Source organism: Peromyscus californicus, unplaced genomic scaffold (genome assembly GCF_007827085.1).
Source record: "Peromyscus californicus insignis strain IS unplaced genomic scaffold, ASM782708v3 Scaffold_16__1_contigs__length_79575227, whole genome shotgun sequence".
Taxonomy (NCBI): domain Eukaryota; kingdom Metazoa; phylum Chordata; class Mammalia; order Rodentia; family Cricetidae; genus Peromyscus; species Peromyscus californicus.
The window spans coordinates 39,029,652-39,318,009 of record NW_026294458.1 but is presented as its reverse complement, the minus strand read 5'-3'; the positions used below and the strand labels follow the sequence as shown (position 1 = coordinate 39,318,009).

The 288,358-nt window shown below is 40.3% G+C and overlaps 3 protein-coding genes, 1 non-coding gene and 2 pseudogenes across 7 annotated transcripts; 4 read left to right on the top strand and 2 right to left on the bottom strand.

Annotated features, from left to right (window-relative positions):
• Positions 1 to 75,769: 75,769 nt before the first annotated feature.
• Positions 75,770 to 143,378, bottom strand: Impg2 (interphotoreceptor matrix proteoglycan 2). Its single transcript, XM_052740891.1, has 19 exons — positions 142,675 to 143,378; positions 142,011 to 142,235; positions 131,476 to 131,642; positions 126,901 to 126,932; positions 126,790 to 126,813; positions 120,363 to 120,412; positions 118,900 to 118,967; positions 110,085 to 110,246; positions 105,707 to 105,765; positions 103,328 to 103,348; positions 92,142 to 92,386; positions 90,422 to 90,507; positions 86,389 to 86,692; positions 83,970 to 85,258; positions 82,856 to 83,075; positions 79,377 to 79,587; positions 77,568 to 77,756; positions 76,419 to 76,620; positions 75,770 to 75,853 (listed from the first exon to the last, which is right to left on the bottom strand). The coding sequence occupies exons 1-19, from the start codon at positions 142,757 to 142,759 to the stop codon at positions 75,770 to 75,772; spliced, it is 3,723 nt and encodes a 1,240-aa protein (XP_052596851.1). The 5' UTR covers positions 142,760 to 143,378.
• A 6,154-nt stretch (positions 143,379 to 149,532) lies between these two features.
• Senp7 (SUMO specific peptidase 7) lies at positions 149,533 to 280,296 on the bottom strand. 4 transcript variants are annotated; one of them, XM_052740886.1, is made up of 25 exons: positions 279,831 to 280,296; positions 262,450 to 262,551; positions 253,258 to 253,310; positions 241,895 to 241,990; positions 230,287 to 230,384; positions 213,557 to 213,754; positions 201,948 to 202,139; positions 188,031 to 188,143; positions 184,654 to 184,838; positions 183,376 to 183,706; positions 181,805 to 181,962; positions 180,425 to 180,571; positions 177,479 to 177,512; positions 174,099 to 174,278; positions 170,134 to 170,402; positions 168,408 to 168,541; positions 166,882 to 166,998; positions 163,715 to 163,837; positions 158,353 to 158,445; positions 157,744 to 157,868; positions 156,768 to 156,820; positions 155,958 to 156,001; positions 155,345 to 155,413; positions 153,900 to 154,050; positions 149,533 to 151,320 (listed from the first exon to the last, which is right to left on the bottom strand). In XM_052740886.1, exons 2-25 carry the CDS (start codon positions 262,487 to 262,489, stop codon positions 151,183 to 151,185), a joined length of 3,141 nt encoding a protein of 1,046 aa, XP_052596846.1. In that variant the 5' UTR covers positions 262,490 to 262,551; positions 279,831 to 280,296; the 3' UTR covers positions 149,533 to 151,182. The 4 variants fall into 4 exon arrangements, with proteins under 4 accessions (XP_052596846.1, XP_052596847.1, XP_052596848.1 ...); XM_052740887.1 differs by lacking the exons at positions 201,948 to 202,139; positions 279,831 to 280,296 and having other exon boundaries at positions 262,450 to 262,730; XM_052740888.1 differs by lacking the exons at positions 213,557 to 213,754; positions 279,831 to 280,296 and having other exon boundaries at positions 262,450 to 262,730.
• Positions 232,694 to 233,875, top strand: LOC128111634 (39S ribosomal protein L45, mitochondrial-like; annotated as a pseudogene).
• On the top strand, positions 267,277 to 271,755 carry LOC128112107 (ATP synthase subunit g, mitochondrial-like; annotated as a pseudogene).
• Positions 280,297 to 280,899: 603 nt separating the features above from the next.
• On the top strand, positions 280,900 to 285,263 carry Trmt10c (tRNA methyltransferase 10C, mitochondrial RNase P subunit). Its single transcript, XM_052740890.1, has 2 exons — positions 280,900 to 281,159; positions 283,768 to 285,263. Exon 2 carries the CDS (start codon positions 283,790 to 283,792, stop codon positions 285,029 to 285,031), a length of 1,242 nt encoding a protein of 413 aa, XP_052596850.1. The 5' UTR covers positions 280,900 to 281,159; positions 283,768 to 283,789; the 3' UTR covers positions 285,032 to 285,263.
• On the top strand, positions 283,133 to 283,267 carry LOC128112345 (small nucleolar RNA SNORA70). Its single transcript, XR_008218963.1, has one exon. It is a non-coding gene; the product is annotated as a small nucleolar RNA SNORA70 (small nucleolar RNA).
• Positions 285,264 to 288,358: the final 3,095 nt, after the last annotated feature.

Here is a 288,358-nt window from a genome sequence, read left to right as displayed (position 1 = left end):
ATTATTCTAAAATAAGTTCCAGGTGTCCTTATTCATGAAAGTTAAGATACAGTATTTCTTCTTACCATGAAGGAGAACTCAAAATTAATTAACCTAGTGTTTTCATCCTTTTCACAATCAGACTCTCCATGGCTTCATACGGACCAGCTGTTAGCCTGGTGCATTCTCCCCCATTTGTGAATGATAGTTTGTGGGGAGATGACACCGTAGAAGTAGAAGCCAGATTGTCACAATAGCGATGAACAGAGGCAGAGGACAAATGCTTCAAACCAGACTACACACCATGAAAACGGCAACTTAAGCATCACGGTGTTTAAAAACGTACACTGACAAAGTCATGAACCAAAATGTCCAAGAAATTTGGGACACCATGAAAAGACCAAACCTAAGAATAATAGGGGTCGAAGAAGGAGAAGAATACCAACTCAAGGGCACAGAAAATATATTCAACAAGATCATAGAAGAAAACTTTCCCAACTTAAAGAAGGAAATGCCTATGAAGATACAAGAAGCTTATAGAACACCAAACAGACTAGACCCCCAAAAAAAGTCCCCTCGCCACATAATAGTTAAACAACTAAACGTACAGAATAAAGAAAGAATATTAAGAGCAGCAAAGGAAAAAGGCCAAGTGACATATAAAGGCAAACCCATCAGAATAACACCCGATTTCTCAATGGAGACTTTGAAAGCCAGAAGAACCTGGACAGATGTAATGCAGACACTAAGAGACCATGGATGTCAACCTAGACTAATATACCCAGCAAAACTTTCAATCACCATAGATGGAGTGAACAAGACATTCCATGACAAAGCCAGATTTAAACAATACTTATCCACAAACCCAGCCCTACAGAAAGCACTAGAAGGAAAATTCCAACCTAAGGAAGTCAGATACACCCTCGAAAACACAGGCAACAGATAAAGCCACAGCAGTAAACCCCAACGTATAGAAGTACCCACACATCACCACCAAAAAATAACAGGAATGAACAATCACTGGTCATTAATTTCCCTCAATATCAATGGACTTAATTCACCTATAAAAAGACATAGGCTTACAGAATGGATACGAAAGCAGGACCCATCTTTCTGCTGCATACAAGAAACACATCTCAAATTCAAAGATAGACACTACCTAAAAATAAAAGGCTGGGAAAAGACTTTCCAATCAAACGGTCTTAAGAAACAAGCGGGTGTAGCCATCCTGATATCCAGCAAAATAGACTTCAAACTAAAATCAATCAAAAGAGATCAAGAAGGGCATTACATACTCATCACAGGAAAGATCCACCAAGATGAAGTCTCAATTCTGAATATTTATGCCCCAAACACAAGGGCACCCACATATGTAAAAGAAACATTACTAAAGCTTAAATCACATATAAAACCCCACACATTAATAGTGGGAGACCTCAACACCCCACTTTCACCACTGGACAGATCTCCCAAATTGAAACTTAACAGAGAAATAAAGGACTTAACTGATGTCATGACTCAAATGGACTTAATCGATATCTACAGAACATTCCATCCTAACAAAAAAGAATATACCTTCTTCTCAGCACCCCATGGAACCTTCTCTAAAATTGACCACATACTTGGCCACAAAACAAATCTAAACAGATACAAAACAATTGGAATAACCTCCTGTGTTCTATCAGACCACCATGGTCTAAAATTGGATTTCAACAACAACAAAAACTACAGAAAACCTGCAATCTCATGGAAACTGAATAATACCCAACTGAATCACCAATGGGTTAAGGAAGAAATAAAGAAAGAAATTAAAGACTTCCTAGAGATCAATGAAAATGAAGACACCACATATCCAAATTTATGGGACACTATGAAAGCAGTACTAAGAGGGAAATTCATAGCACTAAATGCCCACATAAATAAGTTGGAGAAATCTCACACTAGAGACTTAACAGCATACCTGAAAGCTCTAGAACAAGAAGAAGCACAGTCTCCCAGGAAAAATAGACGCCAGGAAATTATCAAAGTGAGAGCTGAAATCAATAAAATAGAAACAAAGAGAACAATACAAAAAATTAATGAAACAAAGAGTTGGTTCTTTGAGAAAATCAACAAGATAGACAAGCCCTTATCCAAACTAACCAAAAGACAGAGAGAGAGCATCCAAATCAACAAAATCAGAAATGAAAAGGGGGACATAACAACAGACATTGAGGAAATCCAGAGAATTATCAGGTCATACTTCAAAAACCTCTATTCGACAAAACTGGAAAACCTAAAAGAAATGGATAACTTTCTGGATAGGTACCACATACCTAAGTTAAATCAAGACCAGATAAACTATTTAAATAGTCCAATAACCCCTAACGAAATAGAAACAGTCATTAAAAGTCTTCCAACCAAAAAAAGCCCAGGACCAGATGGTTTCAGCGCAGAATTCTACCAGATCTTCAAAGAAGAGTTAATACCAATACTCTCTAAATTGTTCCACACAATAGAAACAGAAGGAACATTACCAAACTCCTTCTACGAGGCTACAATTACCCTAATTCCTAAACCAAACAAGGATACAACAAAGAAAGAGAACTACAGACCGATCTCCCTCATGAACATTGATGCAAAAATACTCAATAAAATACTGGCAAACAGACTCCAAGAACACATCAAAACAATTATCCACCATGATCAAGTAGGATTCATTCCAGGGATGCAAGGGTGGTTCAACATACGAAAGTCCGTCAATGTAATACACCATATAAACAAACTCAAAGAAAAAAACCATATGATCATCTCACTGGATGCAGAAAAGGCATTTGACAAAATCCAACACCCCTTCATGATAAAGGTATTGGAGCGATCAGGAATACAGGGAACATACCTAAACATAATAAAGGCAATTTACAGCAAGCCAACAGCCAACATCAAATTAAATGGAGAGAAACTCAAAGCAATTCCACTAAAATCAGGAACGAGGCAAGGCTGTCCACTCTCCCCATACTTATTCAATATAGTACTTGAAGTTCTAGCCAGAGCAATAAGACAACATAAGGAGATTAAGGGGATACAAATTGGAAAGGAAGAAGTCAAGCTTTCCCTATTTGCAGATGACATGATAGTATACTTGAGCGACCCCAAAGATTCCACCAAGGAACTGATACAGCTTATAAACACCTTCAGCAACATAGCAGGATACAAGATCAACTCAAAAAAATCAGTAGCCCTCCTATATACAATGGACAAAGAAGTGGAGAAGGAAATCAGAGATACATCACCCTTTACTATAGCCACAAATGACATAAAATACCTTGGGGTAACACTAACCAAGCAAGTGAAGGACCTATATGACAAGAACTTTAAGTCCCTGAAAAAAGAAATTGAAGAAGATGTCAGAAAATGGAAAGATCTCCCATGCTCATGGATAGGCAGGACTAACATAGTAAAAATGGCAATCCTACCAAAAGCAATCTACAGATTCAATGCAATCCCCATCAAAATACCAACACAATTCTTCACAGACCTGGAAAAAATAATACTCAACTTCATATGGAAAAACAAAAAACCCAGGATAGCCAAAGGAATCCTGTACAATAACACAACTTCTGGAGGCATCACGATCCCTGACTTCAAGCTCTACTATAGAGCTACAGTAATAAAAACAGCTTGGTACTGGCATAAAAACCGACATGTGGACCAATGGAATCGAATTGAAGACCCTGACATTAATCCACACACCTATGAACATATAATTTTTGACAAAGAAGCCAAAAGTGCACAATGGAAAAAAGAAAGCATCTTCAACAAATGGTGCTGGCAAAACTGGATATCAACATGTAGAAGGCTGCAAATAGATCCATATCTATCACCGTGCACAAAACTTAAGTCCAAGTGGATCAAGGACCTCAACATAAATCCAGCTACTCTGAACCTGCTAGAAGAGAAAGTAGGAAGTAGTCTTGAACGCATTGGCATAGGAGACTACTTCCTAAATAGAACACCAGTAGCACAGACTCTGAGACAAACAATCAATCAATGGGACCTCTTGAAACTGAGAAGCTTTTGTAGAGCAAAGGATACGGTCAACAAGGCAAAGCGACAGCCTACAGAATTGGAAAAGATCTTCACCAACCCCACATCTGACAGAGGACTGATATCCAGAATATATAAGGAACTCAAGAAATTAGACATCAAAATGCCCAACAGTCCAATTAAGAAATGGGCTATAGAGCTAAACAGAGAATTCTCAACAGAGGAAACTCAAATGGCCGAAAGACATTTAAGGAACTGCTCAACATCCCTAATCATCAGGGAAATGCAAATCAAAACAACTCTGAGATACCACCTTACGCCTGTCAGAATGGCTAAGATCAAAAACACTGAAGACACCTTATGCTGGAGAGGATGTGGAGCTAGGGGAACTCTCCTCCACTGCTGGTGGGAATGCAAGCTTGTACAACCACTTTGGAAATCAATATGGCGCTTTCTTAGAAAATTGGGAATCAATCTCCCCCAAGATCCAGCTATACCACTCTTGGGCATATACCCAAGAAATGCTCAACCACACCATAAGAGCACTTGTTCAGTTATGTTCATATCAGCATTGTTTGTAATAGCCAGAACATGGAAACAACCCAGATGCCCTTCAACTGAAGAATGGATAAACAAAATGTGGTACATATACACAATGGAATACTACTCAGCAGAGAAAAACAATGGCATCATGAGGTTTACAGACAAATGGATGGATCTAGAAAAAATCATCCTGAGTGAGGTAACCCAGACTCAGAAAGACAAACATGGTATGTACTCACTCATAGCAAGATACTAGACATGAAACAAGGATGACTTGTCTGCTAGTCACATCACCAGGGAGGCTACCTGGAAAACAGGACCCCAAGAAAGACACAGGGATCACCCAATGACAGAGAAATGGAATGAGATCTACATGAACAGCCTGGACATGAGTGGCGGTAATGAAAGGCGAGGGTTGAGGGAAAGAGAGCTCGGGGGAGCGGGAGATCCCAGCTGGATCAACAACAGAGAGGGAGAACAAGGAATAGGAGACCATGGTAAATAAAGACCACATGAGAATAGGAAGAAGCAAAGTGCTAGAGAGGCCCACAGAAATCCACAAAGATACCCACACAACAGACTGCTGGCAGTGGTCGAGAGACAGCCCGAACTGACCTACTCTGGTGATGGGATGGCCAAACACCCTAATTGTTGTGCTAGAAACCTCATCCAACTACTGAGGGATCTGGATGCAGAGATCCATGACTAGGCCCCGGGTGGATCTCTGGGAGTCCAATTAGCGAGAATGAGGAGGGTTTATATGAGCGAGAATTGTTGAGACCAAGGTTGGATAAAGCACAGGGACAAATAGCCAAATGAATGGAAACACATGAACTATGAACCAATGGCTGAGGGGTCCCCACTGGATCAGGCCCTCTGAATGGATGAGACAGTTGATTGGCTTGATCTGTTTGGGAGGCATCCAGGCAGTGGGACCAGATCTTGTGCTCATTGCAGGAGTTGGCTGTTTGAAACCTGGGGCCTATGCAGGATTGTTTGGCTCGGCCTGGGAGGAGGGGACTAGACCTACCTGGACTGAGTCTACCAGGTTGACCTCAGTCTGTGGGGAAGGCTTTGCCCTGGAGGAGATGGGAATGGGGGGGGGGGGCGTTGGGGGGAAGGTGAGGGGGACGGGAGGGGGGAGAACAAGGGAATCCGTGGCTGATATGTAGAACTGAATTGTATTGCAAAATAAATTAATAAAAAAAAAAGAAAAAAAAAAAACGTACACTGACTTTGGTAAAGACAAAATGAAGATGCCTTTCCCCTTCTGCTTTTCAACAGCAGGGCATAGGCAGAGGTGATCTGAATTTGGAGTAGTTGGTTCTTAAAATTAAATATCTATGTCTAGATGGTAAAATAATCAGCAGGCTCCACAGAAGAGTATTATGAAAAGTCATTTGATTTCTAGAAAAGAAAAAAAAAACATTCTGGCTTCCTCAGTGGTATTGGAAGGTTGTTTCAGAATAAATTTTATTATCCTGAAGACGACAGCAAATGAAATCCCAGCTGTGACTCTGAAATGCAGCAATGTGACTGTCTTTCTTAGAAACATTTCTTCTGCTTCACTTTCCTGCCCCTCCCCTCACTGGCCCCTCCTGTCAGCCTCCTTTCTCTTTCTCCCTCCCTCACCTCATCGTTTCCCAAATTCAATTTTTAAAAATACATTAACTTTCAAGAGTTAGACATGAGGCAAAGGTGGTTGTGTCCTAAAGGAATGAAGCACAGACTATGGTGTGTACATACATCAGCGTCATTGTTTTTCTGGTTTTGAAATTCGTATCAGAAATGGATCTTCTTCGAAAATTTTTAAATATAATCAAGAATTCCTGTTGATTCTCCAGATGTCTCAGACTCGTGGATTTGGCAGTGAAATGAACAATAGAATCAATTTGTTTAGAGCCGTACACTAATTTGGTGTGGTGGTAACATTTGTATTGGGAGTTACAGACGAAAAGGCATTCCTTGGAAAAAATACATGAAGTCCAATACTTCCATTTTAAAAATAAGTCATCCTTTGAAATTTATATTTATATATATATATGTTTTTAAATTTATTTTTAAATTTTTCATACAATATATTTTTATCGTATATTTCCCCTCCCTCAACTCTCCCCACATGCTCTCCCATTTGTATACAATGTATTTCAGTCGTATCCATTTTTGATGAACTGTCAGACCTTTGTAATCTTTGCCCTAGAAAGCCACAGGAATGTGAAGAGTCAAGGAAATTGTGTTCAGTAATGCCATTATTACTCAGGTGAGTGTGAATTATATTTCATCTGCATAAGTGTTGAGGTGTGTACAGGACATGAGTCCTCCCCATTCCTCCACTGTTGGAAAAGATAGTCTTCTATGTGTAGCATTTCACCTCCCACAACATCTCCTGCTACACAACAGCACGCTCTGGAGCAATGCCTTGCTGTGAGAGACTTTGCAGCTTGCCCAGGGCTTACTGCTCTGTGTGGAAATACCTTTCCTTGTTTCTCACTAAATATGTTTATGACTTTGTCTCACCCAGGCACATGTGCCATGTGGTACTTGGGCAACTCTGTTCATCTATACCCTGTATCTTTATTCTGTACCACAATAGTGGTATAAGCAGGACAATGATCAGGAGGGACCTAGAGGCCTTGGTGGGCCAACACCCTCTACTAAATCTGGTCATGTTCTGTGTGAGTAAAGCATCATTCCACTAGCTCTTGACTGTCTTCTTTTTCTCAGTGACTCCAATACCAGGATGCAGTGGCTGGCCAAAAGACTTTGCAGTGTGCAATGGCTGGTCAAATGACTTTGCTGTATGCAGTGGCTGGCCAAATGACTTTGCTATATGCAGTGGCTGGCCAAATGACTTTGCTATATGCAGTGGCTGGCCAAATGACTTTGCTATATGCAGTGGCTGGCCAAATGACTTTGCTGTATGTGGTGGCTGGCCAAATGACTTTGCTGTATTCAGTGGCTGGCCAAATGATCGCTGTGTGCAGTGGCTGGCCAAATGACTTTGCTGTATGCAGTGGCTGGCCAAATGACTTTGCTGTTGTTACTTTGTCAATAAATCTTCAATGATCTGAATGTCCATCTCAGTCTCTTGCTGTTCTAGGACAGGATAGACACACGTGAGTGTATCCAGAGCACAACACAAAACATCCATCCCATGACACAGTCTGAAATTTCTTACTTTTGCTAAAGTGTGAAGATCATTTACTAAAACACGACAAAAAGAACAGAGAACTCCGTCTCGATGTTGTTGGCCTTGATAAAGGGCAAAGCTCCCTTCTATTAGAACTTCATGTTCCCTCACAAGCTAAAAGACTCTTAATATGTGGCAACTGTGCCACAAAGCATACTGTGAGACTTTCCAAGGAAAAGAACTAAAACTATTTCAATAACTCAACAGTTTCAGACACTAGTAATAGGAAAAACAATTGGAAAAGTCAAGCCCCGCTACTGCCAGACACTAGAACTTAAGTACTCTTTTCTAATGGCAGAGCTACTTATTGAAGCTTTAGAATTAAAATGAAACAGAATCCATACTATATGCAACCATGCACAACTCATATATATATATGATAAATATCATATATAATGATAAAAGTTCTAAATGTTACAAAATAAAAATGTCCAGCCAAAATTTAAAGGAATACATTAAAAAACACCCTTTTTTAATGTCTGTGTTAATGTATGACCATTGAATTCAACATAGCTCTGTATAACACAGCATTACAGGATAATAAATAAAACAAGAAACACATTTTTGTCCTCAATGAATTTGCTATATTTTTCTCTTACCAAAATTAAATTCCAAAACCACCCAGAATAGGTACCAAATTCTTGTATGAAAATATCTTTCAGGAAAAAAATTTCCAGCTTGTAATAAATATTGGTGAATAAGTGACTAAAACCTAAACATAAAACCTAAAAAGTAATAAAAACCACAAAATAAAATAACCAGATTCTTTATACTGGTCAAACCAGTTCAGAAAGCAGACATTACAACCTGTTAATGAGTCTCATAACTCTTTGTGGTGGTTTGAATGAGAATGGCCCCATGGACTCTTAGATTTGAATGTTGGGTCACCAGGGAGTGGCACTATTTGAAAGGATTAGAAGGCGTGGCCTTGTTGGAGGAAGCATGCCACTGGGGGGGTGGGCTTTGAGGTTACAAGGGCCCAGAGGCTCTCTCCTTTCCTGCCACCTGCAGATCCAGATGTAGAACTCTCAGCTACTTCTCTACTATCATGTCTACCTGCATGCCACCATGTTCCCCACCATGAGAATGGACTAACTTCTGAAACTGTAAGCAAGCCCCAATTAAATGCTTTCTTTTATAAGAGTTGCCTTGGTCATGGTGCCTCTTCACAGCAAGAGAACACTGACTAAGACACTGCCCATGATATCTTTCCAGGTAAGTTCAGACACAAGGGGGAACAATCCAGAAAGCCAGTATGAAATCGAAAAAGGGTCCCAGAAGCAAGGCCCATAGAATCAATCTCAGCATCTATAATACTTCTAGAATCTTTCTAATTGCCAAGGTTTGCAGCAGTAAGCAATGCCAATTCAATCAGCAACTTGGTTGCCTTTAAAGGGGCAAAGTTGAGTTAGCAATCCTTATCATTGCTCACTGCGCAGCACGGCTTCCAATAATGCAGCCATGTGCATCATTCCAGAAGGGACTTTCAAAGCTGCACATTCACCTGTTCACTGCATGTTATAAACTTGCAGGCTCAGAGGAGCTAATTAAAAGAAAACAGGAGCCAGCCAGATGGCTGCATTGGAAAGTGTGCTTGCCACAGAAACTGACAGCCTGAGTTCCATCCCCTGGATCCTTATGGTGGAAGGAGAAAACCCACCTCTGTAAGTTGTCCTCTAACTTCCAGACACCCATGCTGCAACCTGTGCACGCGTGCGCGCACACACACACACACACACACACACACACACACACACACACACACACACACGGTTTTAAAAATTACAATTAATTTAAAAAAAAACTGTTGGGAGTATGACATTTCATACAATTTATCAACAAGGCAGAACCAAATCTTAAAAGGGTTCTGATTCCAGCAAAATGTTAGAATAAAGGAAAGAGATCTTAGAACAAACTCTTTGTAGGAATATTTTTAAATTCTTACTCTAACATGCCCTACACCAAGATGACAAGTTCACCATAACAGGCACAACTTTTTCCAGATTAACTCTTCACAGGGTCTCTATCTATAGAGCATTTGGAAATTTAACAAAAATTGACTTTCATGTGTTTCTCCCACCCCTTTCCCCTGTGACTCTCCCTGGGTCAGTCCAACCCCCTTGCTTCTATCGGCTCAGTAATCTTAAGAGCACAATAAACATTTGGTGGTTATAAACACCTAATGAAGGCAGCTTTTATTGTTGTGTTTTCATTTGTTAAGGCAACTTTCAAGATGAAAACCCTTACCTGTGAGAAGCTGGCTACAGTTTAGTAGCAAATTAACTTGAGTTACAAAGAGCTGCAGTTAAACACTTCGTATGTTGTTAATACAATTTCCAAGTCATGCAAATTTTAAGAGCAGCTAACCAAAAAAACCCAGCCATAATGCCAACACTTAGCTATCCTTCTCAACACTATGAAAGGTCACTTCTACTGTTTTTTCTCTATAGATATGCATATAATTTCCAAGTCTTTTAAATTAACATGTTATGTGTGCTTTTCTGCCATTAACTATTACCTTATGATCTTCTTAAATACTTACGTGATATCTCATTGTGTAGATGGTACAGTGGTTACTCAGCTTGTTGGAATTTAGTAACACCTAGGAAACCAACCTTTAAGAGTGTCTGTGAGGGGGTTTCTGGGTAATCTGACTGAGGTGAAAAAAAAAAAACTTATGTTGGGTATGGGCAGACCGCTCCATGGGCTGGGATCCAAAGTGAATAAATAAGAGATAACAAGCTGGTCACCAGCCTTTGTCTCCCTCCCTTTCTGACTGAGGTATAGTGTGAACTACTGCCTCGCACCCTTGCTGACCCCTCCCTTCCCCACCAAGATGGTGACTCCCTCAAATGTGAGCAGCAAACTCTTCATTCTATAAGTTGCTAGCTAGTGTTGAGGTTTTTGTAACAGCAACATTAACTATTGAACTAGTCTTGCTTGATTCGTTTTTAAAATTAACACTGTATTTAACATCCTCATGTTGGGGCTGGAGAAATGGCACAGAAGTTAAGAATACTTGCTACTTTTCTAGAGGACCCAAGTTCTGTTCCCAGCATCCATATTGAGGGGACTCACAAGTACCTGTAACTCTAGCTCCAGGAGATCTGACACTTTCTTCAAGCCTCTGAGGGTACCTTTACATGTGTACACATACACACACAAGCATAAATAAAATGCAAAATAAATTATTAACATCCTTCTGTCCTTGACACTGTATCATTCCACATATCTACGATTATTTCTTTAGAAAAAACAAACAAACCAATAGAAGAAGATGGGCTGGATCAATAACTATGCAGACTCTGAGCATGTTTCACACATATTCCCAAGTTAAAATCCAGAACATGCACTATAACCAGTTATCTACCCCAGCTTCATAAATGGTCCATATACCTGAAAACATACTTTAAAATTATAACTGACACAGTATACTATGGATAACTTTGAAGGCCTTTGGAAATACTACTTCAATTGATAACTCCAATTTTCAAGTAAAAATGACTTAATGAAGAAAGAGTACTTTCAGGCTCATCTTTTAGATATTCTGTCTATCAGCCAGGTGATAAATGGATAATGGGTATGGTGTGTGCTAAAGTCTGTGCCACTCTGAACCTTGACTTGCTCCAGCCTGCCATTCTGGTCTACAGATTTTGAGCTTATCAACTCACCACAATTATGGGAGCTCCTCAAAATGAATCTCTCTACATATGTGTACCAACAAATGAATAACAAATAGTGTGCAGTGATTCAAAGTACATTTGCCTCCAAATTTAAATAGATAGTCTCTTTCTGGCAGATATCTATCAAGCTTTAGCGCACCTGCAAACCACAGTAAAACCTTGTAAAGCACAGGTTATTCTTGCAATTTTAGGGCCTGAGAGTTTCCCTTTGAGTTCCAAGGTGATGAGACAGTGGTTATGGACCACACTGAATGATAAGGTCTTGATTTTCAGTAGCAGACAAACCAATGTGCCTCTAGTATCTCTAGAAACACCTACTTCAACAAGATCCCAGCTCCCCAAATAAGCCACATAAAATTGTATTTCCAATAACATTGTATCTGTTTTACAAGGCTGGCTATTTATGTCATGTATCAGAAAGACAAACCCAAAACCTTAACAATATCTATTTTTAAAATAATGATATGCTAAAATCATAGTGTATCTGGTTTTTATTATTGATCCTTTTTAGCAATTTCTACAACCACAGTACAGCATAGAGAAATCAAAATGGGTATGGGGGTGGGGGATGCAGTGCGTGAGTGCGTGTGTGTGCGCGCGCGCACATGCGCGCGCATTGGTGTGAATGTGTATGTGTGTGCATGCATGTGTAAGTGTACACCAGGGAATCAGAATATCAGATTCAATCCTTTAATGTCATTGCTTGCCAGTTGGCTGAGCTTAAGAAATTCTGAACACTAAACCTGCCAGAATTCCACACCCACAACCTGGCTGACAGCTTTATCAACAATCTGGAGAGAAAGCAGTCCCTGGCTGCCCTTCCCTCTGTGTAGTGCCAATTTTAGCCTGAATGTTTGGGCTTCAGCAGTAAACAGAAGCAGACACAATCTAAATATCCAAACTGAGTATAAAAAATACTTTTACTGAAAACAAAATATGTAAATAAATAAGCAAGGAGGTCAGTCAGGATGTGAATCAACTTTGAAGACAATGATGGCATAATTAGTCATTTTAATGCATCAGTGATAGCCTGCTGAATGCTGCGCTCAATTACCAATAACCACATCGGCAAATACGTCACTTCCATCAAACAAATACATCTTTCAGCTATCCAGCAGGCGAATCCTACCAAAAAGAATAATTAGCAGAGCAACAGATTCTCAAGGCTGATAGGGAAGAACACAAGGAAAGTTATGTGAGCTCATATTTGCTCCTTAACTGTTTTTGTTGAATGAATTAATATAATTCCAAATTGTCCAGCAGACTACTGACTTATCAACTTCCAAAAAAGGTTGGCTGAAAATGATAAGAGGGGAAGCACAGAGCGAAGTCCTCCATAGTGACCGATGAGTCACTACAGCCTGGATGAGTCTGGAAGGGTGCTAAGTCAAATAAGCCAGACATACAAGGATGGATGGTGGTATGCATGATTCCACTATGGGAGGTATCTGAAAATCATAGCTAAGTTTAAAGGCAATATGCACATGTGTAAGTGTCTGAAGGCCAGAAGAGACCATCATCGGTCCCACAAAGCTGTAGTTATAGGCAGTAGTAAGCCACTTCACATGGGTGCTAGAACAACACTTGGGTATTCTGCAAGAGGATTAGAAGCCTCTAACCATCTCTTTCCAGCCAGCTGCATTGCTAAGTTTCATCACGAATGGATACTTCACAGCATACAAAATGTTGCCACTAGTTTTCAATTCATCAGGAAAATAGGAAGCAAATGCCACGGCTGCAACCTAAAAAGAGCAGAGGAAGACATAAGCCTGACGGTGTCTTCACAAAAATTCGTGCTACATAAGTCACTCATGTAGGAGTAGAAAATGATTTCACATTAGCCGTAAACTGTTTTAAAGAGCTACTATGCTATAATGATACCTACTGTTTAAATAATCTTTACATTTCAGGCTGTGAAGAAAGCAAATGATTTTCATTTCATTTCTATGCAGAAAGTAGAAGGCAACATTTCCATGACCCCTTCTCTGGTGATGAATTTAATTGTAGCCCTGTATCTGATGGAGGCTCTGGACACAAGACAAACCCTCAAAGTTGGAAAGGACAACGTATGTTCTTGCCAAATCTAACCCATTGCTGTTGACCATGTCTCTCCTACTCCTGAGTGTGCCCTACCAGGCTTGTGTGTGGTTTATGAAATATTTGAAACTTGAGGTTCGCCTTTCCCATAGTCAGGCAGTCATGGGATTATGGAGTAGCACCCAGGTTAGTCAAACATGAACTCAAACATGAAGGATGGTATGAAATCTCATTACTATCAGCATGACTCTTCCATGTGCACACAAAGGAACTGTCAACATGTGAAACAGATCCCTCCATCAAAGTCAGAGCATGAAAGAAATCATCCCTTGCACTTCAAAAGGAACAGAGAAATGAGTTCTGTCCTGCCTGAGTCCAGTTCTCTGCTCAAGTTCTGATTAAGTCACTTTGCACTACACTTCTCTAAATTTTGAATGTTGATAAGAATTTAAACAAGAACAACAAAAAGTCTACCACAAAAAATCTCTTTCCCATTATGAAAATGATGATTCAAACTTGATAATAAGATCTAATCCCTTTGATTTTAAAAAATGAAATGCCCTTGGAAGTACAACTGCCATTAAAGGATTTCATATTATTTGCACTTAATATCAAGGAAGCATCTGAAAATTGATTTTCTTTATAAAGAAGAGAAAAAAGACATCATTTATCCCCCCAAAAAGGAGAGTGAGTAACAAGATAAACAATTAAGTGTAAACTCAAACATCAAGAAACATATAATAATTCCTATTAAGATGGTAATGGCCGGTGGTCACACTTGTTCAGATGGAGTTCAGCTACATGCAGGTGCTCTCAGTGTTTTTAATTTCATCTTTGTTTTGTTCAGTGTTTGAGGATCTAGAGCAGTGGTTCTCAACCTTGCTAATGCTATGACCCTTTAATACAGTTCCTCATGTTGTGATGATCCCCAACCATAAAATTATTTTTGTTGCTACTTCATAACTGAAATTTTTCCTCTATTATGAATCATGATGTAAGTATATGATAATGCAGACAGCCTTAGGGCAACCCCCGTGAAAGAGTCATTCAAACCCCCAAAGGTGTCACAACCCACAAGTTGAGAACCACTGATCTATGGCATCTAATTTTAGATATTAGGATCCAGCAGTCAACACCAGAAGCTATTTCTGACTTTATGAAACTTTCAGTGTACTATAACTCCAAAATAATTAGAATTCATCTAGGGATGCACTAACATTTGGATTAATAAAACAGGTATCCTGTATGCATGTACAACTCAATACAAACACATCACCCTGTGTGAGCATTTTGCTTCTGGTGAGTGAATTTCTCTTGGGAGATACAAACAAATGCCTACTCACCTTAGATAGGGACCAGCAATCAACCAAAGGATGACTCTGTCAAACTCTGCCTTGACCAATGGATAAATTATAATGATAGATGAGTTTATCAGGCTTCCTTACAGAGCATGGATGAGGGATTCTTTACAGCAGCAAAAGAATAGCCACACCACGGAAGTCTCACCCCAACACAGATGATGACTTCCCCATAGCTGCATGACTAGAGCCCTGACTTCTGATAACCTTCTATACTTTACCACCCAAGACCATGAAACCAAATGCAGCTGGGAGGGAGGTATAGATGAGAACAACTGGACTCTGAGGTGAGGGTCTAATGACTGGCCCCACCCCTTCTTCTAAACCGGGACATCAACAAACTTGATCTTGAGTGTCACTTGCAAGGAGTCACAGCTGCTCTGATAAAGATCCTAATGCTCTCAGAGGATAGAGTTCTACAATTCCCCCTTACATTGGTCCCTGAACCTGTTTGGGTCTCCTCCTGTTTTGCTCTTTACTTTGTGGCTCTGTCATTACTGGTCCCCCCCACTTGTCTTCCTCCAACCAGAACCTCCATGTAACAGCAGGTCTATGGCAGAGCATCACCAACCACATCTAAGCTAGTCAGCATCCTCAAAGCTTCCTTCTTTTGCTACTTCTTTGCTCCGCATGTTCTTAAATATCCCAGGTAAAGCAGAGCTCTCTTATTCAGTTCACGACATTTGTACTGCCCAGGAGAAAATGGGTCCTTTTGGTGGGTGGGACTATTCATTCTTCAGGCCACCTCCCTATTATTCAGCAACAAAAATTAGTTTCTGGAACATTACATAATGATTCCTATAGCTCAAATATCTTTTCCTCCATTCATCTCTTTGAAAGTTTTCTGAAAACAACTGTCACCCTTGGAGCTTCTGATCCACTAGGTTTCAGGTGGGACCCAGTGAGCTGCACCTTTTCCTGACAACGTGGCTCATTCAGATATGCAACCAGATTTGACAGGTCATGCATCCAGATTTGACAGCACTGTCCAGATCACCAGCCTTTCAAAGTACTTGGAGCAGTAACCACTATAGTCCAACTTCCCTTCACATGTACATGGCTCTCACTTCAGCCTTCCTCTGGGCACATCACCTTCTACCTTTATGTGCAGCCTAAACATTTACATCTGAGGTAACAAAATCTCCCTAGCATGCTGTGGGATGTTCTGTATGGCAAATGTGTTGCTCTGATTGGTCAATAAATAAAACACTGATTTGACCAGTGGCTAGGCAGGAAGTATAGGCAGGACAAGGAAGAGAATAAAGCTGGGAAGTGGAAGGCTGAGTCAGAGAGACACTGCCAGCCGCCACGATGACAAACAGCATGTGAAGATGCCGGTAAGCCACGAGCCATGTGGCAAGGTATAGATTAATAGAAATGGATTAATTTAAGCTGTAAGAACAGTTAGCAAGAAGCCTGCCACGGCCATACAGTTTGTAACCAATATAAGTCTCTGTGTTTACTTGGTCGGGTCTGAGCGGCTGTGGGACTGGCAGGTGAGAGAGATTTGTCCTGACTGTGGGCCAGGCAGGAAAACTCTAGCTACACTAGCACCATCCTCTTTGCATTCCTAAGTGACTTTTGCCTCAGTACCACTTTTATTTGACTGTTTCCATCCTTTCTTTTTAATATTTCTCTATTAGATTCATGCCAAAATTAAGAGTAATACCATGTCTAGATGAGACTTGGCTTTTATGTCATTTAAAATAATCAATAGGGAAAATAACCTGAAAAACAAAGAATAACTTTATTAAGTATTATTCTGCTGCTCTTAAAACCTCCAATTAATATCTGTTTAAGAGTACTCTGAGTGTGGGCATAGGCTGTCTCTGATGGGCCAAAATGGCAATGGGCCATCTCAGCTTCCTGGGAGAAAGTAGATTAAGAATAAGGTTGTTTGAGAAAGAAACACAGCCATAGACATTAGATAACCCCCATTTCCTGGTATCAACCTCAGAACCAAACCAACACCAAACACATGACAATAGCAAGAGTAGGAAAGAGAGATGTCAGCGCAGCAAGTGTGGAGGATTGTGGTTCTTATTGTACATAGCCTAAACACATTCCAAATACAGCAACAATTCAATGTTGCTTCTTCGTGTGGATTCCTTTTGTCACTTTATGCCAAGGAGTCAGCAAAAGTGGGCAACCACGCTCAAGTGGAGAGATGAAAGGACAATGGCCTAGACTTCCTCAGGATTGAGTACTAGAAACAGCTTCATAAAAATGCTCTGTGGTTTGGATGAAGACTGTCAGTGGAGAGGATCACAAAGGAAGTGATCTATAAATAATTAAGCCAGAACCTCAAGGTCAGTGCTTGTTCTTGACAGTCTCCTCTCCTAAGAAAATGAATCCATCCGCATCCCAGGCTTTGACACAGCCCCTGCTGGCTGGGCTTGCAGTCACAGCTTCCGGAGCACCAAAGCAAACAGGAAAACAGGCATTGGCTGTGGTGAGAACAGAGAGTAAAGGAGGTGGCACTCCATCCCCAGCTCCGACTGACTGAAGGATGCATGCTTCAGTCAGTGAGCACACTCCTCATGGTGAGCCAGCACATACTTCTCTCAGCAGCTGCCCAGAGCTGAGGGGCGGGAACGCCTCCAGAGCAGGAGGAGTATATAGCTTTGTCTGTCCAGATTTAGTAAAAGAATTCAACAAGTATGACCCAGATGGGCCAAGTGGATTAAAAAAGTGTACTAGCATCAAGGCCCTCTAAGAGGAAGAATTTTCCACTGACGTTGCTTAAAACAGATCTCTGGGACTCAGAATCTCCTTTCGTCCAAAATCTACTTAGGCTGACTTCACATCACTTAACTAACAAATAGTAAATGTGAATGAAATCATTCTGAATTATCTTGTTGATATCGGAGTTCTCCCTGCAAGAATAGTCACTTCGCTAAGCTCCATATGCAGGGACTTTGAGTGAATCTGTATTTCGAGGGGAAAATAAGACCAAGCAAAGGAGAAATGTTCAAAAGTAGCCTCGTCCACAACGATGTGCATGTTTGTGAGGCCGTTGAGCAGCGTGCTTAAAGGCAGTGAGCTTTATGCAATGTGCTTTCTGTAATATTTTAAAGAGTTTTTATTACATGTATTATTTAAAGTGGGTGCCCACACATGCTTGTTTGCACACATACGCCACTGCTAGAAGCAGCAGAGGACATTTGGGGGTTAGTGCTCTCCTTCCACCATGTGGGTCCTGGGCATCAAACTCAGGTCATAGGTCTTGGTGGCAAACCCACTGAGCCATCTCATCTGGCCTGGTATTTTTTCCAAGGAGCCCCATGACATATGAAACTCTCCATTCATGATAGAAGAGATGGCAATCATTGTAAATTGGTACTATCATCCCTCCACACAGGGACTTTGGTTTGTGTTGCAAGAGCTTCTGAACCAAAAGGCTGGTGTTTTCAATGAAATCTACTCTTCTTTGGGGTTTTGTTAGATTTTTGTGTCCATTTATTTTTTTTAAAAGAAGAAAACAAAGCTATCAATACATTTTGGTACTACCACACTGTATTTAGGTCTTGCAAACTGAAGTTTCCTCCAAGTTCACAAGTCTGAGCATTGACTTGTGTCATTGACTCAAGATGTGAGGGGAGAGAGAAGGTGGTACTACGTGCGAATCATTGTCTGCCTCTGAAGAGGAGGATGCTCTTTCCTATAGCAGGGATTACTGGAGTACTGAAGCCAACTCACAGCTCTAGGAGCTGGCTTGCACCGGCTTTAGTAGTCTTGCTTCTCCTCTGCTCTTTTTATTGCATTCATTTTTTTTCACGTAATATATATTAAAGACCGAGAGACACTCAACCGTTAAGAGCACCTGCTGCTCTTGCAGAGGACCCAGGTTTCATTCCTACAGCACACATAATCAGCTTACAACTGCCTGTAACTCCAGTCCCAGGGAATCCAAAGCCCTCTTCTGACCCCTGTGGGAACTGCACGTTTGTGATAGCTTGCATACAATCAGGCAAAACACTCGTACACATAAAATAACAATAAATAAATCTTTAAAGATAAATAATTGGGGCTAAGCACCTTGGATCTCAACATACTAAAAATTAAAATTAAAAGTTTAAATGTGCTTTAATTGACACAGAGCAATTGTATATATCTATGGATCACAATATGAATTCCAATACCTACATTGATGTGTATAACAAGAGTAACTGGCATACGCATGGCCTCAAATATACCTTTTCTTATGTTGAAGATGTTCAAAATGCTCTCATAGATATCTTGAATTATATAATTAATTGTTATCAACCATAATTAACTGTGCTGTGAGTCTCTGTTGTATGGGGCTAATATTAAACACAAAGCTGGCATAATTTACAGCCACAATTTCCATAATTATTCTGAAAAGACTATTTGTATTATTTCTTTATTACAATATTAAATTTATCTTTTTCATCAAAAAAATGTTTCCTTTTCATAAGATTTTTATGAAAAAAAATTTACAATTTGTATTTTTCCCAAGTAAAAGACTAAAACATTAAATGCTGATTGTTAAATTGATGATAAATGTTGAAGGACATCATGAGTCTCGGCTCTAATAAATTTAGTCACATCACAGAAACTTTTTTAAAATTTTTTTAAAGATGACTTTTATTTTTAACTGTATGTTCATGTCAAGGGGCTTAGGGTTGGGCCTGTGCACTTGAGTGTACATGCCTTGGGAAACCAGAAGAGGGCATCAGATTCCCAGGAACTAGAGTTATGGGGTTTTGCGAGCCACCTAAAGTAGGTACTAGGAACTGAATTCAGGTCCTCGGGATGAGTAGTACACGCCCCTAACCTCTGGACCATATCTGCAGCCCTTACATACAATTTTCTATTCTCTACTCTACAATTGCTTTGAAAGGCATACAAATGCTTCTGGCTGACAGCCTTTACACAGAGAATTCTGATCATCTCAAATCTCACCTTCCTCCTCCTCCTCCTCCTCCTCCTCCTCCTCCTGACTCCACCAAGCCCACAGCCCTGTGTGTGGGAAGTAGTCTATGCTTAGAAAGTTATGGATCAATAGGAAGACCTAAAATCCTTATTCCATTGTAGAGCCAAAGCACCATCAAGTCTGTGTTTGTTTTAGTCCTAAAAAGAATAAGGAGGCAGGTTACAAAGCTTGTTGGAGTTATGTTCCCATCTAGGAAGCAAGAATTAAGTGTGAGAAGTGCTAAAGGAATATAAAGATAAAACATAACCACAATTCTCAAGATAACAAACTAGTTGGAAGAATCAGGCATGATGAGGGACACGGTGTTACGTCCCCTGACTCAGCACAATGGCTGTACATCTGTGACTCGGCTGAACCTGTGTGCTCCTGGGGTTGGCTACACTGACTCTGAGTCCCCCTTGAGCCTACTTTTCAGCTTCCTAAGGCAAGCTCTCACTTCTGTTATTTCCAAAGTGCCTGTTCACCTACTGCTGCTCCCAAACCTGAGAGGTCAAATACTCCATCTCCATTATGTAACTGCAGAACAGCACTTCCCTGCCACCTCAGCTTCCCCAGTTGATCTCAACACTACGCTCTTAACTGTTCGTCTTGATGTACATGGTCAACTTTTCTCCCCCAACTATGTGTTTCCTGTAGAGCACTAAGTAACCCAAGAAAATGGACTTCACAGGCTAGAAGTAACACCTGCAACAAGTACTAATATGGATAACCAAGTGACAGTCATCTTGCTGCTGCAGGCTCACTCCCCGCAGCTCACAGTCATCAATCACAACAGAATAAACAAGGTCCCACCTCATTCCCCTAAGGCACTGCTCAAGGCTGAAACTTCACTTTGATGCCATTGTATTTATGAAATAAAAGGGAATCACAGGAAGCTCCCACTGCACAGATGTTACAGTAGCTGTGATGCACCTTTGCGTTAAAGAGATATCTAATAATAAATGAAGATAGCCTTAAGAAAAAGTCTAGCTGGGCGGTGGTGGCGCACACCTTTAATTCCAGCACTCCAGAGACAGAGGCAGGCGGATCTCTGTGAGTTCGAGGCCAGCCTGATCTACAGAGTGAGTTCCAGGATAGGCTCCAAAGCTACAGAAAGAAACGCTGTTTCAAAAAAAAAAAAAAAAACAAAAACAAAACAAAACAAAAAGAGAAAGAAATAAAAAAGAAAAAGTCTAAACCATCTTTTATATGAAATACTTTCTCAGAGTCAAATGGCCTTGAATAGATAATTTGGGAATTACCTTTCTTTTTCTTCTCTCATTCCAACCAGTGGCTTTAGATAAATGTTATCATTTACATACTTTCTTGTCTCTTTATTTTTAGGACTCAAGATGAAGCCTATGACCTAACTCCTCATAAAATATAAATGACCAAGGTCTTCCAGGGCATGGCTTGCCCTGCTGCAGTGGAGGGCTAGATGTCAGAGATGTCCTTAGGATAAGATGCACAGCAAGAGCATCCTTTTCTGGCTTCTCCTGTTAGTAGAACATGAGTTGTACTATGTCTAAGTGTGTGCGATTAGGAGACTACCATAGGAAACACATTACACGTTACTGAAATACAGAAGTCTTCATGGAAGTTTCCCTCCCTCCCTGAGTCATTCTTGAGCCGGTACAGTCCCTGCCTCCTGTGTTTAATACCATCTCTTAAGATTCTCCAGGCCAACAAATCACTGCTTCCTCTGAGTTATCCTGGAATCCTGAAAAGAATGGACACTAAGTTCCAGTGGAGGTAAGTGGGAACACTCTTCCATTTGCCACCAAGCTAAGGAAGGATCCCACACCAAAGCCCCACACTTTCCATAGAAAGAACTCCATAGTTCTTTTCTTCCTACTGCCTGCTTCTCAACTGTCACAACCAATGATACCAAAGAAAGGCATAGGACCCCATCTGTTCCCACCTCCTGGTGGGGGTGGGGCATGTAGCTGGAAGATTTCCTGTGTCCCAGCCAACTGGTGGTCGGGACAAATCTCTCCTACTCTCGTTTCCTAAGTAAACACACAGAAGCTTATATTAATTAAAACTGTTTGACCATTAGCTTAGGCTTTCCACTGACTAGCTCTTACATTTAAACTCAGCCCATTTCTGTTCATTTGTATGTTGCCACATGTTCCATGGCTTTACCTGTGTGCCATTACATGCTGCTGCCTAGACCTGGGCTGGCATCTCCCCCGCCATCTTCCTGCCTCTCCCTTTGAATTTCCCACCTGCCTCTAAGCTGCTTTGCCATAGATCAAACAGCTTTATTTATCAACCAATCAGAGAACACATATTTGCAGCGTACAGAAAGACATTCCCCCATCAGGGGCATGCTTCTGCAAAGTGAATTTATTCCTATTTCACACTAGGTCCCAATCAGTTTGCAGAAATCAAGCCTCAAAAGACTCCTTTGTTCGTTCTCACACACTGACACAGGTATGCACAAACTCACACTGTCTGTGTTTGGGAGCCAGAGGAACCATCATTCAGTAAGTTATCAAGCATTGGAAAACGTTCCTAGGACAGAGGGGGAAACCAAGACAGAGTGCTGGCCTTTTTGTAGGTAGATGCATGGGATGCGCAAAGCCCTGTTGCTGCATCTGGGAGTCAGAGGTGCACACGGGAGGGGCTGGTGTGAGATGATTGGACAAGGGGCTTCTTACCAGCACCACCTCACTACATCTCCCAAGCCTTCCAGCAAGCCATCCTTCAAAGACCCACCGGGTTGTTCTTGTTGTTATTGGTTTTGTTTTGTTTTGTTTTGGGGGGGGGGTTGTTTTGGTTTTTTTGGGGGGGTGGGGGTTGCTTTTCAGTTCTATTGCCAACATTCCAGGTCTGCAAATAGTTTTGCACATTCCAAAATAGTGGCTCACAAATTGCAAAACACTTTATTCACTTGGAGACTTTCGCTTCAAAGCTGAGGTCTGGAATCCCCTTCCCACCCTCCTTTCCCAAGACTCTAGCTTAATTGTCTGGGGAGTCAAGTCCCCTAGGCCCTATAAAATGTGGCATAGACTGAGACAACCTGGAGGGAAGGGCTGGTCACAGGGCCATCCCCCTTCTCATATGGCACAGCCCTATGTAAACCGCTGTTTCCAAATGGATCGGGAATGAAATTAAGACACTAATTTCTCACTATGTCTTTTCCCTAGTTCTACTCACCTATTATGATTATTTACCTTTCAACTTCAGCCCAAAACACAATGAAACTTTTTATGATGAACAATGTGATTTTTCCCCATTTACTGCTTTGGTGGGAAGATGAACACCAATGAAGTCAATAGGAAAAGAGGAAAAGATAGCACCCTGCGAACACCAGGGTGTGTTCATCATAACCTTTTCCCTAACTCATTCCCTTTTTCCAAAAACCAAAGTCAGTGTCCTAGCTTGCTAACCTCGTGCAGCCTCCAGTTAATATAACTATAAAAAGTATAGATAGCTAGCTGAGAAGCTTTTTATTCTATTAAAAGAAACGAGTATATAATTTCTCCTAAAAAATATTAGTGAATAACACCCTGACTCGACACATTGTCATAACGCTGCTCCATCCAAGTGAGGACAAGGCCATTTTACCAGATTTTCCTCTGCCTCATAAAACATTCCCCTCCTTCAGAGCCTGTGATTTAATTACAGAAACCATAAACTATCCCACAGAGTGCAGGAGGAAGAATTAGCCGTCATCTTTATTTATGAGTGTTCTAGACAGAGAGGCTGGCAAACATAGATCTAGCCAAGGTCTGCCTGGACACACCAACCAGAGGGTAGAAACAGGGCTACTATGTATCACAGGCAGAATTTGCTGCTTTCCTTCCCAACCCACTCTGCCAGAACTCCAGCCCCCTTACATATACTCAGAGAATTTTCTGAGCCTCCGGAGGTCCAGGGCCTGTGCCTGTGTTTGCCTCTGTAGCTCCAGAGCCCAGATAAAATGGTGCTTTCTGCAGAAAAGCTGTGGGCACATCCCCAGAGCAGGGTAGCTATTTCTGGGAGACTGTTTCTCATGAAGATTCTTTATCTGGAAGTCCATAGAGTCTAGGCTGAACAGCACACCGGCAAAGCAGTTGTGCTTTATAAAAAGAATCCTCTCTTCTCATTCTTTTCCATTCTGGCAAGGTCTGCCAGAATCAAGTTTGTTTTGTTTTGTTTTGTTTTGTTTTTCTGCATTTTCTCTGATGGAAAATGTTATCGAAGTCTTAAAATTCACCTATTCACGTGGCCCCTGGGCTTCTAAATGTATTCACTCCTTCATTGATGAACAGTGCTAAATACTGAGACAATAGCAATGTCCTAAACCAGCATAGGCCTCCTGTCACATAGCAGGGATGATGAGAATGTTCCCTGTGGGGAATTTTGGATGCTATGGTAGAGCCAGGGCAAGAGGGAGAGAGGGCTGGAGGAATGGGCAAATCCGTATAATGAAAGCTCAGGGGTGAGGAGGGCTAACCCATTCCACAGTAAACACATCCGAAGTGTTAGCCTTTCCACACAAACAATTTGTAGTCATGAGGAGCTATGGTTGAGTGCCTTAATCCTTGCCTCCCTGAGTTTTTAAGACAATGTAAATTCAATAGATAGAGACTGTGAGGGCAGAAGCCTGGATGGATATAGCGTTGTCAGATAAAACACTCAGTTAAACCTGAATTTAGATAAGCAGCGATAACCATACAGCATAAATATGTCTCCAATATTGTATGGGATATACTTATACTAAAACTTTTCTTTGCTGTTTATCTGGATTTCTAATTTAACTGAGTGTACTGTATTTTTATTTGCTAAATCTGGCAGCCCTACATCATGAATATGACCACAGACTTGATCACTCTCCCTGGAAAAATCAACTGGAAAAAGTAGAGATAAGATTACAAAAGCAGACATCAATGGTAAAAGCATAAAAGTGCAACTCACAGGGAAAAAAAAAAACTAAAACAGGCCAAGCCAAGTCTCTTGTCTGAATTCTAAATAATTAAGTCCCACAGAGAAGGCTCCGTAACAACAACTAGAAAATCCAGAGTGGCAGAGTAAGGGTCCCTAACACTGAGTCCCTGAGTGTCTGGTGTCCATCTGCTTGGGCGATGATCCTGACGGCAAGAGAAAGGAGCCCAGCAGTCGTGGAGCCTCAAGGCCACCATTCCTGAACTCACACATAGGGAAGCTGCTCACTATGTCTCGGTTCCTGGAAATTCTATAGGGAATAAAGAAGTACGTAAGCACATACCTGTCAGTGTTCCTCTATTCAGTCACAGTACAGTTCTGGGCCCTTGTTTCCTAGACCAATCTCTGTCTGATGAGAAAATGGGTGAGATCCAACACATGAAAGAAGATGGGGAAAGTAAGTTCACTGGAAACAAACAACAACAAAAAAGAAAAACCTGAGAAGGCACAGGAGAGATTTTTGCCGTTCTCTTGATCTTGACCTGAAGAACTACAGTTGCTGATGAGGAACTGAGAAGGATTCATAATTTGAGTTTCTAGACAAGATTGTAGCTAATTCACACCATTAATATTGCCATAAGATTGGCTTTAAAGGTAGGTAGGGGTGTGTGTGTGTGTGTGTGTGTGTGTGTGTGTGTGTGTGTGTGTGTGTGTGTGTGTTGAGAGGGCTGGGAGATAGAGAAAGCCTAAGAGGTCAATATTATAGACACAAGCAAAAGATTAAGGAAAAAATATTTTTATTCTGTTGCAAAATGCCATAAATTATTGACCTTAAGTAGAAACACACTAAACTTGAGAAGAGATGAAAATAAAACCAATAAATTACCCAGGACTGTAGTGAATGCCAGATGTTAAAATAAAGTTCCACAGACTAGTCATCTGCTTTTATCTGCAAGAGAAGAAAGACATACACAAAATACAAAACACAAAACCAAGAAACACCGGAGACAAAGACTCCTTCCTCACACCCAAGTCTCCAGACACAGACTCTGGGGCATCCACAGTGACCCACTGGTCTAAGTTCTTTGCATTCTATCCAAACCCGAGATTATGATTTGGCATCCATCTTTGAAATGTTTAAAATTAAAATACCCAGAAAACAACAGTATCTTGGTTTGTTTTGGCTGCTGTAACAAAACACCTCAGACTAAGGAAACAGAAATTGAATGTCTGTGGTTTGGGGATCTGGAAGGTCCAGGAGCAAGGCATCAGCAATCTGGGATCTGGCAAGGGATAGTGTTCCATGGATGAGACTTTTCAGATGGTGAAAAGGGTAAACAAGCACTCTTAGGTCTCTCTAGTTCCAGTATTACTATTATTTATGGTGGTTGTTATTGTTGCTTATGTGTTTTTGAGACAGCATATCATTACAGAGTCCAGTTTGACCTCAAATTTGTAATCCTCCTTCCTAAGCCTCTTAAGTGCATAGTTCCATATCTGCCTTCTCTGGCCTTTTATAATGATACTAATCCCATTCATGAGGGCTTCGTCCTCATGTTACCTCCTAAAGAACCCACCTTTTCATACTATTTCATTGAATATCTGGCATGTGTATATATTTTTCAGAAAATAAAAGAACAGAGCAACATGTGGACCATGCAGGTTGGTCTTTCTACCTCATTCTTTATATCATATCAAAATAAATATTTTTTACTCATGAGGTTCAAAATGTGTACCTGAACTTTCTGTGGCTTTAGAGGGTTTCCCACATTTTGTTGCAGAAGAAGCGAATGGATGCAGAACCACTCACATGTTAGACTAAAATGTATATCTTTATAAATTTGAATATACAGTCATTTCTCCTTTTTTCAGTTGAACATCTGTGGATGGATGCCCACAGATCGAAAGAATAGTTAGTAAGGGATAGGGAGATGATTCAGTGGTAAAGCACTTGTCACAGGACGTGAAGACTGGAGTTCAGATCCCTAGCATCCACATAAATATCAGGCAGGCATGGAGATCTACCTGTAACCCTGGTATTATGGAGGTAGATACAGAGAATCCCAGAGATGGACAGCTAGAAGCTGGCTAGCTAGACAAGGGAAATCATCAAGATCTGGGTTCAAGTGAGAGACCCGCCTCAATATATAAGGTAGAAAGTGATGAGGAAGAAACATGGCATCAACCTCTGGCCTCTCCTTGTGCACACATACACACTCACACACAAACACACATATGATAACCTGTATACACATACACACATGTATGCCTATCACACACACATACATACAAAATATGTATAATTTCTTAGGTCTATCTATGAGGTTGTTTATGTACTGAACATGTACAACTTTTTTATTGTATTTTTGTATTCCCTAAGAAATACAGTATGTTTGTATGGCATTTGGATTATATCATGTATTATAAATAATCTAGAGATGATTTAAAGTAAGGAAGAATGTGTGCAGGCTATATGTAAAAATTACAATACCATATATAAATATTGCAATACCACATATAAGGGACTTGCATGTAGTGGATTCTGGAACACTTATATCCTAGAGCCAATCTCTTGTAGATAGTAATGTACAGCTTTACATTATGTTTCTTATGATTAAAAAGGATTTCTTCCAGAGAGAATGTAATCAAGAAAAAGGAAAGTAAAAGCTTCATCCCTGCCAATTAGCTTTCATAGTGTTGGGAGTAGTGCTATTGCACATGACTGGAGAGAAAAAGTCATCAACTATCTCCACCCAGCTATGAACCATGCAAGTTACAGAAGTGACCTACTGAGAGAGGTATGCCCAATGGCACAATAGTGGCACAAATGTATGGGGAGAAACCAATTGCTACCACACCAAATGATGGAACTCATGCCTGGTCCTGTTAACTGAGCCAAGAACCTATGGCCAGGCAAGTCATGGGCCCTAGGGGAGAGCTTTCTACTGTTATCCAGCTAAATGGACAGAGTATTAAACTATACCTAAGTACTTACCTATGTAACCATAGATTAACACAGCTCTGAACCTTAATTGGAGAAGCTTCTTTTTGCAGCAAGTGGTGATTAATACAGATTCACAACTGACCAAAGTGCAGAGGCTAAGTGATGGCATTACAACCCTAAATAGAACATCTATAGCGCATCCCCTCCCCATGAGGAATCACGGGATCATCACAGGGATCATCACAGAAGAGAGGGGCAGGAAGACTTCTAAGAGTGATAGTAGAAGACTGCTTCAAAACAGAGCTTTCCACTCATCACCGAGACATCACAGGCATGAACTCACGGTGGCAGTGACTGCATGCATAGGACCTGTACAAGATGAAGTCAACCATGATTCCCAACACAGACGGGTAAGGAGCTCCTGAAGCTTCATCCCTAGCTGAGGAGCTACCAGAGTTAACGGCTGGTGGGAAGGGAAGAATATCAGCTGTCTTTGGATGAGTCTCCTAATAGACTGCCCAAGATCCAGCTGATGGCCTTAAGCCCATTCGTTCACCGGCAACACTAAACAGACTCAGTGGGTTTTTAAAAGATCACAAGGAGCTGGAGAGATGGCTCAGCCATTAAAAGGTGGCTCACAGCCATCTGCAACTCCAGTTCAAGGAGATCTAATACCATCTTCTAGCCTCTGCAGGCACCCATACACACAAGGCATACACTCACACAAGCACAGACATACACGTAAATAAAAAGCCGAATTAAGTCTTTCAAGAAAGAGAGCACACATGAAGTTGGAAGGGAAAATGGTGGGAGAGGATAGGGGAGAAGTTGAGAGGATGGAGTAGGGAGTGATTTGATCAAACCACATCATATTCATGTATGAAATTCTCAAACAATGAAAAAGGAGAGGTGAGTTTTGATTATATAATGTGCTACAGAATTGACTGAGTTTAAGGTTATCTCAGATGAATGCCACAATGGACTGTGTTAATCACCCACTGTTACAATTTTAGCCACATCACATGTTACAAAGCTAACATGACCTTTACAACAGGCAATCCTCTATTTTTTTTTTAATATAGTGCCTTACAATGGATCTCAGACAGGCCTGGAACTCATTACACAGCCCACACCAGCCCCGAACTTGCAATCCTCCTGTCTCTGCATCTTGGAATTATAAGAATGAACCATCTTGCCTAGTTTCCTATTGGTGTAGATGTAACCAATGGTCTTATTAAATAAGAAACACAGAGCCAATTCAGAGAAGAAAGCCAAGAGGTCAGAGCTAAGAGCCTCACCCTTCCTGATTCAGGGATCCTCTTCAGCCAAGAGAGCTCTCCGAAAAGGACCTACTTCCTGTGTGTATGTCTTTAAAGTCTTCCTGTTCTGCCTTCTCATTGGTTGCAAACCCAAACATGTGACTGCCTCGTCACTGCCTGAATGTACCGCCCTCCAGGTCCTTAAAGGCGTGCGCCACCCCCGCCACGCACTTGCTATGGCTCTAATAGCTCTGACCCCCAGACAACTTTATTTATTAACATACAATTAAAATCACATTTCAGTACAAGTAAAATACCACCACATTTCCCCTTTTCTATTTTAATAAAAAGGAAAAAAAAGAAAAAGCTTATAACTAACAAAAGAAAAACGATATACAAAAGTACAATGACTATATGCAATATATACAAGTAATAAATGTCTAAACAATGTCTAGTCCATTTGTATTTGACAAATTCAGAGAAAATAAGTTCATTATCTATCCTATTTTGTTAAGTCCAAAATGTATCTAATTCACTTTCTATCCTAATTAATCTTCAACTATAACTAACTAACCTTCAACTATAACTAACTAATCTTCAACTCCCTCAGAGACCCAAGAAGGAAATAATATTAGCTAACAAAAATAAAAACAGAAAGTGCATGCAAGCAACTTCCAAAATTTTGTGAGTTGACAGAAACAGCCAGCTGCCTGGACAGTCACCTGAGGTTTCTCCGCAATGCTGGGGCATCATCTTCAGCCTATAGGCTTAGCATATCTGACAGACTCATTTGTGAAGTAGGATGTACACAAGGTCAACAGTTCAACCTCACATTGGGTGAGAGCAGTCCATGTACCAGAAACACCTGAATTCCACTAGTGTCATGTCATGATTCAGGATTTTAAATTCTGGAAATTGTTGTTGGTTTTTTAATTCAGCTGTCCATTCTTCTTGGCTGTGTATATATGGCTTCATCTCAGCATCCCGTTCTTCTCCACATCCCTCTGTCAAATGCCAGTTTACTATTGAGAGGCGTGAGCTTAGTTACTCTTCAAGAATAACTGTTTCAGCTGCTGTTTCATTGCACATCAGAAGCCATCGGACCACTGCCTATTCAGCTGCCTTCGAAGAAAAGGGCACTGTACCTTTTCCGAATTGCGAAGGCCATTTCAGGGATGGTGCCATATTGTCCTGGCCTCAGAAGATGCCTTTTGATAAAGCCATAACCACACTTGTTTTGGCAAGAATCAGTAGTTTTTTGTTTCATGTCCTGTCTGTCCATTTTGTCAGCAGTTGATTCGAGGATACTTTGTTGTCCAGTGGCTAACTTTTGCCACAATGAAAGTTAACTCCATATGCAGTTTCTTCAATGCCCATATTTTCTCTGAAGTAGATTGGTACTGCCAGGAGCCAACATGTCTCATAATCATAACAAAAAAGAAAAATTTTCTAAGTTATTAAAACATTTTAAATGCCATATTCTGTAGATCTCTGAAGGGTTTGAAGATGACCTGTCTAAAATATATCTGCTCAATTTTTAAAACATATCTAATATGACTACAAGTTCTATTGTAATGTCTAACTACTAACTTTCATTTCTTTATATCCTAATAGTTGGTAATAATAACATTCAAGGATCAGAAAATTGCATTGTTAAATGAACGGTATAAGTACAATTAGAAATATACATATAGCATTTTCTAACAATATCAATTTCAGTATATATATATATATATATATATATATATAATTTGTATACAATATAAAACAATCCAATCCAATGTAAAGTATTTAAAACTAGTAATTGTCTTTTTCTTCTTCTTTCTTTCTCTTTTTTTTTTAAACAAGAACCTTAAATCTAATCTCCTTTGCTTAGCCTTTTTCCTAACCCTTGACAACAACTTGTAACCAACCCCCTAAACAATGAAAATTATCCCAGACCCAAAACCCATTAAAAAGACAAAAAAACCACCCGCCCCACACCACCTCTTTGGGAATGTGGGCGTCGTATTCTTAAAATTGCTTCCTGCTGGGTATGGGCGAAGTTATCTTTATCCTGAAAGAAAAATTTTAGGTTAATTGTCAAATTCTAGGAAAGGTAACTATGTCCTTCATTATCCAGTCTATGTATAATGCCAAAGTTCAGGGTATATCTCAAGTCTTTATTCAAGTAGTCTTTGAGACTGGATCATCTCAGCTAGTCATCTCAAAATTGCTCTGAGCACCTTGTAGTTCAAAGTTGATCTGTAGATGATGTTTGTCAGCTTAATGATGTTATTATTGTCCACGTGGAGTTGTTGTTGTTGTGGGGCCCCAACTTCTTCCTGGAGACTTCAGTTGATGTTAGGCCTGGCCGTGATTTCCTGCAGAAAACTGATAAGAGACTCAAACACAAAGACATATATATGCAGCTAATTGAAGCCTTTTTTCTAGAATTAATTAATACTCTATATGACCATTCATATCTTAAAGTTTAAAATGTATATATAACTATATATCTATATATATTAATCTTGTAAATTTTGATATAAAATTTATACTTTAAGAAAAGTTTTAAAGAATCAGAATAGAATCAAAGAGTTGAGATTAGTAATAGAATAGTCCCTTACTTAATTTGGCTTTTCTCCTGTCCCATAGCAGAAGATGGCTCTTTTATTCTGGCATGATACAGGGGGTTTGCATTTTCCTTTTAACTACTTCCTGTGTGTATGTCTTTAAAGTCTTCCTGTTCTGCCTTCTCATTGGTTGCAAACCCAAACATGTGACTGCCTCGTCACTGCCTGAATGTACCGCCCTCCAGGCCCTTAAAGGCGTGCGCCACCCCCCGCCACGCACTTGCTATGGCTCTAATAGCTCTGACCCCCAGACAACTTTATTTATTAACATACAATTAAAATCACATTTCAGTACAAGTAAAATACCACCACAAACTGGGAAGCCTAAACCAGGTGCGATGGTCCATGCCCTTAATCTCAACACTTATAAGACTGAGAGAAGTGGTCTCTGTGTATTCAAGGCCAACCTGCTCTGCACTATGAGTTCCAGGCCAGCCAGGACTACGTAAGAAGACCCTGTCTCAAAAAAAAAAAATTGGAAAACCCAAAACACAAAATTTACATCATCCATAATCCTATCATTAAGTACTAACCATTGTTAATTAACATGTTGTCACTTAATCACCTGCCTTTACTGTACATTAGCATAGTTTTATCATAAAAAATGAATTTATGCTGTTTATTGTTTTAAAACAAGTTCACTAGTAAACAATATGCAGACAGCGTTGTCACACCATTAAATAATCTTCTAACATAGGTAATTTTTAAGCTCCACAAAATATGTCATCATTGATCTAAAATGAAAATAAACTAAAGTTGAAGTCAGAAGAGAACAATGTTAATCTTCTTTAATGAGTGTGCCTTTCAGGCAGTGGTTTTCAGCCTCTGGGTCATGACTCCTTTGGGGGGTTGCTTATCAGATAGCCTATGTATCAGATATTTACATTATGAGTCAGAGCAGTAGCAGAATTAGTTATGAGGTAGCAATGAAATAATGTTATGGTTGCGGGTGACCACAGCATGAGGAGCTGTATTAAAGGATCACAGCACTAGGAAGGTTGAAGACCACCTCTCTAATGTTTTTAGTCAAACCTCTCTCTGCTCTATCCTTCCCTCTCACATCCCTTGCTCCCTTTCCAGGTCATCATAAATGATACAAACTAGAACACCCTTGAAGCTGAACATGTTTCTCTAGTTGTTTCCTTTCTATTAATTTCTAGAAGTATGGTTTGGGGATGACAGGGAATATACTGTGGTTTTATAATCCAGTGTTACTGTTTTACTCCTAGAAATGTCTGGATACCAGCGAAAGCCCTATGGAGGCCTTCCCAGCAGCGTGTTCTCTCCTCTGGTTTTCAACGCCTCGTTAGTTCTACCGAGTAACCGAGTCAGTTCATTTTTAAAATCAGACTCATTGTAACCCCTTACGCTGGCATCTCTGGTTATTTTTCCTTCACAAAAATCATATAGCAAAATCAAGTCAATTCATAAGAACAATTTACATAGTAATCCCAAAGGAGAACTAATTTTTATTTCAAGTCGTACAAAGGACTCTGCCATTACCTCTGAAGGCAATGAGCGACAGGTATGGACTACACCATGATTGAATTTCACAGGCATTTTATGCTAAGCAGGGAAAGGCTCAAGCTAAGGGGAATGTGATTATGATTCTATTTACATAAAACTCAAGAAGAAGCTGTAATAATAGAGAACAAACAACGGCAGTAACCTACAGGGTCAGAGATGTATCGTTGACCGAGAATCAGCCTGAGAGAGGTTTCTGGGGTCCTGGAGATACTAAGCAATTAAGTCAGATTCAGAAAGATGAACATCACACATTTACACTCATTTGTGGATCACATATCTCTAAATGTATCCAAATACATAAGATTGCATATGTATATATGACATAAAACCAGAAGGGAATCTGACGAGGGGAATGTAGGAGACTATTGGCTGGAATGGGTAAAAATGAAAAGGGGAGGGGATAGGAGTATAGGAAGAAATGTGTTCAAATGGGTTATGAAACCCAGCACTATCTACAGTGAACATTCATCGATAGAAAAACTGGTGATGCATAATGTAAACAGCTATGACTTCTATTTTAGTTTTCTGGGGCTTCCATAAAAATGTACCAGAAAATAGGTATTTTATAATAGTAGGAATTTATTTGGAGGCCAGAATTCCAAAATCAAAGTATCAGCCAGTCCAGGCTGTAGAGAACCCTTCCTCACTCACTGCCCACCGTCTGTAATTTGCTAACGGTCTGATTCTTGGTGGACAGCTGCATCATTTCCACCCTCAGTCTTCATGTGGCCTCTGCCATGAGGACTCCAGGCACATTGGGTTAGGCTTCATTATTTCCACAGGACCTCACCTAATTCTGTGTGCAACGATAAGGTCACAGTATGAAATACTGGGAGTTAGAGATTTGCCATATACTTTTGGGGAACAGAATTCAGTCCATAATATTTTATAATCATGTGTCTAAGTTTTTCCCTCAAAACTTTGAATTCTACAAAGGAAACGAGAAAATGAATATCACTTTTTTTTTCTAGACTTTAACAAATAGGGCATAAAAGTAGAAAGGATCTATTTGGGAAACAGGGAAGGCACCAGCTGAAGTGAGGTGGGCGAGAGGGGGAAACTGGGGATGAATATAATCAAAGCAAGTCTATGAAGTTCTCATCACTAAACTGATTTTTGTGCAATGAATATATGTTAATAACGGGTTTTAAAGAATACAAAAGGCAAGAAAGTGGTGTCTTGGGAGGCTTTCCATCAGGGTCAACACAGAATGGATTCTATTTGTAAAGATTATCATCAAGACTGCAAGCTTGTTCTTAGTCCAGAAAAGAGGAAGAAAGACACTTGCAAAAACTTACCCAGTGGAATCTTAAACGACCAACAGATAGCTCACTCAAGCGGCAAGGTGGCGCCTGACTTCTCAGACACTCAGCTGTACCTTGCTTCCTGTTTTCCCAGTGTCCGGCCAGCTGGCCATCTAAGGAAAGCTTTGGCAGGGCAGAAAATAGAATTTAAAAAAAAAATGATCTTCCTGATTTTTGTGTTCCAGAGTGGGAAGATGAGGGACATAACCCTCAATGCAAAATTTTGGAAGGAGAATATTACCTCTGCTGATTAAGTGTAAGGAGTCTTTCAGCCATGGATGAATGGAAAACAAGAAAGAGGACCTGCTTTCCGATCTATAGCAAAGCTGCATGGGTAAGGGAGATGATTGGAGCAGAAAGGAATAGGGACAGTCTCATGAGTGCTCCTGCGTCAAAGATACGGCATGTGGTCATGTGGAGCAGGCGGTGCCGCAGAGTCCACTGGGGCCACGTGGACAGGCAAGAGTCACCTAAGCAGAAATCCACAAAAAAAATGGCCCATGAGCTCCTTACTCAGCTCACAAACCAAGAGAAAAAACTCTGACTCATTAAACTGATAAATAATCTCAAAATGTTTGTCCCACTTATAAGGCATTTCAAACAAGTAAATGCACAAATCCCCCCCCCAAAAAAAATAGCCTTTATCAGAAAAGACTTTCTAAGTTTTGGGTTCAACAAAAGTGGGAAAATTATCAATAGTCTTAAGGGCATCAAGTAGGATCACATCTTAATTCATTTTGTGCTGTAACAAAATGTCTGAAGCTGGATACTTTATAAAAAAAAATGATTTGATTAGCTCAGGGGTTTGAAGGTCAAAAATTCAATATGGAGCTTCTAACAAAAATCAGATGGTACGGGTATGTGTGAACAACACTTCCACAAACAAATACTGTCCCTTTGAAAGAGGGTTTCCTGTAGCTATTTGTTCAGTTCAGCATTAGTAGTTCTGCACCATTAAGGATATCAGCACCATTAGATATTCCTGTCTCTCACTAGGCTTTTTAGAGTTGTGATCCAGAAGTTGGGAAATCTGACCTGACGAGGAGGGCTTTTCTCTGGTGTGGGAATGTATTCGTTTCTATGACATATATTGAGAATGCATACGATGAAGACCAATGTGTCAGATTTTGTGACAGTTTCCATTCTACTGAGGTGAGCGGAATTGGGCACAGTCTATAAACTCCAGGACATATGGTCATCAGAGGAGGTGAAGGAGGCTTTGGCAGGCTGGGAGCAGCAGTCATCTGGAAACTGTCCTTGCTTCTGGCAGCACAGGAATCTGCTTCAGGAAAATTGATTGTTGTGCGAGTGCAGGTCCATCGTGAGCCAAGGAAGACCTCACTCATCTGCTGATGATAATGAGAAAAGAGCGATTCCCCCGGCTGAAGAGAAGCATTTACTGGGATCCAGTTTCCTTTAACTGCCTTTCTACAGCCCCATGTGCTGCCAGCAGTTCCCGATATTCTTTACGTGGCCCTCTCTGTCCTAATCTCTGTCCTAAGCACACTTGTGCTGTCCCCTGGATGTCAAGTTTAATTCCAAAAGACGACCTTTTTTTCCCTCATGTTTGTCGATTCTGTTAGTTCCATCTTGTGCCTTGCATCTTAAATTAATTCATCAGCAGACAAATATCTTGGCCAGAGTAAGAAAGGGAATATTCCATTTCTAAATAGCAGGAAATCGTTACAAAGAAATGAATGTGATTTCCATTAGCTGGTGACACTCCACCATGCTCCCAGTGCATTTAAACTCCCCCACCCCAAGCATTCAGTTTTTAAAATGGAAATAAGTAAGCTGCTATCTTAGTTGAGAGTAGATGTGTGGCCCTCACAACTTTGGTTGAGGGTAAATAATAAAAAAAAAAATCGATAGAAATTTATTCTTTCGAGGTTTGAACAGGAAATCTGACAGCATCTAACAAGATACAGATGTAGAAAAGAGTAGGGGGTGAATCATATTCATGTATAAAATTCTCAAAGAATTAATAAAATATGTTTTTAACAAATTGCTTGCTGAGTTATGTTCCATTTTTCACAAAGAACAACATGGTTTTTTTGGGGGTGTGGCACAGGTTGAACAGGGTCTCTTCCCGAGTTCATGTGTTGAAACCCTTGCTCAATGTGACTGTATTTGGATGCACGACTTTTAGAGAACTTAAAAAAAAAAAAAAAGCTAGATGAGACTAGAAGGCCCTATCCCTATGTTCACAGTGAAGCCGACAGCCTGTGAGCTGAGAAGGGTCTCACCAGAACCTGTAATTGTTGACACATTGATCCTGGACTCCCAGACTCCAGAAATGGTAGAAAAAAACATATCCATTCCTAAAACTTCACATCCATGGTATTTTATTATGGCAGACCTATCAAATCAATACAAGGTGATATTTACCTCACGCTAAAAGGAGACCTGGCAATTCTCTTGGAGAACAATTATCTTTACCTGTAACTTCTTGAGCTCCACTATAAAATTCAGAGCCTTTGAGCGGAATATTCAGAGACCCAAACTGATTTAAAAAAAAAGAAGAAGACATACTGGGCCCACCCTTAAGACACAACACTCTACAGCCAACCCTGACACTATCAGCCACTGTCACAATGTCACCCATCCACTGACTTCTGATACAAAAAGACAGCTGGGAGGAGAGATTTTTCAGAAGACTGACTCAGTCTGTAATGAATGATTTAGCATCTTTCTACCCCTTCGTGGGAGGGAGACTCTCTTGAGACAATGTTTGTAAAATGCAGACTTACCCTATCACGCTGTAGTCTTTATGGTGTGGTCTGCGGTCTCCTGGCTCTCTTCAAAACACTTTCCAACAGTGCTGAACATCATAACTAGTTCCTTGTGACTCTTAAGGCATCAGTTGTCTTTTGACTGCACTGATATTTGTATTGCAGGAACAAAAGCAACAGAGAATGAAACTTCTGTGCCTGGTCACAAATCAAGGCATTAACATCAAACTTACTAACAGTCACAGTGTTCTGCCTGGATACATTTGCTGCGAGAGAGAGGAAGGTCCCAAAGAATGTCCTTTGTGAGTTTGAATTAGCAAAAAGAGTTAATTTTGCTTAATCTTGTTCATTTATCTTCAATCTACATTTCTAAAAATTGGTAAGGAAGGCACATGCGCTGTATCTTGTAGTCAGTACCATGTTGTTATCAGGAAAAGGATTTCACGCTTGGGTTATGATGGGAGTCGCTGTTTTATAGAAATACCATATCCCCTTTTTATTGATCCTGTAACAAACCACTGTAAACATGATTACTCATAGCAACACAAGTCATTTTAAACATCTAATGGTCAGAAATCCCACCTGAGTCCCATTAGGCTAAAATTTAGCAGGACTGTCTTCCTCTGAAGATCTTTGGAATTTATGCCTTTGCTTTTTTTTTTTTTTTTCATGTTCAGGAGGCTCCCTACACTTCCTTGGCTCATGGCTACTTACTCCATCTCTAAAGTGAAAGACATAACTTCCAGTGATTGCAATGGGCCAACCCCTGTAATACAAGATAATCTCGCACTCTTAAAATCCTTAGCTGGAGTTTATCTGCCATGTCCCTTTTGCTGTTATGAGGAAATATTAACAGGTTCCCGCTAGGACAGAGCTATTATTCGGCTTACCGTAAACACCATCTTTGCTTGAAAGAATGAATAACAGACCAAAAAAATGGTTATTCAGACTTGGGGTGTTAGCAGATGTTTTCTCAAAGTCAACAACGCTGTAACTTTTAGGAAATCAGATCATAAATTTTGTTGTGAAAGATAAAACTCAAGTTTTGAAGTGAAAAGGAGAATGTTGGAAAACTTGGGTCACCATGATGAAGCTGGGAATTTTCTCACCCTTAGAGACCTTTCTGATAAGACGGTGGTGGGAAATTTACAAATCATTGTGGAGGAATGAGATAGTGTTCACATGCAGAGGATCTGAGCAACTAAATGAACCAACATTTTCTGATACTGCCTGATGTTGTTACAAGATCAGGCATGGGTAGAAGATGACTCACATCCTAAGACGGGTGAATGGGTTTTAATGCAATTATGCAAAGCTCAGAATATGGTTTTACATTCGACATTTACATTCTACACCAACTGTTAGAAATTATCACTTGTTCACCAGGTGTGGGAGAAAATACCTATAATCCTTGAATTCAGGAGCTGAAGCAGGAGGCTGGGAAGTTTGGAGTCAGTGTGAACCACACAGAAAGTTAGAGGAGTTGGGAACTCTGTATCAACTTCCTATTGTTTTTCTGCTTTTTATCCTGAAAGCTAGACTAAAACAATTGTTTGTGAGTAGTGGAGAATAAAATATGGTGAGCACTCGAAGGCTCATTCAAGCAGATGTCTCAGGAGCTGAGCTGCTTCTGTTGCTAATTTTTCTTAATAGTGTCCAAAACTTCTGGAATTCTCACGAGCTATCCAGAAAGAAACTTCTCTAGTGGTAATGACTTAGCAGTGTCTGCCTAGAGGACCACACTGGGGTTTCTGAAGCTGGCTCTTTAGAAAGGTATAGGAATCCATCAGGATGGTCAGTTGTGGCTTCAGGAGGGGAAACTCTCAGCCTTCCTGTCTCCCATTTCTTGTTCTAATCTTATCCTTGGACCTCAGTCCAGATGCTATTCTTGAGGAAAGCTGAACCATGGAAGATCTTCAAACCAAAGACCTCAACCCTTCATTTTTGTCTCGTTCAATGGCCAATCCATCAATCTCCCCTAAAAGTCTATCTCTTGTGTGTGTGTGTGTGTGTGTGTGTGTGTGTGTGTGTGTGTGTGTGTGTGTGTACATGTGTGGTGTGCAGGTATGCATGCCTGTGTATGTTTATATGTGAGGAAAACAGAGTCATTTCTCAAATGACTTTTTTTTTTAAGACAGGTCTGTCACTGGTCTAGAACTTGCCAAGTAGGATGGATTGGCTGGCAAATGAGTCCCAGGGACCCATACCTGTCTCTGTCTCCCCATCACTGGCGTTTTAAAGGGCGTGCCAACATTCTTGGTGGTGGTGGTGATGGTTCTCTACATGTGGTATGTGAGACAAACTCAGATCCTTGAGTTTCAAGGCCCTTCACCAACAGCTATTGTCTCAGTCCCAAAATTCTCTCTTGATAGTAATATCTAACTCCTAGTGACCCAGAGACCACGCAGAATTTAACAGGCACCAGTAGATCCACAGGGAGTTGTAACAAGTTCTCCTTAACAATTGTACTTCATGCCAGTTGCTCCAAATGTTCTGAGCACACAGACCGCAAAAAGGAGATGGTAAAGGGAGGACCCACAACGGCAGTGCTGTGAAAGGCGTCTCTACTCCTACTAACCCAGCAGTATTCATTTTCCAACCGAGATACTGATGATATCACCACTTGTGTGTGTGTGCTGTCTGCCAGACATTGTACCAGGCACTCTTAAAGTTCATGGCAGCTCTACAAGTTCAGTTGTCTGCCCTGTTATAGGGAAAGGTTCAGTGACCGACAAAGTTAGCAAGACTGAGAGAGGTGAGTCTAGAGATTCTGTTCTAAAAAGTGTACTGAAAAAGTATCACATATAGTATTGTTTTGTGTTTTGAAAAGATGTAGATTGCATCTTCTGCTTTATCAGAAATCATACTACTTCCTGATAGCTTAATAGGGTTCATACTCTCATGATACCTGGAAGCTTTGGCGCCCTATTTGGGGCACAAATACGAAGTTCGAAAGTACATCAGACCATTGGATTTTACTCCACTGATAGCCTGATAATAAACTTTACAAACTCAAAAAGTTTTTTTTTCTCTTCCTCACAACTTGTCTATGTGAAAGACTGAACAATGGGACAGAGGGTTTAAACTGGAAAGGAAGGCTAGAACTCTAGGCAAAAAGAAGAAAATATATATTTTCAACATAGGCTGATAGCATTTCAATATATTCCATTGCTCATTTCTCTAAGAAAATCAGAAATTACTAGTGTTAATCATAAAAAAGTCCATTTGATATGTTTCTGTATAAATAGTTGCTACCATTTTAACATGTATCTTCTCTCCAAGTTCCATATGGAAACTTTACCACCAATGCAATAGAATTAAGAAGGGGAGCCCATGGGAGTTACGAGTTACTGAGGGCTTCTCACATGTGAATGGGATTAAAGTCCTTCTAAAAGAGGCATCACACAGCACCCAGGCCCTTTTTGCCCCTCTGTTTTCCACCATGTCCTTCAGAGGACACAGAAGGAAAATGTCATCTTGGTACAGAGGGCAGTAACCATACATCAAACCTGCTGGCACCTCTATGTTAGACTTTCCAGCCCCCAGAACTGTGGGGAAGTGAATATCTATTATCTCTAAGTTACATAAACTTGAGGATATTGTTAGAGCATTATAGACAGACTAAGACAGTGTTCTGGAAATCAGTAAATCTTTTAAAGCTTTAGGCTCCGCCTTTTTTTGATTTAAGTCCACAGGGTCATTGCCTAATTCCTTTTCTAGTATCAGTGACCTGTTTCACATCTAAGTGCTTAAAGGTAAAAGTTCTCCTCTATCAAAACCCAAAGGCAGAAATTTTTCAGCTCGATGGAAACCATGCATTATATAACAGGCAAATACAATCACAAGCGTGACCAAGCACATGTCAGCAATATGTTCTACACTGAAGCCAAATTCAAGAGAAGCCAATTCTCTGTGAGTAGCATGTGCTGTATCTAACATATGATAAAACATCACATATTTCTAGCTTTGCATCACCTCCTAAGGCATGTAAGATTAATCTGCCGGGCGGTGGTGGCGCACGCCTTTAATCCCAGCACTCGGGAGGCAGAGCCAGGCGGATCTCTGTGAGTTCGAGGCCAGCCTGGGCTACCAAGTGAGTTCCAGGAAAGGCGCAAAGCTACACAGAGAAACCCTGTCTCGAAAAACCAAAAAAAAGATTAATCTTCAATATTTGATGAGTGACCTTCTGAAATAGTATAATTAATCCTTAACATATTACATGTGGGAAGCTGGGCCAATATAAACCCAAAACCTAAAGCATCCTTTTACTCAGCTTTGGCAGATGATACTCCATAGGCAAAGTAACTGCATAAACAAATCATCTTAATTAATTTTCCTGTTGATTCAGTACAATATCCTGACAAAAGCAACCTTAGGAAGGGTTTATTTTGACTCTTGGATCCAAAGTACACCCATCCTGGTGGGAAAGTCAAGGCAATGGGAGCTTGAAGCAGCTGGTCATGTTACATCCACAATCGGGAAATACAGAGAGATGAAAGTTTTTACTCATGTAAAAGGAGAGTAAAATGGCATGTAGAAAATCTGCTCCTAGCCCTTGACCAACTTTAGATGCCAGGCCTGAATGCTAGCTAGCCATTGACTTTGCCCACTCAATTGTACTATCACCTAAAGTGGCCAAGGCAGGCCACTGGTCAGGGAGAAGAAGAATGGGGAGAAACAACATCAATACTGACCAGGTCAGGCCGAGGCAGAAACGTGGACAGTGTAAGTCTTCCAGCCAAACCCCCTCTATTACACCACTCCCCACTGTTGGTGACTAATATCACTTATCAATCAACGACTGAGTATTTCTTGCTTACGAATCTGACACATTAGATGTGAGGGTCATCATATAAAGTAGTATGGTGTAGTATCACAAACAACAGAATTATTTGTCCTGCTATTTCTTCTAGAAACCATGAGGGAACCTGTCTCATGCCTCTCTCCTGCTTTGGTGGTTCACCAGCCAGACTTAGCACTCTTTGGCTTGTACGTATAACTCAAGATATCTGCCTTCATCTTCACATGCATTCTCCCTGTGTGTGTCTGTCCAAATTTACCCTTTTTATAAGGATACCAGTCAAACTACATTAAACTACAACCTTAATGGTGTCACTCCATTTGATCACCTGAGAGACCCTATTTCCAAATAACTTTCCTTAACTAAAATGTACACAACTTTGTGCATAAGGGGAAAAGACAGAAAAAAGGAAATAAGGAAAGACAATAGCTTCATCCAATATGTGGTCCCAAACTGGATCCCTGGATGCTTTTGCTACAAGTTACATATAGGTCAATTGCCTGAAATGAATGAATCCAGGAGGTATTGTTGTCAGTGGTAATGTTTCCATTCTAATGGCAACACTGCCCTTGTGTTAGGAGAGTACACTTTTACAGAAGATCCAAACTGAAGATCAGCAGTGACAGGGCACCCAGCCACCAACCTGAATTCTGCATTGTATGCACATCTTCACTAGGAAGTTTGTGATTATTCCAATTTTTTAAAAAGTCTTCCCTTGAGAACTTTGATCTCTATTTCCCTCTTATGTGTGACTCTTGTCTTTTACTTTTTTACTTTTTTACATCGACCTTGTAGGTAGATGACCTCTTTGCATCTTCTAAAACCTAAGGAGACTGACATGCAGATAGTTAATACCAAATACATACTTGTTGATTTAGCCAATGTAAAGAATCATTAGTCCATTTTAGTAAATTAGTGAACTTTACTGGGCAAAGACATCTACCCAACTGATTGAACTGTCTAAGGTGCTATGGTCATTGGTCCATCTTTATGGCTGTGGTTGTACCTGGACCACTGGCTTCATTCTAACCTTAGCAGCAGTTTCATTTGCATTGGCTACTAGAAATTTTATTGTGGTCATCAGATTGCATTTCGTCCTTCTCAGCAATCCTGTGAGACAAGCAAGGTAGATGTCTTACCTGTCTTATCAATGAAGACACTGGTACTCAGTCAAGAGATTCATCCCAAGCCACCTAGTTAGAAGGTGGTAGAGCAGAGACTTGAATTCAGCTCTTCTAATTTCAGACTTCCCACACACATCTTTGAGCCTGGAAAGCAGCAGGAATGGGGTGTGCCTATAAGGGGACTCACTTGGACACTTGTGCCAAAAGAGATATAAGATGTAAATCAACAGCATCATCCCCATATATCAAGGGCCTTGTATCTACATCATGTATAACAACTAAATGCTAAATAACAAAAAAATCTGATACAGATTTGGCTATCAACATAGTGACACAAATTTAATGTTCTCTAGGATAATATGAGTAATGTCACATTTGTATATATCCTCACTATAAATATTCCTGGACATCAAAAGTGAAATTCTGCTTAGTGAAATCTGGAGGAACCAAAAGGCTTTTTGCCAATGAATGTTTTATAAATTAAAGGGGAACAGGTCAAGAAACACAAACATTATACACTTGATAGTGAAAGATCGAAACTGTGTAAATATTTACATTTTGTAATTAAAAAAAAAGCGTTCATGAGTGTAAATACTTAGACTAAATTCGATCCTGTTTACATTTCGGCGTGCTTTCCAAAGTTTCACAGGGAGTATCTTCTGTTTAACAATTATGCTTTTCAGTAGTGTCTTCCCAACAGTAATTAGGTTACTAGGGATTCTTGCTTCATTTCTATCATTGTTATAAAAATATCTTGACAATGATCAACTTAGGAGCAAAAGAGTTTATTTTAGTTCACAATTCCAGATTATAAGTCCATCATTGCAAGGAAGTCAAGGAATCTGGTTATATCCACAGTCAACACACAGAGAGAATAAATGCTTGTACATTTACTTATGCTCAGCCTCTTCTCTACCCATACACAGTCCAGGACCCAAGCTATGGGAATGGTACTTCCCACAACAGGCAATTCTTCTCACTTCAGTTAAAGCAATGAAGACAGTCCCCCACAGACATGTTTACAGGCCAACCTGGACTAGACAATTCCTCATTAAAACTTTCTTCCCAAAAATTCAGACCAAAATAAAAACCACAGACAACAACAAAAATACTCTCTTCCCAGGGGATTCCATATTGTATCAAATTGACAATTAAAACTAACCATCATGCCAAGTGAACATTTAAGCTAATAAACCAATAAGTAATTCCTAAATAGAATAAACTAAAAATGTGTAGTCTATGTATGACATGATGTTTTAATTTCACATAATTTTTATTTTCAGTTTGAAAATCAATATTGGTTCAGACTATGACATTCTAACAAGTAGCAGCAAAATTATTAAACCTATTTTATATTTAATGTGACATTGAATACCTTTACTCAAATTTTAAAAGTAGTAAATAAAAAATTCACTAATGTTAATGAATCCAAGTAGATCTCCAATATAAACTCAATGGGGGGCAGTGTTAATTTAGAGTAAGGCACCTACACACTGCCCTTTTGCTACTTCCTATTCTTTCCAGTGAAATCAAGACCATTTCCAAGAATGTGCTGGTTTGACTCTAGACCTCCCTGATGTTTTCGACAACCTGACCAGGTCTCCCATTCCACGGCACTAATTCTGAAGGGGGGGAAGGGAGCATGGAAGAAGAGTCCTGTTTCCCTTTGGGATATATTTAGGCAGCAGAAGAAATTTTAAATTATCAGTCTGCTAGCTGCATTGGAATCCAGAGTTCAGTTCTGTGAGGCCCTATGTAAAGGATAGAAGCCACAAGGACAGCCAAAAACCAAGGCAGGGGACTGGGGAAAGTGAGACCTCCATAAAGCAACACCTATGTGAAAACCAAAGATAATCCCAAAGTCACAGAGCCTAGGATCTGGAAAGAAACACAGGCCCCACCACACACAAAGACAGCCTGCACTCCACACCATGTGCATTTACCTATGAGCTCACCCAGAGCTAGGACTATTGCTAGCTGTGCTCAAGAAAGGACAATTTGCTGCCTGGGACGAGTACAGTAGTGTGGTGATTGTCTGTGTATGTTCTAACAAATAAAGCCTGCCTGAAGATCAGAGGGCAAACCAGCCACTAGTTAGCCATAGAGGCCAGGCAGTGGTGGCACACACCTTTAATCCCAGCACTTGGGATCTCAGGCCTTTGCTCCCAGTACTTGGGAGGCACACGCCTTTAATTCCAGCACTAGTGAGGTTCAGACAGGAAGTGATATGGCTGGGTGAAGAAAGGAACATAGGCAGAGGACACAGGAGCTAAGTCTTTTCTCGGCTGAGGACTTAGTGAGGTGAGAGGTGACTGTGGCTTGTTCCTTTGTCTCTCTGATCTTTCAGCATTTACCCCAATATCTTGCTCCGGGTTTTTATTAAGACCAATTAGGATTTGAGATACATAATAGTAGTTACCAAACTCCCAATCTGGGCTCTACTTCTCTATACTTTCCAAAGTTTAAATTTCAAATACAGATGCTATATAGAACAAGGATTTTTCTAGTAAAGGCAAAAATAATTTTTAAAAATGCTTTAAATTTTGCAGTCCAAATGACTTCATGTAATCAAATTACTCAATTCTGCCATCTTTGCATGGAAGCCACCATAGACAAAACATGAACAAATGGATATGGTTTGGGTCTTATAAAGCTTTGTCTATAGGCCTAGCAAGATGGCTCAGAGGGCAGAGGTATTTGCCAACACGCCCGAGTTCTCTTCCCAGGACCCACACAGCAGAAGGAAAGACTCAAGTCCTGCAAATTGTCCTCTGACTTCCATGTCTATACCATGACACACATGCATCTTCACACATACAAATAATAAATACATGCAATTATAAAAGCTATTTTAAAAATATTTTTATGAAAGCGTGCAGCAGATCTGATCTGGCATGTGAGCAATAATTGTATCCTCCCTGGTCTACAGATACAGCATTGTGCTTCCTCCAACTTTTGGATCATTGTCTTCGGTTTCCTCCTTCAGGCTATGAGGTCGGTGGAGGTGGAAGAAAGGGGGTAGTTTTCACCCATGATCCTTAAGATCATACAAAAGTCAGAAAATGCTCCCCAATTAATGTAATAAATCATCGAACTCACACAGTTACACACACACACACACACACACACCCCAGAGGGAATAAGAGTGGAGACAGATTACGGGTAAACATTCTGCCTCTCGCCCTTCCTTCCACATTTAATGAACAGGTTCACATCAGCTATTAACCTTTCCTATTTATTGGTATTTGGGGCACTCATTAACTACCTATAAATCTCTGCTGCTCTCTGGTGGCAACATGAAGCTGGTAGGCAAGATTCCTGTAAGTTCAGTACGGAGGAAACCAGCGTCTAAATTTCCAAATTCTTTGGGATATGAAAGAACTAAGAGTGGGCAATAGTGTTTTCAAATGTAATGGACAGAATCATGAGACCCAAATCCCTAAAATGTTTCTAGAAATGGCTTCCCACCATACTAGAATCCTCCTTTCTCTTTCTATCAGACACAAGCCTTGATCTTTTGACATTTGAAAGTGCTTGCTTTCTACACACACCATAAAGCAGGAAAACTATAATTGATGGACAATGCATCAGAGTAGGCTTTATTTCTTCCAGAACTCTGGCACAAAAAAGTGAAACAGAAAATCAACAGAGATTAAGTGTCTACCTGGCAGCAGGCTGACAGCAAAGGAATTTTTGATGCAAATTACAATTCCACGTGGTGCCTGTGAACAGATCATCAGCAGATTTTACGTCTTTTCAGTGGTGAGAAGAGCTTCCTCTTCCTAATGCTTCAGTCACATCAGAGATGCAGAGAGCTTTGATTCTGGTTTTCTCATCACCGAAAACGGCCCTTTGGGGAAGGACTGGCATTTCAAACAGAAGGCAAAGTCAGACCGCTGTTTTCTTATTAGTAGGTTTGTCTCTTGATGCACACCAAACAAGGATGAGAGAGATTCCAGAAACCAGAGGAAAGGACGAGAAGGAGCTAGTGAAATAGCATGAGGCCTCAGCCCGGGAGCCTTGTGCACTGTGATTAATTTCTTCCAGCTCCTTGTACAGAGGCCAGTCCCTTGTCGGAACTCAGTGAGAACACATTGTAAGATTGAGAAAGCATGTAAGTTAAACATTCATGATTATGAGAGAGCTTTGTAAACTACACAGGACTCTAAAAACAGCCATTTATTCATATTGGAAGTAGTGAAGAGGTCAATTTCAAATACAAAGAGAATGGAAAGGAACAGGGTGTCTAACACGGGAAAAGGTCTTTCCAAACTTACAATTCTGTATCCTTTTCCTTGGGGATCACAGCATCAGGTTGGGAGGTTTGTAGTCTTTTCCTATCTACGCATCCAAAACTCAGAATTCTTCAATATCCACTCTAGTAGTAGACACCAACCTCCAGCCACACAACTCCAGAGTCGGAATTAAATGTCTAAAAAGACATTTGTATTTTTAAGGGGGGAAGAAGGTGCGTGTAAAGGTAGAAAAGTGAGACTCCAGAATGGCTTGGCCCTGTAGGTGGCCACTAAGCTGCCCATGGCTTTGATCATTTGAACTGTATTTAGTCTTCATTGAGGGGACTATGACTTTGAAGACAATATGAGAAGAAAAGGGGTTATAAATACTCATTTTTATGATGATTAAATGACAAAATCTTAACATATCCATTGAGCTAACTCAAATGTAATTACGACTGATAATACCTGTTTCTTTTTATCTTTTTATTGTGGTTACTTGAATATGTGTGTGTGTGTGTGTGTGTGTGTGTGTGTGTGTGTGTGTATACAAATACTTATATATTAGGCCACCATTGTAGAGAAAGCCTGTAATCCTAGCACTTAGGAAACTAAAAAAGGTGGATTAGGAATTTGAGATCAACCTGGGCTGGTAAATTCTGGACCAGCCTTGGACACATGACAAGACTCTGTCCCAAAATAAAAACAAAACAAATAACAAAAAAAAAACATTAAAACAATCATGTGTATGTGTATGTGTATGTGTATGTGTGTGTAAAATTTCACATTATCCTCCGACAGAATAGCTTTAGTGCAAGAAATGTGCTTGTTTGTTTTTCTTTCTTTCCCTCAATTTACCAAATCAAACTCAATGTCTTTAGGAGAAACTGACTTAGGAACTCAGGTCCACATTTGGGATGGAAATAAAAATTCTTTATTATTTAATACTGTCTGCTCTTTCATGATGCCTGTGTCTCTGTTCCTGGCTATGAAACAAAACTAATATTTTCTTCTCTCTACCACCAAAGAGCCACAGACGCATTATGAATCTCTCATAACAACAACTCCTGTTGCCCTGGAAACAGTATGTACACAAGGACAGCTCTTCAGGCTCAGGAGTGGTCAGCTTGTTCGGATGCTACCCCCAGACAACAGGCAATCCCTACAACTTAGGCTGTGTGCATCAATCACAAGCAGCAATTCTTGAGTTGGATGCACCTAGACTATTCCTTAGGGACAAGTAGATTCCTTAGGTGACACAGTGACAATTCCGTTCTTTTTTTTTTTTTTTTTTTTTGGTTTTTCGAGACAGGGTTTCTCTGTGTAGCTTTGCGCCTTTCCTGGAACTCACTTGGTAGCCCAGGCTGGCCTCGAACTCACAGAGATCCGCCTGGCTCTGCCTCCCGAGTGCTGGGATTAAAGGCGTGCGCCGCCGCCGCCGCCGCCGCCGCCGCCGCCGCTGCCGCCACCACCACCACCCGGCGACAATTCCGTTCTTAAAAATCCATCTAAGCACCACTTAGCCTATTGAAAAGTCTGAGCCTTCTGTTTGTTAAACAATCTTTTTAAAATAATTTTTACTGTTTGACAATTTCATACACTTATATAATAAATTTTAGCCATTTTACCCCTCCCCCTTTTCCCTTCCCTCACCCCCCTTCCTTTCCCACTAAAACCCCTCTTCTTAATAAATCCCCGTATGACCTTCATGTCTCCTTTTGTGCGTGACCCACTGACTGTTATTGGAGTTTCTTGCCTGAGTGTGGGTGGGAGGTCATTTACTGGAGCAAAGGCAATGTACTTGTTGGTAGTGACATCACTGAGGGAAACAAAGGTCCCTGACCACTCGTCATGTTAAAAATGGAGGTTTCTCTGAGTTCTTTTGCGTAAGAATTCAACCACATAGATTCCAGTTATTGAACAGGCCTGAAAATAATCTAGCTCAGTGGTTCTCAAGCTTAGCAAGCGTTGCAATTAACTGAATAATCTGTTAAAATACAAAGTCTTTGAGTGCATACCCTAGTTTCCAACCCTCAAGCCTTGAGTGAGATCTGAGACTATGCGTTTCTGGTGTAGACCTGGATGATGATGATGATGATGATGAGGAGGAGGAGGAGGAGGAGGAGGAGGAGGATCCAAGAATGACATGTGGAAAAACCCTGATCTAGATGCAGATTGATCTAATATAGATAAACACAAGCAAAAGCTGTTCTTTCCAAATTCAGGTTGACTTCTCTCTTCTTAAAATCTGTTCAATTATTTTTTGAGGAAATACAATCATATCTACCTCTTTCTCCCCCTGAAACCTTCCCATGTGCTTCCCAAAATGCTCCCTCCCAATCCCTGTTTTTCATTTTGTTTTTCTAACCCACTTAGTCCAGTTAGAGCTACTTGTACATTCTTGAGTGTAGGGTCATCCACTACAGCATGAGAAATCTACCATTGGCCATATCCTCAATAAAGAATGATTCTCCCTCCCCCATTAGTGCCTTGGTACTGGGTAGGCCTGGAGCTCATTTCCTCCATCTCTGCCAGGATTTTAGCTGGCTTGATCATGTGCAGTTATTGCGGAAGTACCCACAGCTACCGAGTTCATGAGTGCAATAGTCATGTCATAGCCACAGCACTGCTCTCTGTCCCCCAGCTCAGACACTCTTTTTCCTATCCACCTCCTCTTCTGCATTGTTCCCTGAATCTGGGTGAGGGGGACTCGTCGCCTGGAAATCTTTTCAAACAACTCATTGAGGTTATTTTGCAATATATTACACCTAAACATATGGCTCAGGTTGAAATTGTCTCAGAAAGATGATGTTTCTGTGTCTAAATAATCACACTGCAATGGTAAAGAGCAACATTTGAAATGCAGGCTTTGTCCGTGGGGATCATTCCAGCTGTGAAGGCCCTGGAAAGATGAGCTCTAGTCCTCAAAACTTAATCGGTGTAAAAAATATTTCCCATTTAGTCATCTAGTACTTCTTTTTGCTCTCATAATACATTGTAGACTTAAATACACTTACATCTAAGTAACTATGAGAAAATAATTTTAGAATGATATCAAATATTCCTAGGATTTATACTTAAAGTCAGGTTAACTTTGAAATCCAATGATTTCTTCTGAATTTTGCAGTGATACTTGGGACCAGGATTTGAAATATTTTTGAGACTCTGAACTTAGGGTTTGTAATGCTGTGACTTTTACTAGACTGGGTAACAAAGTTTTCAAACCATGAACCTCTAAAATAGTAACACAGCACAAAATTGTGCTGAAGTTACTAATGTCACCAAATAAGACTCTAATTAGAAAATAAGCAATCATTCTAAAATGATATTTGGAACACAGTTTTCATAGCACATGACCAAGGTCTTCTGTAGTAGAATATCTTAAGTTGTGTTACTTTTATTCATGTTGCATTTGTTTAACTCTGTGAAGCTGTGTTACTGTTCCTGTCTAAAAAACCTGATGGTCTAATAAAGAACTGGCCAATAGCAAGGCAAGAGAAAGGATAGGCAGGGCTGGCAGGCAGAGAGAATATATAGAAGGAGAAAACTGGGAGGAGAGAGTGAGGAGCCAGAGGAGAAGGAGAAATCCAGGGGCTAGCCACCCAGCTACACAGCAAGCCACGGAGTAAGAGTAAGATTTACAGAAGTTAGAAAATAGGAAAAGCCCAGAGGCAAAAGATAGACAGGTTAATTTAAGGAAAGCTGGCTAGAAACTAAGCCAAGCCAAGGCTGAGCATTCATAAATAATAATAAGCCTCATGTGTGATTTATTTGGGAGCTGGGTGGTGGGCCCCCAAAAAGAACAAAAACCCCCAACAACAGTCTTCTACCAGCAAAACACGATCCAACATTCTTGAGATTCTGTCCAGAAAAGCTCTATCAACTAGAACACAATGAGATGTCCTTCCTGACCTCAGATGACCTAATGCCAGGGATTCTCTTGATGTCTGCTGTTAGACAAACACTAAAAACAGTTGTAGTTTTCAGTTATCCATTACTGTCACAAAATACCTGAAATCGGGCTAATGAGCTGGCTCGGCAGGTAATGGTGCTTGTGGTGGAAGTCGGGCCATCTGAGTTTGGTCGCCAGAATCCACATAAAGGTGGAAAGAGAAAACCAACTCCACAAGGTCGCCCTTGACCTTCACACACAGACTGTGTCATGCAAACGAGACCTGTGAACTTCATTGACAACAAACGAAGTGAGCTAAGAGTGTAACTCAAATGCTGCTAAATATCTGGTATTTCCGGTGGTCTTAGGAAACCTCTGTGAAAGGGTTAAGACCCACAGGTTGAAAACCACTGCTGTAGGTGAACTAGGTAGCCAATATGACCCTCCAAACTCAGAAAGCCTTCAGTGTTGTGAATGAGCCCTTAATTTTCTCTTTCTCATGCATACAATGTTTGTTTTATACCACTATTGCTGGACTTATCACACTTCACCTTTATTTATGAACGTATCAGTCGAACAATACCTCATCAGTATCTGTTTCCCATGAACTTGCCCAGTGCCTACAGCAGACATTCCATAAACACCTAACAAGTGACTGAAGATGATGGGCTTTTGGTTGCTTCTCAGGCTAAGGAAGTTTTAGAATGTTTATAGTTAAGTTGGAAATACTGTTACATGTGCATTCATTTCAGGTTAACCAATATTCCAGTTTTACAGCATCAAGCACACTGTGAATTTGTGAAGTCTGGCCCAATTTGTGAGTCCCAGTATGTGAATGCCTCTCCTCAGCGGGGGCCATGGCTCTGAGTTGAGGTCCACACACTCCACAGTACTGTCCTCCAGCTGATAAAATATCTCAGTCCACAACCATGAGAATCTGCATGTGTCTCTTCCTTTTTCTACACCAGAAGCTTTTAGATGCAAGGGGCACCTCGTAGTCCAGCCATAGTATTCAAATCCAACAAGACACCTGCTCTTCTACCAGGAAAAAATATGCTTGCCTAATGACCAACTCCTGTGTCTGAGTTCTCTCCTGGATAAAACTGGGGCATCATTCAAATCCCCAGACTTATTAACCTTTAATATGTTTGTTCAAGTACTTACCAAAATGTGAATGTTCCCTTGGTCATCCAATAAAGACTTGATGAGTAAGGACAGAATATCCCACTGACATAGTGGAGTGGGAAGACAACTTTCAGTTTTCCTTAAATTACACCTATGAAGTAGTCGATGCCCTTGGAGAAATGGCTCAAATAAAATTCAATGTAGAAAAAAAAATCTCTTCAATCCTTTGTACTCTGGGTTGAATCTGCTTTTAAAGAACTGAACTCCTTGAACTATGTAAAAGTTAGGATGGCATTTGAGTGAAAGCAGCCGTGACATGCCAGGCCTGGGAAGCCCAGTGTGCTGCCTTGTGACTCGAAACACACAGACGGGGGTCTGTTCTGCACCAAGTGCCTCCGGGATACGGTGGAGGAAACATCTGAAAAGGAGAGTCAGTCTTGGCAGAAGCCCCTTGGTGCTTTCACATGTTCCAAAGACGACAGGCTTGGGAGCCCTGAGTCCTGGACTCGGAGTTGGGCTAAACTGGACTTTCGCGTACTTCAGAACAACACTTCCCTTTCTGCTTCAAGCAGCATGTGCAGCTCTGAGAGCACAGAGCCTACCTGAGCTGCAAATACAAGAGAGCAGATGGTTTCCATCAGTACTGATTTCCTTAGCAACACCCTGAGGTTTTTATGATATTCTTAAAGAGCTCTCTCCCATGAGAAGGGAGAATAAAGGATGCTTTTGTAAAACAGACTTTGTCCATGTAACTTCCTAATTGTCATTTGTCTCAATTATTTGTGATTCTTGTGCTAAGTGGAGTATTTTCTACCCCAGAAGAGTTCACCCACACACATAAAGACAGACAGACAGACAGAGCAACAGAAGGGGGGAATGGGGAAGGAGAGAGAGAGATACACAGAGAGAGTCTGTTAGCTTTGCCAAGGATGAACAAAAGGATTTAATACTCAGGACAATTATTAAAAGACTGAATGAGAAAATGGGAGACATTTCATTCAAAACAAGTAGCCATCTCATTCCTTTTGGCTCTTGTGTATTCCCTGTCATTGGTACATGAGGTGACAATTGTTATGTCCCTGTTCAGATACAGTGAATCTGAACTAAGTAATTACTGCAAAAACCTAATGGACTTTCTTGGGCAACATTGTTAGTGGATTATCTTCTATGCCAAGTCTATCAGTCACCATATTTGTAATATCCCAAGAAAAAGTCAGAACAATTTTTAGGCCTCAGAGAAATTAAATGAAAAGTCTTAACAATAATGCTACCCACAAAAGTCAGGTAATGGAATATAAATATATATATGGGAGGAAGAGTTGTCAGCCTGCTTTCTCTTCAACTTACTAATTTTCTTTGAAAGAACAGCAAAAATAGCCAACAAAAAGCCTGAACTTCAGTTTTGTGTAGTTGAAGCTCACACTGGCCATGTTGTCTACAAATAAAGATGGTAAGCAACACTGAGGAATGAGGTATGCTGAGAGAGTGAGCCCCTTAGGTGTCCTGAGAGAGTGAGCCCCTTAGGTGTCCTGAGGGAGTGAGCCCCTTAGGTGTCCCATGGGAGTGAGCCCCTTAGGTGTCCCGCGGGAGTGAGCCCCTTAGGTGTCCCGCGGGAGAGAGCCCCTTAGGTGCCAGTGCCCTGCAGGAGTGAGCCCCTTAGGTAGAGTATGTTCCCAATGCAGCAAATCTAGATTGTTCTTCTCAGGATCTTTGCAAAGCCTGAGCATGCCAGATAGATACAAAATAAAGGGTGTTGTGTTGAATAAACAGATCTTCTTATTCTGTGAGCAGTGTTCCCAGTCAAGGAATGCTCCCCTGAGAAATTATTTTCCCCTCTGACATCCCATTGCCTTATACCAACATTATTTGTCAGGATTCCATATCTATTAGTGAATAAGTATTAGTATACAATACACGCAGTTTACACAGGTAAGGGTGGATATACCATTATTCCCATTAATAATAAAGACATGGAGGTTCAGAGAGGTAAATTATCTTCCCTAGCATAACATAGGCTATGAAGAAATTAGGATTTGAAATCACATATTTTTAGATTCTTGTGGCCTCTTCTTTACACTATGTTGTCCTCATCTATGAGAAGATTTAGGGGCACTAGAGAGATGGCTCTGTGGTTAAGAGCACTGGCTGCTCCTTCAGAGGACCCAGATTCAGTTCTCAGCACCCACAAGACAGCTCACAATCATTTGTAATTCTAGTACCAAGGGATCTAATGTCCTCTTCTGGTCTGTATGGGCACCAAGCACACATGTGAGGCATACACATACATGCAAACCAAAACCCCATGCACATAAAATAAAAATAAAGGCAGCAATTAAAGAAGATTTGTAAAGTTGTTTTTAAGCAAGCTAAAAATAGGTGTGCAATATGAAATGCACCAAAAGTAAAGTCACAACTCAGATAACTGTACTCGTTCCTTGAGACAAGTCAATCATTTCTAGGCTTCTTACTATTATTACTTTATTTCCACTATATGTTCTCTTCACAAACAGTAGCTATAGTCAATCACTATACCTAGTGGGAAAAGCTAGACCTAGCAGGTCTGTGCCTGGGGACAACTTCCAACATGTCAAGTGACTTATTTTTAACTCAAATTCTGCACTAGCATTTCCAGCATGAAAATAAATATCTATGTCTTACCACTGCCATTTTATCTAATAATACTGGAAACAAGCTCAGCTACAAAATTCCAGCTGTCATGAGTAACTCAAGCTTACTACTACCTCTTTTCTGAAAAAGGCCTGCAATCAGATTGATGATGCAGTTTCTGTGGTTATCATGGGAGGTAAGAACTGCCTAAACATCCTAGTATCAAATCGTGACAGTTCTCCCATGATTTTTTTTTTTTTTTTTGCTTGTGTGCAAACCTGGAATGTCAGAACTCTTTGCTGCTGCCAACCATATTGTCATATTAACACCGTCTTGTTTACATACGCAGACATATGCAAGATCTCTTTACAAGCTGATCCTGACTATCTCACATCTTAAACTGAGGCTGGCTGGAAGACTCCAGTAAGAACAGTGACAGAGAGAATTCAGGTTTTACAAGTAGAAAACACAGCTCACCGGTCCCTTAAAGGGAGACTCCCGTGGGAAAATGCTACATTGTCATCTAAAACACTGTTGCTCCAAGTAGTAGGACTGTTCATGCAGATAGATTTCCTTCAAACTATATGTGGAGACCTGACATGAATTTATAGAGAAAAAGACTTAAATCACTAGGAAACATGAGGTCCCTCGCTATACTCTGTGAAATAGTCCACATAAATTGGCAAAGTACGTACATTCAAGAATGTGCTACTGGCTTGAAAAATCCTCCCAGAGGAAGAAATTTTTTGTTGCTAAGACTCCTTAACACAGCTTGAAACAATCCTGGCTTAATCTTGCAGAACTACAGAACATGTGGCAGGGTTCTGTAATAAATGAGACATCAGCACTTTGCTCAACCTCTCTAAGTGAATAGAAAGGTGATGGGACAACACACCTTTTGTTTTTATAGGCATTCCTTTTTTTCTTCATGGATAATTTTAAACATATTCACGGTGGAAAAGTGAGCACAGTAAACTCCTGTGTGAGACCCACTCGTCCCCATTGAATTCCCAATCATTCAAATTCCCTTATTTCCCATAAGGAATTCACAATCCAGAAAAGTAACCCAGTCATGATTAGCTGGGCTACTTCGTGTCTGATTCACGACTCCGCAGCTGACAGTTTATTCTTAACTGCCCACTTTTCTCAAATAGTACTTCTTTTCTGCTCTGTCTCATGGTGTTCAGAAACTTCATTCAATCTGTCACTACTGTACAGTTCCATCATCTAGGGTGCTATTATGAATGAATAGTGCAAAAGACCGAGGACACCTTGACCAGAGAATGTTCTGCCAAGAAAGGCATTCCAAGCACGTCTCCATACTCAGCAACAGAAAGCAGCTTTGCAGACATGTAGAAGGCCCTTAGCTATCTTCTAAAGATGTGACAATGACCAAAATGCATATTTTGGTTGGGTTTGGGTTTTTACTACTTTTCACTCACTTTTTAAGAAGGAAATAAATCAAAGTAGTTTCACTAATGATTTAGTGGGGTTTTTTTTTTTTCAGTTTTATTGTCCATCTATCTTCTACATCAAACCAAACTAGACAACGCAGAATTCTTCAGCCAGCAGTCAAAAGCAAGCCACAGCCACACCTACTGTATAAACCTGGAGTCCTTTTGTTCTGTTCTGAACAGTATTCTTCCATTCTTACTTCAGTCCAGCTTTCAATCTACATCTTACTATTTGTATTCTGTGTAGTGGTGGCTTTGCCACTTTGATCTCTTTGTTGTTTAAGGTACAAGCTTCTAGATGCTTCCTCCTTGCTAACTAGCTTTCTTAATGCCAGAAGTGGCCATGCTGGAAGCTGGAGTAAAAGGTCAAAAATGATCTTTCTCGGCTTTAGGTTTTATACTCTATAGTACCAAATTGCCAGACAAGATAAGTCTACTGGCATAATAATGGCATTACTATTTTGGGGATGGCCAACTGATTTCTGATTAGATCTGAATGAGACCTTCTCCACAAGAGGGAGTTCATGCTAAGTCCTGGGGACCTGGTCAAAGGCCCCTGGCTAGGGAGGTCATAGACACCAAAGAGAACCTACTACTTTTGGTGTGTTAAATGAAGATGTTTGTAGCACGAATCTTAAAAGGTCTTATTAATAAAAACACACCCAGAGCCAGGTATTGGGATGAATGCTAAAAGATCAGAGAAACAGAACAAGCCACATCCAACCTCACCTTGCCAACTTCTCAGCTGATCTTGTTTCCTCAAACTGGAAGCCTCAGACTGAAAGCCTCTACGTCCTCATCCGAATGGGTCTCAGCTGACTGCTGCTAAAAGCTAAAAGCTTAAAAAGCCTCTAGTTCCTGGTCCTCACGCCTTATATACCTTCCTGCTTCCTCTCATCACTTCCTGGGATTAAAGGTGTGTGTCTTTTGAGACATGAGATCCCAAGTCCTGGGATTAAAGGTGTGTGCCACCATGCCTGGTTTCTATGTCTATCTAGTGACTGTTCTGTTCTCTGAACCCAGATAATTTTATTAGGGTACACAATATATTGGGGGACACAATGTCACCACAGATGTTGTCAAATTGCCTCCTAAAAATGTATGTCCACAGTCTAGTGCTGCCCTCAACCTTAATCAATGGAACTTCTTATTGAGTGGGAACAAATGAATCGATTCATGGTTCATGGAGATGCTGAAAACAAGGGGCTGTTTTCAGTTTTAAATAGTACACCTATTGTGGGAGCCCACAAAAGCTCCCTAGTGAGATCTGAGCTTGCTTTACACAGCAGGGCTGCATTAGAGGATGGCTTGACCATCATGTGCATGCGTGGTCACCAGTTGTTTGGGATGGTCTGCACTTGGCTGTGCTGGAGGGAGGTCTTTTGCTCCACCCCTTGGCATTCCTTTAAAAGCCCTTTAGTAGAGACAGAAGGGGCTGGTGGGTTTGGACCCAGGCCCTCCCAAGCTACCCTGTGTTTCTAACTGTCTCTCTCCTCTATACTTCTATCTACATACTTCTTACTTCTCCCTCCTCAAGAGCACCCTAGGCGAAAAAGAGGGAGCTGGTCTTCCTCAACTTATATTACCCCCTCCAGGGTTCAGGGAATATTTCAGAGGGGTTGTAAAGAGTGTAAAAGCCACACTATGGAGAGAGCTGTAAAACACTGTCGTGCACATAACAAGGCTGTGACACTCAGGACCTCACATCAGTTGTCGTCATCTACATAGGGATTGCATAAGACTGAGCTCATAAACTTGCATAGATAGAGGAGGGACTCCTGGGTCCCAGCCTTCCCTAGGGAGTTCCGGGCAGTCTCAGACTGCTGGAGAAATGATGTCATTGTCCTCAGTGATGCAGTCACTAGTGAGTTACTCATGCTCTGGTGGATAGCTCCACACCCATGCACTTCCAGGCCGCCCTGGTGAAACAATAGATCCCAAAGCAAAACAAAACAAAAAGACTTGGAGGTAGAGGGAGGGAGAGGAGATAGTGGAGGTTAGTGGGAACAAGAGAGGATGAAGAATGTGTGTGGCCAGACTGTATTGTTGACATGCGTGAAAATACCAAAGAATAAAGGACGTAAGACAGTGATGTGTTTTTATCTTTAAAAAATAAATAGGTGTCATCTTGTCCTGATCCTCAGTGCCTGACTCACCATTTGCTTGGCATTCATTTGGACCCCAACCCCTCACAGAGAGGGACTTAGGAACACATTATACGTGGTCAAGGCTGCGGACTTGCAGTATGTGGTAGTGCCGAGTTTATAAGCCGTGAAGTCATTATTCCCTCCCAGGAAACTTGGCTGTCATTGCTGTTCATGATGTGTTTACACTCAGGCTAACCAAGAGCTTGCCTGTCCATAAAAGAGAAAAAGACTGTCGTTCTTTTCCTGTTTTACAATCGTTGAAGGTAATAGAGACATTGATGCCCCCACACTCCATAATAAAATAGGAACAGCCTTGAACTGGATTCCAGTGTGCTGATTAATAGAAATTGCTCTTGTTATTCACCAAGGAATTAAAATTAAAATTTTTGTTCCTCTTAAGTGTATACAATAATATGCTACTATGGTTTAAGGTAATACTGCCCAGAGTAATGCCAACAATTAAAAAAAACTGTTTACACTTGCTTCCACAACTACACCCAGCTTTTAAACATTAAGACACACGGACTTAATTTATTTTTAGTCATTTCTTATCCTTTCTTGGACATCTGTTCTTAAAGATTGCATTAGTCAATGAAGAAATAGTAAACAACCTAAAACAATATACTAATCCATTATGGTCTCAGGGCTCTGGAGGCTCGTGTGTGCTGGCCTGAGTTTTCTGGTACACATGTGCATGTTTTAGAATCATATGTTGATTTTTCTCATCCTATTCTCTCAAAGTCCCGATCCCTGCCCCCACCCACACCAAGAGCATAAATTTGTAGACTGGTGAGCTCTGCATCAGAAGCAAGTCTTTTGTCAAAGAACAGAGTGGGGTACCTAATCCAGAGTAAAACAAAAGGGAATCAAACCATGGTCTTTCTTTTAGTGGCAGCATGCTGACCAGCTAGCTAAGTGGGCCAGAACATACGTGGTTCATCAATCTTAAACTAAAGTCTGATATCCTTTGAGACTACACCAGTAGCCCACAATTCAGCTCTCCTCTCACTCACAAAGCGGACCTGAGCTCAGGTCTTAGAATCCATGTCTCATACCTCCCAAACATCTGTAACTCCAGACCCGGGGGATCTGATGCCCTCTTCTGGCTTTCACAGGTATGTGTAGCACGAACCCTAATTGGTCTTAATAAAAACCCGGAGCCAGATATGGGGTAAATGCTGAAAGATCAGAGAGACAAAGGAACAAGCCACAGTTACCTCTCACCTCATCAACTCCTCAGCCAAAAAAAAAAAGTGAGCTCCTGTCTCCTCCCCTCTTATATTCCTCTCAGCTGTTTCCACCTCCCGAGTGCCAGGATTAAAGGTGTGTGCCACCACTGCCTGGCCTATATGGCTAACTAGTGGCTCGGCTCTGCACTCCATCTTCAGGCAAGCTTTATTTGTTAGATCACAAACAAAACAGCACTATAGGTATGTACACACATCACACAGAGAAGCACATACGTGTGCGCAAATAAAAATTTTTTACTGTACATCTTTTAAAAAGAAAACAAAGTTAAAATCAAGGAAACGAGGGCCATGAAAAAGCAGAAATCTCTTCTAAAACTAAACACACAACACTTTCCACCATAAGTTGATGCCCAATCTGGGCTTTCATTTCTTGCTGAAGGACTCTTTCATGATCATTTAGTGCCTGTAATTCGAGCTATTTATTTTCCTCTTCCCTTACACTTATCTACTTGTCTTCAAATTTTGTCAGCTTTCCTCATAAAATTCCCTAAATGCATTCATTTCCCTAAAATCCTATGCTTGAATATTTCCAGCAACCATGCCTGGAACTATGACATTAACCAGTCTCCTTAGCTCCATTCCTTATCTATTCTAACAGTTCATGTCACATATCTGGAAGGATATTCTAACACTACATGTCACAGAACCTGGAAGGACTACTCTAATACTACATCTGATACAGGATTAACACCTAGAATATATAAAGAACTCAACTGAGTCAGTAAAACAAACGACCCAATTAAAGAAAATAGGCTATGGGTCTGAACAAAGAGCTTTGAAAAGAAGTTAAAAATGGTTAAGAACGTGTTCAACATCCTAAGAAACTGGGAAAATGCAAACTCAAGCTACTTTGAGCTTTCATCTTACCCCAGTCAGAGGGGCTAGAGAAAATAACTGACAACCAATTCTGGCAAAGAGGTGGGAAAGCACAACCCTCGTTCGTTGTTGGTGGGATTGCAAACTGACGCAGCCACTCTAGAAATCAGTGTAGAGAAGTCTCAAGAGGCTAACAATAGGTCTACCATGTGACCCAGCTATACCACTCCCTGGCAGACGCCCAAAGGTCTCACGTTCCTGCTTTAGAGATGCTGGCTCCACCATGTTCATCACCACTATATTCACAATAACCAGGAAATGGAAGCAGCCTAGACGTCCATCAACAGATGGATGGATAATGAAAAATGTACATATGCACAACAGCATTCCATTCAGCTGCAAAGAAAAACAGAATCAGAAAATTTGAAGGTAAATCAATAGAATTAGAAAATGTCATACTGGGTAAAGTAACCCAGACCCAGAAAGACAAATACACACATTCTCTCTTATTTGTGGCTCCTACCTCTAATCTTTCTTGGGTGTATAACTTGTAGTATACACCCAATCCACTTGCAGTAGAAGCCAGGAAGGTAAAGGGGATCCTATGAGAGAGCATAAGGAGGAACCCTACAGAGGAGGTGGTAGACACAGATGCTTTGAAGGGGGAAAACAGGGCTGCAAAAGATAGCTTAGCAGTTAGAGCACTTGACACTCTTTGAGATGACCTGGGTTAGTTCTCAACACCCACAGGATGGTTCACAACCATCCATAACTCCAGTTCCAGGCACTAACCTCAGTGGGCACCAGGCACAATATGATGTACATACATACAGACAGACAGACAAAACACTCAAATAATAAAACAAATAAATAGCCTGGAAAAAAGAAGGAGGAAACAGGAGACTTAACTAAGGAGAAGGGAGGGGATATGTCTTAGTTAGTGTTTCTATTGCTGTGAAGAGACACTATGGTCATGGCAACTCTTATAAAGGAAAATATTTAATCGGGAGATGCTTACAGTTCAGAGGTTTAGTCCATTGTCATCATAGCAGAAAGCATGGTGGGACATAGGCAGACATGGTGCTGGAGAAGTAGCTGAAAGTTCTACGTCTGGATCCAAAGGCAGCAAGAAGAAAGAGTGACACTGGGCCTGGCCTGAGCATCTGAAACCTCAAAGACCAGCCCCGCCCCCAGTGACACACTTCCTCCAACAAGGCCACACCTACTCCAACAAGGCCACTCCTCCTAATAGTGCTACTCCCTGTGAGTCTATGGGGGCCATTGTTATTCAAACCACCACAGGGTAGTATAAAAGGCAGGGAAGTGAGGTGGGATACACAACTCAAAGGACATTTGAAAAAGCAATAGGGAAATCAATTATTTTAGATTTAACTTACCTTAAAATGCACATATATATATATATACATATATATATATATATATATACACACATAAATATATGCATATGTTTAGTTTAAATGGAGTTATGCCACATGGGGTGACAATGCTCCTCCTAGAGGCCATAGACTAACAAAAACCTTACTGACAGTCAACAGACACCTCCTTTTGTATTGTTGGTCAAGGGGGTCCAAAACAGACCCCCAAAAGCAATATAGCCCGTTGCCATTGTCCTTGGTTGCCTCCAACTTGAAGATAATACAAGGACTAATTCTTGTAGTATCAGAATGTGCCATAAAAGGGAGATAAACTACCAACAGCCCTACACAACTGTAAAGCCCATGAACAACAACAACTAGACTTGCAAGATATTCTCAAAGGTACAACATTGGCGCTTAGTTCTTGGGGGTAACCAATAGCTGTCTAACTCAATAGGAGGAAACTCATATCTGGTACCATAAACCGTGGCTGGAGTGATCACGGACCCTGAAAGAGAATTCTGCCATTTTGCTGAATTAATACAGTTTCCCACTGTATTCTAAATACTTGTTCTTATGCCCATAGATAAGTGCAGCTCTCACGCCTCATCAAAGAATTTTTTGCAGCAAACAGAGACTATTATAGAACTCTACAACTGGTCAAAATGCAGAGAATAAGTAAGTGACTTGTGGGGATGTTCAGCCCTGGTTGGGACATCTACAGCAAACCCCTACACCTAAGACTCAGCGAATATCACAGAATATAGAACAGGAAGATTGTAAGAGCCAGGGCACCAGGATGATTGTGGCAAGAGAGTGTCTTCTAGACATGGTGGGGATATTGTGCCATGAACTCTCAACAGTATGGTTGCCTAACAAGACCATACCATTCAGCATGCCAACGTAGATGAGGGAAATTTGAAAAGGCCCCAATCCTAAATGAAGAGCTACAGACAGTGAATAACTGCTGAGGGAGGGAGAATCCATTACTTCTAAGGATGAGCCCCTCATCGGTTTCTCTACCCTAAGTTATCAACATTAAACACATGTGCGTTCGGGTAGCACTAATTGGACTCAATAGGGTGTATGTGTGTGTGTAACAATAATTATAGAAGATGTCATGAATTTGAGAAGGGAGGGACATTGGAAGAGTAGGGGGGATAGAGGGGGTATAAATGATATAACTATAGTGTACATGACTATATGAAATTCTCAAAAAGAAAACATTGAACTTTTCACTTCAAATCACACAATTTGGCAATATAGGCCTCCACAATGAATATTTTTAGGTACTAAATTAACTTAACACTATTTTAAATCAGGCAGCATCAGAGGCATAATTATCAAAGACAATTGGGTGGAAACAGTAAAGCAACTGAATTTCAACCCAATACACTTATCTCTGCAAGTTGATAGTGATGTGCAGGTGCATGGCTGAGACATCCCACATGGGGGTCACTGTCAGGTCCTGACATAAATATGTCCATGAAGAACATGTTGTATCACAGTCCAGGAAATGATTAAGCACAACCAGTCAGTATGGCTTGGACCTGGATACTTCAAACTTACTGGCAAAGCTACTGTTGAGTGTTGCCATAATCTGTTTGTGAATATTAACAGACTCTTACCCTCTTTAGTAACAGATGAAAGATTTGTACAATCTGAAGAGAAACCATAGTGCCTTGCCCTCTTCTGCCTGGCTTGGCATGCTGAGAACAATAACCTGAATTTATACAGCTATCCAGATGTTCAGCTTTATCCTTACTCAAAGACTGTCTTCAAAATCAAATAATGCTCCAACCGGCTCATTAATGGGAAGTCCACGTAAGCTTACAGCTTTGCTGCTCCAAGTTAAATTCTGACTTTGAGACATCACTGGCAAATCAGAAAGTAACATGAGAAGAGTGGAGCAATGGAAACTTCTCCCCTGGACCATGGTGTTGAGCAGACGGAATTTGCAACCTGCAACTTGTGTTTTGGAGCTGTTTTTTATGGCTAAGAAAGGTCATTCCACTGCTGTGTCATGAGGGTTGTTTCATAAGGAAACAAATTTCTCTAGATGTATTTATCTTTACTGCTGTGGGATGGTCTGTATGTCAAATTGCTCTGATTGGTCAATAAATAAAACACTGATTGGCCAGTGGCCAGGCAGGAAGTATAGGCAGGGCTAACAGAGAGGTAAATTGAGAGAATTCTGAGAAGTGGAAGGCTGAGGAGGGAGACACTGCCAGCCATGGCCATGACAAGCAGCATGTGAAGATGCCGGTAAGCCACGAGCCACATGGCAAGGTATAGATTTATAGAAATGGATTAATTTAAGATGTAAGAACTAGATAGCTAGAAGACTGAGCCATTAGGCCAAACAGTTTAAATAATATAAGCGTCTGTGTGTTTATTTTATAAGTGGGCTGTCAGACTGCCAGGACTTGGCAGGAGCTGGAGAGAAATTCTCCAGCCACACTTTACTTTTACATTTGTAAGACGAACAGGCAACATTTAAAAAGAGTAATTCTAGTATAAACTCCATATATATATGTATGTACATGAAGACATGAATTTGAGAGGGCGTTGCAGGACACAGAATGAGTTGGAGGGGTAGAGGGAGGAATGGAATGATGTAAACACAGGGTAGCCATATGTGAAGTTATCAAATAAAATTTTTGAATCACATTATAAGAAAAAAATACAAACAGAACTACTATATGACTCAGCTATACCACTCACATGTAAATACCCCATGACAGATACACTTGAGCATCCATGTTTACTAATGTTCTGTTCACAATAGCTAGGAAATAGATTTAGCCTGAATGTCTATCAATTGATGGATAGATAGTGAAAGTGTGATACATATACACAATGAGGTTTTATTCGGCTGTAAAAAATAAAGGAAAGTATTAATTTTATAGGTAAATGGATAGAACTGGAAAAAAATTATACTGAGTCGGGTAACCCATGCCTAGAAAGACAGATGTCTCATGTTCTCAAAAGTGTACTCTAGATTCAAATATTTAGCTTTGTGTTTATCTTGAAGTGTCTGTGGAATTCAGGAAACTAGAAATGGCCTATTGTGAATGGGGATTACCTTAAGGGAGGCAGGAAATAAAACATAGATAAAATAAAAGTGTAGAGGGGAAATACTGAGAAGAGAAGGGTTAAAGCTGGGAGAGGAGATGAAGGGAGGACTCACCAAAATGGAGGATGGAAAACCTTTTGACCTTATAATCCAATGTTTTATATATATATATATATATATATATATATATATATATATATATATATGTTATTATATATTTTTTTTCCTGGAGTTGAGGACCAAACCCAGGGCCTTGTGCTTGCTAGGCAAGCGCTCTACCTCTGAGCTAAATCCCCAACCCCTAAAATATATTTTTTTAAAAAAAGAGTTATAAGGGAGCTACCCTACATGACCAAATACTGATACCCCTAAAGGCTGTGTATTACTAAACAAAAATTCTAGTGCCAGTTGTAGGGTACCTCAGTGGGAGTCATTAGTCAGGGAGATCCCAGAAGTCCTCAAGAAAATACAGTGTCTACATTGAGCCTGAAATCCTCCTGGAAGATGTGAGAGACCTGGGTCGGGTGGAGATGCCTCCTCCTGGGTACACCAACCATTGCCATTAGCGACTGACTCTGAGTTAGGTTGACATAGAGCATTAATGTCCAGCAGGGTTTTAGAAATTTCTAAGTTCATTTGAAGGGCTTTATCAGAATAATATAGGTATGTGAAGGTGAAGGTAAACAGATGTGTAAAATGTACTGTGGTTTGTCATGTCCACTCTTGAAGTTAGTACACAGATCAGGAGCATCCTCATTGTCTTAGCTAGGGTTTCTATTACTATGAAGAGACACTATAACCATGGCAACTCTTATAAAGAAAAACATTCAGTTGGGTGGCTTTACAGTTCAGAGGTTCAGTCCATTATAGCCATGGTGGGACATGGTGGCATGCAAGCAGATATGCTGCTGGAGAAAGAGCTAAGAATTCTACATCTTTGATCCCTAAGCAACAGGAAGTAAACTGAGACACTGAGTATGGCTTGAACATATCTGAGACTTCAAAGCCTGCCTCCATAGTGACACACTTCCTCCAACAAAGTCACACCTCCTAAAACTGCCACTCCCTATAGGCTTATGGGGGCCAGTTACATTCAAACTGCCACACTCATCATGCCCTAGTGCTACTAGATGACAGTGGATGTCTTTCCAACCTGTAATCAGATATGAACACTAAGAAATGGCAACAAAAATGTAAAAATCTTTGTATTATCAGCTTTTCTTTCCAAATAGAGGAAAGATGGCTGAGATAGATAGATAGATAGATAGATAGATAGATAGATAGATAGATAGATAGATAGATAGATAGTCTCTTGCCAATCCTCTTAGTTGTCCACTGGAACTAGATGATAAGACCCTCTTGCTGAAAAACACCACATATTTTGGTTGCAAAACAGAGAAATTAAGCTGGACCTGGGCTGGAAGCTTCTCCCCTGCTGTCTGTCAGAGTCTCAGAAGGTGCTACACAGGCATCTGTGATCTCACCCAGCTGTGAACCCTACAAATTGCAACATCAACCTGTCAGGCAAGATGGGCCATAACCAACTGCTCTCTGGTTGAACGGGATGCCCACTCCACAGGAGGGAATCTATACTTGGTGCTATAAATCTGATCAAAAACACACGGCTTGGGAGGCCATAGGCTCTAAGAGGGGAGGCATTTATTACTGTTGTTTTGCTAAATTGCCATAGCATGGAACTACCTTCTAAATATCTACTTATAACCACAGACAAATGCTACTCTTGCTATTAGAGATGCCCTTCTGGGCCGTGAATGGCAGTGAATGCAAAGATTCATGGCTGGTCAGGGTCCTGGGAATCAGTGGTTGTTGGATGCTCAGCCCTCAATAGGATGTTATATGCAATCCCCTCTAAGGATCGAGAAATGTTGCAGATCAGAAAGACTCTAAGAGCCAGAAAACAGAGTGAAGGGCAAACAAATGACATCCTCAGGTATGACAAAGCCATCTCAATCATGAACTCCGAGCAGCTGCAGTCACCTGCTTGGAGCAGGCACAAAACGGACCCCGTCGAAAGTTGGTCATGGATGTGGAGAAGTTCATGAAGCCCTACCTGCTGCTATGCTGAACTCCTGGTTATTGATAGATTCTGGGAGAAGAGGAGATGATGTCTTCAGTTTTTCATACCCACTGATGAGGCCACCAGGTTCTAAGGGATAGTTCTAAACCCCTGGGCATACATAGAACCCTGGTTAAGCTCTGTATTACAAAATAAAGCAAAAACACATGAAGATGGAAAACAGATTTGTAGGGAGGAGTCTAGGTTACGGAGATGGAAGGAGACAGTGGTGAGGTGAGAGTAAACAGAATGCTCTAGGTACATGCATGAAATCATCAGTGAACTAATGCAATTAATAAAATAATTAATAAAATACGAAAGTTTTCTCATTGATGAAAGATAAAAGGTAGGGCAGGCTGGGCGACTGAAACAATTATCACTAAAAAAAGCTGTCTATTTTCAAATAAATAAATTAATTAAACAAATAAATAAACTTAGCTTTTCTTTACACTGTGAAAAAATTTTATTCTATATATTTTGTACCTTCCAGGCCAGAACTATTTATAATCTAAGTCACTATGATAGAAAAGAGCGAACATCTGTTTCATCAAACAAGGTCTGATACTCTCACAGAAGCAATTTCATCCCTGTCATAATTTAGGGTTGCTGTAGCTGTGATGGAACACCATGACCAAAGCAACTTGGAAGGAAAGGATTTGTTTGGCTTACACTTTCGCTTCACAGTCCATCGCAGAAGGAAGTCAGGTGGGGAATTCAAGGAGGGCAGGAAACTGGAGGCGGCAGGACCTGGTGTCTCCAGGGACAGCCATGGAGGAATACTGCTTACTGGCTTGCTCCTCCTGGCTTGTTCAGCCTGCTTTCTTACAGCACCTAGGACCCCAGCTCAGGAATGGCACCGCCCACAATGGGCTGGGCCCTCCCACATCAATCACTAGTTAAGAAAATACCCTGCAGGCTTGCCCACAGCCGGATCTTGTGGAGGCATTTTCTCAGTTGAGGTTTCCTCCTCTCTGATGACTCTAGCTTGAGTCAAGCTGACATGAAACTAACCAGGACAATCCTCATTAGACTTTCCCCTTATCTAACATCGACCAAAACTAACACTTGTTTTCTAGGAATCCAAAATGAAATAGATGTGCCTGGTCCTTCCTTGGCACATCAGGATGCCAGTGATTCTATACACCTCAAATTAGAGAACTGAAAATCTCCTCATGGAAACTTATGGACTCAAACCAGTCACTGCTATAAGCAGGACAATAAACCTCATGTCATATATTCACCCATGTCCTTTCAGGGATGCCTGTATTTTATTCTGAAAACACAATATAGATGCAAATAAAAAATTGCAATTTATAATATGTGGGAGCCCATTTTCTGGTTCCTAGTGGCTTTACCCAGCAGGTCTGTATAGAGAGGATGATTAGACCACAGGCCTGAGTGCAGGTGTCTGAGATGCTCTGTATTTGGCTGTGCTGAGGGGAGGTCTTTTGCTCTACCCCTTGGTGATTCTATAAATACCCTAGGGCAGAGACAGTCAGGGCTCATTGGAATAGGTTCCAGGCCCTCTTGAGGCTATCCTTTATTTTCTATCTGTTTATCTCCGTAATATAAATCCTTCTATCTAATATTTCCTGCTGCTCTCACTCAAGAAAACTCTGGGGAACTGTGGGGTTGGTGGGTAAACACCTTGAAATAAAAACTTTTTAAAAATTAAACAAATGTCTTCTATATGCATCATACAATTTTATCATCTCCTACCCCAGAAGCACCCCAATCTTTACCCTTCCCTGCCACAAGCATATTTCTAGGATCTTAGCTCTACTGCCCATACAAGCTATCTCTCCTTCCCTATTTTGTGGGTTAAAAAACTGTGTGGTTTAAAAAAAACTCAGGAAGGTTACTGTCTTAGTTAGGGTTTCTATTGCTGTGAAGAGACACCATAACCATGGCAACTCTTATGTAGGAAAATATTTAATTGGGGTGACCTTGTTTACAGTTTAGAGGTTTAGTTCATTATCATCACGATAGGACATGACAGCATGTAGGCAGATTCAGAGCTGGAGAAGGAGCTGAGAGTCCTACATTTTGATCCAAAGGCAACAGGAAGTGAATTGTGTCACTGGGCATAGTTTGAGCATAGGAGGTCTCAAAGCCCACCCCTACAGTGACACACATCCTCCAACAAGGCCATACCTACTCCAACAGAGCCACACCTCCTAATAGTGCCACTCCCTATGAGCCTATGGGGGCCAATTACATTCAAACTACCATAGTTACTTCATCTGAGTATTATAATCCAATGCATTCTGTTAGATCTTCCTAAAATACTTACTCTGTTACAACAGTAGATTGTTCACTAAACACTACAGATGTAAACATGTAAATCTTAGTTCTTAAAATATTCTTAAATCTCTGCACTTTCTTAAAACTGTTTTCTAAACTAGACCAAAGTTTATAAAGGTATCTAGTTTATAAAACAGGTCTAACTAGTGAGTTCCTTGAATACAAACTAGTAATTGTCTTGCTAGTCATAAAATGGGTATCTACATATAGAAGACTATCTCAGGATCACTGAAATAATAATCATTACTATAGACCAGTTCTACATCAGTCTTCAAAATAATGAATAAGACATAACCCCAAGATCAAAGAATTCTCTTTAGTGGGACACCAATGGTGTAAGTTAAAAGGTCACAACCCAGTCTTGTTGAGTATTAAAACATAAAGTGTGTAATAGCACAGAAAGGTATGAAAGGAATTTGGGGACTTGTTAGTGGATCACTGAAAGGTCCATGTGCCAAAATGCTCTTGCCCAAATCTGCCAAGATGAAGTACCATATTGACAAGGAATTTCTCTTTCAGGATAATGAAAATTTTTCCAGAAACCCACATGCAATTTGGTATTACTTGTAAAGGACTGATTCTTCAACAACTATTTTTTTTTTTACATTAACATGGAGCCACTCATTCTAATAAGAAAGGGGGTGGGCATGATACAAGATGTGAGGTTTGAGTGACAAGTGCAATGTTATTTTATGGACCCAGTTCATCAAGGACTAGCTTGGATGGAAAATGAGTTCATAAAGCCCAGATAGTAGGCCAGGTTGGTGAGGTATGAGCTCAGAGTGATGAGATTTTCCAGGCCTTGATCAGGGCTTAAAGTCTGACTATTACTCACTATCCTAAAAATTGGGTCACAAATTAATCAATCAACAGATGTTTATTGGGCCTATTTCTCGCACGCATCTTGTATTTCTTCAACATGGTTCTTGAACTCTAATCAAAACCACTTCCCTTTTACTAACATTTAGTTAGATTTTCTCATGTCCTCATGCCAGCAAGACATTCTGCAAACACAGAAGAGGAAAAGCCTGAAGGCTGAGGGTTCTGGTTGCCAGCACATGAGAAGTTAACTGCTCAGATAACCGTTAGCTGATTTTCTCCCGTGTGGCCATATTTGTGTCTCTTCTGTTCTCTTTAGACAGATCACCAATTGCTTCTCTCCTCAAAAGACTGCTACTAGCCAGCCCACCTAATCTTTCTTTAATTACTCATCAGTCTTGGTTCCATTGATGAATTCAGCATATGAGGAAAAACTGAAAGCGTTCAAAAGAGTAAAGTTTGACGAAAGCCAAATCATGACTCAGTGTCATTAACTATCAACAAAATTCAGACAGCAACCAGGCTCCAAATTCATGTCTGATTCTCCTAATCTCACTTATTAAGATCAAAGAGTCATTTTCATCTCCTTAAAGCATTCACATAATAGATATCTTTAAATGATGCTTCCAATTCAATCGTTGTTAAGTGATACCATTGACAAAGGAAAGGCAAGTTCTTGAAAGATATGTTTATTACTAATGGATACACCATGGTTATGTACATGAGAATCAAAGGATCCTTATACATACACAAAGACTTAAATTTTATTTCTAATAAGCTAATATTAAGACTATAAACATTCAATAAAGTAGTATAGTAAATTGAATTTGTTTGATCACATGTTGAATAAACTGTCATAAAAAAAATGAAAAAGAACAGTATGCCATTAACCATACTCAATATTAATTATATATGAGGATATGCACATTACTATCTAATATAGTAATATATTACTATATTACTATTGAAACATCAAGTAGTCCAGACACATAATTATACCTGTTGTCTCTTATACCATGCCTTTTCCCCAACTATGCCCTTAATTAATCAAATACAAGAGAATAAATTCAGGATTCATAATCACTTGGCCTAGGCTGTAGTAGTAACTATGTAGTTGAGAGAAGTGGCTTAGTTAGTGGCTTACTATCATGGGGCTTTACTTGTCTCTTATTGACTTATAAGAACAGTCTGTATTACAAAATGCATGAGTCAAAGAAATTTCCAGGCAAATTTTTATATCATCAACTATGTTATAATACCCTCCCATCCTGCCACTTCCAGACAGGGAACTTTGTGGGACACAATGCTCTCAATTTAAGGATTGTAACCTTTACATCATTTTTCTGCATTGATGCACACTTGGGAACTGAATGAGCTAGAATCCTGACTCACTGCAGCTGGCTTATTAATGAAGGCTGGCCCCACCTATCTCTACTGGGAATCATTGGAAACGCTTTAGGGGGGGAAAAAACTGACCCATATTTTTCTTGGCTAAAAACCTTTCCATTTAATGAAGGTAAGTTAGTCTCCTAAATCACTGTTTTCTTATACTGAGTTGTCCATTCTCTCTATTCCAGTGTTTGCTAATCTCCTACCTAGTGAAACTTACAACTTAAGAAAATAAGTGAACCAGGTATTTATCTGGTGGCCATTGTAAACCTGGTCCAAAATAAACAATGAACTTTAAGACAGTTAGAGCAAACATGACAGTGTCCTCATCAACTGCTTGAATTAAGGATGATCTTTTGCCGGTGTACCTTTAAATTAATCACCGTGATTATTTTGCCTTTACCTTCCCCAAACTATCCATTCAAAATAACCACAGGTAAAAAGAGAAAAACTTCCATTTTTAATTGCAATTTATAAAGTATGGATTTTTGCAACCTAGACAATTTTTAAGAATATCTTGATTGTAATGAAAGCTTTGTCCTGCTTGGGTAGGTGGGATTTCATCTAGACAAGAGCATTACACAAAGAAGTAACAAATGAGTTCACTGATGTTATGTGAGGTCAGTAAGTGCTGTTTCCAAACTCATACACCAGGAACTAGAGAAGATCCTAGAATTGCCTGAGACACTGCCCCACCTCAGAAGCAGTCAGGGTACCTAAGTAATGACTTTGTCTGTCAGTCCACCTGAAAAACAGAGTGTCTGTCGTTCCATTTATCTAACATTCACCTCTTCAATGCCCACACGATTACCTTTGTCTGAGACTAATGGAAACCATGTAGACTTCATTCATGGGCACTCTTCCTGAAAGCTTAAAGAACAGGGTATCACAGTCAGGGGCTTTCTCTATTACTGTCATTCAACACTGGAAGAGTGTATGTGGCTCGCAGGTCTACTGTAAAGGAAGCCAGGGCAGGAACTCAAGGCAGGAGCTTGAAGAAGAAACCACGAAGGAAAGTGCTCACTGGTGGCTTCCTCTGGCTGGCTCAGCTACCTTTCTTTTTTTTTTTGGTTTTTTCGAGACAGGGTTTCTCTGTGTAGCTTTGCGCCTTTCCTGGAACTCGCTTTAGAGACCAGGCTGGCCTCGAACTCACAGAGATCCGCCTGCCTCTGCCTCCCAAGTGCTGGGATTAAAGGCGCGCGCGCGCGCGCCGCCACCACCCGGCTCAGCTACCTTTCTTGCGCAGCTTTACCACACCCCCTGCCTAGGGATGGTATCCGCCATTCTGGGCTGGGCCCTCCTGCATCAACTAGTAATCAAGAAAATGCCCCACTGTTATGCCCATAGGCCAATCAATTTCTTTCGTCTTAGGTGTGTCAAGTTGATGGCAAAACTGTGGCCCATATTGACATAACTAACAATGTGTGGACTTGATTGTTGTGCTCAGGAAGGTTCAAAACGAGGGCAGACATACTACAGCTAAAGATGGCTTAATTCCGCAGTTTGTTCCAAAAGTCTAATTTTTACTTAAGCAAATATTTGATTTTAAGCCATATTAAAATTACTTCAAAGCCTCCTCCATCCCATTTGATTTTAACAAAAAGTCACAAAACAGTGGCTTACTAAGCTTGGCTCCTTTTTGTAATAGTCTCACCTTGTGTTCTCAGGAGAAAGCCTAGAGCAGAGTTCTTAGAGATGCTCTCAAGGAGGCAGAGGCAAAGGCAAAGCAGCCCCAGTTCCCAGGTCTGCCTTTAGGTCTCTGGTTTGGTTCTGTTTTATTTGTTTGTTTTTAGAATACTTTCCAGAACCAAAATTCACACCGCTTTAAATTTCCTTAGCCATATCTCTTGATCTTCATGGAAATAAAATTTGTCACAATTTTTGCTACATTCCAAAAACCAAAGCTGCAGCTGGGATGAGAAGTGTGTCCCACGCTTTTTAATTATTCTTCAATAAAAACTCTTCTTCCATCAACGCTCACACTCCAAGTTAATTATATAGCAGACGTAACAAGCCGTCTTCATCTCCTCCAAGCTTCTAATTGGTGTCAAAAAATAGGCATTTAGGTTAAAGCTCCTCCCTGCCATGAGAAAATAAAGAGCAGTTAATTGGAAAAGCAATAATGTACTGAAATATATTTCTACTGTAGTGTATCACTAAGCTTCCTATGTTTTCTTTAAAGACGTTTGTGCGTGCACGCGTGCACATGCGCGTGCATGTGCATGCTCTGCTAATTTTTTTCAGACCTCTACAAATGCCACATGTTTTTACTGAATCCTAAATTAAACCCATTAACACACTGTGGGGCCACTTGGTAGCTAGGAAAGTGGAGAATGGAAATGTGTTTGGAGCACGTGCCTGAATGCTTCCAATGCCACCTGCTCCCTATGAGCAACCCTGGTTTTTCTCTTTTTCTTCTTATTTTTTTAGTCTTTGACAGTTTCACACAAACTATAATGTGTTTTGATCATAGTCACACACACACATACACACATACACACACACACACACACACACACACACACACACACACACACACACACACACATTCACCCTACTCTCTCTTATCCCCTCCACTCCCACCAAACCCCTTCTTCCAACAGCGCCCTTCCCATTTCCACCTGTCTTTCTGTTTATGTGTCTGCCACTGAGTTGAGTTACACTTGCTTGCAAGAGCATGAGTAGGAAGTTATTTACCGGAATGTGAGCAACTCCTCAGTGGTTAGATCACTGAAGTGAATGACACCCCTCCCAAGGCAACCCTTAACTACCCATGATCCCTCAGAGGTGGGCGGGACCTCATGTGACCTTCCCCGCTATGTGAAGCATCCCTCTTAAGGCTGCAGGGCCTGCATCCACTGTCCTTTGTTTCAGAGGATAGTCTTAGTTAAATCTTTGTTTCATGGATTTTTTAAATATACTTTAATGCTGTGCAGCCCACCAGAAGAAACCAAAGCATGTGGTCAGAATCCTTAATTAGGATGAATCCTTTCTTCCACTATTTTGACCTAAAGCTGATATATTTTATTTACTTAGTTACTATTTATTTGATAGGGTTGCACCACAAGCCACCCAGGCTGACCTCAAACTCTTAACATTCTTGTCTCAGCCTTCCAAGTGCTGGGATTACCGATGTGTATTTTCAGACCTTGATTTGATGCCTTGTTAAGTGGGGAAATACACTCAGGCCAGTATCTCTGAAGGACTTAGAGAGGGCCTTGGGAAACAATGCAACACATTCATATTCTTTCTACCCGCCACTACTAAAATGGGTTGGTGCGCCTTGTTTTGGCTGGCACTGCAGACATGAGTGGCTGTTCTGATTTAAAAGGCAACTACTGCTACTGCTGGTGGGATGGCACTCAGCGAGGTTGTCAACACCTCGGAGAGATTTTTAGAAGCATCACTGCCACGAATATGAAATTTAAAAATCATCTTACTTAGTTTCTTCAGTGGCAGTGTGTCCTATTGGTCAGGGCGAGGCTCTGAGGGAAGGACGTGTGTATCAAGAGCTCTGCTCAAGACCCCGGCTGTTATACTGACCCTAATTTTTTTTTACAAAGACATGTGAATTGCTCTGGCTCAGAACCCATCCATGAGGAACCAGAATGACCAAACACCAACATACAATTGCAGTGTCGCCCACAGCAGCCAGCTACTGCCCCTAGGGTCTCTTCACAGGATAGTTTATCTTTGTGATCTCTGTCTAATTGTAAATCCTGGAGATCAAAACCAAGCTTAGGAATTACAGACACTTGCCCGAGATAGATGATTAAAACAAGTGGAAGAAGACAGAATGAAGTCTGATAACTGCAGGGGGACACACTTTAATAAAACATGTGGTTCAACACCTACTGCAAGTGCCAATGGATGGGAGACTTATGGATACTCCATAGAAACCACCTATGAAAGATATTGTATAGCATCAGATTACCAGTGAGATCTATGGCAGCAAGAGAGGAATGATAACCTAGCTCAGAGCTCTAGGCCAACACCATGTGAGTTGGTTTTTAATCTTCTCTGCTAATTAACTGTCAATACCGTCTCTCCAAGGTTTCCCTTTTTCACATATGATACATCTATCTTATGGAGCCATTTGAAGACTGAAATGAGATAATCTCTGTGGACAAGTATAAACTCTGAAGAAATTAATAAAGGTTAGTCATTAACAAGACCCCGACATGTGGGCGGTAATTAAAAACTAATGCTTATGCTGGCAGCATTAGTTTAAGGCAAGCCACTATGGCCCGGCATCCTGGACTGTTGCAATGCTTACATTTGATGCTCTCTCACAAAAGCTGCAAACTCAGGATCGTTAGCATACAATTCCAAAATCCTCATTCTCTCTTGAATTTCCTTGAACAAAGAAGAAAGAGAGGCTATGTATTGCATTAGGAAAACCCCAGCAGCCTTGTAAAGGGGATCTAGTTAGATTAAGGAATTGTGAGCTACTGGGTACCCAAAAAAGAGCTAAAGAAGAACCACCCCCCTTTAGGAAAACAGAAGGTTCTACCTATAGTGGTCTAGATACTATATGAACTAAGACTGGTCACGTAGCTCAGTGGTAGAGCACTTGCTTAGCATGCACAGGGCTGTGGGTTCAAGTCCCAGCACCACCAAAAAGAGAAGAAAACTATTTCTGCATAGATACTCTGCAAATCGTTCTAACTCTAACATATATTCCAAAGAGAGGACTGAATAAAGGACAGAGAATTTTCTAATTGTGGAAAAATAAGTCACCAGGTAGGGAATAAGGACCAGCTCAATATATAATACCCTCTGCATACTCTGGGAGACATCATCAGGTAATAACTAACCTAAATATTCTTCATCATTTCTTGCGGCCCATGCATATGCACACATGCCCACACACAAGCTCACACAGACCAGCACTGCAGTGATAAAAATGGAAGTCTCCTACCTCTTTGGAAAGGTCGCTGCTCTCATACATCTGTCTGATTTCTTCTCTGCTCAGACCACCCAGCACCTCTTCACTAGCAGAGCTATAGAATGGGTGCTGGCTGTGGGGCTTCTCATACTGTTCACACCCAGCCAAGTGGCTTTCATATGCTGGATTGTACTTCACAGCATTCTCAAAAGGTGACAGGTTCTCAGGCTGCCTGCTGGAGCCACAGGAAGAAATGCATGACTGACTAAGAAGCTCCTCTGGATGCTCAACTATGCAAAAGGCTATTTTTCTGGGACAAAGTTTCTGTTAGGGAAAAGGAAGTGGGCATAGATGTGGGATCAGGGGACTATGAGACATGACTAGTCTCAGGTGTTATCACTGTACCCTGTTTCATTCATCATATTTCTTTCCCCACAGTACCTGACACTCCATAAATGTTGGTTGGGAACTATGTCTGCCAGTAAATAGTATTTCATTAAATAAACACAGCTCCATCATTTCCAGAACAACATCTATGAAATAATCCACATAGAAAAATCTCATAAAAGTTCAAATACTGGAAGACCAAAAGCCCTGGGCCTCAACTGAATTCAATTCAGGTCCATTTGCTGAGCAGTGATTATGTGCCATGACCTCTCTAAATGCTGATGAGTCAAAGAATTTGTTGGCCTCTACCTTAGATAAGACCACAGTCTGTTGAAAATTCAGTTGATGCAAAGCTTAAGAATGATGCCTTGGTGCTCTAGGAAGGACCCCAGAAAGGGTGTCTTCTTAGCTAGGTCAGAGGTGGGTGAGACTGACCTAAAGTAGCTCTTGTGGACTCTAGCAGTGCACCAAGATATTCACATGGGCCTCCTTGATCTGGCTCGTGTTCACTCACTGATTACAAAGAGACCCACCCATTCCCTGCAGGACTTTTTTCCCACTATCGCAATGATCACTAAACTTTCAAGACTCTCTAGTTCCATCCTCATCCAGGCCTCTTAGCATCCCATTCACAGACTACTTAGATTTCTTAGGATGTAGTACCAACTTTGAAGATGCTTTCATTCACCTTCACAGCTCTCTGCCTCCGCCCAGCTCTTTGCCCAGTATTTGACCCATAGGAAGCAATGAGTAAGCAGGTGCTCGGTTCCATGAGGAAGCTCTTCCCTTACTTACCTGGTGGGCCTCCGCCTTTCTCTCCTGATAGTCTGAGCTTGAAGTGTCTTCACAAGGAAGAAGATGACAGCAGAAGCCACAAGGAGAAGGCTCACCACAGAGGCTATGGTGATGCCTATGACAAAGGGCTCAGATACAAACTCCTCACAGTGTTGGCCTCGGTACCACCAGTTCGAACCAACCCGGCATCTGCAAAGACAGTCACCAGACTCAAGATCTGAATCACTCTGCTCAAGAGGATAGCAAACAGAACCTTCAGTGGAATAGGAAAGGTTGATGTATGAATGCTGATCATGTACATCTTCATTAAGGACTTGAAGGAAGTGCTGGGGCTGGAGCCCAGTAGGAGAATGCTTGCCTAGTGCACATAAAACCCTGGGTTCCATTCCCAGCAAAGCAGGGAAAGAAAACATGCCTTGACATACAAGTTCAATGAACATATATGATCGAAGGCTGCACACAATGCCTGGCATAGACCAGTAGATCTTGAACAACTGTTTTTAAATGGCTGCTTAAAATATGAAAGGCTTAAAGAAATATTACACTCAGCCTTCTCATTTACAGATAACACATACATGCCCAGGAAGTAAGATAACGCAACTCAGTCACAGTTACTAACAGCTTCTAGAATACAGCTTTTAACAGCGTGCATGTCATCTCACCACCCTACAGAGATCCTCAAAGTTTTGAGTCAACAGACTTGTGCAAAAATGCCTTCAATCACCAGAATAGTAAGGAAATCACTGCTTTGCAAAATAATGTTAATTTCTCTGGCCATCAAGAAACTGTAATTACTATTAGTTTTCTAGTTAAACCTTACATTTTTTTGCATAAAAGCATGTGAATATCTCCAGCTATTTTCTCTGTCTAGGGTATCTATGCCAATGTTTATATTCACACAGTAACATCTTATTTACGTTCCTCCTGATTATTCCAGCATTCCCTTCCTCTTTCAGCCATGCATCTGTAGTTATGTATGGCTGGGAAGTCAATATGTTTGGATTTTTTGTTGTTTTTGTTTCTTTGAAGGCAGGGGTCAGCAAAAGGCCATCAGTCTATCTGACTTGTGCATCTGCCATTCCTTCGGTGGTTCTGCATTTACAAAGAGATCAGACTGAGAGGAAAACACATTTGCCATCACTTTGAAACCTTACTATTGATGTCACTTAATCTTGAATACTCAGTATGCTAAAAGGAACACAAAGCCATTAAGAGTACAACCAAGGGGTTGGAAAGATGACTCATGAGCAGTTAAGAATTTGGTTCCTAGAATTCACATGTCAGTTCACAGTCATCTGTAACTCCAGTCCCAAGGGATCCAACACCTTCTGGCTTATGTGGGCACCAGACATATATAAGATGCATATCTTTAAATGCAGGCAAACATTCATATACATAAAATAAAATAAAATCTTAAAAGAATAAAATCCAATCAAGATACTATAGCCCCCTCTGTTTGCACTTCTACGTGTAAAGTACTGGTCTTACATATAAATCTTACCTAAATAGTGATGATCTCATCATCCCCACTGAAAACAGTCTACAAAGATCTCCAGCTAATCCAAGTATTCCCAGCAGGACACATTCAGAAAAAAGTTGACAACTTCCCAACAGCATAAAATAACCCTAATGGGTATGCAATTCAGGCCTACTGGGTGACCCAGTCTTCACATGAGAATTAGATAGTGTCCATCTAATTGCCAGACATAATAAACATTATTGTGATTGCCCTATAATTATACTGTCAACCTATTTTCTTCGAAAGTATATATAAAACCTTTAAAGCCAAAATCTTTCATTGCAACATACCTACAAATGGCCCCATGACCAGGCATGATGTCACATTTTCCGTCATTCAAGCAGAAGTCAGGCTGTAGATCACAAAGACTTTGACAAGGCAGTTCATCCACACTCAGGTACCCAGGGTAACATTTGCACTTTGCTTCTCCACTCCATGGATTTACCAAACACTCAGAAAATTCATTACAGGCCTGAAACTTGCAAGGGTTGGCTTCATCACCTAAAGCATCAAACAAGCCAGAGAACAATACAAGGAAAGTCAAAGCGCAGGAACTGAGATACATAAAGAAAGTTTCTTCCTCAAAGCACTATGGGAAAATCCTCAACCTGAATCATAAAAATACACCATCACCTCTACTCTACACACAGTTATGTGCCTGACCCATGCTGAGACCATCAGATGAGAAAAGAGCCTAGAAAAAATGGTGATCTCCTCATGGGTGGGGATATCTTAGAATAGACTTGGGAGTGATCTAGATTTGCAGAAACTACTAATCTAAAAGAACATCATCCCTGTACCTCCTCTGGACATTCTGAACAATATTTTGTCTTCTGTAACTTATTGTTTCACTGACAGTGTAAGAGAAACGGACAAAAAAAATTAGTACAATAACCAGTCAAAAGTGATGTAAAATAGCCAGGCGGTGGTGGCGCACGCCTTTAATCCCAGCACTCGGGAGGCAGAGCCAGGTGGATCTCTGTGAGTTCGAGGCCAGCCTGGGCTACCAAGTGAGTTCCAGGAAAGGCGCAAAGCTACACAGAGAAACCCTGTCTCGAAAAACCAAAAAAAAAAAAAAAAAAAAAGGGATGTAAGATATTAACCATGGATGGGTCTACCATGGTCCTGCCATATGTTCTTCCATAGTGAGTAGCAATGGGTGGACAGTATATGGGGAAACAATAGCAGAGATATTGAAAATAAAGCTAATAGCTGGAGATGATCACAGCCATCTGTATGAGAAAGTATGAAGTTTAGCTAGAAAGGAACGAAAATTAGTAGTCTCTTCATTTCCAGAGGAATGTTTTAAATCAGTAAATGTTTTTCATTGTCTGGAGCTTAAAGATGATATACAGAAACCTTATCTAACATGCACAGGCAGTTTCTAGGACAGACTGCACAGCAGGATCCCACTGTGTATTCCCTATGTATTTGCCTCATATCTGAGCAATTACTTTGTAACTTTGTAATCATAAAATAATCTAATTTTGATCCATAATTTAAAATAAGAGCATATACAATGGGTACTGTATAGAATCCCTTTATTAACGAAAGCAAAAATTTTGGAGACACTGAGTGTGGGTGGTTTTGGGTCATTCAATGGATTATGGATATTTGCCATTGTTTAGGGTGGTTGGTTAAAATTGTTATTAGTAATGGTTAAAATTAAAGCTGAACAAAGGAGATTAGATACAATGTTCTTATTTCAAAAAAAAGAAAGAAAAAGAAAAAAGGGGGCTATAGATATGATAGGATAAAAGGGTAGATTATTGAATCTACTTTTAAAAAGCAACTACTTGTTTTAAATATTTTACATTGATGTGGATCTTTGTATGTTGATACAAAGGTGAGACTATTTTTGTTAGAACATACTGTACATACAATTCTAATCTTGTTCAAGGTATTATACCTGTACAGTTCATTTAACAATGTAATGAAAATTGCTAGTCCTTGAAAGTTATTATTACAAACTATTTAGGATAATAAAGAAATACAGGTTAGTAGTTAGTCACCTATTACAATTAAACTTGTAGTCATGTTAAGTTCAAGGTCAAACAAATATATTTTAGGTAGACATATGGTCTTCAAACACTTCAGAAATCTACAGAATATGACATTTAAGATGTTTTAATAACACAGGTTCCTTTGAAGAAACTCCATATGGAGTTTACTTTCTTTGTGGCAAAAGTTAGCCACTGGGCAAGAAAGTGACTTTGCCTCAACTGCTGACAGTATGCTGTCCAAATGGGACAAGCAGGACACAAAAGAAAGGACTGTCAAACTCTGCCAAGACAAGGTAGGAAGGCCCTTCAGAAAATCCTGCTTCACAGATAAGTCTGTCAGATATGATAGACCTGTAGGCCGAAGATGGATGCCCCTCATCCTCAATGTTATAGAGGAATCTTGGGTGACTGTCTAGGCAGCCAGCTGTTTCTGTCATCTCTCACAATTTTTGAAAGTAATTTCTTGCAATTCCTGCTTATTCAGGTAATATTATTTCATTCTCGGGTCTCTGATGGAGTTTAAGACTAGATAGTTATAATTATAGTTTTTCTTGTTACCAGATTCAGAAAAGAAATTCACTAAAGAGGTGTAAAGTGTATAGGGTTGAGAGACATCAAAAGATAGTTTTGTATTAGTAATGCAAATCAGGATAGAAGATGAATTAGGTACAACACTTTTGACTCACCAAGATAGGATAGATAATAGAGTGTTTTCCCTGAATTTGTCAATTGTTAATGGACTAGACATTGTTGATGTATTTATTACCTGTATATATTGTAAATAGTTATTGTACTTATTGTATATAGTTTTTCTTATATTAGTTATAACCTTTTTATTTTAGACAAAAAAAGGAAAATGTAGTGATATTTTGTTTGTACTCTAACAAATAAAGCTTGCCTGGAGATCAGAGTGTGGAGCTAGCCACTAGAGGCCAGGCAGTGGTGGCATACACCTTTAATCTCAGCACTTGGGATCTCATGCCTTTGATCACAATACTTGGGAGCACACGCCTTTAACCCCATCACTTGGGAGGAAAAAAACAGGAAGTGATATGGCTGGGTGGAGAGAGGAAGTGATAAGGTGGGGTAGAGATAAGAGCACAGCCCTTTCAGTCTGAGGATTCCTGAGGTAAGAAGTCTTTCTAGTAGCTGGCTGCTCTGCTTCTCTGATCTTTCAGCTTTCACCTTGATACCTGACTCCGGATTTTTATTAAGACCAAATACAATTTGTGCTACATAAAACTTAAAGGGAATCAATATAGAAACTTAGAGTGTTTACCTATCTATATATCATCTACTGGAAGAAGAAAGGACATTTAGGGTCGTGACAACATAAAGACGAAGCAAAAGCAGGTTTAGTGGATAAGTGAAAGAGAGCTGGAAAGAATGTCTAGAAAAGGAAATGGGAGGTAAACAATAAAGGTACCATTGTGTCCTCAACATTTGAGATTCCCTTAAAACACTTACTTTGCTAATTTTCAAGATGTGGAACTGTGTCTAACACAGTACTTAATGATTCTTTGAGAGTTTCACATCATGCACCCCAATTCCATTCACCTCCTACTTCCCCATATTCTCCCCTCACCCCTGCAGTGCCCCCCAACAAAAGGAAATTTTAAAAATATCAAAACCAAACAAGCAAGCAAACAAAAAAAGAACATCTTCATACAAATATCAGATTTACTTTGGCTCAGTGAAAAAGAAGACACACAAGAGTAGTCACTGGATTTGTCTAAGAAACCTCAAATGACAGGCACTGTGGTTACCTGATTCCACATCCAGGGAGTACTTATCAATATCCAAGTTCATGGTCTGGTAGGCCGTGGTACAAAAGTCTTCCAGAATCATGTACATGGCATTGTTGACATTAGGAGGGACAGTCTCGGTGAACTTCACTCGACTGTTCACCACAATGCTGCCGTTTCTGAAGTTGAGGATTTCTAAGTTCTGGAACCCTGAGAGATTCGACTGAAGATAAGGAACCAGCTGCAAATGACAAAACAGTCACGTTTACTGCCAACGCTTCACGTTTTGTTGAATACACGCCGGAAAGACAATAAGACATACAAAAGCAAACAAAAAGAATGCTCATGCAAGTTTTTTTTTCTTTTTAGTATGTATTCAACAACATGCAAAAAACTTCTGTCACTGCAGGAGACAGTAAAGTATCAAATTTTCTTCATATATATAACTAGATTTAACAGTACACATATTATATGTACATACATATAGATGTATATACAAATAAGACATAAAATCAGAAGAGGCCTATTTGGGAAGATAAAATGGACTAATGGGAAGGTGATGATGGACAGGGGCATGTAATATAGGGATGAATGTGAGCAAAGTACAATCATATGTATGTATAAAATGCCAAAATTAAAGCCTTTATTTTATACTAATAAACTAAAAAAATCAATAAATAGGAATGGTTTGATTGCATAAATTAAGACTATCAAGAGATTTTTCACAATGGCATTTAGAAACTTTATGGAACTCATAAACCATTTTAGGGCCCAGAGTTTATTCACTCTGCTTCACTGAAGGGCCCCAACAATGAAGATATGAACATCCACAAAAGATGGGTCTCACAATGAGCTTGAGATTTCCTTTCATATTTTATTTCACTCTTGGAATTCCTGGCATATAATCTTCAGCATTTAACCTGTCACATCACCTTGATGCCATGTTTATGTTTCCAATTCTTAAATTCACCTGCTTTATTGTTCTTCTATGACCCTAAAGCCATGATGCTACCTGATGACAGAAAATCTATGCCCAAGGAAAACCATTTCTCTGGACTCTGGCTTGGTGTGCTGAGGGTGGGGAGGGAATTCACATAATATTCACTAATGCTAATGTTTTACACTCTGTGCTTACCAGTTCTAAGAACCTTTGCTCCAGGGCTTTATATTCCAAAGAGTTTTTATTAAACAGGTCTTCTGAAAACATCATGTTTGTCACTCGGAGGCTAAAGAAAACCACCAATGTCCCTGAGGTCTGGGTGTGACTCAAGTCACTTCCTTTTGTGGGCTGAGCCACAAAAGGCATCTCTGTGTAGTGAACATTTGTAGACATTTCCACATAGCTTCCAACCTTGCCACTTTGTTCTTGGGTTAGCTCAGGCTGATAGTAATCTGTGCCTACCCGATCTAGTTCTAGTGAAATATCCTGCACACCCACGATTACTTCATCTTCTAGCTGGGTGGAGCTGGTTGTTGGAGGCAATTCAGTGGACTGTGTCATGGGAGCTTTCAACCAAAGCCTGTCAGTGCTCACTGGTGTACTTGCCAATGTGTCTCTGGACAATTTCCCTGAGGAAGAAGAAGTGCTTGCCCAAACTCTATCTGATTCTGGCCATACAGTCCCCACAGGCTGCAAACCCGGCCTCACCACTGAAATCTCACTGTGAGGCCCTTTGTGACTAGAAGACTCTGTTTGCACTGTGTCTTCCTTGAGTGGGGTACTCACTTCATCTGTTTCTTCAGTGGAAGCAGAGGTTGCCACAGCTACCAGCAAAAAGGGTGCTTTAGTAACTGAGTAAGAATCAGTGTCTGGTACATCCGATGTGTGCTTGGAAAAAATGAGAGATGTGGACTGGGTCGCAGACTCCACAAGGATGGGTCCAGTAGATCCCCCAAGGGATCCTTCCTCTGTAAAATGTGTGGATCTATCACTATACCTATGTTCTGAAAGTTCAATCATTTGTTCTGTGGAATCTACTCTTTCATCTATATGTAATTTTTCTGTACTCTCAGTTGGCAAGAGTGCATACTCATCTTCAGGCCATGACTTTGACAGTGTTTCAGTGGTCTTCTCTAATGAAGTCTCACCCCATGGCCAAGTAATCATATCCACACTTTTCCCAGACCCAGAGCCCAAACCACTTTCAAAACTGAACTCCTTTTCTTCAGAGGTGTCTGGAAACCATGGGCTCATGTGCAGCTGATCTGTGACTTTGGAAGCCAAGGAGTCCAAGCCAGAAGGTGTAGCTATGTCTTTAGCAAGGTCTTCCATGACAGAAGAAGTCAAATGTGGTGAGGATGTCAAGAAAGTTATGCCAGAGTCTTCCACAGGTGGTACTGTTTCTTTTGGCACAGGTTGAATTAATGAGCTTGAAGGCAATACATCCACAGAAGCATCTTCTGGTTCTTCAATATTGGCTAATCCTAAAGAAAAAAAAGAAAAGAAAAGAAAGAAATAGAAACTAGTGTTTTGCATTAGTTAATCTACAAAATGAAACCCTAGTTCTCCAGTAAAACTAGCTATGTGTTTTCTCCACTTACCAGGGACAATTACCTGGACCTTAATAGCTACACTACAAGAAGATACGATCATAAACTCATAGTGTGGGACAAGCATTCATAAATACAATCCACTCCTCTGAGGTAAAGACTTAATTATTGAAATAATCCTCAAGTGCTTGCCTTTTTTCCAATGAAAATAAAGAGTTAACCATATTAAAAAACACAGATTGAACCCACTGGAAATTTATGAAGATTTTTTTTCTGGAAGTTGTGTTTCTGCTTCTATGTTTATTGTCCTCATCCTTCATATTTCCCTCATGTTCAAAATTCTAGACCCATTCTTTATATCTTTATTCATCTTCTCTTTCACACATACAGCCCACCCCACAACATTCAGAGCAACGTTCCCAACCTTCCTATGCTGCGACCCTTTAATACAGTTCTTCATGTTGTGGTGACCCCCCAACCATAAAATTCTTTTCATTACTACTTTATAACTGTAATTTTGCTACTGTTATGAATCATAATGTGCATATCTGTGTTTTCTGATGGTCTTAGGTAACCCCTGTGAAAGGGTCATTCTCACAACCCACAAGTTGAGAAACACTGATCTAGAGGATTAACAATTTTATTTCTATTTATATTCTCCTCCTCCCAATATTACTATAACCTAAAATCCTTAGAGTTGCCCCCATAACTAATCTTACTAGGATATACTTGCAAAATCTTCTTTGATGCAGTTCACTACATTCAAACAGGCCAAGTTCTTTGTTAGTATTTATAGTAATTTAATTATGTATCCTTCAATATGACCTTCAAAATATCTTTTAATTGACCTCCACCTAACTCCCCCAAGTCCATTTCTTAACACACAATGATTTTCACTTTCCAGTCTGACTAATTAAATCTGATTTTATTCTTCTCTCACATACGTATCCCAAGACATTGTCTCCCTAATGAATGCTACCATGCTTTCCTCTTCATATAATCTCTTCAAAGCCCTTGCCCTCTGACTCAGTAAAGAATTGTGAAAAGTGATGAAGGTTTCTCACCATCTTCTAATACGGAAAATCCAGAAGTCCTTCCCTCAGAAGCCACAGGCAAGCCACTCTGAAGCACTGCTGGAGTAACAGAATGAAGAGTCAAGCTGCTACCCTCTAAAACTTCTGGGGAAGAACTGAGGACCACCTTCGAGGGAGAGGCTAATGTAGGTGTAGACACTAAATCACCCAAAGCACTTTCTGATCGGAGTTCCCTGCCAGTGGCTGAGGGAGGACCAGAGCTGAAATCAAGTGGTGAAATATTGGTGGTGGTGGATTCATCTGCTGAGAGCCATTCAGCTTGGAGGGTATTATCCTGGGGAGGGAGAAAAAGGCTAAATCATATCATAGAGAAAAGAAACACATAGAAATGAAATACTGGATGGGAGAAACACAAGACCTCTCAAAGGAAATAGTCTGGAATCCAACCCAGTTCAGCTAGTTATTAGCTTGAAAATTTACAGAAAACCTGTGTAGCCTCTTAAAATTCACCTGGAAAAGGATTGGGTGAAATGCCATATTTAGAAGACTCCAAACAAATGGAATACATGGGAGAGAATACTGTTTCTCTGGCTTTGGGTGTTTCATTTCCTTCTATCTGTTTGGCTTAAATGACTTTAAATACATAGAAGTTAGCAAGATATGGGACTTTTTGGTAAAGACTTAAGCATACTACCCACAGTGGGAAGAAATAATTCACAATTTTATTCATCATTTTGAAAGATGTTTAATTAGGTACCATTATTTTTTATGTAAAATGTCACCATATCGCAATGTGGACTGGTTGTCTCAAATAAAAAGACGTACCTATAAAATGGTTGCATGCAACAATTTTATATTTATATCTTTCTCCCAACTTTATAGTGATATATGCATGCAACAAAACATACTTTTCTCTTTCTCCCAACTTTATATTAATATAATGATAATCTTACTTCAACATTTGGTTTCAGAAATAGAAAGTAGACAGAGATACAACCCTTGAACATGCTAATTATTTAATCTTATGAAAACTACTCTATGTAAAAGAAATTAAATGTTAATAGGTAAAAGAGTCATGGCATTTGGTGGGAGCTTATATATTTTAATCTATGCTGGACATTAGCCTAGTATATAATATTCCTTTTTAAAGATTTCTTTATTTTTAGTTTATGTGTATGAATGTTTTGCCTGTATATATGTAAGTGTACTGAATGCATGCCTGGTACCCACAGAGGTCAGGAGAAGGCAATGGACCCCTTAGGAACTGGAGTTAGGAATCGTTGTAAGCAGCCATGCAGGTGCTAAGAACTGAACCTAGGTCCCCTGCAGAAGTAGCAAGTGCTCTCAATTGCTAAACCATCTCTCCCATTTCTGGAGTCCAATATTCTAATAAACTGAGTTAGTTGGAGTAAAATGTACAGTATGAGGAATAATGCATGTGTGTGAAGGGGGAAGCTGGGGCCATCCTCAAATGACTAGTTCGCATCTTTGGAACTGGGAATATGTGAGACGCGGAGGCTAGAAGTTGATGCTGGGTATCATCTTCTATCACTCTCTACCTTAGTGTGTGAGACATGGTTTCTCATTGAACCTAGAGCTCAAATCGTCTAGACTAGCGAGCTCTGGGGACCCTGTTGCACCCCTGTATCTAGCACTAGGTGTTGCAGATGAGCACTGCCACACCCACATTTTTATGTGGATGCTGAGAATGTGGCCAAAGTTTTTCATGTTTGAGTGGCAGGCACTTCATAGACTGACCTTTATGGTCATCCCCAGATCTTTAAATCATGTTTTTAAAATACCATCACAGCTCGCCCGTGGTTAGAGAAGCCTGGGATGGTGTGATTAGAAGCGGGACTGAGGGTAACTTTGTCTCTACACCCTGGACGGACTTCAGGAGAGGAGCTATTGTGATGGGGCAAGAGAGGGCAGAGATGCCTCCATCTTGTGTTCTCGCTGAAGCCGTTTCCCAGTTTAACTAGAATCTGGTCTCCTTGATGTAGAATTCCATGGAAAACTAGCCAACTCTATTCTATGAATCAATGGTCAGGATGTCCTAGTTAACTTACCTTAGCCTTAGCTAAAACTGCTTGTTTGTGCAGAATCTCCTCCTCCAGCTAGCCGTTCATCTTAGCTGCCTGTCTGTGGGGAACCTCCCTCCCGCTGGCTAACCGCTTAACTTAGCTTCTGTATAAACCGTTCTGCTCACTTCAAACTGCTTACTCTGCGAAGGCCCCTGCAGCTGCTGAGCGAGACACCTGGAAGAGGTCTCTGTCTTTAAAATCCCGATGTTCTGGACACTCAGGGGCCACACCTTGGTCCCCCCCCCCACCCCGAACACTTGGGTGTGGTCCCATCTGGGTGGAATAAAGACTTAATTGGCTCTACTCTGTGTCTGAGTGGTCATCTCCGGTAACTGCCCGTAACAGTACGTCATCTTATTTGTTTAGAAATCTGTCTACCACCCGTCTGCGAACTTCTCACGCAGAGGACCACACCTTATTCAGTTTAGTTTCCCTGGTACCTGGCACATAAAAAGCACAAACTAAATATATTTGAATGGATGGGTAAGCAAATACCTAATTAATGTGCCATCTGATGTCACTATCCTCAAACCATTCTTTCTCTAATAGAGCACTCAGTGAAGAGGGTATGACGCCATATTTTAAGGTGCCCAGTAAAACAGATGGCTGTACAGATCAGTGATCAAATGAATTTGTTTTCTAAATTTCTATTGTTGTCCTGAAAACATACACATATAAGTAACAGTCTATGGACTGAGCAAGTTGTGTGTGTATGTTGAGAGAGAGAGAGAGAGAGAGAGAGAGAGAGAGAGAGAGAGAGAGAGAGAGAGAGACAACTAAAGAAAGAGTCCATGAATTTGAGAGAGAGCGAGGTTAGTGGGGGGGGATGAGGGAGGGAAAGGAAAGGGGTAATGATACAATGTCAATCTCAATTTTTTTTAATGTTTTCCATTAGAGTTCTAATATCAAGAAACAACAATTTCAAACAGCTGGTATTGAACAAAGAAGACATTCTAAGAAAGCAAGAACATGATCTGTGGCTGCTGGATGTGAAGAGAGTGCCCCCCACCCCGCCCCAAGTCCCTGTGCTAGCAAGAGATCACTGAACCACCATCCACACCCAGGGAGCCCTCCTGTGGTCCTTGGTAGCGTCAACCCTACTGCTTCAACCACACTTGAGGAAGTCTTTTCTTTTCTCCTCGACATCTCCCCAGCAGGGACATGGAAAACAGAGATGTGGTGGAGAAAGAGGAGGGTAGGAACAGAAGGGAAGAGTCATTCCATTCTGTTCATGTATAGATGGAAATGCTTCACTCCCATTTAGAAGGAGAGCTGTGGGCAGAGGAGATGGCTCTCTGGGTAAAGATGCTGCTCTACAAGCCTGCAGCCTGAGCTCAGCGGCCTGACCCCAAATACAGAAGGAGAGAACCAACTCTGGTCTGCCGACCTCCACACTTCATGTGCACCCCACACACACATACATTATGGATACACACACATAAGACAATAATAAACAAAATTCACCTAAAGAAGGACTAGTTTTAGGGTGCCTCTTATTTTTTAGCTAGTCAATATCTTCACTCTTTTCCCCTTCCATACATTATTTTACTACCATAGCATGACTTCCTTAAATATATCATCCTTGAAATAAAAATGTCTACTCTGTATTTATGAACATCAACTTGTAGTCTTAGCTATTTAATAAAAAAAAAAAAAAACTATTTCTGGGTAACCTAAAAAGAACTCAGTGGGCACTTACAGTTTAATTAACCTCAAACAAGTATGAGCAACAGATACTTTTTCTACCACATGTGGTGTTTGGCAATTCAAACTTCATTTAACCACTGCGGAAAGCTTAAGGTTTCTGAACCAATGCTTGGTCCCCTTGAGCTGACCACTGTTAGTAATGATTCAGGGACATGCAAAAGAATATTTGAAATGGGAGCGGTGAGGTCAGTTCTCAAGGCCAAAGTAAGCAGCAGAAGTTACAAAGGAGAGAGGTTTCAGGGCTCGGTCTGGGGTGAGGCACGGTGGCTTACCAGAATAGCGGGTGTTGTCACCTGAAGACTTGAACTCTGGGTGTTCCAAACTATGTCTTCTATTTGGGGGAGCAAAACTCCTCTCACTGAGGAAAGACAATGTAAAACATCACTTTTGAGATACATCCACCAGCACACATAGACCAGCACACATACACACACTCAACTGTAGGAGGAAGCCACAGGCATTACAGCAAATTAACATGGCCTAAGCAAGGTGCTGTGCTCACAAAACTCGGTCCTTCAAACCCTGACCTGATTGAATTAGTGTAGAAACAAAAGGCAAGCCAAACTTAGAAATCTGTAACACAAAGCAGATGGCCAGCCAGTCACAAAAGATGAGCTTTCATGAGCCCATGCTCAAATAAGGCAAAAGCTAATTTTTAAACAACTAATCCCTCTCTGCACCTTGGTCCTGTTTCTTATATGTCACTTTCAATTTTCTATCCATAAATATTCTGAAGGGTTGCAGAACATGTCCTAGGTCTCAGGGATTCATAACTCATAAATCATTCTTTGATCAATTAGAGTGTTACATTTAATGTATCTTACCCTCTTCCTCTAAAAATGAATCATTGGGGCCAGCAAGATGGCTTAGTGGGAAAGGTACCTGCTGCCAAGCCCAGACAACCTGAGTTCAACCCCCAGGATCCAAATGGTTTAAGGGAAGAATAGACTCCCACAGATTGTCCTCTGACCTCCACACATACACTGTGGTGTGCGCACACTCAAATAAGTAAATAAATAAATAAATAAATAAATAAATAAATAAATAAATAAATAAATAAATAAATAAATAAATAATTGTAAGGCATCATTATGTTTCTCATTTTCCACTTTAGCAACTTACATTTTTTTCTATTTTCTCACTTCAGCAAAATACATTGTGCTGGAAGTTTTAAAGATTTGAGAACCCATAAGTGAAGGCATCGTGGCAAAGCAAACAGAAAATAAACAACAACGGCAAATAAATTAGAATTCTGTCTCTGATGGATGATGCTGGCACAGCACAGAAAGCGAGCTTTGCCCCGGGTGACGGGAAGACCATTCTAGTCTCCAAACCCACAGTGGCCTCCCTCTCCTTTACGATCCCAGCTCCATCTGCTCATTATGACCCATGACGGGATCTCCACAGCTATAGAAGGTCAACTTAGTGTTGAGGTTTCTGGGCTGGATGTCTGGCTCTTTCAGCCAGCTTGCATTAGCTCTCCTCCATGGTTCCTTCTTTTCCGCCAACTGGTAAGCCTTAACCAACTGGCCTTCTCAACAGCTCACTCTGTGGTTGCCTCGCAACACCACAGCCTGCTGTGATTTGTATCTTCAGCCTCTGCTTTCCTTTTCTTACACTTTGTCCCCATCCCTTCAGACTGTTTCTAACAGTCATGCTGTTCTCCACTGTTCCTGCTCTGTGGCCTTCTGTGGAGATACATGCCAGGAAGCCCATAAGTGATCTACCCCAAATGACTGTAGGGATGAAGCTCCATTTATCAGGATGGGTCCTGTCTTGTGCAGTCTAAGAAAGTGTAGAACCATATATATTAGCGGGGTTAGTCCTTACTATACCATGTTGAAAAAGAAAGGAAAACTATGCCCGGACCTCCCATCTGGACAAGAGGATGCTGCATTTTATTTTTTTTTTAAATTTGTAATAACATAATGTATATTAAAAAAAAAGAAAGGGAAACTATGTAAGGATGTCAGGAATGATATTCAAACTCACCATTGATAAGCTGGAGAGACTTGGGGTCTGGATTCAAAGAGGAATTTCCCATCAGAAAGTTCTGGTGCAGCGTCTCAGCGATATAATCTCTGAAGTTACTAATTGTGTAAACAGCGGTGGGTTTATCATCCAGCTCTACCAGGCCATGGTTTTCCACTTTGTTGGAGTGAAGGCTTATGAGGTCCCAGGTGGTATTGCTGATGGCCTCGCCATTGAAGGTAACAGAATAGTGAACGTCTATCCCACTGTGGATGACAGGAGAACAGATTCGGTCCAGCTAAGAAGGCACAAGAAAGGGGCTTTGGGTCTGTAGACAACATTAGGCCAAGAGAGGGAGTCTGAGAAAGCATGGATTCTATCAAAACCTCCTCCCCCTCCCCCAGAGAATGGAGGGTCATATCTCTAATAATAGAAAAGAGTTAAGGAAGCCACACAGTGAACCCTACCACAGCATCGGAGGCTCTTCATGCCCCACAGTTGGAACTGTTTCCCTCTCTTTCAAAGCCAACTCCTTTCTTCTCACTAGTTCCCTTCTCCCTGCTTTCCCTATGTGAGCAACAGTTACTGGACAGAAGATGTAACTATAGTAAACTAGTCAGAACTTCAGTGATGTGGAGAGGCTGGGATGTTACAAGTCCAGAGCCAAATTAATAGCCATTTATTGTCACCTAACACCAGTTAGGATAAATCCTTTGGAATATACAAACAGACCCCTAGCTCCCATCAATCTCAAAACTAAGATAACATTGAGGGTCTATAACAGAGATGTCCCACTTTACCATAACCCACCTCCCTGATATTTCCACCATTGTATTTTTAAAATATGCCAACTGATGACTTTCTTTGTTCCAATACTATGAAAACTTCATGAAACTACTGTCATGTTGGAACATGGAATTTGATGCAACCAAAACCTATGTTCCCAGGCCATAGTCAATTTATATATGGCTCCAGAATGACCTATATCTTTATCCTCTTTGAAAGATGTTTCTTGCATCAAGTCTTGTTACAGTTTGTGCTTTCTGTTTTAAAAAAAGATATCCTGATCTGCCTAGATGGCTTAGCCAATGAAGAAGTTTGCCACCAAGCCTGATGATCTGAGTTCAATCCCTGGACCCACAGTGTGAAGGAGAGAACCAGCTCACACAAGTTGACCCTGGCATCTATACATTGTATGGTATGCATGTATGCATACACACACAAAAAAAAAAAAAACTTCTAACACTTCCCCAAAAGAATATAAAATTTTTCTCACATTTCCTTATTATTGCTACCAGAAAAGTTAGATACTAAACCACAGCTATTTACTGAGGAGAAAAAATTTTCACACTTTTAGGTAAAAAGTTAAATTTGAAAATAAAGCAACTTATTATTTCAATATAGATAGATGACAGATGATAGACAGACAGACAGCAGGCTAGAATGTTTTCTAGAATGACAGCTATGTGACTCTTTCAGGAGATCTACTTCTGAGTGGCAGGTCGGAGAGTTTACAGTTCAATAAATCTAAGACAAAAGTGGAAAGGCCGCCATGACATGGTTTTTGACCTCTTTACAACCCTCTGACACTTTCTAATTCTATATTTAACTTGGAAATCCTTACAGGCTTTTTTGCTCCTTTTTTCTTTTGTCTCTTTTCTTTTTGATGATTCCTTTGTTAATGAATTAAATGAAACAGTAGGACATACTAACAAACAACATTTACAAAGTAAGCTTTTTCCCTAAGGCATCGTACAAGCAAATGAAAAGAAGGTGGAATAAAGGAGAGAGAGCAAATTCCTTTTGTTTCCTGGTGTATTGTTTTACATGTTCTTAGCCATTTGAAGAAATGATGTGAGACAATAGAGTTGGAAAGCCAATGGGAACATGTCTCCTGGACATGTCACTCGCCCACTCACTCACCCAGGCGTCTAACAACTGAACACTAAGAGTTTTTAAGTGCTCTCAACACGCTAGGCACTCACTATGCCTTTATCTCATTTAGTTTTCACAATAAGCTTATTAAAAGTTTTATCATTTTCAGAATATTGCTAAGGAAACAATATGAAAGTTTTAAAGACGTCAAAAGGCTTCTTAAAATTTTGCCATGGAGATATGGTGGAGTCAGGCTTCTGCTTCAGCACCTGCATTCTGAAGTAAGCATGGACCAAACTATTACCCAGCATTCTCTGTGTCAGTCTCCACGCTGCCCCCCAGCTTGTCTCTTCACACAGCCCTCACATCTGGTATACGAGATACCTCTGGAGGTAAGAACTACCTTCCCCAAAAACCCTGCTCAAACCATATGTACAACGGAAGATATCTATTTCAGACATCCCATGGCAGCAAATGACTCCCAACTCAAAACATAAAAACAGGCGGCATCTTCCCATGAAATTACTTAAATATTTATGTGCACATATATAGATATGAGTATGCGTATATCATATGTGTGTGAGTATATACACACATAATAGAGTGTGTGCCTACTTGATTAGAGTTGTCATGTGCTTATAAAAAGGTTTTGCTATTGTGACTGCCTGTCTCTCTCCTTAAGTTTCTAGCCCTAGTAGTCAGCTTGGCAATTTATACTGAGAGTTACTCAGTGTCTATTATATGAGTAGAAATCTAGACTTGTGCTGTGGGATGTCTTCCTACATGCTGTGAATATGTGTTGCTCTGATTGGTTGATAAATAAAGCAGGACAGGATGGAGTCAAGCAGGAAAATCCAAGAGAGAGAGAGAGGAAGGAGACGCTGCAAGCTGCCAGCAGGAGAAACAAGATGTAAAGTACCGGTAAGCCACGGTCACAGGTCCAGATCATCCAACATCCAAATCAGCTTCAAAGCAACTGGCTGAAACAATCCATCCTCACAGATGCTACAGCCAAGATTTAACTATAATTCTTAATTTTCTCAGGATCCCCATAAGATTACCAGTGCCCTCTTTCAGCAGGAAGTGGCATGAGAAGCTACGCCCAAATTCCCAAAATATTGTTCATAAATGTTTATTTTTATTTAAAGGGGGTTGATTATAAATACAATCTCTTTCTAAAAAAGAAAAGGAGGAATATTATAGATATGAAAAGATAAAATGGTAGATTATTGATTCTACTTTTAAAGAGCAACAACTTGTGTAAAATGTTTTACATTGCTACAGATTTTAGTTTATTACAAATTTAAAGTTAATTTTGTTATACTGTATATATATTTCTACTCTTGTTTAATGTATTATGTGTGTGCAGCTCATTTGAAACTGTATAATTAAGAAGTATAGATTAATAATTAGTCATCCATGATAATCAAACTTATAGTCATGTTTGTTAAGTTTTCTAGGTATACATAGATATATTTCAGTTAGGTAGGTAATCTTCAAACACTACAAAGACCTACAGAATATGGCATTTAAAATGTTTTAAAAACTTAAGACATTCTGGACAATGAGACATGTCTGCTCCTGGCAGCACCGATTTACTTCAGAGGGGAGGATGGGCATCAAAGACAATCTATACGGAGTTTATCTTCTTCTTGGCACAAAATGGCCATTTGGGCAAGTTCTTGCCTGGACTTCTTGAAAAAATGTTGTATCAACTGGATATGCAAGACCATGGAAAAATGACACTGAATTTGCCAAAACAAGGCAAGTGGTCCTTTAGGTTCCTGCTTTGCAGAGGAGACTACCAGATATTCTACGGGACACAGAGAGAAGTGACTGAGAGACTCTAGGCCTATAGGCTGAAGATGGATGCCCCAATGTTGCAAAGGAACTTTGGGTGATTGTCCAGGCAGCCAGCTGTCTCTGTCATTCTAGATTTTTGGAAGTTGCTTGCAATGCTCTTTCTGTCTACTTAGGTAATATTATATCCTTCTGGGGTCTTTGATGTAGTTGAAGACTAGATAGTTATAATTATAATTCTCCTTGGTTGTATGAAAGATAAATTAGATATGAAACTTTAGACTCATAAATATAGGATAGAATATTTTCTTTAATTTTGCCAAATACAAATGGACTAGATATTATAATTGTAATTCCTACTTGATAACTATTTTGTTATATGTAATTTTACTATGTTAAAGTTAAAACCTTCCTTTTTGATTAGACAGAAAAGGGGAAGTGCTGTGAGGTGTCTTTCTGTATGCTGTGAATATGTGTTGCTCTGATTGGTTGATAAATAAAATACTGATTGGTCAGTTGCCAGACAGGAAGTATAGGTGGGACAAGCAGACGAGGAGAATTCTGGGAAGAGGAAAGGCAGAGTTGGGAGTTGCCAGCCAGACACCGAGGAAGCAAGATGACAAAGCAGAACTGAAAAAAAGTACCAAGTCACGTGGCTAAACAAGATAAGAATTATGGGTTAACTTAAATGTAAGAGCTAGTCAGTAATAAGCCTGAGCTAATGGCCAAGCAGTTATAATTAATATAAGGTTCTGAGTGATTATTTTATAAGCAGGCCACAGGACTGTGGGGGCCTGGGGGACTGAGAAACCTTCCAACTACAGACTTGTCTGAATATAAGAAGAAAAAGGTATTCAAGCTGTTTACATATCTAAAGAAAAATATCAATAGAAAGAAGATGGCATTGTGGATCCTGCGTGGAAAGAGTCGCCAGTAATTTATGTTCAGTGGAAAGTTTATGACCAGCATGAAACAAGGTTCCCTGAATGAGTTCTCTGAATGAACATCACCTTTACTGAACCTTCAGAAAGGCCGATAAGCTGATTAGGACTTTAATGAGGGGAAAGTTTGGAATGTTGCAAGACCAGAAGTAAATTATCTTGAGCCATCTTTAGTCCCATTAATAGACATGTATTATCATCCTCCCTGTGGGAACTAACATTTTTGTGACTATTAGATAAATCCTTTGGATTGTGCAAACAGACCCGCAGCTTCCACTACCCAAAGACTAAGATTACCATCAGACTTAATCCCAGTCCTCGGGAGGCAGAGGCAGGAGGATCTCTGTGAGTTCGAGGCCAGCCTGGTCTGCAAAAAGAGTTCTAGGACAGCCAGGGCTATTACACAGAGAACACTGTCTTGAAAAAAAAAATGCCATCAGACACCATCTAAGGACTACAGCTGAGATTCCCTGCTTTTCTGTGCCCACCTATCCGTGTTTCTGTCACTGTACTTAACGTGGCTTCTGTTACTGTTTATTCTGTTACCATAAAACTCCATGAAATCTTTACCACATCAGAACATGGAATTCGGGGTAACATGAACCTGTGTTCCTAGGACAGAGTCACTCATAGTTGACTCCAGAATTAACTCTCTTATCCTCTTCGAGGGGAGAGTTGTACTTTTGCACAGGCACCAGTGTATTGGGCCTTCTTTAACGGTATCCCCATCGATTAAAGGCAAATGTAACAACCTGCCCTGGTTTGATGATAGCGCTCATTCACATCACTCAACTTCCTCTGAGTTTCAGCTTGCAAAAGAAATTTTTGATTGTAACTCATGGATTTTCCTATGGGGAAAGAATACATGACCTAGCCAATGCAAAAATCACACAGTTGGTAGGTGCATTTCCCATTTTAAAAAGATCAATAGGAAAGAATTGTCTTTTGTGGTTTAGGAAGCATGCAGTGTGGTCTTAAATCTTTCCTTCCTGTCAGTACTGTCTAGTTTGGACCAGTGCTGATTGAGCAGTGCAGGTGACACTCTAGTCTGTAACGGATGCCTGTAAGTAACCAGACCTCTTCAACACTCCCCCATTAACGTAGGAAAACCATAATTGATTACATTGAAGAAAAGAAATTCTGGGTCCTTTCAATATTGTTTTCCTCCCAGATCTGACAAGCTTCCTGTTCTAAACGGTAACTTAGGACTCTTAAAAGTGATAACCAATACTCCTATAAAGAGACCTTCAGCCATATTGCAAATAAAAAAGACGTCAAGGTAGAAGGGGGCTAGTGGGAATAAGAGGGGGACAAGAGAGCATAAGGGGGTGAATGTGACTGAAAGCTACTATGATGTGTGAAAGTGTCATGTCCTCAATCCCTCAAGCAACTAAAGCCTTTTTTTTTTATTTTTATTTTTTTTTTAGCCTTTTAATGTTTTAGACTAAAATGTTAATTTGTGAGTAATTTTTGATCCTTCTCTTTAAGGAAAGAAATTATGTGATGTTTTCAAGGCATAAAACAATAAGAGGACACCTTCTGGTCAAAACTTACCATGTCACACTCCCAATTGCTCTTTGGGAACCTCTGGTCTTTCGACATACTGGCAGACCATGGGCGCCACATACTGATCACCTTCGGATCTTCGCTTGCCCACTGCCTTCTCTTTGCTTATTTCCTCCCAGTCCACACATCTCATCATGCTCATGAACACACATGCACACACCTCCTCCACCTGACTATTGCTTTCATGCTTCCGCTTACATGTCACCTCCTTGGTGGGGGTTCTTTCTCACACTGACAACATGGGTCATGCTCTATCTCTCCTGCCATCTGGACAGACACAATTACTATTCCAAACATCAGAATAACACATTCCAAGCATCCAGAACAATGCCTAGCTCATAGTACCTCAATAAATACTTCCAAAAGCGACAAAATGATTGATGTTATTACTAATATAAACAGATAAGTTGAATTTTTGCCATTTAAATGGCACCTCATCTAATGAAGGATATAGTTACCTTTGCTAGAATTTGACACTTAACCTAAAATTTTTCTTTCAGAATAAATGTGTTGCTCTGATTGGTCAATAAATAAAACACTGATTGGCCAGTGGCTAGGCAGGAAGTATAGGCGGGACAAGGAGAAGAGAAAAGCTGGGAAGTGGAAGGCTGAGTCAGAGATACTGCCAGCTGCCACGATGACAAACAGCATGTAAAGATGCCGGTAAGCCACGAGCCATGTGGCAAGGTATAGATTTATAGAAATGGATTAATTTAAGATATAAGAACAGTTAGCAAGAAGCCTGCCACGGCCATACAGTTTGCAACCAATATAAGTTTCTGTGTTTACTTGGTCGAGTCTGAGCGGCTGTGGGACTGGTGGGTGATAGAGATTTGTCCTGACTGTGGGCCAGGTAGGAAAACTCTAGTTACACTCATCTCTTAAGCTGAAATATTTTCTGTCCCTAAGTATAAAAGGAACAACTTTTACCCTGCAGAGAAAGTCTATTTTCTTCATACATTTGTTTCTTGGTACTCGTTTAGAGACACTGTTTCTGGACCATCCACAACTCAATGAGGATGCCGCAGTCTTTGCAAGCCTGGTGGGATAGATCACATCTGCATATCCAGAAAGCTGGGCTCCTCCTCACGGTATCTGTACAACCTATTAACCTTTCTTGTAGTGTCAGCATGACTCTAAGACAGGAAAGAATGGTAACAATGAAGAAAAGGGGGAGAGAGAAGAAAAGCGGGGAGAAGAGGAGGAAGAAGAGGAGCCTGTGCCTAACAGAACTCAAATTACTTCCTCATTGTGTGAAAAATTGGGCAAAAATAGTCAAGCACTTATTTACTGGAAACCTAGCATGTGCCTTGCATCGCTTTTAAACATAAAGGAGAGATCATGAGAAATGTTCTTGCATGAGAAACCTACGCAAATCAGGAAGTCTGTGTTAGACTACCAACCTTGAACTTCACTAACAAAATATCATTTTTTTTTTTTTTTTTTTTTTGGTTTTTCGAGACAGGGTTTCTCTGTGTAGCTTTGCGCCTTTCCTGGCACTCGCTTTGGAGACCAGGCTGGCCTCGAACTCACAGAGATCCGCCTGGCTCTGCCTCCCGAGTGCTGGGATTAAAGGCGTGCGCCACCACCGCCCGGCCAAAATATCATTTTGCCTCCCCAGTATTTGCATTGCTCATCTAAAGATAATATGTCTCCTATAACATAACTTGTCTAGTAAAGATAAATTCATTAAGAAACATAAAATGACTCAGAAAGATACTGTAATTTATTATCATGCTTTTATCCAGGAACAAGAATTCAAATAAATACTTGCAATACCAAGAAACCATGCATTCTTAAAGCCAAGAACATCACTGTGACCCAAGAAGGCTGTATTCTGGTAAGCCATAAAGTGCAAAGACCATTCAGGATGAGGGAAATTTTTTTAAATTTCAAGAGACCAAGGAAGTCCATACGAGAGTAGACAGAACATTTCTGATTGAAGAAAGCTGTACTGGCCCCACACTCAGTAGTAACCTGAGGTAGCTGACCACTGTGGCACCAGGTACATTTCAGTGTGAGTCACCCTGGAACCCATCAGTTAGGCATCAATCATATGGAAGAGAGGTTCACCCTTATTCTCTCAGCCCAGATACCCCGATCAGCTATTTGGGTGTATATATTTTATATATCATCACTCAAGTTAAATAAGAGTAGAGTGTTTCAGGGGAACTCAGACAATGCCTCTCTAGTAATGCTTCTTCTAGAAAGAAAGAGCGTGCTTACAAATCTTGAAGCTGAAGCTAGGATGTGGATTCACCAGATTGACATACTATCTATTCCTTTCAAATGGGTCCTACTCAGTATGTGTAATAAGTGGGGATTGCACACAATAAAAAGCAAATCAAAAATTTCACATGCATCTAAATGCTGGTGGCAAAGGAGGACAGAGTGTATATTCTTTATTTCTGTTCTACACGGCCATTCATGCACACCTCGGAACATCAGCATATCAAATTTACAAATAAATTCAACCAATTGACTGATACTACCTGATAACACTGGACAGTTTTGGAAACTGTGCCTTAGCTAACATTCTATAACAATGTAGTGACTTCATATTTAATTGTTTTCTGAGCTGTATACAGGACTGTTAGAAGTCAGCCAATGACTACCATCCTTTCAATACTACGGGTAACCTCAAGATCTAGGGTTGTTTCCACTGTCTGATCACCCTAAGAAGAAGTAACTAAACAGCTGGATCTCTTGGACATGTCCAGACCTCAGCACTGTAGCAATAATACATACTGCAGAGCAGGCTACAATCGTGAAAAGCACAGAAATCCAAATTCTGATTGGTCAAGAAATCTGACATCTCCTAGTCATGTGCAACTTCCAAAAAGACAATCTGTCTCTCTAAGACAAAATGTCCTCACTAGACAAAAGGAAACAAATACAAATCCTCATTTTACTATACCACAAGGGCATTAAGAAGATAAAGTTTAAAAAAAAAAATCATCACCCTATGCATTCCTAAAAGACAAAACCCAAAAGTTATTTATTTCTCTATGCATGGGGTTTGCCCAATAACAAGGCATTTCATAAATACTTGTCAAAATACTGTAAATAAGATCAGAAAGTCCTTTCAAAGCAAGACATTCTTGTCAGCCCTATGCGTTTATTGAGGGTTGATTCCAGTAACCTCCCTCATTCCGTGTATGCCAAATTCCATGATGTCCAAGCCCCTCAAATGCAGTGGAGTAGACACTACATCTTCCAATGTACTTTAGACCAGTGATTCTCAACCTTTCTAATGCTATGACCCTTTAATATAATTCTTCATGTTGTGGTGACCCCAACTATAAAATTATTTCATTACTACTTCATAACTGTAATATTTCTACTGCTATGAATCATAATGTAAATATCTGATATGTAACTCCTGTGGGTCAGGTTGAGAACTAATGATTTAAATCCTCTCTAGAATGCTTCTCAACATAAATGCTATATATAAACACTTTATTATCTGGGGCATAATAACAACCCAAAAAGTCTGCATACATTCACTACAGACAACAGTCTTTATTATCTTTGCTTTTGTTTTTTGTTGTGATGTTTTCATGAGCAGTTGGTTGAATCCACAGATATGGAAGTCAAAGATGCTGAGCTGACTGTACAATGAAGGAATGTTTCTGTAGTCACTAAACACTTGTATAGTTAGCCTATGAATTTGCTTCACAGACTCCATTTGCATTTACCAGGCTTCTAAAGAATTAAGAATCCATGGACAAAACTAATAACTTTCAAAAAGGGGTATTGATTGTGTCTTTCCATTGTGCTTTCTAAAAGTTCAAGAACAGCTATTTTTACAAATGAACTATCATAAAATTCAATGATATCACCTTCATCAAATGCACCTTAAAGTTCATTTGATTGAATATTTAATGGCACAAAGGACTTGAAGTAAGTTTGCTAATGGGTTTTACTCCTATTTTAAATTAACTTGTTTAAAATACTAGTTAGTCAGCTATCATCTATAGCCTATGAGGGAACTTCAGCATAATGTCTATGAAACTCCTATTTCAGTGTTCATAAAATGGTTTTCATTGGGCTGGAGCTGGAAGTTTTCCTGTGTCCCGCCCGGTCCTGCAGCTGCTCAGACCCAAGTAAACTTAATTATCAGTTACATGGCATGTGGCAGGCTTCTTGCTAGCTAGCTATTATAACTAAACTCAGCCCATTTCTATTAATCTATATGACACCACATGTTCCATGGCTTTACCTGTGTGCCATTACATGCTGTTCCCTGGACAGCGGGATGGCATCTCTTCTGCCTCTCCTCTGCCTCTGCCTCTGCCTTTCTTCTTCCTATCTCTCTCCTGGATTTCCTGCCTGCCTCTAAGCTGCCTTGCGATAGGCCAAATGGCTTTATGTATCAACCAATCAGAGCAACACATAGTCACAGCATACAGAAAGACATCCCACAACACTCAGCAGTTAAAAACATTGGCTGCTCTTCCAGAGGAACCAGGTTCAATTCCCAGCACATGGCAGCTTATAACTGTCTGTAACTCCAGTTCCAGGGAATCTGACACCCTCACACAGATATACATGCAGGCAAAACACCAATCACTGCTCATAAAATAAAAACAAATGAATTCTTTTTTAAAAATGATTTTCATCTTGGCAAGTTTCTTTTGTTTGGACAGAGAATTTCACTATGCAACCCAGGCTGGCTTTGAACATGCAATCATCCTGCCTTAGGCCTAAGGACTAAGATTACAGGCGTGTACCACACTCCTAGTGAATAAATCAAGCTTCACTAGGGAACAGCTGCTCTCTTTAGCTTACAGTGCATTTCCTGTGTCTACTTTCACCCAGCGGCGTTGAGAAGTTGCAATAGGGACTTCATGGCCTTGAAAGGTTAGAATATCTATCATGGCCTTTGTAGTTGGCCACCTTCTAATCCATAAGCAGTGGCACAATGAGACGAGGAGAGACTGGAGAACTCAGCCATGCTCATCCGTACCCTAGCACTGGATACAGACAATTGACAACACAGAAAGTACTGAAAGGGACCTTTACCTGCCATTCTCCTTAGGGGACCTGAAAATGACAAAAGTATGCATTAGAGTTCAATTATTTTTATACTTGTCACATCATTCACCACTGTACACGTTCTCTATCACATCTTCTGATCGTATTTGAAATGTCTTCTTATGGGAAATACTTACACCAAATCAGATCTACAGTGTGCTAGAAGTTTAAAAAACAAAAAGAAAGTGAGTTTGAGGTCTACATATTGAGTTCCAGGACAGCCAGGCCTACATAGAAAGACCCTGTCTCAAAAAAGGAAATGAAGGTGAAGAAAGAAGCCATCTTAAAGCCAAGGATTTTTAGTTTTTTTTTTAATTTACCCTAAAATACTTCTTAAAAATGTGGTTTATCTCTTTGTAGATCAACTTTTGGCCGATCATCAGAGGACTTCAGTTGCTGGCATTAAAATCAGGAATGGCAGGCTGGAGAGATGGCTCAGTAGTTAGGAGCACCTGTACTAAGACCATTGGTAAAGGGCAGACCAGTTAGCCTATGGTCCATTGCACAGCTGTTATTTTATATAACCTGTACTAAGCACCTGTACTAAGACCATCAGTAAAGGGCAGACCAGTTAGCCTATGGTCCATTGCACAGCTGTTATTTTATATAACTTGTACTAAGCGCCTGTACTAAGACCATTGGTAAAGGGCAGACCAGTTAGCCTACGGTCCATTGCACAGCTGTTATTTTAACCTGTACTAAGCACCTGTACTAAGACCATTGGTAAAGGGCAGACCAGTTAGCCTACGGTCCATTGCACAGCTGTTATTTTATATAACCTGTACTAAGACCATCAGTAAAGGGCAGACCAGTTAGCCTATGGTCCATTGCACAGCTGTTATTTTATATAACCTGTACTAAGCGCCTGTACTAAGACCATCGGTAAAGGGCAGACCAGTTAGCCTACGGTCCATTGCATGGCTTTAGCCTTTGTTTATTTTATATAACAGGCATCAAAGAGAACTTCTTGGTCTGGAAAGATGCTCAGCAGTTAAGAGCACTGACTGCTCCTCCAGAGGACCCAGATTGGATTCCCAGCATCTACACGGCAGCTCACAACTGACTGTAACTCTAGTCCCAGGGGATCTGACAACTTCTTCTAGCCTTGGGGCGGGAAGGAAGGTGCACAAATGTGGTACAGAGTCATATGCAATATACACAAAATAATAAAAACTTCTAAAAAACAGAACTTCTCCTATGTCTGAAACTATGCTAAGCATTTTACAAAAATTCATTCACTTAATCCTCATTAAGATTCATTAAGGACTGCTAATATCCACCTTGCATGTAAAGAGACTAAAGAACAAAGACACTACTAATTTTCCAAAGTATTGCAAAAGCATTTTTAGCAAAACAGGACTCACAGGTGAATTTATTTTATACAGAGGAAAAGGCAAGATCTAGTAATCCACACAAAGCCATCCAGCCCAAGGTGAGTAGGCAGCCTTCCCAGCCAGACAAGCTAGACAAGATGGCTCTAGCCGCCATGTTGTGCCCCAGGCTACCAAATGAGTGAGCTCCTCAAAGGCCTTCATTCTAGTCATCATGGAGGGCATATGTGAAAACACAGAGGCTCAACTGGAAGGGCTGTTGTGGCATGAGGTCAAGTGGATAGTGTAACATGCAGAGCCACTCTGCACTAGGTAGCTGTGTGCCCTTGGGTTAATGATTTCAACTTTCTCTGTTCTAGTTTCTTTAGCAGAAGAAAACTGGGCAACACACACACACACACACACACACACACAGGCAGACTATAAGGTCTGCACAAATTCTTGCTGTGATCGCTGCCCCCACAAGTCCTTCTGAGAACATGAAACACAGCCCCAACTTACGTCCCTATATCCAACAGCTGGGCCACAGCTATTGCCCGGCCCTCAAATAAAAGACTCTCACATGGAGTCTGAGAGCAAACCCTCAAATATGAGCTATTTCATTTCAAAATTCCTCCTCCACCCTCAGGTGAGAGCTGCTTGTCCATAGTAGGGCTAGTTCATTCCTTTAACCTGTTTTTCCTCTGGAAAAGGGGGTTGGAAGTGTCTGCCCTGAGGATTGACAGCAGAGAAAGCCTGAAGTTGCTTCTAGTCTGACTCCAGGGTCCAGTGCCAAATAAGAACTGCATAACTTGTCAGCACAAAGCCTAGGTGCTTGCTGTGGTCCAACTGCAGACCGAGCTACATCTCCATGAACACATTAATCTGGCTCTCATTAATTCAGTTTCGCCAGTATAAAACTAGGGTTAAAGTACTAATTTACCACAAATAACATTGTTATAGCACTCTGTTAGAAAATAAGTGATGAGCACCAGACTACTCCATTCAGACAGAGAGCAGCATTGCACACGTACATTCTTAGAGCGAATCTCTTTACCTGAATTCAAGAACACGGATGCTCTTGTATCCTGGTAACCCTGTGAATGCATTTTCAACCTGTTAAGAACATAAAAGTAAAGATGATAACTATGTAGATTATGCAAAAGAATATTTCAAATGCTTTGAAGAGCAGAACAAAAAGCACACTTGTATCTTACAATTATCAGAACTTGTACACATAGATAAAAGTTTACAATGTTAGAAAATAGTGTTTACCACAATATCATCATTGTTTCTTTTTCATTTTATCTTTAATGATTTTAATGTGTTTTAATTTGATTTTTTAATTTATAAAAAGCATACTTCTTATTAGTTAAATCAACATTTTCCTCCTTTTGTGTCAAAAGCAAAATTGATTTCAAAAGAAGCTATAATAGTATTTGTATAACAGCATTTTTAAGTGTTACTGTTCCAGTTGGAAATCTGGCCCCAGCAAGTACCCTGGCAAAGTCAAGTGTCTGTTTCTAAGTGTGAATGTGTCTGAGAGCATCTGTTTTCTGTCCCCACACCACAAGAGAGCTAGAAATACACTCAGCATTCAAAAAGAGTCTACAAGGCCCAAGTTACCCCCAGAACAGACTGGTCATCACAAAAGAGATTAAGAAGCCATGGGCAGATAATTCTGCTGGTTAAAACATCAGTTTATGAGCGTCACATCAGTGAGAGCTGATTTTAATAACCAAGTCTTTAAAGTGCAGCCACATCTGTCCATATGACCCCAGTGACTGAAGAAAGAAAAAGTGTGCCGGACTGGGAGTCTAAAAATAATCCAGTTATATAAAAATATGTATGTAAACAAAATTTAACATTTAATCCATAATAATTCCAAAGGTGGCTCACCAGATGGACAGGGCCAAAACAAGAAAAGTGGAAATGTTAGGGAACATTAGAAACTTCTCTGGGAAGATGCTTTTAACCACAACCTCATGAAATCAGGGGAGTAGCATTTTTTAAAATCTTGGTTCACTGCAGATCTTCTTGTTTTAAAAATAGAGAACTCAAGGAGCCATGGCAATGGTTCAGTCAGGAAAGTGCTTGGACTGAGTTTGACCTCCAAAATCCACATGCAAAAGTCTGTAATTCCAGAGCTGGGTAGGCAGAGACAGGAGGATCTCAGTCTGAGGCTTGCTGGTCATCCTGAATTGGTGAGCTCCTGGTTCAGGAACTTATCTTGTCTCAAAAATTAGGGTGGAGAGTGACTGAGGGAAACACTCGACATCCATATACACACTCACACATGAGTATGTACTCTACACAGATGTGTGTGGACCTCATGCACAAGTACACACACATACCAGTAAAGGAGTCACATTCATAAAGCGTTTGCCTGTAGAGCTTGCTTTGCTATACAGAAGAGTAAATGCTTGCAGGATAAGAGCAGATGGACATCCCAGAAGTAAGAATCCGAAGTCCAAGGCTATGCATTAGCTGGCCAACTGAATGTGCACCAGCTTTCCTCTGTGGAGCTAAGACCTGCCCTGTTTTCCACCACATCAGCCTTTGAACATGAGAATGAACGTAGCTGAAAGCATCCCATTAACTGCAAAATGCCCTTATCACCAAGGGAGCCTAGGCCTGGGACTGGGCATCTCCTGGATTCAAACATAGATAGGTGTTCTGAGTCATCACATGCCATGGTGCAGGAAACCATCTCATTTTATCAGCACTCACATTAGGAACAGGGACAAGTTACTAAGTAACCACTATATCTGGTGCTCTGCAATTTAACTTTGAATCTTTGAAGCACTACCAAGACGTGCACATTATCCTGATTTTATAAAAGAGAAAACTGAGACGCTAAGATGGCAGCTCCTCTGGCCATGATCATATAGTTGCTTTTAACCTGTCCCTCGTAACGTCAGGGAGTAGGATTTTTTTAACTCTTGGTTCACTGAAGATTGTCCTGTTTTAAGAATGAAGAATTCAAGGATGGTTGTCTAACACTGCCATCCATATTTTGCCCATTGAACTACATTTCTCCTTCCTTTTTCTCCTGCCTCATGATACATTTGAAACTGAAAAACTCATTCTAGTGTCTGAAGGAGTCTTTGTACAGGATGAAGGAAGGACCACTTTGAAAGGCAAATGGACAGCTGAGGAGATGGTTCAATAGGTGAAGAGTTTGCCATGCAGGTGTGAGGACCTGGATTCAAATCCCCAGAAACTGACATAAGGCTTGATACCAGGAGGAACGTCTGTAATCTCCGTGCTGCAGACAGGAGGTAGAGACAGGAGGATCCCTGGGAGCTAGCAGGCCAGACAGCCTGATAGGCACATTAGCAAACAACAGGGACCCTGTCTCAAACAAGGTATAAAGCAAGAACCAAAAACTGAGGCTGCCCTCTCACCTCCACATGCAGGTTGAACCGTACACACACGCACGCACGCGTGCATGCATACATGCACGCATGCGCGCGCACATACACAGTCAGAAGACTTGGTTTTACGTTCTGCTCATTTAGAGGCTGAACTAACCGTGAACAAGTTCTGGCCTCCTGAGCCTCACCTAAAAGGTGGAGATACTTATCTGCATCACGACAGGCAAACAGTTGGCACCAGCCTGCAGAAGCACTGTAGAGATACTACCTTGATACTGTGCTGCCTTCCTCCGACCCTCCCAGGTATCACTATCCTGAGCCCTTTCTGTCAAACTTGGTATGGCCTCAGGTTTACCAGGCTCTCTCGTGCGCTCACTTCTACCCTCATAAAAAAAAAAGAGTTATGGTGTCTGAACCTCCTCCTCCCTGCTAAGCAGGCCTCCACTTCCCTGTCTTCCAATGTTATTTAGGAGGCAGCACAAGGGAACAACCTGTGTGACTCTACCGTGAAAGGAGAGAGCGGAAGGGGCTAGTTTAGTTTACAGTAGGTGGAATGGCAACTTCCTTCGGGACGTCCCGAAGGAAGCACACATACACAACAGACAGAGACAGACAGACAGACGAGAGAACCTTCCACAGAAAGAAATGATTATCAGAACACATGTCACTCTGGGTCAGAAGGTAAAAGTTGTACAGAGGCTAGCCAGAGACGGAGAAGGGGGTGGCTCATGGTTGGCCCAGGCCATTCATCAGCCTCAGATTACCTCAGTGGCCACGTATCTCATGAAGTCATTACGGAGAGGACACCTTTCAGAGTGTCTATTAGATTTTCTTTACCCTTCCAGTTACTCCTGTGCTTGTTTACCGAAACACTGAGGCTTATGAAAGGTTCCTTAATCCAGGCGGGAGGACCAGACAGGCAGTTCAAGACAGTGTCTGATGCCAGGTGGCCACTGGCCTGGCTGACATTTCTCCCGCATGCCACACAGCCCTGCACCTTGGCTGCACAGTTAGGAAAATGAATTGTCTGGCCTCCACTCCTCCTACTGTCTGATGGCCGCAATGAGGCGATTTGGCTGACAGATGCATATTTTTATTTCCCATCTGGACACCATGACTAGGGAAGGAAACTAAGCCAAGGTAATGGAATTAACAAACTTGGTCAAGGAGAAGCCAGTCAAGTAGGAACGGAAAAGAAATGAACAGGAAGAAACGGGGCGCCCGGTTATCACATAGAAGGGTAGATGACATTCAAGGCGATTTTACGTAAGAACAAAGACACACTAGAAGGGCACCAGGTGTGGCTGACGTTTAATGGAAGAATCCGGAGTCCAAATTCTATCCAGAATTCTTTCAGAAGGTAAGTAATGGCATGGTGTAACACATGGTTATTTAGAAAAATCCCTTTAAAAAAAAAAATCTCACCAGAGCCAGAGGGCAGAGACAAAGGGATTTATTTCCACATTTCCTCTAGGGCTTCTCAACTTTGCACACACTTACCTGTGAGTTACCTACTTAAAAGTATCCAAACTAAGAATAAAAAAAAAAAAGTAATGATAAAATTTAAAGAAATTAAATCTAATGTTCTCTCCAGAAAAAAAAAAAAAAAAAGATAAGCAGTACGTAGCTGTTCAGAAATTTCTCCAAACATTGACAAGTTGAAATCAAAGCATAGAACCTGTTCTTCCCTGGCTGTGGTGAGTTACAAAGAGCATTTACTTGTCAAGGGGTAGAAAGAGGTTTCTATGAAAGAGCTGACCTTTCTCTGAACTTTTCACGACAGTTTATGAAGTGGCTAAGTTGCAACCCTAGGAAGCTAGTAGACGGTCAGCTTGGATCCTCAACTTACTTTCAAGCCATGTTGTGGTTACAAGAAACTTAAGCCCCAACAAAGGATCATGTTATCCAATCAAATGAACCACCCACACGGGTGATGTTTGTTTCCTATAATGCACATGTTTAAAATAAATAAATAAATAAATAAATAAATAAATAAATAAACAAACAAACAAACAAACAACAGATATTTCTTATAAAGACGTTTAAAAGGTTCCCCACCTCTGAAATAAACTCTTCAACAAGGAGTCGGTAGAGGGCGCTGGAGGGGTCCTGCAGGTCTTCGCTATATTGCTTCCCCAGAAGTTGGATGCTGAACTCAGCTATCTGCTCCACAGCAGGTTGTGCGGGCTCCTCAGTCACCTTCTCGATTTCATTGCTGATCTGGATTTAGAAAGAATAATAAATGCCAGTGTTTATTCATTCAGTCAATAAATATTTACCGATTACCCTTAAAGTCCCAGACGCTGCATCTAACGATGACGTTTTATGTAGTATTCAATTTTACAGTAAATTGAGTAACCTTTAGGATATAAGTGAATGTTATAATCCCTATACACTTGTATATTCTTTCAGCACACACTGACAAGGAAAAGCAAGAAGATTTCCACAGGAAACTATCAAGATGAGTAAGAAAATAGTTGAACATTCTATAATTTTATCAAAACGTGGCTTACAGGGATGGTTCTCGAACATTTTTGGTCCAAGAACACCTCAGACTCTTGAAAATAATTCAGCAACTCAAAGTTTTATTAATATGTATTACAACTATAAATATTTACCAACAAAAATTTCAAAAGATACATTTGAAAACCATATACTAATTCATTTCAAAACAACAGAGTAGTTGGGCATGGTGGTACATGCCTTTAGCTCCAGCACTGGGAAGCAGAGGCAGGCAGGTTCAAGGACAGCCTGGTCTACATAGTGAGTTCCAAGCCAGCCAAGGCTGCATAGTGACACCCTATCTCAAAAATAAAAATAACAACAGAGTAAGCAAATTTCATACAAAAATCAGTAACACATGCTGTGAAGCTGAAAATATTGGGAGAGTGACATTGTTTATATTTTTGCAAATTCTTGAATGTCTGGCTTAATGCAAGATGGCTGAATTCTCATGTTTGTTTCTGTATTCAATTAATCACATTAAAATATGTTATTTTAATGGAAGCAACATGAAGAAAATCTTGCCACATAAATATGTATTAGGGAAAAATTAACAGAGCAACAATCTTTTCAGATAACTTGGAATGTTCTGTAATGATGCTACACCAGCTTCAAAAGGTCATTTCTTAAACATTAGTTGCCATTGGTCAAAACCACAACAAATTTTGTGTTGCACTCTGTAACATTAAAACCTAAGTCTAGTCTGGAAACACCTGACTAACACCTTCAAGGCCCTGGGTTCAATCCCAGAAATTACACATACATGCATACACACACACACACACACACACACACACACACACACACACACACACACAAGAAGCTGTTGTGGTAGTTTATATCTACATTCCCACAGTCAGGAGGCTGAGGCTGGAGAATGACCATGAGTTCAAGGTCAGCCTGGGCCTCATAGTGAGTTACATGAGCTACAGAGTGAAGGCCCAAGATGCTGTCTCAAAAAGAAAAAAAGAAAGAGAAATATTCCAGGTCTTCCAGTTGCCAAAGCTAATATAACCTGGGCAAAAAAATTAATATTCAATTATAATCCAAATAACAAAATATCCATAAATCCACTCATATGAATAAATGAGTGTAGTCACAGTTTCTTCCAGAAGTTTTCTTAATAAATCTAGAAGGAATGAGGGAATTCTACTGTTATTGCTAGAACACTACAGTAATAGTTGCTGTATGCAGCACATTTAAATGAGCCTATTTATGCCAAGTGCCTCCATTGTACATATAGAAACATGGGAAGGATGCATGAGCAGCCTGAAGATGCTGAGTGACCAATGGCCAAACTGAGACTAGACCATTGTTATCTTTCCGCTACATTGTACCACTTTTCATCTGATGGCTCACATAACAGAAGCCTATCAAGTTTCAGAACAAGAAATAACCTTGAAGATCACACACACCCCCATTCCCTCTGGGGCTTGAATTCTCTCTACAACATCCCTGACAAAAGGGAGTCCATCTCAGCTTAAAGAGCTGTCATCAGAAACAGACATGCTCTTCATCAGAAACAGACATGCTCTTCAGAGCGGGCTCTCATGCTTCCAAAAAGCTACCACAGTTGGGAAAATCTTATCATTAAACCCAAACTGCCTCTCTATAAGTTCCATTACTGATAAAGGTTGTGCACCCTGGCTCCAAGTGAACTACAGCCGCAGACGGCCTTTCACGGATGCCAGGAAGCCATCAAACTTCCTCCGACTCGTCACCTGCTCCTCTCCTCCTGACACTTCCAATGATCTCAATTTTTACCTCAAGAGTGTGGCACCCATACATGAGTTCTAATTAAGATATGGTAGGACTATCACCTCTTAAAAGAGATCATATATTTTTATTAATGCAATCTAATATTGCACAACCATTTATTACATTGGGTATTTTTCCAGTAAGTACATTCTTCTACTGCTCAGTAATGCTAAGACCATTACTTACCAAAGTTGTTGGTTATATAGAATTTTAGACAAGACTGCCTTTTTTTTTATTCAGTTTCACCTTGAGGCTGGAGAGATGGATCAAGAGCTAAGGGCATTTGCTGCTCTTCTAGAGGACTGGGGTTGGTTTCCAGCACCCATGTTGAGCAGCGTACAACCACTTCTAAGTCCAGTCCCAGATGACCTACTGCCTTGTTCTGACTCCACAGGTACCTTCACACACATGAACTTAAAGCACACACATATGAACACACATGCACACAAACACACACACAATTTTTAAAAATAAATATATCTTTAAATTCCATCACAGTAAACTTGGACAGAGACTTCACTTCTGATATTTTTATTAAATATATACTTAGTAGTCGGGGGACAGAGACTTTACTTCTGATATTTTTATTAAAAATATACTTAGCAGCCGGGCGGTGGTGGCGCACGCCTTTAATTCCAGTACTCGGGAGGCAGAGCCAGACGGATCTCTGTGAGTTCGAGGCCAGCCTGGGCTACCAAGTGAGTTCCAGGAAAGGCACAAAGCTACACAAAGAAACCCTGTCTCGAAAAACCAATATATATATATATATATATATATATATATATATATATATATATATATATATATACATACACATATATACTTAGCAACCTTATCTCTGAAGAACACCTAAAAATGCTGGTTGTTTTTAATGTTTTGAAAACCTAGCTGGTGTTTAAGGCAGTAAAAACAGAAAGAAAAAGACCAAGATGTTAAAAAAAAGAGAGAGAGAGAGAGAGATTACAAGCCACCAGAAAGACAACTTCCCATAGACAGTGTCAGCTTCCCTGAAGCAGATACTATTTCTTCATGGCATAAGCTGCAATTTTAAAGATAACAAAAGGTTTAAGTACCAACTGGAGGCACTCTCCATGTTGAAAGCCAAATCCAAGATTTCCCCGTAAAGCAGGGATTCTAAAATCTCTGAGGACAATTTGACAACATATTAGGCAAGACTGAAGGAAGAACTGAAGAGAAAGAACTAGATATAACATTGAGTTTCAACAAAAAAAAGGAAGTTATTAAAATAATGAAGAGCCATGATGGGGAAATGAGGCGCTCAGACCTACAACTGACCATGAGAGGTAATAGCTAAGACATTCTCAGAACTCACATTAAATCTAATGCTCCACATGAAGTGGATATAACAAATTCACAACAAAATAAACAACTCGTCCTTTTTTCCTTTGCTTTCTTGCACCCTGCAGGCACCGTATCCGTGCAGGTGGAAGCCTCTGCAGCCAGTCTGCAGGGGGCATTCATTATTCTAACGAGTACGCTCACTTTAGGAGTCTATGCTCTATTTCCGGAATTGAAAATCATTTTTAGCTTCTTACCACTGTTGTGTCTGATATGGTGACAACCTGGGGTCACTCATGTTACTATAGCAATTCCGCAGCACCATGAACCACACCCACACGAGTAAGGTAGTCGACGTACTGGGTAAATACCTGCGTTCTGACTGCCCCACCTCCAGCTTGCTTACCCATCTCCCCAGTCTACAGAAGAAGGCCTGAATGTTCTTCAAGTCAGTGAAAGCTGAGAAGGGGAAGGAAGCAGTGCAAGAAAGTTTGAAGCTAGCAGAGGTTGGTTCACGAGCTTTAAGGTGGAAAGCCACATCTGTAATATAGAAGGGCAAGGTGCACAGTACGGGAAGCCTTAGACACTGCAAGGAAGCAAGAGGAAGAAAGAAAAGGTGTTCAAGCTGGAAGGAGGGAAGTTAAGACGCAATATGTGTTTACTAATGATGTGCTAGGCTCTACACGTGTGTACGATACGTGTTTATAAATGATGTTCTAGGCTCTACACGTGTGTATGATACGTGTTTACAAATGATGTGCTAGGCTCTACACGTGTGTACGATACGTGTTTACAAGTGATATGGCTCTACACGTGTGTACAATATGTGTTTACAAATGAAGTGCTAGGCTCTACACGTGTGTACAATATGTGTTTACAAATGAAGTGCTAGGCTCTACATGTGTGTACAATATGTGTTTACAAATGAAGTGCTAGGCTCTACATGTATGTACGATATGTGTTTACAAATGACGTGCTAGGCTCTACGATATGTGTTTACAAATGAAGTGCTAGGCTCTACACGTGTGTACGATACGTGTTTACAAGTGATGTGCTAGGCTCTACACGTGTGTACGATATGTGTTTACAAATGATGTGCTAGGCTCTACACGTGTGTATGATATGTGTTTACAGTGATGTGCTAGGCTCTACACATGTGTACGATACGTGTTTATAAATGATGCACTAGGCTCTACACGTGTGTACAATATGTGTTTACAAATGATGTGCTAGGCTCTACACATGTGTACAATATGTGTTTACAAGTGATGTGGCTCTACACGTGTGTACGATACGTGTTTACAAATGATGTGGCTCTACACGTGTGTACGATATGTGTTTACAAGTGATGCGCTAGGCTCTGTATGTATGAACGCTGGAGACATCTACAAAGCAACTGTTAGAACTCACAAGCAAACTCAGCAACGTTGTGGAATACAAAATTAACAAACAAAAGCCGGCAGTACTTTAAAAACTAATAATAAATGTGTTGCAAAGGCAGCCTCATTCTTAACAGTTACCGAAAATTAAAATTCCTAGGAACAAATTTACTCAAGGAAGTGAAGGAGCTCCACAGTGAAATTACAAAACACTGAAGACAGTGGTGTATGCACAAGGAGGGAAAACATCCAATGTTCACGGACCACGAGAAATAATGCTGCTAAAGTTCTGTTCTACCCAAAGAAATTTCAGGTTTAATAAAATCTCCATCAAAACACGGGTGAATTTTCATAAAAACATAAAAAATTCTCACAGAATCGAAAAAGACCCCAAATAGCCAAGGCAGTCTGGAGCAAAAAGACCAAACTGGATCACAATACACGACTTCAAAACAAACTACAAAGAGACAGCATGGACCAAACACAAACCCAGCGTACAAACCCGTGGAACAAAGAGAAATTAGTCCAGTCCCTTGGGACCACTTGAATTTTGGCAAGTTCCAAAAACATACAACCAAGAACAACCGCAACGATACCTGGTTTCAGGGAAACTGGATATTAATATGCCAAAGAACAAAACTCCACCACACATAAAAATCAATTCAAAATTGGTCAAAGACCGAATGTAAAGACCCCAAACCGTGAAAGTCCTCGGAGAAACTCAGAGAAAACTCTTGGAGATGTCTGTATAGGTCAATGTTTTTAATAAGATCCTGAAAGCACAGGCTACACACACAGACGAATGGTTTTAACATCCGACAAAGAAAGTGAGTAATCAGAAGAGAGAGAGAAACAACCTGCAGAACAGGAGAAAATGTCCACAAGACACACATTTGATGATGGATCAATATTCAAAGTTTATATAGAACGCACGCAACTCAACAGTGACAAAATAAAATAATCTGACTTTAAAAGCTGAGCAACTGAATAGATGTTTCTTTAAAGAAAACAGAAAAATATTCACCAAGTGTATGAAAACTTGATGTCATTAATTATCACTAATTATCGGGGGAAAGCAACTTAAAACTATCCTCTCTCCCTCGTTAGAAAGGCTGTGACTAAAAATCACAAAACATTTAGACACTAGTGAGGATGAGAAGGGTTTTGTAGGCATCATTACTGGGAATGTAAGTCAGTATTGCCATTTTGGAAAGCAGCATGGAAGTTCTTCAAAGATTGAAAATAGAGCTAACGTATGGCTGAGTGATCCTGCAACTAGGTATTGTATTGCAAACAGATCTGTGCCTCTCTGTGTTTCATTTTCCGACTGAGTCTATGAATTGCTCAAATGTGCTTCTCTGTTTGGGATATTACTTCTCTGATTACATACAATTCCTTCATTTCCAGGACAATAATTTCTATGTCACTTTATAAATGTTTCTATATCTAAATCATACCTCAAGTTCAGAACTATAACATCACTTCACTAGTCACTAGTCACTACTTACTAAAATGTGATTTTCTAGACTCGATTATTTTGGATATAGCTGTGCTTAGAATGAAAGTATTGATTTATGCAAGATGGTTCAGCAAGTAAAGGCTCCTGCCACCCAGCCTGACAGCACAGGTCCAGTCCCCGGGCCCCTCATGGTGGAAGGGAAGAACTAGCTCCCACAAGTTGTCCTCCAACCTACACACACACACACACACACACACACACACACGCACACGTGCACACACACACACACATGCATACACACACGTGCATACACACACACACACGCACATGCACACACACACACATGCACACACGTGCACATGCATACACACACACACGTGCACACACACACACATGCACACACGTGCACATGCATACACACACACGCATGCACACACGTGCACATGCATACACACACACGCATACACACACATGCATACACACACATGCATACACACACACACATACACACACACACGCACACACACACACGTGCATACACACACATGCATACACACACGTGCATATACACACACACGCACACACACACGTGCACATGCATACACACACACACGCATGCACACACACACACACATGCACACACACACACGCACACACATACACACACACGCACACACACGCATGCACACACACACACATGCACACACACATGCACACACACACATGCATACACACACATGCATACACACACATGCATACACACACATGCACACACACACGTGCACATGCACACACACAGTATTGCACTGGACGTCCACCCGAGTGATTCCAAGTTCCTACCATTCTTATTAAGTGACTGGGACGGGAAGAGTCCAAATCGAACTCCTCTTCCTGACTTCACATCAGTTATAACATCCACACTAAGAAAGGAGGGTATACAGGGCAAAAGCAGACGCTAAGAGAAGTTAGAGAAACTAAGAGAAGTTGGAGAAACTAAGAGAAGTTAGAGAAGCTAAGAAAAGCTAAGAGAAGCTAGGGAAGCAGAAGAAATTGTAGCAGAGAAGCTACTTAGCAACTGCAGAAGCCCAAAGTGACCTGTCAGCTTGCACGAGAAAAAAAAAGAAAGAAAGAAAGAAAGGAAGGAAGGAAGGAAGGAAGGAAGGAAGGAAGGAAGGAAGGAAGGAAGAAGAAAGAAAGAAAGAAAGAAAGAAAGAAAAGAAAGAAAGAAAGAAAGAAAGAAAGAAAGAAAGAAAGAAAGAAAGAAGGGTATAAAGTAACCAAACCTCACCTTTCTGAAGAATGTCTTCATAGTTTGCTCCTTAATAAATAAGTCACAATACAGTGAGCCCTTAAGTTCTTTAAATTCAGAATTTAGGGGGGGCGGGAATGTTGTGTGTATGTGTATGTGCAGTGTTCTTGTGTGGGGAGGGTGTTAGCGTGTGGGCATGCCTCTGTCTGTGTGTGTGTGTATGTGTGTGTGTGTGTGTGTGTGTGTGTGTGTGTGTGTGTGTGTGTGTGTGTGTTTTTACGTATGTGGGATATGTGCCTGTTTGTATACAGGTTTCCACATGCATGTGTAGGGAGGCCAGAGGTTGATGGCAGGTGTCTTCTTCAACTGCTCTCCATTTTTCTTACTGAGGGAGGGTTTTTGACAAAACCCAGAATTCATGAATTCATCTACTCTAGCCTGCCAGCTTTGGCTAAGGAGCCAGCTCTGGGATACAGGTGGGCTGCCGTGGCTGCCTGCCTTTCTGTGAGGGTGATATAGGCAGGCTGTCTGGCTGCCTAGTTTTCTATGGGGGTGATACAGGGGGGCTTCAGGGCTACCTGCCTTTCTATGATGGATGATACACGAGGGCTGCCGTGCCTGCCTAGCTTTCTGTGAGGGTGATAGAGCAGGCTGCCATGCTTGCTTGGCCTTCTGTGAGGGTGATACAGGTGGGCTGTGATGGCTGCCTGGCTTTCTATGTGGGTCCTGGGGATTTGAACTCCACTTCTTGCTCCTGCGCCTCTAGCGCTCCCTCTCCCGAGCCATCTCCCAACCCAGAACTTAACACAACTTCAATAGGATGCTTCCATCTGCCTGGGCAGGGCATAATCCTTACCTCATCTGTAAGTGCCTTTTAGTAGATGGGCTCCTGTTAATGTCTATTTCAAAGGTGTGATCACTTCCAGAATTTTAAACTACATAAAATCCACTTCCTTTCTCTCTAAAAAGGCCCAATCTACTGAGGATTAGAAGGTCACATGTTTATCACCATGAGAGTTCCCCAGAAATCCTCTATCAAAAATTTACCAAGATGACAGACCCATTCAGCTCTTCAGGGGGACATTGGATTTCTGAATGGACTGGATTTAGAATTCATGTTTTTCAGAACTGTGTCCTGTGTGAAGTCCTGTGCAGTCTAGAAATGGAATAAATCCTGTTAACCCCCATCCTTCATGTTAGAAAGTAACAAGACAGAGCTGGACTTACACTCTCCTCTGGGGACACCACACTGCTCTCTGAGGCCACCGCTGGATATGAAGCACTGGGAACAGCACCTAAGACAACACACACATGACATTAGTCCTTGAGTAAGCCTGAATTCATGTCAGGAATTAAAGCCTTACTTCAAAAGCCATTCTTATAAGTCCTTTGCTTTTTTTTATGTTGAAGGTTTTTTTTTAGTTATAAATTCAAGAAACATTTGGCGAGGCTTCCTAGAATCTTAATAATTAAGATTCTCTAAACAAGTGTTTTTCTTCTGGTGTTTGTTTGTTTGTTTGGTGTGCCAGGCTCTAGTACAGATGCCAGGATACAAAAAGAAAGTTTCTATTTATAGGGAGCTATCTAGTTAGTAAAGGGGACAGACACTGAAGTGCATAGCTATACTAGACTTACGAAACTGCAGCTTGGCCATTATTTAACAATCATCAAAGTGAGCTACATCATGCTATTCTATTTTTGTAGATGCTCAAAATTTCTAACCCAAAGAAGTTTATAATTTTATTAAAAATAATAATATTATAAAAAAATAATCCCAGTACTCAGGAGGCAGAGGCAGGTGGATCTCTGTGAGTTCAAGGACAGCATGGCCTACAAAGAAAGTTCTAAGATGGTCAGAGCTGCTACACAAGGAAATCCTGTCTCAAAAAACAAAAACAAAAACAAAAAATTTTTAAAAATAATAAGGGTTTGAAAGATGCCTTTGGGTTCAATCCCTAGCAAAAAGAAAGAAGAGAGAAAGAAGGAAAGAAGAAAGGAACAGAAAAAGAGAGAAGTGAGAGAGGAGACAGGAAGAGACAGGGAGAGAAAAAGACTAACTTACATGAAATACAGAACTTGGGGCTGGAGAAACAGATCAACAGTTAGAGTACTTCCTGTTCTTCCAGAGGACCTTAGTTTGGTTCCTACCACCCACATCAGGCAGCCTGTAACTCCAACTCAGGGGATCTGACACTGTCTTTGATGTGATGGCCTCTTCTGACCTCCCCAGGCACATATATGCACATTGCATACAGATACAGAGAGAGAGAGAGAGAGAGAGAGAGAGAGAGAGAGAGAGAGAGAGAGAGAGAAGAAAAGAAGAAGAAGAAGAAGAAGAAGAAGAAGAAGAAGAAGAAGAAGAAGAAGAAGAAACAAATTTAAATTTTAAAAAAATCTAAATTAAAAACAATAATGAAACGCTTTTAAATTTAAAAAATACAGAGCTCAAAGGAATATTCTACATACCAGGATGTGTCAGAATCATGTTTTAAGCTACATTCTGACTTTTAAAGTACTCATGGTATAATATCATGAACCAAGTGAAAAAGAATTCTTTTTCTTGGACAATATGCAAATAGAAAAAGAAACGATATTTTTTCCATGTGAGCTGAAAACCTATACTTCTTTGAAAAGTTGTCTTAAGTCTTCAATAACTAGGAAATAAAAGTTAATGAAGGCAAAAAGCATACCTGCCAGTGTTGAGGTATCACTAACAGGAACTGGAGATGATGACTCATGCCTAAGAGGAAATAAAATGCAGCTATTAAAAACTACAGAAACCTGGGAAGTATAAAATTTGGAACTTGGATTCTCTGGTGATTTGAAAGAAAATGGTCCCCAAAGGGAGTGGCACTATTAGGAGGTATAGCTCTGTTGGAGTGGGTGTGGCCTTGTAGGAGGAAGTGTCACTATGGGGGTGGGCTTTGAGGTCTCCTTTGCTCAAGCTACACCCAGTGTGGTAGACAGTTCACCTCCTATTGCCTGTGGATCAAGATGTAGAACTCTTAGCTCCTTCTCCAGAACCGTGTCTGCCTACATGCCACCATGTCCTGCCATGATGATAATGGATGAAACCTCTGCAACTGTAAGCCACCCCATCAAATGTTTTCTAAGAGTTGCCATGCTCATGGTGTCTCTTCACAGCAACAGAAACCCTAGCTAAGACAGGTTCCCAAAGGAATTCCTTAGATCACCAAATAAGGGTTCCCAAGCCAACATACAAGTTGTAAAGTCAAAAAAATATAACTTCATAATTTATCTATTTTTGTATTTATTGATGCCTCACCAACATAGCCACCCTATATAAAGAACCTTCCTAGTTGTAGCTCATCCCCCATTTTCTTTTTCTTTGGGTAAAATTATGTGAAACTATCTTATCTGCCTACTTTGTCTGTCACCACCCCTTAATCCTCTAGAATGTATTGTCAGTATAGAAGCCTTGCACTCATTCAGTATTTAGATTAATTGAAATTAAACAGCTAGAAACTTAGTTCCTTATCCACAGCAGCTACACTCCAGGTATTCAGTGCTCACCTGCAGTGGCTAACGGCTGTCACACTGCACAAGACAATTAAGAGCATTTACAGCATCACAGAAGGGTCTGTTTGCTCAACACAATCACATTGAGAACCTGAACTCCAGGCATCCAGACAGGTGATTTAGATAAGTACAGGATGGCCTCGGTAATAACAAAACATCAAGAGGCATCTTGGGTTGCCGTATGTGAGGGAAAAAATAAAGTGAGGTTCGATTGCATTTAGAACATATATTAGCATAAGCAAACCTGAACAGGTCCATCAGTTGCCCATAGGCAATACCTTCATGCCACAGACAGAAATAGTAATTGATTAATAATTATTAATTATTATAATAATAATGTGGGAGGGGAATTCACCAAAGTCAGACTGAACTGATCAACACAGGAGACCAATGTGTGTGCTAACATGTGCAATGCCATTGTAGTCCCTCATGGGCTGCATTACAGGCTGTCTTATCATATGGAATCTCTCTTCATACAGACAGAATCATTCTTTGTCCTTCTGTTCAAAACTTTTCTTGGGACTTGGGACTGTGAAGGAGAGAATGGGGGTGTTTGTTTCTAGCTGGCACACACAGGATGGGACAGTTTGAGTCTGCAGTCAGAGAACACAAGCAACAGACTGAGGCGATCAAGCCAGGCCAGCTCCAAAGAAAACCGATTCCATGTCAGCCAACTCACAGGCTTTTACTCACTTCCTCCTTGTCCCATCCATCCTTAAGGCGCTATCTTCAGGGGTTTCTTAGTGTGCGGTAAAAGAAAAGAAAGAAGAATCTCCTCCCAGTAAAAACAAAAAACAAATCTATATTATTCCTCATTGAATGTAGCTGGGGGAATATTATGTCATCTCTAGAGCATAGTGACACAGAACCAAACTGAGATATAATGTGTGTTATGATATCCATGATTATTTAATGTAGAAACCCTGGTCTTTGCAAAATACATGGTGTGCGCAGCTTGACCACATCACAATGCAGAATTAAGAAAATATAATGAAAGTCACCCTGGTGAGTTAATTCATCTTCCTTTCTCTGTGTGCATGTATGGATATATTAACATACACACACACACACACACACACACACACAGCACAGCACAAATACATATTGATTTTGATATGGTTGCTTAAACAAAATTAATAGATGCTGCACATGTTGGGGTGCTGGGTCATGAAGAGCCTAGAACTTGTAAATCAAAGCCTCTTCCCTCCAGAGGATTGTCTACGAGGGCTGTAGAAACAAGGCAGACATTTCTCACTCTCTTGCAGACATCCCACAGGCAGCTGCTAAAGGTTGCCTGGTGGGTTACACGGGGAGAGCTGGGCTTTGGGTGTTTCCTGAAATACTTTCTTCCTACTTAGGCTCATGTGAGGGTGCTTTAGTCACACCCAGTTTGTGTTGCTGCTGTGACAATTAAATGGTGGAATAAATACTTTACACAGCACAGATAATTTCACCAGAGATTACAATCTGATTTGTTTGTTTGTTTGTTTGTTTTTCAAGACAGAGTTTCTCTGTGTAGTTTTGTTGCCTGTCCTGGATCTCGCTCTGTAGACCAGGCTGGCCTCGAACTCACAGAGATCCGCCTGCCTCTGCCTCCCGAGTGCTGGGATTAAAGGCGTGAGCCACCGCCGCCCGGCGTACAATCTGATTCTTGAGAGTCAGATGGGTGTGAGTCTAAATCCTGAATGCACTCCATGCTCAGCTGGGTTGTCTGGAGTTATTTAAACTCTGTTTCTTTGTATAATTTATTTTTAAATATAGCAAATGCTCATAACTTGGAGAAACAGTTTGACCTGGAGAGTTAAGCACAGGCCTGCTTATGAAGGACCATGGGAGCCAGCTTGATCTTGATCTTTTTTTTTTTTTTTTTTTTTTTTTTTTTTTTTCTGTGTATCAATTCCTTGTTTTTATTGATACCTGTTATCATATATAAATATCACCATCAAAAGACATTTTGCATATCACATAATATGATAGGTTATTACGCACTATATGAAAATATTTTTCTCCCCAAGAAGCTCAAAATTTTACAAACTTTTCCAAATATTTGGTTATTACCTTCTTTTCTCTAGTACAGTAGGAAAAGTATTTGAAATTCAGTTTGCAGGTTGTATGTCTATCTAAAATTAAGACCTATTCTAGGTAGGGAAGCTTAATTAATTCTACAGACAGAACCAAACCTGTTCTATCCAGTTAAGAGTGGCGAGTTGCTGGGCCTAACTTCCACCCTCCCTCTGCATGCTTTTCTTCTTCAATAAACTGCTGATTACTGATACTTGAAGCCATTGTTCTAAGACACTGCTTTCTTTTCCATTCTTTTTTTTTTTTCCCCCTTTTCTATTTTAATAAAAAGGAAAAAAAAGAAAAAGGTTATAACTAACAAAAGAAAAACTATATACAAAAGTACAATGACTATATACAATATATACAAGTAATAAATGTCTAAACAATGTCTAGTCCATTTGTATTTGACAAATTCAGAGAAAATAAGCTCACGCCTCGCAATAGTAAACTGGCATTTGACAGAGGGATGTGGAGAAGAACGGGATGTTAAGATGAAGCCATATATACACAGCCAAGAATGGACAGCTGAATTAAAAAATCAACAACAATTTCCAGAATTTAAAATCCTGAATCATGACATGACACTAGTGGAATTCAGGTGTTTCTGGTACATGGACTGCTCTCACCCAATGTGAGGTTGAACTGTCGACCTTGTGTACATCCTACTTCACAAATGAGTCTGTCAGATATGCTAAGCCTATAGGCTGAAGATGATGCCCCAACACTGTGGAGAAACCTCAGGTGACTGTCCAGGCAGCTGGCTGTTTCTGTCAACTCACAAATTTTTTGGAAGTTGCTTGCATGCACTTTCTGTTTTTATTTTTGTTAGCTAATATTATTTCCTTCTTGGGTCTCTGAGGGAGTTGAAGATTAGTTAGTTATAGTTGAAGGTTAGTTAGTTATAGTTGAAGATTAATTAGGATAGAAAGTGAATTAGATACATTTTGGACTTAACAAAATAGGATAGATAATGATCTTGATCTTTTAAGGGCAACAAGAAGCTAGTCACTTGTCTTGCAAGAGGAGAGGGACGTGGTCCAATATTCTATTCTGAAAGCTATTTGGACAGAGTATAGCCAGCGGATCAGTGAGGGGCAGAGACCCAGCAGCAAACTTGGCACTGAAAGAAGAGCTTATTGGTCGTAGGAATTGGGGAAACAGGAGAGAACAGGCAGAGAAAGAGATCACTGGAAACAGAAGAGAAGGAGAATAAAAAGTAAGAGTGATGGCGGCAGCTGGGAGAGGGATATCTGTTTTCTTTGGGGGTGTGGCCATCAGTAGCTGCCCATGCTCCTGCAGAAGACCACACATCCATGTGCATAAGGGTGACACTAACTGGGCAGCAGGAAAGAAAAGAACAAGAATCTCGAAAGGGGTGTGCTGGAGGGGGACGTGGGAAGTGGCTATGACCAAGCGACATAGTGTACAGGATACATCGATGCAATTCTCAAAGAGTCAATTTTCTAATATTTGTATAAATAAAGGGCATATTACTTTAAAATTAAAAATAAAAAAGAGGGAGAGAGGGAGAGAGGGAGAGAGGGAGAGAGAGAGAGAGAGAGAGAGAGAGAGAGAGAGAGAGAGAGAGAGAGAGAGAGAACGAATGAACACTGGGCAACAACATGAAGAGGAGTGAGGCACTCTGAGTCCAGTGGACGGTGGATGTGAAGAAGGATGTGGTTTCTCCGGCTCTATCATTAGGACCAAAGTTTCACAAATAGAGAACATTGCTCAGGACTTACTCACAGGAAGAAAAAAGTAAAGTAAAAACATATACCGTGATACGGTGTTCATCAGAAGGATATGCTTATCAGAAGGAAACAAATGATGTTTCCCTATGAAAATATTTTTTTAATTTTTTAAAGATAATCTTTCACTTATGCCTAGAAAACCCAAATCTGTAACCTGCTGTAAGTTGTTCGACCGCTTAAGACATTAGACAAGGGGTTAGGGAGGAAGGAGAGTGGATATGATTAAAACATCTCATCCAGGAGGAAGCTCTCAATGAATACATTTTAAAATTAAAAAAGAACATGAGACAAGATTCCAGGTCAATACCTAAACACTGATGGCCTTTACATTCGGAATAAACATGCTAGCCTATAGCAGTCCTTTTGATAGTTTCTAGACACACTCCAACCTTGGGTCTGGAACAGGAGTGATGCCTTGTTCTTGCATGTGTGCCTTTTTTAAAGCTATCTGCTCACTAGAAACACACACGTGAACACACACACACACACACACACACACACACACACACAATGCTGAGAGCCACTGTTCTCAACCTCAGCCACTCATCAGAACAACCTAAAGTTCTTCTCAAATTCTCACATCCCAGCCACATTTCAAAGCTATCACACCAAGATGACTATCACCTGAAAGCCTCCTGAATAAACAAGGTCTTATGGCTGAGAACAAAGAACCAATACCAACCAGTGCAGCAAATTCTCAGGCAACAATGAAAATCCTGCCCTTCACCAGCACAGTGTGGAACACCTCATCATCAAAACAGATTCTCGGAGGTCAGCACAGAGGACCCCTGATTCATCTCCTCCTGTTACCCCTGCCTTGCAGTGCTTAGGAAATTCTTAGACCCCATAAGAAGGGAACAAGCATCTCAGAGAACACCGAAAGAGCTGGGCTGCAGAGTTCAGGACTAGCCTAGTCCCTCCGTGTTCACCATCATTTCAAGTCCTTACTCAGATCTGTGCCCATTACCCAACCACACAGCTCTCTCTGGATACTGCTCATCATTAGGACTGGTAGGACCTGCCAGCGTAGTCAGTCAATGTTGCAATAGCAGTCACAAAGAACTTCTGAACTCTGTAGGCAAGCCAAAGAGACTCTATGACCCCGCATCCAAGAAGATGCCCAATCTCAAATCTTAACAGTCTCAGTGGCATCATGAGACATATGAATGATCAAGGCCACAGAGTTCACTCTCTTCCTGCCTGCTTGTGCTCTATTCAAAAGCTCCTGTGTGAATACTCCAACTATGTCTTGACTTCGTCATGGAAGCTGGATGTCTGGATACTGGCTTGTCTAGTTAACTTTTCAATCTACTGGTGATTTCCTATGTAGTCTCCCATGTGTTGATATACTATTGATATTCTGAAGATGAGTGGAATTCAAACTTTAGTCATTGTTCCTCACCTTTTGAAATCTGCTTTATATTACTATCGTTTAGAAGCCAGAAGTCATCCTGGCCTGTGCCAAATGGCTGACCAAGAAGCATACTGACAGATTAATCTAGGATGTGCTATTTTTTTTTCAAGACCATAATCATAAAGCCAAGAAAATAATCCAAACAACTACCTGTGACTTAACAAACTAACCCTCCCTGAGATAAATCTTTTCAATTTTATTGTTAGCCTTAACCTCAGTAAGAGCAGGTCATTCTCCATAAGGCTGACTTCCTACCGTCTGTAAGGTCAGACAGTGAGTCAACACAGTGGCTATGGCAGTGTTCTGGAAAGAGAGATGGCCTCAAGAGGAACAGTATTCGGGACTTACCCACAGGCCTCGTCCTTGCAGGATCTGAAAGGACATAGAAAAGAGTCACCGGGGTAAGTACTGGCATTTGTATGGCACACCTAGGTTGTCAAATTTGGAGGAAAAACATACCTGCTTGCAGCTTCCTTTGTGTAAGTCAGTTTCTGAAGAAAAGAAAGACGCAACGACTGAGTTAATCACGGTGATTATACGGCACATAAAACTTACTGACCAGAGGTCACCAATGCCCTGACATGGCAAAAGTTAGGCCACTGTTCTCTAAGGACAAGCAAATCATGAAAGCAGGTACTAACGATGCCAAGTCTGTTCTATCACTGCCAGCATCCTAGCATTCTTCATCTGCTTGTGTGCCCTGCTCTTCCTGTGTGCTCTCATTTCAAAAACAAACAAAAGAATGTACAGAAGACTAAGGTGAACTCGGAAGGTCTAGTTTCAAGTCCCCATTCCTCCTCCCTAGTTACAATCTCAAACCCCACGTCCTTTCTGGTGCCAGGCATCGGTTTTCTCATCTGTTGAATGGAAAGGAAATTACCTAAATCACTCTGAGATATCATTAAATAATTTGCTGCTTTTCTGCCTCTGTGGTCCCTCCCTAAGTAATCTGTCACCTTCATACCTTCAGTTACCTACCTCAAACCTGGTGAATATTTCTCTAATTAAAAACCCAGACCACCCTCCTTCACTTCATATGAAAATATCAAACAATCCACATTTTTCATGAGCAGTAAAAGTGAACGTTTCAAAATTGAAACTACTCTTCTTGCCTTATCTACAAAGGGCACAGCAGCTTTCCTGCCTGAGTCCCTGATCTTATTGACTCCCGCTAGGAACCAGGAGGCTTCCAAGCACTATTATCCTATCCTATTCCCGTCCAATCTGCCAGAGCTTGTTGTGGAATATTTGTTTAACTATGTAAAGATGTGCTGCATTTGTTTAATTATGTGTTGTTGTTATACCTTGCCTGCCTAAGGCACCTAATTGGTCTAATAAAAAGTTGAACAGCCAATAGCAAGGGAGGAGGTATAGGTGGGACTTTCGAGCAAGGAGAGTAAGTAGGAGGAAGAATTTAGGCTAGCGGTCGGCCGGGGGGGGGCGGGGGAGGGTCGGGGGGGGGAGAGAAAAAGAAATGCCATAGAGACCCCAGGATCCAGTCTGCCAGACACAGAGGAAGCAAGAAAAGTTTAAATTAAGTTAAAAGAGCTAGTGGGACAAGCATAAGATAAGGCTGAGCATTTGTAATTAATAATAAGTCTCCATGTCTTTATCTGGGAACTGGTTGGTGGCCAAAAGAAAATACCAACTACAAGAGCCCCCACAAATCCTGTTTCTTATTTTTGTCCATCATGTTCCCATTCTCTGTCCCATGGTCTGGTTAGGCACCTCAGTGGCTTCCTACCTAATCTCTCTGTCAATTGATTCTCTGTAACCCTTCCTATGTGTGTACAACCAGATGACCTTTAAGAGTTCAAAACTGGGCCAGGGAGATGGCTTAGCAGGTAAAGGCACTTCCTGCCAAGCCTGATGATTGAGTCCAATCCTGGCAGCCCACATAGTGGAAGGAGAGAATTGACTGCCACAGGTTTTCCTCTGTCCTCCACAAAAGTACCATAGACTCCCTTCCCTCTCTCTTTCTCTCACTCTCACTATAGATAGACAGATAGATAGACAGACAGACAGACAGACAGACGGACAGACGGACGGACGGACGGACAGACAGACAGATAGATAGATAGACAGATAGATTGTGGATTTTTAATTCCAAGCTTTTAAGCCAGTTCCTTTGTCTTATCCCCTTACAACCCTGAAGTTTCCCGTCACCCACAAAGCTAAATCCAAGCCTCTTAACACTCTCCCCTTCTCCTGTCTGACCTGTCAATTCTAGCCTATCCCTCTAGTACACTGGTCCAAACCACTCCCTACAAATACAGTTCATGTTATTCCCCGTATCTGCCTTGTCCATCCTCTCCTTCTCCGTCAATTCATATTTATCACTTTAGACTCAAGCCAGACAACACATCGCCTGTTTAATCTATAACTTGTAAATAATCATTAAAGCTTATCCCCTAGACTTTCAAGTTAAAACTAAAGTCCCACTTGTAAGGAACACATTTTAATGCAACATCACAAAACTCTGTTATTAAGTTAATCACTCCTTGTGTGTATTTTTTGCTTTAATAGCTGATCCAATATTGTAGACACAATTTGAAATACACAATGCTGATAGAAATTTGAATACATGATTCTTTTCTTTGTGGAATTTTTTTTAAAATCAGTAATGACTGGAAAGGCAGCTCCCAGCACAGGAGGAAAACATGCCTTGAGAGTTGTGTTTTGTGTTTGCAGTGCTGCTGATCAAATACAGGCCCTTGCACATGCCACCAAGCTCTGTGTTGCTGAGCAATATCCATATGCAAAAATATAAATTTTAGTAAAAAACTGGATCTGGATTTTAAGATCCATCACAATTTATTTTGTAATAAAGGGTAAGCAGTTTATTTATTATCTTTATTTTCAAAATGGAGAACATCTTGTAAGGCTGCTGTTTATTAGATATAAAATATGGTAGGCACTGGATGATATAGTATCTATTTTCATAGTTGCTAAAATGGAGCAGTTTAAAATATGATAGAGAAAAGGCTAATGCAGTGTCTTGACTTGAACTGTGACACACCATGATAAAGAGATGAGTAAACTTTAAACACATACAAAATCTGCACATCTTCAAAATGTTTATAACCCTATAAAATGTCTTCGGTCTACCCATGTTTAGTAAACTATTCCTCTACCCAACTTTCTCCCACTTAATGAGATCACTATTGTAGGACCAAATGTTAAAAGAAAATAGCACTATGTCATCTTTACTAGAAGTTTAAAAATAGAAAGAATGTGATAAAACATTTCATTTCTTTTAGATACACTATCTTATTTTATAAGAATCAAATAAAAATAATTCAGTGCCATTCATTTAATAATTACTTTTCAGACCTACTTAAACAAGTGGTTTTAGCTATTCACGCAACAATTATTTTCAGTATATGATACTTGCAGCCAGTACTTGAACATGATATTCATAAACTTTAGAGACTGCAGGGAGTAGAAAAAAGACACGTGGCTATTACCTTTTATACTTTTATTTCAGCAAACATCTATTATGTATTTTTGATACCATGATAGTGAAAAAATAGCAAATATGACTGGCAAGACAGCTCAACAGGTAAAAGCGTGTGTCACGCAAGCCCGATGACCTGATGGCCTTGGAACCTATGATAGCTAAGCCTGGTTGTCAAGTTGGCTACGTCTAGAATTAATTAAAACTCAAGCAGCCAGGCAAACCTGTGAGGGATTTTTCTTGATTAGAAAAACTTCAGGTGGTAAGAACCACCCTAACTCAGGACCATACCCTGTGGTGACAGCCCATGTAAAAGGACATGGAAGACAGAAGCGCTTGTTTTTTGCCTGTTTGCCCTCACCCTTGATGGCAACTTCATCCATCCTTCTGCTGAAGCGTCCTTTCACTGGTTTTAGAAACTATTTCTTTGGGATACCAACACAGAGACCAGCTGAGACATCCGGCGTTGTGGACTGAACAACTATGGGATTCCTGGACTTTCTGATGGGAGACAACCATTGTTGGACTAGCCAGACCACAGCCTGTAGGCCACTCCAATAAATCCTCTTTTAAAATATAGATCCATTCTAGCAGTTCTGTTCCTGTAGAGAACCCTGACTAATACAGAACTCATGCTTAAAAAGTCATATACCTTGGGCAGTTGATGGGGCAGTGGGACCAAGACTTATCACTGGTGCATGAACTGGCTTTTTGGAGCCCATTCCCTACGGAGGGATACCTTGCTCAGCCTTGATGCAGGGGGGCAGTACTTGGTCCTGCCTCAATTTGATATGCCAGACTTTGTTGACTCCCCATGGGAGGCCTACTGTCTCTGAGGAGTAGATGGGGAGTGGGAAGGGTGGTGTGGGGGCGGGGAGCGGGAAGAAGGGAAGGAGGGAGAACTGTGGTTGGTACATAAAATGAAAAAAAAGATTTAAAATAAAAATAAAAAGCCACATACAGTGGTATGCATCCATAACCCCACCGTTCCTAAGTCAGGATGGGAGACAGAAACAGGAGAATCAGCTGGAAGCTCACATAGTTTGTGCAGACGCAAAAATTAAAAGAGAGACTTTGCCTCAAAAACAAGATGAAAGGAGAAAATTGACTTCCAAAAAGTTGAACTCTGACCTTCATATGTATGCCATGGCACACATGTGCACGTACATGTGTGTCCATGTACATATACACACACAAATCTTGAGTTGAAACCACATTTATACTTCACTAAATGTGCTAAATGGACTATATCCTCTAACTTAATTAGAATGACTAGGATCCAGAACAAATATATAAATGAATCTGGCAATAATATTTAACTCACACAGAGCCTAATCTTTAGATTTTTGCATAATATTATTTTGATACATTTACATCTATAAACAAGGTTGAGGCTGTTTCTGGATTAGCAGTGTTCATTATGAAAGGCCTGAGCTAGGGATAGAAGACTAAGTTATACCCTAGGGCAGTTCACTTAGTAACCTTCAATGAAGTCATTTTCTCTTCCTTTAGCCTTTGGCCATGCACAATTATGCCCACAGCAATGTAACAATTCCTTCTCTCCTTGCAACACTTACCTTCATGATTAAGTTTCTATGTTCCATAGACTGACTAAAACGTGTGCCCATTTCAAATACACTTGTGATTCCATCCTCACATAAGTCCATCCAGTAACGATATTCCTCACGGCCAGGAAGTCGATCCCAAAACGTCCTGAAGCCTTCCCAGATGGCTTCCTGGCACACTGGAAGTAGAGAGAGATGTGTTTAGAAAAAGATAACATGCTCTGTAGTTCTCATGATGATCATGGAACAATTCACTCTCATTCCTCTGAGACACTTTCAGCCATACCATCCTTTCTGGAGGGTCATGAGAATGGTGTTCAGTTAAAAACATCCTGTTCAAACTTTTCAGTTCTGAAAAAAGAACATTGTACTTCTCAACTATTCCTTTATAGGGGGCATTAACTCACCTCTTAATAAATTTGTTCCTTGTTGACTTTTTCTTTAATTCCATGTTTGTATCCCATGAAAATGGAACTTAGATTTAATATATTGTGTTGAATCTGTTTTATTAATAGACACTGTAATTAAGTTTCTGTTGTTGTTGTTTTACTGAAATCAATACTTCAAAAGACAGTTTCTCAGCTTTTCAAAGGATAATGATGTTTTTGGACACAGCAGTAAAATGACTCTTAATGACTTAATGCTGTACCCATAGATCAGCTCTCATCAGAGGAGCTTCTGCTGTGGGATGGTCTGTATGTCAAGTGTGTTGCTGATTGGTCAATAAATAAATCACTGATTGGCCAGTGGCCAGGCAGGAAATATAGGCGGGACAAGGAGGAGAATAAAGCTGGGAAGTGGAAGGCTGAGTCAGAGAGACACTGCCAGCCGCCACGATGACAAACAGCATGTGAAGATGCCGGTAAGCCACGAGCCACGTGGCAAGGTATAGATTAATAGAAATGGATTAATTTAAGCTGTAAGAACAGTTAGCAAGAAGCCTGCCATGGCCATACAGTTTGTAACCAATATAAGTCTCTGTGTTTACTTGGTCGGGTCTGAGCGGCTGTGGGACTGATAGGTGAGAGAGATTTGTCCTGACTGTGGGCCCGGCAGGAATACTCTAGCTACAAGCTTCTTCTTGCAAGAGATAATAAAACAGAGACACACAACTGGTCAACATGCAGAGAATAAGAGACATCACAACACTCAGCCTTATGGGATGTCTATGTCACATTCGTCCCCTCGAGGTGTGCGGAACTATGCAGAAGAGGGGACAGAAAGATTGTGAAAGCCGGAAGAGGTGGATGACCTCAAGGAATCTGTTTTCCAGACACAATGGATGCACATATGACCTCACAGGCTGTAACAATATGCACAGACACGATGGATGCACATAGGACCTCACAGGCTGTAACAATATGCACAGACACGATGGATGCACATAGGACCTCACAGGCTGTAACAATATGCACAAGACTTGCACAAGCACAGGCCAGATAAGCACCAGCCTAGAGAGGGGAGATCGGAGCTAAGTCGAGCTTCTAGCTGCAGGGATGTGAGGGAAGTCAGTTTTCTTCAACATCGTGACATCTGCTATATCAACCACATTCCAGAACAGGCCTCATGGCCAGGGGTAGTGAACTTGAGGGGTTTGGGGTTTGTTTTTTAAGAGAGAGAAAATAGGAAATTGGGTAAGTTGGGAGGAGGGAGAGGATCTGGGAGGAGTTGAGGAGGAATAATAGGGTCAAGGTACATTGTATGAAGTTCTCAAAGACTAAATAAAAGTTTCTTTAAGAGAGAGATAGATAGATAGATAGGTGAGAGAGAGAGAGAGAGAGAGAGAGAGAGAGAGAGAGAGAGAGAGAGAGAGAGAGAGAGAGAGAGCTATTTTAAAAGAGCTGGGAGGATTTTTGGGCAAAATGCAGAAATGCAAATGAATGGGATCTACTCTTTCGAAAACTTATCAGACATTTAAAAAGGAGCATTTGGAACTCCTCAAGACTTCTACGTTGAGGACACTCTGTAAACCAGGGAGAGAATGTTCACTTTGAGTTGTCACCCTCCAGCAACTACAGCTCATATCTGAAAACAAGAGATAATAGTCATTCATTTATATACAGAAAAAGGAAACCAATAGTTCAGGTGCACTCCTTGGCATCTACACAAGCAAAGAAAAAATGTATGATCGTGCAAGAACTTGCACAAAACTGTTTGAAATGGCTTTATTCATACATGCCAAAGCCTGGAGGTAATAAAGATGGCCTTCAACAGATGAATGGAAAATGAACTCTGACAAACCCACACAATGGAATAGTATTCAATTATTATTTAAGAGCTTTCAAAGCATTAAAACTATGCATACTATAAATACAATATGCCAATTTATATGCATATTGCCAAATCAACAAAACCAAGCTGTATGTTTCCAATAAAATTCTGGGAAAGACAAAAGTATGAGGATTGTAAAAAGATGAGTGTTTCTCAGAGGTTGGGAAGAAGGGAAATGAATAGGTGGAGTTGTTCTAAATAACACTGTAATAGATGGTAAACATCATCATACATTTACCAAAGCCCAATAAATACACACCGCAGTGAACTCCAATGTAAACTATGAACTCGTTAGTAATGCCCCAATGTTGGCATATCAACTGTAGCAAATGTACTGTATTAATATACGATGTTAATGCTAGGAGTTTAAGGAAGTTTGTGCTAACTTTACGGATATCCTGCTCAATTTTTCTCTGATCCTATAACTCCTCTAAAAATAACCTCTATTGATTTTAGAAACGTATTTTAAACTATAAAGAAAAGTTATATTCAGGAGGCTGGAGACAGCTTAGCTGTTAAGAGCACTGGCTGCTCTTGCAGAAGAAGATTATTCAGTTCCCAGTATCCACATGGTACCCACGGCCACACTTAACTACACTTCCAGGGCATCCAGTGCCTTGTTGTAGAATATGATTTCAAGGTGTTTACTTTTGTTTATGCTCTGGAACACGTTTAATGATGCAAAGATGTGCTTGATTAAATAAAATTCACCTGCAATCAGGAGGCTGAGCCAGCAACTAGCTGACAGGAAGTGGTAGGGAGGAGCCAGGGGGAGAAGGATTTTTAAGGAGGGGCGAGGAGAAGCACAAGGGCTTTTTGGAGGACGTGAGCAAGGAGAGGAGGGGAGCTACTTGCTAGTCAGCTTCTCTGAAGAACAGAATTCCACCTTTAAAAAAAAGCAAAAGAGAAAAGAAAAACAACAACAGTGCCTTTTTCTGGTCTCTAGGTGCACTAGACACACATTGTCTATGTGTATACAGGCAAAAAAAAAAAAAACAGCTTGTACATATATAAACATTTTCTAAAAAGATTACTTGCTGTTCTTAGAGGCCCTGAGTACTATTCCCAGCACCCATATCTGGCAGCTCACAACTGCCTGGAACTCCAGCTCTGGGATCAAACACCCTCTTCTGGACACTGCATGCACCCACACACACACACACACACACACACACACACACACACACACACAATTTTTTTAATTATATGATATTTGTAAAACTTTGCTGTGTGAAAATAAAAACTAATTAAATGTACCAGCCAACCATCCCAAAGCATCAAATCTGAAGGGGGCCATTAATATACTTGTTGCTTTTGCATCACTGTGAGCACTGTACCCTTCAGAGAGGAAAAATTGACATTGGGTCAATACTCAAGTTTCAGTACCTCATGGGTGGAGGGATGGTGGTATGAACATATACATCACCACAGAAAGCACTATGCTCAATGCCTATGCAGCTTTATTCAACATAACTTAAAAATTAAAACAATCCAAGTACTCACTGATGTAAAACGAAGGGGGGAAATGGCCATACAGTTAAGTCAAAAGGAAATTTATTCTCTTAATATTTCATGCCTCAGAATCTATTGAAATGCAATACCCAGAGTTTTGTGCCTAGCATCAGAAACCATAGAACTATTTAAATCCACTCTCCAATTCAAAGGGTCCAAAGTCACTTTAAAGACAACTGTTGACAGTCTCTGGGCAAGGTCCTGGGGCCACACAACGAATGAAGACACATTTGCTCAAGAAAATCCAACAAGAGTTGAAAAGGAAACTGAGTCAGCTGCTGTGCACAACAAGAAAAGGACAGACAGGCATCTAAACAGGAAAGAAGTAAAACTTAAGAGCTGTGTACCGGAAGTCCTAAGGAAGCCACTTTAAGATGATGGAACTAATCAGTAATTACAACTAGGTTTCAGAATACAAGGCACACATACAAAATCAGTTATATGTCTGTCTATGTACTGAACATAGAGTAATTAAAATTATACATAAAACAACTCCATTCACCAAAAAAAAAGCGCATTACTGAAAGCAAAATACACAGGAATAAATCTAACAAAAGAAAGACACTAGCTTGGTCTCTGTGACTGTCATAAACACCATGACCAAAAGCAATATGGAGAGGAAAGGCTTTGATGATCCCTATCACAGCTCCTCACTGAGGGAAGTCAGGGCAGGAACCTACCCACGAGCAGAGCCAGGAACGATGAAAGAATGATGCTTCCGGGCTTGTTTGCTTCCACGATATACTCAGTTTGTTTTCTTAAACAACCCAGGACCACCTGGATCCTCCCACGTGGATCATTACTCAAGAAAATGCCCCACATACTTGCCTACAGGCTAAAAAATCAGATGGAGGCAATTCCTCAACTGAGGTTCCTTCTTCCCAGGTGTCTCTAGTTTGTGTAAAGCTGATAAAAATTAACTAGCACAAGAGGTATAAAAATTATATTTGAAAACCAAAACAAAATAATTGAATGAGAAATTTTTTTTTTTTTTTTTTTTTTTTTTGGTTTTTCGAGACAGGGTTTCTCTGTGTAGCTTTGCGCCTGTCCTGGAACTCACTTGGTAGCCCAGGCTGGCCTCGAACTCACAGAGATCCGCCTGCCTCTGCCTTCCGAGTGCTGGGATTAAAGGCGTGCGCCACCACCGCCCGGCCTAATTATTTTTTTTTTTTTTTTTTTTTTTTTTTGGTTTGTCGAGACAGGGTTTCTCAGTGTAGCTTTGCACCTTTCCTGGAACTCACTTGGTAGTCCAGGCTGGCCTCGAACTCACAGAGATTCACCTGGCTCTGCCTCCCGAGTGCTGGGATTAAAGGCGTGCGCCACCACCGCCCGGCTGAGAAATTTTTAAATGAAATAGCAAAAACTTCCCATTCATGGATTAGAATACTTAACACCGTTAAGACAATAATGTCCCCAAACCTACTACACAATTAATATAATCCTATCAGAATAACAGTTAACGTCTTTGTATATATTAACAAGCTGATTGTAAAATTCATTTTTACTATGAGGAACTCAGGATTGCCAAAACAATGTATACAAGAAAAAATCTATAGGACTCATACTTCCTGGTTTCATGTGAAAATTTTCTCATTATGTGAATTTATCTCATAAAACATGTACAAGATCTAGACATTAAACAAAATATTAGCAATACACTCCTCCCATTCAATCAGCAATCCTTTTGCTTTCTTAGGATCTTCAGAGCCCCTACAGGTTTCAGTGTTTACTAAGACCCTTAAGAGATACTATTCTTACTAATATCACTTCCATTCCAATGATAACAAAACAGAAGTTCACTGTGCTTAATGACCCATGACAGTAACCCCAGTACCTGGGACACAAATTATAGAGAGTTACCGGCCTCTGCCTCCTAACTGCTGGGATTAGAGACAGTACTACTTTGCCCAGCTGAGTTATTTGATTTCTTGTTTGAAGTTTTGAGTTTTTATGTATTTTAGATCTTAATCCTGTTAGATATATAACTAGCAAAGATTGTCTTCCATCCTGTAGATTCTTTACTTGAATAAAATTTATCTTGGAAATCTTCAGTATCTTATTCTCTGCCCCTTGTCAGTTGTGGGTCTCTGGGTAATCAACATCTACTCCAAATAGAAGCTTGTCGGATGAGGGTTGAGAGATGGTATCTATTAGTATCATGGTAGGTCATTAGGAGTTGGTTTATCACTGTGCCCATTGAGTAGCATAATAGTCGAAGATTCTCCCTATAGGTTCTTGGTCTTATAATGGTGCCAGCTATGGGTTTCATCTTGTGGAGTGGGACTTAAAGTCCATTAGAAAGTGGTTGGTTGCTCCCATGATGTTCAGGCCACTATTGCACCAGTGGACATGTCATTACAGGCCAGTCATTATTGTAGCTTGCAGGGTTTACAGTTAGATAAGATTTATCACAATCCTCCAGTGACCACTGCCAAGGATTGCAATAGAATTCAGGATTCAGCAGAACCAGGGGACTCCAGGTTATGCTGCACAAGAGTGCCTTTACTAGCATTCTGTGCAGCTTTTATTCCAGATAGCTTGAAGTTCAAAGCAAGAATGGAGAAACAGTGAACAACACACAGACTTGTTCTCCTCACTATCACCAGATGTGCTCAGATACCGGTCTCATGGCTGAGTGGGGGCTGTTTGCCTGAGGCCCTTGAGCATGCTAAACTGCTGAGGAACAGGGACATTTTGCCTGTGGCATTCCTTGGGCAGGCAGAGGCATTCCTCCAAGAGGAGTAAACAAAGTTCTAAGGGAACAGAGTTCACACAGCAGGGTAGTGTGGGAAAGTCTGTCATATGGTGGCTACTAAGATTGATGGTTCCTTGTTTCTTCTGAAAGTGTGCATAGCAGCACCCAGCACTATGAAAGCTGGCCAGGAAGGGATGAAGCTTCTAGGTCAGTACCAGCTTGATTTTGCCATGTTCTATGACTCAGTCATGGGTGTCTTCATAATCGATGTTACCATCAAGTTCTGGAGGGTAACCAAGGGCAGTGGCAATGCCCGCAATGATGGCTTAGCCTAAATGGACCACATGCATTGCAAACCCCCTAGGCTCAGGGATCATCATGGAAGGGATAGAGAGCCAGAGGTGGTAAAATGACTTACAAGGAGACGTTATCCTGTAGGCAGAGCAGGGAAGCTGCCCATAGGGACTCACAGTGGTTATGGCAGCGTGCATGAAACCTGTGCTGACCCAAACCAGATCAAAGCCCAGCATGGATGTCTGTGCACCTTGTGTGTGCCTAGTGTCCAGAGAGACCAGAAGAGGGCACCAGATCTCCTGGGAATAGAGTTACAGTTGGTTGTGAGACACCATGTAGTACTGGAAATCAAAATCTGGTCCTTTGGCCTGGTGGTGGTGGTGGTGGTGGTGGTGGTGGTGGTGGTGGTGGTGGCGGCGGCGGCGGCGGCAGCGCACACCTTTAATACCAGCACTCGGGAGGCAGAGGCAGGTGGATCTTTGTGAGTTTGAGGCCAGCCTGGTCTACACTCTACAGAGTGAGATCCAGGAAAGGCACCAAAGCTACACAGATAAACCCTGTCTCGAAAAACAAAAAAACAAAAAAAAAAAAAAAATCTGGTCCTTTGAAAGAGCAGTCTGTATTCTTAAACACTGGGCCATATCCCCAACCCTTCTTCAGTTTTCAAAAGCATATGAGGTAAAATATTATTTTCTACCATGATCATAATAACAAACATTTTATTGGCTGTGTTAATCATTTATTTTTCTGACATCCCTGTTCCTTCTAATTTTTAAATTTTTTTTTTTTTTTTTTTTTTTTTGGTTTTTCAAGACAGGATTTCTCTGTGCAGTTTTGGTGCCTGTCCTGGATCTCACTCTGTAGACCAGTCTGGCCTCGAACTCACAGAGATTCACCTGGTTCTACCTCCCAAGTGCTGGGATTAAAGGCGTGCGCCACCACCGCTTGGCCTATTTCTTTTATTTTTTGAGAGTGCAATATAATTACATCATTTCCTCCTTTCAAGTTCATGGCCTTTTTTTTTTCATTCATTGTTGTTATACACAGACAAACAGACAGATATGTGTATTGTATATCCTAAATACATAAGTACAATTATTTAGTATGTATAACGTTACTTGTATGTATATTTTCAGGGTTCCTTTTCAATAACCCGACTCATAACACCTGCATTTTTGAATTAATTATTTGAAGGATGCTTTATTTTTCCTTTTGTTGGCTTCTTTTTGAGCAGTGTCTATTGACTTTATAAAAATAAGAGCAAAACAATCATGAAATAGAAACAGATTCCTTAACAGATGGCCCTTTCTCTTTACTGTGGAATGGACAGCCAATACAATTGGATATTCTGATCCATTTAAAGCTAAAATCCAGGCAAGGTAAATCATCTTGAAACATTACCTATTGAGAACTGCTGGCAAACAGCCATGGGGACAACTAGTGTTCAAAAGGTCAACCTATCAGAGCCAAGGGTTCTGGTGGAAGAAACCATTACACAGGTGTTTTGGAATTACTGCCTTTTGAATGAATTGGCTGTTTCTTGTTGTAAACTTCTTATGCGATTACACTATGATATCTCCCCATTACCATGCATCTTCATGTAATATGTGTATGTAATCTCATGATGACATCTCTATCTTATGGGCACATATATCTGTGGATGATCAGGAAGATGACTTTTCATTTATCTGTATAATTTTGATATACAGCAAATATACTAGGAGATGCTTCATAGCCATATCCATTGTCCCACGAGACTGTAGACACTTAAAGTCTGCTTTGTTCCTTCTGCTCAGACTAACACAGAAAATAATAATCTCTCCTCAGTCTAAGACAAACTGTACACATTTAGCTCATTTTTACCTCAGAGCAAGTTCAAACTAGACTAAAGGCCTTTGTAAATAGATCATAAGTTTAAAACTTTACAGTCATGCACAAAATCAGAGTCGCAGGTGTCTCACTAAGGTTACTAACACAAAACACCCCCTAAGGAAAGTCTACCAATTCTTCGCTTGCCAAGTCTGCTGATAAAAAGCTGTCTCAGAGTTTGTCGCACTGGGCACTGCACCCCCTCCCTCTGGTCCTGAGACCTTGGAACCTTGTGTTTCCATGGTAATGGCTCTGCTCCTTATCATCTATTCTAGGAATGTGCTAGGACCTTGAGGGTTTTGAAACTTTCCTCAGGATTGCAAGGAGTCTTCCGTTAGAAATGCATGGATAGTCAGGCAAGAGAGGAGCTAAAAAGGGGAGCTGAGAAGAAGCTGTAGATTTAGAGAAGCAGTAGAAAAAGAGAGAACAGCAGAGAGATCAGAGGCAGAGTTGAAGCTTCTTTGGAACAATAAAGTGATGGACTGAAAGAGCACAGTGTGCGTAGATTTACTGATATACCCTCAGATAAGTAGATTCATTTGATATTCCTAAAATTAGAATTCCCGCCGCTTGTAAGCGCCTTCCCCGGACTCTGGGAGAAAGTTTTTCAGACACCCGGAAAGCTTATGATAATTACCCACTGTCATTCTCCGGTCCTCTGTGTCCTCAGTCACTTTGCAATTTCACCTAGGGTCCTACATAAAACTTCTAGGTCTAGGACCCCCTTTTAAAAAATAAAAAAAGAGCCAGGTCAGGGATGGTGGCACACACCCTTATTCTCAGCACTTGAGAGGCAGAGGCAGGTGGATCTCTAAGTTCAAGGCCAGCCTGGTCTACAAAGTGAGTTCCAGGATAGCCAGAGCTACATAGAGAAACTCTGTCTTGAGGGGAAAAAAAGTAAAAGAAAAGCCTATTCCTGAGTAACATGTGATAGCCCTCAAATACAATCAAGACTAATATATTCATAAGGGAACTGCTAATACACTGTACCATGTTATATTAACATAAAATATTACATATATGAAATGTTTTACCTGATATTAAATTTTTATTTTTAAAAACTTTAGTGTAGAAGAGAATGGCAAGGAACAGAAAATCAAGATAATGAAGTAGCAGCTGAGAAAGAAATCACACAACCTAGTGCCAGGGAAAATGGTCAGTGCTCAATAAACATGTGTTGAACAAATGAGTGAATGTTTAAGAGGACAGTCCTGATTCTGCAATCATTTCACCACAAGATCTACATTTAGCTTGCTAACATCGCATTCATTAAATGGCACTTTTTATTGGCTGTTGAACACATAAAAAGCAAACTTTGAAAATCCTTCCGATGTCTAAGGTATACAGACAATGTTCAATTAAGCAATGTTAGTAAAGGTAAGAAACATAGTGTGAATTCACACAGCAGAAGATATGAATCCAAGAATCATGTTGCCTAATCAAAAATATGATAAAAGGTGAGACCACTGAGAGAGGGGGGGTCATCATTTTTAAACATAAAAATTTTTGTGTCCTAATCAAACAATCTGCATGAATCTATGGCATGTCCAAAGTACACAATCAAGAAACCTTTTATATTTTCACCTATAAAATAAGTAGGAAAGCATGGGAGTCTTTGCTTCTAAATGTGTTATGGGTATAGAAGGTAAATTACCATAATGAAAAATTAATAAATTATATTTAATATATCCTGTAACACAGTAGTGCTTTTAAATATTCCAAAAAAATTCTATTTTCTCTTACAACGATGTACACTTTTCTCTCAATTTATATATGATTAAGTCCTTTTCTCACTAATATTCGGTTCATTTCTATCTAAATGATCTCATTTTTACTATAGAAGTGCACAATAAATGTGATGGTTTGAGTTTCATAAAGGAGACCAAGGATTTGGATGTTCACTTACCTCGGGCTTTATAATACTTCACGTGGTTGGCCACAGCCTCTGTAACGCTTTCATTGGGGCAAACTTTGACTCCATTTGGGAACAGAATAGATCTCCGCCTTCTAAGCAGCCACCTCCTCTCAGCCTCTGCGGAGTCCAAAAGCTGTCTCTTTCTGGTAGGCAGGGAAGGGTCTGTGGACTTCTCATGCAGGACAGAGACTACATGCATGGGTTCCTGTGTCTCTTCTGCAGAAAAGATCATCTGTTACTGCAGAGAACAGACTGGGAGCATAACCCGGGCTTCCAGGGAAGGAGGCGCAGTACAAAAGGCAGCAAAAAGACCCAAGCTGATGTTTGTGCCATACTTAAAACTTTAAGACAATGCTCACAACATATGTATGCATATCGAAGGAAAGTAGTCAAGCTTTTTCCCACTTTGGTAGTAATTCTTTAATTCAAGATTGTAAAAAAAAAATTAAATAGACACCAAATTTCAATACAAGAGTGTAAGGTTTGACCCAGGAATTATTAATGAGGAAGGGAGATATTCTAAAGCAAGTTCAATAAAGCAATAGCAAAGATTAATAGTCCTATTATCTAACAGCAACCATGTCAAATATTACTGTTTTAAGACTATATTAAAGGCCCCCAGAAATCTGAAAACAAGTAGCAGTTTTTTAATTACCTGAGAATGATACAAGGTTTCCTCCCATCAGGAAAAATATCAAAATACCCAGAGAAATCTTCCCTAAAAGAAGAAACATAATCATTTGGGCCAAAACCAAAGAAATGAGATAACAAAATCTTTAAGTGAGCATCCGGAGTTTTGAAATTTCCATTAACAAACTTTTACAAAAAAAGGCCTTGTAGATAAAAGTTTATGTCTGGGAGTGCACAACCACTCCAAAACCATTGTCAATTGGTGTAAATAAAAAAAAAGAAAGGAAGAAAAAGAAAGAAATTGTCCTTTCAGGGTAGCTCTGGCTTCTGACTTAACAGGGACACTGTGGAAGCAGGGAGGTAAGCTAATTAGGACAGATGGGCAGAGAGAATTCTAATCTAGCTACCTAAGCGCCTTACTAAGCCCCGCCTCCCTTAGCAAGCTGTGCATTTACAAACAGTGTGTTTCACAGGTGTCTTTCCTCTGAATGCTCTGACTCCGTCAGTCAAATGTGGTAGATTTACAGTCCTCTGTGTTTTCCCGGGACTCAGACCTCTAAGCCTGGAGTGCTCATTTCCCTGTGGAGAAGAAAATCTTTGTTAACCACTTATTTTATCTTCTCCCTTGTGCACAGTGAAGGAATAATAAAGGGAGCCCACGGTGGAGCTGTCAAGAGAATTAAATTAACAAATCAACTCATTTCACCCACGCAACGTGGCTGAAGATACTGCCTGACAAATATTGAGCATACAATATAAATGCTGTTAAGTATAACTGTTGCCACATTTTCTATCACACGTGAAGTTCACGACATCTGAGATGGTAGTGACATTCCAGTGAAAGAGTTCACCATGACAGAAAAAGGCAGAAATATATATATATATATTTTTAGAAGTAGTATGGAAGAGCCACAATGAACAAGAGAGTAGGGAGAAATTATCTCCCAAGAATTCTAAGGGGCCGTTTTGATGGGGTTCTGTGGACAGTCAGGGGTTTCAATGTCCTAGTGCCCTAGACTACAATTGTAGTCAAGTTTGTTACAGCTGACTCTTTCTGATGGAACAGTTTCTCTTAGTGACTTCCCATCCTGCCCTGAGGTAATAACAGCATGTTCTTGCAATAAAATAGTTCAACATCGCCTGAAATGGCATTCCCAGGGCAAACAACTATATCAAGCACTTTTAGTCTACAAATGGTGTCCGGCACCAAATAGAATCAGAAAAAAAAAATCTATACTAGTAAGTTTTTCATCTACCTAAGTAAGTAGAAAGCAACAAAGTCAACCAAACATCCCTGTGGGAACTTGGAATTACAATTTTAAAAAAACTATAATTTTGTTTTACATACTCTGTTGAAATTTTTGAAAAACAAAATTACTTAAGGTCTAAAGCACATGTCCCTGAGAATCCTTAACTAATTGTGTCATTGTCCATGTTTTCATGGCATGGGAAGAGCTTAGCAATTATCTGACAGCCTCAAATAAACATTTCCAGCCCTTCTAAAAAGCTGTGTGTGCATAGTAATACCTGTAAAATACTAGCAATGTTGTAAGAAACTTGAAACCTTGAGTCAGAGGGGAAAAAGATGAAAAAATTTCTAAGTCCTAAATATTTGTTGACAATTGCAAACACAGGAAAATTCTTAATTAACAAATACTGGTGGAAATTATTGTTTTTGTTGGCCTACTCCAAAGAATGAAAAGCTCCTGAGAACCAAGGTGGCCTGGAAACACTGCTGTACTTGGACTGAGAAAACCTTTTCAAATGCAAAATGTTTCCAGTATCTGATGCCCTGTAGCCCACAGGTAAAAGCATACGTATGTGGAATAAAAATGATCAAACTTTTATACAAATTTCTATGAAGGAACAGAAGGATGAATTATTCTGTATGATTATTCTTTGAGCACAAGTGTTACAAGGGGCGTTTTAGAAAGAGAAGTAGCAATGTGCAGTGTTACTTGGAAATAAATATTCACAAAAATCCTAGCATGCATGGAGAAGGACCCCTGAGATCCCATCCTTGGTGAAAGAGCTACTAGCAGTTAGTGGCTGGGTGCTGTGGGAGAGTCACTCTCCTTTGGGAACATAACTACTAGTAGATTGTCAAGGCCCCAGTGGATGGTCCCCATATCCACGCTGACATGGGAAGCACTAATTAGACCAGAGAGCTGTCAATAAACAACATAAAAAGAGGTCATGAAGTCGAGTGAGATGGTAGGGGGTACTGGGAGTGTTAGAGGGAGATAATGGTGTATAGATATGATTAAAATATATAAGTTTTAGCCGGGCGATGGTGGCACACGCCTTTAATCCCAGCACTCGGGAGGCAGAGCCAGGCGGATCTCTGTGAGTTCGAGGCCAGCCTGGACTACCAAGTGAGTTCCAGGAAAGGTGCAAAGCTACACAGAGAAACCCTGTCTCGAAAGACCAAAAAAAATATAAGTTTTTAAAGAATAAATTAAAAGTATTATTTTAAAAAGTATTTGCTTTCGTCATTTGCTCAGGAAGTCTTTGGGGAAACTAATGACCTGTAAGTCTGAAGTGGGTGACTGGCTTGGTGGCTTCTGCCAGCCATTTAAGGCTGGAGAAAGAACTTCCCAGATGGTCAGAAATACAAGACTGCTTGGTTTTTCTCTGCAGGTTTGTTTTTTTGCTTTGTTTTGCTTTTTAGGTGTTTGGCTGGAAGAGGCTGTTGTAAGACTGAAGCCTTGGTGTGTAGAGGAGGCTTGATAGGAGCACACAGTCAGTGGGTTGTGTTTGGGCATGAATCTGTTACCATGCATTTCAGTGCAGACACCTTCAGGCAAGCCTCTGGCCCACTGGTCACTGCCTTCCCCCCCTCTCCAGAGAGGGCTATTGGCTCACAAAGCCCCTTCCAGGCCTCACAGCCACCACAGCAATTTACTGTAGTGTCTTAACTCAATGTCACCACAGCGTGGAACATTAGAGGAAAGCCTAGACTTTGAGTTGATAGAGAACCAGTTGAAATATCATCAATAGAATCTTAGTTTTAGGAAGAATTGGTTTGATTTCTAGCTTTATTACTACTAGGTATGTAAGCTTGGGCAAATCGCTTAATCTTAAGGTCTAGTTTTCTCACAGAATGAGGACACTGGACTAAATGATTTCCCAATTTCCAGCTAGTCCTAGAGTTCTATATTTCTACATAGTTGAATTATTTTATCATGCTGTTGCTGGGGAATACAACTAACACTTTTGAAGCTACTAATTTTATGTCAAGCTTTAAAGTCCATAATTGTTATCTTCAGAAAATATTATTTGACCTACAGTATGTCTAAATCAATTTAATAAAATCACTTTATAACAGGGAAAAAAAAAAGTATTTGCTTTCAAAAGAGTAAAGTTCAGTGCGTGTGTGTGTGTGTGTGTGTGTGTGTGTGTGTGTGTGTGTGTGTGTAGCAAACACTGGCTAACAGACTTAGGTATCACTTGTCCTAAAGTGCTTGGGATTTGAAGTGCTGCAGTTACAAGTTACATCAAACACCGAGTTAAAATGAGCATATTAGAATGATTATTAACCTACTTAGAAACAAAACCAACTCCAGGCATTCACACTCACAAAACAATAGTCCATTACCTGCTTCCACATATACGTTGTTGAAAAATACCTCACACTGTTGTTACCACGGTAAATTTTAAGTAGGGTACACCTTCATCTGAGGTCTTCTTGAGGCTTTGATTTCTTCACCCCCCCCCAAAAGAATGCAGAGTTACAGATGAGATCATTTGAGTAAATGTAGGCCCCAATGGCAGGAGGCCTCATCTACAAAGAACCCTGTCTTCTGAAATGTGACAGGCAAAGTTTACACGATCCACAGAAACAGGCCCAGTTAAAAGAGCAGAAGTACAGCATGAGAGTGATTCTGTACCGCGAGGGAGAGAGAATGGAAGGATGAACAGGCTGGACCAGGATGAAGGCAGCTCTATGACAAGTTGAGACATTTCACTTCCTGATCCCTCCCAAAAAAATAACAGAAGATGATTTTTAAGAAGTTTAAAACAGCTGGGCAGTGGTGACACATGCCTTTAATCCCAGCACTCGAGAGGCAGAGTCAGGCAGATCTCTGTGAGTTCGAGGCCAGCCTGGTCTACAGAGGGAGATCCAAGACAGGCACCAAAACTACACTGAGAAACCCTGTCTCAAAAAACCAAAAGGAAAAAAAAAAAGATGTTTAAAATGTTCTCAATCACTACCCTATTGAATAGGACTTACAAAACAAATAAAAACTGCTTCCCCCCGCCCCCAATCTCAAGAGTTTTAAGTTAAAATTTGTATCTTCTCTACAAATAAGCTCTGGCCATTAGCAGGCTTTTCACTGTCTATTGCCTTTCACTAATATCCTTTGCTAAGAACATTATACCCCCTTTAGGCTGAGCTTCACCACACTCTCAAACTCTATTCTTACCAAATTACTAGACTTGTTCATCTGTCCAGAAACGAGTATTTGCTTTCAAAAATGGAAGAGCTCATTTCTTAATTTATGATTAGTATGTGTGTGTTATGTGTGCACACATGTACATAATGTATATGTGAATGTGCAGGGCACAGCTCATCTGCGGAGGTTGGAGAACCACTTATAAAGTCAGTTATCTCTTTCTACTTTCACACGGGTTCCAGGAACCCAACTCAGGTCACTATGTGTCCTGGTTAGTTTTTATTGTCAAGTTCATATAATCGAGTCATCTGGAGAGAGGGGGTCTCATTGGAGGAACTGCCCAGATCAGATTGACCTGAGACCATGACTGTGGGAACTGTCTAGATTGTTGATTGGTTGGGGAGGGTTTGGCCCACTGTCATATGCAGTACTGCCCCCGGGGAGGTGGGCCTAGGCAGTAATAGAAGCTAGATGAAAAGGAGGTCCATGCCCCAGTGGGTGGAACCCACACCCATGCTCATACGCAAGCACGAATTAGACCAGAGAAGCATTAATAAACAACAAAAACAGCATGAAGTTGGGTAACAAAGTGGAAGGTATCATGGGCATTTGTTGTGGAATATTATTTTAACTTTGTAAAGATAATTACATTTGTTTATGCTGAGGAATATTACTTTAATATGTAAAGGTGTGTTACATGTGTTTATGCTGCATTTGTTTAATTATGAAGAGATGTGTTGCATTTGTTTCATCTTGCCTGCCTAAGGCACCTGATTGGTTTAATAAAAAAGCTGAACAGCCAATAGCTAGGCAGGAGAAGAATGGGCAGGGCTGGTGGGCAGAGAATAAGTAGGAAGAGAAATCTAGGCTGGAGAGATAAGGAAGAAAGAGGGGGATAGACCTGGGGCCAGAAGCCAGGCAGCTACCAGCCAGCCATGGGGCCAGCAGGAAAGTAAGATATACAGAAGGAAAGGAAGGTTAAAAAGCCCCACAGCAAAATGTAAATGAAAAGAAACAAGATAATTTAAATTACAAGAGCTAATGAAACAAGCATAAGGTAAGGCCAAGCATTCATAACTAATATTAAGTCTTTGTGGCATGATTTGGGAGTTGGTTAGTGGCCTAAAAGAAAGCCTGCTACAGGCATTAGAAGGGGATAAAACTTTTAATTAATAAATAAAGTATTATAAAAAGTATTTGCAGCCGGGCAGTGGTGGCGTACACCTTTAATCCCAGCACTCAGGAAGCAGAGCCAGGCGGATCTCTGTGAGTTCGAGGCCAGCCTGGGCTACAGAGTGAGTTCCAGGAAAGGCGCCAAAGCTACACAGTGAAACCCTGTCTCAAAAAAACAAAAAAAAAAAAAAAAAATTGCTTTCAAAAAGGAAAGAGTTTGTGTTTTGTGTGTGTGTCTAGCAAAATGCTGGCAGAGGGATTGACCCAGCAGACAGTATTCTTCCACGGTTTCTGCTTCAAGTCCCTGCCCTGGTTTCTTTCCCTCAAGGACTATGATCTGGAAGTATACGATGAAATAAACTCCTTCCTCCCCAAGTTGCTTTGGTCATAGTGTTTACCACAGCAACAGAAAGCAAACTAGAACACTAGGCTTGCACAGCCAATGCCTTTACCCACTGAGCCCAATAACCCTGACGTTCATTTTCTTGTGTGTACTACTGGGTAGTAGATAATGGGAGCTGCATATCACAGGAAATATCTGAGAGCTGAAGAGTTGTATGTTTTGAATCTTAGAATATTTGCAAATGCATGACTTGAGGGAAGGGATCAAGTCTATGTGTGATATTCATTTATGTTTCATATACACTCATCATACATATCCTGAGGTAATTGTACACAATATTTTTAGTGTTTTGACTGTCACCCATCACAGGTCAAGTATGGAATTTTCTACTTGTCATATTATGCTCCTGCTCAGAACACTTCAGATTTAGGAGTATTTTGGATTATGGATTTGGGGAGCACTTCTTATTTAATTTAAGTTGAAGTAAAAATATTTTCCTTTAAACAAAAAGACAATCAAATTCACTGTATATTTGCTAAAATATGAAGAAAAATTAAACAGCCAATTACATGGTATATGCAGGACACAGTACAGTTAAAAATACAATTCTAGTATAATAAACATAAATATTTATGTTTCATATATACTCCCCAGACATATTCTGAGGTCATTTTATACAATACTGTTAAGAGTTTTGACTGTCACCCATCACAGGGGGTGATTTCACTGTCACCCATCACAGGGGGTGATTTCACTGTCACCCATCACAGGGGGTGATTTCACTGTCACCCATCACAGAAGGTGATTTCACTGTCACCCATCACAGAAGGTGATTTCACTGTCACCCATCACAGGAGGTGATTTCACTGTCACCCATCACAGGGGGTGATTTCACTGTCACCCATCAAACGGGTAACCACGTCACCCATTTCTAGCAGTGCTTCATATTTAAGAAAAAATTACACCTCAATTTAATGAATTGAAAACATGTTTAATATAAAATGTTGACATCCTCAAATCATTATTTCTACATGAATTTAGGAAAACAAATTTTAAACAGTCTCCAAAACATGATGAAGGACAGTGGTATCTTTGAAAAACACACAAACAAAAAAGTTCAGTAATTACAAGGTATCTTATATACTGGCTTTCCAAAATTTGATGTACAAAACAATTAACAGCCACTTTAAAAAAAAAGTTTCTCCCCAACACACACCAATTGGGAATGAAAGATGCAATTAATAACCACTGCCATGTGAAATCTCCAAAAGCCATGTATCTTGAACTGTGCAGAGAGAGAGAGACAAGGTCAACAGAAACTGGGGACACTAAGGCTGACTGACAACCCCAAGTCACTTCCTAGTTTTATCTTACTTTGCCTTTGTTTCAAATGCTTTACACAGAGTTCTAACTAAATCCAAGAGATGTTTAACAAAATATTCTAAAACCCATTATCTGAGAAAACAGTAAGATCATTGTCTCCCTCAAAATATTTCTGATAGCCTAGGACTCTAAAATGTTTAATAGATAACACCACCATCATCACATAAATTCAGTAGAACTGTTACCTGAATATTTAATAAAATATTAGGCGCTGTATGTGTGAGATCCCTGGGGGAATCATACATCTTTAAAAACTATAACTTAAAATTATAAAAGAAATGAGAAATCTGGCTTTGCAGATGAACAGTGGGTAACCAAGGTATAAAATTACGTATTTGGTTCTAAATAATAAATAGAAGTTTAAAGGTACTCTGTTAAAATTAGGAGGACACCAATTTTATCTTTTATAGAAACTGTATACACACAATCTGGGGTAATGTAGGAATGAGTATTTATATAGCTGTACCTCAAATAAACAAAGCTTAGCTACATCATTTTTTAGAACTTATTTGGTACTTAAAACTTGTTCCACGCTTTATCTGAACAAATGAGCTCACGTCTCAGACCTCTGTTTATGACACTGAGAGAGGAGGAGGAGGAGGAGGAGGAGGAGGAGGAGGAGGAGGAGGAGGAGGAGGAGGAGGAGGAGGAGGGGATCCGAGCAGAGTAATTGCATTTAGCAACTGAGAATAATAAGCTGCACTTTGAAAGGGTACATTTTTATCTAATGGTATTCTTTTTTCACACTATACAGAAGGGATGCCGTGAATGGCATTTTCTGAAGCCTTGATACTAAGTTCCTTTTTTAAAAAAATACACAGTATTCATACTGCATGCTTGAGCTGCAAAGAAGAGAATTACAATATGATGTGACTTGTCAACAAACTTGACAAGTGCTGGGCTGGCACCGGGGAGAACCTAACTCCCATCAACACCCAGTCATGTGGAAGTACTGATCACATAGTTTTATTACTTATGAAAACATTCCCACATTACATATGCTATTGCATAATCCAAGCATATTTCATCATAAAAATATATTTATGAAATTTTAATTTCTATAAGTGCTTCTATGACACCTTCAGCTGTGAGAGCCCAACGACTCAAACAAGATACCATATACATTTCAACAATTTATGGACGACCGCAAGTTCCTTCCTTCTCGGTAAGCTGACACAAATGCTGATAAGCGGCTTTCCAGCAAGCTTAGAGAGCATGCGCCGTGCCTGCGGATTAACTAGCTACTGCTGCCTTTCTGTTGCTGTAAATGAAGTTTCAAAATGAGCTCACGAATGTCTTCCCGCTTGGTCTTTATTACATGGCGAGGAAACCATTTCTCCAAGTGGATTGGGAGTTCAAAGTTAACAATGGGGTCCTATTAAGAGGAAAGAAAGAATGCCATTAGTGTGACATCATGATTTCTGTTTTTCCAAATCTCACTTTTATAGGAAATGGAAAAGTGATACCTTTCAAAAATCAACATCTTGTTGCACACCATACCACAGCACTCACATAAAGCACACAATTAGTTTTCAGTTTTTCAACTGGGTAAACATGGCCACAATCCATTTTAGAACATTTTCATGAAACTGCTCACTTTAGAACATTAAATTAACTAGTCTACTCGGTTACACTGCATGTCTGAGTGGTTACAACTGGTAAATAATGATTCAGCAGAACTTGGAAATCAGATTACTTTGAACACGTGCTAATTTTGTTAAACTATTATGGAGAAAGCCCTGGATAAAGATTTCCAGAGTTGTAAACATGGAAAATCCCACTAAAAGTTGTCTTTTAGGGTAAGAAACAGCTTCCAGAACAGTTATGTTTCCACAGTGTTAATTTGTTTGTTTGTTTGTTTGTTTGTTTGTTTTTCGAGACAGAGTTTTGTGTAGCTTTTGGAGCTTGTCCCGGAACTTGCTCTGTAGCCCAGGCTGGCCTCAAACTCACAGAGATCTGCCTGCCTGTCTCCTGAGTGCTGGGATTAAAGGTGTGTGCCACCAGCACCCGGCTCTACAGTGTTAATTTAATGGCAAAGTTGAGTTGCAACTACAAAGTTATTTCTCCTTGCTTTTAACTTTCTTTTAGTTGCTAAGGAAGGCTACCCTTACCTGGCTTTATAAATCTGAAGAAGCTGTTAGAAGGCTAATGTAAGGACTTCTATCTTGGAGAAGAGTGAGACGATGGACCGACTGGAATCTCAGGATGGACTCATTGTCAGTGACCCTATGGGCCAATGCCTACATGGTGATTTACTGCCTGGTTTTTTACTAAAATTTGTATTGTTTTCTTTAAGGAAACCCACTGACTCCTCAAGCCTGTTTTTAACCTGGTCAATGCTACATTAGTACACAAATCTACAAGACATAGGTTTAGAATTTTTAGCTTCTCCCAGAAATTTTATATGGTGATTCTTTTTTTTTTTTTTTTTTTTTTTTTTTGGGTTTTTCGAGACAGGGTTTCTCTGTGTAGCTTTGCGCCTTTCCTGGAACTCACTTGGTAGCCCAGGCTGGCCTCGAACTCACAGAGATCCGCCTGGCTCTGCCTCCCGAGTGCTGGGATTAAAGGCGTGCGCCACCACCGCCCGGCCTTTATATGGTGATTCTATATTTAACATATATTCTATTGACTGAGGCTACCTACAATTAGAGTTATGTAACAAAGTAAGAATACATCACTAAAAAGGTCCATTGGATATTCTAAAACTTAAATCAAAACCTACTAGGAAACAATACTAGAGGACCAGAACTGTTACGTATAATGAAGTTCCAATGTGGACTACAAGGGGGGGACCAAGTACAATGTAACAATTATGTAATAATTTCTATCATGTGCAACATCTTTTACCATGCAGTATCATTCCTCCCAAAAGTGAGGACACAGGAAAGTTCTAACTGCAGGCAAGAATTCTCTACACAGACTTCTGGTCAAAAACATATCTTCCTCAGTGATGCTGCAAGTGCTGGAACTAAGTGAGCTGGTGCTGAAAAGGCTGTGATTCCCTGCTGTTTAAAGATTTGCCTTTAATGCTGCTACATTCCAATAAAGTCTCTATGGAAAATAACAGCCATGCTTCCAATTGTTTCCTTAGCTATGATATCCTTCGCTAAGCCTTCTGGGACTCCAATTATATGAAAATGAGACCTGCATTCTATCAGACCCGTCTCTTCTGTACATTTTCTTACTCCATGAACTACCTTTGGACACTTTTTGTTTCCTTCAAGTTCTCCAATTTTATCTGCTGTATCTGGTGTGCTACCAGGTGCATCCAGCCTGCAGCCCTGAGGTCATGTGCATCCCAGGACAGCCATGAATGCAGGACAACACAAAGGATAGTGTCGTATTGCAAAAGGCTTATGTCAAAAGGCTAGGTAGCCCCTCAGGTCACCTAAATGAGGACCTATCCTTTTATGTGAGTTTTTCTGTTTTCTCATCCTCATGGGTCAGCTACCTAATCACACGGGCATACATACACGTATTACCACATTAAGAACTCCATGAAAGGCCGGGCAGTGGTGGCGCACGCCTTTAATCCCAGCACTTGGGAGGCAGAGCCAGGCGGATCTCTGTGAGTTCGAGGCCAGCCTGGTCTCCAAAGCGAGTTCCAGGAAAGGCGCAAAGCTACACAGAGAAACCCTGTCTCGAAAAACCAAAAAAAAAAAAAAAAAAAAAAAAAAGAACTCCATGAAAGTTCTTAATAGATTGTTGTATGTTGTCAACTCTAGAATGTTCATTTGATATTTTCTGTATTTCATGTCTTCGTCCATTTTGTTCATCTATGGCTTTATTTGATTTAACATAATAATCAAATAATTGTAAACTTCTCAGATTCTCCTACGGGGTCACTTGTGGCCGCCATGTCTTTTCTATATGTCCTTGCCTACTCACAATTTCCTGCCTCTTCTTGGCCAGAACTGTGTAACTGTGAATTAAAAAGTCTGTATCTGCACATACCTGAAAGAAGCTTTCCACATACTGCAATAAATAGACTCCGCAGTCGCTGCTATTATCCTGCTTCGGGACTTTAGGGCACAGGTCTACCATGTTGGTTTTACTGAATTCACGGTGAGTTTTTCGCTTAACTTCCCACTCTACCTCTAAATACCTGAAATAGTCAATAGGAGAGTGACTTGAGTAGAAATCTTGATCAGTCTGCAACACTCTCTACAAAGGAAGAAAACATCTCCTTTACAAAATCTGTTGCTTCAAATTAAAATTCCAAAGACAGAATTTCAACAATACAACTGTAATTTATGAGCCTTCACAAATGCCACAGTGAAGAAAGCAATGTGATTTCAAATGAAACCTAGAGTTTTTTAACAACTTAATGTTCACAGTTTAGATAACACAAAATTATTTATATTATGAAGTAAGCTAACACACAGCTTTTAAATTTTGTCTTCAGCACCTATATTAAATTATGAAATTCCTCTCTAGTGCCTTCTGGTAAAGGCACTTTCTATCAGAATTTCTTGCTGCGAAGCCCTCATGACCTGGGTTAGATCCCCAGGACCCACAGGGTGGAAGAGATAACCAACTCCCACAAGCTTCTTCTCACCTCCACACCGAGGCCCAGGCACCAGCGTGCCACCACCCCACAACCCATCCACATGACTTTAAAATGTTTGTAAGATCTCTCTCTTTCTCTCTCTCTCTCTCTCTCTCTCCCTCTCCACATACACACACACACACACACACACACACAAACATACACAAATAGAAATTTACAGGTTTCTACTTTCTTTTCAGGCTTTATTTTTGATAATCACTAATATCTGCAATGTTGCATAAAATTATGGTTTTGTTAAATTACAAATAAAAATTTTGAATTTACCTTTGACAAATCTAAACTCTTCACTATTAACACATAATAGAAGATGTTGTTGGCAAACAGATTTTCAGGTTCATTTAAGTACATGTTAGAAATACAATTACTAGCCGGGTGGTGGTGGCGGCGGCGGCGGCGGCGGCGGCGGCGGCGGCGCACGCCTTTAATCCCAGCACTTGGGAGGCAGAGGCAGGTGGATCTCTGAGTTCAAGGCCAGTCTGGTCTACAGATCGAGATCTAGGAAAGGCGCAAAGCTACACAGAGAAACCCTGTCTTGAACCGCCCCCCCCAAAAAAAAAAAAAGAAAGAAAGAAAGAAATACAATTACTACCATGGTGCCATCAAACTCGCTTCATTGTAGCCAAGATCTCACTATGACAGTCCACTGTCCTTCGGAGCAGATCTTGAGTTTGTGGTCCTCTTGCCTGTTAGGCTACTACACTGCCTCTGAGTGGTAATGCTATGCTCCCCAACCCCACATCTCCAGGGCTGTTTTCAGTAATACTGAGGTGGTTTCAAAAGTGCTGAGACTTTAGAAAACAAACTGAATGTAAAAACTGTCATTACTTACTCTCGTAAATTCTGAACTGTGTTTTGTATAGAAGCAGCTTTCAAGGAGTCTAGTATGAGAATACACGGCCTTTAAAACACAAAGGAAGAAATCAAGATGTACAGACTTATATAAAGATGAATACCCAAGTACAAACAAACAAAGAAAACACCAGCATGGTGAGAGAGTTCACCAGGGAACTGCCTATAAGTCTCATCACCTGACTTCAATGCTGGGCACTCACATGGTGGAGGGAGAGAACCAATTCCCAAAAGCTGTCCTCAAACCTTCACACGTGTGCTGTGCCATGGCATGTTACACACACACACACACACACACACACACACACACTAAATAAATAAATAAATAAACAAAGCTGAGGGGTGGAGAGATGGCTCTTTGGTTCAGAGCACTTGTTCTTGCAGAAGACATGGGCTCGGTTCCCAGCATCACATGGCAGCACACAACTCCAGTTCCAGGGCATCCTACACCCTCTTCTGAGCTCCGCAGTGGTACCAGGCACACATGTGGTACACATGTACACATGCAAAAAAACATTCATACACATAAAATAATAATTCTTTAAAATATATCATTTTCAAACCTTTATATTATCATTATTACATGGACTTACCTTTTACACATTTTCTTTGGTACTGACATATTCATCTCGGTACTCTGAAATAACATGAATTTTTGTCTTTGCAATTTAAGCTAGTTTAAATACATTAACAGCCACTTATTCCTTAAAGTATTTCAAATACTGAAATTAAATTTTCAAGTAAAAGTTCTTTCTCAACAGTTAGCTTTAAAACAAATCAAGCTCACTCCATTTTCCAAACTCACTGACTAATACACTTTCACACTGACCTCACATAGATGCTTTAACCTGGCCTATGCAATAACATAAGATTTTATTTTTATTCACTTATTATCTTAAAGACAAGTAAGGTAACTGTGTCTGTACACTTTCTGTAACTCAATTGAGGCTGGAGAGACACATTTCTTCCCTTTGAAGCACAAGAAACAGTTTTAATCTGCACTTGATCTGAGCCAAAGGCTGAGAAGCAATCCAGGTATTTATCTATGACGAGAGGAAAAGCATTAGCAATTGTGAACTTTGCTGATGATGGTTCGTTCACAGATTCCTGAGTGAATCGATCGATCAAACTGATGTCTTTAAAGACCATCTTAGTGCCACTGTTATTCTAAAAAACCCAATGACTCTCTAAGAGAGCAAGTTGACAACCAACTAAACAAATCGGCGAGAAGGGTAACTTCATGTTCTTTCCCAAAAATGGCTGAAATAATCAAAAAGGAGCACAATTTAATGATAAGCCACTAACACCCATCTCAGTCCACTTGGGCAGGCCCTATTTTATAGCTAACTTTGTAACTGTTGTGAGTTCTCCTCCTCCTCCACATCTGGACAGAACACACTTACCTGGGACTCCTGTGCACTCGAAGACACTGTTGAAGCGGTATGTAGATCACCGTCTAATAACAAAGAAGTCACTATGAGTCTTTATGGTGTGTTAACACAGATAATTTAGATAATCTGAACTTCAAGATGTAGCCACAGTACTAATTAAAGAAAAAACATTTTTTATGGTCAGTATTATGAGAAAACTTAGACAATAGGTAAAACTGGTAAGGGTTGGCTGTTACCACATAATATAAAAACCTCAGAACTAAAACCTGAAATACAAATTGGCTGGGCCCATTTCCTCCCAAAAGACTACCTTCACATACAGCAAACTAACAAAAATATGTACTTTAATGTAGAGGGTAGTTAACTTCTCATGTAATGGCTCTTATAACTTTTGAAGCTCAAAAGGCTAAGAAAGGATAGAAAACGAACAGGTGTCCCCAGTTTCCCACCCTCACGCCCCCAGATTCTGGATAGCATGAGGGAGAAAAGGTACTATCAATTTTTTTTTTTTTTGCTAATTAGGTTACAGCTACAAAACACTTAATTTTTATTTTTTTTCCAAAGAAAATAAATAAAAATAAATTTTTGTTTTTAAAAAATTTTAAATTTAAAAATAAATTTTTTTTTTCAAATTTGCTTAGTTAAAATTTGATGTCACCAAGAATTATAGAAGAAATATGAGCTATTACGTTGCCTCTGAATTACTAGTATGTAAGAAGTGTATTAAATTAGACTTTAAGATGCATGAAGAGTCATACCATTAATTCTGAGTCATGTTAGCAAGGCTATTCTCTTAAAATGCTATGATAAAACTTAGCATCAATGGTATGACTTTAGAATTATATTTTGTAGAATGCTGGGTATCAGGAGAATTTCAAACATTTTGTATTCCTTTTACTAAGTTTCATAATAAACAGTCGACTGTTAACTTCATGTTGTTTCCCTTAATCTGCATATTATTGGGACTATTATTAACAATGTCTGTCACCTGTTGTTTTGCTGTTCTGCTGAGACTGCTGATCCTGAGACTGTTGGGACACAGTTTGTGGAAAATCTTCATACACAGCTTCTTCTAACCATGGAAAACAAATGACTGCGAGGTACCAGTGAGACCTGTTGAAAAGAACTGTAGTCTTAATAACAGGCCAAGTCTCCACAACGTAGAATCTTCTAGAGCTACATCTGTGATGGTCGATATGATAAACGTCTTACTATGAAGACATCCACTATAGCATCTCACGTAAGATGGAGCATACATGATACAGTAATAGCCACGATTTTCCAAGGCCATAATAGAAGTTTGTAATGCACTGTCTGAATAGTGCAAATGTTATCTACCTTCATATATTCAGTATTTCTTCTCAGGATCTCTATTAATAAGCAGACCAACAACATCACTTCTTTTGTATTAGAATTTAAGGAAGGTATTCTCTTCTGATATTTTTAGTTTACAAAATATTTCTTAAAACAAAAAATTAATTGCTTTAGTTATTACAACATTGGAGAAATTTTTATATGCCCATACTTTTTATTGATTATACTTCAAATAATTTTTTCTTAAACCCTAACTGGTTTTCAAATGGTCAAAAGTACTCACGACTCATTTACAGGTACAAAGATGTAGTCTTTATTAAAAATGTTTATGTGACGAGTCCATGTTCTTACTCTTCTATGTCTCCTCTGAGCCATTCTAGGAATAGGAAAGACATATAGATTTATTTAAAAGTTGTAAGGTTTATTAAACCACTGTATTCAATGTATCAACTTAACATACCAGAACTCTATTTGATTGTTCTTACATCTGATTACCATAAGCAGTAGTAGAATAAACAGAGGAAAGCATTGCTAAATGCTTTGTAGATTCCAAATGGGCTCAGCAACTGAGCATAAACATGTTCAAACCTAATTCCATCTGCTTTGCTCCACTTAGGGATTATGTAAAGTATCATCAAACCTTAACAAAGTTACCCAACTGTTCTCTCTGTGCTAAGTATTAAAACCTAATCAGGGAGAAAAATGAGGCTTTTTTTTTTAACTTTAATTTTAAAACATAAACTTCATCTCCCTTCATTTCACACATAAGGAAATTACAGGACAAGGCTAAGGGTACCTACTGATCCTAATCCATTCTCCTTTTAGTTCTGCAGCAGATATTGATTCATTTCCAAAGAACGAACAATGAAAATAACCTGAATTGATTGAAACAAATTTACAATTTAAAGGTAAAAAAAAAAAAAAACCACACAAGAAATAACTAAAACACAATGCCAAAAAAGGATACAAAGAATTCTATCAAATCATCTAGAAGAGCCACCTTGAACACACACACACACACACACACACACACATATTTGTTATGCTTATTTTTTTTTAACCATCGGGGGTAGGGAAGGTTATAGCAAACCAATTTTGGATGTAAAAAAATCTACAAATAAAATGAGCACTTAAAATGGCACAAAGGAGATTTCTGATTTCTGGCTCGGTGCCTCAGACGGAAGTCTTCAATCTCTACATACTATGTATCAAGTGATATAAGCAGCACACATCTTTGTCCCACCTTGTTCATCTGGACAATATCTAACCCTGTGAGTAAACATTAGGACTAAGAGAAAATCCAGAATGAGCTAAAAAGATATGACAGAATAAACACCATGTCAAAAACTAACTGTTATAAGTAAAATAATCAGAAGTATGTTTATTGAATGCTTTCATTTTAACTCAATAATTACATAAAATTAGGAACAATTACTTCAACTAGTATATAAACTACCAACCTGTTCTCTATTTGAGAACATCAAAGATGAACACCTAGTTTGTTTTGTTATGCTGGTGTTTAGCAGACTTCATATTTAAGCAACCTTACTGGGAATATATCAGACAGAGTGAAGCAAGGATGACAGGAGCAAATCCAAGGGCTAGGAGCGGGTGAGATGGCAGATAAAAGTACTTGCTGTACAAGCCCGATGACCTAAGTTCAATCCCCAGACTCCAGAGTGGAAGGAGAGGAGCAGCTCCTGAAAGCTGTCCTCTGACCTCCCTACACACGTGTATGCAAACATTCATACAACACTAAATAAAGAAAAACTATGGAGGCTATACATGGTCTCTTTCTCAGTTCTTAACTGTGTAAAATACCTCCAATTAAATATCTAACAGTTCTCTCTACTTAGTGATAGGCATTACTGCCATTCTCTGTTTTGACTTCCTATTATGTTCCAAGCTGTAGCAGACTTGCTTTTGGGCCAGCTGCCAAATCATGACATGAAGATTTAATATTAATTATGAATGTTCAGCCATAGCTTAGGCTTATTTCTTGCTAGCTCTCATAACTTAATTTAACCTGTTTCTCTTCATCTACGTTTTGCCTTGGGGCTTTCTACCTTTCTTTCTGGATGTCCTACTCCATGTCTTGCTGGCTGACCCCAGGTGTCTTCGTCTCTTTCTCCCTCATTCTCTCCTTCTCGACTCTCAAGCATAAATTCCTCTTCCTACTTATTCTCGCTTCTTGCCAGCCCTGACTATCCCTCTCCTGCCTAGCTATTGGCCATTCAGCTTTTTATTAGACCAATCAGGTGCCTTAGGCAGGCAAGGCAACACATCTTTACATTGATAAACAAATGCAGCATAAACAAATGTAACACATCTTTGCCTAGTTAAACAAATACAATGTAAACAAATGCAACACACCTTTACATAGCTAAAGTAATATTCCACAACACCAAGCACTGAGTAAGTCACTGGAGATGGCGCTGGCCTCACAGAAAACAAAGATAATAGGAAAACAGCATGATTATAGAGCTCTTGCTGTGAAATACAAGTGCTAGAAGAGATTTCAGAAGAAAATATGTAATGGCTGAACATATCTGAAAACTGAGAAGAGGTAGCTTGACTACAGATGAGCAAATGTTGTGTTGTGAAATAAGTTTAGGGAGAATACAAAAATCCAAACTTGCATAGTAATGAGTATGTATGCCATTTATCCTACAGTCTTAACACTAGTAATTTTGGCCTTGTGTTATGAATTGATACTAAAATGTTCCTCTCTTGTTAAACTGCTTTTAGATTATGTCTTTTTAAAAATAATTTGTATGGATTCTTTTGTGAATACTAATTATTAAGATATATACAAATGTCGGGCAGTGGTGGAGCATGTCTTTAATCCCAGCACTCGGGAGGCAGAGGCAGGCGGATCTCTGTGAGTTCAAGAGACATATATGTTCAACACATATATGAATATATCAGACTAAACACACCTAATAGGGGGCATGTGTGAGTGTGTGTGTCTGTGTGTGTGTGGGTATGCACTCCTACGTGTTATGTCACCCTTCCTACACTATAATATACCATTCATGTAACATTGTTATTAATTTTATGTATGATCAGATAAATACAAGAGCTTTTTCAAACCTAGTAATACAGCAGGATCGACCTTCCCCCTCCTCACACTGAAGATGAGTATGCCAATTTATGTGCTGGGTTATCACGCCAAGCCCAGTATCATCATTTTTAAGGCAATTACAATTTCTACATTGTAATTTTATAATGTGGAATTACTTGCACTATCCCAATTATTAATCTCTGTATACACAAAATAGAACTGTAGGGCATCAGAAATTATAAATAATATATTCATCAATAACATTTTCCTTCTGTATGCCTTCTGCTAAGCCTGATTATCAGAAATATTTTCAAATTGGATTTTTCTCTTTGATTTTGACAGGCCTTGCCCATCAATACAAGACCTAAACCAAAAAAGCCACTTAAAGTTGACCATAATCCCAGTCTGTCAAAGACAGCCTCTATATACTAGTTATCTAGTGTATACTATTAAAAGAACCTTCTATTATCTTCACAAATGTCCCAATTCAGACCATAAATTATGTCACAACACTACAACAACAGAAATAACTCAACTTTGGAACCTGAAAATTGTATTCAACTGTGTATAACTAACCTATTTATTTTAGTTTCCATTAATAAAGATTATTATAAATAATCATTTATTTTACATTATTATAAATTATTATTTACCTTACAAAAATATTAGAGTTAAATAATTCTGTTTACCATTTGACTTCAAAGCATGCAATCAATGACTATTCATCCTCTATTTTCTTATTCTTTTTATCAAAATATATAACAAATTCAAAAAGCATATTCATTTAACAATCACAATTATTATTTCTAATGTTTGACTTTTAAATTTTTATTATTGATGTATGTATGTGTGTGAGCAGGTATACATATGGTCCACATGCCATGCACCCATATGACGGTCAGAGGACAACCTGCAGGAGGAGTCAGTTTTACCTTTTACCATATGGGTCATCGGCCTGACAGCAAGTGCCTTTACCTGCTAAGTCATCGTGCCACGCCCAGCATCATCTTTTTTTTTTTGAGACAGGTTTTCTCTGTGTAATTTTGGTGCCTGTCCTGGATCTCGCTCTGTAGACCAGGCTGGCCTTAAACTCACAGGGATCTGCCTGGCTCTGAGCCCCGAGTGCTGGGGTTAAAGGCATGCGCCACCTTTGCCTGGCCAGCATCATCATTTTTAAGGCATTGAAAATGTTGGACTAGAAATTAAAAATAAGGATTTAAGTCCAGGCCTACTACTCCCTAGCTATTTGTCCTTTTCTAAATATCCAATCCTTAATTAGCCAATTTCATTTTTCATTTAAAGAGTTAGAATAGGGGCTGGAGAGATGTCTCAGAGCACTGACTACTCTTCCAGGGGCCCTGGGTTCCAAATCCCAGCACCCATATGGCAGCTCAGAACTGTGTGTAATTCCAGTTCCATGGTACCTGATGCCCTCTTCTGACCTCCATAGGCACTGGCATATACAGGCATACATATAGACAAAGAATTGGGATATTCTATATGTGTCCTATGTATCTAAAAGCACTGTAATATGGAGAAAGGAAATGAATAAAAAAAACTGTACCCTGGAAATTTATAAATTAGAAGACAGATGTTTAAAAAAATAAAAGTTCAGGGACCTATTCATTGGGTTCTAATATAAATTGCTGGGCACAAGGCAGGTTTTATGAAAGTCTATGCTACAATAACTATCTGAGTTTCTACTATCTAATAAATAGTAACCACTTCTTCACTTTTACCTAGTCCTACCCACTGCTCAACAGCTTTCATTCTTAATCAAAAATATTTTTAAAAAAATACTGAATAGAGAAATTTAGCAAAATTGTGCAAATAAGCATGGTTTTCATATTATCTAATACTAACTTAATGAAAAAGTAACATGTCAGCAAGGAACTAACCAGAAAAACAAACAAACCACACAGCCCTACGTCTTTGTTAACAGAATCTAACGCAGAGTACACACTTTAAAAAGGCCAGTGAGGCACAGTGGGCACTGCTAGAGCCCCAGGGTGGACATCAAGGAAAGCAGCAGTGCCCCCCAGTGGAAGTTATAGGGACAGCAGCCATCTCCAGCAAGAGCTACAGCCCGAGGAAATATGACCTCTGGTAAATCACATCCAAAGCAAAAAGGGTAGGGAAGAAACAGTCTGGCTTTTTTATTTCTTGCTCTCGTAACCTCTAGTACCTACCCACACTGGTCATGCAACTGAAAATGCAGCTGCAAGAACCAGCCTCCTCCTTATGGGGCGAACAGTGAAAGGTAAGAAATGGTTCTTGCACCTGACAAACCAGTGACCTGCCAAAGTGTTAATATGCTTGCTCTTGGGATTATTACAATGAAGCCACTTCACCAGGAGCATGAAAACAGCAGTCTTCTTTGTCTCCAAACTTAAGAGTTAGAGAGCTGGCTCAGTCGACTGTGGCACCTGCTGCCAAGCCTGGTGACTTAGTTCAGTCCCCAGGATGCGCGTGGTAGGAGAGAATGTGCTCCTTCAAATTGCACCCTGACCTTCACATGCATGATGCACCCATACACACACAATAAACTCCTTTAAGACTTCAATTACAATAGACAACTTACGAGAGATCTGGATTATCTTCTGTTAAATTATTTTCCTTTCTTGTCAAGCATTTATAGAAAAAGCTACTAAAAATGTGACTTCGTTCAACAAGTTCATCTGATGCTTTCTCCAGTAGAAGATACCTGTAAAGTAGCAAGCCCACAAAGGAAATTGTGTTTAGATTTTATCTCATTTTCTTCCGTTACCTCTTAAGAACTAGAAATTGCCAGGCAGTGGTGGCGCATGCCTTTAATCCCAGCACTCGGGAGGCAGAGCCAGGGACCTCTGTGAGTTCAAGGCCAGCCTAGTCTACAGAGTGAGATCCAGGACAGGCATCAAAACTACACAGAGAAACCCTGTCTCGAAACCCCCCTCCCCAAAAAAAAGAAAGGAAGGAAGAAAGAAAGGAAGGAAAGAAAAAGAAAAGGAAAGAAAAAAGAACTAGAAATTACTGTTACATATCCAGCTAGCTAAATTCAAAGAAATTTTGCATTTTTCTATGATTTGGGCTTTCAGCTTCTCTTTTAGTTTTATCTCTTGCTTATCAAAAACAATCACTTAAAGTAGAAATTGCCCACTTATTTAATAAATATTTACCAAATTCCTAACATGTATTAGTACCACATTCACACTGGAGACACAGCAGAAGGGTGGTATCTGCAGCCTAAAGACGTCAAAATAGAAGGAAATGTTGACCAAATAATCACATGAGTGTGATTAATGTAAGACTATGACACACATAAGTCTGGAAAACATTTAGTAGTACTGGAGTAGTCCCAGCTTAAATTCTTCATCTATTTCCATACTAAAATTCTTCAGTGTCGCTTTATAACTCAATCACTTACTGATTATATCTTTCATAATCAATAAACTGCTATTCTTGATAGTCTACTCAGTTTTAATAGTTTAATAATTTCAGAGGCTGAAGTGTACAGATCAAAGTACAGGAAAGGAAAAAAGGGTAGAGACAGAGAACTCAGGACAGCTTGCAGCTCCTCACATCTTCAGGATGGCACTGGTGTGGGGGCGGGGGGTGAGGGAAGTACTCAAGTTAGAAACAGGGAATGGTAGCCAGATTCACTCAGATGAACTATCTATTCCTGCCAGTAAAACTGGGCAATGTCACCATTCACGACACAGGACCAAGTACTCAGGAGAATCTCTCCTTGGGAACAGGAATTAGTTTGTTGGCCTCATTTTAGCAAATGATAAAGATAACTGTATCTTTAAGATAAGACTTAAAACTACCAGACTACTTCCAGATAATGTAACCGTGTCTCAGAAAACTAAAACATTTATAGAAATGCAACAATACTCAATCATCAATAAAAATCAAACATTCAAAGCTACAAAACGTGACTCATAAAGAAGAGAAAAATGGCCTGGCAGTGATGGTGCCTTTAATCTCAGGACTTGGGAGGCAGAGACAGGTGGATCTCTGTGAGTTTGAGGGTAGCCTGGGCTACAGAGCGATTTATAGTACAGCCAGGGCTACACAGAGAAACTAAAAAAAGAGAAAAACCAGCAACTGATGCCAATTCATAATTTACACAGACCAAAGAAAAATACATGAAGTTATCAGAACTGTATTCCCATGTGGAAGATATAAAAAAAAGACTCAAACTGAATTTTTGGAGACTTTAAAGCCTATGTCTATTTAATATGTAAAAATATGAGATTCTGAGTCTTTGTGACTAGAATAAAATAAAATTGTGAATAAAAATGAATCTAAATGATAAATTCATTTAAAAGTGATCTTTAAAAAATTAGATCTTTCAATTGAGTGTTAGGAATTTTTAGTACAGGGATATAGTACAAAATGAAAGGTAAAAACAAATTTCCTTCATGCGAAAAGGCTTTGGGAATTATTGGTGTTCTTTTTTTTTTTTTTTTTATTGTCTTTTTTTCAGAGCTGAGGACCAAACCCAGGGCCTTGCGCTTGCCTAGCGCTCTACCACTGAGCTAAATCCTCAACCCCTGGTGTTCTTGTTTTGGTTTTTTTTTTTTTTTTTTTTTATTTTAGTTAGACTTTGTTTGGGTTTACTAAGACAGAGGTGTACCATACAGCCCAGCCTGGCCTCCTGGGTGCCAAGATTAAAGGGCTGTACCCCCACACCTAGCTTTCATATAGCTATTCCTTAAGCTTTCTCTGTTCAACAAGCTGACTTTTTTAAGTTAAAATTTTACTGCATTCATGATGGATTTTTCTAAGTGACAGTCAACTGTTAGGATGTCAAAGGTGGTCAGAACACAGTCCAGGAATGGAGAAGAGCCACGCTTGTGAGAACACTCCAAGAAAACAAGACAGGAGTCTAGTGACCTGTTTCTCCAAAAACACGGACTTGTTCTTGGAATGTGTTTTCATGCTCCTCCCAGGTGTGGCAGATGGGACTCAGTTTACTTCAGATTACTGATTATTGCTTGCTGTTGTTATTCAAGTAAATGTTTAAACTAGCCTTTATATATTCTATGGAAAAACATGTTTTGCCGAGTGTGGCTTGCTCTTGTGATTGTATACAGCTTGACCTTTACTCAGGTGACCATTCTTAACCCTCAGAGTATAAAGTGATGCTCTGAATAAAGTTGGCTACTGCATGAGACTTTAGTCAGCCTCATTTATCAGCTCCATTCTCCCAGGTCCCACCACCTCTAGCGCAGTGACAAAAGATAATTGAACAGAGTTGTTTCTTTTCCGTTCCCAAAGTGTATTGGATTTTGTAAATACTTCCTTTACCACAATACACAGTGTTCAAAAAGTACACATCCAAAACCCAACACGTTTTAAAAACTAAGCCAAAACAGCAGGCAGTCACTTTTCTGCGCAGTGTAGTGTCTACAGATGGTGAGAGAAGGCAACCGAGTTAGTCGACCGCAGTAAAATTCTGGTAGGCAAAAGGCTTTCTGAATCGGAAAGCTTGCCAGGTACTCCTGACTAGGATTGAAAATAATTTGGACAAGACACTTATTTTCAGGCAGGGGTACAGCTCAATAGCAGAGTGCTTTCCTACTACACACAAGGCTCTAGGTTCAATCCCAGGCTTTCCTACTACACACAAGGCTCTAGGTTCAATCCCAGGCTTTCCCTACTATGCACAAGGCTCTAGGTTCAAACCCAAGTACAACTGAAAAAAAAAAAAAACTTGTACAATAAAACCTATAAAACAAATGAGATCATTATTGTACTTACTTAAGGTAAAAGTCAATGATTACATCGTTAAGAAATTCTCCTTCTTCTAAACACTCTAAATCTTCATTAGTTACTCCCAAGCCCCCCTTGGTAGGTGGTGGAGGATAAACAATCAACCTTTAAAAAATAAAAATAAAGTTAAAATATAACTTATTATATTATATAAAATATATTTATTTATATATAACATGTAATATATTTATAAAAATTATATTAATATATTATTAAGAGATTTTTATAAAATAGCTACTAGGCAATAATATCCATAGCTAAATTTTATATGGTAAAATATCTGCTAAAACATAACCGATTATACTTTTCTACATTTTCATAAATCTCCTATGATATGCTGGCTATTAGCTTTTTCTTTCCATTAACTCCCATGGGGCTAGTCCCAGAAGACTAACGTCTAATACACATCTAGGCAAAAGGGCATATCTTACGATCAGTTACAATACCCTTAAGGTTCTCTCTCTTTTACATAATTTTTAACTTTCAACAATGGCTGTAATAAAGCAAAAATTTCCTAATGCTCCAATGTGCAATTCTAAATTTGAATCTAAGATTTTCTTTCAGAAAAGCCAGCACTCAAAAACCGTTCAGTCTTTCTGGTGGCCGGGAGGTGCATAATGGAACCTTAGGGAATAATACATTTCCCTAGGAAAGTGCTTACAGTGCAAACTTAACAGAACATACAGGAAACAATCAGATCATAACCAGAGAGTGGCAGAGGACAAGTGACAGCTCAGAAGCATTCTCCTGTCACCCCCCCCCTTAAAAGTCAGAGAGAATGCCGGAAGTGAATTACTTCCGGCTATAACCTTGGAATCGTTAGGGCATCACTTGATGGGCAAATGTAGTAATTTAATAAAGCTATAATGCTTATACCAGAAAAACATCATGAAACCAAGTGCTGTCCACAGTTGATTTCTTCTTGATACCAAAGTACTTAACAAGAAAACTGAAAAAATTAAATCTAATTTGATAGTTTCTATGTAACCAGTTACTGCCTTATCCTGTGCTTTCAATTGCTTAAAAAAAGGAGGGAAAAATATTCAGAGTTATAGAAGTAATCTCCAATGTACAGAATACTCTGCCTTACCACAAACAGAAAACATATAAAATTTAATCTATCAAGATTTAAACAGAGAACTTAAATAAACACCAAAGTACCTAAACTGAGAAATATTTTAATAAGCAAATTCATTTCCTTTTCATATATTAATCTATAAGAGGTACAATTTCCAAAACCATACATTGCTATTCCAAGATTTTCAATAAGCTCTTTAATGTTTCCAAATTGTGGTGAGTCATTTTTTCCATACAGACACAAAATTAAATTAAATGACACCTATTATTTCCTTGATAATTTATATGTGCCTCATAAACAAAATTATTTCCATCACTAGGCAGGGGCATGAAAGTAAAACTCAAATCATCTCAGCAGGGAAACTGCTTCAAAGCCGCAGCACAGTATGAGCAACCACTACGACACTGCTACAGTCACAATGTGACGCAGCTCCTACTTCTGAACGGGTCCGGTGTGCCTGACTTCTCGCCATTCTTCGTCTGGACTTGAAGTAATAGAAAGTGAGTAGCAACCACTACTTTGTTTCTGCAGGAAAGTGTACGTAGGCTTGATGGTCTCTGTATTGGAGAGCTGGAAGAAAAAGACTCTGATGAGTACATAAAAACAAACATTAGGTTTGAAAAACACAGAGGTCAAATCTAGACTTGTAACTAAAAGAAATGTATATCAAAGAGTAACAACTACACTTTTAAACATGTATATGCTCTACATATATAATCGAATGAGAAAAATTACTTTTTAATCAAAAGATTTCATATACAATACATGGGCTAAAGTTTAACCTAAAGTCCTATTCCAGGTATGAGTTCCACAATTAAAAAAGAATTTAACTTTGTGGTTCAAAATAAAACAGGTAGCTAATACTAGGGAAAAATAAAATTTTACGTTAAAGGAGACTGAGCTTATATCATAACTGATATTCTATTATTAAATTAAGAGTAATATATAAATTTGTATATGTGATATAGCTAAGTTTTCTGCTTCACCTAATACTATTATGAGTATCTATGGGTTTTTTGAGTAGAAGAGCCTTAGAATACACTTATATACATATCTCTATGTGTGAATAAATGTGTGTGCCATAGCTACTTAGAAAATATTTTTCCTTCTAGACATAATTGACAGTTCTACAAGTCACAAGTATATTATCAATCTACAGAAAGGCATAACATTTTTTATTTCTTTTATTTACTATTAACACTGTGCATGTGTGTTTATGATGCTTATGTATGGGCATGCATGAGCCATAGCATGTGTGTGGAAGTTGGTTCTCTTCTGCTAGCTTTCTGTGAGTTCCAGAAACTTGCACAACAAGCGCTTTACCCAACAAGCCGTCTAAAAGATCTCTAAACATAACATTTTTTATTATTATGGTTTTGAGCTAATGTTAGACTTACAGAATTTTGAAAAAAAAGAAAAACCCTATCTATATCCTCCTAAGCTTAATCTCAGAAATCAGTAAAATCTGACTATCAAAAGTAAAAAAGCAACCCAGAGAGACTTTAGTCTGATTTCACCACTTTTCCTACTAATGTCCTTTTTCTATTTCAGGATCCCACAATTCTGTCTTTTCTTGTCTGGGTTATACATTATTGAGAAGAAGACTACAGAAGTGGTTTGCCCTGCTCAGTGTGAGGGGCATGCCTTACTGCAGACAATGTTAACTACACTCACTTGGCTATGGTGACATCTGCCAGGTCTCTCCACTACAGAGTACTACCTTTCATTTTCTAACTTAATGAATATTTAGGGTATGGGACTTGAGGTTATACACATATGCTAGTTCTCCATGAGTTTTCACCCATTAAATTCATGAACCTGGCAGCCAGCAACAACCATAAATATAGTGTTTTAGTTGTGACTTTGTATTTTCTTTATTTTTTTTTTTTACAATTATTGAATTCTACTCGAATAATTGTCCACACCACTTATTAATTCATTCAATTCTTTACTCCATATCTACATCAGTATAGACCCAGGGATGTCTATGTGGTCCTTTGGTTACAATCTCATCCTATAGCTACTGATTTTGTTGGAGAAACTTTCCAGCGTTGACCCTGGAAATTCTTTTGTGTTCCTGTGTCCTTCTAACACAACAGCATTTTAACCAGAGACACGACTTTCACTCTCTCCTCGGTCAACCGTGTTCATCGTATGCTAACCTGAGACAGTGACTTCCTCTTCGATTCCGTATCAGCAGCAGCTGTATCGGTGAAAGAACAAGTGGAAGTACAGTAATAATGAATGAAAGAGCTTTCTTTTGGAGAGAAGTCCTGGAACAAAGGAAACGCCTGAACCCAAGACAATGGGTAAGAGAGTTCCGATTCTCCATTGGTCGTACTTATTTCCATCATAATATCTTTCAATTTCAATTCTTCTGTTTGTGAAATGGAACTTTTTAACTCAAGGAAAATGAATTCACCGGCTTTTGCTATAAAAGAAAAAGAAACCAATTTTTATCAATACTTTTTTAAAAAGATGATTACAATTAATCTAATTGTGGGTGACAGTAAGGATTTTATGTAAAATCCAACTGAGTATTTTGTATGTTAGATAATAACAGACAAGTTTAAATTCTACAGTAGATAGCTAGTAATCAAAAACCCAAATTCACAATTATTAGGCTCCTATTCTACTTCTATTCATTTTCATTTGGAATGAAAATTCCAAACAATACTGACTGCTCCATCTGCTGTACCTGGCATTTAAAAGTGCTAACAAGTATTTTCTATGAGTGTATAAATGAATGAATGATAATTGAGGCATTATTTATTTTACTCTGGCCTCCGCCATAGATCCACCTGTCAACTAAAAGAGCATTCTGATTAAATATGTCCTTTCTCATTTTAACCAACCATTTCAATAATAATCACACACAAAATTATTATCAACTCATCCACAATTCCACAGCCTCTTGTTATCTGATTATGAATTTCTCTATTGTATGTAATTAGAAGAGGAAACTATTAATTTTATGAGTATAAAATTTAACTCCCTATAACATCTAGTATAATATAAAAAACTAGAGGGGAGAACGAGATCAAAGAGGTAAGGATAAATATTACTAACTTTACCTAATTCTAAACCAGATACCGCTGGGAGTTGAGAAATAAACAAAGTTGGTATTTCAAGATACATATATGCAGCTATGTGTGCTATCAGAACACCCAGAAAAGCACCCAAGTCTTAGAAGTCTGTTATGTACATAAGCTGAACTCATTTATCAAAACCGAGAAAATATAGAACATAAAGATATCTACAATTTATTTAATTTGTTACTAATTATGGCAGAGTTCATGATGAAATAATGGGGAAAAAATCTCTTAGGAAAAGTAACCAAGGATAATGTAACTTTCTCTTAAGTAAAACCCATAAAGTAAGTCTTAATAAATACAAAAGAAATAAAATAATTTCTTGCAGCAGATCAGATCAGATCACAAGATGAATAAAACTATAAATCCAGAGCAAGAGAGAAACTCAAATACTTGAAGACTAAACACTCTTGAGTGACCAACCACTGAGTCACTGGAAGAAATCAGGCAGAAATGAAATTGTAAATTCCTAGAGTCGAATGAAATGAAAACACAACTTATCTGAAACAGCAATGAGTTCTTATATTAAATTTAAAAAATCAGAGAGATCGCAAATAAACAAGGCAATAGTGCATTTGAAAACCTCAGGAAACAAGAACAAGCCAAACCAAAAAGCAGCAGATGAGAAGAAGCAAGGACCAGGGCAGACTTCATTCGACAGACAGTAAAGAACAGTGCAGAGAACCAAGGAGAGAGTCGGTGCCTAGACAAACTAAAGACTGGGACCAGTGAGATGACTCCAGGGGTAAAGAGAGAAGGAGGGTACCACCAAGGTACCACCAAGCCTGGGGGGATGAGCTTTATCCCCAGGAGCCACACAGTGCAAGAAGAGAAGTGACTCTCAAAAGGTGTTCTCTGACCTCCACACAGGCATTGTAGGGTACGTGTGTGTGTGTGTGTGTGTGTGTGTGTGTGTGTGTGTGTGTGTGTGTTGCACACACACATAAATAAATGCAAAAAAAAGTTAAAGAAAAAAGAAAGCTCAGCAATACTTAGTCAACCTGATCAAAACAAAGAGAAGTCATAGATTAATAATATTAAATATAAAAAGAGAACTGTTACAAAAAGATAACTATGAAATCCAATGACCTTTAGAGAATACTTTGAAAGCCCATTCTAGCCAGGTGGTAGTGGTGCACGCCTTTAATCCCAGCACTCGGGAGGCAGAGGCAGGCGGATCTCTGTGAGTTCGAGGCCAGCCTGGTCTACAGAGCAAGATCCAGGAAAGGCGCAAAGCTACACAGAGAAACTCTGTCTCAAAAAAACCAAAAAGAAAAAAAGAAAAAGAAAAAGAAAGAAAAAAGAAAATCCATTCAAAAATCCTGGACTATCTAGAAGAGATGAACAAATTTCTAGATAAGTATGACCTGTCAAAGATAATTCAAGAAGATATAATATTTTTTAAAATTAACAAGATCTACCACAAGCAACAAGACTGAAAAAATACTAAGGAATATCCCAAGAAAGAAAAGCACAGGATCATTCAGATTCACTGCCCTATTCTTCCAGACCATTTAAAAAAAAAAAATGTGTAACAGAGCTAGAAAGATGGCTCATCAGTTCAGAGTATTTTCTTCCCTTCCAGAGAACTTGAGTTTGGTTCCGAACACCACATCAACAAGCTCACTACGACCTGAAACTCAAAATCCAGGGGATCTGACACACTCTTCTGGCCTCCATGGGCACCTACCTATACACATAGGGCATATAGACACAGGTATACACACACACACACACACACACACACACACACACACACACACACACACACACTGGGAGGGAGGGAGAAATCAACACTACTGCTCTTCAGAGAACTCTACAAAATAGAAAGGGAGAAGGAACACTGCTTAACTCATTGTTCAAGCCAGGATCATCCTGGTTTCAATACCAGATAAGAGTACAACACATAAGGAAACCATACACCAAATTCTCTAGTGAACATAGACATAAATCACTCAAAAAAGTCCCTGCAAACTGAATTCCAGACCACCCTGATAAAACTCATACAGCATGACCATGCTGATAATATTCCATGGAGACAAGGATGGTTCAACATATGCAAATTAGTAACTGTAATACAACTGCACAAAAATATTAATATTAAGGGCAGAAATCACGGGATCATGTTAATCGAAGCAGAAAAGGCTTTGACCAAAAAAAAAACCCTCAACATCCTTTTGGATTGAATAAACCAATAATAAAAAGAATATTCTTCAACACAATAAAAGCTACATACATAGGAACATGGAGAGAACCCCTCAAATCAGAAATAAGGTAAGGGTGCTCTCTTCACCCTTGTCAGGCTAGGGAATGAAGTCTTACCTAGAGCAATAAGGCAAGAGAAAAAAAATAAAAGTGATAATAACAGGAAAGGAAGAAGTCAAATTATCTTCACTGCAGGTGACGTGATCTTAAAATTTAAATATCCCACCAGAAAAATCTTAGATCTAATAAAGACTTTCATCGAATGAGCAGCATACAAAACCAACATATGAAAGTCAGTAACTCTTCTATGTTATCAGTGATGCACCTGCCATGTACACAGGGCATAAAAGCAGAAGCGGACTATTTTGAGGTGAAAAGGGGGCCAGCAGGAGAGGGAAGGAAGAATGGGAAACGGAGTGCAAATATGAACAGAGTACATTAAATATGAAAATGCTATAATAAAACAATTGTTTTATATTCTAAGTAAAGTAACAAGTCAAAAGAAGAATATAGCCAAAGATAACTGACTAAAATATAGTTTTAATGGTACAGAAATGTCTTATCTTCAAAGTAAACAACATTTAAGACTTTTTTAAAGGTATTTTTCTCATTTCTAATGATAATTTTCCATAACTGAATAAAATTACCAGGCAAAACCACATGACTAAGTAAAATAATTTATCTAATATTAATGGATAACGTTTTTAATTCAATGAAATTAATTTCAATCCAATGAAATAAAGATAGTTTATTAAGTTATCTTAGAAAAAATGACTTCACATATAGGCTTTGAGGTTCTCCTGAAATTTAGGAATGATCTTTATACTCACATTGCTGGCTTAATATGGGGTTTTCTAACTGGGTCTGAATCTCTTGAAGGTACTTCGAGGAAACCCAGAGGAAAAGGATAGCCTGGCTCTTCTTACTGTGATCATCATCCTGGCTTTTCCATAACCCAAACCTCTTTAAGTGTGTGGTGTCCACTGATAGTGAAATCTCATTCATGGACACTGAAAGACATAAAACAAGCAATTTTAAAAAGTAGTCTATTCAGGCATACACCATCTCTGACACGTCTTGATATACTGTATAGCTTAGTAAGGGTTTCTATTGCTGTGATGAAGCACCATGCCCAGAAGAAATCTGAGGAGGAATATGTGTGAAATTGCCAAAGGAGAAATTTAAATTGTCATCGAAGGAATGAGGAGAGTGGGAGAAACAGCCTTCCCCAAGGAAGAACACACCAACTGGTTATCCAATACCAAGTGGTCAGTCCTGAAGACAGACATACAAGTAACAATACAAGGACTAGACAAGTTGTAGTGACATACTTAGGGATTATATATTATATATATATTACATTACATTACATTACATTATATTATATTATATAAAAAGAGGCCATGAATTTGAAAGAGAGAAAGAGGGTACATTGAAGTGGTTGAAGGGAGGACAGAGGAGGAAAATGATGTAATTTTATTATAATCTCAAAAAAATAAATAATAATAATTCATCTGAAAAAAGAGGTGGACAGTAAAGAAATTATGGCATAACTTCTTGACATGTGCTGAGAGAACTTGACATCGTTCTTCACAGATTCCTGCCCAGCCATGTTCATTGCTTTCTCTATTCACAATAGTTAGGAAATGAAAACAACCTAAATGCCCCACAGCCAACAAATGGATAACCAAAGTGTGGTGCATATACACTATGGACCACTATGCAGCTGGAAAAAAAAACTCCTGAACTTTGCAGGAAAATAGACAGAACTAGAAAAGATCCTATTGGGTGAGGTAACCAGACTCAGAGAGAAAAAGGCTGCATGTTGTCTCTTATTGAAGGCTCCTAGTTTCAAATCTTCACAAGTGAGTGCACAGCCTGGAGTCATTGCAGAAGCAGGAAAGTGAAAAGGGATCATTGTGGGAGGGCGATAGGGGTTAGAACAAGTGAAGGAGAAAATGAGGAAACAGAGGGACTCTAATTAGGGAGGAAGATAAATTCAGAGGAAGGAGGGGGTAAAATTACAGTAAGGACATCTGAAAAAGTCATAAAGAATCATATTAACTACCAATCTCAAAATCCCTATAATGCATAAAAAGTCTATGTACAAATATACATATATAGTGTAAATGAAACTTTCTATCTGGATTGCCAATGCTCCCTCCGAGACCCAAAGACCATCTAAACAAAAACCCCAACACCAAGGATGAAAAACCTTCTTAGAGTTGTTGGTCAGAGCTGTCCAAGGGAATCCCAAAACATTACAGGCTATTGCCCTTAGCTGCCCCGGAGAGGTAAGGTAAGTCCAGATTGCTGAAGACATCATGCACATCAGACATATATTGTGGATATCGCTCTGTATGCTGTGAATGTGTTGCTCTGATTGGTTGATAAATAAAATGCTGATTGGCCAGTAGCCAAGCAGGAAGTATAGGCGGGATAAGCAAACAAGGAGAATTGTGGGAAGGCTGGAAGGCTGAGTCAGGAGACGTCAGTCCACAGTCCAGGGAGCAGCATGTAGTGGCACACAGGTAAAGCCACTGAACATGTGGTGACATATAGATGAACAGAAATGGGCTGAGTTTAAGTGTAAGAGCTAGTTAGTAGTTAGCCAGAGCTAAATGGCCCAGCAGTTTTAATTGTATAAGCCTCTGTGTGTTCATTTGGGTCTGAGCGGCTATGGGACTATGGGACCATGGAAGCCAGGTAGGACCAGGAAAACCTCAGCTACAGACACAGGGTCCAAAGGCCCCTGAGCTGAATGGACCTGAATGCTTCCTCCCTGAGGACTAGCTCTCATGGTACCAGAAGCCACCATGCAGGCTTCCAAAAGAGGGAGGCACCCAACAGTCCAACCCAGCTATGATGCCTATGAACCACAATGACTACCAGCATGGCACAATAATCCAAAGGGTGAAGCAGTGGCATGCATTCCTTGGTGGTAACCAACAGCTCTCTAAAAGGACTTATGATGCTGCACCAAGAGGGAAAGCATGCCTGGTTCTAGAAACCTAGCCAACTATTCAGAGCTGGTGAAGCCACAGATCTTGGAGGAAAAAGAACCTACAACCATCACTGTCCCTAACTACATTTTAAATATTTGTCTTTATGCCCACAGATAAGTGTATTTCTTACCCCCAGACAGAGACCATCACAGAAAACTCAGAACTGATCAAACTGCAGTTGTGGATCCCAGTCCCAAGTGATACATCTACAACACAACACCTGCACTAAGGTTCAGGGACCATTGTGGGAGAGGGGCAGAAAGACGGTAAAAGCTAGAGGACCAGGGAGTTTGCTGTGAGAGTGTGTCTCCTATGGATGTCAGAAGCCGCATCCACCAAGTCTTACCAATGTGACTGCCTGAACACGAGCTCAACAAGGATAACACTTCATTAGCTCTTAATAATTAGTTCTTAAATACAATAGTGTTTTCTAGCAAGGGCTATTAAGATACTGTGTGGCTTTTATGTTCTCACTACTTAAATGGTAATCCAGTCAATAGATTTATTACCATAACAGAGTTCTCAATTCTGAACTTTCAGGAGCTGAGGAACTGAAGTTGCTTCAATTGCATCTTCAATGTCGCCACAAAGCTTCTTTTACTCTAGTTGATATCTGAAGTGTTATCTGTGTGTACATTTTTCTTCCTTGTTCTTTCTATAATTCACTCTCTAAAGAGATTATTCTCTATCAGTTATTATTTTTCATCACTAATTTTTTTTTTTTTTTTTTTTTTGGTTTTTCGAGGCAGGGTTTCTCTGTAGCTTTGCGCCTTTCCTGGGACTCACTTGGTAGCCCAGGCTGGCCTCGAACTCGCAGAGATCCGCCTGCCTCTGCCTCCCGAGTGCTGGGATTAAAGGCGTGCGCCACCACCGCCCGGCTATTCTGGAATTTTTTTTGGGGGAAAAGAATGAGAAAACAGTCTGCGTCTATTTAAGCTGTAGTTACATTTCCATTCTGCTTTACTTAGATAAGATATAGCATAAAAAAAACTCTGTCTATGCTTATGTGCTTTTTTCCTTTGGTTCTTAATCATTTTCATGTATATCAAATAATTGGGCTGTCAAATTTTTACAAGAGTACTTCATTATCATCTGATTTATAGTCATTAAAACAATAATTAATATGTTCTTTTTGGTACTATAAAACATTTTAACTTTTTCTAATCAATTACTCAAAAAAATGTCATTAAGAGAAGATGGCTTACCTTGAAATGGGATTTTAATATACTTCGTTGTGAACTAAAAAAAAAAATATGAAACAAAAAATGAGTTACTACTCCAAGTGCATTTCTACTCAATTTTCTTAGTATTAGAGTATTTAGTACTATTCAATTTTTAGTACTTAGTAAAAGTACTAAGAATCAAAGCAAAGAACTATTTCAACATAAAGACTTAGTTTTAGGGTTAAGAGTCTTTAACTGTGTAAGTAACTTTACCAAAATACTCGTTTATAAAAATTGGTAAAACCCTACTTTTCAAAAGTGTGTTCTGAAAATTTAAGAGGTAAGACAATGTCCGAAGAAATGCCAGAAGACCACACAAGGCAGCTATCTCCAAAGAAGACTATTCTCTTAGGGATTAACCAAACTCACAGGAGTCAACTGATCAAACGAAGGTGCCAATGCCCTATCTATCTGTAATGAGACTTTAAACGTATCAGAAGACTTAGCTATACCCCACCCACTATGGCCCTTCTGTCTTTGAAAACTAACTGAACTCAGATTATTTTTACTGCACACAAATGGAACAACAAAAAACTGCTGAACAAAGAATGGCTAGAGAAGTCTAATAAAGCAGACTTCAAAACAACGATGCCCTGTCAAAGGCTGGCATAGGTTAAGTCTCAGCACAGCTGTCTGCTGAGTAACTTTTCCGTTGAGCATCGCCATCTTCCTTTATCTCGGCGATCATTCCCTTGTTCTTTTCGGAAACTCCCTTCTGACTGAGGTCCTTGCTCTTTCTGATCCTTCTACTTCACTGAACTATTTCCTCTGGCTGTCTTCTGCATGTGTGCTCAGCTTAAGTGTTGTACTTATAATTGTACTCAAGACAAAACCTTCCATGTACTATCTAAATCAGATTTGTCTTTTGACGATTGCTTTTCCCTAACAAGTAAGTCTGCCTATACTTGTTTGGTTAAGTTCTCTTCTGATCAATACATTTATGAAATTATTGCCTATATTAGAGATATAACTTGTGAACACAAGACAAAACTCAAATTTTGACAGCTTATGAGTTCTAGGCAAGCAACAAAATATTCAATAACAATACCAGTTTACTTGTATTCCATTTATTTTCTTAATTTAAAAATTAGTTCATATTATAATTTTTAAAAGTATAAAACTCATATTCCACAGGGTTGGCCAGTGAAGTCAAATATAAGGCAAAGAGGCATACTGGCTAAGTGCTGAGTTTGGAGTTCAAATTCTGCTTCTGTTGTTTCTACTTCATAATTAATGAGAAAGAGTGAAGCATGATGTCCCTAGTATCAACTTTCTTAACATACACTCTCTCTTCCTTCCCTTACCATCAAATATTCTTCTTCTACCAAACCTACCTGGCAAGAATCTGATACTGATCTACAGCTCTGCATGCTTACTATAACAACATTTGATCCATTCCAGCTAAATTTTAAAGCCCAGGTAAGAAAGTGATACTGAAAGAAATCCAGTTCTTGAAATCATCTATCTATTTGAACAAGAATAAAGTTGACTGTAATCCTAACATATAATACCCTTCAACAGTCAGAACAGTTCTCTGAACATCATTTGTGCCTTGTAAGCCTTTCTCATTATCATAAGTGGTAACATTTTTTAAAAAAGAAACTATATTTACTGCTGCACTCTCTGAAGAAAGAAACAAATGACCAACTAAAGAAAGAGGCTCCAATTTACCTAATTTCCCATCATTAGTTTCCAAATCCAGCTAAACAGTAACTATCATAATAGTGAGAAATTTATCTTAATTACAATAATGTCTAACATAGTAAGTACTCTGATGTCTGAAAGACAAAAAACATTTCTTTCATTTATGTTACAAAAAATCATAAACTCTGTCTGAAAAAGAATCCATATAAAATATTTCTTGAAGGCCAAGAAATTTTTTAAGACTTTTACTCTTTTCCCTTCTGTTACTTCCTATATGTTTTAATTTTAAACACTATCTACATGTTCTCCCATCATAATGCTATATATTACAGAATTTCTCTCAATCTTTCTTCATGTACGTAAATCTATGTTTTTATTAAACTGCTTTCCTGAAATAAGAGATAAATTTGTTTGGAGACAGGGTTTCAAGCTCGTGGGCTCAGGTGACCGTCTCACCTCAGCCTCCCAAATGAGACCATAAACGGATACTACTGTGGCCAACTTAAACCCAGCGATAATTAAAGAAAAACACTAGGGCAATTGAAATGGATGACAAATGAAATTTTAAAAGACATCCATCCCAAAGTGGAAAGGGGAAGTAAATTAAATTCATATAAGTGTAGTAAACTGCAGAATAATACATCTAATACTGTTTTATATCTATATGCATATATGAGAAATAAGAAATTATATATATTCCAAATTAGCAGCTGCTGTCTTGGTATGCAAAACTGTTTGTGGTCTTTATGTAGTTTCTTGTTTGGTTCTAGTTTTTGCCTACAACAAACTTTACACTGTTCTGAAAGTGGAAAAAATGATCACTAATATTTTTTATAGTTTTTCTTTTATTTTGGAGATAATATAATTACATCGTTTCCCCGTTCTCTTTCCTCCCTCCAATCCTTCCATATGCCCCTCCTTGCTCTCTTTCAAATTCATAGTCTCTGTGTCCATTAATTATTGTTTTCATGCATATCTGTATATGTAGATATACATATATTTCTCAATATGACCTGCTCAATCTGTATAATGCTGCTTGTATGCTTGTTTTCTGAGTAGACCATTGGTATTGGATAACTAAACAGTGTGTTTTTCCCTGGGGAAGACTGTGTCTTCTGCTCTCAGCATTCTTAGTTGCCTGTAGCTCTGTGTGGGGCTGAAGCCTTGTGGTCCTTCCCTTGTCCACTTTGGCATGTTTATTGCCCATTTTCAGCTTGTCTTTAAGCAATCAGATGGGGAGACATTACTGAGATTTTTATATAAGAAGTTATAGGATATACTTACCGTGACACAACCTTTTGAAGCTCCTTTTATTTTACCAATATACACAGAAGTAAATACAAAATCCAGTTTCAGATCCATTTCACTGTTAGGTATAATACAGGAAATGTTTTCCATGTCAGGATTGTATGGACAGAATTCAGATGATGTCTAACAAAGAATAAATTATAAATGTATATAAATCTCAAAGAATTAAAAAAAAGCTGAAAATTATATTCAAAGACAAAATTCTTCTTTAAATTATTATTAAAAATTTTTATACTATTCTTAATGTGAAAAAAGTCACTAAGATTTTTTTGTATAAAATGTAGATTTTAAACTTATTTTTCAATTTTGAATCTTGGACATTTTTAGATTTTGCATGTGCATATGTGAAAATGAAGACAGACTGGCGATGAATTTTATGAGAAATTTTAGATGTGTTGAAAGACATTATACCTATTGTTTTGTTTTTCAAAGCACGGTTTCTCTGTGTAGTTTTGGTGCCTGTCCTGGATCTCGCTCTGTAGACCAGGCTAGCCTCACAGAGATCCACCTGATTCTGCCTCCCAAGTGCTGGGACTAAAGGTGTGCACCACCACCGCCTGGCTTATAAATAAAGGTTTTTAAAGAGAGACATAAATGCTTAAGAACCCTGTTACATCAAATCTGTATGTTTTATTATAGATTCTATATTTAAAGATAGACAACTTGATGTGAAGAAAAGAAATAATTTCAAGTAGACATACTACTCCAAGAGCAGACAAATATCAAAGTTATAGTTCAATGAGAACTACAGAAAATATTCAAGTCACAGAATATTTAGACTAAAAAGCATGTCACTAAAACTAACAGGAAAGCTGTTGCAAAACCCACACTCAGGAAATGCATAATCTTTATCATAATATTCTGCTTATTAAAACAATAAGTAGATATTAAGCAATAAGAATATTTCACTGAGGCCAGGCGGTGGTGGCGCACACCTTTAATGCCAGCACACAGGAGTCAGAGGCAGGTGGATCTCTGTGATTTCGAAGCCAGCCTGGTCTACAAAGTGAGTTCCAGGACAGCTAGGACTGTTACACAGAGAACCTGTCTTGAAAAACCAAAAAAAAAAAAAGACAATTTCCCTGGGGGCTGGAAAGGGGGCTCAGCAGATAAGGGTTCCTTCCACTAAGCCTAACAACTGAGCTCAATCCCTGGAAGGTACGTACAGATGAAGAGACTCCTCCTGCAGGTTGTCCTCTAACCCACAGCTGTGCCATGGCCTGCACCTCCCCACACCCCCACATACAAATAAGGAAACAGGTAAAAGAACTGCCTTAAACTTTGATAGTGAAACAGAGGAAACGTTATGAAAGTAGCACTTGACTGCTACTCTCTGAGAAGGCAGCAGTAAATTACCTGTACAGACTCGTATGCACTCAGGGGTAGCTCTGACAACTGTGCTTCAGAAGGACCCTGATGTTCACTTGCAATCTCATAATCTCGACTAGGCTGTAACTTCAGAATAGCTGAATTCTTGTGTTCAATGGGTCCTTCTTCATCACTGGAAACAACAACTAAAAAGGAAAGTGTGTTTTAAAGGTGTCACAATAATGACTTACAGAAAAAGAACTTTCTACTTAAATATCTTTAATAATCACATTAAACCTAAGTACCTAAATTCAACTTAAGTCTAACCTATCTTTCACTAGCTGATTAGTATTGTTATAAGCAGATTTCATATTGGCATTACTATTCAACAGCTTCCTTACTAAAGTCAAAAGTAAACATGGTACACTCTGGGTATTGAGTGTCTTCAAGGATCTGCAAGTTAAAAACTTGGGCCCATAAGTGTTACTTCTGAGATAAGGTGGAGCCTTTCAGAGGTGCGGCCTAGCAGTGGAAGACACTCAGGTCACTAGACATCCCTAGGTCACTGGGGCTTGCCACAAGGGGATATGGAGTTGCTGGACAAGCCATTCCCTTTGCCCCCTGGAGAATGAAATATGTGGTTTCACTCTACTATATGCTCCTGACATTTCCTGCCATCTATATTCACCCGCAGCAGCCCAAAGCACTGGGTCCATTCAATCTTGAACAGAAGCCTAGATAACTTTAAGCCATAATAAATCTTTTCCTCACCTCCCTCTCTCAACTCTGAACCAAAATCAGTATTTTATTCTTTCTCTCCTTTTCTCTTTCTTTTGTGCTGGAGATTGAATCCAGAGTCTTGTAAATAATAAGCACAATGCCACTGAGCTATATTCCCAGCCCAGTCTTTAATTATGTAATTATATCAGGCATTCTGTTACAGTGATAGAACTAACAGACAAGTTTCCAAACAATTTCTAGTTTTGACAAAGTATTACGATATCACTCTGAATTGTGTCCTGAGTCCTTTCACATTACTTTCTTGTGGGAGGGGGTAATGAATGGCTAGAAGATAAAGATGAAAATCATTGCATACCCTGTAGAGCCTTTTGAATTTTTGTGTCAGAGGACAACAACAATTTTTAAGAATTGACTAAATCAAATTAATGACAATCAAGTTGAATCTAAATTCCACTCCAACAACATACAACAACAACAGTCTTCAGAGAATCTTTTAAAACTTCTGGGCTACTTCATGGTAAATATCTTTTAAAACTTACTCTCCCACAACAGACTGCTGGCAATGGTCGAGATACAGCCCAAACTGACCTACTCTGGTGATGGGATGGCCAAACACCCTAATTGTCGTGCTAGAAACCCCATCCAACTACTGAGAGATCTGGATGCAGAGATCCATGGCTAGGCCCCGGGTGGAGCTCCACTTGTTTGCCTAAATTAGTATTACAAGATTCATAAGGGAACCATCAAGGATGTTTTTCCTAAAGTTGATATACTTCCCAGAGGTTCAAACAGCTTTTGGCCTTAGGAAAATTTGAGAAAAGCAAAAGCTCTGAGTAAAGCTTTGAAAAGGAGTGTCTTTACAATCTTCTTTTACTTACTTGGTTCAGCTGAGATCAACAACTGGTTCTCTTCACTGTTTCCACCTACAAGAGACTTCTCTTTCACAGTCAGCTCCTCGTCCTTCTCAGCCTGGGAAGAGCCCTCCACCTCGTTGTGAGAAACGGAGCTCTCCGAGCTTCGGGTGGGTGAACAGGTCATTCCAGAGGCAGCGGTGACACCTGACTCCTGAACAGCAAGTGAGCACACACTGGCAGCCTCACTCTCTGCAGGTTCAGGTGTGGGTCCCTCGGGGGGTGCTGGGTCCTCATGACAGCTGTCACTTGACTGCTCAAGCTTACTGGAAAGCGTTGAGTCATTTTCTTCTTCTTTCTGAACGGTTTTTAAAAAGTAGAGAAATTACGTTTTTCCACTGCGTTTCCCTAAGGTATACATCTAAGACTTAAATTCATCAGGAATAACATAAAAATGAAAGTGTACCATTTTTGTAAGTATATGGACAGACAGTACACAGCTACACTAATTATGCTTGGCAGTGCCACCCAAATACAATGATACAGGGTTTAACCTATTAAATCTGATGCCCAAATAATTTTTAAAGGGTCAAATAAAGAAATTTCCGGGCTGGAGAGATGGCTCAGAGATTAAGGGCCCTGGCTGCTCTTCCAGAGGTCCTGAGTTCAGTTCCCAGCAACCACGTAGTGGCTCATAACCATCTATAATGAGTTCTGGTGCCCTCTTCTGGCAGGCAGGTGTACATGCAGACAGAACACTGTATACATAATAAATAAATCTTTAAAAAAAAAAAAAAAAGAAATTTCCATATGTGGCAAAGTCAGAGCTAATAAACTTTAGAATGGTCGGATTCTTTTTAACATTTTTATTTCCAAAGTAGTAACAAAAATTGCTTTTTAGTAACAAAAGCAAAAATAAGAAAGAACATCAAAACTTGTGGAAACTCTTGCCACCAAGCCTGACAATCTGGGTTCGATCACTTGTGCACACACCGTGAGAGGAGGGAACCAACTCCCACAAACTGTGTTCTGAGAGCCATATACACATGAGCACACATGTGTGTGCACACAAGCGCGAGCACGCTTGCGCACACACACACACACACACACACACACACACACACAAATAATAACGTGAAATAAAAGTAATGTGATTTAAAATTTAAAAAATAAAGTTTACACAGAACTAGAAAAAAAGTCCAGTAAAGTAGAAAGTTCAAAGACCATTCATTAGTTGGCTACAGTTAACTCATTTTTATCACAGCACAAAATCATTCCCTATAGCATTTAAATACATCTACTTACTGTATATTCTGGTGACTTATCCAAAGAAGATTTAGAATTATGAGAATCATGTATATTACTTCTAACTCTTTTCTTTCTCTTCCTCGAAACTGGAGTGTATTCCATTTCTGAACAAGAATGTGAAGCGTTCTTGTTTCTGGTCCCCTCTTCAAGATAGTCACAACCTTTATTTCCACTATTAACGTCTTTAAAAAACATAAAAGGCACAGTTATGCCCAAAACATACAAAAGTTCCTCTTACATGAGTTCATAGCTGTATTGAAATCAATGCACTGCCTAAAGCTCATGTTAAAACCTCTATAGTGACACTGGAAGAAAATATAAAAGTATATCCTACATTAACCAATTCTGTTCTGTAGTGACACTGGAAGAAAATATAAAAGTACATCCTACATTAACCAGCTCTGTTCTTCAGTGACACTGGAAGAAAATATAAAGGTACGTCCTACATTAACCAGCTCTGTTCTGTAGTGACATTGGAAGGGAGGGAGGGACAGAAGAGAGGGAGGAAACGAGGGAGGGAGGGAGGGAGGGAGGAAGGGAGGGGCTTCCTGTGTGGTTGGGTAGCTAACCCCTGGCTTCCTCCTCTCCTCCTTTTCTCGCTCCTCACTCCTTGCTCTCCCTAGATTTCTCCTATTTATTCTCTCTGCATGCCAGCCCTGCTGATCCTTTCTCCTGCCTAGTGATTGGCCATTCAGCTTTTTATTAGACCAATCAGGTGTTTTGAGGCAAGCAAACGAACACATCTTTACAGAGTTAAACAAATGCAACGTAAAAAAATGTAACACATCTTTGCATCACTAAACAAATATTCCATAGCATCAATGAATGTAACACATCTTAAACTAATATTCCACAACATTTCCCCCTTTCTGTCTAAATAAAAATGAAAGGTTTTAACATGGTAAAGGTATATACAATAAAAAGTTATAAAATAATAATTACATTTACAATATTCCACCCATTTGTATTTAGCAAATTCAGAGAAAATACTTCATTACCCTTTTGTTTTGTTTTGTTTTGTTTTTCAAGGCAGGATTCTCTGTATCCCTGACTGTTCTGAAACTCGTTCTGTAGACCAGGCTGCCCTCAAACTCACAGAGATCCGCCTGCCTCTGCCTTCAGAGTGCTGGGATTAGAGGTGTGCGTCACTAGCGGCCAGCAATTCTCTTATTATTCTGTATGTTTTAATTAGCATATAAGGTAATGAGTTTCATTATGGAACTCATTATACTTTGGTTTCTCTTCATCAATCCTCCCCAATTCCTCTCCCCAGTATCCCTGTAGTCAACCTACTTTCTAGTTTCTGACCTATATGCACACTCATTCCCACATAACTACACATAATATTCAAATCAGAACCCAGGAGACCTTATACCTCATTTAATATAATAAGCTCCAGATCCAACCATTTCCTGGCAAATTTCATGACTGAATTTTTCTTTAAAGCTACATGGGTTTATTTCTGGGTCTTTGATTATATTCCATTGGTCTATGTGTCTGTTTTGTGGGAGTAGCATGCTATGTTTGTCACTGTGGATTTGTAGTATAAACTGAAGTCACTCATTGTGATACCTCCTGGCAATGTTCTGCCTATTTAGTTTTGGTCTGGATGTCTTTTCTGTTTCCATATGAACACTTAGGATTATTTTTTCAAGTATTGTGAAGAAGGTCACTGGAATTTTGGTGGGGATTACATTAAATCTTTATGTTAGTTTTGGCAATATGGTCATTTTCATAATACGGTGTTAATTCACTCATCCAGAATAATTTGAAAATTCCTGGAATAAAGTTAAACTGATAGCACACCTACTAGAGTTTCTAAGACAGAAGCAAGGCAGTCCTAGAAGGAAAGTTTATGACAAAATAACAGCCCATGTCTGTGTGATTATGAGAGTGAGTGGAAGAAAATGGAAATAAATAGCAACAAAAGAGAAAGAGCTACAGAAAACAGAAATAAGACGAGGTGGAGCTAGTCAGTGTCCCCAACCACACCACATTACTCATAAAATCTCAAATATTCAAAATAAGACTCATCCAGTTTCAGTTACAAAACACTTTGACTAAAGTCAATTCGTTCGGGTTGGTCTTCAAGCCCTAACAACTAACCGTAAGGCTAAGAGCATATAAATAACGCTATACTAACAAGTTTCATATCGTTCCTAAGAAATGTTCCCACCATGTACTAAGTGGCTGTGTGGAAGCTTGTCTCTACAAAGTTGCAATGCTTTCTCTAGTAACTGCCCTCAAAAAAAAAGAAAAAAAAATTCCACTGGCCTCTTGTATACATAAAAGTTAAGTCTGGTTTCCTTCGTTTCTATGAGGTCTACTAAGAAAATATTGTAGGGGTTGGAGAGAGAGTTAAATGATTAAGATTACTTGTTACCCAACTACAAGGACATGCACTCCTGGAACCCATCAGGCATGGTCTTGCATACACCTGCTACTCCAGCTCCAACAGGGTGGAGGGAAGAGGCTGGCTGGGGCTTACTGGCTGGCTGCCAACCCAGCTCTGCCAGTTTAGGGAAAGAGCCTATCCCAAAGGAGTAGGGCAGAAAATGATAAACAAGAAAGGCCAAAACCCTTCTCTGGCTTCCTCAGGCATACACACACACACACACACACACACACACACACACACACACACACAGAATCCTAATAGTTATATTTGAAATGAAATACATAAATTTTTGCATAGTGTGATTAAAGGACATTTTTTTTCTCATGAATAATTTAGAAAATTACTCAGAAAACAAAATATCTCACTTTGTTTTAAACTATCAACAATCCAAGAGCATTCTAATGGCTAAGGCAGTAAACTAGTTTTTCATAAATTTTGGTAAAAAAAAATTTAAATCTTAAAAAAAAAAAATAAAAAGGAAAGGAGTCATAATTTATTTATTATATACATCAGGAGACCTATGAAGAAGTTTTAGAAGTCTGAGATATATTTACCTTCATGTTTGCTAAAACTGGCTTAGGCAGGCATCCTTTCAGAGTTAAAACAAGTTCTGACCAATGCATTTTATAGTAAGAGAATACAGTGGGTAGTTCATAATAAAATTCCAGGTAACAGTAATGTTAAAATCCATAAAAACAATGATTCGAATAGCCAAACTAACATAACTTCATAGACAGTTTTACTCCATATACACATAAAAATATAAAAAGCAATATTCAAATTTAACTTTTGGGACTGGCAAGTAAAGAAATAAATATATACTTAGGTATATAAATAGATGCTTTGGCAATTTTATGTATATTAGATAACTGTTTATTTTCACATATCATTTCAATATCACTATAAGATATTCGACAAAAACTGCTGTAAATACAATAAGCAAAATTCTAATTTCCATTTGCTAGCAATCACAAACCTTTGGGCTGAGTATCAGATGTAACAGAAACACCACTATCAGCTCTGTGCTTTTCTTTCACACATGGAGTCTGCTTTGCAGAAACGTTATCTGTCTTACTTGGTTTTGAGCCTCTGCAAGACAGAATTAGATTAAATTCATTTCTAATAACGCTCAGATGAATTTAGAAGACACCTGACACAAATTCAAATAAAAATTCAATAGGCTAAAAAAATGCATTTTTATGTGTGATACTATATGCTATAGGTACTTTAAAAAAAATACTGATGCTGGGGTGTGGTGATGCACACCTTTAATATCAACACTCAGGAGGCAGAGGCAGGTGGATCTCTGTGAGTTGGAGGCCAGTCTGGGCTACAGAGCAAGTTCCAGGACAGCCAAGGCTACACAAAGAAACCCAGTCTCAAAAACAGAGAACTACTGAACTCAGATTTGAAAAGTTTCCATCTCTGTCTCACCCTTACACTCCCAAAGGTCTCTGGGGGAAAGACAGGCTATCAACACTGTATCTGCAAAATGAGAGAAGGATAATCTTACATAAACTAGGTAAGTCAGAGCTTAAAAAGTGACATTTTAACAACACAAATGACCTGATAATATGTGTGTGTAATAAAACAATTATAAGCTAAAGCTAATTGTTAATATAGTTCAAAAACAAACCTTAAGAAAAAAATAAAGTTTGGAATGTGTTAACAAATTTTATCTATATAAAATAATTTAAAATTTTAAGGTATGGACAAAATAACTAAAGTAAACTATTGAGGGAAAAACAAATTTTTGGCCTGGTGTGGTGGTGCACTCCTTAATCCCAGCAGAGACTGGAAGACCTCTGTGAGTTCAAAGCTAGCCTGGCCGACATAGTGAGCTTCCAGACAGCCAGAACTACACTGAAAGACCTTATCCCACACCACCCCTGCCAAACAAAAGGAAAGGAGGGAGGAAGAAAAGAAAGAAGAAAAACAAAATTTTCCATGAGAAGAATAAAACTTTCAACAGTTTTTTAAAAATACAAAAGAGAATCCATATAAAAGAAAATGTAAAACGTGGTCTGGAAGAATTCAAACCTATTTAAGTTATGGATTACTTAAAAGACAGAGGATGAAAATATAAGAAGGTACAATATAAATAGCATCTTTACTTTGCAGTATATTTCTTTTTAAAATATGAGCACAAATTTGATACATATAAGAAATATGTTAGTTAAATCTAAGTAAATGTAATATAATATTCTCTATCTAAAGACGTATTTTAAACAGTTTACAACTGTAAAATACAAGGTATGCACAACTAAGGTAACTCAAATAAGTGAAAGGGACTAAAAGATGAGTAAAATATAACCTATAAGAAAAATGATTGAGAATATAGTAAATAAATTTAAAAGCCAAATATTACCAATGTACTATCATAGTAAAAGGATCAGTTGTTTATGATTACACTATCGAGCCCTTTATATTTACTTTAATACTCAGCCAGTTTAACTTACAAAGAACTTTTGACTAAGTCGATTCATTCTAGTCTGTAGCCTCAGCCATCAACTTTAGGCTAAGAGCATATAGGTAACACTATACTAGCAAGTTTCATTTACTGAAGACAAAAGCCTAAGGCAAAGCAAAGTCTGTTTTGATTTTGTAACTTCCCAGCAAAATACCACAAAGCACTATAAACAAAACTAGAATGTGATCTAAATGTTTTTTTTAATTGAAATGGACTTAAAAGTAAGGAAACAAAAAGAAAGACTGGAGCAGAAATTTAAAAGATAAAACTGATTTTTAAACACAAATTATCTCTGCTTATAGATAACATGATGCTATAGCTAACAGGTCCCAAAGAGGGGCTGGAGAGATGGCTCCAGGCTTAAAGTGCCTGTCACAGAAGCATGAGGATGGGAGGACAGGTTCCCAGTGCCCACATACAAGATTCCCAGCGTCCATGTAAAAACCAGCTGGGCAGGCCCCAGTAAATGAAGTGGATAGCAATTGAGGAAGACACCCAACCCCAACATTTGGCCTCTATATGAATCTACACACACTCACATACACGTGAACGTGAATACATACATGCACACACATCATACAAACACACAAATGCTAAAAAAGACCATGAAGATATGAAGATTCCTCCAGAAAACTTAAATTTGACAAATACTTTCAGCAATAAAGCAGGATAAAAAATCATATACAAAGAGCTTTTATACATACCAATAAAAATGCAAAAAAGTTGGGATAAAAATCTATTCACAATAGCTTTTAAACAAATACCTTGTAACAAGCCTAACCAAGGAGGTTAAAGGTCCTCTATAATAAAAACTTTAAAACACTGAAAAAATTCAAGACACTAGAAGTTTGGGAAGGCCTCCTTTCTCACGGACGGGCAGGATTAATACTGTGAAAATGAATAATGTCATTGAGAGAAATCTACAGTTTAATGTAATCTCCACCAAAATTTCAATGACATTCTTTATAAAATTAGGAAAAATAATCCAAAAGTCCATATAGAAGCACAAAAGACTCCCAAATAATGAAAGCAATCCTGGACAACGATGCTGGATGTATCACAATACCTGATCTCAAACTACATTACAGAATCACAGTCACATGGCAACGGAAAAAAATCATACACATAGACCAATGGAAAAGAATAAAAGATCCAGCAGCCGCTACCCTGAACATTCCTCATATCCTCTGGTCTTGGAAGTTGGGCAGGGTCTGGCCTAGTTAGAACCTGAGAGGGAGAACAGATGATCGAGAAATGTTTCTGCAGCTACAGCTACCTCATTTTCAACAAAGGTGAAAATAACACACACTGGAAAAAAGCCTCCTCAACAAACAGTACTGAGAAAACTGAATACCGTATGTGGAAGAATGAAACTATGTCCATACTTCTCATCCCTCACAAACAACCACTCCAAAAGGATCCAAGATCTTAAAGTAGGATCTAAAATCTTGGAACTGTTAGAGGAAAACTCTTTTAGATATAGGCACAAGACAAGGATTTTCTGAAAATAATTCCAGTACTGTAGGAAATACTCTCAAAAATTATCAAATAGAATTACATGAAATGAAGGCTTCTATACAGAAAATGAAAGAATCATCAAATTGAAGAAACAATCTACAGAATGGAAAAAGAAAACCTTAACAGTTATATATCAAACAGGAATTAACATGGAATCTATAAAAGAAAAAACTCTAAAAAATTTAAAATAAAACAAATCATTCACTTAATAAATGAACTAATGAATTAAAGAGACAGTTCTCTGCCCCTTCCCTATGGAGGGATACCTTGCTCAGCCTTGATACAGGGGAAAGGGGCTTGGTCCTGCCTCAACTTGGTATGCCAGACTTTGTTGACTCCCCATGGGAGGCCTTACCCTCTCTAAGGAGTGGATGGGGGGTGGGATGGGGGGAGCGGGGGATAGCAGGAGAAGGGTAGAGAGGAGGGACTGGAGTTGATATGTAAAATGAAAACAAAAATTAAATAAAAAGAGAGAGAGACAGAGAGAGAGAGACAGAGAAACAGAGACAGTTCTCCAATGAAGAAACACAATTGGCCTACACATTTTTTAAAAAAGTATTCAAGAACTTAAGGTGTTGGTAGTGGCTCATGGCTTTAACCCCAAAAGAGGCAGGTGGATTTCTGTGAGTTTGAGGTCAGCTTGGTCTACAGAAAAAAATTCCAGGATAGCCAAGACTACACAGAGAAACCCTGGTCTACAGAAAAAAATTCCAGGATAGCCAAGACTACACAGAGAAACCCTGTCTTGAAAATTGAAAACCAAAAAAAAAAAAAAAAAAGCATTCAAGATCTTTAAGCCTATCAAGGAAACTATAAGTTAAACATGCAGAGAGATTCCATTGCATCAATATCAGAATTGCTATCATCAAGAAAACAAATGCTGGCAAGGTTGCAAGGACAGAGGAACTTTTATACATTGCTAGTGGGTGTGTAAATTGGCTTGGCCATTACAGAAATCAGTACGGAAGATCCTCAAAATACTAAAAATCAAACTAACATACAGAACCAGCCATACTGTGCCTGGATCTATACCACAGGAAAATTAAGCATATGACAGAAAGACTTAAATACACAAGATTATTGCTACACTATTCACAAAAAAAAAAAAAAAAGGCTAGGATTTAGAACAAGCCTGAAATTCCACCAGTAAAAAAAAATATATAAAGAGAATGTTGTATATAAACACAATAGAATTTTATTCAGCTGTAAAGAACAATGAAAATTATAACATTTTCAGGAAAATGACATAAGCCAGACACAGAGAGACAAAGACTGTTTTCTCTCAGATGAAGAATCTAGACTTAAATTTAGATACACATGCTGCATAAATACATATAGAAGACATGAAAGTAGAAAAAGGTCTATGAGAACGAACAAAGAAGTGTAAGAGGAGGTATGGGGGGGGCACGGGAAGGTAAAAAATACATGTGAATTGAAAACAGTAGAGATATTTGAAGTTCGAAGAAGGGGGGGCAACTAAGATCAAAGTATAATGATATATATGTATAAAAATGTCACAGTAAGAGGTGGAGAGAAGGTTCAGGGATTAAGAACACACATACTTGCTCTTGCAGAGGACCCAAGCTCTATTCTTCCAGAGGACCAGAGTTAATTGGAGTTGGGCAGCTCACAACCACCTATAACTCTGATCCAACAACTCTAGCCTCCGAGGGCACCTGCACATGTGTGCACACACACAATTAAAAATAAAAATATATCTTTACAAAACGTCACAATGAAACCCACTATTTTGTGTGCTAGTAGTTAACAGTTTTAAAAATCAATAAGTATGGGGCTTATTCAGGGACGCTTGGCTCAGCCTGGGAGGAGGGGACTGGACCTGCCTGGACTGAGTCTACCAGGTTGATCTCAATCCTCAGGGGAGTCTTTGCCCTGGAGGAGATGGGAATGGGGGGTGGGCTGGGGGGAAGGGGAGGGGGGTGGGAGGGGAGAGAACAAGGGAATCCGTGGTTGATATGTAGAATTAAATTATATTATAAAATAAAATAAAATAAATAAAAATAAAAATAAATTAAAAAATCAATATGTAAATGATTTAATGTTATGCCTTAATGGAAAACAAAGGAGAATAATAACAACAGAAAGAAAAAACTGTAAAGATTTCAACAGAAATCTAAACTAGGAAAACAGTACAAAAGATCAACAAAACTAAAAGTTGTTCATTTGAAAAGATAAACATACAAGCTTTTAAATACCCTTACAAAAACTAAGACAGATGAAAATTAGAAGTAAAAACAGAGATATTACAACAGATAAATGTAAAATGAAAAGGAGTGTGAAAATATTACAAACTATTATATTCCTCAAACTGGGAAACTCTGGGGAAAACTTACAAATTCCTAAACATAAACAAACTACAAACTACCAAGATTGAGTCATGAAGAAATAAAATCAAAACAGACCGATAATGAGCAACGAAATTTGATCAGTTATAAAATGTTTTTCCATGAAAGAAAAGTCTAAAAGGTGATGGCTTCACTGTGAAAATTCTATCCTCAACAATATAGGCAGTACAAAGCAGCTTTGTGAGGAGAACCCATGAGACTCCAAAACAAAATAGGCTATTGCCATCGCCCTGGCTGCCTTCCAGAACGTGAAGGTGAGACCCTATGCTGACGACACCACACACTTCACACACAGGACTTGGAGAAATCCAGGTGGATCTGACCTGGAAGCCTCCTCCCTGAAGACTGGTTCTCACAGTATCTGAAGGTGCTATGCAAGCTGCCAAGGGAGAAAAGCAACAGTCCTACCCAGCTGTAAAGCCTGTGAACCATAACAATGACCAGCACTGCAGGAGTTCCCCAAGGATGCAATGGTGGCACTTATTCCTGGGAGTGAACAACAGCCACCTAATTGGAGGTAGACTCACTCAATAGGAGGAAATCATCCCTAGTACTATAACCTAAAAAATTACCCATGGCTGGTGAGGTCACGGACCCCAGACGAGAATCTACTGTTGTATATTTTTAACTGCATTCTAAATGTTTATCCTAATATCCACAGATAAGTGTAGTTCTCATTCCTCATCAGAGAAGCTTCTTTTTGTGCACATAGAGACCATTTAAAAAGCCAAAACTGGCAAAAAGACAGAGGGCAGACCATGAAGTGCCCCATACCTACTGAGGCACTATAACACAATCCCTACACCGAAGGCTCAAGGAACACCCCAAGAGGAAGCCAAAAGGCTGTGAGAGCCAGAGAACCAGAACTTCTGCTGCAGGACAGCATCTTCTTTACATGACAGGGAACTGCGCCCATGAAATGTCAACAATATGGCTGCCTAAACTAGACCTGAACAATGCCACCACCACTCAAACGCTAACGTGGATAGGAGAAATCTTACAAAGTCCTTCCCCAGATGAAGAGCTACAGGCAATTAATGGAGAGAGAAAGAAATTTAGTATTTTCCAGGGATGAGCCACGATAGGTTATGTAATCCTATGTTACTAGCCCTAAACACATATACACAAAAGAAGCAATAATGACTGCAATCAGGATGCAATGTATAAGAGAAGAATTAATTAATTAATTAAAAAGAAACACTCATGACTCAGCAGGTTGCATTTACTTATACATAGGTGTGTGTGTGTGTGTGTGTGTGTGTGTGTGTGTGTGTGTATATATATATATATATATAATTAAAGAAGAGGTCATGAATTTGAGGAAGTTGGGGAAATAGGAATAATAATAATAATTGAGGAAAACAAGAATAATTGGAATAATTAATGAATTAAAAAGGAAAGGAGAAAGAATAACTAGAATAAATGTAAGTTTAAAATTACTCCAGAATTAATTTAAAGCATAGTAATTAAGGTTTATACGTTAAAATAGTGAAAACTGCCATGTGGAATATACTACCTAAAGTAGATAATTTAAGTTTCTGTTCACCACTGGTATTTTCTATCATTTCTTGACTTCTGATTATTTTCTTTCTCACATAATTCTATTCCAGTTGTCTGTAACAAGGATAGTAGTCATTCTTGGCAGGATAAGGCTAAAGCAGAGCTTCAGTCTTCACCTACCACTTCCCCACATGCATCATGAAGTGCCCCAGTGAGGGTTTGCCCAGGAAACCTCAGTTTCTACGGATACAGCCTGCATTACTCCTCCACAGACTGAGTTCGTACTTGGTGTTACATATATCAAGAACTGGCATGTTACCACGTTCTTCACAATAACAGAATAATAATAACAGTAATTAAGACAGCCTGTCTCTGAGAAGCTCTAAATAATGTCTACACACCCATTCTGCTGTTGAGAAGAAGTGGGAGGAGGGTGGTTACAACAGATGCCTACACTCCACATAGTCTGTGTTTATCTTGTATTTCAGCCATGTCACAGGCAGGCCATGGCATAATACAGCAGATGGCAATTTATATCCAGGTGTCAACCCACCAGATAAATAACTCTCGGATGGAGGAACCTCGTTCAAGCAAGGCTTATGGGGCCACAGACTCTGAATTCTGTTTGCTTCTGTCTGTAATTTCACAGAATTCCTCTACTGCCTGCGTTTATCTCATGAATATAGTCACCTACTGGGCACATGCATATCTGTGGATGGTCAGGAAGATGATTTCTTCCTAAGCTGTATAATGTTGATGAATAGAAACAATACTAGGATATTTTTCATCGTGAGGCCTGAAGTTACACACGAGGTCTGTAAGTCACACCTAGAAGCTGTTTTATATCAGAGCTCAGGCTGACAGAAGAAAACAGTGGAGTCTGGATTGGCTCAAATTCCTTTAATCTTTATGTTGAGAACTGCAGTTACAGGCTTCTTGTACATCGTGAGGTGACACAAAGCTTCAAAAGAGCTTTAGATTAGGCCAGGTGCCTTGCTATCACAAGGACACACAACTGAGCTGCCTGGCTAGGCTGTAAATACAAAGACAGCCCAATTACTGCTAGCTGGCAAATAATTAATTTCTTTACACCCATTCCTGACCTCAAATTGTGAAAATATATTCTGACTAGTCAAAGCTACAGAAAATAACTTGACTCTGTAGCACCTGATGAGGGATGCAGGTGTTCTTAGACAATCACAAGTTACACACAGGATAGGAAAGTATCCTATTTCAAGATTTAAAAACCTTTTATTGTCACTGTGCCTTGGAGAATGCCATAGTAAGCTCATATTAAGAAATTTAAGATAAACTTGAGTTCTAACCAAAGCATTTACGACACAGATCTCTTTCTGTAAAAAAAAAAAAAAAAAAAAAAACTTCAAGAAAGCCCGGCATTTCTGTTAATTACAAAACGTTAGTTTATAATGTTACTACATTAGAAATATAGGATATCTGCACAAATTCCTTATTTCTCTTAGACTCCTCAATAGTTTAACTCTCTCTCTAAATAGGTAACAATAAGTGGGTCTTTCTTTGAAGTTGCAACTGCAAGATTACAGCCCCAGCAATTAGAGAGCTAAGATTTATTGCATATGTATTGTCGGGATGGCTCTGTTTCTTACTGTTCTCTGAAATGTGACCCTAAAATGTAACTCCTATGTTCAACATGAAAGTTTCTGTTGAGTATAAACAGCTGTAAGAACCAAAGAGGAGCTGGAGCCAACATGAGAAAATAGACAGAGAAGCCAAGATGAGAAACAAGAGTAAATGAGAGAATGGAGAAAGTGACCATCAGACTGCCTGTGTTCTTTCCTAAGACCCTCGGAGAGAAAAAGCTCCTGAAGCCTCGCTGCTCTGTGGCATTTTCTTTACTACCCTGCAGCAGCCTGGAAGCTGGTCTTTCAGACAGCAATACAGCTGTACTGGGACAGATCTACTGAAGCGATGGCACAGCTCTAAGTCAATGTATTTCCATCAAGTACTCTGAATTCTCCTTTCAAAAGGACTCCTTTTTAAGAAAAGAAAGAACAGAAGTTTCACTTGAGGAGCTTTGGACTCCTCCTTAAACTAAATGTTGAGACCGATCAAGCTCCGTCAAATGCTTTGACCTCAGTGCTGTTGGCAACAGTGGTCTCTCAGATCATTCTGGCACTTCCAGGGTAGAAGACTTCAGAAGTATCAACTACAGCAACAGCCTTTAATGTAGCTAGAGCTTTCCTGCTGGCCCACGGTCAGGGCAAATCTCTCTCACCTGCCAGTCCCACAGCCACTCAGACCCAACCAAGCAAACACAGAGACTTATATTGCTTACAAACTGTATGGCCGTGGCAGGCTTCTTGCTAACTGTTCTTACAGCTTAAATTAATCCATTTCCATTAATCTATACCTTGCCACATGGCTCGTGGCTTACCAGCATCTTCACATGCTGTTTCTCATCGTGGCGGCTGGCAGTGTTTCTCTGACTCAGCCTTCCACTTCCCAGCTTTATTCTCCTCCTTGTCCCGCCTACACTTCCTGCCTAGCCAATGGCCAATCAGTGTTTTATTTATTGACTAATCAGCAACACATTTGCCATACAGACCATCCCACAGCACTTTAATAGATTCTTTTAACTAGCAGCAATAAAAAAGCATAAAAACCCTGTCTCGAAAAACCAAAAAAAAAAAAAAAAAGCATAAAAATAATGCTACCACTTATTACCAGGCACTGGATTATGGATTTTTTGTTGTTGTTGTTTTTGGTTTTTTTTGTTTTTGTTTTTCAAGACAGGGTTTCTTTCTTTCTTTTTTTTTTTTAAAACCAAGCTGAGGACCGAACCCAGGGCCTCTAGCAAGCACTCTACCACTGAGCTAAATCCCCAACCCCTTGGATTATGGATTTTACTCAAATCTAACCATCAACCCCAAAAGACATACATTCTTATCCCTGTGTTAAAGACACAAGGAACTTGCCAGGGTAACTCTGTGCCAGCAACACAGATGAAAGCTGAATCCAGGTCTGGCTACAAAGTTTATGCTTATTCCAAACGTAAGAATTAAAGACAACAAGAGAACTGATTTTCAGAGGGCACATCAAAGCTACCTAGAAATTTCACTACTTATAAGGAACTTGAAGAGGTTCACTGAATAGATTCTGGAAACAAACAAATTTTATACTGACTATAATTATTCATCTTTAGTATAAGACATGAAAAGTACAGATTATAATTTGATAGTTTCCTAAGCTCCTCACAATAGAGCTATTTTCTTAATTACATAAATATATATCAACATAACTTGTATTCTATGGAAAATAATAGCATAAATTTCAACAAAAAGTGCTTAAATTATAACACTTCTTTATATTATATTTTATGTGCAGAAAATTTATCACTTTGAAATTTAAAAAGATAATTTAATGAGGCTGGAAGATGGCTCAGAGGTTAAGAGCACTGGATGCTCTTCCAGAGGACCAGGATTTGACTCCCAGTATCCACATAGCAGCATACAACCAACTGTAACTCAAGTCCCAGGGGACCCAGCACCCTCTTCTTATCTCTATGGGTATGGCACATGGTGCACACACATATATACAGGCAAAACATCTATGTACATAAGGATAAAATATAAAAATTTAAATAATGTAACTATTTTATAAAGTAGTAAATACATTCTAAATTAATTCCCTTTTTACAGTTCAGGAAAATTAAGCTCAAGGTTAAATGTCATGAACATTGGGCCAGGTGGTGGTGGTGCACGCCTTTAATCCCAGCACTCAGGAGGCAGAGGCAGGCGGATCTCTGTGAGTTCAAGGCCAGCTGGGGCCACAGAGTGAGTTCCAGGAAAGGTACAAAGCTACACAGAGAAACTCTGTCTCAGAAAAAAAAAAAAAAAAAAGAAGTCTAGGTTAATGTCATGAACATTAAATTACATGAACATGACATTAACCTAGACTGATGAAATTCATTTGCATTGAGAGTGATTATAAGGATAATTATGGCACAATAACTCTCCTTAAGTATGGTCCTTTCAATCTACTAGAATAGGCAGAAACAAACCTCTAGGTGCTCTTAACCACTGAGCCACACTGTGGGATGGTCTTTCTATATGCTGTGAATATGTGCTGTTCTCATTGGTTGATAAATAAAGCTATTTGGCCAATGGCAAGGCAGAATAAGGTTAGGCAAGACTATCAAACTGAAGATGGAGATAAAGAAGGGTGGAGTCAGGACAGACGCCAACGGCCACCAAAGGAGCAAGATGCCAGAGCACTGGTAAGCCACGGGCCATGTGGTGATACAAAGATTAATAAAAATGGGTTAACTTAAATGTAAGAGCTAGTTAGTAATGAGCCTGAGCCATCAGCCGAACATTTATAATTAATATAAGCCTCTGAGTGATTATTTGGAAATGGTTATGGGATGGGGCAGGACAGAGAAAAGCCTTTGTTTACATATGGCACCCACAGTCTGGCATGGACCCACATAAGACCTGAGAAAGCTTAAAAAAGGTTCTGAACACAGAGAAACAGAGCCACACTGGGCTTCCTAGTCTCAAAGTCTCATGCCAGCAACAGCGCAGAGCTACATCTCCCAACAAGATGGATCCAGCTACCAACCACCATGAGCTAAGCCATGTAGCAGGTTTCCACAGTCTCTCACAGGGGCCACAGTACAGAGAGGGTTCTCTCAGTCACTGCTTGGGGACTTAAGCATTCAGCACAAGCTCCAGCAGCTCATTGCAGGGCAGGGTAAGGTTTTTGCTCATACAGACAAAGGGTTAAGAAACACAGTAAAAACCAATTCAGCAGAAAGGCTTCTAAACAGGTAATGGGGTGTTTAAAAGATGTGCTGAGGCTTGAGAAAGAAAGGAGAAAATATATATACAGCCTTAAATTAAAATATAGATTTAGAATAGTAAAATAAAGTCCTTAGAAAGGGGAGTAAAGTAATATAAAGAACATAAGCCACATGAGGATGGAAAATGCACAGAAAGTCTGGATTGTGTATATTATTTTTGACTGCTATGAGATATTTGATTATGGAAGCTGCTAGATTAAACAAACCTACATATTTTAAAAATATCTTGACTACAAAATTTAAGTCAAAAGGTCTGGCACTTTGGGGAAGAGGTTATGCTTTTGTTTCCACAGAAGGTGAGAGTCTATGGATTCATTCCGGGTTAGAAGAGATCAGGTTTAATGGAGGAAGACCCCTGAAAATCCTAACTACAGACATGGAAAAATAAACCTAAAGTAACTACAAGACACATGACATATATTTTCCATGCTCAAACATAAAACAAAAATTATCTTTGGCTGACTTGTGTGCAATGCACAGTTTATATTTATTTATATCAGTACCAATATATATGTAAAGGTTGGAAATGGCTACAGGATGGGGAGGGACAGAGAAGAGCCTCCGTTTACAGAGCCATCTCTCAAGCCCATCTCGGAAACTCTTATTTGGAGAAGGGACAATTTTTAAAAGAGATTGTCCTGGCTAACTTTAATTGCCAACTTGGAACAATATAGAAGCACATGGAAAGAGTGTCTCAATAAAGAACTGTTTACTCTGGGTTAGCCTGTGGGCATATCTGTAGCAGATGGTCTTCTTAACTGTGTTAACTGCTATGGAAAGATACCATTCCTTAGGCACAAGGTCCTGAGCTATGAAGGGTAAGAACACAAGCAAACGAGCACACAAGAGCACACATGAGCATACATGCACTTATTTTCCCTGGTCTTGACTGTGGACATGGTGTGATAAGCTGCTCTAAGCTCCTGTCACTGTGACTTACCCACAATGATGGACTATAACCTGGAATTGTGAACTAAAAGAAAACCTTTTTCCCCTAAGTAGCTTTTGCCAGGATATTCCGTCACAGCAACAGAAAGGAGTAGAACACAGACTAATTATGTAAGTTAGCTTTGATACTTCATGAATCAGAACACAGATATGAAAAATTCAGAAGTTGATAAGAAATAAAAAGTTTTTAAAAGATACTATTTTTTAGAAATGTTAAGAACTTTGTTATAAGCCTTTAATGGGGGAACCATAAGCATGAGGCTTACTGTGAAAATATAAGCTTGAAGAAGAAAAAATTAGAAGGGACATTAAGACCAGAACAAATATTCACTGGAACAAAAGCTCTGAATCTACAGACTGGAAGCAAAAAATAAGTTTTAATAGTCTATAACAAGTGAACATTTAGAAAAAAATCTACAAGTCAAACTTGGTGGTGCACACAGGAAGCCCAGCACTCAAGAGAAGACAAAGGGTCACAAGTTCAAGTCCTGCTACAGAGCAGAAATTCTCTCTCAAAACAAAAACCTAGTAGAATTCATTAACTGAGCATCATCTAACTTTTTTGACAAAGTATTTCTTAGTTCTAGTCTATGCAAGACCTCCCTCCTAGTGCTTGAAACAAAGCAACTTAAGAGCTATCTATTTTAAGTAGTACAGTAAGCTGCATTTGTTAATATCTATCTTAAGTAGTACAGTAAGCTGCACTTGTTAAATCTATCTTAAGTAGTACAATAAGCTGCACTTATTAATGTAATTCAGCTACTGCAAACCGATTTTGTCAGCAGTGTGTTCATCCATTTGTTCAATAAATATCTACTAAGCACCAAGTGCAAAGGTTCAGTTTTCCTGGTATAAACATTATGAGCAAAGATGGATGCATGGATGCGTGGATGGATATGGATATGGATAGATTCACAGAGAAATGTGCGGACAGATGAATAGAAGGGCAGACAGAAAGAGAAGAGAAGAGAGAAATGGAATTATTTCTATTATACCAGATAAATGGGTATGATACTAAAGCAGGTACCTCAAGTTTCATTCAGTGCCTGTAACCATTTTTCCAAAATACAAGAATGGACTTTTGATTCTGATTATGATCCATGAACTGCTACTTCCAAAGCCATTCTACCCAGTGGGGGAAAGTCACATCAGCCATTAAAGCACATTTGTCTTATATTTACAATACATATCTGGGAGGAAAGATCAAGTACATAAGAATGAATATATATATATTTTTAGCACTAGACATACCTTTCAGATAAAAAGCTCTTGTGATGATTTACATTCTGACAAGACTCTAAGCTGCCATCAGATGATGAAGAAAGTTGCTCTGACTTCAGGTTGGCTGTATCACTCAAACTGGCCTCAGTTATAGATGGGATCTTTAAGTATTTTCTTCCTAACTCCGTTCGCAGGATATCCGTCAATATAACTCTGGGTATCCTGCCACATAGAATGACAAACACTGTACTGTACTAGAGTTTTCAGGGGGTGGGAGAAGAAGAAAAAGAAAAGAAAAGAAAAAATGTATCCCATGAAGTTGAATTTTCAAACATTGTCACTTCAGTGCAAGTAAGCTCTCTCAGAATTGTAACAGTCAGGAAATCAACACACAGATACTCAAAATTTGGGGTAGATAAAAACATTTTGTTTCTAAAAGTACTGTTTCTTACAAATTATGGGGCAGATTATCAGCATGTGACTATAATATCTTTAACCTTACTAACAGATATTATGGCAGTACTTAAATGTTAACCAATTTTTCTCAAAAAAAAAGCTTTTTTCCTTTTCCAGTATTTATTAAAAATACATATCACCACAAACCAATCCATGAAACTGATGTTTTCTTTTAGCAGAAAGATCCTTGAGAGACACTTGTGATCACCAAATGAAGAATGCTACATCCATTAAGAAAGACAACATTCAGATTACATCCGTGGTAATGCTAGATTCCACAAATGAAACAGTACATACACTGATGGTAACGTTTATGTTAACATTATAATAGCATCAGATGAATAAGCTGATCAGTTAAATGTTTAGAAATGTGTATCTTGAAATATTTAAAGTTCTCTAAATTGGTGGACTCCATAGTAGATATACTGTATGTCTTGCATCTTCATAATCAAAAACCAGAGGCAGAATCTCCTTGGTTACTCAGCTTCCATTGTGAGCAAGTGATGTGTTGCTGCACTACAAAGATTTCCTCAAGACTACCTTTGACTCACATGCACAAGGTCTAGGGTTTGACTCCAGCATGGCAGGAGGAGGAGGAACGACAACATTTGACCCTACTGACTTGTTCAAGGCAACTGTTTGCGTTTGCCAGAGAGAGGAGTCTTTTTTAGGTTTTGTTACTGTGTTTTTAAAATATGTATTTAGTTTATTTTACTTGTGTATGGTGGAAAGCCAGAAAAAGCGTGTGAGCTGCCCTGGAACTAGAGTTACAGATGGTTGTAAGGCACCTGGTATAGGTACTGGGTACCAAACCTGGGTCCTCTGCAAGAGCAGCAAACGTTCTTAACCACTAAGCCCTCTTTCTAGCCCCAGCTACTGCTTTTGTTTTATTTTAAACATGTTCTCATTATGTTGTCCAAGCTGGTCCAATTTGAGGATCAATCCATTTGGCATCAGCCTCTCCAGTAGCAGGATACAGAGTACAGGTGTTCGCTACCAAGCCTGATAGTTATCATTTCTCAAAGCACTCTTGTTTCTCCTTTATTGGATGGCCCACGTCCCCTTAACTATTACAAATATGTAGCTAACACGCTTTGCTGATATTTTATGGAAATAAAGGATATATTTTGACAAGGCTTAAGTACTTTTGCTTAAATAAAAATGTCAACTTCACTGAATCTTGTTAAATATTCAGAAGCATTATCTACTTTCAATATGTTAAGACATTGTGTTCCTTTCACTATATTCCAAACCATATAAGATGCGGGACCTTAAAAGAACTTTAGGACTAGTGAGATGGCCTGACAACCTGAGTTCAATCTCTAGATCTCACATCAAGGTGGAAGGAGAGCATCAAGTCCCAAAAGTTGCTCTCTGACCTCCACAGACATGCTGTAGTACGTGCGTGCTCATATTCTCACATATCACACACACACATACACGTTAATAATAACAAATAAAATCAGCCACAGATACTAACTTTAAATTAGCTTTCTACTTTAAACACTGAGCATCCCAATCTCAGAGTGTTGAGTGATGTGCCCAAGTGTTCTAATGAACTCTTCCCTGAAAGCCTGTTGTCTTTGGGCTTTTGCTTCTTCCATTCCATAAAAGTGGGTTATGGATAACTAAGACCTTCTACAGGCAGGTACTTCAGGAAATCCTTGAATATCTATTTCTAGTAGAACCACCATTAAGAAACAGTTCTACGATGATTAAACAATATCTATGATCTAAACCCAAAGCTGACAGTAAGTACAGCTCCCTTAAATTAGGGTTTAAGATGGATAAAAAAGAATGGAAGCGTACTCCAATTTGGAGGAAGTAACACAGAGGTATTTTTCATTATTGTTGCATCATTTAAACCTCTAAGTATCCCATTAGTATTGTCTTCTTCGTACACTTGATTCCAGAAAGGATTATCCTTTGAAGCACTAGATTGAAAAGAAATGCTAGATTTAAAGTGGTGGGAGCAATGAAGAATCAAAAGAAATCTCAAGATTCTCTTGTTCTGATCTCATACTATGCACTGTTCTAAAACAAAAATCAATTATGACTCTCAACACTTTAAGAAAAATATTGATCTGGGTATAGTGGCACATGCCTTTAATTCCAACACTTGGGGAGCAAAGGCAAAGAGATCTCTGGGAGTTCTTGGCTACCCTAGTCTATACAGTGAGACCCTGTCTCAGGGAAAGAAAAAAAGGAAGGAAGGAAGGAAGGGAGGGAGGGAGGGAGGGAGGGAGGGAGGGAGGAACGAAGGAAGGAAGGAAGGAAGGAAGGAAGGAAGGAAGGAAGGAAGGAAGGAAGGAAGGAAGGAAGGAAAAGTTGGAGTAAGATAGAAATACATTTAGGTTATCATCAGATTTTTCCAAGGAAATGTTTTAGTGCACATAGAATTTTATTTGCTTTTGCTGGGCGGTGGTAGCACATGCCTTTAATCCCAGCACTCCAGAGGCAGAGGCAGGCGGATCTCTGAGGTCAAGGCCAACCTGGTCTACAGAGTGAGTTCCAGGGCAGCCAGGGCTACAATACACTAAACTGACAACTCATTTTGAAAATCAACAAGGTGTTTCCCATTATAGAGAAAGTAAATCCAAGATTTGTGGGCACATAGGAGATATATCAAAGAAATGCCAACTATCATTTTGTATCTGTTTAAATATCTGATGGGAGCATAATTTAAAGATGGCTTCAAGTGTTCAGTACCTGAAATAAGCATTTCTTCCCAAAAATAAAGAGACTGTCTACAAAGAATTCTAGTGCTAAACAATGCTGAAAAGGATAAACTGACCTAAAAAAATCAGCAAGGAAAGAATACTGCTCAGAATTTTCTTTTGAATAATAAATGGTTGTCCAATTCTCTTTAGCTTGGTTGGCACAGCTATTCATGTGCCCTGACCGATCCATCTCAGTTGACCAGTCCACCTCTGTGAGGGAGATCGGTGTGGCAGCCTCAGGAGGGACGCTCATGGAGTGCTGAGGAAAAACCAGATCCACCAAATCAACCCTGGCAAACGATGGGGTAACTGAAGTTGTAGCCAGAGGGCCCTCACATCCCATTCTCATATTATTTGTTATGCTAGTAGAGTTTGAAGAAAGAAAAAAATCAAAAAAGGGGGAACTGAAACTTGGAAAGATAAATAAATGTAAACTGGATACGAAAATTAGTCAAATAACAAACTCAGAATTCTTTCCTAGAACAGAAAAACCAAAACTCAAACAAAAATTACTTTAAAAGATTAGACACTAAGCACTAGAAGCTGCATTCCCTGAGGTGCTATAGACCTTGAAGGTCCCCCAAAGCTGTCAAAGGGCTCAAGACACATCCCAACATGTCCCTAACACTTCGCTTTCAACTAGAAAGCACTCTACTACTATGTGAACAAATGCCACAGAACAAAACGAAAAATGAATAGAACACCAAAGGTTAATGAACTACGAAATATGTAGTAAAGCCCAATTCCTATTTTCCTGCAGAGAAAAATATTGAGATTCTGAAGGGTGAAAGGGTGAAGAAAGGAACCATGGCACAGGAATTATGAGCACAGGCTGCGGATGCTCACAGCAGAGGTCAGGAATCTGATTCCACCACCAAGTAACACTTGTTTTAGGAGAGTTACTTACCAAAATTTCTGTTTCTGATCACCTCATCTCTAACATGGGAAGAGTATCTACCTTAGACAGCAAGAATTAAACAAAATAATAGATTTAAAGTAATTAACACAATTACTAGCATGTATATTCAAAGTAAATGGAAACTTAGTTGAATTTCATATTATTGAAGTCTTGGTCAATGTTAATTTTGAACTATTAGACTCTGCAACCTAGAAAAGTAAGTGTAACTTACACCTAGCAATGATTATAGTCATTTCCTCAGCTCTTCAAAATTCATAGCCATTGTCCAATACCATCTATCACCTATGGATAAAATCCACTTTGGATACCTTGAGAAAAAGGAGCTTTGTGTGATGGCCCTAGAGAAATAGCTCTATAGAGTAAACTAAATTCATAGCAGTTGATCTGTCTTTGGGACTACAACTCTATAAATTAGTACTGTCACTATTATCAAGAGCTACCTTGTATTTCAAGAAGCTCTGAAGTTATACAACCTATCTCAATCTGGAATGAAGGAATGAAAGTTGTCATGTCATATACTATATCCAATTTGTTTTCCTGAGTATGTAAGAACTATGAAACAACTATAAGACTGCACTTCAGAATATAAAAAATATACCAAACCACAGCAGAAACGAATACTGAGAAAGAAGTCAGGAGAAAGTGTATTAAGAAAGCTGTGCTTCTATGGCTCCACTGCAGGCATATCCTCATGACTTAGAGTATGGCTTACATAGAGCAAGGTAACTAAGGGTTTCAAATATTTAACAAATGTAGGGAAGCATTGCATATATTAATATGCAATCATTTCAACAGCCATTTTTAATAAAATAAAGTCTACTGAAAAACAATAATTACACCTGCTAATATAGCTGCAATATAAAAAGTTACATGGCTAATCCAATATCATTTTTCTATAATTTACATTAATTTCTATAATATACATTAATAAAAAGTATAGTATGTGGCATTTTTAACAAGGACATCATAAATCCACTCATCTCTCAGATGACATAATTCGAACTACAGCTTCTAAAGCAGCATCTTAAAGTAAGAATTATTAGTTTTTTTTCTATTTTCTTCTTTCAAAACTTTAAATTATATGTGTATGCACATACCACAGTCCAGGTATGTAGATCAGAGGACTATATTCGGGAATTAGTTCCAGTCTTCCACTATGAATTTAGAGACAAAATTCAGCTTGTCAAGCTTGCACACCAAGTGCTTTTACCCAATGGCCATCTCACAGGTCTATAACTTTGGGAGATCCACAGATTTCCTTTCTATCTGTCTGTCTGTCTGTCTATCTGTGTGTGTGTGTGTGTGTGTGTGTGTGTGTGTGTGTGTGTGTGTGTGTGTACGCGCATGTGCACGTGTAGGTAGGTATGTGTATAAGTATATGGTATGTTCGTGTGTAGATGGATACATGTTGGGTAAGAGTGTATGCACATGTGTGCATATGTATGTGTACATGTGGAGGGCAAAGGACAACCACAGTGTTGTTCATCAAGAGCCGTACACAGTATTTTTTGTACAAAACCCCTCACATGGGACCTAGGGCTTGCCAATTAAGCGAGGCTGGCTGACCAGTGAGCCCGAGAGTTCCTATTTCCACCTCCCCAGTGTTGGGACTGCAAACACACACCACTACATCCTGCTTTTTACATGGATGCTGGGATCAAAATCAGGCCTGCATGCTTGCATGACAGACACTTTACCAACTAAGCTATGCCCCTAACCCCAAGATTCACGGATTTCTTTTTCCTTTCACAAAGCTAAATTTTAAGTGAACAAATTAAATTATCACTCAATTAGAATATTACTGGACTAAAGAAACCATAAAGTAACAGTATTTGGAATATGTTGTATTTTTTTTGTTTCAAATGTATAATTTAAGAAAAATAATAAATACACCATTTAGATCAATTCCAAGTATCAGTAACTCTCCTTAAAAGAATATGAATATATAATGTCCTGTACTTCACTAATAATCTCTGCTGCTCATAAATGAAAGCAGGAGCAAGTTCATCCTCTGTGTGTGTCCCACTCAGCTCCTGCCGACCAAGGCTAATAAAAGTCTGGAAATCTTCAACCAGGAAAACAGATGTGAACCACATGTGGAAATAAGCTCTACAGTAAAATGTATTACTGTGTCCTTTAGAAAGAGTCAAACACATCCAAAGAATCATGTTTTAAAACAAGCCCCATTGTTTTTTGTTTTTTATATGTACACTGAACACACTGCTAGTTTGGTATTTCTGTTACTCCTGACTCTTTATTTTCATTATATTATGCAGCTGATTTGAAGCACGTGTTTGCTATTTGTTCCATCAGTCTTACCTGGAAATCAAAAGGTCAAACGGTCCTTATGTAAAAGGCTCTTGGTTCACTGCCCATAGACACCAGAATGAAAGCAAAATTTATAACAAGAAGTCATTTCTGTAATTGAATATGTAATTTTTGTTTATTTAAAAGTTAAACTTTAGGACAAAATTTAAAAGCAAAGGTAATTTTTTTTTATCTTTTTGTTTTTCTGAAATAATATGTCCTAGCAGGGTAAAAGTAAAAAAAAAAAAAAAAAAAAAGGCCTCATGTCAAACTCCAGGCAGACTGAAGGAGACGCAGACCTCCTACTGAAAACAGTGAGTCTCAGAACACATTCATCCAGAGCCGTACCCAAAAGAGTTCTCCAATTTCTTTATTTGAGGCTTGCAATCTCTTTTCCTGGTTGTCATCAAAATTACAGAGTCGAAAATTCATTCTGATGGAGGAAAATATGCATCAATAAAGGTCTGAAGATATATCTCTGTTAAGAAGTAATTGCTTTTTTTTATTCAGCAAATACTTATTATTGAGTATATGCCTAGTACTATACTAGGAGAGAAGAATAAACTGTAATGTAGTTCTCATTCTCACAAAGTTTACTGTCAAGGATACAAAGAAGCTAAAAATCACAATATGAGTACTATGATGAATAATAGGCTATTAAACAGGATGGGGGGGTGGGAGTGGATCAAGTGTAGCTACCTAAGATGGGAGTCAAAGATGAACGAGCTCAATGTTCAGAGCCAGCAGAAATAAGTAAAAATGGAAGAGGAGACTGTTTACAAGATAAAGGATTGAGAACATGTCTGAAACAGCACATGGCATTCAGTGAGATGTAAACAGTTCCCCAGGAAGAACGTAAACGTGGAGGAGCAAACAGACACAGGAGACACAGTCAGAGTGTCAGTCATAAGGTCCTGTGTGCCCAACTACAGCAACTTTACCTTGAAAGTAACAAGTACCACCTGACTTTTAAAATAAAGAGAAGGAATGACTTTATAAGAAAAAGTATATGCACAGGAAGCCCAAACTAGTTACTATCAAAATAATAAAGACACAGTATTATTAGGGCTTTGACTGGAGTGCTGGAAATAAACATGAAACATTACTTCAATATAGATTTAGTTTGAAATCAAAATAGCTAAATAGAGTAAATGATGGGATGTAAGGGATGAAAAAAAGGGGGCAGGGAGTTAAGGGCCATTCCCAAGATCTAATTTACAGAACTGAGTATACGGGTGGGCCATTCACCAGATAGCAAAGGGATACAAACATTAAGAATGAGTTGAGAATAAAGATTATGTTTGTAGTTTGGAGTAAGTCTGAGTTCAGTCGGCCTAGACCTTAGCAAAGAGGACTGGATTAGCTGGATGCCGGGAACTGGATGGGAGGGAAGGAGGAGAGGGGGAGAGCAAACTCCTTATACTACCGCTTCATGAACACGTCATTTAGCTGGTAACAATTCTTGGGAAAAACTATTCTTCAGAAAGAATGGAACACTACACAGTTGTCATAAAGTATGAGGGTGGGGGGACTAACAATTTTGTTGTCATCTGGAGGAAAATCGAAGCTTCCTTCCAGAAGAGTCAGAAATACCATTAAAGTCATTCTTCTAACTAACCCTTTACATATCAGCACTGTTAGAAATTAGTTTTCTTTTTTGTTGTTGTTTTTTTGTTTGTTTTTTGTTTTTTGAGACAGGGTGTCTCTGTGTAGTTTTGGTGCCTGTCTTGGATCTTGCTCTGTAGCCCAGGCTGGCCTCAAACTCACAGAGATCCACCTGGTTCTGCCTCCCAAGTACTGGGACTAAAGGCGTGCGCCACCACTGCCCAGCTGAGATTAGCTTTCTAATACCTCAAAAGATTAATGCTAGTAATCAAAACACTAAGAACAAACTGATTTAAACTTATACAAACTATTTGGTGTTCTGTTTTAAAAAGTTAAATTTCTATCAAATATGATTTATTAGGACAGTCTCAGTAAACATTTTATGATTTTATCCTTTAAAAGAAGTATTCATTTTAAATTTATTATGTTATTGTTTTATGATATGAATGTTTTGCCTGCATGTATGGCTGTGCAACATGTCCATGCCTAGTGTTCACTGAGGCCAGAAGAGGGCAATAGATCCCCTAGAACTGGAGTTACAAACAATTATAACTACATGAGTGCTGAGAATCCAAAGCGGGTCCTCAGAAAGAGTAGCCAGTGCTCTTAACCACTGAACCATCTTTCTAGCCCCAAATGTTCTTTATTTAGCGTGTGTGTGTGTGTGTGTGTGTGTGTGTGTGTGTGTGTGTGTGTGTGTGTAAGAGAGAGACATAGACAGAGACTTACGTTTGGATGTTTTAAGAAAGTAACATTTTTATTTTTCAAAATAACTGCTTAAAGTTAGTTTTATCTGGATTTTAGCTTAAATTTACTGTCATCCAGATTACACACCATAGTGGCAGACAGATCTTTGTGAGTTCAAGGCCAGCCTGGTCTCTATAGAGAGTTCCAGGCAAGCCAGAGTTACAAAGTGAGGACATAATGAGAACCTGTCTCCAAATAGAAAGAAAGAGAAAATTCCAGATTATAGAGCATAATATCAAAGCACTCCCATGGTAAAGGGCAAGTTATTCTGACTCTAAACAATGTACCAACCCTAAAAAAATATTTATTTGTGGTGGCGCACGCCTTTAATCCCAGCACTCGGGAGGCAGAGCCAGGCGGATCTCTGTGAGTTCGAGGCCAGCCTGGGCTACCAAGTGAGTCCCAGGAAAGGCGCAAAGCTACACAGAGAAACCCTGTCTCGAAAAACCAAAAAAAAAAATAAAAATAAAAAAAAAATATTTATTTGAGAGCTAAAACTGTAAATGGAAATATAAAGTATTACATTACATATTAAAAATTCCTAATTCCTACTTTTTAGCACCAAACCCTACATACAATTAAAAAAAAAAATCGGAGGCTGGAGATACAGCTCAGTGATTAAGGGAGCTCGCTGCTCTTGGAGATGACTAGAGTTCAGTCCCCAGCACCCACATGGCGGATCACAGTATCTGTAACTCCAGCTCCAGGACAGTTAACACTTTCTTCAGATGTCTGTGGGCATATGCACATATACACAAATAAAAAATAAATAATTTTTTTCAAAATCACAGAGTTTTGTCTTGTTACTTCTAAAAAATAAACTGAATATTTACTATTTAAACTTTGGAAGTCATATTTTAATATCATTTCTTATACTAAATCAATGTGTGTAAAATATGAGAACCCTCACAAAACCAAAAGTAATGAGGATCCAGATTAAACTATGTTTAAAATATATGCTACAATTTAGAAAACAAAAGAATAAAAAGGGATCGTAGTGGTGGAAGAGCTCTAGAAGAGAAGAGGCAGAACCCAGGTGCTATGAAACGGGGGATGGGGAGTGGGGGCTGTCACGGTGGAAGGGATAGCAACACAGAAAGGGGGTAAGTAACACTGTGGATAGCTGGAAAAGCCATAGGCAATCATGCTGTTTTAGTGTTACTCAAAATTACATATATGTGAGTGTACATGGAGATCTATTCATATATACAGTTATATATATATATATATATAGCAATTACAGAAAGCTATACCACTTGTGGTGATAATGTTCCCCCCAAGAGCCACAGACTAACAAAAGACCCAGTCCCAGGCCTGGGAAACTCCCTTCAAAACTGTTGTTTAGGAGAACCCATGAGACTCCAAAACAAAATAGGCTATTGTCATTGCCCTGGCTGCCTTCCAGAACGTGAAGGTGAGACCCTATGCTGACGACACCAGACGCTTCAGACACAGGACTTGGAGAAATCCAGGTGGATCTGACCTGGAAGCCTCCTCCCTGAAGACTGGTTCTCACAGTATCTGAAGGTGCTATGCAAGCTGCCAAGGGAGAAAAGCAACAGTCCTACCCAGCTGTAAAGCCTGTGAACCATAACAATGACCAGCACTGCAGGAGTTCCCCAAGGATGCAATGGTGGCACTTATTCCTGGGAGTGAACAACAGCCACCTAATTGGACTTAAGACCTACTGAATAAGAGGGAATTCATGCCTGGTACTGTAAACCTAGGCAACCACGGAGGGCTGGTTAAGTCATGGAACCTAGAGGAGAGAATCTACTACTGCCACTTCCCCAAGCTAGTCTAATCTCTACCTGCCTCCTTAATACTTAGTTTTATACACTCACAGAGGAGTGTAGTTTTCATTCCTCGTCAGAGAAGCTTATTTTTGCGGCAGACACAGGCCATTACAGAAAGCCAAAACCGGTCAAAATGCAGAGAACAACTGAGCATGAAGTACCCAGCCCCACCTGATGCATCTACAACACAACCCCAACATCTAAGGCTCAAGGAACACCACAAGTGAAGAAGCAGAAAGGCTGTGAGAGCCAGAGGATCAGACCTTCTGCTGCAGGACAGCATCTTCTCTATGTAGCAGGGAAGCTGCTGCACTTGTGCAGTCTCAACAATATGGCTGCCTAAACTAGACCTGAACGGGGTCCCCATCCCTACATGAAGAGCCATACGTCATTTTAAATGCTAACAGGGGGAGAAATAGTCTTCCTCAGGACCCCCTATTTGGTTATCCAAAATAAAAGTGGTCAGCCTAAAAAACATATCCATACAAGTACACTAAAAGAACTCAGCAAATTTTATTTGTCTATGCATCCATATACGTATACATGTGTGTGTGTGTATATATATATATATATACATATATATACTTGCAATACTAATAATTAAAGGAAAATAAGCCATGAATTTGAGAGGGAGTGCGTAGAACCTGAAAGTGTTTGAAGGGCATAAAAAGAGGAGGGGAAATGATGCAAACACAGTATACATGTAAAATTTTAAAAATAATTTTTAAAGTAAAAGGTAAAAAATAAAGTATGCAAACCAACATGAATATGCACATATATACAAATATGCATACATATTATCTTTTATATCATAAAATTCCTAAAATATAGACATCAATTAATCATAAAGTAAATAAGTTAAATGGAATAAAAAGCCTTTTTCAAACCCTTGTCAATCTCCTTAGTGACGTACAGAACCATCATTTAACTGAAAATCAGGGTGTAAAACTGTAAGGTTTGTTCTGGAGTGAAACAAACCTGTATGTACTGATCTTCAGTATCATTTCCAACAATCTTGTCTTCAAGAATATTGGATTTATACTATTTCACATGTAGTAAATTAAACAAAATCAATACTCAGTAACATACCTTTCAGATAAATTAAGGCTTTGGTGAAGAGGATCTAATTTTTGACATGTCTCTATGCTGTCAACAGATGTCGAAGGCAATGAGTCTGATTGCACCTTGCTGGTATCACATAAATTAGCATCATTTCTAGGTAGGGTCTTTCTGAATTTTCGTCCTAAATCCGTCCATAGAACATTCGTCAACATAACTCTGAGATGCCTGTTATATACACAAATAATTAATACATATGGTTCTAAATGTTGTATAATACATGAATTTATTACAAACTGTAACAAGTTGAGTATCTCCTAGAATTCTGAATTTCATTACTTCACAAAATTTAATTAGTTACAAACATTATAAGTAAAAAACCAAATGTCTAGCAGTTCTCGATGACACATTAAAAAGTAAAGCCTACTTCACTTATATTGGGATTTTCTTTGGAATTACATCAGACAACCTATAATCGTCCTCACAAATATGTACAGCTGTTTGATTCCTAGCAACTCACCTATGCTTTCCCACAGTTGGTGGAAGGTGAATGTGCATCTGCAGATCTCAGCACAGAGGCAACCACTTTCTGAATTACGTGTGCTTGTGCTTTAGCATGCAGTAATTTAGAAAACATATTAAAACTAAGAGGAAATGATACTCTTATTTTATCTTATCTCTAACATGTAGATAAACAGCTGTATTTAATGACAACAACTGTGGGGGTCTCCGCAAACACCAGGACTGGCAGAGAACAATCCTCTTGAGGCAAGAAGGAAATCTGGTTCAGTGCATCTTTGCCAGTGTTGGTTCAGAATTCTAGAGTCTGACCTCAAGCAGTTTATGTTAGCCATATTTAAGCAGAGCACAATTTTGGAAAAGAAGTTTCCTGATGATAATTAGCCCAATCCCACATGTACAACAAAGCTTAAGACAATCTTACAGTGAAACTCTTCACAAAGTACATATGACCTCTTCCATAAAGATCAGTTCTATTGACTCAGAAACACGCTCAAGATAAGGGTTTGGAAGAGTGACTGTGGCAAACAAGTTAGTCTGGGGGATTCAGGTGAGGTGTGGCCCTACAGATAGCAAAAAACCACCAGGTTATAAACTACATCCATTCCCAGTTTTCTGGGTGCGAAACAGGTAAACATCTCCTTCCTTTGAAGAGAAAAGCCTATGTGTTTAACCTTCCTGGTTTCTCCAGTGCTTATCTGTAAATACAGGAAACTCACATCCTCAACAAACAACATCAATAGAAAGCCTGATAAATGCAAGTACTTTCCAATTTTTGCTTCATCTCTCTCTCTCTCTCTCTCTCTCTCTCTCTCTCTCACACACACACACACACACACACACACACACACACACACATCTGACAATATCTAAAAAGTATGTTCAGTCCTCATACCATGGGATAGTTTTTGCAGGGGTATAACAGGCTACCACCCAGACTTTAAACAATATCAAATGAAGAATAGCTAAAGTGTTAATCACAAGTGTTTAATCAGAAGAGTCTATTTGATGTCATAGGAAGCACTTTTAGACACCATTTCATTACTTAACAAATACAATAATATTAGGAAACAGAAAACAAAATGCTCACTTATTTTCACAATAATACAGGGAATTTCCAAAAGAATTTAAAGAATGTCTGTAGCAGCTACTTGGGGAACCTAAAGGGAAGAAGGTCCAAGTCCTAGGAGAACTTCCATGGGAACATGTTAATTAAGAAAAACAACTTAAGGTATGAAGAATACATATTTCTTTAAATCAGTAATAATACGTCAACCAACATTTATGGAACATTTAACAAAGCAACTATGCTGGTAGGAATCAGAGGCACATCAGCAAACATGAAATGGTTCTCGCTCAAGAGAGACAGGAAGGAGAACCGATACTGTCGTTCCTTCTGAACCATGTCAGGAAGGGTTTTGCTATGAAGATGACTGTTACAAGTCTGGACATTAACACCCCACCCAGGCTGTTCTGCAGGGCTGTAGGACCTGCTGGTGCAGGCGGGTAACTAGGAGTCGGCTGTAAAGGTCATAGCCCAGCCTTGCTTTTCATCCCTGCTTTTCATCCCTGCTGCTCTTTGCTTCCTGCTCTTTGCTTCCGGATTCAGCAGCTCTGTGAGCACCCTGGCAGCTGCCATGCAGCTGTTCCCTCGTTCCTGTCCCACCAAGATGGACTAAACCCTGAAACCAGAAGCTGAAAATGAACCTTTCCTGCCTAAGCTGTTAACAACCTTTATGCTTAAATGTTAAAGAATGCTAGGCACTCTACCAAAGAAAATGGACAGAAACTGAAAAAAAAAAAATTAAGGAAACAGAAATGTTCTGATATGAGCAATACCTACTCAAGGAAATAAAAACGTTTTTTAATTAATTTATTTATTTTACATTCCAGCCGCAGTTTGCCCTCCATCTTCTCCCAGTCCCTCCCCAAAACCCTCTCTCTGTTCCCACCCCCAATCTACTCCTCCGTTTCTGTTTAGGAAAGGGCAGGTCTCCCATGAGTATCAACAAAACGCGGCATATCAAGTTGCAGGAAGACTAAGCATTCTCCTATGTATTAAGGCTGGGCAAGGCGACCCAGTATGAGAAGTTGAGTCCCAAAAGCCAGTAAAAGAGTCAGAGTCAGCCCCTGTTCCCACTGTTAGGAGTCCCACAAGAGGACCAAGCTACACAACTGTCACCTATATGCAGAGTACCTAGGTCAGTCCCATGCAGGCTCCCTGGTTGTCAGTTCAGTCTCTGTGAGCCCCCATGAGCCCAGGTTAGTTGATTCTGTGAGTTTTCTTGTGGTATCCTTGACTCCTCTGGCTCCTATAATTCTTTCTTCCCCTCTTCTGCAGGATTCCCTGAGTGATGCCTAATGTTTGGCTGTGGATCTGCATCTGTTTCCATCAGTTGCTGGATGACGCCTCTCTGATGACAGAAATTAAATTATTTATCCAAATGTCTAGAGTGAAATGAACTATGACCAAGATAACATTGTGCAATTAGTATATGGTGGACTATATGAAGGAGTTGAGATTTAATTTTTTATCTGTATTTTATGTGCATTGGTGTTTTGTCCACATGTATGTCTGTATGAGGGTGTCGGATCCCCGGAACAAGAGTTACAGACAGTTGTGAAATGCCATGTGGGTGCTGGGAATTGAACCCAGATCCTATGGAAGAACAGTCAGTGCTCTTACCCATTGAGCCATCTCTCCAGCTCCAGAAGTGGAGATTTTATTCAACAAGAACTCTGTAAGGAACAGAGCTAAAAGCCTCATGTTATATTTTGGCAAAGAATCTGCTGCATTTGTCTATGTCCTGAAACCTTCAGTAGGGATGAATTTTAAAGTAATGTATTAATTCTATTTGGCAGCAAAAATTTCAAGACAAGCCAGCATGAGGGCTGTGGCATGATTACTACTGATTGTTCATGGTTAGGTCTACACTGAATAAGAGCAACAGACAGAGCAGGAAGATATGGAAAATGTGTTGTTGGTGGGAAAAGGAATGCATATGAAGTTACAGACAAGGCTGCTGAGAAAACAGCTGTACAGTTGTTAAAAACAAAACAAACAAAAACCTAGCATTCTGCATAGGAAAGGTACCAGGAAGGCAAGACCCACCTATGGAAAACTCTAGTGAAATGCAAATTCATTTTAAAGAAGGGAGCCTAAACTGAAAATGCCACTGAAGGAATTGCTTGCTCAAAAACAGCTGCCATGGGAAGTATACATAAACCCAAGCCATGTATCAACACACAAAGGCTAATTGAACTGTGATCCAAGGCTCCATCTCAAACTGGCAGCACTGTCCACTTAGACTGGTTTTGCAGGCATGAAAGATTGTAAGACTTCCAGGCAGGGGTGGAATCCCTGCAAGGAGAACCTGAGAAGTCACTGCATAAAGTTGGAAGGTGAAGCCTAAGTTGTAATGGAGACCCTAGGATGTTGGAGATAACACAACATGGAACACCTACTAAGGAAAGCTGAAGACACAGAAAACAGCCAGTTCAAGACAGAGGCTCTGCGTGCTGCAGGAAGCAGATCTGGAGTGTGGGTCTGCCCAAACCCTTTGATGCTGAGATGAATCCAATAGGAACCGATGATGCCAGACACAGAACTGCAACATTTGGCATCTACCTTGCTAGATTTCACATTTGCTTTGATCTGATCTTTCCTAGCTATGACCCCTTTCCTCCTTAATGGGATGAGAATGTTTACTCTGTGCCATTATCTACTGAAAAAATGTAATGTGGTTATGACTTTAGGGGCTCACATTTAAATTACTTTAGGCTCAGAAGAAACTTTGGACCTTAGGATGAAGTTGGAACAGCTGAAGATTATGGGGATATTTATGCATTTCACATTATTAGATGAAAATGAGACTTTACAAGTCAAGAATGGAATAATATGATTTATAGTGATATGCCTTTGATTTATTTTTTTGTTTATGAGTGTTTTGCTCATATGTATGTCAGAAGAGAGTATCAGATATCCTGAACTGACTTACAGGTAGTTATGAGCTACCGTGTAGGTGCTGGGAATCAAATCTAGGTCCTCTGCAAAAACAAGTGCCTTAAGTGATGAGCCATCTCTCCAGCCCTTATAGTGATGTGTCTGAATGTCAAGTTGACAAGACACAGAGCTGAAATGGTTAAATGTTCCTGTCAACTGGGTTTCATATCACTATGGAAACAGAGTTCTGGGTTTCACTGAGAAGGGACGATCTACCCTGACTATGGGTGGCACCGTGCCATAGACAGGAATCCATGAAAGAATAAAAAGGAGAAATCAAGTTGAAGATCTCATTGTTTCTTGGTGCTTCCTGACCAAAGATTCATTTTGATAACATTCCTGCTGCCTAGCCTTCCCTGCCATACTAGACTTTGTGGTGGTTTGAAGGATATTAGCTCCCACAGGCACATATGTTTGCTTAGTCCCCAGTGGAACTGCTTGGAAGGATTGGAAAGTGTGTCCTTGTTGGAGGAGGTGTGTCGCTGAGGACAGCCTTTGAGGTTTCAAAGCCCGTGCCATGTCCAGTGCCTGCTCCCAGCCCTCTCTCTGCCTGCTGCCTGAGGATCAGGATGTAAAGCTCTCAGCTACTTCTCCAGGACCATGCCTGTCTGCTTGCCGCCATGCTTCCTGCCATGGTAATGGACTAAGCCTCTGAAACTGTAAGTAAGCTCCAATAATTGCTTCCTAAAGAGCTGCCTTGGTCATGGTGTCTCTCTACAGCAACAGGACAGTGACTAAGACACGTTCTTAAATCATGAGCCAAAAGAAATTCTTCCTTCCTCAAGGTGCTTCTTATCAAGAACTTAAGAGTAATAAATATAATCTTAAAATTCACATGGAAGGAAAAAACTGAATAGCTAGAGAAAGCCTGAGTAAAAAGAACAAAACTTGAGTATCACAATGCCTGATTTCAAGATATACAAAATGTACAGAGCCACAGTGACTGAAATACCACAGGTATTGATGTAAAAACAGACAGCTTAATGAAAGAGAGTATAGAGTCTACAAGTAAACTAATCCATTAAGACTGATTCTTAACAAAGGCACTAAAAACTAACATTAGAGAAAGAACATTATCTTCAATAAACTGTCCTGGCAAAACTGGGTATATAAATGTAGGAGATTTCAATTTGACCTCAATTTCCCACAGCATACAAACAAAATGAACCTTAAGTGGATTAAAGACAGCCAGGTGGTTGTGGCACACGTCTTTAATGCCAGCACTTGGGAGGCAGAGGCAGACAGATCTCTAAGTTCGAGGCCAGTCTGGTCTACAGAATGAGTTCCAGGATAGCCAAAGCTTCACAGGGAAACCCTGTCTCGGGGGGTGGGGGGCGGATAAAAGACCTAACTGTAAAGCCTCAAGCAGGTAATGTGCAACAGGGAAATATTTCAAATCATTGCTACCTTCAATTTCCCAGATAGAACTCGAAAGGCAAAAGAAACTAAAGTGAAAACTGACAAACCTTTACCCTTAGAGGCTAGCTTTCTGAGTGCTGAAGGTGCTATGCTCGTTACTAAAGGAGAAAAGTCGTAACCAATCTTATCGAGCTGCTAACCCTGTGGCCTATACTAATAACCAGCCTTGCCAGACACTGCTGCAATCGTGGCACTTATGTCGTGGAAGTACTCCATCACTCTCTGGTCAGATTTAAGGATTTAAGATGGGACCTACACCTGGGCGCTGTTACTGGGGCCAAGAATCTGTGGTCAGACAGAATATAGGCACTAAGAAAGAACCTACCACCATTATTCTGCTAACTGGATACAGCATTACACCAACTTCTCATGAGTTACCACTACACACATAGATAGATCAGTGTATCTCTCAAGCCTCATCAGAGGAGGTTCTGCTTGCAGAAGTTGGTGATTACACAGAGACCACAACTGTTAAGGTGTGGAGAGTAAGACCTGTGCAAGCTCAAGCCAGACAAAATCCCAGCATGGAGAAGGGGGGTGATCATGAAGTTCTGCCCCCAGTTAAAGAACTACAGGCAACTGGTGGCTGCTGGCAGAGGGAGGATCAATTTTCTGATCATCCAGGGGATGGTGACACATCCAAGATCTCATAGACATTACTAACTGGACTTTTGAAAAACTAAAGACTCGCAGTTGGATAAGTATAGAAGGAGGGCAGTTCTGGTAGGAATTGGAGGAGGAGGTGAACAGATCAACACACAATGCAGCGATTCTCAAAGAACTAATAAAAACTGTCTAGAAGACATCTAAATATCTCAATGAAAACATGAAAAAGTGAAGGAATGACATGTAAGCAAGATGGAAATATTAATAAAGACAGATACAGCCTAAAAAATAAATTCTAGTGCTTAAAAATATATCAGCTAGCTGGATGTGCTGTACACACTGTTAATCCCAAACTCAGGAAGCAGAGGCAGGTAGAACTCTGTGAGTTTCAGGCTACCCTGGTTGGCTTGCTAAGTTCCAGGCCAGCTGGGGCTACATAATGAGACCCTATCTTAAAAATAAAAAACAATTAACTGAAATTTTGAAGTTTTCAAATCCACTAGAGAGTAATAGGAATTGCAAAGAGAAAAAAAGGCAAAGTGAATATCTGAGGAAATAATGGATGAAACGTCCCAAATCAGATTAAACAAGTAAACACAAACATGAAGAAATTCAATACACTCTAAATATGGTAGACTGAAGGAGAGCCAAATCTAGACAGACTATAATCACTTTTAAAATGGGGTAAGGTCATGAAAATAAGAAACAAGTGATGGGGGGGGGGGGGGGCACACACCTTTAATCCCAGCACTCAGGAGGCAGAGAGGCATGCGGATCTCTGTGAGTTCCAAAGCCAGCCTGGTCTAGAGAGCAAATTCCAGGACAGCCAGAGCTGCACAGACAGGCAAGTGAGGCAAAAAGGTGGGTGGGCAGGCAGGGGAATAGGCTGAGTCAACAGCAGAATAAGGTGAGTAGAAACCCCAGGGAGAGTCCAGAGTCCTCTGCTTGCTAGTCCTTGATGCACATCAAGATACATCAGGTATCAGATTACAAGTTGGTTGGGGCCATACCATCCCAGGGTTAGGTAGCCATCATTTTATGGATCCAGGTGAAGAAACCATGCCCTTTCCTCAGTCTGGTATGCCTAATAAATCCTTGGGCCTGGTTTCCCTGGTATGAAGTTAATACACAGATGTGTGCCTAGAGTCTCAACTCACCCTGATGAATCTATGAAGTGGCTCCCTTTATCCTCCCAGGCATAAGTCACTTATCAGTCCTCTGGACCAGTGGTGCCTGACAGATGTGCTTGTGGGTCTACCCAGGAGCTAGACTAATCCTTTTTCCTCACAATTAACTCAAAAGCTGCTTATAAAGCAGGGCCTCTCAAAACAAGGCACAGACTAAAAACCCAGTCTCACATGAAATGAAATAGCTTAGAGCAGAGTACAGCCTGATCTCAACACCTTCAAGATGCTGAGAGCAGGGGGGTACTTTTAATCAAGAGTCCCAGACTCAGCAAAACTCTCCCTCCAAAGTTATTGAGAAATCAAGATACACATTAACAAAAGCTAAGTAATTTCATTATTACTATCCCTGCCCTGGTTTAAAAAAAATAAAAATCAAGAAAGTTGGGCTGGAGAGATGGCTCAGAGGTTAAGAGCACTGACTATTCTTCCAGAGGTCCTGAGTTCAATTCCCAGCAACCACATGGTGGCTCACAACCATCTGTAATGAGATCTGGCTCCCTCTTCTGGCCTGAAGGGATACATGCAGGCAGAACACTGTATACATAATAAAATAAAAAAATAAAAAAATAAACTTTAAAAAAAAAATCAAGAAAGTTATGCAAGGTGAAAGAATACAAAACGTAAAAATAAAATAAGCAAAATCCTCACTCTCTAATGACAGATCCTAACTGCCTAGAGCCTGACTCAGTGATTTATGATGATGTCCTTCACAAACAACCAGAGTCTAACCCTAATGGCGACCTCTGGCATTCAGGGGTCTGTCTCCAAGAAGACAAGCAGCAACCTAAGATTTACTACCTCAAGATAGTGATCTGCCCTCTAGAACTCTATGCAAATAAAGCTGCAAGGCTCTCAATTGTTACCAAGGACTCCACTCACTCTTAAGCAGGCAATTCATTCCTTCTCTTATTCATAGCCTCTGCCCTGCCCCTGCCTGCCCTCCCCCCACACACACACTGTGTGTGTGTGTGTGTGCCTTGAAATTTGCCTACTGCGTTTCTTTCCACAGTGTCTTTTTGTTTTTTGTTTTGTTTTGGTTTTTTGAGACAGGGTTTCTCTGTGTAACAGCTCTGGCTGGCCTGGAACTCCCAGAGATCCGTCTGCCTCTGTCTCCCCAAATCGTGGGATTAAAGGCGTGTGCCAGCAGGTCCAGCCATAAGAAACAACTATATTTCTTTCAAAAAGAATCTATGTTTTGTCAAAAATGAAGATGTGATGCGCGCGCGCGCGTGTGTGTGTGTGTGTGTGTGTGTGTGTGTGTGTGTGTGTGTGTGTATGTGTGTTCGTGTTCACGCATGTACAGATGGAAGTCAGAAAAGGGCATCAGATCCCCTGGAGTTGGAATTACAGGTGGCTGTAAACTGCCTAACTTGGGTTCTAGGAACCAAACCCAGGTACTGTGCAAGAGTACCAGTGTTCTTAGTGCTGAGCCACATCTCCGATCCCAGGAGGACAGAATTCTGTAAAAGCAGACGTGAAACAGGTTGAGACAGAGATGTAAAGAACAAAGTTTCTAAGTCACGGAAATTAAACTAGTATAAATTCAATTTAAAATATTATCAATTTAGGATGGTAAATATAATCCACACAGTAACTCTAAGTAAAACAGAGAAATACACTCAAGCAGAAATAAGAAAGTGATTATATTATCTAATTTTAAAAAAGCAAACCAAACAAGTCAGGAAATGACCAAAAAAGCTATACAGAAGATAAAAACCTAACACTAAGCAATGATGTAAGTAAACTTGTCTCAAAAACAATCAAAAAGGTCTCACTTGCCAACACTCAAGGCAGCCTCTCCCTGGAAACCCACTGGCCAGGAAGGAAACAGGTAAAGAACTCCACTCTTTTCCATCCTCCAGTCCCGATTCCCCAGTCTCATCCCATGCCTTGCAGCCAACCATCTGCTGCAGCCTCCCCTTCCTCTCTGGCCCCATGCCCAGGGGATGTGTGCAGATCTCCCATAGCCTTCCTTCCTCACTCCATTCACGGTCCAGATGCCAACACCCCAAGCACTCCCTCCCTGGACACCACAGGGAATGAGGTAAAGATCTTCACTCTGACTCCAATTCCTAAGTCTCATCCAGGGCCCAGTAGCAGACCACCTGTGGGGAGCTGTCTTCCCTTTCTTCCTCCATTCCCTCGGGACTCCACAGATCCTGCTTGTAGACCCAGCTCGCCTCCCTCCTGTGGACCCTTTCAATGTTTCCATGCTTCTAGTTCATCCCCACTCCTTCCTGTCCATTCCCAATACCTAGAAACAAATTCCACCCAGGACCTCCAGTGGCCACACCTGATAGGAACTGAGAAGCACTCCCTATCAGGCAACCCACAACCACCACAAGCTCCTAAGATCCAGAAAAGGCAATAGAAACCAAGGAATGGAAACTCCTACAAAGACAAGACCAGATATCAACACCTAGAGTTACAATCATCCTGTGATAGTTTGAATATAATTGGCCCCTAATAAGCTCATAGGGAATGGCACTATGAGGAGATGTGGCTTTGAAAGTAGGTGTGGCCTTGTTGGAAGAAGTGTATCACTATGGGGGTGGGCTCTGAGGTCTCCTTTGCTCAAGCTATGCTCAGTGTGACACACAGTTCACTTCCTGTTGCCTGCAGATCAAGATGTAGAATTCTCAGCTCCTTCTCCAGCATCATGTCTGCCTGCATGCTGCCATGTCCCACCATGATGATAATAGACTAAACCTCTGAAACTGTAAGCTACCACCTCAATTAAATGTTTTCCTTTATAAGAGTTGCCATGGTCATGGTATCTCTTCACAGCAACAGAAACTCTAATTAAGACACATGCCAAACCCAGATGTCTGCACTCCAGTGCAAAACACAGTAACAGTCAGAACAATGTATCTACACTAGAGCCCAGCAACCCTAATGCACGAGACCCCAAGAAATGCAACATATCTGCAAAATAAGACAAGGACTTCAAAATAGCTATTATGAGTATGCTCAAGGATCATAAAGAGGATACAAATAAATCCATTAATGAAATCTATGAAAACACAAACAGTGGAATGAAATGAAGAGAACTGTTCAAAACATATGAAAGTGGAAAGGGAATCACTAAAAAAACCAAACTGAGGAGAAACTGTAAATGAAAAATTTAGGAACTCAAACAGGAACCTCAGAGGCAAGCCTCACCAACACAATAAAAGACATGTTAGAGAGAATCTCAGGCATTGAAGACTAGATAGAAGAACTCAATTCCTCAGTTAAGGAAAACGCTAAATCTAAAAAATTCAAGCACATCATGGAAATACAAATCAAAATTACTTTGAGATTTCATCATATACTAGACAGAATGGCCAAGATCAATAAAACAAATAACAACTCATGCTGGTGAGGATGTGCAGTTAGAGGACACTCATCCATTGCTGATAAGAGTGCAAATTTGTACAACCACTATGGAAATCAATGTGCCAGTTCTTCAGGAAACTGGGATGCATCTACCTCATGATCCAGCTATACCACCCTTGGACATTCAAGACTTGTGCATCCCAAAAGACTCTACATTCTACTACAGAGATGCTTGCTCAACCATGTTCATTGTTGCTCTAGTTATAATAGTCAGAAACAGACTGTCTTAGGGTTTCTACTGCTGTGAAGAGACAACATGACCACAGTAACTGTTATAGAGGAAAACACTTAATTGTGGGCAGCCTTACAGTTTCACAAGTTTAGTCCATTATTATGATGGTGGGAAGCATGGCGGGACATGGTGGCATGCAGGCAGGTGCTGAAAAAGGAGCTGAGAGTTCTACATCTTGATTTGCAAGTAGTCAAAGCAACTGTGACACTGGGAGTTACTTGAGCAAAGAAGACCTCAAAGCCCATCCCCACAGTAAGTAACACACTTCCTCCAACAAGGCCAACTTATTCTAACAAAGCCATACCTCTTAATAGTGCTACTCCCTATGGGAGCCATTTTCTTTCAAACCACCTCAGTCCACTCCCTGGCTCCCATAATCTTGTAGCTACATCGTAACACAAAAATGCATTCAGTCCAACTTCAAAAGTCTCCATAGTCTATCACAGTCTCAAACATATTGAGAAGTCTAAATTTCAAAGTCTATTCTGAGATTCATGCAATCTCTTAACTGTATAAAATCAAAGAGCAGATCACATACTTTCAACATATAATGGCACAAGATATAGATAGATAGATAGATAGATAGATAGATAGATAGATATATGTACATATATGTATGTATATATGTGTGTGCATATATGTATGTATGTATGTATATGTATATATATGTACATATATGTATATGTATATATATTGCCATTCCAAAACATAGGGAAGGGAGAATAGTGAGAAAATACTGGATCAAAGCAAGACTGAAAAACAGCTGGGCAAACTCCAAACTCTGAGTCTCCATGTCTGATGTCAAAACGCTCTTCAGATCTCCAACTCTGTTCAGCTTTGTTGACTGCAACACATTTCTTTCCCTTGGACTGGTTCCACTCCCTGTTAGCAGCTCTCCTTGGCAGGTATCTCACTACTCTGGCATCTCTAACATCTTGTGTTCTCCAAGACAATCTAGGCTTCACCTTCACAGCTTCATGCAATGGCCTCTCTAGGCCTCCATGCAGGGACACCACTCACACATGCCTGGCCTCAGTGGCTTTCCTTAGTCATGGAAGAAGATTCCATAATCCTTTTCTTTTATTCTTGACTCTAAAGCCAGAATCATGTAACCTAAGCTACCAAGTTCTGTTGCTGGGGCTGGAATATGGCCACCTCCTTCAATTACATTTCCATCAACTTTCTGTTTTAGATGGTTTCCTTCACTTCCTAAGCTTGGCTGTTCTGAATCTCAATTTGTAGACCAGGCTCAAACTCAGAGCTCCACCTGTCTCCTGAGTGCTGGGATTAAAGGCATGCACCACTACACCTGGCTCTAAACTGTATTTTAATTCCTTTCCACAAATTGGAAGCTTAGCTGCATAGGATTTTGCCCTGAGGTCACCACTCCCTTTATTCCATTTCTTAATCTGTTTATCTCCTTGAACACAGGACTCAGCTCCATACCACTTTCTGGTGTTCCTTTTCTCCTCAAATTGTACATTTTGTTTTTACCTTACTCAGTTTTCTTCTTTTCATATAAATCTTCATTAGAATTACCACTAATAACCAAATGAGAGAGTCTAACTAGGCTGTTTTGAGATTTCCTCTGCCAACAGAATTAATTCAAATCTCTTCACTTTAGTCTCAAGCAGACTCTTTGGAGGAGAGCCAAAAGAAGCCACATCCTTCACCAAAATATCACAAGAACGATCTCTAGGCAACCTACTAAAATTCATCTCTGAAGCATCTTGAGCCAAGCTCCCCAGTTCAAGTTACTCTCAGCACCACTGTCTTCCATGCTCCTACTAGTATGGCCCATTCAGCAGTGTTTAAAGTATTCCACTGCTTTCATAACCCAAACTCCCAAGGTCCAAATTCCTCCAAACAAAAGCATGGTCAGGCCTATCACAGCAATATCCTAGTCCCTGGTATTAACTTCTATTACCATGAAGAGACATCATGACCATGACCTCTTACAAAGGAAAACATTTAATTGTGGGTAGTTTACAGTTTCGGAGGTTTAGTCCATTATTATCATGGCAAGACAAGGTGGGAAACATGGCAGCATGCAGGCAGACATGGTGCTGGAAAAGGAGCTGAGAGTTCTACATTTTGATTTCCAGGCAACAGAAGCATCTGTGACACCAGGCCTAGCTTGAGTATAGGAGACCTCAAAGCCTGCTGCCACAGTGATACATTTCCTCCAACAAGGCCACACCTACTCCAAAAAAGCCACTCTCTATATGTCCATGAATGAATGGCTGAATGGATAAAGCAAAAGTGGCATATTTATATACTAGAACATTACTCAACTGTTAAAAAAATAAAATAAAATTCTCAGGTAAATGGATGGAGCTAGAAAAAAAAATCATCCTGAGTGAAATAACCTATACCCAGAAAGACAATATGGTATATATTCACTTATATGTAGGTGTTAGCTGTTAAGTCTCAATAAGCAAGCTACAATCCATAGAACCACTGAGGTTAGTTATAGAGTGAGGAACAGGGAGAGGATAGATCTCCCTAGAAAGAAGAAAAAGAATACATAGATATGAAAGGATTGGGAGGAGGAATGGAATGGGAGGGTCAAACAGACAGGAGGAGGGAAAAAGAGGATGAGGGAGGGAATACAAACAGCTGAAACAAAGGGCCATTTGAGGGGTCATATGGAAACCCAATATAATAAAAACTTCCTAAAACATACATGTGTGAAAGTGATCTAAATGGAATTGCCAAATAAAAAGGGAGATAGAGCCCCAACTGGACAGCTCTCGTCACCAAATGAATCCTGCAATTCAAGATGGGCTACATCTAGTTGAGTTGTTGATACCATGGGATACCCTAAACAATCCAGGCTATTGCCAAGGCCCCTGGCTTCTCTCCACAAAAAAAAAAAGAAAATAAAAAAGGCCCTATTGCTGAAGATAATGCCACATAACTCATTGCACATGAAGAAGTTGAGCTGGTGCCCACCTAGAGCCTTCACTCCTACTGACTAGTATTTGTGGTACTGGAAGGTGCTCTGCACACTACCAGGGAAGAATGGTAAACACCAACCCAGCTGTAAACACTGTGACCTACAATGGCAGCATGCATGCAGGATGCACTAGTGCAACAGTGGCACAAAGCTTGTGGAAGCAACCAACCATATCTGATTGGATTTAGGGCCCATTCCGTGAGGTGGAACCCTTCCCCGACAGTGCTCGGACGGCCATGAACCTGAGACTAGCTAGGCCAGGACCTAGGAGAAAACCAAGTACTATTGTTCTGCTAAAGGAAAATAGCAATAAAATGGCTCCTAATAACACTCTGCTATATTCATAGATCAGTGTTTTGCTCGCCATCAGAGAGGCTTTCTCCTGAAGGGGTGGGAATAAACAGAAACCCACATCTAGACAATGTGCTGATTGTGTGAAACGTTGGAATACTCAGTCCTAAATGGGATGTCTCTATCAATTCCCTCACCTCAAGGCTCAAGGAACCCTGTGGAAGGAAGCAGAAAGAGTGTAAGAACCAAGGGAATAAAGAACACCAAGGAAACACGGTCTTCTAAACACAGTAGGATTGATGCACATATGAACTCACACAGACTGTGGTAGCATGCACATTCTTCTCTGACCTTCACATGCACACTCTGACCTCTGCCCTACACACAAAATAAATATAAAAAAATTAACTTACATCCAGGCATGGTGGCGTACACTTTTAATGCCAGCATTTGGGGGGCAGAGGCAGGTGGGCCTCTGAATTCAAAGTCAGCTTGGTCTACAGAGCAAATTCTAGGACAGCGAGGGCTACACAGAGAAACCCTGTCTAAAAAAAAAAACAAAAAAAGAAAAAGAAAAAAGAAATTATCTTACTATCAAAATGGAGTACTTGGGCCTTCTATGGAAGAAGAAGATGGTGGGCTAGAAGCTACCTTCATTTTAGCCAAGGAAGGAGAGAATAAGAAATAACAGACTCTATTCCAAACACGGAAAGAAAAGAAGAGCTTCAGAAATCCAGAAAGGAAAGGAAATGGTATCAGAAGGTATGGAAAAAAAAGACGGACAACAAACAGATAAGTAAGATGTAAGATATGACACACAGTGTCATCGGGCTTCCTGGCAGGGGAGGGAGGGTTGAAATCACTTCCAAAAGTTGAGAGATGGGCAATCCTACAAGTCTCAAACCCAGTGGCAAGTTTTGGTTAAGGCAGAGCTCACTCAGGCAAAGATAAATTCCATTTTTCTACTACTTGATTTGATGACTGCTGCAGAAGGCATCCTGAGAGAGAACCTATCACTAAAAACTGTGCTACCATGGGGGCCTGAGAAAGGTAACAACCACAGAGAGGACCCAGGGAAGCAGTTATAGAAGCAGCTGGCCAGGGGTTATCTTATCTACTGGGATTAATGTTGGAATTTTATAGTCAAGACACTGAGGCCAAGAACATATTAAACCCTAGAGCTAACTACTGTTGGCTGCTAGAGTCCAAGAAGTCTGATGATCCAGGGATGTACCTGAGACCCACATCTGCAATAGGAGGTTTTCAAAGTCCAATGTTCACTGTTTAATTTTATGTCAACTTGACTCAAGCTAGAGTTACTGGAAAGGAGGAAGTCTGAATTGAGAAAGGTCACCCTAAGATTGGACTATAGGCAAGCCTGTAGGGCATTTTCTTAGTGATTGATTTGGGAAGCCACAGCCCATTGTGGGTGGAGCCACCACGGGGCAGGTGGTCCTAGGTTCTGTAAGAAAGCCGACTGAACAAGCCTTGGGGAACAAGCCAGTAAGTAGAACCACTCCATGGCCTCTGCATCAGCTCTTGCCTCCAGGTTCCTGCCCTGTTTGGGTTCCTGTCCTGACTTCCTTTGATGATGAACAGCAATATGGAAGCATAAACCAAATAAGCCCTTTCTTCCCCAAGTTGGCTTTGGTCACAGTGTTCCATTATAACAACCTATGATGTAACCCAGTTAGTAACCCTAAGACACAATGACATGTCCTTTACCAATAATGATCTCAGTGCTGCGACTGTTTCCTGTAATCCTGACACACTAGGCAGACAACCTCCAACTAAACATTAGTTACCCTGGGAATATGACCTAGAGTATCCCTAGAGGGTGAAGAACATGCCTAGCCACAAGAGTTGCTGAATGATGTGCCTTTTAAACCACTGACTACAAAATGTGAATCAAGAATTATTATCAGTCTATAATCCTTACATTGTCAGCTAAAGCTTATCAAGATGTTGCAAATGCATATAACAATTAGTAAAGACCATCTATAATCACAGAAAGTTACAGCTTAGAAGGAATCTTAGAGGACATCGAGTTCAAACCCTGTCTTAAATGTTAACTGAGACTTAACAAGCATCAAATAATCATTCCTGGTCACACTGTTTATTCTTTGTATAAACCCATTCTATGTCACACGGAAATACCTATCTTACCTTTCTGGTGTTGCCTTAGAAGTGACAGGATGCCCATGGACACCTTTTTTGTTTTTGTGGTCTAGACAGATGACTTTATTTCTTAGGCTTCTTGTCCACTAAGAAAAAATAAAAAAAAAACATTTTGATAATAAATATAATGATATGACTAAAGGCACTTATAATTTTACTTAGATATTCAGGACAATCAGCCAAATTCCTTTTTGTTTATTAATTTTTCTTATGCATGAGTGTTTGGTCTACATGTATGTCTGTGGTCCTGAGTGCCTGGGGCCTGAGGAAGCCAGAAGCCTGTGTCAGGTCCCCTGGAACTGGAGTTACAAATGGTTGTGAGCTAACATGTGGGTACTCAGAATCAAACCTGGGCCCTCTGCAAGAGCATCAAGTACTCTTCACTACTGAGTTCTCTCTCCAGCCTCCCAGCCACATTCTCACTAATACACAGAGAAAACGAAATGCGATCTACAAAATACCTCCCTCTTTCCAAGTACTGAAATACAAATATACCGAAAACAGTAAGGAGACATTTTAAACTATTAAAATTAATAAAACTCAAGACTGAGATCACAAACCTTAAATAACAATAATAATTGCAACTGTGTTAGCAGGAAATGGTAATGGATTAAGAGAGTAGGCCAGTGGTACAATATTTCCTAACATGCACAAGGCAATGGGTTAACTTATGCATGTTTTAATTACTTGTTTTGAAATATGTTATATGATATAGGAAAATTATCAAGTGCCAGGTTAAATAATGGCTCTGGCTATGGAGTAAATATATTTATAACAATTAGAAAAGATTAAAAGTGGTTCTTTGTGAATTGCTGCATGAGGAACAGCAAGACCCCTTATCAAGGTTTAGGTTTCTTAGGCCTGGAAATTAAAACTTGGTTTATTAGTTGAAATAGTGGCACATGCCTGTTAACTCCAGTACTCAGGAAGTGGAGGCAGAGGATCAGGTCAAGGCACCCTCAGCTACACAGTGAGTTAGGAGGTCACCCTAGGATATATGAGACTCTGTTTTAAGAATGAAAGAAGAAAATGAAATTTAATATATTGTGTGGACCTAAGCATATTAGTTATTTATATTCTCTAGGCCTTTGTTTCCCTATTTGAAAACAGGCATAATGATAATAATAACTACTTTATTCTGTGAATGTGTGCGTGCATATGTATGTGTGTGGCAGGAGAAGTGGTGTAGTATGCATGTGCACACCTGTGTGCATGTGTGGAATATGTGTGTGTGTGTGTGGCAGGAGGTGTGGTGAGTATGCATGTGCACACCTGTGTGCATGTGTGGAATATGTGTGTGTGTGGCAGGAGATGTGGTGAGTATGCATGTGCACACCTGTGTACATGTGTGGAATATGTGTGTGTATGGCAGGAGATGTGGTGAGTATGCATGTGCACACCTGTGTACATGTGTGGAATATGTATGTGTGTGGCAGGAGAAGTGGTGTAGTATGCATGTGCACACCTGTGTGCACGTGTGGAATATGTGTGTGTGTGGCAGGAGATGTGGTGTAGTATGCATGTGTACACCTGTGTATATGTGTGGAATATGTGTATGTGTGTGTGTGTGTGTGTGTGTGTGTGTATGTGTGTGTGTGTGTGGCAGATGTGGTGAGTATGCATGTGCACACCTGTGTGCATGTGTGGAATATGTGGGGGGGGGCAGATGTGGTGCAGTATGCATGTGCACACCTGTGTGCATGTGTGGAATATGTGTGTGTGTGTGTGTGTGTGTGTGTGGCAGATGTGGTGCAGTATGCATGTGCACACCTGTGTGCATGTGTGGAATATGTGTGTGTGTGGCAGGAGAAGTGGTGCAGTATGCATGCGGACACCTGTGTGCACGTGTGGAGAGCAGAGGTTGTGACTCACTGCCTTTCTCTACTGTGCCCCATCTCTGTGGAGACACAGTGTCTTTACTGAACGAGGGACTCAGCATTTTGGTTAGGCTGGCTGGCCAGTAAGCTCCAAGGGCTGTTCTATATCTGCACGCACCCCCCAAGCTGAGACTCTGGGCATAAAACATCACTCCTCTTTTACGAGGGTGTTGGAGATCTGAACTCTGATACTCGCTTACACAGACAGCACTTTTCACCCACTGAGACCATTAGCAGCTCCTCTGAAAAGATGTGACATCATCTCAGATAAGTTTTAATGACTTACATATGCTTCATCTAAAAGATATTTGTACACAGATGTAGTAATATTGTTCATAATATTCAAAAGATGAAAGCAACTCAAATGTGCATCCAGAGACGAATAGTTAAACAAAAAGAGGCGTATTATTTATGTGTAAACACATGTACATTTAAATAGTAAGCCTTACAGAAAGAGAAAGCTGCTGAGCCTAGTGGCATATGCCTGCAACCCCAGCATTTAAGGAAGTGAAAGCAAAATGGTCACGAGTTCAAGGCCAGTCCAGCCATGTGGTAAGACCATGTTTCAAAACATTTTCTTAAAAGGAGATTCTGAAACATGCTACAATATGAGCAAGTCTTAGCATTAGTCTAAGTGAAATAAAACAGCAATAAGAAGACAAATATTTCCATTCAAATCACATACTTGGAGTAGCCAAATTTATAGACAGTGGAGTGAGACTGGGGTGAGGAAACAATACGGAACTATTATTTAATGGGTACAACATTTCGTTTTTCAGGATGGATGGTCTTGATAGCTGAACAACAATAAAAATGTATGAAATGTCACTAAACTCTTAAAATGATTAGGGTGCATGAAAAAGAACAGCAGCCCCCATGACTTGAGGGTTGTCCTGCTTATCTAGGGCTTTAGCATGATGATCTCAGCAGCCAGTTGTAGTGACTCAGTCCACAGCTGTGGTTCCAATGGGAACCAGAAACATTTCACGATCTTACCCGAATACAGAGCAGCTGCTTTGGGATAAGCCAGGAAAGCAGGGTGGGATATTCCTCAGGACCGCATGAACCATCCCTCACATCTGACCTACACAGCTGGTGCGTATGGTTTCCATGCTCTCTCCCTGAAGGTGATACTCAAATGTCATCTCTTCCAAAGGAGAACTGAGCAATTAAAGAAGAATATGGCATCGCAACTGCCAATGTGAAAGATAAAAGAATTTGACACTAATTTTAAAACAAAGGGCTTCTCTGAAAAACTTCAGGATATCTTCACTGAAGCTCACCTTTGTCTAAACAACTTAGACCATGACCAGCTTCGTACCTCGGTAACTGAACACTTTTTTCTGGACATGGTCTGGGACCTAAAATACGAAATTCTCCTCTGGAGCTTTGTGGAATCTTTAGAGCCAGCCCGGGTGGTTCAGGTTTGATGTTCAAGCCTAGAGAACCAAAGCAATGTGTCTGGTCAGGTCACCATACACCAGCACATGGGAGCAGACTTCGGCCATCTATGACCTAATGGTATATGATGTATGGGTAAGATGTGCTCAAGGTTGTCCTGGAGTGTGTTGTGTTTGAACCTGATGAACCATATGGAGCTGGAGAATGCATGGTAAGGCTCTGCTCCACGGGTACCCCCTCAGCAGCCTATCTGCAAGACACTGGTGATTCCTGGTTCTTAGCTGAAACCACAAAATTAAAAAAAATACTGAAAACTTCAAGAGAAAAAAAAAAGTCACTCAGAAAATAATACCAACAACTGACAAATGGGATCTCACAAAATTAAAAAGCTTCTTTGATGTCAAGGAAACTTTTATTTTTTGAGTATCATGTATGTTTTGATCATATTTACCCCAGCTTCCCTACCCACTCAACTTCAAGACAGTCGTACTGTGTGCAAGACCAAATATTCTTGACTGTGTGGTTTTCTAGTGGAGTGTGGCCGGCTTCCCAAGAGCTGCACTCCTAGAGAAAACGCACTCTCACTCTTCCAGCACCTAACAGTTCCCAATAGCTCCACAGCTAGGGGTGGGATTGTGTGCTCAACTCCTCCACATGCTGGGCTTTGATCTGGTTTGGGTCAGCACGGCTTTCATGCACACTGCCATAACCACTGTGAGTCCCTATGGGCAGCTTCCCTGCTCTGCCTACAAGATAACGTCTCCTTGCAGTCGTTTTACCACCTCTGGCTCTCTACCCCTTCCATGATGGTCCACTTAGGCTAAGCCATCATTGCAGGCATTGCCGCTGCCCTTGGTTACCCTCCAGAACTTGATGGTAACACCGATTATGAAGACATCCATGACTGAGTCATAGAACATGGCAAAATCAAGCTGGTACTGACCTAGAAGCTTCATCCCTTCCTGGCCAGCTTTCATAGTGCTGGGTGCTGCTATGCACACTATCAGAAGAAACAGGGAACCATCAATCTTAGTAGCCACCATATGACAGACTTTCCCACACTACCCTGCTGTGTGAACTCTGTTCCCTTAGAACTTTGTTTACTCCCCTTGGAGGAATGCCTCTGCCTGCCCAAGGAATGCCACAGGCAAAATGTCCCTGCTCCTCAGCAGTTTAGCATGCTCAAGGGCCTCAGACAAACAGCCTCCACTCAGCCATGAGACCTGTATCTGAGCACATCTGGTGATAGTGAGGAGAACAAGTCTGTGTGTTGTTCACTGTTTCTCCATTCTTGCTTTGAACTTCAAGCTATCTGGAATAAAAGCTGCACAGAATGCTAGTAAAGGCACTCTTGTGCAGCATAACCTGGAGTCCCCTGGTTCTGCTGAATCCTGAATTCTATTGCAATCCTTGGCAGTGGTCACTGGAGGGTTGTGATAAATCTTATCAAGCTGTAAACCCTGCAAGCTACAATAATGACTGGCCTGTAATGACATGTCCACTGGTGCAATAGTGGCCTGAACATCATGGGAGCAACCAACCACTTTCCAATGGACTTTAAATCCCACTCCACAAGATGAAACCCATACCTGGCACCATTATAAGGCCAAGAACCTATGGCCAGACATGTGATAGGCACCCAGGGAGAATCTTCAACTATTATGCTACTCAATGGGCACAGTGATAAACCAACTCCTAATGACCTACCATGATACTAATAGATACCATCTCTCAACCCTCATCCGACAAGCTTCTATTTGCAGTAGATGTTGATTACCCAGAGACCCACAACTGACAAGGGGCAGAGAATAAGACACTGCAGAATTCCAAAGTAATTTTTACTCAAGTAAAGAATCTACAGAAGGAAGACAATCTTTGCTAGTTATATATCTAACAGGATTAAGATCTAAAATATATAAAAACTCAAAACTTCAAACAAGAAATCAAATAACTCAGCTGGGCAAAGTAGCACTGTCTCTAATCCTAGCAATTAGGAGGCAAAGGTAGGTAACTCTCTATAATTTGAGGCCAACCTGGTCTACATATCAAGTTCTAGACCAGCCAAGGCTACACAGTGAGAGTCCATCTAAATAAAATATCAAACAACTCAACTAATAAATGGGCGGATGAAATATAAAGTTCTCAAAAGATAAAATATAAATGGCCAATAGTCACATGAAAAAATGTTCCTGGTCACTAGCTGTCAATCCAAATTAAAACTCATTGAGATTCCATTTGACCCTAACCAGAATGGCAGTGATTAGGTGTGATTAGGCCAACAAAGAAGAACTGCAAGCAAAGATGTGGACAAAGGGGAGTCACCACTGGTGGGGAGAGCTAGTCTAGCAACTCTGGAGATGAGCACAGAACTACCGTATGACCCAGCGATACCACACTCCTCGGTATTTACAAAAGGACCCAAAGTCAACATATCACCGAAATATTTGCACATCAATCTTTACTGCAGCACTATTCACAGCAGCGAAGTTATGGAATCAACCACGGGGGTCAACAACAGAAAAGCGGCTAAGGTAAATGTGGTGTATATAAACACAGTGACACTGTTCAAGCATAAAGATCAGTGAAGTTCCCTGGTAGTCTAGTGGTTAGGATTCAGTGCTCTCATCACTGTGACACAGGTTCGATTCCCAATCAGGGAGCCTCTCTTCTCCCACTCACCCCCGCAAAAAAAAAAAAAAAATCAGTGAAGTTATATCATTTAAAGCAAAATGGATGCAACTTAATACTTGTATTAAGGAAATTAAGTCAATCTCGGAAGGACAAAAATGGTATGTTTTTATCTATATGTTATCACTCACTCCTAGATTTTATACAGATATACAAAATCATATAAATGACAGTTTAAGTGAAACTGTCTAGGGGAACAAAGAGGACTAAGGGAGAGTGAGGGGGAAAAAGAGGAGTATGTGGGAGAAAATGCTCGACATACAATATATCTTTGAATAAAAATGTCCTGTGTAGAAGGATAATAAATCAAGGAGCTATATGAGCTTACAAGGCAATTTACTTATATTTTTAATTGTGTGTCTCTGTGTGAATATATTCATGTTAATGCAGGTGCCCACGGAAGACAAAGGCATCATTTTCCCTGGAACTAGAGTCACAGGGGGTTGTAAGCCACCTGATGTTGAGAAGTAGGAACTGAACTCAGGTCCTACAAGAACAGTTACACACTCTTAAATGATTCTTCCTATACAATTTTAATGGCAGAAATGTGTCTTAATATAATTTTAATACTATGAGCTAGGCAAGGTGGCTCACATCTATAATCCAGTTAATTATTCAGGAGTCTGCGGCAAGATGACTACTACAAGTTCCAGGCCAGTGTGGGCTACATGGTGAGTTCTAGGCTACCCTGCCCTCAAGGCACAGCAGGCTGGTGAGATGGCTCTGTGACAGCATGTGCTGTGCTAGCTTGGTATGCTCAGTTCAATCCCCAGATCCCTCATTAAAGTGGAAGAAAAGAACAGACTCCATCCACAAAGTTGCCCTCTGACCTCTGCATGCACATTCTAGAACTTGCATGCCCCACCATGGACATATACACACAGGGGGAAAAAAATGTCTTTTTATTCAAAGTAGGTTTTCGAGTGATGGCTAATCTTGAAAAGCAATCCCATAATCCCGAGAGCTCTTTCTTCCCAAACTGAGCCAAACAAATGGCCCCTGCAAAGAAATGGAATGAGAAGAAAAGCAATTCTGCCATGGACGGAGGGGTAAACTGCCACTACCCCACCACCACTTCTTTTAGACACTCAGAGAGATCTAGAAATCTGACATGGAAAAGAAGGGGATGCCGGATGTACACAATGGTAACAGGTTTAAAGCTGTTTCTAACAAATGAACATGGGCTACTGTGAGCCGCTACCAAAGCAAAACAAACAAGATTACTTTTCTACACCTTTCAAACTGACAACCATTTTACTGTGACTGTAAGTATCACTTTGCATATTTGTGACCAGAATACCTGACAGAACATCTTAAAGAGAGGAATGCCTTCTGTGTATTAAGGTTTCAGAAGTGTCAATCTATCAGAGCAGGAAAGGTGTGGTGGGAAGAACAGAGAAAGTAAAGATGGGTAAAAGCCAGGGGGATATGCAGACTCCCAAGAAACATCGCCAGTGACCTACTTTATCCAACCAACCCCCACCTCTTACTTTTCACCTTCTCCCAGTAATGCCACCAAATTATGAGTCCATCAAGGCACTAATCCATCCACTGATCCTTGAGAGCCGTCACTGGAAACTCCCTCACAGACACAGCCAGAGGTGTGCTTTTCTCATCTCCTTAGCGGTTCTCAATTGAGTCAACCTGACCACCAACATCAGCCATTGTTATGATGGTGCCCAGGGCTGTTAAGTTTGTAGCGAAATTAATGCTCTCACTGGTGGCAACATAAACTGGTCCCAATTTTCTGTGAGACCATTTTGTAACATTTATTGAAATTTAATATACAATTTCCTAAAAAGTCCCACTCTTCCTGCTTCATACATATACATGACACTGGCTGCAACACTATTTCTATTTGATGTTATCAAAAAAAAAATACATGTAGACACCAAAAAGGTAATCTCAAGAAGCAAAAAATAGAATATCTGTTACCAGATCCTGCGAAGGGTATGGGAGATGGAGCAATAGATGGCTAAAAGGTACTAGGATGCAGTTCAGTATGAGAAATTGCTTGTAATGTTCAACAGCATAGGAAGATGTCTATAGTTGACGACAATTAGTTGAATATTTCAATTAACTGGGCTCATAGATGGTTTTTTGTTTGTTTGTTTGTTCATTTCCTTTTGGCTTTTTGAGACAGGGTCTCACCATGTAGCTCTAGCTTCCATGGAACTCACTATGTACACCAGGCTAGCCTCAAACTCACAGAGACCTGCCTACCTCTGCCTCCTAAGTCATGGGATTAAAGGCATGTGCCACCATGCCTGGTGTAGATGGGTTTTTTAACATTCCCGACACAAAGAAGTATGCTTGAAGTAAAAAAAAACAGGCATAATCTAACCATATACATGTATTGAAAGCCAGAATGTATCTCATAAATATGTATAATTATTGTGTATCAGTAAAAAAAAAAATATATGGAAATGCTGGTAAGAGAATTCAGCATGTAAAGCACTTGCTGGGCGAACCAGACAAACTAAGCTTAATCCATAAAACCTGTAATTGAAACAGAGAACTGACCCCTGAAAATTGTCCTCTGGCCTCCACACATGCACCATGGCAATATGCATACTTATACACATACACACACACACACACACACACACACACACACACACACAAATACGACATTTAAATACGTACTGAAATGAAGCTTTAAAAAGTGGATTTATGGGCCGGGCGGTGGTGGTGCACACCTTTAATCCCAGCACTCAGGAGGCAGAGCGAGGCAGATCTCTGAGCTCGAGGAAAGCCTGGTCTACAGAGTGAGATCCAGGACAGGCACCAAACCTACACAGAGAAAGCCTGTCTCGAAAAACCAAAAAAAAAAAAAAAAAAGTGGATTTACATGTGTTAAAAATAGGTCAAATCTGTCAATAACTGCTGAGGCCAGGGGTGGGGGGAGGGGAATCTCAGTAACTAAGACAGTCCCTACAGCCATGCGTGGTGGCAAAAGCCTTTAATCCCAGCACTTGTGAGGCAGAGGCAAGCAGATTTCTGTAGGTTGTAGGCCAGCCTGGTCTATATAGTGAGTTCCAGGACAGCCAGATCTTCATAGAGAGACTCTGTCTCAAAACAAAAAAACAAAAAACGAAAAGTCAGTCCCTACAAAAATCATAGGTTGAAACCCTACCATCCAGAATTACTATATATGAAATAAAGCCTTTTAAAATGTAATTAATGTTAGGTTATTATCCTTTGAGAATCCCTCAGCTACATTCTCAAGTGTGTCTACTTCCTCCCTGAGCATCTTTCTTTCTCTTAGCCCTACTCCTTAAAATTCCATAATAAATTATAACTCTGTTTCAAAAAATAATAATAGTTAAGGTTAAACAGGGTTTCTCTGTGTAGGTTTGGTGCCTGTCCTGGATCTTGCTCTGTAGACCAGGCTGACCTCGAACTCACAGAGATCCGCCTGGCTCTGCCTCCCCAGTGCTGGGATTAAAGGCGTGCGCCATCACTGCCCAGCAATTAAATGCTTTCTTTCCTAAGAGTTGTTTTGATCATGGTGTCTCTTCAAAACAATAGAACAGTGACTAAGACAGGTGCTAACCAGGAAGTGGAGAGAACAATAACACAGCTGTCCACGCAGATGTAAAGAGGGATTAAGTAAAACCAGCCCAGCCATCACCATCGTCTTTCAGTTCCAGACTCACCACTGTGAGAAAATACTTAAACCATCCGGTCTGTAGCATTATGGTAGCCCTAGAACTAAAACAGCTAGAAATAAATAAACTGGAATCTGGGAAAAATTCTATTTTTAAAAAAACTCGTTTGGCCTGGTGGTTCAAGTGTATAATCCCTTCCGATCAGGAAGCTGAGACAGGAAGATCAAGAATTTAAGGCCTGCCTAGGCAACAGTGTGAGTTCAAGGCCAGCCTAAGTGACTTAGCAAGAGCCTGTCTTGAATTTTTTAAAGTAAAGAAAAGGACTGGGGTATACTTCAGTGGTAGAACACTTCCCTAGAAAGTGCAAGGCCTAGGTTCAAGCCTCACTACAAAAAAAGAACAAAAGAAAAACAATCATAAATTACTTCAAGCAAAAGAAACTAATTAGAGCCAAGCGGTAGTGGTGCATGCCTTTAATCCCAGCACTAGGGAGGCAGAGCCAGGCTGATCTCTGCGAGCTCCAGGCCAGCCTGGGCTACAGAGCGAGATCCAGGACAGGCTCCAAAGCTACACAGAGAAACCCTGTCTCCAAAAAAAAAAAAAAAAAAAGAAACTAATTAGTTGTATCTTTTTTTAAATGGCCAGGGGACTGGAAATAGCTCAGTAGATAAAGAGCCTGCCTGTCTTGCAAACACTAGGACCAGAATGCAATGTCAGAACCCACATTTTCAAGGAGGGGTGGTGGCATGTATTTGCAATCCTGGCACCAGGGGATCGCTGGGGGTCCCTAGGCAGCCAGCCTAACCTACATGGTGAGTTCCAGACCATTTTAAAAGAAAGGCAGACAGCACCCGAGGGAGACAAATGAAGTTGTCATGTGGCCTCTGCATACACATGTATCCACACCCACACACACATAACCCAAGGCACATACACATATAGCATGGTGGCAGTATTTAGGAGGCTGAAACAGGAAGTTTAAGAATGTAAAACCAGCCTGGGCTACTTTGTGAGACTGCCTCAAAAAAGAAAGCAGTGAGGAGCCAGCTGCAGTAGTGCGTGACTGTGGTCCCAGATACTCAGGATGCTGAGGAAGGGGATCCCGGTCTAGGCAACATAGTCAGACCCCATCTCAAACAGCAAAACTAATAAAAGGCTACTATAGGTAACTCTTAATTATCAGAACCCTACACCAATAAAACTGATCATGACAATAGTAAAGCCCAGATTATAATCATAATCTTTTAAAAATACATCCCTTTAAGTTTTATCTATTTGTTTTATATATATGAGTATTTGGTACTCATGTATGTCTGTGCACTATGTACCATGCCTAACGATTGCAGAGGCAAGAAGAGGGTCCCCTGGAATGGAGTTAGAGACAATTGTGGGCCATCATGGCAGTGCTGGGAACTGAACCCGAGTCCTCTAGAAGAGTAACTAGTGCTTTCAACCATTGAGTTATCTCTCCAGCCCAGAGTATCTTTTGAAACACAGTTATAGCACCAACTAAGAGATACCCTTTTGCCAGGGGTGGTGGCGCACACCTTTAATCCCAGCACTCCGGAGGCAGAGGCAGGTGATCTCTGAGTTTGAGGCCAGCCTGGTCTACAGAGTGAGATCCAGGACAGCTAGGACCACACAGAGAAACCCTGTCTCAAAAAACCAAAAAGGGAGAAAAAAAAGGGGGGGGGAGATACCCTCTCAAACAAATTAATTTTTAAAAATTAGAAAAGAACAAATAATTTTACTAAACCTAAAATTTTAGTGACCTTAAAATGATTAATTGTATAATAATGAGATTTAAATTCCATAAATCAACCATGCATAAGGTATACTTAAACTGAAGACCCAAGATCCTAATCTCCAAGTTTTATTTTAACATATATCAGAGATAAGCTTCTATAAAATCTTTAGTTACACAGAAAATCAAAAGGGACACACAAGAAAATAAAAATTTATTTACTAAGGTATTTTAAACATATCAAACAAAACAATATACTTTAAAAGTTAATTTACCCCCTTCGGGAGCTTCCAGCACTCTGAGCCTCTGAGCTGGGACAACGGTGGCTGAGCAAGAACATCCTCTGACTTCACAGCTAACAACTTTGTTATCTGAAACCAGGACAAGAAAATCGTTAGTTTAACTGAGTCGACTAACAGAGGTGCTGTCTATTGCGCTACATAAATATTCTAATAGTTTTGAAGGTTTCAATTCAATTCTTAATGTATAAGTAATCAAATACAGTTGTACGAAAACTATCTCCTCACGAGCATAAGATCAGGTAAGTGAAGAAATCACACTATTCTCTTGCCTGGTCTCCTTCCCTTCTAGCCTGTCTAATGCAAGCTATAGTTCTGTAACGCACAAAGCTATTCACGACTGTACAAAATGCAGTAGCAGCATCCGGCACTTGTAAGTAAAACTCTATACATTCAGGGCTGTTTCCCATCACCCACAGATTTAAATTCTAACTCAACTTTATGGAGTTGCTAAACTTTCTTCAGGCATGCTGCATTATTTTCTATCTCTAGCTGCTTTTATATATTATTTCTTCAGCCTAGGATGCTCTCCCCTGTATTTCTTGTTATGAAATACTCTGGACTTGGCCGAAAATTATCTTCATAAAGTAAACATCATCCTGACTTGAAGCCACTCCTTTCTCTGTGTGTGAGTGCTTAACACATTTATTTTAAATTATTTATATTACTCGTACCATATCACAGTTATCTGTCTATATAGCTGTCTTCTTCAAACTGCATAATCCTCCTAAACTGAGGGTCCTGATCATTCATTTTCTTTCTTTTTTGTCTGTTTTTTGAGAAAGGGTCTTTCTATGTAGCCCCAGCTGGCCTGGAACTTACTACACAGACCAGGCTGGCATTAAACTTGTGACAATCCTCCTGTCTCTGCCTCCCATGAGATAGGATTCCAGGCTTCTGTCCACTACACCAGGTACTTTATAACTTTTGTACCTCATATATATATGATGATATATCATGATAGCTAAACTTTAAAAATGGAAGCATGAAATGCAACAAGTTAGATATCATTTGTTTAAAACTTAAATACCTAAAATTTATAAATAACTAAGTATTAAATAACAAACAATAATTGCTTAAAAGGAGGGCCAGTTCGGTAGCAGAGTACCAGCAGAGCATGTACATGAGGCCCTAGGTTCAATTACCAACACCCTCCTCCTCAAAAAGCACTAATATCAACTTATCTTTCATCTGTAAGTATTTCTCTGAGGAGAAAGCCTAAGTCAGGAGGATAGAATAAATTTAAAGAAAGTATACCTCAGTTCTTACATCACCAGCTTACATCACTAAGGGATAGCTAATCTTCCTGAGCACCAGTAACTTGCTATTTATTGCTTTTCTGTATTAAAAAGTATTTCTTTGTAATTCTTCACTTGCAAAAAATAGTATCTCTAAAGCACTTACTTCAATTTTGTATACTGCTGGGGAATCAAACTCAGGGCCTCATGCATGAGAGGCAATTACTCTACTACTAACTGAGCCATATCTCTACCCTTCTGTTAATTCATTAATTTGAAGCAAGGTCTTACTAAGTTACATAGGTTGAAATTAAACTCACTCAATAGCACAGGCAGGTACTTAATCATCTATGTTTCTGCCTCAGCTTCTGGGGGAGCTGGGACTACAGGCTGGCTCCACCAGACCTACCACTTCCTATTTCAATTAGGAAACAACAGGAGTAAGACAGAAGCTTTAGGCGGTTCAATATATAACGTATTTTCCAAGAATAGCCCTATCAATATTGCCCACACTACATGGTCATCTTATATTGTGATACTAATAGCCATGAGACATCAAAATTCCTTCCACTTGAATCTCAGCAGGCCTGTGACTTCCAAAGCTAATCTACAAAGCCAATATAGTGGATAGGCACGGTAGCACACTTGGTAATCCCAGAACATTGGAGGCTGAGGCAAGAGGATCTTGAATCACTGCTAGTCTGGGTTGTATAGTTAGGACCTGTCTCAAACACAAAACAAAATAAAATGGCAATACAGCTTCAGCACAGCTCCAAACTGTCCACAAACTCATCCCTCCATGTTTCCTCCCCTTCTGTCTCTGCCTCTCAGAACACACACATTGGGAGGGAGCACAGATATTTTATTTATCTTTTTTTTTTGAGACAGTGTTTCTCTATGTGGCTTTGGAGTGTGTCCTAGAACTTGCTCTGTAGACCAGGCTGGCCTTGAACTCACAAAGATCGGCCTGTCTCTGCCTCTCGAGTACTGGGATTAATGGCGTGCGTTACCATCGCCCGGCTCAGACTTTTTTTTTTTTTTTTTTAAATCTGGCTATCTTGAAGCTACTGAATTATAAAGATCCCATGAAAAGACTGGGGGGGGGGGGTAATAAATAAAAGTATACATCAAGATGTTTGCATCTAGCGTTGGGGATGTAGCTCGGTAGGTAGAGTACTGGCTATCATGGATGAAGCCCTAGGTGGAATCCCCAGCACTGTATAAACCGGATTACATACACCAGTAATCCCAGCACTCAGGAAAGAGAGACAGGAAGCTCAAAAGTTCAAGAGCATCCTCTGATACACAGCAAGTTTGAGGCCAGCCTAGACTACATGAGACTGTCCTCTGAGGTGAGAAAAGGATGTTTGGGGGTCAGCAAGACAGCTCAGTGTACAAGCCCTTGCTTCACAACCTGGACAGCCTGAGTTCAATCCCAGATCCCACTGTGGAAACAGAGAACTAACTCCCCACAGTTGGCCTTACGTTCACTCATGTGCCAGAGCTCATACACACATCATACACGGGAAACCCACACAATAATAAAATAATTTTTAAAGATGTTTGAGGGCGGGCTGGAGAGATGGCTCAGAGGTTATGAGCACTGCTTGCTCTTCCAAAGGTCCTGAGTTCAATTCCCAGCAACCACATGGAGGCTCACAACCATCTGTAATGAGATCTGGTGCCCTCTTCTGGCCTGTAGGGATACATGCAGGCAGAATACTGTATACATAATAAATAAATAAATTTAAAAAAAAAAAAGATGTTTGAGGGCGAGGACTGGAGAGATGGCTAGGTAATTAAGAACACTCCTGATATTCAAGAGAATCCGGGTTCAATTCCCAGCACGCACATGGCACCTTAAGATTGTCTGTAACTGCAGTTCCAGGGGTTCTGACACCCTCACACAGATATACACATAGGCAAAACACCAATGCACATAAAACAAAATTAGTAATTTTTTAAAAAATGTTTGCGGGACAGTGAGATGGCTCAGTGAGTAAATAAAGGACTTGCTGTCAAGCCTGACGACCTGAGTTCAATACCCAGAATCGTGTCCATAATGGAGGAGAGAACTGACTCTGTCCATAAGGAAGGAGAGAACTGACTCTGTCCATAAGGAAGGAGAGAACGGACTCTGTCCATAAGGAAGGAGAGAACTGACTCTGTCCATAAGGAAGGAGAGAACGGACTCTACATAAGGAAGGAGAGAACTGACTCTGTCCATAAGGAAGGAGAGAACTGACTCTGTCCATAAGGAAGGAGAGAACGGACTCTACATAAGGAAGGAGAGAACGGACTCTACATAAGGAAGGAGAGAACGGACTCTACATAAGGAAGGAGAGAACGGACTCTACATAAGGAAGGAGAGAACGGACTCTACATAAGGAAGGAGAGAACGGACTCTACATAAGGAAGGAGAGAACGGACTCTACATAAGGAAGGAGAGAACGGACTCTACATAAGGAAGGAGAGAACGGACTCTACATAAGGAAGGAGAGAACGGACTCTGTCCATAAGGAAGGAGAGAACTGACTCTACATAAGGAAGGAGAGAACGGACTCTGTCCATAAGGAAGGAGAGAACGGACTCTGTCCATAAGGAAGGAGAGAACTGACTCTGTCCATAAGGAAGGAGAGAACGGACTCTGTCCATAAGGAAGGAGAGAACTGACTCTGTCCATAAGGAAGGAGAGAACGGACTCTACATAAGGAAGGAGAGAACTGACTCTGTCCATAAGGAAGGAGAGAACTGACTCTGTCCATAAGGAAGGAGAGAACGGACTCTGTCCATAAGGAAGGAGAGAACGGACTCTGTCCATAAGGAAGGAGAGAACTGACTCTGTACATCATAGAAGGAGAGAACGGACTCTACATAAGGAAGGAGAGAACGGACTCTGTCCATAAGGAAGGAGAGAACGGACTCTACATAAGGAAGGAGAGAACGGACTCTGTACATCATAGAAGGAGAGAACGGACTCTGTCCATAAGGAAGGAGAGAACTGACTCTACATAAGGAAGGAGAGAACGGACTCTGTCCATAAGGAAGGAGAGAACGGACTCTACATAAGGAAGGAGAGAACGGACTCTACATAAGGAAGGAGAGAACTGACTCTACATAAGGAAGGAGAGAACGGACTCTGTCCATAAGGAAGGAGAGAACTGACTCTGTCCATAAGGAAGGAGAGAACTGACTCTGTACATCATAGAAGGAGAGAACGGACTCTGTCCATAAGGAAGGAGAGAACTGACTCTGTACATCATAGAAGGAGAGAACGGACTCTGTCCATAAGGAAGGAGAGAACGGACTCTACATAAGGAAGGAGAGAACGGACTCTGTACATCATAGAAGGAGAGAACGGACTCTGTCCATAAGGAAGGAGAGAACGGACTCTACATAAGGAAGGAGAGAACGGACTCTACATAAGGAAGGAGAGAACTGACTCTACATAAGGAAGGAGAGAACGGACTCTGTCCATAAGGAAGGAGAGAACTGACTCTGTCCATAAGGAAGGAGAGAACTGACTCTGTACATCATAGAAGGAGAGAACTGACTCTGTCCATAAGGAAGGAGAGAACTGACTCTGTACATCATAGAAGGAGAGAACGGACTCTGTCCATAAGGAAGGAGAGAACGGACTCTACATAAGGAAGGAGAGAACGGACTCTGTCCATAAGGAAGGAGAGAACGGACTCTACATAAGGAAGGAGAGAACTGACTCTACATAAGGAAGGAGAGAACGGACTCTACATAAGGAAGGAGAGAACGGACTCTACATAAGGAAGGAGAGAACTGACTCTGTCCATAAGGAAGGAGAGAACGGACTCTACATAAGGAAGGAGAGAACGGACTCTACATAAGGAAGGAGAGAACGGACTCTACATAAGGAAGGAGAGAACGGACTCTACATAAGGAAGGAGAGAACGGACTCTACATAAGGAAGGAGAGAACGGACTCTGTCCATAAGGAAGGAGAGAACGGACTCTGTCCATAAGGAAGGAGAGAACTGACTCTGTCCATAAGGAAGGAGAGAACTGACTCTGTCCATAAGGAAGGAGAGAACGGACTCTACATAAGGAAGGAGAGAACTGACTCTGTCCATAAGGAAGGAGAGAACTGACTCTGTACATCATAGAAGGAGAGAACGGACTCATGCTGTGTACCTTGTACCTTGTTCTTTTGTTCAGTTTGTTTTGTTTTAGATCCAGTCTGATGTAGCCCAGGCTAGTCTTAAACTACTGATACTTCTGACTCACCTTCTCAAGTGCTGGGAGGCAGGCATGTGCTATCATGCCTAGCTCACACCTGGTTCACTGGACAACTTGTACAAACTGAGACAATGATTAAAATTAACAAAGATTTTAAACTACAAATTGATAAGTCTTTGGCCTCCTGAAGGACTTTCCACCGACACAGCAAACCGGATCAGACCGAACTGGAAAGCCCAGGTTAATGAGTAAAGTGCTCCACGGGGACTCGAGACCGGAAGAACCACACAGCTGTTTTCTGGGATGCCACTTACATACCCTGTGGGAATGGTCTTGAGCCTCTCTGGGGGAGGAGCTGTGTTTGGTGGGCTTTGAAGGGGTAAGCTTGGGAAGGAGATGTGCTTGGTGGGCTCTGAAGGAGCAGGTTTAGGGAGGAGGTGTTTGGTGGGCTCTGAAGGGGCGGGTTTAGGGAAAGAGATGGGGAGGGGAGGTGGATCTTCCACCAGACTCCTTCCAAACATTCCAGACTCTTTGGTATATGCCAGGGTGCCAGGGATTGAGGTGGAGCTCCCACCCCAACACAAATGATTCTGCAAAACCTATAATTCCAATGCAAGAATCATCACAATTTATAATTTAAAAGAGTTCAACACAGTTATAGATTACTGGTTAAATCAACTGTGATGCACGCATATAATGGAATATAAATAGTCATTAAAATACTCACTGCTTGTTTCTCTCATATTTATGTTCAGTATAGCATCTAATACATGTCAAGTACCCAATACACATCTACTGAGAAATGCTTTGAATAAATTTGACTTCCTAAAGTGATGTTTACAATAATCTAATGCATAATTTTGTGGCTTTCTACTTCTAAATGTTTACCATTGGGGCTGGAGAGATGGTTCAGTAGCTAAGAGCACTGGCTGCTTGTCCAGAGGACCTGGTTCAATTCCCAGCACCACATGGCAGTTCACAACACTCCAGTTCCAGGGGACCTGACACCCTCACATTGTGAAGGCCTAGACTTAGCTTTACAGGCTCCATTTTAGGGAAAGAGCCACCATCTCAGACCACCTGCTGTACTCAGTTCCAGGAAGGACCTCAGGAATGTGCCATGACAACTCGAACGGATACAGAGCAGTGTCTTCCTGCAGACATCCTGTCTGTGGTTTATGGCCCTTGAAGATATTTAGATAATTCCGCTAAGCAGGCCAGATAATCTGTTCAGCAGGTTGTGGTTCCCCGTCAAAAGTCTAACCCAAAGGTTTCAAATGTGGTTTCATGCCCAAAGTCTAGACCAATAGTTTCAAAAAGTCACCTTGCCCCATATCCCTTCTACCCAATCCCAAGTTGCCAATTCCCGGCTTGTGGTTTTTTCCCTATAAAAACTCTCTACACCTGGGCTCATGGCCGTCACCACATTTCCTTCCATCTGCCATGCAGTGGCCCAGGTTGAACCTGAATAAAAGGACCCTTATGTGCTTGCGTCGGAAACCGGCTCCTTGGTGGTCTCTGCGGGTTTCTCGAAATGGGTACAACAACATAGACATACATGCAGGCAAAACACCAATGCACATAAAATAAAAATAAAATCATTTTAAAAAGATGTTTGTAGACAGAGAGAGAAAGAGAGACAATAGACACATCTAACAGAAGGATGTACATCAAGTATTAGTTCTCATTGTGTCTGGTTAGTATTCTCTAAAAACAAAGATTTATTATTTTTTATTTATGTTTATGTGTGTGAGCTTGTGTGGGGCCAGAAGATGGCATCAAATCACTTGAAACTGGAGTTACAGGCAGTTAAGGACTGCCCCGTGGATGCCAAAACTGAACCCACAACTTCTGCGAGAGCAGTAAGCGCCCTCAGCTGCTGAGCTATCGGTGGTCTTTTTGTTCAACTGAATTTTCTAATATCCCATTAAAAAAAAAAAAAGAAAAGAAAAACTAGTTTTGCTTTAAAAATAATTTTAAGTACTTCGAAAGTCAAAAGTATTATGTCCTATGCCTCTGTCAATCAAAGGTGCTATTCTTTCAGTAACTGATTGCCACTAGCTACAGTAAGAGCAAAGGTGATCATAGGAACTAACTACTATCAAGAATTTGTTTGGTTTGGTTTGATTTTTGAGACAGGGTTTCTCTGTGTAGGCCTGGCTGTCTTGGAACTAGCTCTGTCGACCAGGTTGTCCTCTAAGTCAGAGATATACCTGCCTCTGCCTCCCGAGTGCTGGGATTAAAGGTGTGTGCCACCACCGCTGGCAGAACTCTAGGCTTTTAAATGTATTAGAATACTTTTAGATGTATACTGTATGTTATAAGTTATGGTTATAATAAGGAAATATACTGTTGGGAGGGGGACATACGATCAAAATATTTCATAAAATTCTTAAAGAATTAATAAATTTTTTAAAAAGAAAACATAGTGTTGATAATAGATGAAACATTAAAAATGAGGAGAAAGAAAAAATTAGAGTAAGTCTAGTGGTATTAGACTGGAATCCCAAGAATTCACATTAAACATCCATGTGTGTACAAATACACACATACATATACATTATGTACATATATATGTGTGTGTGTGTGTGTGTGTGTGTGTGTGTGTGTGTGTGTGTGCATGGTGGCTCACACTTGTAACCCTAACACTGGAGAGGTGGAAACCCACAGATCCCAGGGTTCACTGGGCAGCCAACCTTGCCTACTTCTCAAGATCCAGGCAAGAGAACCTATAAAAAACAGGGGGTGGGACAAACGCCCAAGGAACGACACTGGAGACTGTTCTCCACGTGAACGCGGACACACGTGCCCACTGCATGTGCATCCACACACAGATGAATACACACACATAGGGACACAAGAGCCGACCTTAAAGATACCCTATTGCCAAAACTGGTAAACTTTGATGAACAAAATCATCAACGTTATAAAAATAATGAAATGAGTATCTGACAATAACTTGATATAAATAAGTGGAAGAACTTGGGAGGCAGAGGCAGGAGGATCTCTGTGAGTTCGAGGCCAGCCTGGACTACAGAGTGAGTTCCAGGAAAGGCGCAAAGCTATACAGAAAAACCCTGTCTGGGGGGGCGGGGGGATAAGTGGAAGAAGGACAGCTTTCCTTACAGAAAAATTTCCATTAAGAAATGAAGAAGAGGGCTGGAGAAATGGCTCAGTGGTTAAGAGCACTGCTGCTCTTCCAGAGGTCCTCAGTTCAATTCCCAGCAACCACATGATGGCTCACAACCATCTATAAAAGGATATGATGCCCTCTTCTGGTATGCAGAACACTCATATATAAGTAAATTCTAAAGAAAAAAAAAAAAAAAGAAGAAATAAGGAAGATATATACCATACTTGATCTTGGCCAAAAGGCAATGAATAAAGGAAATAGAAAATCACCAAAAGAACTGAACCAAGATTCACTAGTAGATGCCAAAATACTGAGCAAAGATATAACACTACATTGCATGAAGTTGCAGTCTGCTCCAAGACAACACCTATTATTAATCATAAGGAGAAAATGGGTAACCATACAGGGGTGTAAGCAAGAGATACTGCCTTAACCAATCAGGCTGAGATCATCAACAGTAGGACACACACACACACACGTTCAGGTTGAGGAATATTCTACACAAATTATTATCGAGTACTTTTCCAAAGTGTCATGGCTATAAAAGCAAAAAGACTAAAGAAATATGATAGACAAGGAAATTAGGAAGGCATAACAAATAAACACAATGGAGAATCTTGGAATGGATCTATAAGTTAAAGTCTTAGATCAAGGCTAATTTCTTATTTTTGACAATCATACTATCATTATATATTAACATCAGAAGAAACTGAATGAATAGTACCCAGTTCTGTCCAATTTCTATAAATTTTCTGAGTCAAAAGTTATTTAGAAATAAAAAATGTCATACATTTACAGAGCAGAGTATGGGAAAGGAGTGTGGCTTAATGGAAGAGTACCTCCTCGACACTTTCAAAGCTCTGGGTTCAACCCTCAACACAGTAAAACTGGTGAAGGACAAAGGAGGTCAGGGAAGAGAATATGACAGCAATGGGTTCATTCACTATTACGGTTATGTGGCCAGGCTAGCCTCAAACTTCTGAGCTCAAGAGACCTTCCTGGGCCAGGTGAGGTGTCAAATACCTTTAATCCTGCACATGGGAGGCAGAGACAGTCTCCGTGAAGTTGGGGCCAGCCTATCTACATAGAGAGCTCCAAGCCAGCCAGGGCTACACAGTGAGACTCTCTCCAAAGAAAAGAAAAAGAGCAAGAGGGCAGATTATTACAAAGAAATACTGGAACTCTCCCCTTAATCTCTCTCAAGTTCCTGTCTCCAGCCTGCTTCCTCCCACTTCCTGTCACGAGATGAAGCTGTACAAGGCTCTCAACAGAAGTTGAACAAATGCCAACAGCTCTCCCATGTCATGAATAAAAATACGATTTTCTTTTACTCACTGAACCATCTCACTAGCCCAACACTTCTTTACGAATTACCAGTCTCGAGTACGCTGATACAACAACAGGAAGTGAACTGAATGAACTGAGAGTCACTAAATACGGCAGTATCTGATCTGATACAACAACAGGAAGTGAACTGAATGAACTGAGAGTCACTAAATACGGCAGTATCTGATCTGATACAACAACAGGAAGTGAACTGAATGAACCGAGAGTCACTAGATACGGCAGTATCTGATCTGGCAATACAAAAACTTAAAAAAAGTATCTCGATCATTCACCCAACTTAATATTTTTTTTTTTTTTTTTTTTTTTTTTTGGTTTTTCGAGATAGGGTTTCTCTGTGTAGCTTTGCGCCTTTCCTGGAACTCACTTGGTAGCCCAGGCTGGCCTCGAACTCACAGAGATCCGCCTGGCTCTGCCTCCCGAGTGCTGGGATTAAAGGCGTGCGCCACCACCGCCCGGCTCACCCAACTTAATTTAAATCCAACATTTGGGTGGAGAAAGCACCCCGTGAAGATGTGAAGAAAGCCAATGAAAACCAATACTGAAAGCAATGTTCCGTACATGGTCATCTAAAGCACTCTTGAATTCCTCTATCACCCTCCTTTGCCAAATCCTGCAAATGCGTAACATAAAAATGTTCCTAATTAAAGGTAAGCATGCAGCTGGCATGGCAGCACATGCCTTTATTTCCAGCACTTGGGAGGCAGCAGATCTCTGTGAGCTTGAGGCAACCTAGACTACATGGTGAGCACTAGGACAGCCAGAGCTATACAGTAAGACCCTGTCTCAAAAAAAAAAAAAAAAGATACAAGATGTTTCCAGTCACATATAAATAAAAAAGCACATATGAAAAAAAAAGTTATTTAATAAATAAAATATTATATAAATTAGGTTACTACATTTAAATCACAAAATGTGGGATGGGGATCATCTTTTTTAAGATGATTTTAAAAACTCATATAAGTAAAAATTAAAATTGTTTTGCTAGTTTAGGCTTATAGAATAAATGAATAAAAAAATTCTTTTTTTTTTTGTTGTTTTTTTGTTTTTCGAGACAGGGTTTTTCTGTGTCACCCTGTCTGTCCTGGATCTCTCACTCTGTAGACCAGGCTGGCCTCTAACTCAGTGAGATCCATCTGCCTCTGCTTCCCGAGTGCTGGGATTAAAGGCCTGCACCACCACTGGCTAGCTCCTTTTAGTATAATTAAAATTATACTGTAAAACTTTAGTCAGTATTTTAGGAAAACTCCCAACACTCAAGAGGCAGAGGCAGGCAGATCTCATTGAGTTTGAGGCCAGCCTGGTCTACAGAGTTAGTTCCAGGACATCCCAGACTGTTACACATAGAAACTCTATCTCAAAAAAAAAAAAATTATATATATGTAATTTCAAAGATGACAAACACATAACACATACCTCCTGTAAATCAGCTGGTGATGACTTTTTTCTTTTTCCCTCTGTGACAATTTCTACAAAAACCAAAGACATAATAAAAATCATTATTTAACATCTAAATGACATAATTTAATGAACAGAATCTTTTCATATCTATCCCTTATTTAAAATTAAAATACCCTGAGGTTTTACAGACACTAAAGGGCTGTACCTAAAGACCTAAAAGTTTGTCATGTGTCAGTGCTACAGACTGTCCCCAATGTCTCCAGTAAGCCAATGCACGAGGACAATTTAAAAAGAAAGAACCAGTCCAGCAGTGGTGGGGCCTGTCTTTAATCCCAGCACTCTGGAAGCAGAGGCTATGGATCTCTATAAATTGGAGGCCAGCCTGGTCTACAAAGAAGTTCCAGGACAGCCAGAGCAGTGTCATAGAGAAATCCTGTCTCAAAAAAAACAAAAAAGAAAGAACTAAACAGAAATGTCTTTATAAAAGCCTCATACCCATGGTAGAATCAGATGATTGGGTAAACTCTCACGATGGAGGGCAGAAGTGAGATGATCTAGAAGTTGGCATTGTCCTACAAAAGCACTTCCTTCCAGTTCTATCTCAAACGCACATGCTGCACAAATGGGAAGTGCCTTCACTCTTTACTCATTTTCCAGACTTTGTGTGGGTTTTCCTTGTATGAATTCTCTCATTCAATCGCAAATATTTACTTAATGGCTATCATGTGCTCCTCATACTGATAAGCAATGAATATAAGTAACACTGAGCAAATCAGACACCATCCAAGACTTCTTAGCAATTATAACCACAGTATGGTGGAACACACCTGCAATCCTAGCACTCAGTAGAAAGAGACAGATGGATCTCTGTGAGTTCAAGGTTAGCCTAGTGGTCTACATAGCAAGTTCCAAGGGAGCCAAGGCTAATGGTGAGATCCTGTTCAAAAATGTTGTAACCTACTGAATTATATAGCAGATTTCATAATAAAAATAAATGGTAGTATACACATACACATGTAACACCAAGTCATCTACTTGTGGCTTATTACTATAGTTCAGGAAGAAAGGGATGATTTTTGCCAATAAATAATAGTGAAGCAATTTTTTGTGTTTGTATGTTTGAGTACATGTATGTGGACATGTGGGGTGTTTGCATGCATGTATGCAGGTTGCATACATCCTTGCATATGTAGGGAAAACAGGAGGACATCAGGTGTTCTGTTTACCGCTCTCTGCCTTATTCCTTTCAAGCTAGGTCTCTCACCAGACCTGGAATGGGGCCAGCAGCCAATGAGCCCGATCTTCCAGTCTCTATCCACAACAGCACTAGGATTGCAGGCTACACTAGGCTTTCTACGATGATGTTGGAGATCTGAACTAAAATCCTTACGTTTACTTAGTAAGCATCACCCCAGACCCAGGGAAGCAATGTGATGACCAAATGGAACTTAAAAAACAAACCTTGATCCCTATACCTCAGACCATATACAAAAACTAATTTCAAATGGGTCATATCTTTAAATGTCAAAGATAAAGCAAGGTTTATACAATAAAAACTAGAATATCTTCACAGCCTTGGAGGAGGCAAAGATTTCTCAAGTAGGACACAAGTATTACCATAAATTAAAAGATCAATAAAGTGGGCTTTATCTAAATTAAAATTTCAGTTTAGCTGAACTCATCATTATGAGAGTAGAGAGCAAAGTCTCATACTAGAACATAAGCTCTAATCCATTATTTGTCAAAGAACTCATAACCAGTGGACATAAGGAACTCCCTGGGCTGAGGTATGTACTTGTGGTAGAACACATGCTTAGCAAGCCAGGGGAAGGCAGGAGAGAAGAGAGGGAGAAAAAGGAATAAATACAATAAAATTCAATCTTTAAATTGGACAAAGGCCTTGAGTAAGCATACACACACACACACACACACACAATCAAGACATAATCATTAAGGAAATGACAGCTAAAATGACAATGAAATTCATAGCCCTTGCAATAAGTAAAATATAAAAGACTAACATTACCAAATATTGGTGAGAGACTAATACTCTGCCGGTAAAAGTTAAATGAGTGTATCGGCTTTGCCAGTGTCTGTTAGATATTTACCTGCCTGCACTCAGTACCTAACCATTATACTTCTAAATAAATAACCAAGAGAAATGAGAATGTTCATGCTATCTTTGTCCTTAATAACCAAAAACTAGAAATAACTCAAATTATCTGCCACTAGTAATGTATAAACATATTTGTACCAAGGAAAGCTGCAGAGTAATAAAAAGCAATGAATTACTTCTAAGCACCATATGGATACATCTCACAGACATTCTGTTCCACAGAAATCAGATGCACAACTGTGAAACTTGAAAGTTAAAACAAATCTATGATAATACGATTTGAACAACGGAGGGTATAGAGGACAAAAGGAATATTAACTACAAAGGGTGCAAGCTAAGTCTGATAAGATGTTAAAAGTGTTCTGTACCTTGAGCTACATGGTGACTATACAAATAAAGGCATGCAAATACAAAGAATCTTATAACTAAAGCTTTATCCCTACAGACCAGCTTTCATAGTGCTGGAAGGTGCTGTGCTCACTACTGGAAAAGGAAACCAATAACCGTACCCACCAATCAGCTCTGTGAGCTAAGTAATGACTAGCCCGATAAGACATGCCCACTGGTGTAACAGTGACAGGAATGCCATGGGAGCAACTTTCTGATTGGATTTAAGGGCCTCTCCACAAGATGGAACCCATACCTGGACACCGTTATCTGTGCCAAGACCCTGAGGTCAGACAGTTCACAGGACCCAGGGGAGAACCTACTACTACTATTTTGCTAAAGGGACATAGTGGTAAACCACTCCTGACTTCTCATTACACTCATGGAAAGGACATCTCTCAGTCCTCATTATAGAAGCTTCTATTTGCAGTGGATGATGATTAACACAGAGCCCCACAACCGGTCAAGGTACAGAGAAAACAACCCATGCAAGTGCAAGCCAGACACAGATCCCAGCATGGAAGAGAGAGGTGATCAGGAAGTCACATTCCTAGCTGAGGAACTAGTGACAACTGACAGCTGATGGGAGAGGGAGGGTCAGTTTTCTTTAAAGGTGTGACCAGTGGTAGGGGGAGGACCCCACACCCAAGACTATTTGGGCAACACCAACTGTACTCCATGGACAAAGGAAGAGGAACAGCAGGAAAAAAATTATGTGGGTAGAGATGGGCCCAAGAGGTGGGAGGCTGGAGGGCAACTTTGTGAAGCCTATCTTTAAGTGGACTCAAGATTGACCAAAGTCTCCTGGCTTGCATGACATGGTGGTATACACCTTTAATACCAGCACTTGGGAGGCAGATCTCTGTGAGTTCAAGGCCAGCCTCATCTACACAGCTAGGATAGCCAGAACTACATAGTGAGACCTGTCTCAAAATAACAACAAAAGCTCCAAAATACAAAGAGGAGGAATCAGCTCTGGTTTTGTTTGTTTTATTCTGGGTGTAAGAGTGTTTTGCCTACATACATGTCTAAATAACATGTGTATGCCTGGTGCCTAAGAAGGCCAAAAGAGGGCTTCAGATCCCCTGGAACTGGAGTTACAGACAGTTGTGAGCTGCCATATGGATGTTGGAAATCAAATCCAGGTCCCCTGGATGAGCAGCCAGTGCTTCTGAGACATCTCTCCAACCTTTTTTTTTTTTTTTTTTTTTTTTGGTAGGGGGGGTTGTTGTTGCTTTGATTTTGGGGTTTTTCTTTCTTTTTTCACAATGCAGTGGGGGTAATTACTATTTAAAACAATCCATATTTTCAAAATGACTAGATCAGTACCAAATTCCCAACATGTAAAAATGGCTAATCTTTGAAAAGATAAAAGTTACTTAGATTTGATAACTATATCATACACATGTATCGAACCAGCATCATGCCCCCTGTATAGATATACTAATGTCACAATACAAAATAAAACTTCCATAAACTCAGTATCTTCCCTCACCCAGATCTGTGACTGTTACTTACAGCTCAAGTCTAACAGGTCCTAGAACTCTCATTCTTGATTCATAGCTTTCCTCTACCATCATTGTGATGCACTAAATTCTCTGAATCAACACACTCAAAACAATGAACTAATCTCTTGCCTCCTCTGAACCACACACCTCTATTTCAACTTTCATGGTCAGAATTAAGGTAAAAAGTTTCACCCAACCTTTTGATTTTGGTTTTTTGAGACGGAGTCTATCATTTTGCCCTGGCTGCCTGGAACTATGTGGACCATGGTGGCCTAGAACTTAGAGATCTGCCTGCCTCTGCCTCCCAAGTGCTGGGATTAAAGGCGTGAGCCAACACAACCAGCTTCACCCAATTTCTTGAACTGTTGCACCAATTTGAATTGTTCAATTTGTTGAACCTCTGTCCTTTGGTTCCCCAACTTTCCCACTCCCCTTGAAGCCACATCCTGTCATATCACTTTACCCAAAGTAAAACTAAACTTATTTTTCTCCAAGTACTTAGCCCAACCACTGCAAACTCATTTTTTTTCTTTTTTTTTTCCTTTTCAAGACAGAGCTTCCCTGTGTAGCCCTGGTTGTCCTAGAACTCACTCTGTAGACCAGGCTAGTCTGAAACTCAAGAGATCTGTCTGCCTCTGCCTCCCAAGCACTGGGATTAAAGGCATATGCCACCACACCCAGATGCAAACTCACATTTTAAAACTCTGAAATTTCTTACTTCCTTTATTAATCCCTATATGACCTATTTTTGAGCTTAGATTATTATAAAAAAAACTTTTTCATCATCGCTTACCTATTTCACAGCAAGCCATGACTGCAGTATCATTAACTTCTCAAATTATATCTATATTCATCTTCAATCCATTTTCCCCATGTCATCAATTCTATTCCATTCCCTGACTCTAGCACCTACCTCATCCTATTAACTGGCTTACCTGATTTTACATTACACACACACACATACACACACACACACACACACACACACACACACACACACACACACACACACACACAGAGCTTACCTGTTATGTCTTTAGCCATTTTCCTCTCTACTGACTCCTTCCCTACTCCCTTCACAATCAGTCTTTATATTCTTTTCCTTTTAGTCCTTTGTTTCTCTACTCCAGCTTGTCCCTTGTCTAAAACAAGTACATGCTTAGCAAGGCCTGTAAGGGTCTGAGGTCAGGACTTGGGGGAGCTGCTGTTCTCCAGATCCTGAGACCTCAGCTTTTCCCTCCTTGAAGGGCTGCAGTTATCAGTCCCAAAGCCATTGAGTACTTGTCTATGATGCACTTGAGATATCTTGTGTTCTCTTTGTGAAAAATTGCTTGATTGCCTTCTTGCTGACTTCATCCCATTGTATGATAGTTTCCTGTTGACTCTGTCCCATTTTTCCCTACAAACTGTACATAAGATGCTATACTTCTTAATAACCTTGCTTAGACATAGGCAAGACCTTCTGATCCTAACTTTCCGATCTTCTTTATCTTCTCATCCCCTGGTTTATCCCCATTGAGAGACTGTCACTAAGGAACAACTTGCTGGTCCAGGTCACACTACACTTCCAACACTGCGAAGCAGACATCACCTGGACCAACTGATGCACATGGTACACTAACCCCTCGAGATGGAATTGAAGAAGAAATCAGGAAGCACTCGACTACTTTTTCATGTATTTATTTGGGGGAGGGAGGTCATACATAGTCCAGTGCTCATGTGGAGGTCAGAGAACAGTGATCAGTAGTTGCCTCTCTCCCGCCACCATATGAATTCACATGTCAGTCTTGGCAGCAGGCATCGTTGCCCACTGAGCCATCCCACCAGTCCTCAGCCACTTTGTTATGTTTTATATTTGTAAACAAAACAGAATTACATCAGTTTCTCCCCTCCTCTCCCCCTTCAGCCCTTCTCTGCTACCCTCACCTGAAAGCCACTTTTTCTTTTCTGAAAGCCACTTTCCTAATGAGCCACAGTGTACAAGAGCACACAAAGAATTTCGAAATCCCGAAGGCTTTTGTCTTGTTTTAAATCCAAATTATCTGTTTTTTAGCCATGGAAAATTTTTCCAAAGTAGGGCTAATTAATGTGTAATGGTGGTGAAAGGAGATGAAGCTGCATTGAGAGCCCAGATTTTTAATCCTGACCGTGTTTCTAACGCTAGTTCTTACTAACAGATGCTTAGGGTTCCTAAATCCCAGTTCTACCTATAAATCAGAAATAATAAGTCACTTGTAAGGGTTTTTGAAAGAAAGTTTGTAAAGTTCTTAGTATAGTCAGGCCAAGGGTGCAGACAGCGAAAGTGCAGACCACCAGCCTCATCTTCAGACACTTGCACACTAGATCTCAGACCAAGCTGAAGCTCTGTGAGCAAGTGAGTATGAAGATCGCATTGGATCACTAGTTCCACTGAGTACACGAGCCTCAGGTGATGCAGCAGAGATTCTAAAGAAAATAAGTGGGTCATGATAAAAGAGGGTAATATTACTCTGCTACAAAGTGTTTCCAGGGGCTGGAGAGATGGCTCAGTGGATAAGAGCACTGACTGCTCTTCCAGAGGTCCTGAGTTCAATTCCCAGCAACTACATGGTGGTTCACAACCATCTATAATGGTATCTGATGCCTTCTTCTGGCATACAGGCCTACATGCAGATAGAGCACTCATACACAAAATAAATAAATAGACATAAATCAAAACAAAAATATTTTAAGACTGAGAATGGTGGCATGTCTTTAATCCAAGTACTCAGGAGGCAGAGGCAGGCAGATCTCTAAATTTGAGGGCAGCCTGCTCTACACAGCAAGTTCCAGGACAGCATATTTCTGTTAATATACATGTGAAAAATCAAAAATCTTATTAAGCAACATTTTTTAATGTTCACATTATATAACTAGAGGCATACTGGGAAAACAAAGGCTAGAAAACATTAAATCTCTGAATTGGTCTGATTACACACTACTCTACAGAATGAACATTTCCAAAGGGAAGTCATGAGAAAAAATTCTCCAGTGACATAAATAGCAACGTCTTTTATGAATCTGAGGTCTTAATCCCAAAATTCACTCAAAAAGAGCTTTTTCGGAAGTATAGCTAACATAAATACCAGCGCATTTTCCGATTAGCAACTTTGTACCCTCAAAATTCTCTTTCCAAAAGCATATACATCAAATAAACTATAAAATAAATCAATATAACCAGGTGAAGGGGGTAGATTTTGCCAATGGAAAAAAGGGGGCTAATAACTCGCTATAACACACTAACACATGCAAATGTAATAAGCCAACATGAAACGTATTTATTGAGAAGAAAGTGCATTGAACTGAGATTATGATTATGACTAAAGTTCTGCATTAAAAAAAAAACTCCCAAATGATACTAGGCATTGCATTTTTTATTTTTCTTTCGTTTTTGTTTTTGAAGCAGGGTTTCTCTGTATAGTCTTGGCTGGCATGGAAATCTCTCTGTAGACCAGGCTGGCCTCGAGCTCAGAGACCCGCCTGCCTCTCCCCTCAGTGCTGGGATTAAAGGCCAGCGGCACCACTGACCAAATGATACTAGACACTGCATTTTTCTAGGATGTCAATTTTACTTGAACACAGGGATCAGGAATCTTAAAAACTGATTCGTGGAGACATGCATACAAAAACACCTTTTATGTCTTGCATAATTATACTTTCAAAGGCAAAGAACAGCTAGTATCTTTAAAATACACAGAGAAAAAGCTAAGCATAGTGGCAGACACCTACAATCCAAGCCCTGGGAAAGACTGAGACAGGAGACTGGGCTCCAAAGCTGCATGGTGACAACCACTCCTCCAAAACATAAGACAAAAATACTGATAAGATCGATTGCATATGAAGAGATCTCTCGATTTCCATTCTGTTAAGCCAAGTTCTCAGAGATCTGTGCTCACCTCCTTCCATTCTCCAGTAAAAGTTTTACACACACATTGCCACTAGGCATACATAAATAGATTTGGAACTGTTAACACTAGCTCTACAAAAATGAACAATAAAATAATAAATTTTTAAATGGGCTGGGCTGAGCCAGCCAGTGGTGGCTCATGCCTTTAATCCTAGCACTCTGGGAGGCATAGGCAGGCAGATCTCTGGGAATCCTAGGCCAGCCTCCTCTACAGAGCAAGTTCCAGGACAGCCAGAGCTACACAGAGAGACACTGTCACGAAAACTAAAGAAAAAAAAAAAATGGGGGCTTCTGAGCTGGCCTGTAACCCCAGCATTCGGGGGTGAGGAGTGGGTGGGGGATTGAGAATTTGATGCCATCCTGAGTTACACAGGGAGACCCTTTCTCAACAAAAAAGGAGGAAAAAAAAAATCAACGAATCCATCGATGTTATTTTATGTACTAGACTGAATTTCTATGCACACGGGACTTGACTCAAGGACTTAAGAGGTGCACTTAACAGATGACGTGCATAACAATAACTTGACTGGGCGGAGCTCTACATCAGTTTTATACAAAACTTAAGAGGATCTTGAGTTTCAAGCTTTGAAATAATTACCAAAAAAAAAAGAAATGTGCTGAGAGTAAAAACAACAAAAGCCCGGCTTCGAATCCTTTGACTTTCGAATCACTTTTGGAAGATGCAGGAGGCTGGAAAACAAAAATGCTATTAAACGAGCCTGTTCGGACGAAAAGGGGACACCAGGCACATTTACTTGAGGACCCGCAGGGCGATCGGCAAGCCCCGCCTTCCTTCCGTGCAGCCTCTCCTACCTGCCAGGGGAAGGGGGGGGGGGGGGGGAGTAGTGGAGGGGGGGGCAGCCAGCCAGGCAAGAATTCAAAGGCACGGAGCAAAGTGAGATCGAGTGCGGAGTAGGTGGAAGCGAAAGTGAACGCGGGTGGAATTACGAGGAAGGCGTGGCAGGTCCGCGGCTAGCCAACGGGGAAGATCCGTGCGCCGGAGACAATCCAGGAGAGTGTCCCGGGAGGAGGGAGCACACCACGGGGGTGCAGAAGGGGCAGGCTGCGGCAGAGGCTCCTCCGACGGCTGCGGTCGCGCCCGCGCGGCCCCGGAGCTCTCCATTACGCGCGCCCCCGCCGCTCCCTCCCTCCCTCCTTCTCTCCCTCCCTCCTTCCCTCCCTCGCTCGCTCGCTCCCCACCGCGCCTCGGGGCCGCCGCCAAGCCGCGCAGGTAGCACGGGCCGCTGGGCCCTCGCGCAAGCCCTCCTCACCGGCCGAAGATCGCCGACGCCCAGGCCTGGCCCTGTCCATCTCCTCCTCCTCCGGCTCCTCCCGTCGCACTTCCAGGCGCTGTCACCTCAGGACCCCTCGGGCTGGGGAAGGGAGGGGGAGGGGAGAGAGAAAGCCAGAAGTGAGATTCGCGCGTGCGCACGAGCAGTCGCCTCCCTCCGACCGGAAGTCCCTTGCCCCGCCCACCTCTGCCCGAGGTAGCACTTCCCGGGCCTTGTTTTCCCGGAGGGCTGCCACCCCTAGGAGCGCCTTCGCCTTCGCAGTGGGGGATTGTCACCGACAGTGTCGCTAAGGGAAGGCGAGGCTTGGTGTACGTTTTTTTTTTTTTTTTTTTTTTTTTGGTTTCTCGAGACAGGGTTTCTCTGTGTAGCTTTGGAACCTGTAGCCCAGGCTAGCCTCGAACTCACAGAGATCCTCCCGGCTCTGCCTCCCGAGTGCTGGGATTAAAGGCGTGCGCCACCATCGTGCGGCTTGGTGTACGATTGTTAACCTGTTGACCTTAAAGCTGAGGTCGGCAGAAATGAAATATGCTGAGTTCCTCCAGTTACCTACCGCCTTTCACGAAGTGGCCCCAGAAGTAGAGAAGTCAGTCTGTGGTTATTTCCAGCTCTTTGTCCTCCAGAAGCCTACTCACACTTAGAACAGGAACAGCAAAATATAGTTGTTCTTATTATTTTTTGATGTAAGAGATAATCAGATAGGAGTCTTTTCTATCAAAAGCTGTAAAACTTGTGTTTAGGACTGTTAGGCCTCAGGAAGTCCGCATATATCTAGAAATAACAGTGTTGGCCCAGCAGTTAGATTGATTGCTGGCAGTTAGATAAAAGCCAGCATTCCTCCGAGTCATTTCCCTTGCCTGGCAGATGGGGCTTACAGCTCTCCATTGATACAGATGTGTGTGTGTGTGTGTGTGTGTGTGTGTCTGTGGTTGAACATCAAGTCCATGCTAGCCTATAGCACAGTCCCTATTCAGCAGTATGCTAGGCCCCCAGGCTGTCCCCGATCCCCACTCTATAACACCAAAGTCTCCCCCCTCTGCCTGTTATCTGTTGCTATCTCACTGTCTCCACTCTTCTCTCCACTGTTCTCTCATTTCTCACAGATAGCCCTGGCCATGTCCAGACCGCTTCTATTTTTCTCAGCTCTGGACTCCTCCAGATGCTTCTGGATATTTCCTCCCTTCTCCACAATTAAAAAAAAAAAATTATCGTGAAGCAGCCATGTCAGTTACTATGCCCTATACGAGGGCAAGGAATTTAAATCCTTTTTTTTTTCTTTCCCACCTCGTAAGACTTTTAGACAAATGCTTTAATCTTCCCGCCCATTTGAAGTCAGAAATTGTATGTATTTCAGGAGTCTGATGGCAGGAGGCTGTGGCTCCCCTCCCCCCTCTTCCTTCATTTCCTGTGCGCCAATTCTTTTCAGAATAGCCACTAGAGTTAAGACTGTGAGGTCAGCCCCCAACCAATGGGAAGACACAGGTGACTACCTGGGTTAGAATAGAGATCAAACCCACTTTCTGTCTCAACAGGTTTGCTCTTGATGAAGACTCAAGTTTGCCCAGTCACTTCAGTTAGAATGGTGGCCTCTTTCTTTGCCACCCTGAACCTGTTTCTAGCATTTGAGACCGGTCTCAGTGTGCAGCCATGGGTGGCCTGGAACTGACGGAAATACTCCTGCCTCTGGAGAGCTGGGATTAAAGATGCGCGGCACCTGGCCTGGCCAGAAATTTTAAAACAAAAATCACCCAATAATGAGTATTTGTATTTGTGCATTAAGTATTTGTGATGGATAGTTTTATGTCAACTTGACTAGAGTTGTCTGAAAGGAGGGAACCTCCACTGAGAAATTGCCTCCAATAAGATCAGGCTGTATGCCTGGCGGTGGTGGTGCATACCTTTAATCCCAGCACTTGGGAGGCAGGGGCAGGTGGATCTCTGTGAGTTCGAGGCCAGACTGGTCTACAGAGTGAGTTCCAGGACAGGCTCCAAAGCTACAGAGAAACCCTGTCTGGAGAAAAAAAAAAAGATACAGCAGTAAGCAGCAGCCCTCCACCGCCTCTGCATCAGCTCCTGCCTCCAGGTTCCTGCCCTGTTCTGACTTCCTGTATGCTGATCAATGATAAGGAAGTGTAAGCCAAATAAACCCTTTCTTCCCCAAATTGCTTTGGTCATGGTGTTCACAACAATAGAAACCCTAAAACAGCGGGGGGGGGGGGGGGGGGGGGGGGGGTGGGCAGCACCTTTAATCCCAGCACTCTGGAGGCAGAGCCAGGCGGACCTCAGGACAGGACAGGCACCAAACCTACACAGAGAAACCCTGTCTCAAAAGAACAAAAAACAAAAAAAAACAACAAAAAGTCTCTAGATAGATAATTCTTGATTCATTAACATGTCTAGATTCAGAGATATCAAGAGTCCAAAGTAAAGGAGATAGTTGAAGAATAAAGACAGATGCCAGGCTCTCTTCCTGGTTTTTTTAGTTACCTTCTGGGCCCAATTAAGAAGTTAATGTTTTCTAGCAGTTTTGAAGTGCCTGCTACAGTCTAAGCCAACTTGTAGTCTACTTTCTATCTTAATAAATGTGTCAGCTCTAGAGCCAAGTCCTTTTTGACTAGCTTATATCATCTGACATAATGTTATCAAGGTCCATTCATATCATATTATATATTAGAAGATTATTTTTGTGATTGGAAAATACTAGAGCTCCAACTCTGAACTCTTTACAGATTATTTAGGTTGTGTAGGACTCATTCAGTACTATAAGAATTTGAGTTTGGCTTTGTTAAAGTAGCTAGAACACATTAGTATGTTTGGAGGCCATTGATGAAGGACCCTAATAGGTTTTCTGTAGCTCGAAAAATAGGTTTCTCCACCAATGCAGTAAGCCAGATCAAGCCAAATTGAAAAAAAAAAAATATATAACAACAGGTTTATTTGAGCAAAGCACCTCCCGGGTAGGTGTGAAGATCTAGACACCTCCAAGCTTCAGCTGCTGACTGCACTGCTCCAGACAACTAAGAGCTCCGGACTTGCTAAAAGCTGACGTGGACCAGCCCGGCCAATGTGATTGTTCCCTGTCTCTACAGGGTCAGAGAGACACATGCTTCTGACAGATGCCCCATTGCCCAGCCTTTCAGCCTTTTGGGGCCCTGACAACAGCACCCCAATGCCAGCTCAAAGCAGTTCCAGAAGAGAATACATCATCCCATGTTCCCTGTTCAGAAAAGGCCGAAATGCTGGGTCAAAAGGAAACTCCCTGGCATAGAGGCAAGATGGCCATCTATAATGCTCATTGACATACTAGGAAAATAGGTGCAGAGTTGTCAGTTGATAAGTTTATTAACTGAAATGGTTCTGCAATAAGATAAGACCTTCTCTATGCAGAACCAAAGAGGTACTGGTTGTACTCAAAGATCAAAACTAAAGGGCTTTAAGAATGGCAACAGAGGGCTGGAGAGATGGCTCAGTGGTTAAGAGCACTGTCTGCTCTTCCAGAGGTCCTGAGTTCAGTTCCCAGCAACCATATGGTGGCTCACAACCATCCATAATTCGATCTGGTGCCCTCTTCTGGCCTGTAAGCATACATGCAGACAGAATACTGCATACATAATAAATAAATAAATAAATAAATAAATAAATAAATAAATAAATAAATTTTTTTTTAAAAAAAGAATGGCAATAGATACAGATGTTACTGACCCTCCCCCTGCCAAAAAAAAAATCTGTTAATGGCTCTTAGGTCCCAATACCCTTGAACCTCTGGACAGGTAGGACTCATTATTGAGTCCTGTCATTGGTACTTGTAAAGGGGGGAATGTGAAGGCCTAGAATTGACTCTACAGGCTCCATTTTAGGGAAAGAGCCACCATCTCAGACCACCTGCTGTACTCAGTTCCAGGAAAGACCTCAGGAATGTGCCATGACAACTCGAACAGATACAGAGTAGTATCTTCCTGCAGACATCCTATCTACAGTTTATGGTACTTGAAGATATCTAGATAATCCTGCTGAACAGTCCAGATAATCCTGTTCAGCAGGTTGTGGTTCCCTGTCAAAAGTCTAACCCAATAATTTCAAATGTGGTTTCATGCCCAAAGTCTAGACCAATAGTTTCAAAAAGTCACCTTGCCCCATATCCCTTCTACCCAGTCCCAAGTTGCCAATTTCCAGCTTGTGGTTTTTCCCTATAAAAACCCTCTACACCTGGGCTCGTGTCCACCACCACATTTCCTTCCATCTGCCATGCAGTGGCCCAGGTTGAACCTGAATAAAAGGACCCTTATGTGCTTGCACCAGAAACCAGCTCCTTGGTGGTCTCTGGGGGTTTCAAGAAATGGGTACAACATGAGTTCTTGAGTCCCAGAGATTGAGGCTGGAGAAGGCACATGCCTTAACTAAAGCAGGGAGCTTATATAGGTTGTAGGTAAGGGGGTGATAATGTGTCCTTCTTTTTGGTGCCTTCTCTTTGTTGGAGAATCTCTGAGAGGGCACAGTTTGGAGGGAGAGAGACAAGAATGAGGCCTCCTGGATCAAGCAGGAGTGAGCTGGAGGTTTCAACCTAACAGACCCATTCATCATAATTCACTTTGGACTCTACCTTCTATTTATCTGGTAATACTAGAAAGCAAAGCATCACAATTGTTCCTCTGTGAGAGTCAAAGTAACGTTTTAAGTTTTAATTACTATACCTTAGAGATCCATAAAACAAAAATTCCTCTGATCTGCAAGCCCCTTGCCCAAGGACAGATAGTTCCTGAAATGTTGGAGACTATTTTTTTTTTGTTTTGTTTTTTGTTTTTTGGTTTTTCGAGACAGGGTTTCTCTGTGTAGCTTTGCGCCTTTCCTGGAACTCGCTTTGGAGACCAGGCTGGCCTCGAACTCACAGAGATCCACCTGGCTCTGCCTCCCGAGTGCTGGGATTAAAGGCGTGCGCCACCACCGCCCGGCTGGAGACTATTTTTTATGGGACATAACAAGCCACGTGTTTTCACTCCCCTAAACAAGTTTGTTTGACTCATCTGTACCGGATGTGCTTGATCACATGTGGGCGTGAGATTCACAGGCAGGAAATACATCAGGATGTATGCTTGTCCCTGATTGGACTTGATGGAAAATACTTAAGCTGCTGTAAACCATGACTCAGGACCATTTCCCAGGAACCTGGGTATGGACCTGGCCAGACCCCATTCTCTGGCCAGTATTTAATTAAAGCTTGCTTCAAGTTTGGCTTTAAATTGTGGAGGTGATCTTATTCTCAACTGGTGGGATTAACACCTCCTCAAGATTTGAATGTCATATGAAAAAGTAAAGGAACCATGGCTTTATTGAAGCCTCCTGCTCAAAAGAGTGGATTTTGACTTCTACCTCTGTAGCCCTGGGAAGATATGTGTTATTCTTTTTTTAAAAAAAAAAAAAAAATCCATTTATTTATTTGGGGTGTTCATTGAAGTGAGGTGATGGAGCCATCCTGTCCTAATGTTACTCTGACTCCATTTTGTGTCTGCTCAGGCATGCTTTCAGCCTCAGCCCCCAGCCCCCAATCACTGCATCCACACTGGCAGGGCATTGGAGGTTTCCTTTATCCCTGCCATGGCCCAGATGTGTAACCAAGATAGCTGCTGAATGTATAACCAAAATAACTGCCATGTCCTGACAAAAACATCTTACAAGATTCCCCTGACGTATACCTTACAGGATGCCATTGTGGGTTTTGTGGTTTAGGCCTTTATGAACCACTGCACCTCGGCTGCTTTGGTGCCAGGAGTTCTTTGTGGCAAGAGCCTGCTCTCGGCCAGTGGCTTAAATAAAGGACTCTTATTTGGCATTATATGACTGCTGCTCTGTAACCTTTTCGACTGAACTATAGCAACCTGTGTATTATTATGTGTGTGCGTATAAACTGTCCAGTGGTCATTTATCTTATTCTGATATGTATGTGTTGGGATTTAAGCTTGAGCCACCAGGTTTGGTAATTAGTGCCTTGACATTTAGCCACTGGCTGGCCCAAGACATGACATTCTAATCTGCCCTAAAGTGTATTAATTGCTATTACAGCAGTTCTCAACCTGTGGGTTGTGACCCCTTTGTAGGCGTTGAACTACCCTTTCATAGAGATCACCTAAGACCATCTGCATGTCAGATATTTACATTATGATTCATAGCAGTAGTAAAATTATAGTTATGAAGTAGCAACAAAAATAATTTTATGGTTGGGGTCACCACAACATGAGGAACTGTATTAAAGGGTCAGAGGATTAGGAAGGGTGAGAACCACTGTGTTATTGTCTCCTCCCTTAAGAGTTAATCCAATTTCCTAAATTTAGGAATAAAACTAACAAAAGAAGTAGGCGAGGTGCCCTTAGAACACTGAAAGACTCGGCAAGAGGGCCATATGTTCAAGGTTAGCCTCAAAACAAGAGGGAGGGAGGGAGAAGGGAGGGAAGGAAGAGGGGAAGAGGCAGAGAACACAAGAACTACAAAACATCATAGAAAGGTGAGTAACCTGGGCTGGCAAGATGGCTCAGTGAGTGAAGGTACCTGCTGCCAAGTCTGGTGACCAGAGTTCTATCCCAGGAACCACATGGTAAGGGAGAACTTACTTGTGAAAGCTGCCCTCTGACCTACACACACACACACACACACACACACACACACCATGTCACACTTTGATCACACACATACATACACATGCACAATAATTGGATAAAGAAATAAAATGAATAAATAAATGTGATTTTTAAAACAAAAAACAAACAAACAAAAAAGAGAGTTAATCCAACTTCCACCCTAGATCATGGCCCAGTTAATCCATAACCTTGAGGAGAAGGCCCTGGTGCTGGTGAATGTTGCTGTGATTTAACTGAAACCTCAGTTGGCTACATTTTGACACTGTGTAGAGGTTGAGCTGGTTGCCCGGACCTCTACTGAGCTCCTTATGGCTGGCTCTTCAGAGCATGAAAAAAAAAAATAATCCAAAATGCTAAAACAGATAGCTTCAAACATCTTGCAGTTAAGGAAGCTGTGCTGAGTGGTTGGTTGGCCACTGAGGTGTGGATGTGGTTTTATATCAGAAAGGTCATAGGCAAACGTGGCATCGTTGGCTACAATGTTTGAAAAACAATCGTTCACATCTGATTTCATTTGACTTCCTATTTGAATTTCTTGGACCACGTGAATTGAGACTGGTATCGGAATAAAAGAAGAGCTAATTAATAAGAATAACATTGACACAGGAGCTGAAGAGATAGCTCTGTGGTTAAAAGCATCCCTTGCCCTGGCAGAAGATCTCGGTTTGGTTCCTAATGCCCAAATGACAGCTCATAAATGGTTAACTCCACTGCCAGGAGATCTGACCTCCTTGACCTCCTGCGTTCATGTAGTGGACATAAAACTCACATAGGCTAACACACATCCACGTAAATAAGATAAATAAATCCATCAAAAAGGGAGTTAAAACAACAGGGTCTGTCAATCATCTGGATGGGAGACCACCCCCTCGGAAGAGCTGACTCAACTGAAGACATGCTAAGGATGAGAGAGGAATAATTATTCCCTTAATGAGATGATGTACTCACACTCCAGGGACTCCTCCTTCAGTGAGGTTGTTTGCAGATCTTCACAGCTAAACCTGGCCGTTTTTCTGAGTCCTAATTCATAAAGCATCACTTTTCCTTTTCCTTCTACATCTTTTTCAGATACTATCCAAAAGTCTAAGCATGCTTTCCTCGACAATATGACTTTTCCACTGTTTCTCTGAAGACTTCCCGCTCCCCACTCCTTCCCACCATGCTTGTTATCCTTTATCTCTAAATCCATGAAAGTTGACTTCTGTGTCTTCCCTACGCCTGACAGATGCTGGGATTCTCAGCTTACCTGCCCTGTTCTTTTTCCCTCAAACTCTAATTAAATGGTCCTTAAACTTCCTTCTGGGGTCCTTTTAGACTTTTAAAATAAATTTTAAATAAATTACGGGGCTGGAGAGATGGCTCAGCGGTTAAGAGCACTGGCTGCTCTTCTAGAGGTCCCGATTTCAATTCCCAGCAACTACATGGTGGCTCACAACCGCCTGTAATGAGATCTGGTGCCCTCTTCTGGCCTGCAGGCAATGCAAGCAGAACACTGTATACTTAATAAATGAAAAAAAAAATATTTTGCATTACATTTGTACGTGCACGCACGCTTGTGTGTGTGTGTGTGTGTGTGTGTGTGTGTGTGTGTGTGTGTGTGTGTGTGTGTGGTAGGTGCATGAGGGCCACAGTGCCAAGTGAAGAACGGAGAGCAACCTTGGGAATCTTGGGAATCAGTACTCTCCCTCCACCATGGGGTCCCTGAGACCAAGCTCAAGCTGTCCAAGCAGCAGCAAGTGCCTTTATGTCTCAGCATTTTGCTAGCCCCCTTTTAAAATTCTTATATGGACGAGACTACACTCAGAAAAGGAAATCCTGATGCCTCTGTAAAAGCCTCTCCATTCCTGTTTAGATAGAATCTTTCTTGAAATGGGGTCTTTGGGTCATGTTGCTGCTGTTTTGGAATCACTGGCTTCAGTTCCTTGGTTTTTCTTCTCAGATTTCAAATTCAAACTTGGTTTCTCTGTGGTATGAGGAACATGCCTGTAATCCCAACACTTGGGAGTTGGAGATCGGAGGACCCAATGTTCAAGGTCATCTTCAGCATTATGCAGAGAACTCACTCACCTAAAGGGGATCTCTGAACAAAAGAATAAGTCAATAAGCATCAAATTTTTATAGCATTCATTCAAATACATTCCAAGGCCTCTAAATACTAGTACAGGATATAGATAGTAGTTTTGGCCTGCATGTATAACAAGGCAAACAAAGCCTTAAAAGTGAAGTCTCAGGAAGAACCCTTCATCTCCTTTAGGGCGGGGTCTCACTATGCATCCTTGGCTAGCCCGGAACACACTATGTAATTGAGTCTGACCTCAAATTCACAGAGATCCACCTGTCTCTGCCTCCCGAGTGCTGTGATTAAAGGCAGAGCCTATTTGCTACCATGCCCAACCTATTTGCTATCTTAAACCTTGTGCATAATTGGTCAGGCATATGATTAAAATCAAATAAATTATGAGAAATGTGCATTAGTGAAATAGTTACACAACTTAATCTGTCAGTCAAAATGGAGAACCAGGGCCATGAAGATGGCTCAATGGACAGTGACTCACTGGACAGCAAAATGGTGCAGTGCTACTCGAATGCCCACACTCGTGCACATACTATATATACAGACAAAATACATAAAATGAAACAAAATAATTAAATAGAGAGCTACCCACACTATGCCCTAATAACCAAACTCCTCCTTCTCTTATATCCCACTGAGAAACACCACCAACCCTAACAGCCTGAGTTCCATCCCCAGAACCCAAACAGTACAAAGGGAGAACTAATTTCTGAAAGCTTTTCTCTGACTTCCACACAAGTGCCGTGGTGTGTGTGTATGTGTGTGTGTGTGTGTGTGTGTGTGTGTGTGTGTGTGTGTGTGTTCCTTACTGCTTATATCTGCTTGAGGACATGCATATGCCCTCCACAATCCATCAACCAACCAACCAATCAATCAATGTAATACACACACACACACACATATATATTTAGGTTTTGTTTGTTTGTTTGTCGAGACAGGGTTTTCCTGTGAAGCCCTGGCTGTCCTGGATCTCACTCTGTAGACCAGGCTGGCCTCAAACTCACAGAGATCCTCCTGCCTCCTGAGTGCTGGGATTAAAGGCATGGGCCACCACCACTGCCTGACTCAAAAGATTCATTTTTTTTAATCCAGACCCTGAGTACCTTCATTCATGTAACCCACTGCTCTCTTGCAGCATATTCTGAACTGTTTCATTTCTTTATTTAAATAGTCTTGCTTTTTGCAAGCTGTCTAAGCCCTATTTCAATCCCGTGAATAAAGGGCCAGGAACCTAGAAACATCAGGTCCAAACCCTGACCAATAATAGTGGCACATGCTAGCCGGGCGGTGGTGGCGCACGCCTTTAATCCCAGCACTCGGGAGGCAGAGCCAGGTGGATCTCTGTGAGTTCGAAGCCAGCCTGGGCTACCAAGTGAGTTCCAGGAAAGGTGCAAAGCTACACAGAGAAACCCTGTCTCGAAAAACCAAAAAAAAAAAAAAAAAAAAAAAAAAAAAAATAGTGGCACATGCCCGTAAGCCCACCACTTGGAAAGTGAGGGCAGGAAGATGAGAAGTTCGGGGTCATCCTCATCTACATAGCATGTTCTCGAGGCCAGATGGGCTACTTGAGACCCTCTGTTAAACAAACACTCCCCCAAAAGAATTCTTTAAGCCTCCCTCCCAAGCAACTATTAAAGCCAGAAGGATCTCAGAGGTTTTTGTGTATGTTACTTACGCTTCCACTAGGTGGTGCAATTAGATACCTTTAATCTACGCTCCTAGTAGTGATCTGTCCCAGTTTTGGTTGGTTGGTCTCTTTTGTTTTAATAATCTTGTGTATGTGTGTGTGAGTGTGTGGTATGTGTGTGTTCGTCAACATATATATAAGCAGTAAGGACCGCTGAGGGACACTCTTTGGCTGCTAAGACCAACTGAACCACCTGGAAAAGACACTCCATCCTGTTGAGCTGCCTGCAGCTTGCAGTGAGCTCTGGGTTTTCAGTTGTCATGAGCTGTCACCCATGCCTGTCTTAAGTTGTGTTTTTTCTGATTAACCTCACAGTCTGTACATTTTCAGGCACTGGGTTGTCTCACTTCTAGTGGGTCTAAGAATTGATTTTAAGTGTATTTGACTGGTGGGTGGGTGGGTTGGTTGGTTTGGGGGAGTCTTACTATGTAGCCTGCTAGAGCCTGGAACTTCTTACGTAGACCAGGCTGGCCTCAAACTTGCAGTAATCCTTTTGCTTCTGTCTCTGAGTGCTGGGGTTATATGCATGCACCACCACACTCAGCTGATTTTCAGTTTCTTCATCATTTTTACTTGTTAGATAAAAACAACCAATTCCAACCATCTTTACATACCATACCAGAAGCTACAAGCCAATAGACATATTGCCACTGAGAATTTTAGTGGGGTTGTGACATTCCAATTTAAAAGTTCTGAAAGAATCATTTTGAAAACAAAGGGGAAGGAGGTGAGAATGTATTCAGAGATGGCAGAGGAGACAATTGTGTAAGTGAAGGTGAGAGGTGATGACTTGGACTAAAGTGACTGGGGGGTAGACAGTGAGATTATAGATGTTTCAAATGATATAATCTACAGACTTCTTAGCTGATACAGTGTCAAAAAGATACTGTACATTTACAGCACACATGAATGAGTGGAGTTGCCACAGGCTATAATAAGGGAAACCTAGAGTAGATTAAAAGAGATATTTTATGTAAGTCTGAAGGGCTGAAATGTAGTAGCCAGATCAAGTAAGCAGTCAGACAAATTGCCAAGTAAACAGAAGACAGTCACAGATTGGAGTATCCTAGCCAAGTGGAATGTACTGTGAGAAAGTCTAAAGGATCGTGAAGCAGCTGGAGAGGTGGCTCAGTGGTTAAGAGTGTTTGCTCTGAAACCGTGAGGACCTGAGTTCGGATCCCAGCACCCACACAGCAGGCTGGGCATGGTGACCTTAGGTCTTTGTGGAAGGGGACTCAGAAACAAGAGGATCATGGGACATTTTTGCTGCCAGCCTAGGTGACAAACATTAGCTCTAGGTTTATGACCTCTAGGTTCAAGGACGGACAGACCCTGCCTCAAAGGAACTGGGGGGGGGGGGGCATGATAAAGGAGGACACCCAACGCTGTCTCCCAGGATCTGTGAGCACTAACACAGGCACCTGCACGGGCACACACACGTGCATACACCCCGTGCACATACACCAACACGCATGTACACACACACTTTTAAAAAAAGAGTTGTCTGAAACCAGGCCTGGCGCTATGGGAGTATAAGCTACCTTGTATGGGAGTGTAGCTACATGGAAGGTCGCGGCAGGGGAGTGGCAAGTTTTAGGCCAGTCTGAACTACATAGACACTGTCTTCTTAAAAAGTCTCCCTTTTTGTTCTACAAGATAATTTCTACCTTGCTCCTCCTACTCAGCCCACCCCCACTCATCTTTTATCTGGGCTACTTTTTTTTTCCAGCCAACCGGCTTCCATTCTTTCCCCTAATAATTGTCTCTTCGCCAACTGGCTATACAAATGCCTTTAAAAAAAAACTGCAAGAGAATACATGGAGACTGTATAGTGTTATGTTACCAGAGAATAGTGATTTTCTTTATGAGTTCTCTGGATAAACAAAAAAATAAACTAATAGTTAACAAGGTCCTTTGTTTTACACACCCTGAATCCTCTTTATTTTTAGCACAGGAAAAGATGTTTTACAGCATAGCCCCTGAACAAACAAGACTTTGAGATCTGAGAAAGTATCACATTTTTGTGCAAACCTGCTGTGATGATTATCTGTCACCTTGAGTGGATTTAGAATCGCCATGGAAGCACACACTTCTGAATGCATCTCTGAAGTGTTTCCAGAAAGGTTTAACTGAAAAGGGACAACCGTACCTGAATGTGAGTACCACCATGTCAAGGCTGGGGCCCAGACTGAATAGAAGGAGAAAATGAACTTAGCGCCAGAACTCATCTCTCTTTGCTTTGTGACTGAGGCAGTGGGATCAGCCAGTTTGTTTTTCTGTCATCCTGCCTTCCCCAACATGATGGATGCTCTGTGCCCTCAAACTAGGGTCCAACACAAACCCTTGTTTTAAAGATTGATTTATTATGTATACAGCATGTATGACTGCAGGCCAGAAGAGGGCACCAGATCTCATTACAGATGGTTGTGAGCCACCCTGTGGTTGCTCGGAATTGAACTCAGGACCTCTGGAAGAGCAGTCAGTGCTCTTAACCTCTGAGCCATCTCTCCAGCTCCACAAATCCTTTCTTAAGTTGTTTTTGTGATCTATGTTGACACGGCCTAACAAGAAAAGTAACTAATACCAAGTATTTTTAACAAGAATGTAAGAGTCTCTGTCATCAATTCATTCAATAAATTAATCATTTAATGGTTGCTATTAGTCTGAATCTGGAATGTCCCCTCAAAGCCCATGCTTTACAATCTTTTCCCTTAACTGGGTACTCTTGGGTGGTGGTAGAAATGCTGAGAAAGGACCTAATGGGTGGTTTTTAGGCCACTGAGATGTGCATTTAAAGAAAACTGGGGCTGAAGTCTCTTTTTTCTCTTTCATTTTCTCATCATGAGCTGAGTTGTTCTGGGGCTGAGGGATGGCTTGGTTGGTAAAGCACTTGCCTCTCAAATGTGAGCGTGTGAGCTTGATCTCCAGCACCCATGTTAGGAAAAAAAAAAAAAAAAAAGTGTGGCAACACACACTTGTGATCCCAGCACTGGGGAGATGGAGACAGGATTCTCGGGGTTAACTGGCCAGCCAGCCTGGTATGGTGAGTTGCAGGCCCAATAAGAGACCTGTCTCAGAAATGAAAAGCAGGCAACATTGCGGAGGAACAGCACCCAAGGTTGTCCTCTTGTCTTCACAGGAACACGCAAACAGATGTGTGCCTACCTGCACACATCCCACACACCCAGAATAAAGTGAATGTGACTGATACATGCACACCAAACAATGAATGGGTTTGTGCACACTGCACTTCCCCCACCATTGTCATTCATATGGCACCCATGTCGGACCTTAAAGCAATAGAGCTGCCTACTCAGGGACCAGACCATCAAAACTGTGAGCCAAAACAAACCTTTATCACAGCACAGCAACTGTCTCTGGTATTTATTATAGGTGTCTTAGCTAGGGATTCTATTGCTATGAAGAGACACCATGAACACAGCGACTCTTAGAAAGGAAAACATTTAATTGGGGTGGGTTACATTTTCAGAGGTTTAGTCCATTATCATCATGGTGGGACATGGTGATATGCAGGCAGACATGATGCTGGTGAGGTAGCTGAGAGCTCTACATCTTATGCAGGCAACAGGAAGTGATCTGAGAGACACTGGCCATAGCTTGAGCATATATGAGACCTCAAAGACCACCCCACAGTGACACACTTCCTCCAACAAGGCCATACCTACTTTAACAAAGCCACACCTCCCAATAGTGTCATTCTCTTTGGGGGCCATTTTCTTTTCTTTTTTTTTTCTTTCTTTCTTTTTCTTTTCTTTTCTTTTTTTGATTTTTCAAGACTGGGTTTCTCTGTGTAGTTCTGGCTGTCCTGGAACTCGCTTTGTAGACCAGGCTGGCCTCAAACTCACAGAGATCCACCTGCCTCTGCCTCCCAAGTGCTGGGATTAAAGGCATGTGCCACCACCACCTGGAGCAAAGGCCATTTTCTTTCAAACCACCACAATAGTAAAAGGTATCTGACATAATAATTTGTTTTGTTCTTGTCTTTGGAGCAACACACTTAGAGCCCCAAAGCCTTATCTTTTCCCTTTAAGTTCTGCCCCTAAGAATCCAGCTGTGGGGCTACAGAGACGGCTCAGTGGTCAAGAGCATTGGCTGTTCTTCCAGAAGACCCAGGATCAAATCTCAGCACTAACATGTCATTTTGGAACTACCTGTAAATCCATTTCCAGTGCATTCATCACCCTCTTCTGGACTTTTGGATATGCAGGCAAAATACCAATATACACATAAAATTAAATTAAATTAAGAGATGAGTCAGCCTACTTTACTTTTCCAGACATCAGAATAACTATTTGCAGTGATGTTAGTTATTGATCATAACTTACACAGCCTGATTCACATTTCATTCCTCTAGGGGTCCCTGAGACGATCACGGTCGGGAAAGTAATGATCCACCTGAGGCAAGGAGGAAGTCCTGTTCAACACGACTCATTAGCCAAAGTTGGTTCATTATAGAGTCTGATACCGGGCCGTTTATTTTAGGCATATTTAAATACAGCTCAATTTGGAAAAAGTTTCCTGTTGTAATGCAATCCTGTGCACAAGGAGGCATAATCACATCATAAATACTCTTCTCAAAGTGCATGTCATTTCTTCCATGAAAATGTGTTCTGGAGATAGGCTACGTGTGTTACCTTAAGGGCCTGGGGAGGAGCTGGTGTGGTCTGTCATACAGATAGTGTAGTTGTCATTTGGGCTATTAGTCACCTCCTGTGCCGCTTCTAGGAGCTTGGTATGGCCTGGCTTTTAATATTCTGATCCCACCCCTTGGGACCACCCTGCGTCCTGACAAGGAAGCCTCTTCTTAAGGAAAAACTTCGCCCCTTCCTCTTCCCTTCTGCTTTTCCTCCCATGAGGTGTGCATCTCTCTCTCTCTCCCTCCCTCTTTCTGTCTCTCTGCCTCTTTATCTCTATTATAATAAATTCTCCACGTAGATGCATCGTCTGGGTTGTGAATTACTGGCCACCTCTGCCATGCCATGCATGATATGCATCTGCCCAACATGTTTCCCTGCAGGATACCCTGGCGGGGAGGGGGTGTAATAAATCATAGCAATGTCTATACAGATAGCACAGATCATCAGGTGGAAAAACAGTTGATGCATCTCCCTTGTTGAAGAGACAATCCTGTTTTGAAGGTTCCTTGTTTCCCTAATGCTTAGCTGTACCAGTAAGGACCTTTGTGCTTCCAACACATTCCCACTACTGCAACCTGCCATTCAGTTAACAGCAAAATGTATTGTGCTGGCTTGTTTTATGTCAACTTGATACAAGCTACAGTCACTGGAGAATAGGGAACCTCAGTTGAGAAGATGCCTCCATAAGATCCAGTTGTAGGGCATTTTCTTAATTAGTGATTGATAGGGGAGTGCCCAGTCTATTGTGGGTGGAGCCATCCCTGGGTTGGCAGTCCTAAGTTTTATAAAAAAGCAGGCTGATCAAGCCACAGGGAACAAGTAAGCAGCACTCCTCCAAGGCCTCTGCATCAGCTCCTGCCTCCAGGTACCAGCCCTGCCTGAGTTCCTATCCTGACCTCCTTCAGTGATAAGACTACAAGTGAAAGTGTAAGCCAAATAAACCCTCTTCCCCAGCTTGCTTTTGCTCATGGTGTTTCATCATAACAATAGTAACCCTAAGACATTTACTAAATGTCTGCTGTGGAAATAAATGAAGAGCAACAACATAAGAAAACCAAACCTCATTTATTCGGAGCTTTCCTTATCAAGGAGTAGGCCATCACCACTGTTTTGGATGAAATTCAAAGGCAGAGGAGCCGAAATGCCTTACAGTGTGGGTAGAGACTTTTGGCATGTCTTCTAGATGAACTTACTAGCAGTGGAGCATCCTAAGGGATTGGGCAGGAGTATATATTTGCCCTTCTTAGATTGAGCTCAGATTATCAACAGGGACAAACATTAGTGAAGCTGGGCTGGTGAGATGGTTCAGTAGATAAGAGTTCGTGAGTGTGCACATCTCTAATCACAACGCTCCTACTGGAAGATGGATGGTATAGACAAGGGAATCTCCAGAGACTCACAGACCATCTAACTTGGTATACTTAGCAGCAAGCAACAAAGAAAGCCAACTCAAACAATCTGGAATATAAGGATCAACACCTGAGGTTGTACTCGGATTTCTACATGTGTGTGACCATACTTATACACTCACATTTATAAACATCACGTATACACAGGGGTGATTTAAAAAAAAAATCAGTAAAGCCATCAGTTATTAATCTGTCCTGGCCATTTGGCACTGGTTACGGCAGAAATTATTAGTTCACTTCCTGGACTGTCACAGGAGATAGAAACATGGCTTACTACATGTCTACCTCATGTCAAGATAATTTTCTGGGCTGTTTATTGTAGGTAAGAGTTTCATCCATATTTATATATGTTTCTTCTTCTCCTCCTCCCATTCCTCCTCTTCCTCCTCCTCCACCTCCTTCTTCTTTGACAGGCTCTCACTATGTAGCCTTGGCTGTCCCGGAACTCACTATGAATACCAGGCTAGCCTCAAACTCACAGAGATCAGCCTGCCTCCACCTCACTGGTTCTCAACCTTCCTCATGCTGTGACCCTTTAATATAGTCCTCATGTTGTGGTAACCCCTCTAACCAAAGAATTATTTTTGTTGCTACTTCATAACTATAATTTTGCTATGGTTATGAATCATAATGTAAATATCAGTGTTTTCCAATGATCTTAGGCAACCCCTGTGAAAGGGTCATTCGACACCCAAAGGGGATTCAACCCACAGGTTGAGAACTGCTGCTTTACCTCCAAAATGCTAGGATTAAAGGCGTATGCCACCATGCCTGGCCTTTTGATTGTCCTTTCAAATATTCAGTCTGTCACTACTGTACCTCATTCACAATTACTTTGAGTTAAAGTCTTTACCTTAGAGCAGAAAGATAATGTCATTCTGAAGCCCTTAATTTAGCATGATTTACCGTATTAAGAAGTGGACAAGCTGAAAATGCTGACTCTCCTCTATCATTGGAGTATTGATTTTTACTTTCAGTGGTTATTGATATTGAAGGGATTCCGGCTGCCTGGAGCATGGTGTCCATGGATGGCTCTGGCAGGCCTTGCCCTTCTTTTCTATTCCTTCTGCCTTGCTAAAACAAAACAAAAACAAACAAACAAACAAAAAACCGTTAGATTACATTCCTAAAGCTAGCCATCCTTATTTGGCCACTTCCTCCTCCTGAGGCTGACTACCAAAGACCAGCTATCAAAGTATTAAAGTCCAGTAATCAAAAGCCCCCTTAATTCACCTAATTAGCATGCCCAATAAAAATATACCACCGCTTCCCCAGCCCATTCTAACACAGACCTCCTCTTTTTCTTTTCTTAAAGATTACACCTGAAAGGAAAGTTGCTGCTGTTTTTCTGCCTGTGTTAGAATGCAGCCACTTTTCTTCCCTGCTTAATAAAGAATCTCTCTGTGAAAACAGGTGTTTGGGTATGGTTTGTGCCCAATCCGGGTGTGGGTGGGAAGCCCCGCTGTTTGGGGGGGGGGGGTCCTCCTTCATATCTCACACGTTATTAAACAATCTTTTTGTTTTGTTTTTTTGGGGGGTGGGGTGGGGGTGGGTTGGTTTATTGAGACAGGGTCTCCCTGTGTAGCCCTGGCTGTCCTGGAACTAGCTCTGTACATCAGGCTGGCTTCAAACTTAGGAGATTCCTGCCTCCCAAGTGCTGAGATTAAAGTCATGCACCACTACGCCTGGCTAGAATGAGATTTTAAAGCAGAACTGTAAGATTTGCGTTCAGGTCGTTTTGTTAGTACATTCCTATAAATACGAGTAACCAAGCTGAGAGCCGGCTAAGAGGTTCCCAGTCCTAACAACAAATCAAAAAACAGGGTGGCGGGGCGCCGGTGACGAGTCCGGGCCTAAGTCATTTTCACAAGCACTCACAGGTAACCAGTCAGGATGACCGCGGACCGACTTTAAACTGGGAAACCGCCGGCAGGGCTAAACGTCAGAGGCAGCGCCGGGGGGAAGAGGCGGGACTTCCGGCGGCGCCGGATTTCCGGCGGCCGCAGCGGGAGCCCCTTGGCTCCTCTCCGCCCTGTGCGGTGCAGCCTGAGGCTTGCACGCGGGTCGCCCAGTTCGCGAGTCCCGGCGATTGGCGCCCGGCCGCGCTCCTGGTACACGCGGGCTTCTCGCCGCCGGTGTTCTGGTGCCGGGTAGACTCGGTGGCTTTCCGGGATGCAGGTTGTGGAGCGTGTGTGCTAAGAGCTACAGTCCAGAGGAAGCTGTGATCTATCAATCGTAAGTAATACACTGCCTGCAAAGTTGTGTTTATCAAAATCATGCCCATCATTTGCTTCAAAATGTAAGTTGTCGGGGCTGCAGAGACGGCTCAGCGATTCAGTCGCTTAGTGTTCTTGCAGAGGACTACAGACAGCTCACAACTGTTGTGTCTGTAACCCTGGCCTGGTGATCGATCTCATGCCTTTGGTCTCCTCGGGCATCCGCACGCCCGCGTACATAATTACCCCTACACACACACACACACACACACACACGCACGCACGCACGCACGCACGCACCTTTAAAATAAAAAAATTTGAATTACATTTTCATAATGAGGCCTGGAGAGGCTATGGCAGATCAGTCTGGAAATTGAGACTAGCCTGTGCTAAAGAGTGGAGAACCTGCAAAATTTTTTAAATTTTTTGATTTCTGTGATATTATAAAATCTCTCTCTACACTACAAAGACAAAATTCAACTATTTGGCTTTATAATTTTTTTTTTGAGGCAGGGTCTCATGGGATTAGAGGCCTACACTACCATAACTGTCACAAGATAATGTTTTTGAAATCGCTTTGTCAAACTCAGGGCCTGAGAATCCTAAACTAAATATTTCTCAATGTCCGATATCCATTTTTGTTTTGTTTTTAAATCTTTAAAGTCTGAATGGCTTTTTTTTTTTTTTTTTTTTTTTTTGAAGGGTCTTCGTGTATCCCTGGCTGGCATGGAACTCAATATGTAGACCAGGCTGGCCACAAACTCAAAGAGATCCATCTGCCTCTGTGTCTCTGGAGTGTTGAGATTAAAGGTGTGTGCAGCCACACCTGGCTCTGAACATTTTTTGAATGTGAGAGTGAATGTTTAACCCAGTCTTGGTCCTAATGGAATATAGTCTTTAGCTTCTAGTGGGGAACCCAGACAATTAGAGTGTTGCAAGTATTATAGGCACAGGGTGCCGTGAAAACTAATAGGACTGATTGATCTAGAGTGTTAAGTGAAAAAGAGATGTGCAGCTGAAAAGGCAGGGGGTGATATTATGAAAACCTCTTCAAGCCATATTAATGAACTTGGATCTAAACAGAGCACAAAATGATAATTATTTTGGGGTGGGAGGAGTGCATCTGGGCATCTGCACAGGCCAGAGAACATCTCGGAGTGTTCAGGATCATTACAGGAAGCCAAAGGTTGGAGTTTTTCCAGGAATTTTCTTTTTCCCTCACATTCTGCATCAGTTAACAAACTTTAATAAGCATCTTCATTATCTTGTGGAACATCCAGTTCTTCAAGATAAAATTATGGAGATAGATATATATACACACACACACACACATACCGTTTGGGACATTTTATTTTATAATATTTGCTCTGTATTTCTGTTTTGGAATCACAAAGGCATCTGTGTGGCAGCTCTTTGGTATCTTTTATTAGGTGGGATTTTATGTAAATTTCCTACCTTTTTTGTCTTCCTTGTTGCTTTCATGAAGGACCTCAAGATTAGATATGTATCTGAAGGAGACTGTAGAATCTGTTCTAAGCTCTGTAATTGGCATATAACCTTCCTATCTAGTTACATCAATCCTCTAGGCCTGTTTCTATAGCAAATCTAAAAAGGATATTTGAGTCAATCTTTTGTTTACAAATATGTTGAAATTAATATATAAAATAAGAACGTGGAGCAGGATGTTGTGGTACATAGCTATAGTGCCAGTTATTTCAGAGTCTGAGGCAGATCACTCAGGTTGATGAGTTTAAAATCAGCCTGGTCCACACAAAAGACCCTTGTCTCACAAAAATTAAAAAAAAATTAAAAACTGACCTGTAAGTGATCATAGGCTTTGGACCAGAGGAGTTAAATTAGTGGGGAGGGATTGGGAGGAGAAGACTGTGGAAACTGCAGTCAGGATGTAATATATGAGGTAGTTAAATTAGTGATGTGTGACATCTAATTTGTTCAAAGGTTTCCCTTTGTGCTTCAGAAATGAATTGCCTTCTGCAGCCAATTAAGCCGACCAGGTTCCTTTCTTCATAGGGGTCTGGTGTGTAATGGTTGCAAACAGCATCCTCCTTGGTAGTGTATGCAGCCTGTTGAATGTGCAGGTTGCCCAAAGGGACCTTGGAGACAGTTTTCAGTTAGGTAATCACATCTCATCTCAATGCTATTTCCAATCTAGGCTCTAGACAAGTATTTGGGGGTTTCTTTGGGAAGCCCCAAGGCACAGTAGCCAGAGTTTACATTGGTCAGGCCATTTTGTCCATTCATACCAAGCTGCAGAATAAGGGATGTGTGAGGCCCTTCGTTGAGCCAATTTCGGGTTTCCTGACAGCCGGAAGATCACATCTTAGAGAAGAAGCGCTTCACCAGGTTTAATGCAGATGAATTTAAAGCTATGGTAGCTGACAAGTGGCTTGTCCCTTATGGCTGTGGGGTCAAAATATCCACAACTGTGGTCCCCTGGAGAAGTGCCAGGCTCAACTTTCCTAAGGCCTTCTACTGTCCTGAGTCCTATACCCCACCAGTCATGCTTACTAATAAATCTCATCTAGTCTGCCTGAGAGAAAAGAAATCAGAATCACAGTTAGGAAGTTTGAAAAAATCTCTAACTTAATTTCATTTTTCTTTTACAGGAGTTCCTTACATTTCTTCAAAATGAATGTTACTGTCCGATTCTTAAGACCTTTTGCCAGGTTAATGGTGCCATTTACCTTTCATAGGAAGAGAAGGAATTTATATTCAACAGTTCTGCAGAGATCGATGTCTTCCAAAGTACCTTCTTTGTCCTGTCATAGTAAGGACAGTCCATCCCCTCCTGAACAGCTAGAATTGGATGGGTGGAAAACTACAATGAAATCTAGCATTCAAGAAGATGGTGTTTCAGTGGTCTCAGACAAAGATCAAGATTCTCTAGCTGCCACCAGAGAATTAATTGAGATGTGGAGATTACTTGGCAAAGAAGTACCAGAACATATCACTGAAGAAGAACTCAAAACCCTTATGGAATGTGCTTCTAAATCAGCCAAAAAAAAATACTTAAGGTTTTTGTATGGTAAGGAAAAAATGAAAAAAGCTAAGCAGAAAAAGAAGGAAATGAAGGCAGAGGCCAGGGAAGAAGCAAAGAAGGCCAGGCTGCTGGAAGCCAGCAAGAGTGAGGCGCAGCAGGACTTTATGTTTCTTCGACTCTGGGACCGCTGTATCAACATCGCACTGGGTTGGAAGGGTGTCCAGGCTATGAAGTTTGGACAGCCTTTGGTTTTTGATATGGGTTATGAAAATTACATGAAATCAAGTGAACTGCAGAATACTGTTTCTCAGCTTTTAGAAAGTGAAGGATGGAACAGAAAAAATGTTGACCCTTTCCACATTTATTTCTGCAATCTTAAACTAGATGGTGCTTATCATCGAGAGTTAGTTAGACGGTACGGTGAAAAATGGGACAAACTGCTCTTGACAGCAACAGAAAAGTCTGCTGTTGATTTATTTCCAAAGGACAGTATTATATATTTAACTGCAGATTCTCCCAATATTATGACTACCTTCAAGCACGATAAAATTTATATAATTGGGTCATTTGTTGATAAAAATACACAGACAGGCACATCCCTCGCCAAGGCAAAACGGCTAAATCTAGCAACAGAGCGCCTTCCACTAGATAAATATTTACAGTGGGAAGTTGGTAACAAAAATCTCACCTTAGATCAAATGATCCGCATTTTGCTCTGCCTGAAAAACACTGGTAGCTGGGAAGAGGCTCTGAAGTTTGTTCCCAGGAGAAAGCATACTGGCTATTTAGAGATCCCTCAGCATTCTCAGGAGGCTTTTAGGAAACAGAAGAAGACAAAGACAAGTTCATTTCTAGAAGGTTCCATAAATGTACGCAGACAGAAAAGGTGACCTAAATGAGAAAATGTAATAGTGTAAGAAGCAAATAGAATGGAAGTACAGATAAAATAATGTTTTTCTTTCTAAATGGAATTGTATCTTAAAAGTAATCTTAACAGACAAACTAGAATTTTGTCTTTTTCTGATTATTTAAGTATCTGGAAAACTTTGAAAGTATGTTTTATTTGTAGAAACAAATTATAGATTAATTTAGAATTGAACATAAAGTTACATCGTTGTTACAGCTTTGTAGTTGTTTTTTACTCTGACTCTTTTGGGGGGCCTGCCACCCAGCTCCCAAATAAATGCATGGGGTCTTTTTTTTTTTTTTTTTTTGGTTTTTCGAGACAGGGTTTCTTTGTGTAGCTTTGTGCCTTTCCTGGAATTCACTTGTTAGCCCAGGCTGGCCTCGAACTCATAGAGATCCGCCTGGCTCTGCCTCCCGAGTGTTGGGATTAACAAGGGGTCTTATTTCTTATGATTGCCCGGCCTTAGCTTAGCTTATTTCCAGCCAGCTTTTCTTAAATAATCTCATCTACCTTTTGCCTCTGGGCTGTTATCTTTGCCCTGTATACCTTTCTTTACTTCTTACTCCCTGGCTTGCTGTGTAGCTGGCCCCTGGAGTCCTCTTCTCACTTCTAGATCTTCTCCCAGATTTCTCCTCGTATTTATTCTGTCTGCCAGCCCTGCCTATCCTCCTGTCTTGCTACTGGCTGTTCATCGCTTTATTAAACCAATCAGGTGTTTTAGACAGGCACAGTAACACAGCTTCACAGAGTTACACAAATGCAACATAAAAGAATGCAACACATCTTTCCATCATTAAATATTCCACAGCATAAACAAATGTAAAACATCTTCAACTAATATTCTACAGCATAGTATTTTTTTAATGGATTCTTTGAGTATCAAACTTTATTGTCCTTTTTAGTTTGGGGTTGGTTTTGTTCTTTTGTGGGTTTTTGTTTGGTGGGGGGTATCTTAAATAGCCCATGCCAGCCTCAAACAATGTGCTGAGAATGATCTTCAAGTCCTGATTTACTGCTTCCATCTCCTATGATGGGATTATAGGCATGCACCATCATGCCTGGCTCTATTACACATTTCTTTATCCGTGTCAGAAACTATTCTTTGATGAGAAACTAGATTAAAGCTTCTAAATTTGAAGTAGCAGTTATGAAATTAAAGCCTTGTATACAATGCTGAGCATATTGCTTAACACAGTCTTGGTTATCCAAAAACTTGTTTTCCCTGGCATGTTAGGTGATTTCCTTAAATTATGAAAATGAGTTTGGAGATAAAGCCAATTTCTTGTCTTAGGAAATAAATGCATCTGGATTGAGAGATGGCTCAGAGGGCCCTTCAGAGAATTTGAGTTCAGTTCCTAGCACCACATTAGGTGGCTTACAGTCAACCACCTGCAACTCCAGTTCCAGTAGATATGACACCCTCTAGCCTCTTAAAGGCACCTGTTCCAAATGTGGTACACATAAATATACCTACATGTGAATACAAAAGCTGAAAAGTATTTGGTAATGTGTGCATTATTGTGTGGATAGCATTTCTAGCAAATACTGTTTCTCTAGCCACTCACCCCCCACCCCCACCCCACGAGACAGGGTTTCTCTTGTGTAGCTTTGGCCCCTTTCCTCGAACTCTGTAGCCCAGGCTGGCCTCAAACTCACAGAGATCTGCCTGCCTCTGCCTTTTTAGCGCTGGAACTAAAGGTGTGCACCATCACTGCCTGGTGATGCCACATGGTTTTTAACATTTCTTAACTTATACTATTTTACTTAATGTGTATTTGTGTGAATGTATGATGTGTACATATCCATGAGACCAGAAGGAGACAGATCCCTTGCTGAAGTTACAGGTAGTTATGAGATGCCCAACATGGGTGTTGAGAACTGAACCTGGAGTCTGATGGCTGAGCCATGTTTCTGGCCCCAGCCACATGGTTTGGGTTTTTGGGTTTTGCTAGGCATCAAAGCCTCAGCTTTACAGCAAATTAGGGGTCAGCCAAAGCAATGCAAGATACTCAAGAAAAGAGCAATCTAGAGGTTTTTGTTTTGTTTTTGAGACAGGGTCTTCCCATGTAGCTCTGTCTGGTCTTGAATTCACTGAAATCCACCTGCCTCTGCATCCCAAGTGCTAGGGTTAATGGCACAAGTACTGTGAGGATCTTAAATAGTATCTTGCAAAGCCATACAGGAGAAATGCTGAAGCAAACAGAAGTTAAATTAAATACTGCTATATTATAGTTTCCTGGTCACTTGCACTTAATTGTACGCTAAATAGTGAAATGAGAACTTCGACTCAGATTACAAAGTCCTCACCCAACTACCATACTACTTGTCTTAGGGTTTCTGTTGCTGCAACAAAACACCACGACCAAAAGCAAGTTGGGGAGAAAAGGGCTTGTTCAGCTTACACTTGTACATTGCTATTCATCATCAAAGGAAATCAGCAAAGGAACTCAAGCAGGGCAGGAATCTGGAGACCGGAGCTGATGCACAGGCTATGGAAGAGCGTTGCTTAACTGGCTTGCTTCACATGGCTTGCTCAGCCTGCTTATAGACCTCAGAACTGCCAGCCCAGGGATGGCACCATCCACAATGGCCTAGACCCTCCCCTACTGATCACTAATTGAAATGCTTTAGAGCTGGGTCTCATGGAGGCTGTTCCTTCCTCTCTGATGACCAGCTTGTGTACAATTGATACACAAAACCAGCCCGTACACTACTCTTAAATGCTTTTTCCATCCTCTGTACTCAAAGCTTGAGTTATCAATTCACAAATACTGAATAGCTTTCACATAGGAAAACCCCTACACAAGGTGCTATGAAAAATGACTGTTAATTTTTTTGTGTGTTGATGTATGCATGCATGTGGGTGTGCATGCATGTGTAGATGAGCTGTCTTGGTTTATTTATTTTGAGACATGTCTCACTATGTAGACCAAGCTGGCTTTGGGATCAGCCTGCCTCTGTATCCTTGGTGTAGGATTAAAGGTATGTGCTACCACCATGCCTGGTGCCACTTTTTTTTTTTTTTTTTTTTTTTTTTTGATACAGGGTCTCATTGAATCTGGAGTTGGCTGATTTGACTGGACTGGCTGGCCAGAAAACTCCAGGGATACTCTGTCTCAGCCTCTCCAGCACTAGGAGTAGAGGGGTCCCTGCTTTTAATGTGACTACTAGGAATCCAAACTCTGGTCTTGAGACAACAGGATGATTCAATGTAGTGAACACTTTACCAACATCCATTTCACTCTGCTGTTTTTTAGTTTTGGGGTAGGATCTCATGTAGCTCAGGCTGGCTTTGAACATGCTGTGTAGG

Bases quoted from the DNA above. Each gene is read 5' to 3' on its own strand.
- Impg2 (XM_052740891.1), bottom strand. From the start codon at position 142,759: ATGATTATGTTTCTTCTTTTAGGGAAGATTTCTCTGGGTATTTTGATA. The intron at 142,236-142,674 runs GTAATTAAAAAA...TCTTTTCTGCAG, and splicing joins AAACCTTGTATCATTCTCAG to AAGAGACACAGGAACCCATG. The intron at 92,387-103,327 runs GTAAAGGTCCCT...TGTCATCCACAG, and splicing joins TCCCCTAAGGAGAATGGCAG to TGGGATAGACGTTCACTATT.
- Senp7 (XM_052740886.1), bottom strand. From the start codon at position 262,489: ATGGACAGGGCCAGGCCTGGGCGTCGGCGATCTTCGGCCG. The intron at 188,144-201,947 runs GTATGTCTAGTG...TCTGTCTTGCAG, and splicing joins AAGAGCTTTTTATCTGAAAG to AGGCTCAAAACCAAGTAAGA. The intron at 163,838-166,881 runs GTAAGTACAATA...GCTACTTTACAG, and splicing joins ATCATTGACTTTTACCTTAA to GTATCTTCTACTGGAGAAAG.
- Trmt10c (XM_052740890.1), top strand. From the start codon at position 283,790: ATGAATGTTACTGTCCGATTCTTAAGACCTTTTGCCAGGTTAATGGTG.